The sequence below is a fragment of the Aphelocoma coerulescens genome, chromosome 1 (assembly GCF_041296385.1).
Source record: "Aphelocoma coerulescens isolate FSJ_1873_10779 chromosome 1, UR_Acoe_1.0, whole genome shotgun sequence".
In the NCBI taxonomy this organism is placed as follows: Eukaryota; Metazoa; Chordata; class Aves; order Passeriformes; family Corvidae; genus Aphelocoma; species Aphelocoma coerulescens.
Genome location: NC_091013.1, coordinates 101,336,489 through 101,621,893, shown reverse-complemented (window position 1 = coordinate 101,621,893; position 285,405 = coordinate 101,336,489). Strand labels below are relative to the sequence as shown.

Here is a 285,405-nt window from a genome sequence, read left to right as displayed (position 1 = left end):
GCTCAAGCTAAACAATAGAATTAGGGCAGTAATTTGAAGAATTATTTATTGTATAAATACTGAGGTCTCAGAATACACAGTTGAGAACAGACACGTCTCCAAGGGCTACAGCTCACGGGTAGAGATCCCAAATCAATATTAGCTGTGCACTGCCAGCCACCATCAGCTTGCTCACATTTGCCATGTACCCTTCCCAATCTCATATGAGCAGGACTGTAAGGATTAGACTGAGCTATCAGATGAAGATTTTTGGCTTCTGTGTTTGGGGGCAGTGAGATTGCCCACCCAACCTCATCTCACTGCAGTACATGTACATTTGAATTTTGGTTTTGCCCCACAAACAGGAGCAGTTCTCTTCTGATTCACATGGAAAGCGACAGGGGATTTTCAGAATTATAACAACAGAAGACGTCATCTTCCTCTGCTGGCAAGTGGGATTGAAAATGACTGACCTGATTTCATAAAAATATCAGCATGTGTGTGGTGTGTGGTCTGTTATTCTTCTACACTCTTGTGGTTTCTGGGTACACAGCAGCAGCCGGCCTGCTACAGATTGAAAAGCAAAATATGGGTTGAGAAACTGAAAAAGTGGAAGAGGAACAAAAGAGAAATGCCTGGACAGATCTGTATCCAGTGTAGGTCAGCTAATATTTGAATCAGGACAAAAGTAGCAACTGAATAGGAAAACATTCATTTCCTCTCCTTTAGAAACAGCAGTAGTGTGAGGCACAGGAAGCACACATCCTCTGATGTTTTGATTTTCAAATAAATGTCAGATGAAATGGCATCAAGAAGAGATGAAGTAAGCCTGGGAAAGTCCTTTGTTTATAATTTTTTGCTTTGCTTTGTATAGACAAAATTCTGACTTATTTCTACATTTGCAGATTCACTGAAATAATGTCAGTGGTACTTGAAATTCAGAATACATCACTACAAACTATTCAGCAACTGGGCTGGAAAATACTTTTATGAGTTAAAGCCGCAGGTTAATTCAAAATTGAAGTCTATTATCTCCTTAGAAACATTTCAACAAGAGGAAAAAAGTGACAGGACCCAGTGCACAGGAATTAACGTCTCCAGTAAAAGCATAAAAATAAACTTTTTAAAAGTGCTTTTTCCTTACATAATCCACACCCTGCCTTCAGCTCATTTTCACACTACTGGACCTCATGCCACCTTTCAAAAGCCCTTCACTGCTTTAAAGTGTACCAAATTTAACAGGCTTGGTGCAAAGTCATCATTTCTACATTGTTCCTTTATTTTTCTTCAGTTTCTGATTCAGTCTTGGGTGGCTTCCATTTCTTTTCACTCCAATTTAATGTATTCCTGAGTATCATTTCAACTCTACACATTCAAAAGCAGCTTGTATGGACCCACTGACCTCTCTCTACTCAACTGATGGGAAGAGGGAAGGAGCAGAGCCCTCTGGCTGGGAAGGAACCAGCCTTGCAGATGGCAGGCAGTGAATCAGAGGTGAACTAATCCCTAGCAGTTCACACTGAGCAGCAGCTGCTGCAAAGTTTCTGTTTCACAGACTTGCTTCTCATGAATGCTCTGATCCCACAGGGTCTTAGGGCTAACACTGACAAATCCCATTTCAGCACCACGAGGCACAATACGTGGATAGCTGAGGTTGTGACATACACCACCAGAAGCCAGAGATAATCTGATTCACTCCATTCTGCTCAACCTCTCATAGATAGCCAGTGTGCACCAAGCACTCACACTGACAGCCATCAGAAAGGATAGATACAAAAATGCAACGCTGATGATAACGTTCCACAAGTCAGCCTTGCATGTAGAGATCTAGCACTGCTCAGGAGGCACCAGCAGCTTGAAGAAAATACTCAGCAGCATCTTGCTCCCTAGGCGATCTTCTCCCCAGGGCAGCAGGTTAGGGACTAACCTGTGGAAAAGGACTCATACCCCAAACCAGCTTCTATCCTAAAAACTAAAACCAAACTCTCGCCAGGTTCACTTTTTGAAGATCAGAATAGGAAATGGGACAGAGCCCGTGGCCCATGATCCCACAGACTTATTCCTGGAGAGTTATTCTCTCCTCCAGTCTGTGTTTGCATCTGTACTGACTGCAGCCAGCCCACACACTGATGGATTTTTCTATCAAAGGATCCCTCCTCAATGTGTTTGCTCCCTAGTCAGCACTTAAGCTCTATCAGCTTCTTTACCTCCATCAGATGGCAGAGGTATTATTGCCTTTAAAACTGTGGCCACAACCTCTGTGCAAGGTTCCAGCCACAGCAGTTCAACCTGGCCCAGCTGGAGCAAGGACTGAGCAAAGCAAAGAGCCTTACAGAAGAAGCCCTGACAATCAGAGTAACTTATCTCTGGGGAAACCCTGATTCATAAACCAGCTCTTCTTAAATCACAGGGCAGACACCTCTTGCTTTTAGGAAGCAGCTGAAATGTGCATATGTCTCACCTATTTCAAGGGAGCTTTTGCTGAGTAATTCTTCCCCAAATTAGTTTGCAGCAAGATGGCTCACCAGGGCCTCCTACGTCATGTAGTAGCGTGCAGTGATGCCCTTTGTCAAACAGCACTTTCTGTTTTCAGAGAGAGAAAAACCAAGAAGATCACTCTCATTTTTCTAAGATACATTTATTGTAAATGATTTAAGCAGTGCAGGAAGCTAACTTCAGAAAGGCAAGTTGGGTGATTCAACCAAGACAAGCATCTAGGTAGTTACTGATTTCCCCTTTGCTCTTGTCACTTCTCTTTTTGGAGGAATTTATTCATTTTTAAAGTGATGGATAATGCCTATTTGAGAAGTTTAAAATCACTCAGATTTGTGGTTTTCTTCCCTTTTCATGCAACTTGAACAGTCTCCATTGGGTACTGGATTTGAAGAAACCAGCTGGAGCTGGGGAAAGAGAAGCATCTTCCAATAACCTGAACACCCCAATATGAGAGGTGCAATCTGCCTGCACACAAAGCACTTCTCCAGCTCACCAGAAACACAATAGAAAGAGTGAGTTGAAAAGGCAGAGTAAGTGCAATACTGAAAAAATAACCTTGAACCAATCTGCTTCAGGGTTTAATGCCGCATCCACAGCAAGGCAGCTGGTGTGTGGGTAAGAGGCTGCAGGGTCTGAGCTCTGTCCTCATGCCTGAGCTCAACTAAGCCCTTCAATGCCTGGCAGTGCCTATATTGGCACCTCACACTCAGCCTCATTCTCCTCCTTCTCCCTGCACCTGCTTGTGTGTCATGCCAGTCTCCTGCCCTCAAGCAGAGGCTCGCCAGCAGCCAAACACTGCAAATGGGACTGACACAACAGATCTGTGGGAATTGCTCTGCACACCCACAAAAGAGGATGGCAAGGCTCATTCCATAGCCAAATCCTGTCTCTCCTCAGCTCAGTGCCTCACTCCTCTTTATGGCAGGACCAAGGAAGTGGCTCTTGGGAGTTAGCAGGCATCACCTCCAGCACTGGTACAGCAACAAGACCTATGAGGGAGGATTTGTCACCTCAAGGGTGGAAGCTCCTGCTTGCTGTCCACAATGCACCTTGCCAATCCTTTTTCTAAGAAGGGGTTAAAGAAAAACCCTTCCCATGCAAGGAAGGAGGAAGAGAAAGGCCTCAGGGTGAGCTGGTGGCCTGAAGCAGGAGACAAAGTGACCCCCAGTCCACCAGCAGCTCCCATGCCAAAGAGCCAGACAGTGAAGGGAGACAGAACTGCCTCCTCCAACAACATGCAGGTTTCTAGGGCTCCTGGAGCAACTCCAGGCTATGTGGGGCTCACTTGACTGCTACTAAAGCAAAGCCGAGAAAAAAAGCAAATAGGAGCAGCCTGCAATGTACCTCCTGGAGTTGGGTTGATCTTGCACTTCAAGTTGCAGAGGTCTGGCTCCTCTCCCCTGCACACCTCCCTGGTGCCATCATTCTCACCCCACCAGGAGCTGCTACAGCTGCTGCTCCAAGTTTCTCTTCCCTCTCCAGTTATACAACTGCCAAAGCTCTTGTTACTCAGATGTATCAGCTGCAATGATTAAGTATTTTGCAAGACCTGATCCCTTTTCTGCGTAAATCTGGTTTAGATGAGAGCATTTTTCACCACCTCTGGGAAGTCAGCAGAACATTTATGGAAATAATTCCTCAAGTCAGGGTGAAGTCCTCTGGCCTTACTTTGACCAACAACTCCTGCAAACCACATTATGCATGTCCAGAGGGAGGTGTGGTGTCCTTCAAGAGCCCCACAAGCACCATCCCTGTCAGAAACGTTGGAGGGATGAGATTTTTATCCCACTGGGCTTTTTCTTCTTCCCATCCTCTGCTCCTGTCAGAACCCACTCCTCCCTCTCTGTCATGCTGCTGGTATTTCAGCATAGCCTCATCATTCACAGACACATTAGAGCCACTGAAAGAGCTGCCAAGGGGAATCAAGCCCTGAGCTCTGCTTCAAGGCAGATCTGCATCCAGAGCAGCGTGCTGAATTTCAGCCTCTCCACCTGCCACATTCACAGGTGTGTTTGCAGATTTGTGTGTTTTCGGAGGAAAGTTCATCCTCAAGTCAGAAATTCATTAGGCCAGTGTTGAGCTAGTTCAGATGATACCAGTTTTCTGTGGCCAGCTAATTTTCTCTTTCAGAAGGAGCCAGGCATGAAAAGTTTTGATTTGAATTCAATTAGCAAGCAATATATTTTCCTGTAGTGATAACTGATGACTTTCCATCAAAATGTGCTTCAAAAGCTTGTATTCCAGCACCTGCTGAAAGGGAAACCCCTTGATGCATGACTTCTGAGTAGAAGACAACAGACTCTAACCATGACATGTTCTGCTAGCTGGAAAGGACTCTGGGAATCTCCCACCTGAAGGTTAGTTTCAGGCGTGCAAGGAGACCACTGGCTCCTGATTAGCTACTTGCAGAGGGAAATTCCAGAGTTCTCCCCTTCTTTCTTCCTGCTAAAATTCAATAGTGAAAGCCTCAGCAAGAACACCAGCTAGGGGGAAAAGTACTAGCTGCATCTGTGGTAGCTCCCAAGTACTTTAGGGTCAGAGAGCAATCCCAGAAATTATATATTTGATAATGAGAAAATACAGATTCTCTGCTCTCCAGCAACTGAATTGCTGCTTTCATCACAAACAAGACAAGTAACCCTAAGTTGTGAAGTATCTTATTTGACACTGAAACAAGGATAATACATAAAGATCACGGGCAAGAATTGAAATGGCATTCCCCATAGAATTTTCACACAGCCCATGGGAACCCAAACATAGTCACCAGCGTTGCTTCCCATCAGATGCAAAGTCATTCTACAAGTCAAAATATCTGAAAGCTCAGGGTCCACTTAAACTACAATAGGCACTTGAAGATTTCTGCCCTTTTCCTCCTCCACCATTTAGGAATACCATCAGGCTCCTTCCCATGGCTGTAGATACAAGCAGCCTCTCATGTTTCCAGCCCAAAACTGCTTGGGGTATGTTTCACTGCTACACATCACAGTCCACTCTAGGTCTGGAGTTATGGAAGGACAAGACTTCCACATCTTGCTGTGTCAGCCCAACAGCTTAGCACCATGACATGCCCATAACCTGCTTTCCTCCTTAACATGCTGCAGCCACAGTGGGTTCATTCCAAGAGTTTAAGTAGGTAAACAGAGCTGCTTTCATCTCCAGCAGGTTACAGATAACAAGTGGTTTTGCTGGCAGATCGAGTCAGGGTTTCACGTTGTCTTCCTGCCCAGTAGCTTGCCCTGCACCTCGTGCTGAGGGCAAACCCTCAAACCACCAGAGCCAGCTGCTTGCTCTAGGCAGGAGGATTGTGCCTGGGAAATGCTCCCAGGGATCCCACCACGACACAGCAGAGAGGCCTGTCGCTCTTGCAGCTTCCTCCCTCTGGCACAGAAGCAGTAACCAGTGGGCAGGCAATGGTAATATCTTCCTTCAGCACAGCTGGTTCAAAGTGAACTTGCCTTAAATTACAACTGAGAAAGCAATATATATTTTATCAAGATATTGAAAGGAAAATAGAAGCCTTCTCTGAAGAAGCAATCAATTTATAGTCCAGCTGTTTCTTATACAATTACAGCTTAAAGTTGACATTATTAATTTTGAACTTACAGACTCTTTTGTCCAAGATTGAGATTGAAAGGTCACTTTTAACACAATATTAGCATTGAGCTGTGATGTGAATATATTGTCTAAGCTAGACAAGACATTGATAAATATCTAAGAGGACGGGGCTTTTGGCAAGCACAATTTCTCTTTTCCCACTGATGCAACAGAAATTGCTTTTTTAAGTACTGTCTAATATTGTCCAAACTGAACATGCATCTCAGACCACAGTCTTGAGGCACAGAGAATAGATGATCCCTTGTTCCAGGCTCCACCAGTGATTTGCGGAACAATGCTCCACATGCTCATGACACCCACAAGCTGATCAGCGACTGTCACCATCAAGTGTGGCATGCAGTCTCTGCCCTTTGATGAACCATGGGTCAGACACCACCAGACTCTGTCAGAGAGGCCATTTCAGAGATGTCAGTGCAAGTGGTCAACTGGCCACCTCCTGAGCCAGACACAGCACCCAACGTCAGTAACACAAGAATGGGCCACATCATGACACTGACTGCAGGTAAAAAGGCCTTCATCTGGAAAAACCAAACATCAGCCAAATAGAAAGGTGAGTGCAGTTAAAAAACGTGTGTTTGTGAAGGGATGGGGAGGATCATCACACATTAATCTTGGGTTAATTTTAGGCATCTAACTTAGGTGCTGATACCAGCCCTAGGTAGGCAGTAGAGTATCCAGAAGGTGACTCAGATTCCCAGGGCCCACCACTGGGCTGTGCCCCCTGGGTGGTTTGCACCCCTGGCACAGGGGACACCTCAGGTGGCCTGATTCTGCAGAGAAGCTCCCACCCTCTAGAAGAGCATCCAGTTAAATCAAGGCTGCAGGGAACAATAGGAAAATGAAGAGCACCCAGACCCAAAGAAGTTACCATGTAAGTAGACTGGTGATTGCAGAACTAAAAGGCACATTGCTGACAGCACCGTGTAGTGGAGGATCTGAGAGCAGAACCTGGAGCTGCTGAAACCCTGGTCTCTGCTCAGACCCCTCCCTGGCTGTTGCTGGGAGATGTCCTGCTCTGCACCTCCACGACCCTTACTTTGCTGACTGGGGACCTCTCCAGGGACGTGCCAGCAGCCCATATATTCAGGTGATTGTTCGAGTGCTGAGACCCTTCCTTCACAGCTGGAAGAAACTCAAAAGCAGCTCCTGGCTAGTCTTGCCTTCTCTGCCACAGCACAAGTGCTTTCTGCATGTGAAAATCTGGAACAAAAACTTAAATGTGAGCAGCTTCAGAGGACTAGCAGCTACCTGGCTCAACAACTCTTCCAGACACATGAGGTTCTATGGAGAGAACAGTAGCCAAGACAGCATATGCTTCCTCCCAGCTTTGCAGGACCCAGTTTTTAGGAGATGAGACTGAGATATTCCTTCACCTAACCACCAGTCACAGTTCCCCTCCAGGATTCACACATACATATCCCAGTTTAAGAAACAGATATCAGATGTTGGACTGCAGCCAGAAAATCATGCTGAAGAGCCTTCTTTTCAGGAATAAACATTATTCTCTCTAGGCTGGATCAGTTACAAGGGAGAGATTCATTATCAATGCCCAAAGTACCTACTGGCATGTGCAAGTTTCTTTTTCATCTCTGCTGTGTACACAGGCACATGATCACAGTTCCTTTCTGCCACTACCAGCAGCACCTGCAAGCACAGTTCACTGGCAGCAGTCACATATTGATCAGTGACTGTCACCTTCAAGTGTGGAATGCAAAACTGCCACCCCACAGTCTCTGCCCTTCCATGACCCATGAACCAGATGCTGCCAGACTCTGACAGGGAGACCATTTTAGAGTTGTCAGTGGAAGTGATCAACTGGCCACCTCCTGAGGCAGACACAGCACCCAATGCCAATCACCTTCCCATGAGAGACTCTGCATGGATCTGCAGTGTGAAAGAGAGGAAAAGCAGAAGGATAGTTGAACTACCTATTTGACTCAGAGACTTAACACTGTAAGGCAAGAAAGGCTGTTCTGCCATACCAGAGCTGGTCAATCCATGGAAATCCATCCTACCACAGGCAAAACCTCAGCAGAGGTGCAATGCAGGGCTCGGCATTTGGTATGACTATGGTTAGCCCCAGAGTCTTATCCTGACTGTCCTGGACCATCCTTCACTAGGTAAATGTGAAGAGTACAGAAATATCACAGACCTGCCAGCCCCCTCCCGCAGTGACAGAAGGAAAATTGTGGAGGAACAGTGCACTGATTTGCAACAAGTCACCTTAATTACCCAACAAGCTGCTTAAATAGTGAGAGCTTCCCTGGAGCACATGCTGGGCCTCTGAGTGCTTATGAAACAAAAGCCATTGGTGTTTCCTATGTCTTTTGGTGCTATGTTCCTGCTGCTATTGTAAAACAACAAGGGCCAGCAGGAGTCAATGGAGACCTGCCTTTTCACATCAGCTGGAAGAGAGCACCTGAGCTACTACAGCACTGTTTTTCTCACATGACTACTCTATATGATAAAACTTCTAATTAACTGCATAGTAAATGCGATGGGAAGACTCTTTTGCTAATTATTTCTATACCTTCAGGCAACAGAATAAAATCAATATGTAGCAAGAAAATGATAGTTAAATAACTTTGGCAACTTGTGCTGCAGGTAAATTAACAGTGTGGCAGCAGATGGGAATACCTTCACAAATCAGGGCGCTGGTTGAAACCAGGCTTCAGATGTGTGTCACCCACCAAAGCTGCCTCTGCCTCCTTCAGTACAGCCTCACAACTCCCTGCAACAGGGTCCTACAGCCCCCTCCTTCACAGCTGCTCCGAGGAACCCACTCAAAGCAGAGTAGGCTTCCTACACTTTCTTGTATTGAAAAGTCTATACTACATTTACTTCCTTTAATGCTACTGGAACAGCCAAAAGGAGAGGAAATGACCTTAGCAGCCATGCAACTGGCATTCTTGTTATTCCTCACAGGCAAAAAAGTTTTTGGATTCAGTAATGCTTGTGTAAAACCAGGACTCAACATGGTGTAATTTTATGACCCCTCACTAAGTGAGTTCTCCCATGTGCAAAGATGAGATTTTAAGATTTAAACTCAAGGGATTTGTCACTTTGGACCCTCTGTTTTACTGCACCCACTTTTATCATCCTTGAGGGGATCAGTGTTTCCAAGAGCCACTGAAAGTTTTCTTAGAGTTGGGCACCCAACCTAAGATCTGCGCACATCTGAAGCCGTAGTACGTTAACTTTGTTTGTCGGCCACAGAGTAGTTTCATTGATCTGAGAGCGAGATAAAGATTTACAAAACAAAACCACAACCACTTGTTAGCTGTAAGTGCCTTCATATACGCTGCATTAATTCACATGTGAATTAGACATGGAAATGCAGCCCAAGCACAGGGTGCTGGCGGAGCTGCGCTCCCTTCCAGACTCCTCGCATCAAGTCCCATCCTGCCGCATTCCCATGCCAAGCTGGCAGGGCCCCGCGCCCCGCCAGGAGATAAAGCCGGCGGTGCGCGAGAAGGCGCATGCACGAGGCATGTCTGGCAAGCCCGCTCTCATGACTAATGCTGCGTTCCTGCGATAACAGGCTCGGCCACCTACACAACTAGCCCTCTGAATGAATACCGTGCTGCATGGGTTCCCATGAACAGCAGACTGATGGGAGAGCAAGATAAGCTTTCCCTGTCGCTCTCACAAGGGGTTTCTAGTGATGCCATGAAGATTTTTTGCCTTTTCTTTTATACCCCTCATACCTTTTTTACAACCTCTGTTTTCCTAGTCCTTTTTCCCTACATTTTTGGACTTGTTTGCCAAGCTGAGAGACTAAACATTTTAGAAGCTTCGTAGCTAGGGATCAGTGTGCCCCAGACCCCAAGGTCCTCTCCAGAACACATTCTGTAAACTAAGATTGAACCATCCAGGGGAAGGTTCCTTGGGGAGGGGGGCTCACTTGAGCCTCTCATTGGGGAATCTTTGATAGATATGCTAATTAGTAAAACCTATAATGTTATAACAGATCTTTTGGGGCATATTTGACGGGGTCCATTTCGATGCATATGACCTGGATGTGTGCACCTAAGGATCCTTAAAATAAATACCAAGGTAAACTCCCTTTTCCCCTTCTAACCGTGTATGACTCTTGATTTTAAGACCAGGAAAAGGCATCACTAGGTCTGGGCTATCTTCTGGATCTCACACACATCTCTTGTAGCTCTGTTTTCTATCAGTCATTTTGGTCAGGTCCACTGCTCCACTACCAAGGCACCAGACCACTGCATTTGTCCATATGAGTATGTCACACCCAAAAATTCCCCATGAGCACAAACTGCAGCAGGGTAGACAGGAGAGCACAGTGAAACCCCCTCCCATTAAACCACACAAACACATCCAACAACACACATGGATTTTTCAGACCCAACACTTCGCAGCCTCTACCTGGTAAACACATCCTCCCCTTCCATGTTTTCCCTCCCTCCACAATGTGCCAGACTGATGTACTTTGAAAGGCATATCTCATGGGTCCATACTGTCATTACACACCAGCAAAAGCCTTTGCAGTTTTCAAATCTCCAACTGCAGAATTTTCTTGGCTTTCAAATATAAGATCTTGGGCTTGTTCACAAGAATGAGTTTACATCAAAGCAAGCTGTCAGCATAATTGCACTAACTGGCACAAAATAGGCACATCCAGCAGTTGGTTTTTCTGTTGGCACTAGTTGTTGCTTCCATTTCCTCCACATTGTGCTCTTGGCAAAGTAAACTACTCATTTCTCCCAGGTCCTGAGCACCTTAGGATCATTTCCACAGCCCATGATTGGCTAGCTAGGAATAGCCATGTAAAAATTACTGCTTCCCACACTAGGGGGGTCACACCTCTGCCAAAGAGGAGCTGGACAGCCCACCCTCACCTGATGCTGGGAAAAGAAAAAGCAGGGGAGCCCTACAGAGAACAAGGATGGGATAAGGAGGACAGAGGCATTCTGTGGTCACTGGCACGAAAGAAGCCCATCCTCCAAAATGTATCATGCATTTGGAAAAGCCCACGGGGGTTTGGGGCCAGTGGGATCCCAGCATGGGCTGGATAGGCAGGAAGATAACCTAAGCAGGGAGATAGATACAAGGCTGCAGGCAGGGTACACCCAGAGGGACCAGCCCCAGAAAAGAGGCCGATAAAAGCAGCTTTTAAGTTGGGTTTTCTAATGCCTGCCATCACTGGGCAATGAGTTGCCAGCATTCACTGAGCCTAGGCCCCATGCAGGAACCAGGGGGATCACCATAGCAATCATGGGCAGCTTTATTTCTCAGGGCCCTGTAAACTAGAACCACATCACCTTTTTTTTTTTTTTTTTTTTTTTTTTTTTTTTTTTTTTTTTTTTTTTTTTGAGGAGCCTCCTTGCCCTGATATCTTTAATTAAGAGGGTTGTGTGTTGTTTTTCTTTTACTGTGTGGTAGCTTTTATCTCACAGGTATATGTAAAAAGTGTGCCTGGGGAAAATCATATTCATGGGAACAAACTTAGCAAAGCCACTTTAACCCGGCTGCTTTTTTAAGAAGCACCTCAGGGCAAACCCTTGAAGATATTTATGCTCTGCTGGTGAGTTAGAGGCTTCTGAAAACTCCCACTAATCCCACTTCCCTTTATTCCCCTGGGTACAAGCAGTGGGAAGCGTCACTGTCCCTCTGCTCTCAGTCTAGAACATTCATAAGGAGCTACTTTAAAGCCAGATGACGGGCTCCACCCTGTAAATTGCTGAGGGCCCCAGCCCCTCACAGCAAGCAGTGAGTGCCCCAGCAGCTCAAGGGGTTCAAATGCGATTGTGAAGCTCATGCAAATCTAAATATCTGCATAAAACACTAATGACGAGGCACCTTTATGGCTACATCACACAGCCCAGGTACACATCACCAGGGTAGGGGATTTTTTGGCCAGAGAAGTTGTCAGTCTGCAGTTGGGATGTCTACATGATGCAGCTGGTGCTGGCAAAATGTAGCACAGCTGGTACCATAGTCACAGAATCACAGGATGGGTAATGTTGGAAGGCACCACCGGAGGTCATCTGGTCCAACCTCCCTGCTCAGGCAGGGTCCCCCAAATACATTACTCAGGGTTGTGTCCAGACAGCTTTTGAACACCTCCAGTGAGATATCCACAACCTCTCTGGGCAATCTATTCCAGTGCTCAGTAACCATGTTCAGGTGGAACTTCCTGTGTTCCAGTTTCTGTCCATTGCCTCTTGTCCTAGAAAAACTCCAAGAGAAGTGATGATTTTAATTTAGAGCTAGAGATTAGAGAAGTACAGGGTATTTTTGCTATGCTTTGTCATTCCTTTTGTATAATATCAATCTGCAACATCATTTCTAGATTAGACTTTCGTTTCTGCTAAAAAAACTGTACAAGCTACCTTAAAAGTTTGGTCCAACCCCTCATTAAGTCCACGTGAAAAGGGTTTTCTGAAAGGATCAGTCTCTTCCTAAGCAGCTCAGGTCCATGATTTTGTGGAGGAGACCTATCAACATCAGAAGGAGGGGTAGATGTAATCATGGTGAATAACACAGTCCTGTTGCCACTTTCATCAGCCTCAAGCATTCAGAAATTAGGGACAAGTCCCTTTCCTCTCCCCCACACAGATCTTTCCCATACCAGCTGAAAAAAATCCCCACAAGGCTAGCTTGTAAATTCAGATCTTCAAGAAAAAAAATTTCAAATAACAAAATCAAAAAACCAAACATCTGGATGGTTTCCATCCAGGTGCCTGAGTGTGGGGAGTTTTCCAGCCACAACCCCAAATTCTTTCACCACAGCCCCAGGGGCCAACACATCTCCTACTCAAGAGGCAGAGCAGGGCAGGCAGCTGGTCAGCAGCGGTTCCTTGGCAGCCCAAACCCTGGGCTGCAGGGTGCCAGGGAGCAAAGATGAGCAAAACCAGCCTGGTGCAGCTGCTGTGAACTGTGACCCCATTTACAGAAGTTGGCATGGCAGTATGGGAGGCACCAGCATGTTTTTTCCATCTGTGGCCATGAAGCCCTACAGGTAAAGGGAGGGAGAGGGGGGTCCACTGAGCATTTTTTCTCAGTGGAAGTTGGTGGAGCTAAAAATTGCCAAGAACAGGCCAAAAATAGGAAGGGTTAGGAATCATAAATTCAGGGTGCATCCCCCAGCAGCTCTAACACAACCCTCTGTATGGCACTGCCAGTGAGTGGAGAGGGAGCCATGGTGCAAGGGCCTCACCAGCACTGCTGCCTTTGGCTTTTACTGCCTGCACTGCACCCAGACAGCACAGACCTTGGGAGAAAGTCCCAAAAAACTTCCAAAAATGCACGCAGGCCCTTGCTGCCAAGAAGGATCATGTGTCTGCCCCCGTGCCTGTGCCTGGGGCAGCACTGGGCTCAGTGTCCACTGCTGGGGCATGATCCTGATTCACACACGCCCCGCCAGGATGCTCTGTGCTGGCACCTGGCCACAGTCCTGGGAGCAGGGGGGAAGCAGCAGTGATGTGCAGGCTGCTCCCTTGAGCTGAGTGTACTCCAGGAGGGGAAGGCTTGACCTCATCATCCTGGTCCCACTGCCCCTGTTGTGGGGCAGGGGCAGGTCCCTGAGCCATGCAAACCTGTGGTCTGGTCCCTTACACATGTGCCTTCCATTCACACCTCTGACATGAAACAAGCTCTGATTTTACATCCCTGCCAAAATTTCCAGACCGGAACAGGAGTGGTTCCTTCCAGACAACTCCCTTATTTGTTTTCTGGCATTTCCTGTTCCCTTCACCATGGCACTTTTCATGCTCCTTTTCTAGTTGTGGCACAGTAAGACTGGAGTGAGAGGAAAAGGTGCAGGAGTGGGTTTTGCTGCTGACAGGGACCTTCCCTAGCTGCCAAGTCATTTGGACACGGGCGTGTGCCATGCATTGGCATTCATTCAGTGCACAGCTGCTCTTGCCACATCTGCAGCACCAACCATGCACAGTCTGGTTGTGGGAAATGAGTAGAGGAGTAAGAATGTGATAAAATAAAAGCCACTGAGCATTCACACTGTTTTCTGTGTCTCATTTACACTGCAAACATGAACAGCCAAGGCCGGTCTCTTTGATTTTGGTTAAGCCTTGAAACAAAAGGAGTCAGGGCCAGAGGCCAAGGGCCACAGCATGGCTTGCTCCCCTGCAGCCAGCCTTTTTTCCCCCAGCCAGGAGACTGGGACCCATCTACATTGCTTTGGGGGACAGCCCCCAAGGATGCACTGCCCCTGCTGCCCCAGGGCCCGGACTGTTCTCACCAAGGCACCACACTGGCAGTGAGGCAGGGTGGCTGCCCGGGGGACATTCCCCTGAGACTGCTGTGGCCCTGCTCCTGTGGCTGGTGCAGATATAACTCTTTTCCTTCTGTGTTTGTGCTGGTTATTTCATCTGGGAACCTCTGGGGACCTCTTTGGGGGCCCTTTGCAGCCAACATCCCTGTCTGGCAGCTCAGAGGGTGCAGTGTCACCTTTGAGACGATATGCACATAATTCTTACTCTGACAGGCAGAGTAAAAACTATCCTATAGACCCCCACGCATTGCTGCCATCAAAGGTAACATCATGGCAACACGAACAGACTTCACAAGAGGCCTGGAGCAACTGCTGATGCCACTCCATCACCACTTCCCTAAGGACTGGGCAGGGAGTCTGCTGAGGTTTCCAAACTAGGATACAAAAATGTACATATTAGCCAGGTTGGGGGTTTTGACACAGAAGATGGAACAGGGACATTATCGTTACTATTATTATTATTATTATTGTTGTTGTTGTTGTTGTTGTTGTTGTTGTTATTAATGTTCTTGCTCTTGTTGTTGTTTTTGTTGTTTAAAAAGTATCTGTTTCCAGGAAGATTCAGGAGCTCCAGTCTAACTCTGGACTCCATACATAACAGAAGGATGTTCCTGTCCCAAAGAGCTGCTCAGCTCACCCCAGAGCACAAACTAGCAGCTTGCAGTAGCACAGATAAAATCACAGCTGCATGCTTGTATTTTCTACTGCCAGCCTGGGCAGTCATGAATGAGCATCGCTGGGCTAAATCTCCTAAAACAGGCACTGGAGCCCTACTTGAGATGTATTTCTACTTGGGAACTAAGAGGCAGTGGTCTAAATCACATATCCAGGCATATTACACTGTAAAACACCTCCAGCACAATGTTATATGTCAAATGTCATTCTATTGTGAGCTTTCATATCAAAGGGCAAATGCTGATTGAAGAGAAGCAGAGAAGTGCAGCAGAGAAGTAAATAAAAGGAAAGGCCTTAAGAGGCTTACAGCCACCCTGGTATAAAAGAGTCATCTTTCAAGCTGATAAAAATATTGTTGCATGCTCTGATAAGAATAATCTCTCAGGCTCTGATAAGACTACAATGAGAACAAGGCTTTTACAACACAGCATTAGTGAACCACAACCCCATCCTGCCCAGAAATACCCTTTCTAGGTGCCGCTTCCTTTTGTTCTCCAGTGGGGCAAGCACTGAAAAGAGCTACTGCAGCTTTCCTCCCTGTCTAGCAGGGACACAGCCAGGAAAGGACTCGGTGGACTCCACCCTATTGAATATGGAGCAACTCACTCCAAAGCAACTAAAGCATGCAAATAATTGCATTGACTTCAAATGAAATTATTCCTATGTGTAAGTGCTCTACTGAATCAGGGCCAGGGTGCTTAGCACTCTGGAGTATCAAGTCTTAAAAGTTTTGGAAGGCTTTAAGTGAGAGGGAATGGTTTGGGAAATAGGGGGGAGGAAAGTGGGCGGAAAGGAGTTCTCCCACTGAATAATAGGTCCCTTATCTCTGAAGTCTGTGATGGCTACGAATAGAGAGAAGAGAATTGGAAGGTCTGAATCTATTTGGACATTTGTGTCAACCATGACTTAGCACCTCAAATCCACATTGGCCCAAAAACTGGACTGGTTATATGGTTAGGAATTTGAACCAGGAAATATGTCCTGTAGTAGCCTATGCACACAATTTATCTTCTTTTTTTCCTTATTTCCATCACAATACAAGAACATATTCAGACTACCTGCTGTTCTTGAAGGGATGGGATGACTTCCACAGCACAAAAAAATGGCTGAAACTCTTCATGTCCCAAGCTGAAGAAGGTAGATACATTTTCTTGATTGAAACTTGAAGTCCGTGAAGGTCCATGAACCCAGTTAAGCAGAAACACCTACTCAGGCACTGCAATGCAGGGGGACAGGTCCATACCTGAGGCCAGGCATGGAGCTGTTTTGCTGGGTTTGTCACTTTGACAGCAGCAGATACAGGGATGGCTCCCCCAGAGCCACTGGTTTGGCAGAAGGGAGCAACACAAAGCCCTGTGGAAATGACCTGCTGAGCTGAGTGCTGCACAGATATTTGGCTGCATCTAACCAAAGCAGCCTGTGGGTGCAATTAAGGAAAATATGAAGTGAAAATGGAAAGCCATAACTTCAGTTTCCTGCTCACAGACCAGGAGTATCCTTTGCCATGTTACACTCCTGAAAGGTCTCATCCTAAGGATGTGGACATACCAACCAGTTCATTCCCAAACCTCTCCCAGCATCACTGGCTTCCTTCTGCCCTAATAGACACTAGTTGTGTGCACTTCCCACGTCTGATCCCAGTTCATTCCAAAAACAACAGATGAAAGGCAACAAGCATTAAAGTAAATAGGAGTTTTGCTGTCAACCACATTTGGAGCAGAATTTGACCCAGAATTAAGAGGACACTTTTTACTGGCGATCTAGCAGGTTTCTGATGCTGTTCCAGTAGCTCCAGGAGGCACACACCTGCTCTTGGATCTGCATGGCAATTTCTGTGGTTTGGCCACTGAGGGTTTTACATTATTTTTAAACATTACCATTAAAAACAAGGAGCTATTTTTCTCTTTTCTCTTTCCTTTTTTTTGCAAAAAGCTTGGACAGGACTGACTAACCATACAGGTGACAAAACCATACAGAAAATATTCTCAGGGTTGTACACAGACAATATCTCCCACAGTTGTTCCAGATGCTTTACCCAGCCTCAGCCTCTCATGGAAGGCCCCTTCCCTCAGCTGCCTGCGCGCTTCCTTTCAGAACTGACCCCACACGAGCTGACTGCAGCAGAAGACCACTGGTACATCCAGTGTGATCCCAGGGGACCTCTGTAGCCTCTGCTCTGTGTTTCTGCCTCACTTCTCTCTCACTAATCATGGAAATTAAATGGCAGGTTATACCAAGCTGATAGACTCTGGTAGCTTTTCAATCCACCCATTACTATCCCATCTTACATAGGGAGATTAGGCACAGCCGTGTCACAAAATCAGGCTGGGTAGGAAGCCAGGGTCTAGTGCTTCCCACCACTAATCCCCAGGACATATCTTATGCTTTGACCATTGCATAAAGGACATGAGCTGGCATCTGCTATAAATGACCAAATCAGAAGTGAAAACATTTATGAAAACATATGAAGTGATATTGAGCTGTTGTTGCAGCAGTTTTCCACAAGTATAGCTGGTAGTGCAGAGGACAGCTCTGGTTCAATGAGAGCACTTCACAAGTCCTGGTGAAACAATCTTGTGTGATGTGCCTGCTACAGGAGAGTTAGGCCAGGAACCTGGACAAAAAGAAGAGTCTTTAAACCATTGAATATGATTTTAAACAGCTTTGGATAATAGCAAAAGTATGTGAAATGATGCTTAGACAGGCATCAGAAAAAGTTTCTACATAAAATAGGGGTGGGACATAAAAAAGTCCACATGTTTAAAAAAGAAAAAAGGCCAGAGGAAAGAGTATTTCACACCAAAAGAAATGAAACCCCCATTCCAATACAACCTACCTACAGCAGAAGCTCAACACCTGGGGAATTTACAGGCCTGCCTTCCACCAGGATATGGAGAGCAGTAATAGTCAAGCAGGTCATTCCTGCCTGGGAGCCAGCAGCAGGGCTGAAATTGGACCCAGTCATTTGCGTCATCACCAAACAATTAGTAACTGCTTCGGGTAACTCAGGCCACCAGCCAGAGCTTTTGAAAACGTCTGTAGCCGGATAGGGGCTGTCATATTCCTGATGTCAACACTGAGGCTTTGCAGTGAACTCTGCACCACCACGTAAGAGAGGCCAGACTGCTGGAGAAAAACACCCTCCCAAGGTAAAGAGCTGCTTAGGGTAATGCAGGACAGATTTGGGACTGCACGGAAGGAGACGCCGGGCCAACTCCTTTCCTGCCAGTGTGCAAAGGTTGGGCTGTGGTGGGGATTTCCACAGCCAGGAGCTTATAAGGACAGGGAATCACACTCACAGATGAAATAATCACAGCTTGCTGATGCACACTTTGGCCAGTAGAAATCATAACACTGGAGGTGCTCCTTTAGCCAGCTTAGTTTTTAGCATTTCACAAATCAAAGTTGTTGATAAGCCATTTCTTGAAATGAGGAGAGCAATAACTTAGCAAAATTGGAGTCATTATGGAAAATGCTTTGACATTCTCTGTAATGAGACATTTTCCTGATTCCCCCTAGATTCAAAGGGAAACATTTCTATTACATGTTGCAAGTCAGCCAATTCAAATAGCATCTGTCTGTGAGATGTGATGTGTCTCTCTGGCTCAGCAGCTCTCAGTTATTCATTTCTCCATCATCAGGTGGATGTGTTGGCAACCAGAAAAGGCCTGCCAAACCATTGGATCTGAGGGAGCCATCCCTGTATCTGCTACTGTCAACATGACAAAGAAACATGCAGACCCCAGTTTTAGTCCTACCAAAGAGACGAGTATTTTAAAATGATATACCTAGACAACCTTTTGTCCAACTTAAAATAAAAAAAAAAAGGCAGGAAAAGATACTATTACCCCCATTTGCATCAGATGTCCCCTTGGAGAGACTTGGATAAACCAAACCAGAAGTCACCATCTAGATATGGGGAGGTTTAGGGGAGACATTCAGAGGACTTCAGACTTTTAGTGTGGCAGTGAGTTACTACACCAGATGCAAAGGCATCACTGTGTATCAGGGACACAGGAGGCACATGAGCAGGTGAGGCAGGCTAAGGTAGCTCTCAACAAGCTGAATGCAGCAGAACTGACAAACCAGAGCTCTTCAGATATTGCTTTTTCTGCCCTCAACAACAAAACATCAAAAGTTGACTGGCAACTAACTGCAATTCATGTAAAGTTTATTTCACTCCAAATTCACAGTTTCCCATTAAAAATTACATACCATTGGCATTCAGAGATGCTTTGGTGGGAGAGAAGGAGCAAAAGATCAACTACCTAGTCCATATGGATAAAAAGAATAGTGAACATTACTGCTGTAAATGTATGGAAGAGTTATTCTGTCTTTAGTTTAGGTCTTAAAATAACCCCTATTAGATTATTAGTCAGATGATCTCGTAGGCAAGATAATCCTGACTTCCACAGTTTTTGGGTTACAACTCTAATAGTTTTTCAGTCCTGGCATCTCCTCTCTTGTTTACAAACAAAACCAGGAAAAAATTCTCATAAAATAATAAACAAGGCAAAGGAATAAAAATACTACAGAACTGGAAGGAAAACCAATTACTTAGTAGCACCACCATTTTCCAGCAATTGCTTCCAAATAAAAGAAATTGTTATTAATGTAGACATATTAATTCCAGATCCCTCACACTTATAAACCTTAGATGTTTTCTGTAGATTATGCCCATTGCTGATGTAATAGTCTGGAGCCAAGTGGAGCTCACACCTACCGTGGTTTGGGTTCCATGTGTTTTTAGGTAAACCATGACTCCCTGCTGTTTAGGCATATCTGTCTTCCAAGAGCCAGAACATGAAGATAAACTGTTTGTTTTTACTGCTTTGCCATGGCTGAATTACACTGTCCTAACACCCAGACTCAGTTCCAAAGGGCAGAAAAACTGTAGCAAATAGCCAGGGTGGAGGACTGTGCCCACCAGGCTTGTTGGCCCATAGGGTGCACATGCAAGTGCATATTTAACAGGTAGAAAGGGTGTACTGGAAGGGTGCAAAAAATATTTCTGTGCCATATAGGAAAGCTTTAGAGAGAGCAGGGGAAAGAGAGAGAATAGAGAGCTGTTGGACTGAGCTATTAGTGCCTTTCTTGAGAGGACCTTATATCATTGCAATTCTCTTCCTGTCACAAAAGCCTGTGTTTGGGGAACTCAGAATATAAACCTACATTACTTACCACAGCAAGAAAAATCTCTCTGCAGGTTAATGGTAGCACTCACCTGCAAGCCCAGTCTCACAGGACCTTGTGTGTCTAAACATCACCTCTAAGCCCTGGATTCCTTGGAGTAAAGTAACAGGGTAACAGATAATACAAAGCAAGGAGTAAGAGTAAAGTCCACTGCAGCCCTGCCTTGATACTTGAGACCACTGCAAATGCCTGGAGTCAAAAGTCAGGGCATTTACAGCAATCAGAGAATACTTACCCAGGTGTAGAGAAATCTCTACTAAGCAGGAAGAATTAACCTGAGCTAATAAGGGGGAAAGGCATGCCCCTTAGGAAGATCTCTTCAGTGGCAAGTAATGAAATTCATTTGATGCAAATGTAAGTCCCTATTAAGAAATACAAACCAGGCATTGCTTGTGCATTTCCAAACCAGCACAGCTATTTTTATTTCCGTTTTGCATATATCCCCACAGATTTCCAGAAGATGTTTTCAGCTGCCTGGATTTTAGTAGTCACTATATCCTTGACATCTTGTCTTTTTATGCACCAATTGGTTTGGTGTCATAAGTAACAGTATGTGCATTCTGCCTTGCCATGTATCCAATATCTCTATTTTCCATAAGGAACAAATCTTTATTTACCAGTTCAAGCAAGCTATCAAGGGAGAAGGATGACCTTCATTCACCCACAATGCTTTTGCACACTTCCTCTGCTTGCTCTAAGCCTAGAGCTAAGCTCTTTCTCGGTAAATATTTTTCCATCTAAGAAACCTTTTTTCCATTACAGGGTTATAAGCTGTTAGCAAACTATGTTTTAATCGAGAATTAAACCCTGCTGGAAATTGAGAAGTACGTGAAATGCTGGGAAAAGGAAGTTTCTAATCCAAAGAAAATATCTCACAGCAAAAAAAAAAAAAAAAATAGAAGGGTGAGAGTGAGGGTGGGCAATTGCTTAGCTTAAACTGACTGGAGTACTAGTGAGCATGTGCTGCCTCCTCTTCCACTAGGTAAAGCTGCCTACAGACACCAGAGAAACAGACCATTGAATTGTTTCTTATCAATTTCATTTTCATAGTTTCTGGCCTGGAGGAGGAGGTGGGAGTTAAGGAGGGCAGCAAAGTTTTATCGGTTTCCCACACTGGTGGGCAGAGTGGGCAAAGACCTCCAGAGGTCCCCACCACCTGCACCCAGCATCCATCAGCAGGTAGCCAGTAAGAAACAGAAAACAATGCAGTGTCCAGGAGTGGGAATGGGAGCCCTCCCAGTGCTCCTTTGACAAGACCTGAAACACACACCAGCCACCCAAGCCCCCCCTGTGTGTGGCCCCCAGTCTGAGCTCTGCCAAAGGCGAGGCTCCCAGCAGCCAGGCTGTGCTCTGGTGCCCAGCCAAAGTCATGCTCTGCCCCTCCAAGCAGTGCTGACCATCCCTTTTCTCTACTGATGTTGGCTGACTTGTTGCTGGAGTTGTGTATTTGCTAGCACTCTTTATTTCCCAAGAAAACTAGAAGCACAGCAATCCAGAAGTTTATATGCTTAAACGGGAAAAAAAACATATCAATACAGGAAACAGCCAAACAAAAGATCAGTACAAAAGATAGCCAAAAATAGCATGCTATGTCTTCAGGAAAGCAAATTCAAAGAATTAAGTTTAAATCATTATATTTTTATTCTGCAAATAAAAGAACAGTTTCTTCCACTTCAGTCCAAAAAGTTTATCAAGCCAGCATATCACACACAGTAGCAGCTCCACCTCAAGAATTACAGTACAGTTACACAGATACATGTAAATGTATATAAACACTTGCATTACCCAAGATACAGGTGTAGCTTGGATTACATTGGATTGTATAAATGTTACCTGCACTTGGTTTCTTTGCCATTCCAGCTGTTAAGCAGAATCCAAATATTTATGAGATTGCATGTTATTTCAGCTAAAGAGCTGTTAGAACATTCAGCACAGGGCACAGATGGGGCTTATTCACAATTCATACCATATTTTTTTACCTGTGGCTGGATCCCACATGATGCCCCCATTTGCAAATGCAGACACAGGATACCAGTTTTGTAAATGGATGCGTAGAAAGTTAACAGTATGTAAACTCCTAAGGCTCCTACTTATTTGTTCTGAATGGGCAGAAATTAGCTAGACTTACACCAGGATAGGTATTCATAAAAGGCATTGATTTGCTTTAAACCAGGACAATTAGGTGAAACCATCTACTCTCTGATATCTGTATCATCACCCTGCAGCTCTGATTCTGACAGCATGGAAAGAACCTGGGGCAAGATTCCATCTGAGTTGTTCAGAACACAAGCTCACCCTGTGAGACACGGCTGGTGCTCACAGAGCTCCTGCAGCCTGTGACTCACTCCAGCTATGCCGAATTTCGTCTCCAACCAAGTTAGCCCAGGCACCAAACACAGCAGTTGTGTGCAGCCAGGGGCAGAGCCAACACTGTGACGTGACAAAATGGCCTGCCATTGCACTGGTCAGGCAGCTATGATTTATGACACAGCTTTATGAAGCCTTAAGCTGTCCTGTACATGGCAGCTTTGCTGTTTTTCTTGAAAAGCAAAGAGCATGTTGATTAAGCAGGAATCCTGCATCTGGGGTCCATGTGAGAACCGGAGCGGGAGATCTCTAAAAATTTAGAAAGCCAAATGGATAGGATGTCCAGCATATTGCCGGGATGCTCCCTGTCATCCTTCCCATCATGCAGTGATGTGCCTGGAGATACCCAAGCTCAGCCTTCACGTGGTGAGGAGCCCGGAGAAAGATGAATTTTGCACAGCATCAGCACTGAAGGCAGGGAAATACCCAGTCTAGCAACAAGAACATCACCCACCTACCAAGAGAAGGATGAATCACCTAGTTCACAAGCTTCATGAAACCTTGATTTATTGGTAAATTGCAACAAGTGGGCTGGGCTCTTCATTCCTGAAGAGGCTGTGCTGTTCAGGCAAATACTACCAAAGATCATTTGTGATGTGAAGTGCTGGTGCAAAGCTGCTGAGCTCATTGATGGGAAGGAACTGGCTTCCTCAAGTGTGGTTTTACTCTGAAGTAACTGCCTTGAAAAATTACCTTCCCTCCACGGGCTGTGTCTCTGCAGAGTGAGCCAGAGTGTAATAGATGTCTTGGGTGATCGAGATAAGTTTGCATGGCCAGACACAGGCAACATGCTGAGCACACCCTGCATCCTGAGCTCAGAGCTCGGCCACAGCTGCAGAGCAAGACCACTCACCCCTGGGACAGGCTCCTTCCTGGTGATCCAGGTAGCACAGCTATGCTTCATGGAAGCAGCCTTTCATTTTTGACTGCTTTCTGTTTAAAACACCTCCTTCTGATGCCTCCAGATGCTTTTTACCTTGTGATATTAATCACAAAAGTGGTCACAAACAGCACACCATTAAAATGCAGGAGACCCAATTTCTGCTTTGCACAACACTAGGAAATTAAAATAATTTGTCACCATGATTTCTTAGTAAACTGGATGTTCAGTCCTCAAGTGAGAGATTGTAGCAGGCATGGAAACAAACTCTCCCCTTTTCTTCACCCTGAGTGTGCCGTATCACATAACTGAGTTAACACAGACTATAAAATTTCTTCTGAAGTGTCTGGTTTTGGTTCCTACATACATGGTCAGTGGCCTGAAGCAACAGATTACTATTACCAAAAGGAATTTTGTTAAAAGTCACCTGGAAGAGGAAGGAAAGTGCAAGTTCTCTAGTTAGCTCACTTTTTGACTTGTATGTCTGTCTCTATTTTCCCCAGAAGGGGAGGCAGTGGGATTCCCCAGCTGGCTTTTGCTGTTAAACACCAGTTTTGTCTGCCACATTTTTCCCTGAAGGCAGCCAAGCTAAAGAAGAAAAAAACTTGCAAAGCAGAAAAAAATCTGCTTGTTGGAGACCTTGTTTTGCTACATAGCGCAAATACCTGAAATACTTGGGAATAAAAGGTATTCTTGCTTTAAAAGAAAAACCTGCAGATTATCCATCCATATTCAAGGAAAACTAGCCAATTACTTAATTCTTCATTAAGTTCCTGAACATATTCCAAGGAAATCTACAGACATATGCAGTGTTTTTAATGTAGCCAAGTTACGAAAAAGGAGAACACTTCAGGTCTCAAGTCAGTAATCTCTTTCTTAAAACATAAACTCTTTCTTAAAACATAAACTACCACAATCAGGCTGCATCTTGAGAATGTCCTCTTTTATATTTAATTTTAAAATTTTAATTAAAGTTACTTTCCTTTAGAATTTCTGAGAGGAAAAAAATGCTTGAAAGTGAGACATGGATACTCTAAAAACAGAGGAGAAAAAAAGCACTGCTCCAACTTGCCTTCAGATCAAGTTATTCTCCTAAACTCAGGTTCAAGCTAATCCTGGGTTAATACTGGGCTAGCAAGATCAGCACTCTCTGTGAAATGATTCACTCTCCAGTTATATATCAGGGTGAAGAAAAAGAAATGGGAAAAAACACAAACCTATGTATGAGGTCAGATCTCCTTAAGAAACCAAGAAAGAGCTGGGCTTTTTCCCTTTTTTTGCCTTCCATCTTGCCTTTCTTTTGTCGGGTGCTGCTTTGGAGCACGCACATGTTCAGGTTATCCATACTTATGGCCCCCACTGGGGGGTCACAAAAATGAATGCAAGCTTTAGTCCACTCACAGATGCAGAGGGAAGCCCAAGCCCGTGCCTGAGGGCTTTGATCCACCAAGATTCATCAGCAGGCTCCGTGGCAGTGCCAGACGCAGCTGCTGAACACGCAGATCTCACGGCTGGAGAAACATCCCTGCTGGAGGGGCAGTGAGGACTTTGGCCAGGGTTTGCACACAGTGCGGTGCAGACAGGGGGAAGCATGTTAATCAAAATGGGCACTTTCCCAAGGGCTTCTCAGGACATTTACAAGTCTGATTCTAAGTGTAGTTTACTCAAGCATGGCCTCTAGCAGAGCTGCAGGCACTCCACCCCCTCGTGCTCCACCTTCACATCCCTCAGGCGACCATCCCAGTTCTTGGCCATCTCTTGTCCCAGTACACCCGCATCCCCAGGCTCCAACCCAGTGCTTGTAAACGCCTCCACTGTCTGGGACCCAGCCCCATCCCTTACTTTCAGGAGCCAGGAGATGCACACACAATCCCTTTGCCACCAACCATGACCCATCTCTGTACTCTGCAAGTGGGGATTTACTGGAAAGGTAAAATAAAATTTGCCATCATTTTGTACATGGCGGAGTTGTTGTTGGACTCACCAGTAAGCACACTGATGGACTTCTCTGAGGTACCCACAACGCTTCAACAGGACTCAGCCTTGCTGCCACACTGTCCTCAGCAGACCAACTTTCCCAGAGCTGCCAAACTCTCAGGAGATAGTCCAGTGCTGTACAGAGCTGTGGACAGAGAAAAACATGACCTCAGATCTGCTTGTTCACACAAAGAAAGGCTGGCAGTGGAGGGGCTCAGTCTGGGCTGTGGGAGGCAAGAGGAGGGGAGAATCCCAAACCGGCACCAGCACACCTGCAGGGGAGGGAGTCATGGTGCTGGAACCAAGTACCTACGTCTTCCACCACAAACTGATCTCCATCAAGCACATTTCTGAGTGAGGAGGAAATATTGGTACAGAACATGCTTGATAGAAAAAAAATCACCCTGAAAATTTGGGCAGGCTAAGTAGAGTATATGAATCTTTTTCTCTGAAAACCCCATAGATGTCATTTGACAGTTTGGTCAGCCCTCCAGATTGCTGCTGACAATTTTGGGTTTTTCAGGAGAATTAATCATACTGTAAATTGTTACACTTGAAATGAAAACCACAATCACCAGTTTATCATACATCTAACTAAAACAAACCTAAGTATTTCACACTATATATACACTATGGTGTTCATGTGCCAAACATCAAGATACAAAATACTTTGGAGTTCATATTGACGTCAGTTTTCTGCTTCAATCAACATTTACCTTTTAGGTCAATACATTTTTGTGTTTGCCATAACAGAAGCTAGAATCAACATGCTTACACACCTGCAATTATTTCATTTAACTCTTTCAGTGTTAGAAATAAAGTTTGTAAGGAAAAGGCAAAGCTAAATACAAGTGTGCAGTGGCTTTGCCTGGCCTTTCGCTCAGTTAAAACCAGAAAAATACTATTGCAGGGCTGTTATCTGGAAGAATCACCTTGTTCTTTGCCAGCACTGGCACAAAATATATAACAACATTGCCGGTAATATTAAATACCAGTAATAGCCCACCTGAATAGCCGGGAGACAAACATTCAGTTATTAAAAGTGATGGTACAGAATTGCCTCATTAAGCCCAGTAGCTCACTGTTTACAATGGGCTAGCGCCAAAAGAAGAACACAGTTTTACAGCTTTTATTGCTATTGTCTCAGTGCATTGAAGTATATGTTTTCAGATAACCTACAAAAAAAAACATTTTTAATCAACATGAGGTATTTGAACTCTGTGGCCATCATTTGGTTCAGCACTGCTGAGATAAGTAGCAGAACGTTTGTTCATGCTTGGTTTATACAAGTAAAATTCTGCCTTTTTTTATACCCTTCTGTTCTTGCCAGCACTACCAGTACTGGCTTGAGAGCTGGTGGAGAACACAACATCTGCCCAGGGATGGATGATCTGTGTCACGAGTGCCACAGAGGCTGGCAAACCATGACCACGGGTGCCATTGGCTTCCTCAGCACCGCCATCCCGGTTTTTTGTCTCCAGACATTCCAGATTTAAATGGTCTCAGGATAAGAAGAGTATGTAGGAATGGTATGAAATGTGCAGGCAGAAAGTCACAGGTGCCCTGCCAAAAAGTACACACACATATTCACATGGGAGTTTTGTTGGCAGGCTCGCTCCCTTGCTTTCTCTCTCACATGTATATGTATATATGCATATATGTATGTATACATACATATATATGTCTGTGTATATTTTCTTTTTTTCTGGTCCATAAGTCTTCCTGCAAGCCTAGAATTGCCAAAACCCCTTTCGCTGGCCTTACTCTAAATTGTTGACAAGAGCAACAGCTGTTCAGGGAAGCGAGGAGAGGACGTGTATGTACAGCAGGGAAGAAAAGGCATTCATGGAGAGAAGGGCAGGAGAAAAGAGGAGGTTTCACCGTTCACAGGTAAAGCACATCATCCTGGAGGTGCAGTACCCTCTGAATGGGGTAACCAGGAGTTTCTAGGCAGCTCTCTAACAACTGTTAGCCTGCCTCCATTCCAGGAGTGGGAACACTATCCCAAATTTCTCTCTGGGATGTTAGCACAGTTTCAGTGGCTGCCCACGTCCAGGACAGTGCCATGAAGCCAACACTGGAACTTCTCTTGTGCAGCACCAGTTCTACATCTCCCTTCACTCATGCCCATCCCAATTACAGCTCCTCAAAGGAGAAGGGAGGAGGAAGGTCAGTGTGCTCCACTGCAGACTGAAAATAAAAATAAAAAAACATGCAAAATTGTCTATTAGTGCATGAAAGACACTGTTTGCCTCACTTTCCAGCAACTCCCTACCTTAATGGCACAAGATAGACAATTAATAGTGTGGCTTCCGTGTTAAATCACGTTGGGGGCTATGGCTTAAACCCACTTTAAAGAAACTAGGCCAATCATTTTATGAGGCGTGGGAATTGTTAAATTGGGCTACCCCTGCTGCTTTATACAATTGCATGGAGACTGGTATTGTGGAGAGGCTTTAATGAAGGCCTTATATAGCTCTAGGTCAGGACATTTGCATTTGTGAAGATTACATTGAAAACACAAGAAATGAAACAGCATGAACAAACAGCAGTGTTTTCATCTTAAAAAAAAAAAAAAGCCCGACACATTCCATCCGTGGGAATATGGTACAAGGGACTGGGAAACAATGGTTTCTATTTCCAGCTCTGCTGTCAACTTGCAGGAGTCTGACCTTAAGCAAATCATTTTACTCTGGAACCTCATTTATCTGCCGCGGGTATGTAGAGGCTCATTAGTACTCTTACTAATGAGCTTCATATAATCATATGCAAAGTGCAGCATTTTAGTAGATTTTGGAAGAGTAGGTTTTGTAAAGCCCTTTGAAATTCATGATGATGTAGATATGTAAAAATCTGCCTCTTGCTTGCTCTCTCTCACACACACTCTCTCTAGGTGATAAGGATAAATTCCATTAAAAAATTTCAATTCCCAAGCACAAACAGTGTAAACCCAAAGTCCAGTTCTTGAAGTTTTATTACTTCTTTGAAATAACAGCACTAACACTCACACTCAAAAGAAACACGAACAGCAGCAGCAGGGTACTGGAGCAGTTGATCCTGAGCAAGCAATAAAAGCCCATACAAAGTTGAACTTTGGATTACATGCCATGTTGAGTTATTGAATTTGACAGGTTAATTTGTTCATTTCTTTGACCTGATTTATACACTCACTGTATACTTGCAGGACTCCTCCTCTTCAGGTGTTGCTTTTATACTTCGTACCTTGTTATAGCCTCACTAGTACAGAGGCAGTCACCTGCTCTGAGTGCACAATTGCAAACCTGTCTTTTACCAAGCTAATTGGTATAGGTGGAAAAAAACCCTAGCTGTCATGCCCACAGCCCAAAAGCAAGGAATGACCCTGTTCCCAAAGGAGTGTCTTAATTTTTTGCAGTTATAACAGTTGGTTTAATAAAATATTATAGCTTTACCAACAAACCTCATCCATCTTTCATCCTTTTGTGACAAAATACCAGGATAAAAGCTCTGACTTAGCCTCCTCCCTGGAAATAAGAGGTATATAGGTTTTGACTGGGATATTTGCTTCATAGCAGCTCATATGGTGCTGTATTTCAGATTTGTGACCAAAACAGTGCTGAGAGCACACTAACGTTTTAGTTACTGCTGGGCAGTGTTTATACAGCATCAGGGGCTTTTCTGCTCCTCAGGCTGCCCTGCCTATGAGTGAGCTGGGGGTGTATCAGAAGCTGGGAGGGGACACAGCCAGGACATCTAACTCCAGCTCACCAAAGGGATACCCCACACCTTATGGGGTTGGGCCTCCAACACGTGGGCACCAAGGAGAGCCATTTGCCAGCTCTAGCTCCAGTATCACAGGCAGAGGTGAGCCCTCACTGCTCAGGGAGACATGTGCTCACACTTAAAACAGAATACTTTCCTGGGGAAGAAAGTAAAGATTTGCTGTAGGAAAAGTGGCCAGAGCAGTCCTGTATGAGGCCTCAAGGCTCTGGTGAGCCACAGCCAAGGAGCAAGAATATCCCAACTATTTGAAAGTGAGGAATACTGTTGGAAGTTAATTGCAATGGTGGAGAAATTGTCCTGGTTTGTTTGGTGCAAGCTTTATGCACACTAAGTGTTTGCTTGGTTGGAGGTTTTGGATGCTAAAAGTAAAGGGAAATTATATTTTTGAGTGATAGATGAGCCAAAGGTTCCTTTGGCAAGTGAGGTTTTGCCAGGGCAAGGAAGCAGCAGAAAGACCACTGCTTTATAGGAGATCAAATCAGATTTTTATCAGTGATCGGTTTTGTACCATTTGTTTTTTCATTGAACCTAATTGCATTACTTTGCATTTATCCTTGGGTAAGGAAAAGTTAAAAAAGGTAGAAGTTTCTATTTAAGAGAAATTAGGTCAGGCAAGGAGGTTTGAAGGCTTTAATTATAGCCTTGTCTTACCAACAGACTAGTTTTGTTCACCCTCTGCACTTGCTGTAACCTCTCAGAAACACAAGGAAGGCCCTCCACACCCTGCTACAGCCAGTCAAAAAACCTCACCTCCCTGCACGTCCCCACAAGGCTCTCAGGATTTCACCATATCAGGAGAAGATCTCAAACCACCACCCAGATCCAGCAGGCTTCAGTGTTCCTTGAGCCAGCATCACTTTGCCTTGATGGGCCAAACAATCTCCAGCACAACCCCCTCACCATGCAATCTGGGAGAAGGTAACTGCAGCACAGCAGCCAGCTTCTTTTACTCATCACCTTCCTCCCTACGCTGCTGCTCTTCCATCCCCAAGCTGCACAGCTTGTCTGTCTTAATGGGATCCCAAAGTTGTCCATGGGATCAAACCTGCAAGCAGACATTGAAGGGGTCCAGGTCAAAAATAACCCTTTAAAAAAAAGAAAAGTGTGTGTGAAGAATCACTGAGGACATTCAACACCTGGCAGAGCCAAGGAGGTGGCGATTGGTGGGAGTGGGCATGAGGAAGGATGGGGCAAAACCTAGTGTCTCAACCTGTACCCCTGGAGGAGTCAGAGCTGGGGTCCATTCCCACTACTTTCTGATGTCCTCTATCCTGCAAAAGCTGGCACCAGTGCTTGGAAACCTTGGATGGATATGTGTCAAGCCCTCCTTGGCAGAGACAGGTCTTTCACTAAGGGCACGCTGTTCAGAGAAACAGGCTTCAGGGAAACAAGATTTTCCCCCTACCACATGCTGGCAGCTTGCCACCATGTCCCTCCCCAAAACAACACATTATTGAATCCCCCCAACACCAGAACCCACAAGAAGCTCTGTGACTCACATGGGGACAGCACTGGAGCAGTCACCTGGACCCCTGCCAAGGGAAGCAGAGAAGCCCAAGCATCCAGCACCCAAGAGAGAGGGTGCTACTGGCACCCAGCACCATGGTAGCCTTTCCCAGACAGAGAAGGAGAGGGGACACAGCAGAGCCCCTGCATGCCCCCCTCTGCCCAGTACTGAGCTATCCCTGCTCTCTGTGACTTCTCCTGGGAGAAGACTCCCTTACTACGTCCACGCCACAAAGGTGACAGCTGATGTATAAAGAAATGTCAAGAAGGTATTTAAGGCTTCTCATGCCCCCAGGATGGCTGTGCCAGTGCGACTCCTAATGCTGTAAACTAGATGTGACCAGAATGGAGAGGAAACCACAGCTCCCCTTTGCCCACTGCAGAAAAACATCTCTTTCCTTCCAGACAGGAATGCACCAGTATGGGGTAGGGCCATCAAAAATCCCCACACTGCTTGCAATTACCAACACAGTTGTGTTGCCTACTTCTGGAGCCAGGACTGACACTGGGGTGTTTCCTACCTCTCAGGCCCAGACAACTAGCAGGCCCACCCACTCCTTCCTTAAGGGAGGGCTTGTTCCCTGCTGGGTGCATGAGCTGGCTCTACATGCATTTACATGTCTTCTGATAGCACCCAGAGAGTCACTCTTCCAAAATCTCTGCACTAGAGACACTGGGAGTCTACTGTGATGTTGTGATGATTAACACCAAGCTCAATCCCCATCGTGCAGACCTCTATCCCTGTGCCTGCCTCAGGAACTTGCACACAGCTCCAGGCTGGGCTGTGTGTGATGATGAGCTCTCCCTTGCAGAACTAACAGGATGTTTTTGCACTTTGGCCCACCCCATGCACTCGTACACACACTTGCATGGACAGCTTTGCAAGTGGGGTCACAACAGAGCACCTTGGGGTCTGAGAGCATCCTTCTGATGCCAGCATCCCAGGCAAGCTTCTGCATGGACACGAGAAGTGTTTTGCTGCTCCTCTGAGAGTAGGAAAGGGGAAGACAAGAGAAGATTTTAAGAAAAGTATCTACTTTCCCCACTGCTGAAGATCTCTTTCACTTGCACCACTCTCTCTCCTCCTCCAAAACAAGGCTTAGCTCACCAGAAAGTAAAGAAAAGCAACAAGGAAAATGTGGAATGGGAGCATAGCAGCAGGGAGAGCCAGGGCCCCAGCCTGGCAAGGCAGAAGAGAGCAAGCCAAGCCATGCCACCAAGAGCTCCCAGCTTCCCATCACCTCCCACCCACTTCCGTTGGAGCAGACGCGCCACTTGCTCTGCCGTGGTGCCAAGGCCTATCCCCCCACGCCTGCCCCTCCTGCTCCTCGCCCATCCAAGCATGCCAAGGCACACAGGCACTGGGCTGCAGCCAAACACAGATTTTTTTTGAGCAAATTCATCCATCTTCTGCTCAGCAGCCCAGTCTCCACTTCTGCAGCTAAATGATCAACCTCACAGCCCATCCTCACCCCAACCAGCACAAGGCACATGCGGAAAGGGGCACCCGCAGAAAGGGGCACCCCACACTGATGCTCCAGGGTTGTTTTCAAGGCCATTTCATACAATCAAAATGACCAAGTATTTCCAAATCTGTCTAGTAGGGCCTTCTTTTCTGGTTAGCATGTCTTGTGGAGAAAAAGCAAAAGGACGTCTTTAACACAACTGGAGAACACCGAATGCATTGTGAGAGTGCTGCAGTTGTGACCTCTGCAAGAGCCAAGCAGGAATTCCTCCCCCACCACCATGGGTATTGCCAAGGTGCTATTGAGCTATGCACCAAAAGAGGCTGGTGGTATTAGAAACGGGATACAAGGAAGGCTACAAGAGCTGCAGGGTCTCTCTACACTGCTTTTCCCCTACGGTACCTCTGCTTGGAATGAAGTTTCCAGCTGGGCTGACAGACTTGGAAGACGAACTTCTTTTTGGCAAGAGAATAGGCCTAACACAAACTTCCCCACAGCTTTCTGATAAGGACATGACAGTCAGGAACCACACCTAAGAAAGCTCTTCCCAGGCTTGTCCAGACCTTCCCAGTCTGCAAGGTCTCTGCCAGCCTTGGCAGAGGATGGTGGTTTTGGGCAGAGAGGGGCTGTGCCATCCCCTCCACAGCAGCACAGGGATGACCCTGGCAACAGAAGTCTCCCTCCTCCTGGAGTACAGCTGCGGTACCACAGGGAGAGCTGGGCACCATGCTCACTCTTGGGCACATTTCTTCGCAGAGAGAGTGATTTTCACATGGACATCTTGAGAGTGTGCTGAGATTTATTGTTGAGTCAACAACACATTGTGCAAGAGGCCCTGTGAGATGTAGCAGGAGCTGGCAGCTGCCATGGCACTGCGGAAGGAAAGTCAGAAAGCTGTGTCTCCCACTCTGAGATATCACAGCATTTCCATACCTTATGTTACACACCTGATGTGTTTTGAAGGGACAAGCCACCAGTGTACATCCTGGTGATCCAAGATGTTATCACTTTGTTACAAGAAAGACTGAAGATAGGCAGATACAGACATGCAGGGAATATCTTGCTTAAAAAAAAAAAAAAAAAGTGGGGGGGGATAAAATACAACTTTCTGTGGGAAACAGTCTCCCCACAGGAAGAAGCAGAGGTTTCTTTTAAGTGGGTTTATATTTTTTTTAACATTACAAGAATTTTGTTTTAAAGGAATGATGTTTCACCTGCAAAACCAGAGTTCATTTTATCTCCTCCCACTCCTCATTAATCAACCTCAAAGAACATTTTTACAATGAAGAGATACAATATTAGTTAAACTAATGCCTTACACAGACAGAAACATTCCCGCAATCTTGCTGAATGCTTGGAGCAAGCAGACAGGTCCTGAGAATTGACTGAGGGTAATGAGGCTCTTGAACAAGGGTTGCTCTGCAGAAGGCTCCCCAGTACCAACAAAAAACCCTGGCCTTACCAGCCTCCATCAAATGCATGGATGAGGCACATGGCCTAGGCTACGAAGACTGGCACAGCAAAGAAAACACTTCTGGGTAAACACAGACAGCAGTTGGAAATCTTCACGGTCCAGTTTTGGGAAAGAAAGGGCAACACTGTGGAAATTGCTGGCCCCTGTGCTGCAAGGCAAGATGGCTGTTCTAGGCTAAGCCCCATGTGCAGGGTGGGCAGGAGGGTGAGCTGCATGTGGTGCCAGCCTTCAGCATGGGGGTGAACAGAGAGGTGCAGGGGCTGCAGGACTGCAGGGCCCTGCACATGAGGCAGAGAAGCAGGCATTCGACATTTCAGCAATGGGTTATGACCAGAGGAATTTGAAAAGGAGTCTAAGGTGGTAGAATAGATTAATTCTACCCTCATCAGCAAGGTTTGTCTGTTTCTGGGTTTGACCACTTTTCCTTCCTCTTCTAGTCCCCTAAGTTTCAATTCACCTTTTCCACAGCCAACACTTTAGTAGTAGCTGACACAAAAGGAAACATGTTGGTGGTGCTACAAAGGAAATCTGGTAGGATCTGACAGGTTAGAAAACAGTCAGGAGAGAACATGGATGCAGTGGTGAGGCTAGAAATGGATTCAGTTCTGGGAACGGCAACACAGAGCACAGTGCAGAGTGGTGAGGGACACTGAATGCTGCAACAAATTGGTAAGCCTAAGCTCCACAGAGGTGGAACACTCAAAGGCACCAGGAGAGGCAAGATCTGACTGCCCGAGCACAGAAACTGTGCTCCAAGTAGGAGCCTGAACAGAAAATGGGGAAAAGGCCAGGTTGGATAGGGCTTTGAGCAACTTGGTCTAGTGGAAGCTGTTCTTGCTTATGGCACAGGGGTTGGAACTAGATGATCTTTAAAGTGCCTTCCAACCCAAACCATTCCTTGATTCTACAGTAAACAAGTACCAGAGCTAGATGTGGTGGACTGAATACAATAAGATAGAGGCTTTTGGGAGCTGCTCAAGAAAAGAGTCACCAAAAAGTTATCAGCACTAGTCTTGAGCAAAAAAATAGGTCTCAAAATGAAGTTTGTCAGCAAAGGGGAGGAGAAAGTTGCAAAGTGTATCCCACCAAAGGAATAGGGACACTAGCAGAGAAAAGAAACTAAAACCACTCTCAAAGCAAGAAATGAGAGGGATGGAGGAAGCTGAACAGACAGAGGACATCAAAGAATGTATACAAGCAAACAGAGAAGAGAGAGAAAACAATAAAATAAATTGACCAACACTCTCCAGTGCCCAAAAAAGGCAGGTATGACGTAGGCTGTGACAGAACAAGGCAACAGGGACCTGGTGGCACGGGACAAGGCCAGAGGGTTGCAGTAGGACCATAAAGGCTCACAGGAAGGGACAGGAAGGATGATCCATAGCATCAATGCAAGATACAAGTGGATGGGGAAGCAGGAGTAGGAGAAAACGAGAGAATGGCCAAGACAAGCCAGAAGCAAAGTTAATGGAATTAACAAAGGCACAGAAGAGTCCCTACTAGTATGGCAACACTAATTAAGAGGATGTAGCACCAAGATATGATGGCAGAAAATAATTAAAGGTTGTTAAGAAGAAGTAATTTAAGGCTAATAAGAGACAGTAATTTATCAGAAGCCAACAAGAAGAAAGAGCAGTGAATTCAACAATGGAGTAAAAATAAACAGGCTGAGCAGGAAGCAGAGCCACCAGCATGATAACAAGGACAATGCCACAGCAGCACATAAAGTCTGCACACAAATGGTGAGCTGATGGAGTCCCAGATGGAGCTGTCAGGCCTCCTCCCTCTCCTTATTCAAATCTTCCCTGAATACCCATCTGTGCCAGGAGGCCTTTGGGAAGATATCAAGCCAGTGATCAGGGAAGATGCATCTTTTTGAAGTAGGGCCCCTATTGCACTTGTCCCTGCACCCAGCATCTCAAACAACAGCTCTTGGGGCAGAGGTTGTTGGGGGGGAATGGACACAAGGTTGGGGGAGGGCAGCAGCCACCAGTTGACCCCTGAAGGAAAGTGCCATTGCTGGGCTTGCAGAGCACAGGCAGCACGAGGAAGGGGCAAGAGGGCTTCGTGGCTGCAGGCCCAGCTAAGGAGTGACAACCAAGATCTTTCCTGGGGAGCAAAGGACCGTCCTTCCATGGGAGTGGGGAAACAGGAGTCCAGGCATCAATCTGGGCCCAGGAAGGCAAGAGGAGCAGGCTGCCTTCCCCACAGCTCTTGCTGCATCTTTACAGCACCTTCCTAGAAAGCACATGAAGCTTATTAGCCATGTTCCTGGTGCTCCTGCTCTGTCCAGCTCAAACAGGAGATGACTGCTGTTGCCCCTGCAGCGAGGATGCTTCTCACTCCCTCATGCCCCGGGTCCAAAGCCAGACAGACACAAGTGCACACCTATCCCGCTGCTCTCCACATCCGAGCTTGAAAATCCCAGTCCTGAGCCCAGACTGCTTCAAAGGGAGCGAGTGGCCAGTGACTGCACACCAGCAGTCAGGTTTGCTCCAGCGCTCCCTCCCGTCGGCTGTCCCTGGGCTCAGCCGCAGCCACCGCAGCCCAGCCTGCTCTTCCAGCTGGGGACGCGAGGCATGGAAAGGAAGGGCTGCCCTGGAATCAGGAGACGCTCCTTGAGATGTGGATGCAGAGAGCGTGGGAAAGAGGCTAACGACATTCATGTTCATCAGAAGGCAGATAAAACCACTACAATAATAAAATTTCATTATGACAGCTAAGGAAGAAGAAACAAAAATTCATTGTTTACTGTGTCTATAATAAAGTACAAAGGTACCTGCCTTTGCACTACTGGTTGCACAGACAGGTTTCAGCCCTGGGTGAGGACTAGAACTTGCTGGTGCATTTTGTGTTGGTTTCCAGGTGGCAGATCAGCCCCTTGCAGTGTTAACTCAACCCTCTATGCCACAAGGTACATGCAAAACACCTTTCCTGGAGTCCTTTTCCTTATGGAAATAGAGCAGAGATGGCAAGACTCACTAGTTCACACAGACATAGAGATTTATGGATATATCAAGAAAAAGGGAGGACATTAGGGTCCTCACAAACAGCCAAGGACTGTGCTTCATCCTCATTAGGCATGGGAGACATTGGCATTCATTCTCAGGACAGAAAATCATTAGAAACCTGACTTTTATTCTTCATAGTGCTTTGGTTTTCACTAGTGCACTCAATTTGCAAATTCAAGAGAATAGCATGGGAATAGTTTCTATTTTTAACAAAAGAAGGTAAAAACTTCTGAAGTAATGAATTACTCCTGGATAAAAAGATTCATCTTCTTGAAAGAGTTTTGCTGCCTTGTGTACTCCCACACAATACATTTTACATACTTACATTTTGCATGCATATATATACATACAATTCTCTACAGAGTACAAAAATAAATTGATCCATAATATAGACTTACTCTACATATGCATGTTTTTTATTCACAGACATGTGTGAGAAAGTTTGAGAAAATGAATAACCATACCAGCCTGAGATTAGAGCCAAGAGCTAGAACAGAAATGGATAAAAGCTATGTAAAAATAAAAAAAAAATTAAAGCAGTAAAGCATCCTGTCCTATCTGCTAATTTTTAAAGACTTTCTTTTTCCCTACCATGTTTATTTTTGTTAAGAGAGGTCCATCCATCCCAAGCACCAGAGCAGCTGACCCAGTGGCATAGTTACCTCCTGATGAGTCATCCATATCCTGAGCTGAATCTCCACACCTCTATCCCAGCAGGAAGGCTTATTTCATAAAGCTCCATCAGAGCATTCATGATGATGTCATAAGCACCATTAAAAGTTCAGACCACCAAGACAAATGCTTGTTCCTCAGTTTGACTCCTCTTCCCTTTTTATTTTTTAAGAAATCCATTAGTGACTAAGCATGTTTCACGACCAGCTTTTTAAAATGTCTTTATATGATTTCGCCTCACTTAAAAAAGCTTTTCCTAATTTTGCCTCAAATGTTCACAAAAAGCAGTGAGTCGAGACATGGGTCTAGCTCAAAGTTCCCTTCCATTGTAGCATACTCAATTTGCTCTGGTGTATTTTTTCCTAGTCTGGGTCTGTTTTTTCTCTTCCTGTTCCAGCAATCAGGGCTTAGAAAGATTAAATTTTTCAGGTGAAAAAGCTCATTTTGAGGCTTTGTCCAATGGCTGCTCCAAACAGCCTGGCAATCCTAGCAGTGAGCAAAAGCCATATCACAGGCAGGGTCTCCAAACTGAGCACACAAAACACAGGAACTCAATGTGAATGACCTACAGAAGGATCATGAATGACCAATAGATCAGTCATTACTCATCGTGTTATTTGGCAAATTTAGAAAGAGCAGGCATCTAGAAGGATAACTGCAAGTCTACACAGCCTTTGGATGGAGTTCCTGTGGTTCCTTGAGCATCTTCAGACAAGCTTCTTTCCTTCTCTCTGCTTCTGGTTTCTTATCTGGTCGATGGGACTAGTGATTACCACTGGCTTTTGAAGCCACCTGGAAATCTACTGATGAATAATGATAATAGCACGCTACTATCTTGATGGTTTTTCTCAAACTGCTCCTAAAACACTTCCCCTCAAAATGAACGTGGGCTGTCACTGGTGACCCAGTTCTTACTCCCACACAGGACATCCAACTGCAGCAGAGTGCAGAGGACATAGGTAGCACCATAAGCACCTCTTGGGATTTTTCATCACTGTGACCTCGAACTTCCAATTCTTCTTACAGAAATGCCAAATTTATTGGCATCACTTACTGGGCTGATTTAGTGGGGTGAAAGTCCTTGGGCAAGGAACCTGTGTTCTGTCTGTGGATAAACAAGATGTATGTGCTCAGCCCTTTATGGTTCATTGGCTAGCCAGGAATAGCAGTGGTTATGGAGTCCCCATCCTTTTTTATGGCAAACCTGGGTATGAAGCTTACATGGAAGTTCTGGGCCTTTCCACAAAAGCCTCAAGATGGACTGAAGGCTGTCCTAAGGAGCCATGGACTGAAATGACCCAAGTTCTACCTCGCTCCCAGGCTGAGTCAGTGGAAAGAGCTCAGCACTGCTGAAGAGATCTTTTATTTGGGGCCAACACGCAGGACTTGATACCATGACCTACCTGTCCTGGGGTGATGTTATGAAGCCTCTTTGTTCCTTGACTGTCCACTCAATGCCCAAGGAGGCCGTGCCTTTAAGATGGACCCGGCAGCGGGTCAGTTGAGGGTTCCATGGCTGGGGCCCTACGGCTCGGGGGCTCCAGGGGCCCAGCGGGGCTCCAGAGGGAGTGCGCTGGGAGCACTGTGCTGGTTTTTGGGGTTTCTTTTGTGTTCTGGCTAGCTGGAAAAAGGTTCTGTTGGTTTTTTTGGGTTTTTTTTCTCGTTCTTTTTCCCTTCCCTTGCCTCACTGCCTCCCTTCCCTCCTCGCCGGCCCAGGGAGCCTGCAGGTGGCCCCAGAGGGCCCATGGAGTGGCCCCGGCTGGTCCAAGCCCAGGTGTCTGTTCTCTCTCCGGGAATTTGCTGTATTTTGAGGGTTTTTTTTCCCTGTTCTACTCTGTTTTGTTTGGTGTTAATAAACAGTTTTTTTCCACTTTCACTTGCTGTGACCCACTTGTCTTATTGGTGGAGGAAAAGGGGAGGCCCTTTTCCCTTTAGAGGAGACACTCACGCTGGAGTATTTCCTCCTGAAGTTTTGTCTCCAAAACCAAGACACCTACCTTAGAAAAAGATGGTACCCACTGTGGTACCAAAAGGTCACCTATGTGACCAAGACCATCTGAACAGAACTACAAGCTTTCATTAAGCATATGCAAAAGCCTCTCTGCATTGCATCCACAAGATAGTTCACTCAGATTCTTCAGTCCGCCTTGCAGCCCAGACACGTCTACAGAAGCAATGTGCAACTTCTCAGCTGTCTGCTCCCCCTTCTAAATATAAAGCAGCACCTTAGTCATCTTTCCCTCAGGCTTTCTGACTAGCAAAGGGGAAGGGAAAAATTTCACCAGAAACTAAGCGGAAAAACACATGTGAAGTATAGGCTGGTTAGTCCAGCAATCACTTTCTCAAAACAGCCTACATCACATTTTCAGAGCCAAAAGTAAGGATTACTAGGTAAAACAAAGACTTATTGAGACAGCCTCAGTCACGAGAGCTGAAAACAGACACTAAGAAAATACAGCCCGAGATATTTTACTCTTCTCCAGCAAGACTGAAATAGATGCCTGAATAAGAAACCAGCCTCTAAATTCCACTATTACAAAAGAGACCACCTCAGGTGTGGTCTTCTGCACTAAAGAGGTTCCCAACTTCATTAGTGTCTTGAGATTTTTTGCTATCAGCAATCAGATCTAAAGAAATATTGTAAGACTAGACACTGGTCCACTAGCCAACAACAGTCAGGAAATTTTGCCAGGAAAAGAGCTGACCATACGGGCTTTGTGTACAGATGAGCATTCCCTCCCAAGCCATCAGTATCTCAGGCCAAGAATAACACCAAACATGAAAAGTAATAGATAACAATAGAAGGATTTGAATCTGTTGAAATAGCAGGTCAATTTTTGGCAGATACTTAATTGCAGGAATCTGTCCTTCATCTTTACATGTTCACTGCACTTCAACCAACCTCAGCCCTTCCCTTACAGGAGAGCACATATATTTTTAAAAGAAAGGCAACCAGATAAGCAAACTGTCAGGTAAGAAGAACAAGCAGTTCATGTCATATCTTCGCAGTCAGTTCTACCACACCCAACCTCTCTAAGAACCTACTTCCTGGCTGTTTTTGTTTTCTGATAAAAGTATAAAATGAGCAACAAATGTGGGAAATGCACATTTTCCATCTCCAGAAGCAGAACACATTTCTTGTAAATCATGGATTGCCACCTTCCACAACTCCAGCCAAATGAGTAGCCCACAAAAATCAAAAAGCAACCCTTTACTGAGGTTTGGCTTACTTAGACAAACAAATCAGAAAGATCCTGGGAACAAAGCACCAATGTGTCGTAATACTCCTACTCAGACCCAAGCCAGAGTCTCTTCTGTCTCTATTGCAACCAGAGAAATAAACCATGAGCCTACATCCACATCAATAAAATCTATTCAGCACTGCCCGAGAACCATAAGTTATCAGGGAAACACTATTAGCCTGCTAAATATTTAGTGTCACTTGGCCTTCAGTAAAAAGGAATTGTTTCTAACAGGTACTTAAATTGGGTCAGATATGCCAGACTTTTCCAAGATCATAGGAGAGAAAAATAAGTCAGTTAGAGCAGGGGTGTTTTCTTGTGAAATTACCTACTGAACTCTCCAGACAATGGAATTACGATCCAGGCAGATGAAGTTAGCTTCAAACACTTCAGCCTCCCCCTAGGAATTTTCTGACTTGGGAGTGCCCCTTCCAGAAGGGCACAAATGCCACAGAAAGCACCACACTGCCTGCTGAACGTCTCTCACCTACTTTGTGCTCAAGCGCTGGCTGAGCACGTGCCAGTGCTCTGCCAACCTTACAAGCCCAAGGTAATTAATCCCTATGTGAGACGACTCAGTCAATGGCACCCAGAAAGGAGTGCCAGGCAGTCAGATCAGGCTGATCTGAATGGCCAGAATATCTCATCAGCAACTCTTTTTCTTGTGTAATCATCTCTTATAAAGAAGACGAAAATTAAATGGAAGCAGTACTATCGGGCTCCTTGTACAAATAAAAAATATATATTCAAGGCAGGGTCACTTGCAGTGAGAGGTGCAGATGACAGCATCTTCAACACAATCTAGCCACAATTAGCTGCTCACATAAAGAGGCCCCATTTTATCTTTGCATATCCTAATGAGAAATTCAATTCCATTTCCTCTTGCTTGGTACCTTCATCATTAGCTTCCAGCTCTCATGCTGGAAGGGAGAGTGAGTTCACCCCCACTCAGGTTCTCTGGCCTGTCATGGCTCTGCAGGACTGTCCTAGTCTACTCTGCTGCTCCCTGCAAGGAAGCTCCTCCACTCCTCTGGGCCTCTTCCAATCCTCACACTTTCACCCTCACCACAGGCAGCAGTAAGGCAGGGTGGACAGCAGGTTCATACAGTAACATAGAAGCCCTTTTGGTTTTCTTCCTTTTCCTACAGACCCTAATGCTACATCCACTTTTATCTCAACCATTGCCATCACTCCTGCTCCACGCTCAGCTGGGACAGGCTCTGATGACAGCTCTTCCCCCTGAAGGGTCACCGCCAGCTCAGAACCATCTTACCACCGTCTGTGAAGCAAGGACAGCCCATCCCCATGTGTATGGCCCTATTTCCTAACACAAACTGCCACCTGCACTAGGGTGACACTTGTGCCTGAGCTGTCAGAACTGAGGACCAAAGCAAGCAAGCCATGGGGAGAACAAAGCATTGTCAGAACTGCTATCATTCTTTTGAGTATGCAGGGACAAGTGTTCAGCTTCCAACCTGGTGACTATTAACTCGATTTGGGGCACACCTACTAAACTCACAGGCAATACAACTCAACAGTGCATGACCCAGAACATCAGCATCAAACAAGAGAAAGCATAAACAGCTGGATGGCAAGACTTCATCTTAGCAAATGGCTTTTCAGCCTCATAGTATCACCATGCTAAATCAGTTTTACCTTAAGCTTGACTTCTTTGCCATTTTTGTATCACACACAGTAACCACAAAATTCAATTAGCATGTTTATTCAAACACGAGTTACACATAACCCTTCAAGAAATACACTGCAACTAAGCCTTCGCATATCAGATTTTTTCATTTAGCTTGTCTACAAGACATACTTTGCCAAAACAGCACAGACTAATTAAATGGTTACATCAGAGAACTGCATGTGATGAAAAAAAACAGTTTAAGAGCAAAGACCATACAAAGAACATATTACTGGATTACAGCCCAGCATGGATCATTCAGAAAGTGATAGGAGGAAGTTTTTTCCAACAGAACACAAGTATACAGCATCATTAGTATACATTTTCCATTAATAATTATTAAAAAATAGAACAACTGTTAACTTCAAATATTACTTTGCTAGCCACTATACCTATAAGGTAAAACCATAAATGGACTAACTCTGCTTAGAAGGTGGAAAACATTAAGTCTCTAGAATTAACTAGAGCTCCATTCAGCAAGCTATTTATGCATGTGCTTAAGCCCCACCAACACCAGTAAGGCTTACACATGTTGAAGTATTATAATTAACATTGAGAGATTTCAGCATGCATCAACAGTGAAGTGCATGCCAAACACTTGCACTGAATCAGGATCATATCCCTTAAAGTACAAGTTACATACATACTATAGAAATCATCATCCTTCTCTCTCAATCTATTATTCTATCAAGAGAAAAACCCCTGCTGGGTACGAGAAAAACTGACAGAGTCCCCTGAAGAAGCATGGCTTTTCATGTTTTATTAACAACTCCAAAAGCATGCACAAATCAGTGCCAGGGACAATCTATCTTAATTCTACTTTCCATCTTCAGTCTTTCAGAAGAACAGAATTTACCCGATTTGCACCAGCATATCTGTATGCAAGTTCAAGATCAAGGAACTTGCTTCTTCAGATCCTTCCCCAAGTGATCAATAGATTCTTTGAACTATACATCTGTACAATAATGTCAGTGACTATACACAATCCTGCACAAGATACTGAAACAAAGCCACAAAGTTACATAAATAAATGTTCAACTTCAAAAATATTTAATTTCTCTTGCACTTAAGTGTTACTAAAAACACAACAACAATCCCTGCAATTTTGACCTGTATCACCCCTCTCTAAAATTTAAAAAAACAAAAATTCCCATAGAATTGTCCTTGTCTAGAAGTTATCTGTATGGCTGTTTAAATAAAATCAGTCTCGCCGTAGCTATGAAATACAGGTAGCCAGGAAGATGTTCCACATGCTTGGGAATGAAGCATTCCCTTTTGGTTGGACGAATTTGATTGTTGGGTTTGGGGTTTTTTTTTTTTACTCTTATGTAACCCACTATATAATAGTGAACAAAATACTTTTGTTTCATAGAAACAACTAACATTTGCCCACACCAAGCAAATGGTCTATTTACAGATTCATTAGGACTGCCTGACTGACAGTGAGTGTAAGTTGCTGAACTCCAAGAAACATGGAGCCTAAAACGGCGACACTCTCTGCTGAATCGCCTTCCCTTTGAGGATACGCCTTATCTGGAGAAAAGAAAAAGACAAAAACATGATATTCATAGCCTTCAAATGAGTCACAATCTGAAAAAAACCCACCCTAGACCCAGTTTTGCATTCATTTATCCAAGCCTAGGTCCTGTGTTCAGTTACACCAGAACTGATCCCATTTTACAGCATTTGAACCAATGAAAGGCAACAGTCAGCAACTCAGCTGTGCTTGTTACTAGTTTTAGGTCAAGAGTTACTTTTTTTCATCAAGTATTTGTATAGCCCCTAGGAAAAAGGGATTTTCTTCATCTGTTACTCAGGCCTAAGAACTGTCATTAACTATGACAAGAGCAATAAAAGCATGAACTCGGACCATACTGAGATGAGCAAGAGAGTAAGAAGGAGTATTGCCTCCAGTACATTGCAAGGTTACAAAGACAAAGCCTATCTCGACAGCAAAAAGCTTTTGAGATGGAAAAAATAAAAGCTGCATGTGAAACCTAAAATTTCAGGTCTGTATATTCTGCCTGATCTTGATGTTGAAGCTAAAGATCGAAAGAATAAAATGGCATTTGCTAAATCTTTTTCTTGAAAGCAAAACCCAAAAGAAACCTTTGGAGTGGAATACAGCTTTTGTGTGGATAGAGACAGATGGAAGGAGAGGGTTGGTAGGAATTTTTTTACCTGTTCCCCTACAAGGCCGTCAGGAACCAGATGAACTGGCTGCTCATTCTCCAAGTTCCTGGCACTCGGATCCGCTCCCTTGCGCATGAGCAGGCGCACAGCATCCAGCTGGCTCACGCGGTACTGCAGGCTGGCAGCCACATGCAGGGCTGTGTTGCCATTGTAAGCCTGGGGATGACAAGGCAACTCCATGAAGGAAAAGTGGGGGCATAAGCCTCTCTTTCTTTGTCTGCATTATGAAAAAATCACCATACCTTTGCATTAACAAAAGAGAGATAGTTGGGCAGCTCCAAAAAGAGACGAATGAGCTCCAGGTTTGCTTCTTCTGCTGCCAAATGTAAAGCGGAGCGACCACTTTTGCGATCCTATCAAAAAAGAAACTGTTTAGTCTTCCCTGCAGGTGCTTCACCTATCCAGGGGGAAGATGCAGACAAATGAAAACAGAAAGCAAAGTAACTGCAGAGTGTTGAGCAAACATACTTGCACTACAATTCATCAAAAGTGAATCTGAATATATATATTATAATATCAACATCTAATGAACAATGGAATCTGATCTCATCTGCAGGTAAGCTTACATAATGTAATATTTGATATTTTGGCTAAGTGATGGTCTGGCACGACACAGACCTGAACTGCACAGGTAAGCAGTTTTTAATTAAAATTTGCAGTTCAAGAACAAGGTGTCATCAGCAGCCTATTACTATGGGTACCTAAGAGTGCTCCAAACATATTCTTACTTTTACAGTGCTACTCACTGCAGCCAGCATAGCATCATTCTGAGTCTAGAAATTAGACTGTCACCTCCCTCTTTCCCCAGGGTTCATTTGCAATGATAATACCTTGCTCTGAATAAATGCAACATTCTCATCCTATCTGGGTAAATTAATCTGTAGGGAAGCTTTCAAATTAGTCTACCTCCTGTGTAATAAAGCTGAAATGCAGCGTGGGAGAAAGGGACATATTCTGCTTCCATTCAGAATGCGTCCAGAGACACATTCTCTCTGGATCTGCCACTTCAGACTACAGCATTTTACTTACTTTTGCTTCAACAGAGGCTCCCATTTGTATCAGGATCTTGATGGTTTCTACCAGGCTCTTGTTTCTCAGCAGAAGCTCCTGGACCTCAGGGGAGTGTGGTGGCTGACAATTCTGCAGTTCATGCAGCACAGCATTATGGGCCAGAACCGCACAGTGCAACGCTGTCAAACCTGAACATCAAAAAAAATAAAAATCATCATGAATGAACAAATGCAGTATAAAGGTGTTGACTGGCTGCTTGTTTCAGATTGGATAAAGGAGCTCCTACCCCCATTAAGCCCAGGGATGGTTACATATTTGTAGGTGACAGTGACTGCTCCCAAGCAGCTTGAGATTTGGACTGTCCATCACCAAAAGAGAGAAGTAGCAGCCTACTGTGAGCTCTCAGCCAGCAGAAAATGAAAGAATAAATTTCTAATATATTTTTTTACAAAATATATATTAGAAAGAGCTGTTTTATGGAAAAGAGGTCCAAATACAACAGCTCTCTACTGCCAGATTCTGGCTTCTGTATGCACTGACACAACACTGGCATGCCAATGTTTTAAACAGTGGCCAGTTACAACCTACACTCTCCTTGCCAAACAAAGCAATCACAGGTAAGAGGAAAGAGGTCCTGACAGACACAGACTAACCATGTTTTTATCTGACAGATATGTCAATTGTACCTGTAAATTTCCATCTGACAAAGAAATACTGCATTTTCTTGCACCCCCATCAGGAGCTATAAAACATTGTACTTTCCAGTAACTCTGTAAATTATAAACTCTTAACTACTCACCATCATAGTTTGTTGCCTCAAGGTCCACATACTGATTGCTTCCCATGGCTCCCTTTTGGATTGCCTGCAAAAGTAGGAACAGGTACACATTTAGGTCTTATCCAAACCACATACTGCTTCAAATTTGTTTACTGTGTTAGTGCAGTAACTGCAATAAAGTTGCAATAAATAACAGCATCCCTGGAAGTGTTCAAGGCCAGGCTTAATGGGCCTCTGAGCAACCCGGTCTAGTGAAAGGTGTCCCTGAACGCAGCAGGGGGTTGGAACTAGAAAATCTTTGAAGTCCTTTCCAACCCAAACCATTCGACGATCCTATGATTAAGAGGAGACTTACTGTTTTGGTTTGGTAAACTAGAGGATTCCCCCAAAATTACTCAAAAATGTTGATGAGAACCTTTATGAGAAATTCAGTCCCACTTTAAGCTGTATCTGTAGAGCCCTGAGATAGACTCATAAGGCTACCCAAAGAGATGAAGAAAGGAGTGGTGTTTCCAGAGTTTCCCAACTCAGCTAATACCAAGGCTGAGAGTCAACGGCTGGGGCAGAGCTGTGCCTGCCTGGCTCTTACCTGGAGGACCTGGGCATGCCCCTTCTCAGCACAGACATGCAGCGGCGTTCTACCCCAGCAGTCTGTGGTGTTCACTTGAGCCCCCAAGCTAACCAAGTCCTGCACAATGAGATGCTGATTGGCAGCCACAGCAACCTGGAAAGCACTCTGCAAACATCAAGAAGAAAATTTAAGCTATTAGTCATCTGATCTCTAACAGGAAAGAGCAACTAAAACAAATAAAAACCCCAGCTACCTGGTATTATTTAAGCAGTGATTATGAATACTAGGAAGCCAGGACAAATGAAGCAGAGCACATAGTTTTACCAGCTCAAGGTGATCCCAAGAAGTATTAATAGCTCAAGGTTAATATTAGTATGCAGGCTAAATCTTGGGGTTAATATTAAATAAGCATTTCACCACATCTTTCTCAAGGTTCAGACATGCAGAGGCACTCAGGTGCACAAAGCAGGTGCAAAGATTTTTTTCAGAATGTCACCTGGCCATTGTGCTCTTTAATATCCAGCATGTGCAGGGCAGCCATCTTCCTCGCAAGAACATAGGAGAGTGCTCGACGGCCCTGGGCAACAGCGATGTGGAGGAAGCTGCAGGAAAGACAGGCAACAGAGTTACACCACCAGACATCAACCAGGGCTCAAGACAGCAGAGAACCAAATGTGTGGAAGGGGTGTTACACTGCCAGCTTCAGACCTCCTCTGTATAACTAAGACAGGAACATGGGTACTTTCTTACCAAGGCAATTTAAAGCATCTAAATCAGAATGTTTTCCTCCCCATTTAACCAAGTCTAACTATGAGCGCCTGAAATTAAACAATTCATCTACTCAAGTGTGCTGCAGCTCTGCATTGCAGCCATCACCAACACCACACCTTTCACCTGATCAGCCAAACCAATGCACTTTTGACACAAACACTGCTATTGAACTGCTTCACTATAACCCACGGTCTGCCAAAACCCAAACAGAAACATTTCCCAACCTCCCACATAAGAAACACCAAGATAAACGGCACTCACGTGTCTCCATCGGCGTCTTTTGCAAGGAACTGGTCTTGAGAGATGTTAGCCAGTTTGTTCTCCTCCTGCTCCACTTGCCATTGAAAAAATGACTTGCCCAGCTGTGTTGTGCTTCTGGCAATGTTTTGGTCAGGTAGAGAGACATTCAGAGTAGCCATAGAGACGCTGCGCTCCAGACTGCCACAGAGGCTGCTGGAAAGCAAGCTGAAGTTGGGGGCAGGAGGGGCAACCTCGGCCTGCGGGTGGGCACTGCTCAGCGGCTGGAGGGGACTGGAGAGGCCATCTGAGCCTTCTGAGTCATTCAAGAGGGAAGAGAAGCTCTGTGACGGGCAGTACTGCAGCTCATGGCTCTCAAAGGTGTTCTGCTGGTAGACAGGAGACTGGTCACTGGCAACAAACGGCCTGTAGTCCAGGGAGGCATCTGAAGGATAACTCTGTGACAAATCTTGGTTCTGGGATGCAGAGAACTGATAATGCTGTGGTGGATCAAGCATATGCTGACTGGTGTGGTCTTGGAATGCTTGGTACTTCTGGGATGGGGAGAAAGCCTGTGTTCCTGGGCTGTCCTGGTACTGCTCAGCAGGCGAGCCATGGCTGGAGACAGAGTGCAACCAGCTCACCTGCACCGTGTTCAGGGAAATGGGGCTCGACTCGTTCTTGATGTTTATAATGTTCTGAAGCAGATCAGAACTGCTGTCGTGCTTTGGGTCAGTTTTATGTGTCTCCTCCATGCTGTCCATAGAAGTTGGTGTCTGGGGTGGGGTCTGACAGGAGAAACAAAAAAAGACAAATCAAAACAAGCCCCAGAAAGTTAGAGGTATAGCTATATCTGGCAGTTTCTGATCATACAAAGCTAACTTAAAAATAAAGGCATGGAAAAAATTACAACAAACTTACCAGGAGATGTGGGTGAACATTGGCTTGGCGCTTGAAAGAAGGTCCATCAGAGAGGAGTTCAGGAGCCTTTCTTTTGCCACTGTGGCCTAGTATGCTCTTGAGTTCTGCTGGAAAGAAAATAAGTTTAGAATCCATTTGGAGGGTAGTCTTATAATTGATTTAAAATGTTACTACAGGGTATGTATTAAAAAATGGCCTACCTGTGTATGGTTCGTAGTTCACCAATCCTCCTTGCGCCTGTTAAGAAAAATCCAAATTATTCTGTTATTATAATGTTATTTCTGGGGGAAAACAAACAAAAATAAATAAATAAACAAACACCAAAAACAATCCACCAAAAAAAACCCAAGAAAGCAGCCTTGACTTCCTTTTGTAAACACAGAATATACTTTAGAATAATTCTAGTATGTGGTTGTCTAACCCTAACTTAATTGCTTTTAATTAAGGTTAGAAAATGGAAATACTTTAATGAAACTTAAATAAAACCCACTATTTTTCTTTAGGCTTTTCAAGCTATTTGTTATAATACCACAAAACTCAAGAAAATCTAGGGAAATACTATTCCTTCCAGAGACCTGAGGATTTTTTTTTTTAAACATAAATAACCCAGCCAATTTTACACTTCTTCAGTGCCGTGAACTTTTCTATGCAAAAATCTGCCTGTGACAACACTTATCTAGGAAGCTTTCAAACACAGACTCAGAAAAACGAATCTAATCAAATCAAAAATAGTCTTTAATCTTCTAAGAATTTCCTGTACTTTTTCATCTTTTCAGACTGAAAGGGCCTACCTTGACACTGTGCGCTTTACACAGAGAGGCGCAATAGCATGACAAACAAATCTGAGAAGAATCCCTCACCCTTCCAATGAATGATCTCATTCCAGTCAACACGGAATTTCTGTGGTTTCGCAACACAAACGTATCCTTATCGAGACTCTCTTTAGAAAATAAGGCTTAGTAAGAACACTTTTAAGTGCCTCCTTCTCCCACAGTAAACCTTTCTGATTTCTTCCCAGCTGTATTCTTCCATTATGTATTAAAAGAAAAAACACTGACTCCATCCACAGCAGATAAAGTAGAAGCTCATTTCTAGTGTTACCATAAAGTGCTCTCTTGCCAGCTTCGGTAACCACTAAAATCAAATCTGTCAGTGCAAAAAGCTGCCGGTTACCTTGCTTTCCTCGGTGGCAGGACTCGAGGAAATCTGTTTGCTGCTCCTGAAGTGCAGCAGGAGCTCCTTCACAGAGTTCTTCACACGCACCCCCTGGAAAGGTCCTCTGTGCTGCTTTCCGCCCCCCATGTGTTGTTCAACTGTGAAGACGTGAAAACAAAACCCGAACTTAAGCCACCGATTTCGTCCTCGTTTAACAAATAATAAAGAAAAAAACACCAAACAAACCCGGAACTCTTGTGGAAAGGCACCTAAATCCTGGTTTAGCAGAGAGGAGCCAGGGAGCTGCCCTCCGTACCACTTCGCCATCCCAAGGGCGTGCGGCTCCTCCGCTGCCCCGGGGACCGCCCTGCCGCTCCCGCTCCAAGGATGGAAACACCCTGGCACCGCGCACGGAGCGCCGGCCAAACGCGTCCGCTTTGCACCGCTTCGGCCGCTTCCACCCCTAAAGGATCAGCGGCCGGCTTCGCCTCCCGACGGGACGGAGCGGGACCCGCGGCTCCGCGCTCTCCCCGCCACCCCCCGGGGCCGGGGTCGCCGCGGGGACGCGCCGTACCTTGCAGCGCGGGGCGGGGGCCGCCCCGGGGGTCCCTCCGGCCGCCGCCGCGGCTGCTCACCGAGAGGTCCGAGTCGGATCCCGGCGAGCCCGGGGCGGAGGAGTGCGCCGGCGAGCAGCTGCCCTCGCTGGAGTGGGGCGAGGCCCCGTAGAAGTAGGCGAGGTTGATGGGGCTGCTGAGGGCGCCGCCGTCGCCGCCATCGGGCGCCACGTCCCGGCTGCTCTCCACGATCATGGCGGTGCGGCGGGGCGGGCGGCGGCGGGGGACGGCGGGCGGCGGAGCGGGCGCGGGCACGGCCAGGGCTGGGCGGGCGGCGCGGCGGCTCTGGGGGCGCGGGGCCGCGGCCGCGCTTATACAGGGTCCGCCCCCGAGGGCGGGGCCGCGCCGGGCGGGGCCGCGCTTCCCGTAAGGGCGGCGGGAGGAGCCTGCCCGTGAGGGCTCGCTGCCTCTGCCCGGGGGTTCCCGGGCGGGAGTCGTGCGTACCGCCTCGTGCCTTGTCGTCCAAGCTTGCTGCTGTGGGCTTCACATGAATTGGAAAGGCCCCACCAGGACTATCGAATCCAACTCCTGGCCCTGCCCCGAATACCCCAAGAATCACACATGAGCCTGAGATTGTTGTCCGAATGCAGCCTTGGCAGCCCTCGCTCACAACGCACGCAGCCATTAATACCACCCTCTTACGGAGCTGCAGAGGTGGGAATGACCAGCACCTCCCTCAGCTTCCCACCACTGCTGATGCCACCTTACAATCCCCATGGGGAGATATCCCTCACCCTTCGCCCCAGTCCTGCCAGTCCTCAGCTCCAGGGTGCAGACATGGAAGAACTTTTTGTTCATGCGCATCGTGTGAGCAGCATCCAGTGAGAAGGGGAACGTGAGCAGTTACAATAGAGATGAGTCATCTCTGCTGCTCTTACCGGAGCGTGGGGTAGGCAGGGGCAGACAAGGAGTGATTTTGGTTGTAGGTTGCACCATACTGCGGTGGCAGAGCCTCTCGGTTGAGGCCAGCGGGGAGAAGTGGGTAAGCCACACGATGCCAAAACGAAAGGTGGGCGAAACCATGTGCCTGTGATTACTGTTAACATCACTGAGTTATTACCAGTGTTCGCAGGGTGACTTCTCAGGTTTCTACTTTTCAAACAAATATTTCTGCTTTCCCATTTCCACTGAGGTCACCATCTTCTAAAATACAAATGAGCAATTTTGCCCATGAGGTTGAGATAAGGATGTTTTCAGCACTGTGGCTGCTCCAAAAAAATATGTAGTAAAACACCACGGTATTTCTGAAGTATATTATGCAGATTGGAGTTCTATAATTTGTATGTTTTAATTGTATTGAAAAACATGGGGCAGGTGCAATATGAAATTATATTAATCAGCCCATGAGGAGGCAGGAGGGAATTGCTATATATTATTCAAATATTTCTGCCACCATCAAGTGAAGGAAGGGTTTCGCTGAGAATTACCTAGGCACTTTTCCACTCTAAAGACTGTTGTTTTACACCACAGTTTGAATCTATGCAGCCAGACTGAAATTTGCCAGTGGAACCCATAAAACAAAATCAGATGGCAAGTAGTGCCAGAAATACCCAAATAAATGTAAAAATTCACTTGGTCCCTGAGCAGAAACTCTCTCCCAAGCACACCTTCTCCCTCATTTAACAAAGCACTTTACACAAGTGAGGATTTATGAAATCAAGCCATATGTTTTAAACACACAATGAGATGGTTCTCTGTTCCTCAAGCCTTAGACCTCAGTTGTCATACCTTAATCTCAGGCAGATACTTTTCAGTATTTTCTCATTGAAAAGCACTTGATGCTCAGAGATCCTGGAGCCCACAAATGCTCTTTGCACATTCAGTGGCTGTGGGGAGGACCCACAATTCTGCTTTCCAAAGCGGATCCAACCGATGGACCTTTGCGTTCTCATCCCTGCCAGGCAGCCCAGAAAGCCACTCATTTTAATCCCACAGGAGGGTCTACAACTACTGCAAAATGCATCTTGTCTTTCAACAGGCAGATGGTAATGCGAATCTGAGAAGTCGATAATCCAGAAAATTAGATTTGTCATCACAGTTGCCAGCTATTCCCTTTAAAGTGTTGAGAGTAAAAGAGATTTCAAACCAAAAGTGGATTTCTCTCAGCATAGTTAGTTCTTCTGTATCATAGAAAGTCCCTAAACCACATGCAGGCAGGGACAGGCAGCACCTTTATCCTTGCTATTTAATAACAATTTTGGAATTGATTTAATTGGAGATAAGGCTCTACATATGAATGAAAACTATTCTGTAAAACCATTTAATGAGTTTGTGTTTGTATTTTTTTTTTTTCCTAAAGAGGGCAGGGAATTTCTTTTTCTCTTCTATTCCAAAGTCTCTACTCTCCTGAAGGTTGAATTGGTGACTTGCTCTCCTTTTACCAAGCAAAATCCATTTCAGGCAACACTCTGATACCTCAGCTCGTACTTGTCTCATCAGTGACATCTTATTTATCAGGTCTCCTGGCATAAATCTACTCCCAGTCAAAGCAGATTAAGGCAAGTCTAATTCCACCAAGCTCCATAACAAAAGGCTCTTTCAAAAATACACACACACCCATTGATTGCACAAGATGAGCTGGCTCCCAGCAACCTTGTGTTCTCAAAGTGCTTCTATGCGAGTTACTGGTAAATTATTGCTACATGCACAAACTGTAATTATTAATGCTGCAGACCTTGAGCATTAATGGGTTTTGGGTTTTGGCCCAAACACTACGTAACATCTGTGGTGACCAAAACCCTGTGAGGCATCTTCAACCAAAGTAAGTTCCTCTGGGGCAGGGTGGTGACCAAAAAAGAAGCACTTGTCACCTCTGCTCCTTGGGAAGGCTTCCAGCTGCTTTCAGCCTTCTTTGGCTGAGCTTTAATTCAGTGTAATCCACCAGCCTCAGAGCTGGAGAAGGCTGCGAGGTGAGCACAAGGCAGCCACCTCAGCTCCCTGAGTGCTGTCTTCCCATGTTTTTATTGCACCACCTCCCTACTGGGATGTATCAATAATGCCAGCTAGTGGCCATTATCAGCAGCATTTGTCCGTAAAACCCTCTTCTATACACCTGCAAAAGGTGAGATAGGCTTAACTTGGTATCTCAAATAACAACAAAAAAGAAACAGAATGCACTTGTTTCTGAAATCTCTGCTTTTCCCTTCCCTTCAGAACACAGCCCAGACAAGTATTGTAGCATTAAAAGTAATCAGTCTTGGTTTAGGTTAATCCAGTATACTTGATTAATGAAAAAGCTTTTGGGAGTGTGACTTGTGCATAGCCATGGGCTACTTCAATGGGATCTGAAAAAAATTCAGTTAAGAACAAAAACAAAATCCAGTTGTCCTGAAGCTTGTGCTTGCTGGGTAGGGGTCTCATCACCGAAATCAAAGAGGCTGAATACCAACACCTTAGACTTTTACCACCAGCTACACATCTAGGCTAACCAAGGTCACGCATATCCCCTTTGCTATCCTAATCAGAACAAGCACAGAGAAAAGATGCAGTGTGCCTGCACTCCTTGGTCCCTGGGGCACGTACTGGGGTGAATGCTATAGGGAATGTAGGCTTTAAATAAAGAAATGAATGAATAAAGCAAGCCCAGGAAGGGGAGCTTTGTCTTCCCTGTAGAGCAGCACGTAGTCACTCTGCCAGGCACACTGTATAACCTCCCTTTGTGAGTGAGGAACATGTCAGCTCTCAGAGAAGCCCATGGTTCAGCAGGTATGGGAGCAGAATAAATCTCTCCCCTCATTCTGTCTCCTAAGCAGCAGCATGGAATAAGGGTCAGCCTGTAGGTGCAGTGTCAGAGCACAAACTGCTAGTAACAAGAGCTTGGTTTTGCAACATGTTTCTGGAGCAGCATGACCTTTGTGGTATTTCTTAAACTGGAAATAAAAATGGTAGTTTACAATCCAGTTGCTTAATGCAAGTGAATATTTGCTGTGTGGATGTCAAGCATGCCTTATTCTCCACTAGGTGTAATTTAGGCTCCTGCTGCAGACTGTGAGTTGAGGTGTGCAAACACACCGCCACACCTCTGCACCCCAGCAGCATTTCCAAAAGCACACACCATCAAACCATCCAGCACAACACTCGGTTTGCTTCTAGAATGGCATTGGGAAACACAGAGGTAAAATAAAAAAAAAAAATAATAAAGTATCTCCTCCACTCCTAGAGAGCATTCGAGGTCTGTACCTGAGTTTGCTTTAACGGTTCTGGAGAGCACTTTTCAGCAGGTTGGAAGTGGTCCATGACACAAGTTTACTCTAAAAGCTGAGGAGCCAGTGTTTCTTCCCTCTTCTGCTATACTTGTACTGCTGCATTTTTCCTAGACTTTGGTCTCCAAGACTGACATTCTGGGATTGACCTGAACATCAAAAGGGGGAATGTATAATTCTTCATATTAAAGAAAAACTCAGACTTTTTATTTAACACATTTCTTTTGGGCTTTACTCCTTTGATCCAGAGAATACCCTCAATTCTGTTTTTTTTTTTTTCTCTCAAGCTGTCTGATATTTGAAAAAACAGCAAAAGTAAATTTAAAAAAAAAAAGTGGGTTGCTCCTAGGTAGATCCTTCAACGCTGTGTACATAAAGCAGCTGAAATCAGTACAGAAGAAAAGAAACTCTAAACCCAGCAAGTGTTGCAAAGCTGATTTCTGTGAAAGTAAACAGTTTCCTTGTGTATATACCTCATGTTTGGGGACATTCCTCCCGACATACTCACTACCCTGGTTAGTCATGTTTTCTCAGCAGCTTACATATCTCATTAGTTCATTAGTGCCTTGCAGTAGGAATGCATGACTAAGAAATACACACCACTGGTGTCACAGCACGTAAACAAGGAGCAGGAGGCCGTTTCCCCTTAGCAAAGGGCAACGTCATATGTCGCCTATAAAGGATACAGTGTGTACATAGATGAGGTAGAGAGTGCACGTTCTTGCCTCAAAGTACGTGGCTCGTTATGATATTCCAGTTTAGAAAGGGAGTTGGCGCAGTTTCTCAGTGCTGTTAGGAAGACTCACTGTAGGTTTGGAGGGGTAAGCATCAGTTTTCCTTGTTGCTCATACTGAAGACATTTTTCCTCCGAACTCAGGTAACCAGCCTGGGACAAAACCTGACATTCATAGCTCACATTAATTTCATTTTCTGCTGTCAGATGCAGGAGTGTGTGTTGCAAGCACAGCAGGTGAGTTAGGATCTGGTGTGCTTCGATTTCGGTGTTCCTACCTTCCACAAACAAGGACCACTTCAACCACCTGTAAAACGAAACCTCTTTCTAACAGTGACTGCAGAGCTGTCCCAATGCACATTGCCACTCAACACTTCAGTATAGGAATGGGAGGAAAAACTCTCAAAGTGAGATTTGAACCTAGAAAAGCATGATTTTTTGAACTGCAATCTATGCAGACACTTGCATTCCTACACTCAGTTTATGCGTAGTAGCAGGTAACCTATATATGATTAAGGTTGCCATACATTCAGGCTTCCCAAACATCCGTTTTTTCACTCAAAAACGTTGTCTAGGCAGATTTTGAAAATTTTTGCTCTTCTTGGACATGGCAAACCAGCCACTTCTACCAGACAGCAGGTCTAACAGCTGACCAGTCCAGAAACCCCAGGCACAGTGTCAGTATTCATACAGCCCACCTGTGCAGTATTTGCATGGCACGATCAACACCTGCAGGAAGCCTCAGCACTGATTTGCACAATCCTACACATCCTGTGTGCATACCATCAGCTCAAGGGTGCAGATCAACGAGCAGGAAAGTCCAGGCAGAAGCAAGACAACCAGTAAAAAGCACATGTAGAATGTTAACACTGGAGAGATCATTGAAGAAAATGCTCTCATCTAATGTCTTGACCTTACTTCACTGTGTTTTCCAGCTTATAGAGTTTAAGTGCCTTCAGTTCAGACATCCATTCACTGGAGAAATCCCAGCTTTCAAAATACCCGTCTGTCTGACCATTGGGAAAGTCCTGAAACTCAGCTGCAGAGCTGTCCTCCATTAGTCAGACAAAAACTCAATAAACAGGAAATTTTCTCACTTAAAAAAGCACCTAAATCAAGACAGACAAATAAGATTTTATTATGGTAGGGAAAATGTTAGGTCACTTCCAAACAGCAGTACAAAAATTTTCCTGATGCTTAGGATGAACTGTATCTACTAAGCCAAGTTTTATCTTCAGTTAAACCTGTGCTGGAACAGCTGGGACAATACCTCTCCACCTACGGGTCAGAATTTGCTGCCACACAAATCTCAACCACAGATGCCCTATGTCTGCATAAAAGGTATAAATATCACAGAAGAGATCCAAATACTCTGTTCTTTCTATAGACTTAACAGCCACCTGCTACACGTCTAGAAAGAAATCCATGTCAGTAATGACAACTTCATAGTAATATGTAAATCATGCACGAGTTAGCATAAAACATCAAGAAAGTTGAGAATAAACTCTTTGATTTGGTGGGGCACTGTGCTAAGCTCTGTTCCCAGGCGTTGGCTCCCTCCTCCAGTTCCCAGCTGGGAAAAGACACCTACCAAAGCCAGACACATCCTGTCTGACAGGACGCTGCTCTCCACAGAAGCCAGCCCATGGATGTTGAAGTTTCCTTTTAATTTCCTGCCAATTTCTTAAGAAGAAAGCAAAAGTAAGGCAGCACTTTTTTCCACCTTGCATGTTTTGTCTCAGGAGCTTGTGACTGGGAACACATAAAGTCACCCAGGGGTTTCTCAGCGAGGTTTCTTAGCAGCACCATCAGGATTGAGTTTTGCTGCTCTGGAAAGTCCAGGTGAGAAGCAAAGCCGGGTCAGACCACCTGGGCTGCAGCAGGAGGCAAAGCCAAAATAAGGGACAGGGCTGTGACTGCCACACTGCTGCTCCAAGTGGCCCAGGGATGGGAAAGGGAGCTTCCCAGTACCCGGGTCTGCTGCTGCAAACCTGTTTCTAGCAACTGATGCTGATATCCCAACCATGACCTCCAGGGTGGCAGGGTGCAAGACTGCTTGGCTGCCCCTAGCAGCCCGGGGTTTGGCTGGTGCTCAGCCCCCCGTGACAGAGGGCATTTCCTCCCTGCACACGCCCTACTCCCACCCACTGCCATCAAATGCAACAGGAAATGTGGCTTGCTGCTAAGAAACTAAATGAAAGGTCTAATGAGCACAAAAGAAATCACTTGCTGGAAAGTGATCACCAAACTGATACTGAAGTTTTGTTTGGAGCAGAAATATGGCCTTCATTTCAATGCCCCTAGGTGACATTTGTCCCTGACTGCTGGTCACCCAGTCTGGCTGAGGGAGAGCCCAGGGCATGTCCCTTTCCCTGCCCTGTCTGTGCCTCCAGCAAATCACCACGTCCCAGCTGAAATCACCTGGCTTCCATCTGAAGTACGTGCGAGCTACCCACCCCCAACCGCACACGTCTCCAATGTCACCATGGCACACACATACTCCCAAATATTTGGGGTCTGAAAACCAGACCACATTTTATCCTCTGCGAGAGGCTTCGTGCTGAGCTGCCCTCCCTGCCTGCCAGAGACAGGCACAGTTAATGAACCGGGGTGCTGCATAATCAACCTCGTGTGGTAAGCCAGGGAAACCCTCGCCAGGCGATGAAAAGAAGTTTATGGTTTGGTTTAATAAACCCCTTAGCATAACAAAATTTAAAGTGAATTTTAAGCTCGTTAAAATTACTTCTTTTCATTCCCACAGATTTTTTTTTTTTTTCTGAATTACAAGAAAGTAGGTGTAGATCCCTATTTTTATATGCTTCCCTGTGTTGTCTCCCAGTGCACCATGGCAGTTTACTCCTGTCCTGTTGAAGCTGGCAGGCTCATATGCTGGTGCTCTGCTATTCCAAAATTACTGATGAGCTGCCAGGAAAGAAATTGTAATCAAGATACACAAAACCTTTTTTCACTAACAATGCTTCTTCCATTCAATACTCTCAAAGTTTAGCTTTCCTTCCATCCATCCATCCATCCATCCTCTGGAAAGCTGTTACATCCTCCCCTAAGAATGAAGATGGTTTCAGAGAGAGTCACCCAGAACAGCTAAGCTATTTAGGAGTCTTTTGCCACCAGATTCACTAAGGGTTTTCAAAAATCCCACCATTCTTTGTGGTTTCTTCTCTGTTGGCTGTTACCCATTACCTTCCCAAAAGCCAACCATTCTTCCATACTCAACTCCAAAACACACAGATAATTATAGCACAAGCCACTTGCGAGGCTATTACAAGTGGAAAAAAATTATGAGAAGTCAATATTGTTTCAACCAATTACAGTCTTTTTTAAGCAGTAAATCAAATAAAATTATAACAGCATACCTTCATGTTGGAGGAGTGAAGTTAGAAATAGTTCTATGGAAAACAATCCAGTTCTTTGCACCCCATTGGCAACTGATCATTCCTTATGGCCATGCCAGTGTGAATGACTGAGAAGTTCCTCTGAGGTTTAAAGGTGTGAAACAGAGAAGCAGTGGTAAGGAAACTTTTTTTCCCCTCCCTCATGAAAGTCCTGCTTACTTTGGCTTTCTGTTCACAAAAAAATAAAAAAAAAAACAAACCCAAAACAACACCCCACAAGTTTCTTACAGCTCCCAGCTGAGTACCCACAGGGCACCCTTACTGCAGTGGGTCTTTTGGCTCTGGTTAACAGGAAGGAAACGGGGATGTTGTGACATGTGAGAGGAAGCAGGGTGGAGGAGGACAGTGGCATGAGCATGGCTCCCTGGACTTTTTCTGCACAGTGGAATTTCCCAGGTGGGGTAAGCCCTGGTTGAGGACATTCCCCTGTCAAAGAGGCTGGCAGGAAATCCCAGGCTGGCGTAACACTGCCAAAAAAGAGTCTAGAAAACACTGATATGAGATAAGAATGATGAAAAAGTGCTGTGCAACAATGGCTCAAAGAGAAACCTGCAGGTACAACCCAGTGGAGTTTCCTTTCTGCCAGGGTCAGGTTCTCCTTGCCCACCTCCTGCCTGCAGTGCTGCCTGTATGGCCACAGGCATTAAGCTGCATCTTGTATCCCTTTTCTGTCTTGGTACTACAGGGTAAACTGGAGAAGCAGGTGCCTGCATTGCATTCACATAGGAAGCAAGAGAGATGCAGTGTCCCACAGAAAAAAAAATAGCTCCAGCCTTTGGGAGGTGGTGCAGGACAAACACCTCTCCTTGGCAACTGTCTGGATTTCAGTGGGACTTTGCCCTCAGAAAGGTTGGAATGAGTTTCACTGGGCTAGTGTCGGTGTGAAAGCTCCATACAGCCAGGAGCCTAGTTAAAATGGGAAGGGGAATATGTGTTAAAAAAAAAAAAAAAAAGGGAAAAAAGTAGTCCCATTTGTCACAGATGTATCAGATGTGAAACAGTCACCTTCTCCAGCAGATAAAAATAACCTTCAGCATGAAAAAAGTCTCCTGGATTTTCCTAAAAGATGAGCAGGTCAATTTGAATCGTTCTCTCTTTTCTTCTCCTTTCAGCAGTGGCATAGGCCAGGATTCAACCTGCATATCAAACATGGTGAGCAAAGACAGGGCACCCAAATCTTTTCTGATCAAACACCCCTCACTTTCAGTGCCTTGTGTTACCCCTTCCTAAATGCAGTTAACTCATACAACTTCCAGAAACTGGTACCAACAAGGCAAAAGCACTGGACCACCGATCCCCCTGCCCATTGTGTCCCCAGTGCCTCCTGCACAGGAACATAGATGTTAAAAACAAACAGAACATCTCAGATTTTACCCCCACCCTTACCTTGCCCCAGCAAGCTGCAGGAGGGAGGTAGGAGAGAACATCTCCATCCCAAAGGTGATAAATTCAAAACCTTCCCCCTGCAGGCAGGAAACGCTGCGTGGGCTCCATCTTCCTGTTCACAGATGTATTATATCACTGGAACATGTTCAGCTGATAATCTTGATGGGCTCGATACTTCTCTCTGAAATAAGGGTGGTTTGTTCCAGCTGGGGATGGTATTTGTTTGCTCACTGAAGGCCCGTGGTGCCCTCAGTCTTGTCTAACGCGTGTCAGAGCGGTGCCTCATCCGGACCCTTGCCCTGCTCTCTCCTGCAGCGGCTGTGGAGCAAAATGTGCTGCCTTTGGGGACCTGAGGGGCTTCTGAGTGCCTTCACAAGGTATCAAGGTCTCTCTTTGCAAAGAGGGGAGGCTGCAGCCCCAAAGAGGCACAGCTGGCCCAACACCACAAGTAGGAGCAGCACCTGGAGCACCACTCAGCTCATCCTTTGTCCCAGGTGTCACTGCCTTTGGAGTTAGGGCAGCTCAGGTGCTTTGACTCCTAAGATCACAGGGGACATTTGTTATCAGCTGAATATGTGATGGAGGTCAGCTCCCTCCTGGGCACCACTCACCTGCTGCAAAGGAAAGGAAAATCCAAGTCTGACATCAAAAGAAAGACTGGAAGAGTAAAAATGCCGTGGCTGATGTGTGGCAGGGCAGGATGAAAAGTCCTGACTCTGGCCGGAAATGAAAATATCTACTTGTAACAATGTTTGTTGTGCACAAGAACAGGGGCAACAGGACATCAGGAAGAAATGTGTTAACAATAGGGGACCTACATTTCAACCAGCAGATATGAAACTTCTGGGATTGGAAGATACACATATGTTGAACACATGTTACAACAGTGTAAAATCATTACAATATCTACTTGTTAGTGGAGTGCCTGATATTTTTTCATTGTATTTTTAAGACAGGGCTTTTTATTCAGTAAAGTGACTTGCTTTTTTCTAATTTTACTTATCAAAGCAAGGGCAAAAGCAAGGCACCGCAAAAGCAAATAGTAATAATACTAATACACAGGGAAAAAATATAAATGTGGAGCAGAAAGATATGAAACCATTAGAAGGAAGAAACAGCTAGAGACAGAAATAGCTGCCTTGCCAAGAGCAAGCTACAATTCCCTGAGAGAAGCTGACTCAGAAAAGAGGGCAGGCAGAACTGGAAAGCATGACTCACCCAGCTCAGGGAAAACCGAAGGGTAGGAAGGAGTGGAAAGAACTGAGTGCAGGATGGCAAGAGGGGAAAAACCTTGTAATTTGTCGTGGTTCTTTCACTGCGGGTCCTTGGGCCATGCCTCTCACCTACTTCACTCCCACAGGCATGGCCCACCTGGAAGCTCTTTTGGGAGATCCTTCAGAGTGAGCTGCCACAGTGCAGTAGGTGAGTAGTCCTTGGCATATAATTAATCCTGGTCGTTGCAAACAGCCTGCAGCAGAGAGCTAGAGGCAAAAGGGACAGCTCTATACCAAACTGAACCAAAAAACAACAGGTGCCTTCAGAGGGCCCAAGCACAAGGGCACAGGGTGAAAAGCACATGTCTATTTTCAGAAATGACCAGGGAAGGAGAGAGTAAAAATTGGAGGGGCTGGACAAAATGTTAAATGGATGGCTGACCCAGAGAACACTGACTGCCACAGCATGACTTGCTCTCAGACCACAGACACTGCCTAATTTTCTATGTTGCACAAAGAACTAACTTGAGATATAGTATTCTATCCCAGTAAAGTTTACTCCTCTCAATACTTTTGTGGCTTAGCAAAAAAAAAAATCAGATTTCAAAGAATATTTTGGGGGAAAAAAATCATCCTCTGAAGGATAGTCTTCAATCTAAGAGCTAGCAAATCTATGTCATCAACTGATTTCACTCTCAAACAAGCTTTAAGTAAAAGAGCCTCATTCAGTGATGTTTGTGACATTTGTTTTCAAAACACAAACTACACAGGAGTTAGAAAACAAACCACCACCAAGACGAATGTGTTGTGGCTTATGTTTTTCATTTGAGAGTCATCCCAGCCTCTTTTTCAGTGCCTCAAAGCCCTCTTCTGGCCACATTCATTAAGGACTAATCTATTAAGCCCACACCAGCTGACAGTCAGGATGTGGGGGAGGGCACGTTGCACTTTCACTTAGGTTTAATGATGTGTTCATTCTGCATCTGGGGCTCACAGAAAGTAACTCATACACTCTTAATTCTCTAGCATTCCCCCACAAAATCCCTCTTTCCCCTTACAAGCAGAGAAGCTCCTGTACAATTCACCGCAACAGACTCACAGAGCAGACCAGCTTGAGTTACCCCAGAAGGCTTCTGAATATGCCCACAAGAGGCAAGTAACACCAACAGTGAAGGAGGGCACAGTAACTGGGACAGGATTTTAGAGAGTCACTGCCCAGATACAAGCTACATTCCCTTACAAGAGAGTTCAGATCTGGCTGAATTAACTATTTAGGAAGACTTAAAGATCCAGATTCAGGTACAAAATAAAACATTTCCCTGATTTCAAATACATTGATCTTGCACTGTAAACAGAACAGCTAATGTTAGAATTTACCTTATATGCTGCAAACTGGGGATGCAGGGCTAAACCATGGGATGAACACAAGAAACCCCATTCCAACCTGATCAGAAGCCATGTTGTTTTGGCTTTTTGCCGGCCCTGGTGAGCCTCCTGTCCCTGTGTCTGATGAATGAGGCTCAGGCCCCTGCCCTGCCAAGCAACCTATGCCATCTCAGGCAAGTTACATGCCTCCTCTGAGTCACCACAGCCTCTGAAGGGCATTTAGCACATGATGAAAACCTGCCTGTGCACTCCTCCTTGATTATAAATGCTTTGGGTTTCTTTTAAAAACTTCCCCAGCTATGATATCTGTCACATCTACAGTCATGTGAGAACACAATATACATGGCTTCAAACCAACTGGGAGCAGAGTTTGGAAATGTACCTAACGTGATTGCTGTGTCATCGCTGTCAGGAGGGCATAGAGGAAGAGGTGGGTGAGCAGCCTGGGTGGGAAGAACTGTTCCTTTTTTAAGGCATGTGGAGCTTCTATGTACATTCAGCGTGCTACCTCAGAGGGGTGAGTCTGTCCCACGCAATTGGTATTGCCTTTGGAAATCTCCACATGACCAAATCCCTGACCTTCTTCCTCTCCTTGGTGTCACAGAGCAAGACCTTTGCATGTTGTTTTTCCTTAACTGCATCCTACTTTTTTGCTTCCCCTCTCTGTCCTACTCCCCCCCTCTCACTTCCCCTCTGAGGAGGCCTAAGGCCTGATCTAACTCCACACTGAAAAGCAGCTCATGCTTTGCCAGCCTCTCTTGATCATTTTTGGCTGAGTGAAGGCTGAGGTAGGTTGGACATGATGGCAGCACACTTCACTACAGTTTCCAGAGCCAAATGCTGGGAATAATCTGCTTTGCCTTTGCCCTGTCCCTCGGGGCTGTCAGGTGGCACTGGCGAGAGCAGGCTGGGCCATGGCCCCAGCTCTGTGCTTTGGAGGAATGCAAGCAGCACCCAGGTCACAGCCCTGGCCCTTGCCCCTGCCCCGTCCTCTTCAGCAGTCACCATGGAACGCGAGGGGAACAGAAAAACGGAACAAACACTTGGCAATACTGCCTCAGCACTCTCTCCTAACTTGCAGGATTTTGTCATTCAGGGATTTTTACTGGTCAAACAGGCTATTTTTGGCTATATACATCAGCAACCAGCACAAAGGGCATTGCACCCTGCTTACTACTTTCCCACCTCCGAACCCTGGCTGCAGGCTAGCTCCAAGGCAAGCCAGTAGACATCCCCCAAATCCTCCACCCTTAGGCCGGCCCAGAGACTCCCCAGTCTGTGCCAGGCAGCCACTCTCCCCCTCTCCCCATGACCCTGCAAACACAGCCCTTGGGCTCACGGGGCAGTGGATGCACAGCCCAGCATAGGATGCCCTACAGCCCTTGAACACTCAAACTGACTCACAGGACACATCTCTCCTCAATTTTTCTTCCATTACTTAAGTAAAAACTGTTCATAACATAGAGAAGCACTGACCCCGCTGCATCTGCTCTTCACCCTGTTTTTCTTAAATGAAGTGGCTTAAGGATTTCCTGTGGGTCAGCTGGGCTGTAAAAGCCCTCAAAGAAGAGAGCCTAGATTATGTACAAGCTTTTGTTATATGTCAGGCCTGATACACCAACAGAGGGAAACATCAGTGTGCTTCAGTGCTAGGTCTCATCTCAGGCACAGATCACTCCTCTCCAAATACAAATCACCAAAAAAAAACAACCCACTTAGAGTGAATTTAATCTATAAACCATAATGTGAAACTCCTACCCAACACAAAGTACAAAATGTGATAGGTAAATCCAAGGGAACTACTATGCAGCTATAGAAATATAAAGGAGGTGGGGTTATGGCAAACAAGATAAATTGAGACTCAATCAGATTAAATAGTTCAAGTAAACTTGTCCTCTTTATTAGGAACCTTTCCTTCTTTGAGATTTTTGGCTATTAAAATTGTTTTTCTGATCACATCAGGAAATAAGACAGTAGAGCCTTCTGCATATTGTAAGAATTATGATTACATACATTAGAAAAAAACAAGTTCTTCGAAAACAAGTTCTTCTCTAACATACAGAGTTCTTCACTGCTCCCAACAGAGAGTAAGAGCCTTCCAAACAGTTTAAATATACATGAAATGATCTGGACTTAAGGAGTAAGTGCTTTATAAATGAAATACACATTTGTGACTGAAGTTTTTTGCTGTTACTTAAACTGTCATGAATGGAAGAATGTTTTAACCCACACTTCTGCAACAGAACCAAAGTAAAATCCCAGTATCCTCCACCCTTCCAGAAGGCAACTTCAAACCTTCATTTTTGTCATGTACACATGAAATTGTCACCTGTAGTACATAAGAAGTTGTACAGACACTTGTGGTAAGCAAAGTTCCCATTTTTAACTGCTTACCTCTAACAAGTAAAACAATGAAAAATGCTGATTTAAATCTCATGAAGCAGTGCTGCATTGCAGATGAAATTAGAAACAACTGAAAACTTGAAAAAGGGGAAATGTTTGCTTTCTATCCTCCCTTCTCATCAACAATTCAACGAATGTTTTTATTAAATTCCTAGAAGGAAGAAATCAGCCTAAGAAGATATATATGAGAAAAAGCATTCTCAAAATATTACAGTGCAACACTAATATACATAAAATGGAGTTTACTTATTTTATAAATAAATTACTCTGGAATCTTCCAATAAACACAATAAAAGTAGGTTTTTTTCCACTGGAATTCAAGACACCTGGATTTTGAACAAAGTAATTAAAAAGTAACAAAATATCTGTATTGAAAGATTAATAATCAAAATGATCTTCAGTACAAGAATGAAAATAGAAAAAACAATAATATTTCTTCCTTTTAATGGAAGAAAATGAAACGAAAAGGAAGACAGGGCTTTGAAAAACCTTTTTATGTGTCGAGGAAGACACTTAACAGATGCTGAGAAATTCCTTTCTGGTCCTGTTTCACATCAAGTAACTTCAAAAATAACCAACCTCTTAACCTAAGTCCCTATTAAAGTCCATTTATAAATTTAAAGAAACAGATTTTGAAATATTTTATTGCTTCTATGTTTGCATATACTGTACATACACAACTGGTGCAATGGTAACAAGATGAGAATAGAAATGAAAAATCATTCATAGATCACCTGAATGATATCTAAAAGTACAGTGTCCCCCAAATACGGGTAAACCCTCAGTTTCTTCATTTCTCTTCCCTGTCTATTTCAGAGCCCAAAGAAATGAAATCTTGATCCTCATTCCAAATCAACTGGCAATCTCCCTGAAGTTCACTACCGATAAATTAGTTTATCTGCTATTAAAAAATTAATCTAATTAATTTAAAGGATGAGCTTCTACCAGAAGGCAATTAGACACCTTTGCTAATAGCAGTCCTTTTCTCTTTCCCTCAACTGTCAAAGCACTCAAAAGAATATTTTCCTCTCTCTCTATGCTTGGTAGCTAACAGTGATATAAAGCTGCTGTTGAGGAGCAGTGGCAAGCACTACAACACCCAGAGAAGACACATGCAGCCACAACATTTTCACACACAATATGGCTTTATGAGTTAAACCTAATGGTCAGTCCACAAAATAAGTAGTTTCCTTCAAAGTGAAAGTCTGAAGTCCTATTTCCATGAGCAATATTAGGATAGAGTTGATATTCAGGATGAAAGTGTTTACCTATTTTAAAAATCACACCTGAAAAAGATGAAAAGTTATTTTTCATTGTGGTAGTTTACTTTCCCAGACCTGAATTGGTGTGGCCTCTTTTTTGGCAGAGGATAAATTGCCACTACCATATTAAAGTAAGAAATAGTTACCTAAAGCTAATGTATGGGCAGATGCTATGTGAGGCAGTTGTCAGTAGGAACCAGCAAATCAGACCTCTTTAATTCTGATTTGAAAAGCTAAGAATAGGTGCTATTTCAGTGTACACAATTCCTCCAGACATGTTTAAATGTTTTTAAATTGGTAAGTTTATAGATGGGTGGTACTGACTCCTTTTACATGCTAAAATAATTTATATTTGTTTTTAAAACACTTCTCAGTTGCCGTTTAAAATGAACACAACCAGAAACACTGTTGCTGTAGCTGGTAGCATTACCTCTCTTGGGGCTCAGGCAATAAAAGTACAAACTTCGTTAAGAGAGCAGCAAACCTAACAAAGGGTAAAACTTTTCTAACATAAAGATATTTCAATTATTTCACTCCGTGCAACCTGTCAATTTGCCTTATTAATCTTCTCAGTTTGCTCACAAAGATTCAACTTTGTTTTGACACATAAGCCAGTGAAGACTGGCTTTGGCCTGAGTGGGACCAAAGACAACATGGAATACTCTTCTGCTGTTTAATTTGGGAGTGGAATTTAATAAAAACTGTTTTCAAAGCACTTCTAGTTAAAACTGCAGACAGACTCAATCAAATAAGCAGCAGTAAATGCCAGGCCAGGAGGCTGGAGAGCCACGAGCTGTCACCCCAGCAAACCTGGGTCTGGGCCAAGCAGCTGTATGAAGGCAACCCTGGGCACACTTGGCTTCTGGGTGCAGGGCTTTCCACCTTTCAGACTGGCAGCAGTCAAGCTCATGAATAAATGACAGAACTGCCAGACCCTGAAGAGGACTCACAGTGTGGCCTTGACCACCACTGCCAAAGCACACCAGGGCACTCGGGTCACTTGGCCTCCCTGCGCAGACGCGGCGTATGAAGGACGTACCAGAGCCACTGTCAGCAGCCTGGCTTTGCAGGAGCACAATGGAACAGCCTTAGCTCACAGGGAAGGGAAACACTTTCACTGGCAAATGAAACACTTTCATTGGCAAGTGCTTTAAGCTTCAAGTAGGCAAGCCTGCAACTTGAACTTGCAGAAACTGCCTGAGACTGTGTTTTCACTGAGGTCATAAAACACACATATTCTCATTACTGATAAATCAAGAAGTAGACAGTGTATCACAGCTCAAAAGAAATTTAGTAGTACAGTAAGGAAAACTAAAATACTGGCTATTTGACTATTTAGCAGCCAACTGTAAACAACAAAGGTGCCTAACTAGTGTGCTCAAATAAATTTCAGCAAATTCTCCATGACTTAATTCTACAGATATTGTGGTTGTGCTTCCTTATTGGTGACTTTGGTACACTCCCTTCATGTTTCTAATAAGGACTTTGAAACAAGAACAGACACTGTGCTTCTCTGACACTCAACTGGAAGAGAGATCCCTTAAGCTCTGGAATGCTGAGAGAAAGACCATTGCTAAAGTCCTTCCCAGGTTTCACACACTGTTCTGAGCAATGAGACCCTGACAACAGAATCAGTGTCATATGGATTAAATTAGGCTTATAGTGCAGACAACTAGTAAAGCTAATAACCCAAACAGTTTCTTATTGAATCCTGCCAATTTAATTTAAGGTGCTCTCTAATAATCTCAGGTATAAATGATAAGATTGAAGGAATCAACCTTGCACGAAGATACGGCCTGAACAGTCACCTCCTCTTTACCACCCTTCACAGCTACCCAGAGTTAAGGCCACCCTACTTACACTGCATGCAAGTATAGTACCCAGAGTTCCTCCATATCATCCAGCATCATTCCATAGCTCAAAAGAGCAACTGTACTTCAGCTGTAGCAGAAGACGACAAAGGGATACCCATTTGTGCTAAGTTTGCAGAGGGCACACATAAGATAAAAATGCATCTATTTGATTCTTAACAATTATTTCATTAGGGTGCAGGTTATGTGGCAAGTAATGAGCCACAGACATCTCCCAAGCATCCACAAAGTGCACAGCAATTCCTGAGAACATTTTCCTCATGACAGAATCAAGCTGAAAGGAATACCAATCACTGTTGAAGAGGCTCACTTCTGGCCCAAGCTCCTGAACATTGGCGGTTCTGATGACGATCAAAGTCTTGGGGCTGCGGTCCAGCAGCTGAATAAGGGCTCTGCGGATGTTCCTGAGCCGCCGGATGTACACTTCCACGGGGAAGGTGCTGAAGTGGGACCATATGGTTATGGCTATGACGGTGTTCCTGCCACCCACGATGCCGTTGAGCTCGTTGGCGATGTAGCGCAGCTCGCTGCTGAACACCGTCGAGAAGCGGATGGGCGGCCCGTGGCAGCGGAACTTCAGCAGGATGTTGTGCTTCAGGTCCACAGACATGAAAGGGCCCACGTTCTTAGGACTCCCCAGGTTAAATTCCACCAGGTCTGAAAGGCCAAGAGCAAGCGTTACTGAAAGGTGGCACAAGAACTTCAAACTATCAACAAGATGCTTGGACCACAGGGCAAACGCAGGAGAAGACAAGGAAATCTGAACATAATTCTAAGAACTCTAAAATTAAACCCAAGGTGAATATAATTTTTCAGAGTCAAGTTTATGACTCAACTTTATGGGTGTTGACTCGAGTTTATGGGTGTTGAAATCTGCAGGACAGCACATTTGGACTTCATAAGGCTGTCAATGCCTTTTCCAAGTTTCACAAACTATTTCCTTCTCTCTTGTAAAAAAGAAATTTTCCAAATAGTCATTGTTGCCCTCTGAATCCAGGGTTCACCAGAACCCTTCTAGAAACTTTACAACTCCATTAAATGTAAAGATTACTTCAAGTTGTAGGAATTAAGGGAGCTCAAAGTCTGTATTCCAACACAACTGAAGTGTTTCAGGGGAAAGGGATGAGGGAGGCAGGAATATTTAAGTGGGTACTGAAATTCTGCTATTGCTATTTAAGTAACTTAAATAAGGAAAAGGGCCCAAAAACCTATGAACAGTAATGGAGGTCATTTTTTACTTCATTCCAAAATCTCTCCTGTGACTGGGATGCTGTAAGGCTTTAAAAAGGCAAGCCAGTGACTTCCTGCCATGACTCCTGGGAAGGCCACCTTAACTCACAGCCACAGCAGCAGTCCTGTTACAAGGAAAACTTTGCAGATATCTGGTGGCCCCATTTGCAAGGCCTACATGTTTACAGTGTCTGCTCAAACATTTGACTAACTGTCAGGGCTTCTGATGAGGTTCTGTCTTTCCTCTTCCTTTGTTTTGTCCCTGTCACTTAGTAAAATCAGCTCTGTGTTTGAGATGTGAGAAATAAAGCTTTGCAAAGGTCTTTAAGGACAAAGCCAAAAGAAAAAAAACTACCTGGAACAAAAGTTGTCAGATATTCAAACCACTGCCTTATTGTAGAGTCTCCAAACAAGTGGATTACTTTTCCTTGTAAGCACTCAGTTATATCATCTGATTTGTTAAAATTATGGATCCAGTGTGTTCTGGACCTCCACTGGTCTTCATAATAATAACCAGAAGGGGAAGCTGTGGGATCTTCAGCTCTGTCCATACTGCTCGAATCTGGAAGAGAAAAATCCTTTGAAATTAACATGCAACAAAAGCAGCCCCCATAATCTTCTTGGACAAGTAGTCAGTGACTGCTGACAAGAGCCGGGTGGCCGAATTTGGTTTAAATTAAACAGTATCTCTACCGCTAATGTAAAAAAGTATCTGACGCCTTTCACGCTGAGCTAGAAGTGCTCAATGGTGGGTGCTAGTTCAGGCAGAGAGGAGTGGAGGCAGGGAGAGCAGCGGAGCATCTTCCCCATGCCGGCGCGGCTCCCAGCGCGGCGGCCGCCGTGCCGCAGGGCACTGCTGCCCTCCAGCGCCCGGCCTGCGCACGGCAGCGCTGCTCGGCGGGGACACCGACCCCACGGGACAACCCGGTAACGCTCAGGGAAACATCCAAAAAACCCAACGCAAACCCACCAAAAACCCCAAACAAACCCGCAAAAAACTACTCCTGTGGAAGAGTGAAGTCTGAACCATAAGGCCTCCAAACCACAAAAATGCCAGAATTAAAGCTATGACCAAAAATGTTATATGTGCCATTTCACTATGATAATAATGAGAGTCTCTAATTCCATGGATTTTATACTTTCTCTCTGCTATCTAGCCCCCTCCCCATTTACTGCCTGAGGAGCAACTACACACCAGGGAAGCTCTGTTCCATAGGATGCCTTTTTAACTTGCAGAAGTTAAGCGATACCTTTCAAACAAAGGTATCAGGATTAGAGGAGGTTAGAGGAAGAGAAACTGCAATTTCCTGGTTATGTCAGCCAAATATTGCCATATTTCTCTTAGTAAGCAGAGTGATATCAAACTTCCCTGAGGTTGTTTCAGGTTCCTCCTTTGCCACTTGTATATTCAAATACCTCAGCTGAACAAGCATGGAGATCTTCCCCAGCACAAATACCAGCTGCATGGAGCAGACACTTCCAGCTGTTTAAACAATTCTACTCCCCTTGGTGTGGAGACTGCTAAGAGCAGTCCATGCCCTGTCATAACTTACAGATGTTTGATGAAGCACACATTGCCATGGCCAAAATCATGCCAGGGACTGTTCTAATGATGTAAAAGTACAAGCACTGGAATTCCAGGGCCCAAAAGCATCCTCTGATAGATGCTTCATTATAACACAGATAGAGCCAACCATAAGCATCTTTCCTAACAAGCATTTTTTATTGCTCTTTTTCTATTCAATATCCTCTGCATGTTGCATTAGTAGATGTTAACCTTAGAGGTTAGAGGATGTTAAACCTCCTTAGACCTCACAGGCACACTGTAAAAAACAAACTACTATTATGTTTACATAACACAAATAATATAATCACAATTACCACAGAAAAAAAGCCATCAGAAAATTTTATCTCTGGATGATTCTTTAAATCTGACAGCAGGGACAATGAAAGAAGAAAAAAAATCCCAACTAATAATATAGATTCATCCAATATTTATATACAGGAATCCCACAGAGAAAGGGAAAAAAAAGCCTTCACATGGTCATGCAGCTAAAGACTAATTCATAATGTGAATTCACAACTTGAGTTTGTTTGATTCTAAGGTTTGATGTAAAAGCAATTCCATTTTTTACCTCTTAAATGGATTCTTTGTCTACACATACACACACACATATATATATATAACAATGGTACTAAACCAACTTTTTGGTGCCCCACAGTAAATCAGCATTTCAAGTCTATGTATAGTGTTGTACCAGTTTTGGCCCAGAATTCAGAAATTCAGGAAGCCTTTACTTTGAGATTCTATAAAAGAGAGTAAAAGCTCCAATCTGAAGTTACAAACCAAGCATAGAAATAAAAACTTGTATTTCAGAAAAAAAAAATTTAAAAACTTGATCTACATTTACAACCCCACAGAAAAACATGTACAAAAAGAACAACAGCAGAACAATGAGTTTGTGTGTACCATCAATCCTAGCAAATCCAAACATTCACAAGCATCATACCAAAGAGTTCAGTTTATTTATTCAGAGACTGCTGTACGTGGAAGGAATTTCCCTGAGGAAATGTGCTATTCCTATCAACCATTTTTAACCCAGCATTAATCCTCAGGACATGTAGGCAGGCTTTGATCATTCATAGCTCCTGGAAGAAGGGTGACAATCAAATTTTGAATTTGCAGCCGTTTCTGTCAGGAAATATACAAGATTAAAAAAGCAACAAAAATACATCACCTAAAGGACCTAGAGAAAGAAAAGGGGCAGGAGGTAAAATGCTGCTAGCCTAGTAGCAGAACTGTAAAACTTAAAACAAGAAATGCTTTAAGTTGCTTTCTGTTCAGACTATTAGTCAGGTCAGTCACTCTACCTTAAAAGTCTCCTATAACCTTATGAAAAAAAAAATTAAAACTTTTCATTTAAGAATTAATTCTCTGTGTATCACATTTTGTGCAGACTTTTTAGAAGCATAAAGAGCTTGCATTTGGATATGAATGAGATAAAACCTCTAAGTTTATTTTAGTACAGACTGTCTTTGCTCTGTTCTTAGAAAGGCACAGAATAATTAAGTTCTGGTCCAGAACTGTAGGTTCTGACATCCTGTGGCAACACAAATTATAGTAATACCTGAATGCAAGTTATCAAAATCTGTTAGACAACATCCTTAACAAAGAAAGAAATTTAGAAACACCACACAGCTGTTTTCATTAGATTGAGAGTTTGGTAAGCAGTTACTCCAAGACATTTTACAGTGTGAGTAAATGCTAGAGGAAAAAAAAGACATTTTTGGCAAGAGAACAAACTTCACTCTTCTTTTGATTTACTTTTTTGCTAAAAATTCCATTTATGTACGTAATTTTAGAAAAAAATTTTCATTATTTCTGAACTTGTATTACAGTTAACACCCAACAGCCTTCATTGTCTCAGTGCAAATGTGATACTGATTTTTATGCCATACTAAGAAAACAAATGAATTATTATTATTTGATGCCTGTTGTCCTTTTTATAAATTTAATTATGAATTACAAACAAGAATCTTGTGCAGCTCACTTTACCTGTAAATGCCTTGGGCTTTACAATGACTGAATCAGGTCCACTGGAGAGTATCGGCCTTTTGATATTCACGTCACTTGAACAAAAAATGAACACAGCAACAGTTGTAAAATTTACTTTAAAATTCGAAGGTAATATTAATCTCATTTTTTTTCTTAATCCACTTCAAATAAGCACACAGTACTATGAATTTTTTACTCTAAGTTTGGCCTACTTCCTATAGCTGAATTCATTTCACATTAACTTCCTCAAGACCACCATCACTATTCCAAATCCAAATGCAAAATTTCATGGCACTGACACAACTCTTGTGCACACTTGCACCGACACAAATCTCAGTAAAGCCATCAAGCTATCAGAGGTGTGCAAGAAGCTTTCAGGGATTTGTCACAAAGATGTTCCCAGATTGCAGAACGTGTGGTGACAAACCAAGGGTATGTGGCAGCAGCAGCAGCTCCCAGCTCATTAACACTAAGCTCTTGTTCTGTCTTTTGCTACTATTTTGAAGAGAATCCTTGTCTATTTATTTTTTTCCTCCATTTAAGAAATAAATTATTTGGAATTTCTGTAAGCCCCTTTGGTAAAGGATTTCAGAGCTGAATGAAACAAACAAATAAACAATCAAAACAAAACCAAGAAAAAGACCTTTCCCATTCCCATATGGAAACATCACCAATAAATATAAGCTAAATTTTACAGGTGAACTACCAGAGACACAGAAAGTCAAAAGACCCACTTACAAAATAAGGAAGAGCCAAAATAAATTCCACTGGTGCTTACTTTTATTCCTGGTCTTGGTTATAACCATGCACACATGCTTTCCTAATTAAACTATTTGGAGCCGCTACTCCAAAATTTTTCCCAATTTAGGCCTCAAGTGAACATACTGCCAAAAGACTTTCCTTCAACATATTTGTTGGAGAGCAAGGCAGTAGCCTACAACTACAACTCTGAAACTACATAGTAACTAACTTTATCTAAATTCAACTGTGTAATTTCATACAGAAGCAGTTCTGTCACACCTACCCAGGCACTAAGAGATGGTTTGAGTTTTTTTAAAATGCTGAATGCAGACATAAAACATGACTGTGAAACTAATTTAGTTTGACACTTGAAATAGCATGCACAGATCATTTCCTCTTGCATGGGTATTGCTCAGTAAGTTGTTCTACCAGGTGTTTTCTTTATGACAGACTTAAAACTGTTTCTAAGATTTGAAAGTTATATTGAGCAACGAGGAACACATTGCATCACATTTTAGATGACTTTTGATGAGGACAAAATCAATTGGCAATTTCTGTAAAAATAAGCCTAAAACACAGGCCCTTTTTAGGTAGTTTAGATTTGGCCAAAAATACTTCTCAAAGCATTGTTGTTGATACTGCAAGTGTAGGTATGGAAACAGAAAAGGAAACAGTGCCCCCAAACCACCACCAAATTTAGACAGCATGCTCTTGTGAAATTCAGTAGGGTTGAATTCAAAGCACAGAAAGAGAACTACATGCCAAGTTTCTTTAAGATTGCTGTCTAAGATGTCTTGCACAGCTGAATGGAGGGGAACAGACTATTCAACAACTAACATCTAACACCTGGTCCTGCAGATACACTCCTCCTCTAAGGCAATGTGTCATATTTAAGCAATAGGCTAAAGTTTGTATAAAAAAAAAACCAAACAAAACAACTTGACTGAGTATATATAAATTCAACAACATACAAACCTTTGGAAAAAGAGGCTTTCCTCTTGTGTCAGAAGACCTTTCAGATATCCACCTTTGGCATGGCTGATTCGGCTGGCACAGGACAGTTTTCGAGGCTTGTAACAGAACCATGGCTCACCCGTGTAGAGATCTGTGAAGTTACAGACTGGGAGACCTCCAGGCAAGCAAACGTTGCACTCTGTGGTTTCTGAATACCTCCCAGACTTGAAAGAGCTTTTGAAATAGACTCTGTCCGGCCTTTCCTCTCGTAAACGCAGGAGGACTTGGACTGCTTCACTCGGATGGACAAGTGACACAGAAACTTTGACCTCTCCTGGCCAAAGCAAGGTAAAGAAGACTTTGTAAAGGCCATTATGGCAATCTACAATCCTTCCTGCTGCTCCAGCTTTCAGCACAGGAGAGTGAATTCGTGCCTGTAAATAGTCTCCGCCATACTGCTTGGGTTTTCCTTGGAAATCCCTCATACGAACGAGTACCTCTAACTGGTCACCCACCTTGAAGAACCTGCTGGGTGTCACAATCACAAAGTCACTGTGTGTGGGATCAGTGCTTTGTGCAAAGGTGATTTTGCCATCAGGGGGCTTTGGCCACTGTATTGCAGCAAGCAACGATTCCTCCTCCGCTTGTTCCCTTTTGGACAAGACCTGCTGCGCGTACCCACAGTAAGGCTTCCTGGTAGTTTTGGTTGTCTGTGACAGAGAATGCTGGGCATTGTTTTCTGTTATCCAATTCGATCCTGAAACTGTGTCATCATCCAGGTGCTGGGGAGAAAAAGATTACCTGAAGCTGTGCTATGAAATGAAACACAGGGAATAATGGATGCTTTGTCAGCAAATGATCCCAAGAACTGGGCTTTGCTTTACACAGCTTTGAAGCTGACCAAATGAAGCAACTTCACTAGAAGACTCAAATCTATTACTTTGATCATGAAATTTCTAAGGAAACAGGTGGGAACCTGTGGATACCCTGCTTTGGCAAACAAGCATTTAAATAGATCACATCCAGTGTATGGCAGTATTTCAGCTACCAGTATATTCTCTAAATATCAGCCATGTGAAGAAAAATGACAAAAGGTTGGATGATTAAGTTATAACTCATGTTTTATTTTCTTCTGCAGTAACATTTTAGCCTTGGAGCACCATGAGGTCTAATAGCTGCCCAATGTAATGCAAGGAAATAGGGTTTCTTTGAGATGCTACACTGCCAATGAAGCCAAGGCATGCCCAGCACACACCTTCCAGAGAAGTCTGCTGCATGTAGCAGCTGCAGTCATTTATCTGGTCACGCTCACACCGCTTCTTGGCTAATTATCTGAAATGCATGTTTCCCTGTAATGTGCACATTGAAAGAAATAAAAGAACAAAAGCCCAAGCCTTCTGGGACAATGAATTCATGAGCCAGTTGGCAAGTAGAATAGTTTGGACAAGCTAGGACTAAACAGGAAAAAAAACTGCTTGTTTATTTATAAGATTTTAAAATCTATATACAGCTGCTTCTAGCACCAAACGAAAAGCAAGTAAAGAATCCCCTAATCCTCACAAGAGTTTAAAAATGAAAATAGTTAAATACAATGCTAGACTAAGAGAGGGGGCTTCTGCTGCAACTTGACATCAGTGTCCAAACCTGTATTTTCATGCAAATGACTGCAGATACCACCTTCTTTATGACATCACATAATTTTGCAGGTTTGTATTAGGAAAATTTTAAAAATAGCACAGCCTAAGACTCCAGAGCTACCCATGAGACTTCTCATCAGCAAATCCAAACATACCCTTCAAATACACACAAACTCACCAGTTAATGAGCAATTAATTATCAGGTATATATAGTAGAACTTATCCATACTTCTATTTCATAAAGAAGGAAAATTGTTTTTCAAACAAAGATTAAAATTTTACCATTCACATAGCATCAGATGATATAGTAGTTTAGTTTTGAAAGATTGCTAAAAAATTCAAACTACATTATTTTAAATCTTTTAAAATATCATTGTACTTACCAATACCCCAGTGTTTCCCATTTACTTCCTCCATAACTAACTGCTCATCAATGTACTAAAAGTCACAGCACTCATATTAAAGCCTTATTCATTGTTATATACCCTTTTTAGTCCATGGAAATATCACCAGTGTATTTGAACCACCCTGAGATTCAACATATTTTTTAGAAGAGAGGTAAACCTGACAAGCAATAGAAACAGATAGGCTTTTGAAGTCTGTAACATAAGAAGCTGGTTTTGATCAGCTTAAGAGTAAGAGGATGAGCACATTAGGATGTAGGATGGATACACAAAATCTTCTTTGTTTGATATCCAAGTTAACTATAAAACTTGAAACTGTGAATTGCTACATTGTAGCTCTAAAATGTAAATTGACACATACCCATCTATACACCAGATGTTATCATCACAATAGAAGCTTTTGCTTCTGTTTTATATTCCCACACAGGTTTTAATAAATTTTCCCTGAAAGCCATCTGAGATAATTCATAATTATTTTTGTTTTCCATCACAGCAAGCAAAGCTGCAGGTGTATGCCACACATTACTTTTATAAATCCAGTAAATTTCAGCCAAAGCTGAGAGTGAAACTCAGGCACAGTTCTACTTTAAATCCTGCCTACATGCATTCTTGAATTAAGCCAAGTTTCTATTTTTGAATACCTTCACAACTTCTTCCCTTCACTTGCTCATGCATATATATATATATATGTGTGTGTGTGTATATATATATATATATATATATATATATATATAGACACACAGAGAAAAGACTGTATGGAAATATTTTTAAAAGTTAGCTATATATTTTGATGCATCCAATAAGCTGGTAACAATGTCTCAGCAAAAATATTTAAGCATTTTCCTAAAGGGGGGTGGAAAGGGAGAATATCTATGTATGATTAATTGCTGTTTTCAGTGTAAGTTCCCAAGAGAAAGTTTCTATTTTTCAGTTGGTTCTTCAATGGTTGGTACTTCAGGCTGGGGGACATGGGAAAAAGAAACCCTTTCAAATTAAGAAGAGAAATGGCTATCTAAAACAGCTTAAAAACTGACATATCCCTATTTTTAATCTTCTACAAATTTCCTCAGGGTTTTTAACCCAGTCTTTCTGTCAGAGATGTAGAAGATGCCATTTCTGGCCTAGCTAGGCTTTCTGAAGTCTTTCCAGGGGCATACCTATATCCTTCAGTGGGAAAGGGTGCAGAGAACACCCAAACCAACAAATTCATTCAGAAAACAGAACGAGGTTCAATGTCTCCAAGTCAGTCCACCCACACAAATTTTTAGCAGAGCACAAGGCCAAAGCTCTTCACTTGTATGCAGCTGATAACAAGGACAAGCACTGCTACTTCAACATCTCCAGGTTATGACCCATTAAGCAGAACAGATTATACCACAAATATTTCCTCAAACTCTCTTCAAAGAGCCGGAGGGGGAAGCTCCATGAAGGTAAAAGCAGAGCTTCTTCAACATCCTGAAGGACCATTCTTTCTCCAACATCCTTGTTCATCCTTACAGCCCTCTCTCAAGCCCAACCAGGACCATTTTGTTGCAGAACTGTAAGCTTATGTGTCAAAATAAGCTACACCATGTATGCTACTCACAGGAGAAAATATTGCAGAGATTACCTTTGCCAGGAGAGGCAGAAAAAGCTCCAGAGTCAATTAATAGACCAAAGATCCTTGACTGGAATAGAAAAGTTTTCCAAACCATCTTCCTTCCTTAAGTGTTTCCCAGGCTCAGCTCCAAAAAAGTACTTAAGTTCTCCTGCCCCTATGGATAGGCAAGGCCTGCCCTGAGGCAAATAATTAGCTTAGTTTGTCCACACTCTTGTTTCCTACTCTCTCCTGGCATTTCCAAATCTCTCTGGCTCCTCTATGTTGTCATACTGAGACTGTGCAGAACTGAGGGCTTTCTGCTGTAGTTAGTAGCCAAAACGAAATAAAATTCCTTTATAAAAACAGATAAAGAGGATTTCTCAAGAGTGCTCTTCCTTTATGAAACAGATTCTTTTACTGTTCATTACAGGCTCCATGTTGGATAATACCTGCTTTGCTTATTTCCAGGTATGCTCCATTCAAGGTGTCATGTATTTTAAGTGCAATTTCCAAGGGACTTTACTTACTTGTTTGTTGGGTTTGAGGGGTTTTTGTTCGTGTAGGAGGAGTTTGTTTGATTTTTTTCTCTTTTGTGTTTTTTTTTTTCTATCATTACTTTTTTTTTTAATTCCCTGCATTTTAAAGCTAGACAGAACCCAAATGTGACCACAAAGTAATTTAATGGATGCCTGCCAAGTAACACAGGCAGGACAGAAGGGATTACATGTCAATAAAGCACAAATAAATCCACTAGCAGTTCCTGCATTAGAGATGTCATAAAAAGGAAAAAAGGAAGCTGTATTTTTAAGATAACTGATGGAAATTTCAGCCCATCTCCTCAGCTTTTGGCATTCTCACTGCCAACCAAGCAAAAATTAGATATAACATACAGATCAACCCAGGCAATAATGCTCTCAAAGATATTCTAGAAGGGTCACAGAGTACTTGGGTAGATCTGCAATGAACACCTGTCCTCAGTTAAACACCATAATGTAGGTGGCTGATGGAAATTGCTGCTGAAAAGGTGGAACTCCATCCCAAAGCCCAGTATCTTCCACCAACTGTTAACTCCTGCCTTGGCCTGGTACATTCCAAAGAGCTGCTGCAAACCTGCCTAAGTCACTGTCACTAGAGCAGGAAACAACACAGGAGATTCCCAGGCAACAGGCACGGTGGGGAAATAAAAGTTCCAGCAGACAACATCTGAAACTGAACAAATACCAATTCCTGAAAGGTCAGTCATCTTATTTTCAGTGATTTTACACTCTAAGTACTTTATTTGTTGTCTAAGACAGATATGAAATCAGTTCTCTATCTTTACCATCTCACAGCACTGAGAGGCTGCTAAACTACTCTAAGTGTCAAAGCCAATCCTCAAAAGCCATCACCTGTCAGTCAAATGTTCCAGAAATAATTGGAATAAGATAAAGTTATCTTTTGTAGTCACCTGCAATTTAGCAGCAAGAAATAAAAACTTTGTTACACAGTTATTTTGTTCAGTTTCAGCTGTCTGATTTCATACATCATCCTGGCAAGAAACTTCCCCTCTCTCCATACACTCTCTCTTCTAGGTGCTTTTAAATAAAACAGTGCTCACAACCAATCCTGAAGTGGTTCTGTCACTCTAAAGGCCACTGGTACAAATACACAAACTCTCCTGTATCCTGAAGGCATGATGTTTAGGAAACATCCCAATACTCCACAAAAAATTATTGTACATTTTATCTGTCTGGCTATGTTCACAGAAAAAAAATTATAATAAAATAAAACCACATTTCTTCTGGTACTACGTGATCAACTATGTGACCTCAAGGGAGTAGTCATTCCATACTAAAAAGCAAAGTAAATAATAGGAGCTGGGTATCAAATGTTTTGTGGACAGCTTGTTTATTTGTTTGGAGTTTCTTTAAACACAAGGTAAGGAAAATAAAATTCTGACATGGATAGGGCTGCTGAGAGGGTATCATTAATAGCTTTAGAAATTAAGAGGAAACATTCTAGCATGAAAAAGTATAAAACCCTAAAGCAAAAAAAGAAGGGAGACTAGGTGGGGGGTAGCTGACAATTGCCTTAGATTTGAGCTTTAGCCAGCCAGGTTGGGTGATTTGGGGATGAGAAGTATGTCTGATGCATTTACAAACATGTTCTCAACAGTAACCAATGATAAATTCTCCTTCCCGAGCCTGAACAGATTTGGTTACAGATATTCTGTGAAAGCTTTTTAAGATTTTTTTCTGGCTTTGATCTCTGACTGAAAAGAATCAGCCTAAATGCCTATACTAGCCTGCCTGGGAAACTGAGCCAAGAGAGAGACAAATACAGGAGCAGGTCCATTCAGAAAAGTCAAGACAACAGAAGAGGTTAGAGTTGCATGTTACAGTGTAAAGATTTACCAGCAACACAATACTTAACTGAGTTTAGAAGAGCAGATATGTAAAGGGCAATAAAGCCACAAAGACACTTATCATGGACAGTGGCAAGAAAAAGCACAGAGTGAGCACCCAACCCGCATTTTCCATTTCACTCTCAAAGCACTGCCAGAGCCCTTTTCTTTAAGAAATGTAATCTTAAAATGAAAAGAAAACAGTTTAAGATTCTAAATATCAGCAGTCCACAGGCAACATCCTAGGTCAAAAACCAAAACAAAATAAAACCACAGAAAGAAAAATCAAGAGCTACCTCCCATGTAACACAAAATGGATCATGCTAACTTGAACCAAAAATCCATCAAACAGTATTTTGATTGCCAATAGTTTCCAACAGCAGAGATGTGGGAAAAGAAAACAGACCAAACATGTTGTGCTATTTCCTCCTGTAGACTTAACACAGTTTCTAGCACTTTATGGTTTAGACTTCTTAAACACTAGGGTAGACATCTTTAAGATCTAGTCTCTGGTAATGGATTATTCTTCTGTGCATTCATCCAGATTTTTTGAATATATGCTTTTAGTAACTACAAAGTCTTACTGCAAGGACTTCTGCAGCTTTTCTGCAAACCATAAAAGAACATCCATGCTTCCTTTAAAATCAGCATCTGCAGTTTTTATTTAATGTGTCCACTAGTACTGGAATAGGTAATGAATGTTCATTCTTCAGTTATTGATCCTGAGTCACTTGTGATTTTAGACTTCTCAAACATCTTCCTTACCCTTATGTGATCCTCTTCCAATTCAACTGTATTTTTTGTGGCATGAGGGAGTTTTACAGCCCCTCTTTTGGATCATTTCATTTGGACATCACTATCCAGGAGGCTGGAAGATTCTGCAAGCAGCTTACACAACTTAGAAGCATAAAGCAGTTACTGACTGGCTCCCATGCACAGAGGACAGCTATAATTTAAGGAGGTGTTAGGCTAAGAATTACAATGTTCATCCACCAAATGCAGCACTGGAATGCCCAGCCAGGCAGGCAGCCAATGGGCAGGGTCAGCCTCCAGGGCTCCCACAGATAGATCCTCATCTGCCTTGACTTTAATCTGGGGTTACTGACTAAGTAGTTTCAAAGTACCTCTGCACTAAAGTGATAAGTAAAATGAAAAAATATGCAAGACAGACACAGCAGAGGGAAAAAGGGAAAGGCAAATAAAAATTGCATCAGTACAGGCTGGAGATGAACAAGCCAGCTAACAGCTCTGCAGGGATTCCAGGGGACAGCAAACTCACCATTGTGTCAGCAGCACACCATTGTGGCAAGAAATTAACAAGATCCTAATCAGCTGATTGAGCAAAGTTATAGTTCTCCTCAACTTGACCATGGTGAAGTCAGACCTAGAACATTGTGTCTGGTTTTTGGACAACCCACACCAGAGTAAAACTGGCAAGACCAATTAAGAACCCCTAAGATAATTAGGGAATTGGAACGACACCAAGGGAACCAAACTTTCTTTTTTAAAATCTGGAGAAGACCAAGAGGGGATCTAACTGCAGTCTTTCACTACCTACAGGGAAGTTACAGAGGAACTAGAGTTCAAGTACACTCCAACAAGATAAGAGGCAACTTCCTGTTGCACATAAGGCACATATTCTTCCCTGTAAGAGGGATGCAGCTTTGCAACAGACTGCCTGGGTAGGTTGTGAAATCTGAGTGTCCTTGAACACTGTCAAAAGTGAAAATACCCTGTTGCAATCCAAGCTAACCCTGATGTCAGTCCTTTGGAGAAGGATTAAATACCTCCAGACATCCCTTCCACTATGAATTTTCTGTGATTCCAATTTATGCCTAAATGCTGTCAATCAGGTACAATCCTAACCTTACATACAAAAGTTAATAATGTTGCTCAAGCCATCATGGAGAAGAAACAGGCTCTACTTACCTCTAACTGAAAAAAATTATGGACCAGCACCACAACAGCCAGCACTGCCATAAGCAGGCAGAAGAGCTGCAGTCTGAATGAGTCACGCCACATGGTCCAGTCGAGTCTTTCCCTCCCATGTTAGACGTTGCCATGACTTCCATTCACCACAAACATGAATGTCATTTCGTCTCAGCAAAGCACAGGAGAATTCAGTTAACTTCCACTTCATTCCTGCAAGTGCATTTACAAAAATTGTATTAAGTCCCCAAAGTGTTACCAGAACTGAAGTCAAGTTTTACACTGACAGCTTACGAATGGTGGGAGTTTGCAGGGCAATAACTAGTACAACAGAACTGTCAACACAGATTCATTTTGTGGAACTCATCTGAGCAGCAATATCTGACACATTACATAATTCTCTTGGACATGTCAGAGCAAACCCTTATCATAAAGCTGGCGTCACCCCTAGTTGATACCAAAAAAAAAAGGCAAAAGAAGAGTGCAAGATTTCAGTCTGGCAATCAAAAAAACCAAAACAAATCACCACTACCCTATTTATCTGTTATACGACATCACCACCATCCAGACATCACAAGACTGAGACTTATAGCAGAAACTTGTGGGTGTAGACATCTCCCATTTACCTGTTTACACATTCCAATAAATTGTTATTAAAGACTAAGTCTGAAACAAGTTTGGATAAGCAAGATAAAAGATATTTCCTCCAGTTTTCTGCTTGGGAAGAGGGGAAAAATACATCAGCTGTAGCATTAAAGAGGAGATATCTAAGAGACTTGAAAGCACTAAAATTTAACTTCACACATCACCTGTAACATTACATTACATCTTCCCTCTTTTGCTGTTTTATCATTCCTTTTACCTCAGGTACTCATACGCAGCTCTAAAAATTTTATTTAAATAAACTTCTGGGTGTGTTTGGGTTTTGTGTTTCTGGTGGTTTTTTTAAATCTAATAGTATTGTCTTTCATAAATTTTAACTTCCATAAAATATTATTCCTTTAAGGTTGCTTGACAGCCGATCTGCTATAAAATCACAGACTTAACACCACTGATTCAGTTTCCACAACTTAATGCTTGCTCAGAATGACTCTTAAACCTTCCTTTCTTTCTGAGGAGTACAATTTTGATGCAGTCATTTTGCAAGCAAAAAGGGTACTGTTCTTGCAGAAGCTCTAAACTTGGAAACAGAAAACAGATGGCAAGGAGAGACAGTCAAAAGACACCAATCTCTCCAAACCTAGTATTCTCAAAGCAGCATTACTCATACAACCATCCACCAAGTGCAACAACATAATCAAATGATTATATAAACTTTGTATAACTTTCTATAAATAGTATAACTGAGAATTTATACTATTAAGATAGTATAAATACATAGTACATATAATCTTAAGACTATATGAAAAATGCTGTGTAAACTTAAATGAAGCGTAATGATACATTAAATATAAAAATTAATTATTTATCAAACGAATATAGGCTAGAAAACTGAAATACGTTACCATTATAACCAGGACAGCCTCAAAATAGACCACACATCAAATTGCTTTACAAGGATTATAGAGATTATAGCTTCAAATGCTTTGCTGAGAATTACAGAGATTGTATTTCTGACCAATGAACAAGCATTGAAAGAGCAGGACATCCATTAAAGTATCAAAATGCCACAAAAAGGCAGCTTTGTTGGAACAGTTCTGCACTAATATGAAATTTGCATGAAACAGCAGCTTGGGTCCTAAATTGATAATAAATATACCTCAATACAAGAAAATGCTAATTTAAGGACATATATACCCATTCGAGGAAGAGCGAAAAACAGAATTTCCACTTGTGTTGCTGAGAATTCTTTCCATCACTGAAAAGCACAAGATACTGAAAATTAATAGAATGTTATTTCAGATGCCTAAAAAGGCCGCAAACACTGTTCCATGTGTTTTTATTCAAAACTTTCCATATTCTGTAAATCTCACAAGCCCTAAAACATTTAAATGTAGAGGTTTAGAGCTTTCTTTATGCTAAAGGCATAATACACTGCCAGTTTCATCACCCCTGAACAACTGATCCCGTTCATTTCTTGTATAAGGAAAGCCTGTAAGTACACCAAAAAGCTTTAGGTTCTTACCCTACTCCTGAAATGTTCTCTGAAGCCATCCACATGAAAGGCCAGATAACCTTGGAAACAATAAATTAAAAAATAAATATATCTATAAAAACACACACAATTTTTTTAAATAAAATTCATACCTTGGTGGTCTGCTTACAGTGGCACAAAATAAAATGGCAGTTATGACTTTTTACTTGTAAAATTATTTTTGTTTCTACAATAAACCAGGGATTTTGTTAAAGTATTTTGATTCTTTTAAACTTCAATGCTATGCCTTTCAATTCTCTGCTATTTACTGCTAAGTATTACTTCTCTCAGCTTTGTCCCATGTTATCACAAGCCCCATTTTGCCCAAGGTTAAAAACAAAAACCGATTTAATGACATTTTTATGAACACGTCATTAAATTATGCCTCATGCTCCATTACGGGATTGTGGGTTTGGGTTTTTTCAAGTGTCCATTACTGTCAGCCCCCTATCCCCACAGCTCTCCAAGCCAGCAGCGTTACAAAAGCAGGTATGAGTGCAACCGCTCCAAATTTTGTCATGCAAATCGCAAAGGCAGAGGAGCCGCTACCTCCGGCGATGCCCAAACCATGCCACTGGGGCACAGGGGCTCGAGGCTTGATGCTCCCGTGGCTGCCAGCACGGAAAATCAGATTTGCTGCTGTTTTTTGCAGATTCCGCCCTGCTCCCCAGGGCGCTGGCAGCCCCCCAGCCCGATGACATTCGGGGGGCAGCGCCGCAGCCCCCGCGGCGGCCCCGGCCGAGGAACACGGGACCGGACACGCACCCACAAGCCAGGGACGGGGACAGCAAGCAGGAAGCACCGCTGCCGGCAATGCAAACCGCACAGCTCTCTTTTATTGCTTCAAAGGTACTTTTTAGGGTGCCGCGGGGTGGGCATCCCCGGGGAGCGGCAAAAGGCAGCTTCAGCATCTCTGAGGAGCGGCACAAGGCAGCCCCTGGATCGGCAGGAAGCCGCGCTGAAATCCGAGCGGAGCGGGCAGGGCGGCCCTGCGGGCGGATGGGCCGGGCCCGCGGGCACGGGGGACCCGAGCAGGGCACCCGCCAACCCCGGGACCCAGCACCCGCCTCCCGCCCCGGGCCTCCCTCAGCGGCCCCGGCCCGGCCCCGCCGCGCGTTCCACCCGCTCCCCGCCAAGCCGCGCAGGCCGCGCCGCCCGCGCCCCCTCACCGCAGCCCCCGGCGCTCCCCCGGGCCAGGCGGCGGCCTCGCCCCCGGCCCGGAGGCGCTCGCTGTAAATGCACGGCTCCCGCCGCCCCTCCTCCCTCCCCGCCCCCCACACAGCGGCGGCGGCCGCCGCGCCTCCTCCCGCCCCGCCCCGATACCGGCTCTGTTCCCGCGGCCGCTGCCGCAGCCTCTGTGCTGGCAAGGGGCAGTGAAAACAGACGCAAAACCCAACAAAAACAACCCTGTAATTTTTGAGCCACCGCCAGTGAAGCCAAAGAAAGCAGGATGTGGAGAGGGTGGCGCGGAGCTGGGCACTGCGGCCCGGGTGGCATTACCATGGGTCCCCAGCCGCAGCCCCGGCCAAGAGAGAAGGCTCTGACGCGAACCATCGTAGCTCAAACGCTGTCGAGCCTGGAGGCGAACGGAGCAGGGGGCAGGAGAGGTGGCCTTTTGGACAAGGGAGAAGGTTGTGAAAGGAGAGCCTGGCCACGGAGCAGCTGCAGGGACTGAGCGGGGGGAGCCGGCACGGCCCAGCACAGCAGCACTGGGCAAACGCAGCTGCATTGAAGGCAGGACTTAAGATGCTTTATGAGAACATGCATGCAGTCAGTGCTGAGCTTTGCGCCCTGCACGAGAGCCGGGTGGCACTTTCAATCTGCAGGACATCTGCAATTTGCTTTGTAAACGCTTGTAAGCACTGCGTAAGTTTGGGAATGCCAAAACCCCTGCCAGCTGTTCTTTGGATGAATACAGCTTAAGGTCTTGAGCTTATTTTTACTAAGTATGTGGGTTGCTTAAAACCAGAAACAAGACAGAGCAGCTGAAATATTCTTGTGAACACTGTATTTTAGCCAATATTAACATAAACATTAATTGCCTACTCTTGTCTTCTGCCCCCACCCCCCATCAGCCACAGCTATTTTGAAGAAGTAACCTTACTTCTATTTTTCTCTTCCTTTCTGCATCTTACAACAGTGGTTACCTGGTAGAGATAGAAAGCAAAAATCTCAACAGGCACCAGCTTTTATTTGTACTATACACTGTAGGTCAAGAATTGAAAGCCATCTGGCTGTAGAAGCAGAACACATTGGAAAGAAAGTATTTTGAAAGATAATTGGTACTTTTTTTTCCTCTCAATATACAGTCTGTCAGTTCTATAGCAGTCTCATTTCTCTTCACTCATCCTTCATGAGCCATGCAGTGCATCAAATTCCCCTACAAACTCTCCAGCTCAAAGTGCAACCTAAGGCAAAACTATCTTAATTAGTGTGTCAAATGCCAAGCATTATCCCATCTCTTAATGTATCTGGGGTGATGTTGGGAGTTGAAGGCGTGGAAGGTGATAACAGTGAGAAAATCTGTCTCATCTAAGGAAATAGGTACTGCTAGGCTATCTTCTGCCATATTTTACATTTCACCACCCCTCAGGGATGGGAAAGTATCCCCATGCTACTTTTCTCCATAAATTCTTCAGTTATCATTGTAGTTAGTCTTGATGAAGGCCTAATAATGAATCAAATATGCCTTTCTAATCTCTAACATGGTAAGCCCTTTTGCACAAAGAGGCCAGAAACCAATTACTCAGTGTTTGCCCCCATGCTCTACACAAAGCACCATGTAAAAGGCTCTTTGGCTATGAGTTGAGTGTCAATGACATTGGTGAGGTCTCTTCTACCTCATGACCATGCAACATCTAAATGTCATTAGTCCCAAAAGAACTACAGCTTCAGCAGCTGTCACTCACCTTACATCCCTCCTTGTTTATCACACCAGAAGCACTTGGCAATTATTTTGAGATGAGTACAGAAAGCTAGATAATGAGAAAGAATCAGCCTTTCCTTATTTCTTTTTCCAGAATTACATGCAGTAAGATGAAGTTATGCTGGGCCCTTGGCCCCATTGCCCTTCTCTCCCTTACCTGCAAAGAATAATCAATATGACACAGTATATTTGAAAATGCGTATGGAACTACTGAACCCATTCTTGATTATAGGCAAGTGTTGGGGAATGTTTTGGTTTGCTCCCTGAGCAACTGTAACATGTTTTTGTGCTGAACTATGATGAGATTTAACAAACAATGCATTGGACAGTCTGCAAAGAGCACAACAGACACTGTTCCCTTTCTACAGACATCTTCGATCGTCTCCTTTTGCTACATTACCCTCAAATCACTTTTCCAATCTTTTTTCACTTTCACAATCATCTGGGTCTTGTCCTTCTGCAGTCCTTAGAACAACAAATTTCACTCTCATCTTGCCCACAGGTTTGCCATGTGCCTTGGTTTCAGGCACAGCAACAATTAAGGTCTATTTAAGTGGTGGAAAAGGTCTTTAGCTGGCCTGGTGCCACCCAGATGGTTTTCACATCATCCAATGCTTGTAAAGGGATAACGCTTTTGTCAGAAGAATTCTCTTCCAGCTTCCTCAAGTCCTTTTCCAAAAGGTTACAGAAAAGCTTACCTTCAGGCACCATCAGCCTTTCCACAAACCCACCTCAAGGAGCTGTGCTGCATTCCCACTCCAGGGGCAAGTTCCCATTTCTTCAAGGGAACTTCTCTTTGGGCCTAAGAAAAACTCTTCCTGGTCTCCCTTTCCATTTCTCCACCAGACAATGGACATGGCCACAGCCATCTCAGCCAAAGGCTGCCCAGAGTAGATCCTGCCCATTTAACACTGACCCTGCTACACCAAAGGAAGGAAAGCATCAGGCAGCTAGGAATATGAGAAAGCAGGCGAGAAAGGTAACTTACCTGTCCTACTGGTAAAATAATACCTATTTCATACACTTAAAAATTTCAGTATGTGTGAGTAAAGCCAAAGAATCAGAGACCAAAAGGGAAGCCAATCTGCTGTAAAAGTTCTGAGCTTGGGAATGAACAAGCTGCAATGAGAAGAAGACAAGTGGATGAACTCCATCCTGGAGAGCTCAGCAGTACAAGACAGCTGGAGAGCCAGGCTTGAAAACGTGGGCTCCAATACCACGTGCATTTGCCCTAAACTTCAGGTTGAAGGGGCTGTAGGAAATACTGATGGAAAGAAGAAAAGTGAGTTCTGCTTGAAACTGAGAGTTTCTCAGCGTGTCCTGTTTCTCCCCAGGTCCCACAGACTCTAAGACATAAGCAGTGATAACCTGCTCAGCACATCTTCCATGCACTTCCCACACCAGAAAACACGCTGCAAATGCTCAGGGGACTGGATAACTTCAGCTGGTGTAACAATGGATAGGAAGAGATTTCCCAAAGGCTGCTGCTTGAATGCAGTTTAGCACAGTGCTAAGGGAACAGCCCTGACTGCTAGACTGCTGCTTCTCACAGCCCTGCATTGTCTGAGAATTGCCTAGGCTTTTCTAATGATTTATGGCTTTCAGTCCAACACATGAACATTTTAAACACAGTGTGTCAGATTTACATTTTCCAGAGCATCCTTTATGATCATGGGCTTCTCAATTCTCACAATTTAAAGCATCTTAGAAGTCAGAGGCTGTGACTTGTTTGTTTTGGGCATCTTGTGCACAATTTTCTGATATTCCTTCCCTTGGTTAACATAATCTCACACATACCAGAAAGAGCAGCTATACTGGTTTTGAATGAGAATAATAATAGAGATAATTTTTTTCATGGCCATGGTGGGTCTGTGTTTGATCTGTGCTAGAAACAGTGTTGATAACACAGGGCTGTGCTTACACAGAGCCAAAGGCTTTTCTGCTTCTCACACCACCCCACAAACAAGTGGGCTGGGATGCACAGTAAGTCCTAGAATAGGTAAGGATCTCAGCCCATAAAATTAAAAGTAACTATTTCCATTTGAACAAAATGGGCCCATCCACTAGCCATCCCTTTAGTTTCCAAATCTAGCCAAAGATTTTAATGTCTGATCTTATTACAAATATGAATAAAAGCCAGGGACAAAAGGGACCTTCAGCCTGAGCTCCAGAAGTGCTATGGTTACTATCCCTACAACACACCATTTAAACTTAGTAGTACAGCTTTACAGTCTTTAAAAGAAATGGGCTCTGCTCTTCTCTTTTCAGACCTGAAGTGGAGTTACTTTAGCTATGCCTATTTCTGACTTTTAGAGTCGTAGAATGAGGTAGAAAGGAGCTTAAAAATCACCTAGTTCCAACCCCCTTGCCATGGGGGGGACCCTCCTGCCCACAGCAGGAAACCAGACCAGATTGCTCAATGCCCCATCCAACCTGGCCTTGAACACTTGCAGGGATGGGGTATCCATTTCTCTGGGCAACCTGTTCCAGTGCCTCACCACCCTACAGTAAATACCTTCACAGAAGAGCAAGAGTCCCACTCACAAAGTCTTTTCTTTGGTGTAATGAAGTAGAAACACACAGTAAAGACTTCAAAAATGTCCACTAACCTCCATATGTTACAAGTTGAATTAAGCAAAACAAACTTTGTTGTTTTAGTTTTTGTTATTGTTATTTTTTTCACCTTTCAGAGAACTGTGTTGCAGTAAAACATGACTTTCACGTATTTCTGAGCTCCTCGACTGTTTCCTTTGTTAAAGCCTGAAAGATTTTTAATTAGTCTTCATTTGCTTATGAACAGCCAAAAGAGTAGGAGAGGCAACCCCACACGTTGCAATGGTGTTTCTCTTGATAAGCTCTTAATCTTAATTCTCTCTCTAGCAAACACTGTACAGAATACTGCCACATCTTTTAATTTAAACACAGCAGGTAATGAAGAACATGAAAGAGGGCCAGCAATAGAAACAAAGGACTGCAAATCACAAAGACTAATTTCAGTGTCATTGGTGAACTCATTTCAAGGACCCTATTACACACTTACTGTCCTAGGCACTGGAACAGTGGCCGTCAGATGTCTGAGCTATGCTTACCTTATCATCACTTGCTTTCTACTCCTGAGCTTCCCATCTCCAAAAGAGCCCTCCAGTTGCAAGATTATGACTATAGCCATAAGAGTCAATATAAAGTACACCTTAAGATTTTCAATAAATGTACAAATCATTTATTTAAAATTCAAAACTCAGAGATACAAACAAAATACTTAAGAAACAATAAATCCAAAATGTAAACACTTATAGAAAATATATGAACTGTACCAATTTAACCACCCACCATTCTTCACAGAAAACAGCAAGAAATAGAAAGACAAATCAATACCCAATTGTTCTTTTTTTCCTCAAATTCTAGTTTAGAGGTAGAATACTCCTGTGAAAGTCTCAAAAAAAAATTTAATTCAGTAGAATTATGCTACAAATTAATTTGGCCCATATACTTATAAATGTAATGAAGCCAGAAAAAAAGATTCTTACTGAGAGCTCTTGTACAATAAAATTTGGCATGGCACTTTCCAAGAGATAAAGCACCTTTCCTGATAAATACTGGTTTATGTTTTTGCAAGAAAGGGATCCTGTGTTTTTTCCATTACTGACAAAGAAAACATTTAAAAATAGACAAAGTCACAACTTTTTGGCAGGCATACAGAAAGTGTTTCTCAGTAACTTGTCCTAGAAAGCCAATCTGGGGGAAAAAAAGAGTGTAACTATTAAAAGAAGACATTTTGAAAGAATACTTTATGAATACTTTATGAATACTTGATGCATACTTATTTGGGTGGCACAGTCCTCAAGGGGCAAGTGGGGGGGAAGTTAATATAATGGGAGGAAAAAGAAGAAGTGTCTTTTCTACTAGCTGGGAAACTAACCAGTTTATACATTTTATTGTCATTCAGTCAGGCTCCACTAACTGCTACAATTCTATCCTCTCAGGAGAAAGTGCATCTGTGTGAGACACACTAGAACATCAAATTCAGTAAAAATTACCCAGGTAATCTCAAAGGAACATATATTCCATTTTTGCTCATCAAATAACCTGCTACAAGTAGAAACAAAAATTATAATTCTTCAGACAATATATACAAATTCATAAAAAACCAGGAACAATTTGCAAGCTCAAATACAAACATTATTCAGAAAAAAAACCTTTTTTTTTTTTATATAGAGACTGGCTGCTAAGTGCATTATTTAAACTGCTGCATGCAAATAGTAGAACCTATGGTTGTTTAAGAAACTTAACTATCAACAACTGCTAGGCTTCTGCAATTTAGTTTAGCAAGGACTTTCTCAAGTATTTGCTGAAGGACATTTGTGGTTCAGAAACAGTAAAATAAAATTTGCAGTCTTAATGCCTTCTTGCTTTATGGTATAGAGAACCACTTGTTCCAGCCTTCAGAGAAAAAGGCAAAAGAGTCATTTCTGCCACAGACTAGCTGAAAATAGGCTTGCATGTGCCAGCTATCTCATTTGGGGCAAAATTACTTGTGTGGTACAATTTAAATAGTCCGAGCTATATTTATCTGATTTTTCTGAAGCAAATTAAAGAAGCATTTGAATTGTACTCACAACAGAACTGGCAACATTACCTGGCAAATAACCAAGTTATCTCTCCCACTAACACTGGAGGATTAGCCCAGGACAAAACACAAGAGATAAGCTTTTCTTCTACAAAGTACATTCTTCTGCTGAACATGAAGCCTTGCAAAAGGAAAGAATACAATATTAACACAGGAAAGTTTCAGATATATTTTAGGCCTTCCAATTCTTTTATGAAATTTCCATCATCTCTAAAGGAAACTGTGCATCCCTATCCAGGTAAAAGAATATTACGTACCTAGATTATGGAAATTTATCTAAACAAAGATGAGTAAATGCTAAGCCATATATTAAACTATGATATTTCCACATCATGATTCTTTGAGAGCTCAAAACAGGGCTGAAAGAAGACAATTTTAAGTATATATCCAGTTTTATTCCTTACTTTTCCACTGTATCCCTCATTATGTCTCCCCTTGTATGTATTTTAATGGTCAGGATTAAAATATTTTCTCTATATACAAACTAATTACATTTAGCCCTGTAAAAACTAATCCAAAACTTCACCATTCTTTGATTTCTCTATATTTAGGCAACTCATCTTCTACACATGCAAAACTTTTCAGAACACTAGAAAAAAAACTTTCTAGTATTTCACAGTTTCCCCAAAAAAGTAAGATAAAGCTGACTATTTGGCAGTACATGCTTCGCTGTACCTACATAAAACCACTTCTGGATATACAGGTCAGACATCAATAAGGGTAACAGCTGACCTAGGCAATAGTTAAAATAAGTTGCCTTGTCTTTGTGCTTGCAAGTCCTAATGACAAAGGAAATGTCAAGAAACATCTAGGGCTTCCATAAAAAATTTACTTTCACCAAGTTTTCGCCCTCTGATGCCTCCAAAATTAGAGTTGTTTCACCTCTAACTGTGCAGCAAAAGTGACAATACAGAACAGCAGAATATGTATACTCCCTCAGCGTCCTCAGAAGGTGAAACCTGGTTATTCAGGCAGTGGTCTAGTTCCTCCCAGGTCTTGCAATAAAGCACTCTCCCACGAAAGAGAACTTACTGCATTGTTACACCTGACCACTGCCTCCAGAGTGTAAGATCCAACAACTGCTTCACAAACTGAAATAATTCCTCTCTCAAAATTCAAAGAAAGTGTTTGGGGGGGTTTATATAAGATATTGACATTCAAGGAGCTGACTCCTGTGAACTGCAGATCCCCAAGCATGGCAGATTTAAAGCCAAGTTCAGAACCTTCAGAGGACAAGGGTATGATCATGTGGACTACACACTGCTTTGCCTTGCCCAGGTAATCAGATGTTGTGATACATTAATGCACCTGTACCATTTTCAATACCCAAGCACAACTGTGCTCTAAGATCTAATTATGAATATGGTCATGCTACAAATGTGCTGTAACCACATTCAGTTAGAAAGACAGCACATCAAGAACCTACCACCTCAGTTGTTCTGGGTTTTCTTTAATGCTCCCATGTATGCAAGGCACAGCCAAAGGTCAGCCTGACTGCAGAGACAGCTCTTTGGAGAAGTTGGTGCTCTAGAACTTTTTTGGGGTGGGAGAAAAAGAGATGATGGCTACTCTATACACAGAAGCAAGCTCTATTCTTCCAAGATGAACTTCACCACTGGGAACGTGGCTGGTACAAGTCCAATACACCATTTATGTTCTAAATAAAGGGTATTTTGAGGCCTCAAGAAGATACTGGCCTCATACCAAACTCCTGAGTAGTGGTAAATTTCAGCTCAGAACCTAAAGCAGACATGCAACCAAAGCTTTCACAAAACCCAAATTATTTTACATGGTAACGTGGCCGTCAGAGTCGCTTTAAAAGAGCGCTGGTTGGTTTTAGTGACACCATAGCACCAGAAGTTAACCTGTGGATCCAGAGAATTATGATAAGCCTGTGTCTTTGTAACTGAGAAGTAAGCATTAGCAAACTACTGCAACACTGGCCTCCCAGTACACATTGCAAAATGCAGCATCAGCAAACGCAACTGACCCCTGTAAATCACAACATCAACTTTTATTTCACTAGTGTCCATCACAAATCACATGGCAAAACAGATTTCCCTTGTCACTGTTGAAGTATACTAAGATACCTGACCCTTTCCCATTAAAAAACCCAACATAGCAATGGCTAGGCAAGATAAACACTGGGGAAGCAGCAGGAAAGTAGAAAGCATAGTCTAGGTATCTTAGCATATTTCCTAACAGAGAAGAAATACAACTTTTTATCCACGTCTAATTAAAATGTCAAATACTGGAGATACAGGGGAAAAAAACCAACCAAAAAACCCAACAGAGATATGAGGAAATAGTTTTAAGTCATGGCATTTACTTTTAGTATTTATACCTGTAGATAGAAGTAGTTGTGATCCATCAAACTCACTACTGTCTCAAAAGCCATGCAAATCTAAACCCCACAAGGACACTAGCATCCTTGTTGAGGAAAACATACACCATCAACTCTCCTGCTGTAACCCAGCAGTGTAGTCTTGGAAATGATGTTCCCAAATCACATGCTCTTCGGAAATTCTTATTTACTCCTGGCTGCTACTGGTCCCATTTTGAGTCTTACCTGAGAAAGCAGGGAAATTCAATCCCAGGGCAAACAAAGGTCAAGGCTTGTTTGAAGCTCCCTGAGGCCTCTCTCCTCAGCTTCAAGTTATTTACAAAAAAGTCACTGACTCAGACACTGGTTTTCTGGAATGCATCTTTGATACACTGACCAAGCTACTCTTGTTAAAGTCAAAAGAAGTCTGAATTTTCAACTTTCTCAGCAGGCTGTATTCTGCCTATGACAGGATACACTGCCTGTATTGACTTCATTTCTTCCCATATTGTTTGCTTCTCTTTGCAAAATAAGAACTTAATCCTTCTTTGTAGGAAAAAAACCAAACAAATACTTACTAACAGTCACCAAAGCAAATTTACAGCAAACATTACCACCACTGCCACACCCACCCCCCAATCTTCACAATTCATTTAATGGAGGCCAGTCATTAGGATACCAGTTTTATGTTTGCAAATAAAGTGCATAATGATTGTCACTGAGAACTTTGCTGATTCTAGCATAGTTAGTGTCAATCCTCAGCAACATCAGTAAAAGAGTAATTACAACATAAATTGATAACATGAGTCAAAATATGAAACAGCACACATGAAAAATAAGTTTTGTATAAACAGGAAAAAGAGAAAGGAAAGTGAAATGGAATCCCTAGTCCCTTGTGGAAATGAGCCCATTATACAGCTATCCCAACATGCAGCATCTGAAACGAAGAATCATGGTCTGTTTGCTTCCCTTCTACTATTCCTGAATTCAGTTTGTAGCTTTCTGGTGGTGTCTGACACATTTCACCTTGGACAGGGGAAGATGTTTCTTGAGGGAGCTCTACAGAGACGGTGTCAGAGGAAGAATCTTGGCTTTCTGCTGACACAGCAATTTGTAGACAGCTGCCCTCCATTTCCTCATTGCAATCTGTGTCTTCATCAGCCTCTTCCAGCTGCTGAACAGATTTCAAATACTGTTGTATCAGTCCATTGTCCTGCTCATTACTAGAGCTCTCTTTACTTTGCCCACACTCCCCAGGATCCTCTACATCTGAAGAACATGCTGAAACAGAATTGCCACATTGTTTGATGGTTTCCATTGAAAGGGAGCTCTCAGTTTCTTCAGCTAAACTCTTTTCAGAGCTACACAGGTCACCAGCATGAGTCTGATCAGCCGCAGAAGAATGAAAACCAGAATCTGGGAACTGCAATGAAGACTTTTCCGGAAGATCATCCTCACTAGCTGGAACTAACAAAGCAGAACTAACACCTGGTGGGGTTTCTTGCTCCACTGTGGATGACTGAATAGGTGGCTTGAATGAACACGAAGTATCAGCTGAAGGGATCTCAGCACCACCTAAATTTTGCATCACTGAAAGCTGCCATTGTTGAAGGGATTTAACCTGTAAAGTATAGAGAAAAATTCATTATGAAATGCAACTAAAAGTATTTTGATTTCTACAGGATTGATTTCTTGCATTCAGCAACCAACCTCTAGTATAAAATCTAAGACCAAGTGACAAACAAAAGGCTTGCTACATCTTTAGGGAAAGTTTGTTCTTCCCACTGAAATCAGGGTTTTTAAACCTACATGCCAAACACTGACAGAGCACACAAACTCCCAATTCAAGTACCTGAAGAAAATGAAATCTGTTCTTAAAACCAGAAAGGATTTATCTGTTTTTAAGCAAACAGCTTTATTTTTGGAAGAATAGCTTATTAAAAGATGTATTAATACAACTTTCCTGCTTCAAAAACAAGTTGCTCACAAGCAACACAGCTTGACATCACTTAATTTGCCATGGGCATTTACCAGTCACATCATTCTTCACAGTTCTGCTTATGTTTATTTAGCTTTTCTTGCATTTTGTCTTCTTTCTCACCAGGCCACAATTTAGTCTTTAGTAATAAAACCAGTGTTCTTGCACTAATGCTTCTGAAGGTTATTTTCCTCCACAATGCCAGTACAGCAAACAACACAGCAATACGATTCTATTAAACCACTCAAATCATCATTGGGAAAACTGAACCATATTGACTATCTCTTCAAGATCTGCAGTATGAAATAATGCAAATTCACATATAAGCAGATTCAAATTCAAATTTCAAATTCACATGTAAGCAGAAAAACAAGAGGACTAAAATTACTTACCTGGTTCCAAAGAAATTTGACAGCTTCCTCCTGTACAAGCCTCTGCATTTTATCTTCCTCTCTTTCTTTTCTTAGTCTGCAAGAAGACACATCCAAAATTTATGCAGCTAATAAGCAACATTTGGGTAACAAGAGCAACAAGAATCCATAAAAATGCCTACTTATGTAACAGCACTCTTGAAAGATACAACGGAGCCTAACATTAAGAAATTACTGCAGTCTGGCTTGCCATAAATACCCAGCTGCTGACTTTGAGTTTCTTTTTCAGTCACATTTAAATTCTGCTTCCTTTTACTGCAGCACATTTGTTGGCTTAGCTATAATGTGTCTTTTTGTAAACTGAACCTGAGCTCTTATTTTTTCCTGTACAGCTATCACCCCTCCCACACACCAAATAGTACTTCATTTCAAATTATGCAGTCCCCATTGATACGTGGATGGAGTATGATGTGTAAGCACTGGGAGTTTCTGGAGGTTCACTGAGCACTCAACTTCATTCACAGAACTTTTGTCACTTGTGATAATGAAGAGAAAGAGCCTGTCAGACTGACAGCTCCAGGCTGATCCAGAAAGATATTAAGTAAAATCCAGAATTTTTGTCTTTGTCTTACAAATTGAGAAACTTTGACCATGATCTCTTCCAAACATGGATTCACAGGATCAAAAATTAAAACAGAACTGACCACAGAATCATATGTTAAAATTGTATCATTTTCAATTTAAATTTTAATTTAGAATTTCCTCTACCAACAAGGTAGAGGAAATTCTTCTTTTCACCAGCAACAGAAGAATGACTGTCAATATGGACACTTGATTTATAGACTCTGTAATTGTGAGGAGACAAGTAAAAAAAAAAATCCCACTCAGCAATTTCTATTTTGAAATATGTAAGTCCTGCTCATAGAGGAATAGAAAAATGTGTTCTAACCCAATCCATTTATAGAAGGCACTTTGAGACTCTGAACAGCTACGTGCAAAACTGTGCTTACCTTACAGGAAGTGATCCTGTAATGTAATCAGTTTTATGTGTCTGATGGTAGGTTCTACTGTGAGTAGTTATATCAAAGCCCATCTGTATCTGTTCTGAAATACTCTGGAATGATGGTTATATTCATACAGACTTGAAAATACACACCATGACCTCAACTTACTTTTCTATTTCAGCAGTTAAGCAAATGATGTGCTCCTGCATTCTGTTTAGTCGAATTTCATTCCGCACTTCCTTGGCTCGAGGATGGTAGTTCCTCGTGTAAAATCCTCTCCAGGAAGCTTGAAGCTTGGTAGCTGCTTCAGTCATCCTTTGCAGTTCAGCTGCACCTTGATCAGCTGGTGCTGCACCTTGCACAGCCAATGAACCAGACCTTTCTTCTGTCATCTGGTCAGGACAAAGAGTTTTCACTCCTGATTCAGCAGCTGATGAGGTGCTGGGGTGACTGTGCAGAACTTGGCTTTCAGAGGCCCTTAAAGAGTTGCCAGTCTTTGCAGCCAGGCCAGCTGTTCCGGGATCAGGAGCAGGCACCTGTGGTATCTCTTTGATATTCTCTTGTGTTTCCACACTTCCTGCTGCTCTATTAGGGTGCTCTCCCATAACAGACAAAGCTTCTTGCTTGTTAGTTGTTTCTCTACTACTATTAACATCTCTCACACATTCAGTCACTGTATCATCATCATTTTCTTGGCCCAAATTGATTCCATGTAGCTTCAGGTCTGAAGCAGGAGACACTGGAGACAATCCTGAAGCAACTGGCATAAAAGTAGACTCTGAGGATAAAAGGCTGCTGTTTAGTTTGTCTTCATCTGTCTGTACATCTTCAAGGTGTAGCTCCTTGGGAAAGCTTCTTTCAAGAGGAAAAGTGTTCTTTACTGCACAGGAATGATCATTGTTTGCACTTGGTCCAACCCAAGAATTCCTCTGGATGACAGGTTCTAGCCAAGCAGAAAGCGATATTCTAGTATTAGAGTATTTCAATAATAATAATAATAATAATAATAATAATAATTCATTTAATTCATAGGGATTCACAACTTGGTTTTGACAGTTAGCAACTGGGTGGGTAAGAAGATCCAACATGCTAGTAATGATGAGCATGATTTCTGTATCAGGACAATACTTATCACAGTAACATCCAAACTTGGCAAATACCAGGTATAGGAAATTGCACAAACTGCACTTCCTTGGAGAATAAACTTGTATAAAACAGAAAAGTCAAAGTAGTAACTCTTTAGTTTGTTGGATTGGGTTTTTCACCTAACCAACCTACTAGCATTTCAAGACACAAATAAGCACGGACTGGATTTTTTTAGAAACGAAGTATAACTTCAGCTGAGAAAACCAAAGATGAGCAGAATAAAATAGTAACAGGGCCTTGTTCTGAAATTCCCTCCACAAAGTTAGCACAAAGTTATGTTCAAAAGAAAAATATTTATCTCCACAGGTAAGATCACAGGTGCAGATAAGCTACTTACCCTTTTCAAGAACTATCTGTGATGGCTGGGCCAGGCCACTGTGTTCATGAGCAACTGGCACTGTTTTGCTGGGAGCAGAAGATGTAGGTGGTTCCTCATTTTGGTTTTCATGCATCAACTGCCTCTGGTGGAGTCTAAGCACAGAGTGCAGCAACAGATTTTATGTTTCTTTTAAACTTTCTTTTGTACAGAAAACATCTAAAAGAAACTATGAACTATTCCAAAGGAAACAAGTGATCAAAACATTCTAAACAAGAGGCTAGTTATTCAGACTCCTATACCTACAAGACACTAACAAGACTACTCACAAAGCAGGGGACTGCAGTCTTTTCCTGCTCCCCTTCCTCCTGCCCCTCTTTCTTCACTACAGGTATCAAAAAAGAAAAAAAAAAAAAAAGAGAAAAAGAGAAAAAGCCCAACATGCAATTCTGACTATAGACTGAAAACCATGAGGCATTACTACACACAAGGAAGGAATGCAGATATTTTAAGTATCTAATGTGGAATACACTATGTGTGCAGGTACAGACAAGTTTGAGGAATGATGGGAGTGTCTTTTACATTTGAAAGTGAGTGAATCAAGGAATAGGTGTTCCTGCTACTAAAGGCCCAAAATCCTAGTACAAATCACCACATATTGCCACAAACAAAATCATCCTTTAAAACCCAGAGAACACACGGTTGTTTCAGCCCAGGTAAATCAGAAGATCATGAGGCAGAGGTCAAACTGCCCTATAAATCATATATGCATGTGCATATATATGGGTGAAGATTTGTGGGGATTCCTTTTTCTGATAGGGTTTTTTGGCTTGGTTGTTGAGGGTTTTCTTAATTTTTAAAGAGCTGTATTTAGCAGACCACCTTCCTGAATTTTCCCCAGAAACATCATGTGAATGCCAGAGCACGTAGATAGAGATTCCAAGGTCAAGATGCTTTGACTGCACCTTCTCCTCAGAAACAACTACAACGTTGCTACAATTTTCTCCTGGAGGCCAATTTACACTTGCTAAGTGTACAGTAACTCCTTCCAGATGCTCCCAAGCTTCTGGCCCTTTTGAGGAGATACCCTTCTTCTAACCACAACATTTTTGTTGCTCAACTTTTTAACCACACTATGCCACTTAGGTAGCCTGCTCCTGGGAGCTGAATTTTCTGCTTTATCTTTCCACAAAAAAAAAAAAAAGTTTGTCAATAGGTCCTGGGGAATAGAACAACCTGTATTGCTCCATTTTCTGGCTTCTGACCAAAATTAGTTCACCTTTACACGGATGAAAAATGCACCATGATAACTCTACTTATCTATTTGCACAGATCTTAGCAAAACAGCTACTGCTGGCAGAACCAGCAGGCTGTCCAGAGGCCTCTGCTGACAGACCTCAGATGCCAGATAAAGATGGACAAATGCATCACTGGGAACAGCGTCCCTCAGAGGACAACCTTAACTTCAAAACCAAGAAAGAACCTTCCAACAATAAAAAAGTGGCTAATACACCAGTGTATCACAATAGTCCTCATTTACAATTAGAATGAAAGTTAAGCAAAGCTCCTTTTTGAGGTTTTCATCATTTTTTCTGTGGCAAAAGAAATCCCAGTACACAGTTTGTTTATTTTAATCACAATTCTAACACAAATTACCATCAGAGTCCTACAAAGCACAGACTTAAAAATATAAAGAATTTTCCCCTAGATGGCCCAGAAAGCAGGAAAACACTCCTGCTACTGCTGCCTTGCCTCTCATTCCCATCTTGGATGCATACTATACATTACACTTTGCATCTCCAGACCCCACTGTTGCTTTAAAATACTTAAAATGAAATCTTACTTTCTTTGTTAGACAATGTAATTGAGAACATAATTATGTATCTTGTGTTAGATATAGTAAGTTCTCACCTTTGCTTACTCAGTATTTTTTCCAGTTTGGCATCCTCTTCAGTCTGGAGCCCATATGCAGATATGAGAGGACAAACAGTAGCCAAGTACTGAACTAGCTGAACATGCTGCCCAGGTCGATATGACCTTCCTTTCCCTTGACTGTAGAGCCATTCTGCTTTCAAACTGTTAGGAAGGGGGAAAATGGTCACCTTTAATGAATGGCATAAAACCAGTAACTCTGTTTTTTTAGTATGTACCAAAGAGCTAATATACAACTCTAAGCAAAACTTGGAACATGTTCAGTGCCCAGGGAATGCCATTACCAGAACAATGAATAAAGTATTCATTCATTTAAGCATCAATGAAACAAACAAAAAACCCCCCACTTGTCCCAAACTGTGGGGTTTTTGCTTTGTGTGTAATCTTTGAGCACTGAAAACACATTTGTGCCAATGAACTTATCACCAGAGCTTTCACAGAAACAGAGAAGTTCACAAAAACATGCAAAATAGACAAAGAGACCAAATCTTGCCAAAGTATTCAACAAGTCTGGTTTTTAAATTAAATTAATTTCCACCTGAAAATATTTAATATAACACATTGACATGTAATAATACAGTTAATACAGAACACTCCATTATTCATGAAAAAAAAGTCTAGATTTCTAACAGGCAAGTTTTCAGGAAAGTCACAACATGCTATGGTGAAACAGAAATAGAATTGGTTTACCTTTGACCAAGAAAAGGGAACACTTTTATTTTAGTAACAGGGAAAAAGGGACATTAATATCCTAGAATACATTCATGTCCTGGACTGGAATGTGTTTAAACTAGATAATACTTATGCTTAGACTGTTCTGATGTCCAGAACTTTGTCATGCAGATATCATAGTGATATACTGACCACAATGATACAGTAACAAATGATTTGACCAAAATAATATTTAACTAATTAATAACAAAAAAAAGCCAAATGTAGAAATGCACACACAAGTCATGCTTTTTATATAAGGGCACATTTGAGCTTCCCCCAAGACAACAGCTTTAACACCTGCTGATTGTCACATTCTGCAAAGTCAAAGAGGCTGTAAAGGGTAACAGACCACTGATGAAATGGTACCACAGTTTTGTTTTGTAGAAGTACTTCTGTGAGTTGAGCAACAAAACAAAAGCCTAATTTCATACTTTTATTTAAACAAGCTGGTGATCCTACATAATTCCAGTGCAACAGATGAAAAATTTAGCTAAAGCAATTTTAGCTTAGCCAAACTTCATTTGATAATTTTAGAGATTTAATAATACTATTATGTCACCTTTCCTTCTGAGAAATCACATATCCATCAAGAACTTTAAGGTTCAGACACCAGCTGACAATATAAGGCCTGTAGTCAAAGCCAGGGACAGAAGGTGTGGCCATCACACAAGGATTGTTCATAACTGACAGCTGCTCCAACTGGCGAAGAGGGGCCAGGAAAGAAACCTTGAGAAAACGAGATACATTTGTTAACTGAACAGAACACAATACATTTCTCCTAGATGCAGCTGGACAACTCATGCAAAATAACAGAATGACAAATAAATCAAAAATCACATTCAATTTTTGAACACAAAGGACTACGAAGGACCTTTTATCAACTACTGCCATTTCCCATTAATTCTCCAGTAAGTGCTATTAGTCCTTGGAAAATATTGCTTTGTCATAAAATTGTGGGAATGGGGCTTTATGTATAGAAAGGTACAGTACTTCTATGACTCCAGTTGACTAAAACAGGTGTTGGATTTTGAAAACAAACAAACAAAAACAAACAAAGGGCAAGCCAGAAAGCTGGAGAAAACACCGTCCTATTTTGAAGGGAAATTACTGCCAAAAAATTTTCCTCCTACTTAAAATCCCAACCAAGAGTTTTGGCTGCTATTTACAATAAACAAGCAAAACAATAAAGACAAAAGTCACAGGCAGATTATTTGCTTCTCTTACACAGTGTTTGAAAAATAGGTCAGCGGCAACAAGTGCAATTCAAACCTCTGTTCTAAACACAGCAGCTGCAGAAGCAGTTAATCAGCTCAGCTTTCAACTTTCACACAACCACAAAAGATAGGAATTTAGGCCTGAAAGTAACATCTTTGAATAATATAAAAACATAACAGAAAAAAGACAAAGTTTCTTTCCAGACTAAATTTTAAAAGATATCACCTAGCTCGTGCAGCTAATGCAGACATGGTTATTACACACAAACAATTGAACTATTAAAAGTTGGGTTGTTTCAAAGAAGAGAGCCCATTTTCAGTTAGAACCTCAAAAAATTGTTCAACTTCCTTCTTTCCATCTACCAAAACACAAGGTGATCTATCTTCTACATCTTACCTCATTTAAATCTCTGATTTCATTTTCTGCCAAAGAAATAACAGTCAAACTCTGAGGTAGGCAAACTGGGGCAGTGCGAAGTGAAGTTATAATATTTCCATGTAGCAACAGGGTCTAAAAAATACAGTGATTAAATGAATGTTTGATCAAAACCCTCAGATTTCTTTTTCAGGCATCACCTTAAAAAAATACGTGCAAAAGAACTATCATTAAGGCTATCGGGTCACAGTTACCAAAAAATGCATTTGGAAACGTTTTTCTCTACAGTGTGCATGCCAGGATAATTAACAGCATGTTTTGTCTTGATTAATGATAGGAGATAAGAGAACAAAGAGCTATGAAGAAGATATCACCATCATATCTTTATCAAAATCATTAGAGTGGTTACATAAAACCACTGCCTCAGTTCCTGCAACTTGAAAACAAGGAAGAGAATTCTTACACACTTCCCTCTAGAAATTACAGTTAATTAATTAAGATGCTCCAAGAGCTAGTGTTTGAATAGTGAATGTCTAAAGGCAGAACTTTTCAAAGCAAATCTCTTTATGTAAAGAATGCAATAAAAACAGAGATAGAATAACATCTACCTTCAGCGAGGTAAGCTTGGAGAGATCGCTTAATTGAGCGATGTTGTTGTCCGACAGATCGAGATGCTGAAGAGACAGACAGGAATTGATTTGTTCAATGGCCTACCAAAATAAAGAAGTCAGTTACCCACAGGAACTCTTTTTTAGCCACTAAATAAAACCAGGTATCAATAACTATAAATTATTTTGAAAGCTAAAAAAACCATCAGCTAAATAAGCCAAAATAAAACCCATGTTCGAATACAATCATATTTTAAAGATAGTATTTTTTTTTCCTGTTTTGGAGACTATTTCCTTATTCTCATTTCATTTTGATATCAAACCTTTTATTTTCCTGAGACAACTCTACTCCAAAAGCTGCCCTCTTCTATTTCATAAGCCAGTAGACAAAACATTAACATCGTTGTTCCAATCAAAACATATTCAGATTTCTTTGCAGCATTTTCCAAATTTCTGTAACACAAGATTCTCGTAAATGCAACAGACTAAACACTTTACCTTAAGGTTATTTCCTGCCAAATTCAGCCATTCCAGGTGCACCAAATCCTTCAGCCCTTCCACATACCCAATACTATTATGAGGCAAGTTGAGCACTCGGAGCTTGGTCAGTTTTGCTACACCCATCATTCGCACCAGACGATTGTTGGCTACAGAGAGCTGCAGATGGACACACAAAAGAAACACTTTTAACTACACAGACAGAATAAGCTTCTACTTTTAGTAGTTAAAAATCTAGTCCAACAGATACTTGGTCAATCTACGTTATTTCATTTTCAAGTAAATAACACAGACAAAAAGCCTGCAAGAACCAGGAAATAAATTACTGATCAAAGAACATAAGTCTTCACAACTCACTCCACCAACTTAAGAAGAAATTCTCCTAGCAATAGCTAAATAAAGGAAAAAGAATGAGGAATTGTGTCATATGAACACAAGGTTTTAATATCAGAATTGCCAATTCATTGTGTAAATTGTTGCCCCACTCCTGGTGTAAAATTGCACTTACTGTCAATATGGCAGAGGACAAAATATATTTCACAGAATTCTCAAACAGGTCCTGTACTAACAGGACTGTAAACCACAAACTTTTTAAAGGGTAAATCCTGATTAGACATACACTTCAGTAACATGATCACCAAGCTGGCAGTGTGATGAAGGTTTGTTGTAGCAACAAACCCCACCTCTGCCAACTCAGTGTAGCTTGTCTGTAGAAGTTATCAGGCAGCTTCGAGTCTATCCAGAGGCAGTTTCAGTGATAATACAACATTATTTCTAAGGTTACAAAGCTCAAGCACTCAAAAGCTAAGAATTATCAAAATTTGAGTTATCAGTGACTTCTCTAAGTGTTCTTATGATGCCCCTCCCCCATCAGGATTTATTTAGCTCATTTTTAGTTACCCAGGTAATTCACAAAACAGCCTCCTCCACTATCAACTGTACACCTCCACTGAAAACAAAGCTTTCTACTTTAGTTAGCCACCATTTATTTTCCTCTGAAGACAGTAACTGCTAGCTTACTTCAATTGCATAATACAGCCTTAAGGCAGAAGATGCTAACATCATAGCACCCTTATTTGATAACAATTTCAAATCAAGGAACACCGACCTGCATCAGATTCCTGCATTTCTCCAAGTGTTCCAATTTAATTATCTGGTTTTTGTCCAGAATCAGAGTCTGAGTATCAGCATCACAGGGCAAGGTTGGACCCAGTTTTTGCAATCCTTGACCTGAGCAGTTGACTACCAAGCCTTAGAATAAAAAGGAGAAAAAACAAAAAAAAGCACCACAAGGTTTATATACAAGAACATGTACTGAAAAAGCAATGCAAGATAAACAGATTTGTTTTATAATGGATGCAGATAATTTGAAAAAATGGATTAACTTTCTTTTTTATGTAAAACTGAAGCAAATTACTTCAGCTAAAACACCTCAAGAGTAACTGATCCAATTAATGGAAGATATACATACCAGACACTGTCCCAGTTAAGAACTCTGGTAGAATTCTGGGAAAGTCACAACAGAGCCTCTGAAGTGAGATGCAGCAAAATTCTGACAGCTAAATTTAAAGGTGTGATCCTCAAAACTCCAAATTTCAAAAGAGCCTAAATTTTAAAATTCTTCAGAGATTTTAAATTTTGAGCAGCTTGACAACTACCTATGTGTAAGCATTCTAACTAAACTAAGAAGCCATTCATGCAGCCATACTACAGTACTGGGGGCATTGGGAGGAACAAACTGTAAACAGGCTAGCATACCATTTACTTAATGCAACACACAATGAAAATGTCCCATGCCAAGAGGGCTATTATATAAAGTTAAAAGGTAAACATGTGCCATCTACAGGGAGCCTGAGTCACTGGGTACCCAAAGTGATAACTGATAATAATAATTTTCATACATTAAGCCTCTGCTGTGTATTTGATGTATTACGGTAGTGCTTGTTCTTCTCTTACTATCTGTTCAGTAAATAATGCTTCCTTTTTCAGCAACATTTCCAAAATAGTGTTCTCACCTCACGTGCTGTACATATTAATTCTTACAGCTTACAGGTTTTTGAGGCTTAGTTATGCTATGGATGTAGACAAACATTTTCTGTGTACCATTTTGTCAACTAGAGACCATGGATTTCTAAGAAAGACGTCTGATGACATTTATTATATTTCCACTGTTTTTTCAAATCCATGGCTGCCCCAAGAGCTTTGTAGAGCAGCAAGGCAGAGCCAGCAACCGTCACACTCCTGTCTTTGCACATTCAGGGAGAAAGTACTGCTTGTTTCTCACTCAAGTAGTCACTTCTGCAACCACTTGGTCACTTTGATTAACAGAGAAACTTTGCATCTGCTCATTTATCCAAGAGTTTGTTACAGAAATTCACAACTGGCCCCTCTGGACTAGGGGAGAGGCAAAGACCCACAGTACTGAACTGCAAGAGTAATCCCTTTATTCATGAGCGTGAGGTGTCCCCTTCAAAATGGGGGACTTGGAATGTGGCTTTACACACGGTTTTCAGAGATTTCCAGTATTCAAGTAAAACGTGATCTAACTGCTACTTAATACACACAACCATTTGCAAAGAACCTGTATTTCTACGGCGACATCATCCACCTGCTTCTCTATTGATCTAGACATCCCTGCAGTCAGGCTTGCTATAATCACTTCTCCATGATGCCAGACAAAGGAAGGTTTTCACAGAGGTGTTAAACGACCCTGAATGCTGGCATTATTTCCCTTGTCTGGAGGTATCCTTTATAAGCACCTTCAAGACTCAGAGAAGCATAGGTCCCTCTTTCAAAATGGTCTGTCCTTCTCCGCCTTGTAACAAGCTGGAGTCCTCTAGTTCGCTTGCTTAAGCATGACAGTTCCGTATACGGCATGAATCGTATGTACCTGTATAAGTCTAAGAAATTAATACGATTTCATTCTATAAAGACTCATTGATATAATACCTGGGGAACGAGATTTTCGTAATAGGCTTTCAGGAGCCATAAAAACATTTCAAAATTGCCTATTTCTCGTATGGCAGAAAGCAAGGAACTACACCCTCAGAAGTGGCGCTGTCTCCAAGACCTCTCAGTCCCCTCCTCTAGGGAAACCGGGCCCTATTTAATTCAGATCCTGGCCTGTAAAGGTTCTACAAGGCTGCGCGATCCTCAGCACGATGGACAGCCGCTCCGTCCTGCCCCGAAGCAGAGGCGCTCCTCAGGGCGGGAAGCGGTGCCCGCTCGCCCCGCGCTGCCCCGGCCGCTTCCAGCCCCCGGGGGCCCTCAGGGGCCGCCTGAGAGCGGGGGCAGCGGCAGCGGAGCGGCTGAGCCGGCCCCTCACCCCGAGAGGAGGGGGCACCGCCGGCTCCACAGCGCCGAGCCCCCCGCGCCTCCCCGAGCGCCACAGCACCTTTCGGGACTCGCAGGCCCCCAACAACGCGGCCCCACCGGCCCCCGGCACCTGTCCGGGGCTGCCCTTACCCGCTCCGGCCGCCTCATCCCCCGCCCTGGCCACAGCGCCGGCGGCCGCCATGCCCCGCGCTTGACAACACCGCCAGGCAACCGAGCACCAGGCGCCGATGGGCCAGGACGCTCCGCCACAGGAGACGGCGCCTCTTATCCTGGGTAGAGCGGCGGGTCCCACGTCCGGGGCTACGCCGGGGGAGCCCGGCCGGGCGAACGCTCCGCGAAGCCCCCGCGGTGCAGCCGGGGCGGGGCGGTGCTGCCCGGCCCTGCCCTTCCCGCTCCGCTCCCGTCGGGCCCCGCGCGCCGCTCCCGACACCGCCTCCCGGCGTCCCCTCCGCCTCTCCGGCCCCTCGCAGCGCCGCCATCATGAAGTGAGCGCCCCGTCCGCCGCTATCCGGGCCCATCCGCCGCGGGGAGGCCGCCGCGGGGCCCCGGCCGCCTCCCCCGGCCACCCGCGCCCTCCCCTAACTCTTCTCTCCCGCGCAGGGTCGAGCTGTGCAGCTTCAGCGGGTACAAGATCTACCCGGGCCATGGCCGCCGCTACGCCCGCACTGACGGGAAGGTAGGAACGGGGCGAGCCCCGCGGTCGACGGCGGGAGCGGGCTCTGCGGACGGGCGGGCGCCGCGCCCCGCAGAGCGGCCGGGCGGTGTGCGGGGAGCGGAGGCCGCGCCTTTGGGGTTGTCCGGAGACTCCGGTGGTCAGTACGAGTCGCTCGTATTGAGCGGTGTGAGAACAGCATCGGTGTCCAGGTGCCGTAACTACCGTCAGAGCTGCTCCGCAGGAGATCCGTGCCGTGCTGTAATTTGGGATTGGGTTTTAGGATGAGGTTTGCAAAAGGGGTCTTAAAATAAAACAGCAGGTATAAAGTACCAAAGTTTTGTAGAAAATGCTGCTTAGACATCCTGCGTCTAATGCTGAGATTTGCTGGAGCCAACATCTAGTCTTCCAAATTAATTGAGTAGAAATCTTTGGGGTAGAATAGGGTGGAGAGCCCTTTCAAGCTATCGTGTCATATGCAGACAGGACTGTCACTGCCTGCAAAAAGAGGGCTTGGCTTTTGAGTATCCCAGTACAGCTGTCTTGCTCTACAGAATCTCCTGCAAAATGACCAGGAGATAGACTGGTTGAATCCTTGTGACCACTCCTGGGAATTAGGTTGTACTTTAGATTGAATTACATAGCTAATAACAAGCCAGCCTGCTCATTCTGCCTGTTGTTTTAGACAAGCAGGTTAGTGTCACTAGGCAAGAAGGAACTGGGTGGAGCATTGATCTCCCTGTGTTCCCTAGGCCAAATTTTGAGTCACTCCACATACAGGAAGTACATTGTTGCTTGAGGACAGACACTTGGAAGGAATGATGCTGGACACAGCTATTGATGCTGTGCCTGAAATACACAGCAGCTCTGGATGCAAGTGGTAATTTGAACTTTTCTTTCAGAAAAATGAAGCTGCTTCAGAATGCCTTGTAAGACATCAGTTTGACCAATGTAACAAAATTCAAAACTTTAAATTTCTTGAATTATCTTCTAAAATTTTTAATAGTCAGGGCTGTGTTTAAGAACTCCAAAAGCATCAATGTTGAAAAACACTGACTCAAAGAATACTTAATGCAAACTGTGATAATGTCTTCCACGGCAACAAAGCTTACACAAAACACTTTGCCTTCCCAGGTTTTTCAGTTCTTGAATGCAAAATGTGAGTCTGCATTCCTTTCCAAGAGAAACCCCCGTCAGATCAACTGGACTGTTCTGTACAGGCGTAAGCACAAGAAAGGACAGTCAGTAAGTACATACCAGCTAATGGCACTGTAAGTTGGTGACCAAAAGATGTGGTCACTGGTCTGTTAGAGGTCACTTGAGCTTGCCAGTGTTCAGCAGAAGCATGACCCAGGTCACCAGGTTGAAGACTGGTCAGTAATGGTGAAAATGTGAGCACAGTTACGTGAGTTTATACACCACTTCAACAAAACCATTGCAGTGGTGTTGTAGCGCTTCTTTAAGGGACCACTCAGAGCCACAGTAGGTTCAGTAGATCTTAATAACTGTAGGAATGGCATATGTTTTTAAAAGTTAGTTTTGGGGAAGGTGGGTAATGCTGTTTAATAAGCAGACTTCCTAAAAGTTTGGTCTCGTAAACTTCCTGAATAGTGACAACATAGGGAGCTGATTCCAGGGTTAGGGGAGCAGCGATGACACTCTTAATATACTCTCCTTGAAAATGTTAGCCTGTATCTTAGCAGGTCTTTTCCTATGTAGCTTCATTGCATGAAAAGAATAAATCATGAAGGCATGTAGCATGAGGTATCTCCAGTGCTCTTGTTCAAATGTGCGCGGCAGAAGAGCTCTGAGAAGGCTTACATCAGTGCAGTAAGTCAGCGTTCTTGCCAGTTTGGTTGAAGAAAGACAGTTAATGCATGATGGCTTACACTGCTCCCCAGCACCTGATCCCACTTGAATAGGTGTGGAGTGTCTTCCTTTTAGAAGACACCATCAAAGTTTTCTCCTTCCCTTTTTTTCTTCTGGGAGTTACAGATGGCTGAACTTTTGACATTATTTTGAAATAATTTTTTTCATACTTGCTGTAGAAGCCTGGAAGATAGAGGGGCTAATGTGTGTGTCTCCAACACTGATAGCTGGATAGCTGAGGAGCCAACCAAGGATTGTTGGTAATAACACACTATGGAAAGTACAGGATGTGGCTGGAGAAGGGGCCGTACGGAGGTAGGGCAGCACTTCTGTGTACTCAACAGAAGGATTCTCTAAAGTGAGGAGTTAAATTCTACTTTGGTGTACAGTTTCAAATAGCTTAAATCTCAATAGCAGCTTGTTTCTGTAATTGTTGTGTGTTTAATGTCTTGTGCTGCTCATTGTCTGTGTTCGTCTCCTGCCCTCTTAGGAAGAGGTCCAAAAGAAGCGCACGCGCCGTGCAGTGAAGTTTCAGAGAGCCATCACTGGTGCCTCTCTAGCTGAGATTATGGCCAAGCGAAACCAGAAGCCCGAAGTACGAAAGGCGCAGAGGGAGCAAGCTATTAGGTGAGAAGTTGGAGAACACTGGAGCTATTCCTAGCTTTTCAATGATTACAGTACTTTTCATACAAAAGCTTAAACTATAGGTGAGCTCCGTGTTTTATAAGATTTTTTGTAGGGTTTTTTGTTTGCTTTTAATCTATGTATTTGTCTGTAATACTGAATAATCTTGGCAAGAGATAGTAGCAGCAGAGAGAGGTCTCGTCTTGCACTCTTCCATTGTATTGTGATACACAGTTCTGCTGTCTCTGTGGAAATCTCCCCAGGGGATAGTGAACATGGAGGAGAAATCTGCAGTAATACATTCCTTTCCTGATCTTGGGACGCGCTTACAGCGCTGAGACCGGGAAAGAGTGAATGGCAGACACGGATAACTTCCTCTTTTTTCTGTGAATTAACAGGGCTGCAAAGGAAGCCAAGAAGGCTAAGCAGGCAACCAAGAAAACAGCTGTTTCTGCTGCAAAGGTGAGATGCAATAGGAAAATAGAAACTATGAAATGGAATACACCATGCTGTAACACAACACACAACATTCTGCTGTGGCACTTTATTGGAAATTCCCATTCCTGTTTTGAGGAAGCAGTTTTGTAACTTTTTGATGTGAAAGTTCCTCAGCTAGACTTTTGTACTGAAGTTAAACATACCCAAACAGCTGCATAGAATGAATCTTTTTTACAGAGTAAGTAAATATTACAGTAAAACAACTTTTTGACATAATACCAGATATAATTGATAAAAATTTGTCTGAACGTGAATATTTACTATCTAGGAACCTGGTGACAATATATTGATGAATGCTACCATGTTTCATTATCACTTATTGTAATTCTAGTCTGATCTGATCTGATTTCCATCAAGAGTGTATAGAGGGATACATAGGATATACAGGACTGCAGATAAACAGCTTTTTGCTCATACTTCATTATTTCTCTACAGGCCCCTACAAAGGCAGCACCTAAGCAGAAGATTGTGAAACCAGTCAAGGTTTCTGCTCCCCGTGTTGGTGGAAAGCGCTAACTTGCCAAACTGTTGGTCATGCTGAATAAATATCTGATGGAATTCCATTACTTGTGCCATGGTCTGCTCAGCTGTGTGAGATACACTGAAGGGAATGAATCTGTGAAATAACCATGTCTGGGTTTTGCAGACTGAAAAGCATCTTCCTGCCATAAAACACTTGGTTTCTTAGACAATCTGCTGTATTAGCACATGTTTCCCCACTCCTCACTGAGTGGCTGAGCTAGCAGGGGAGATGGAGCTGATGTTTGAGGAGTGTTCTTGCCTGAAGGACAGAACAGTGCCTAAGCTTATTCTGCATCTATGACAAGTGACATAAAAAGGTTTCTAAGCTCAGACACAAGCTAAAGGAGGTGTGAAGCAATACCATCTGTAAGTCCTGTGTTGTGGAATGCACGTAGCAAGATCCAGAGAATCAAATAAGGAAAAGGTTAAAAAAGGGAATGGTTTCACAGACTGCATGGCATTTACACACAAAGGTTCAGATGCAACTTCTGGGTTGGGAAGTTACAAAATGATGAATTGCTGGAAGCTGTTGTCAGGAAAAGGATGCCTGTGAAGATTGAATGGCTTCCAAATACAGCTGATGAGCTGATGGTACACAGTCAAAGCTCATTTAGGTTCATATTTAACTTCCTGAAAGCAGATACGGGTTCTCTTAGTAATTTTCCACCCTCCCACCGCTAGAGGGATTGAAATTCCTCACGGGAATTCCTCTGTCTGCCTAAGTAACTGCACTGTGCAGACAGCATGCCCAAACTTTGCCACAGGTTTGCTGGACAGCAATAGCCTTGGCAAGGCAAGTTCCTGACTTACCAGAACAGGAACCTTCACTATTTTCTGGATCAGTTAGTTGTCTGTTGATGCCACATCTTAATGCCTGTTACCTCACTACACCCGTCAAGAAGGCAGCTGTGTTGTCACATTTCAACTTCCTTCAAAGTCCTTTTGGGCTTCAAAAACAATGGCCATAGTGGGCACTGTGGGTTATGGGCTATAATTTTGAGCTATACCTTGTCTGGGTTTTAATAAAATAGATACAGGTCTGGATGAAGGCTGCAACCCACTTAAAAAAGGTCTGTCATGATTATATTAATGGAATTTGCACCATGATCTTCCAGACAATTCTGCTTTTTGCTATTTAAAAAACCCCATAGGGGCTACTCATGTTTAGAGTGAAATTTAAGGCTTTTAAACTAGTTAACACACTTGAAAGGGAAGGAGCCAGAAACTGGAGGGGGAAAGAGAGGAAGAAAAATCGCCTGTAGTTAGCAAGGAAAGGAATTTTTAATAATTTAAATCTGAAGGCTGAAAACACTGAAATTTACCTGTGCTAGTGGTGATTAGATAAATCACATCAGTGTCTTGTAGAAAGCACCTGGTACCCTGAACGTGTCCTTGTGAATGCTTTCAGCTAAGAAGCTAAAAATCAAGATGAGCTTCTACCATCTGCTTGAAACACCATTAATGATACATACAGAAATTGATTGGCAGATATGACTAATTAATAGGTCAGTTATTTGTTAATGCTTTGAAGTTTGCAGGCTTTGGCTGCCTGGTGTCACTGCAGTGGTGCACAGAAGTGCTTCACGATTACTCTTCCCTGATGTTTATTTCTGAGTTCTAACTGATTTGGGGAGAAGGAGTAAAGAATTAACAGCCTGTCAGGTTATTCCTCTCACAAGCTATGCCTCGAGTGAAGCAGGCTGTTCTAAGCAGGGCCTAAACCTGGTGTAACAGCACGTTATTCAACTCAAACATAGATGTAATAGAATGAATTAACATGGAAATGAATATGAGCCCTTTTGTTTACCTAATGCAATGTAATTGATCCTCTATCAAGTATTTATCATAAAAAATTGAGTACCTAGGTCTGTCACAGACCCACAAAATAGTTTAGGTTAAGAAGGATCTCCAGAGGACATCAGTCCAACTCCTTCTTTAAATCGTGTCTGTTTAAGATCAGATTGCTTAGTATCCAGCTGAGTCTTGAACGCAGCTCCAAGGACAGAGATTCCACAACCTCCTTCAGGCAACCTGTTCCGGTATTCGACCACTGCCACTTTAAAACAAAATAAATCAAAAAACTAAATACAGAACCCTTTTTTCTATATAAATAGCGCCTTTGGCCAGCCTCGCTGCATGTGGTCAGAATCCCTGTGTTTGGGTGATGCCTTAGGGGATCACTGTGCTCCAGGTGCGTCCCGCCGGTACCGAGCACAGGGCAGGAAGGTCGCTGCTGCGCTTTGCCTGGGTGCGTCAGCCCGCGGTTCCTACCTCTCATCTCTGTTACGGGTGTAAAAACCAGCGCAAAGCTCGGACAAGTAAAACGCGCAGTCGACATCTAAAGGATTTTCTTTCTTGCCTCTTACAAATAAAACAGCGCGCACTGAGCGCCCCGAGGGAGGCGTGGCTGCGGCGCCGGTGCTGCTCCTGGCCGGCACGGAGGACGCTGCCAATGTGCTCGCAGCTCTCGCCCCCGAGGCAGTGCTGCAGCAGAAGCCGCTCGTTTCGGCGCCAGGGCTGCACAGGGATTTACTCGGGAGCTCCCGCAGCCATGACCGCGCCCCGGCCGCAGCCTGCGCCCGGCTCCAACGCGGCCGCCCGGCCTCTCCCCTGCCCGGCTCCAAGATGGCGGACCCGTTCCCCCGGGTGCCTTCCCCGCGCGCCCGCCCCTTCCCGGCCCCTCCTGCGCGCGCGGGGCTCCGACCTCACTTCCGCTTGTGCAGCAGCCATTTTGTCTTTCCGCCGCCGCTGCTGCCCGAGCTTCTCCCTCCCTCCTGCCGCCGCGGGCCGCGACACTCCAGTTCCCCCCCGGGTGCGGCTCCCGCCGGGCCGGGGCCGACCCCGACCCCCCCCCCTTCCCTTATCTCGGGAGACTCCTCCGCAGCCCCGGCGCGGTTCTGAGGGCGCGGGGGCGGCTCCCGTGCCCCCGCCGCGCCATGTCCAGCGAGGAGAGCTACCTGGCCATCCTGCGGTACCTGACGAACGAGCGGGAGCCGTACGCGCCGGGCACGGAGGGCAACGCCAAGCGGAAGATCCGCAAGGCTGCCGCCTGCTACGTGGTGCGCGGCGGCACCCTGTACTACCAGCGGCGGCAGCGCGACCAGCAGCGCTTCGCCGAGCTGGAGGTGGTGCTGCAGGCCGAGCGCCGCGCCCGCCTCATCCGCGCCGCGCACCTGGCGCCCGACGGCGCGCACCGCACCCGCCTGCAGACCTGGCAGGGGCTCTCGCAGAAGTACTGGTGGAGAGGTGAGCGCTGCGGGCGGGGGCGGCGGCTGGGGCACGGCGCGGCTGCGGAGCCGGGGCTGCAGCTGCTGGGGCACGGAGCCACAGAGTCGCGGCTGGAAGGGACCGCAGTGGGTCATCGGGTCCCGCCTCCCTGCTCAGGCAGGGTCACCCCAGAGCACATGGCACAGGTCTGCGTCCAGACGGTTCTTGAATATCTCCACTGACGGAGACTCCACATGCTCTCTGGGCGGCCAGTACCGGTGCACGGTCACCTTTACAATTTTTCCTCCTGTTCACGTGGAACTTCCCGTGCCTCAGTTTCTGCTCGTTGCCTCTTGTCCTATTGCTTGGCACCACGGGGACCTTGCTCCATCCCCCTGACACCATCTGTTTAGATATTTGTACATGTTAGTGCAGTCCCCTCTCAGTCGTCTTGTCTCAAGGCTGACTGGGCCCAGTTCCCTCACCCCGTCCTTGTAAAAAAGATTTTTCAGTCCCTTAATCATCCTTATTGCCCTCTCCTGGACCTGCTCCAGGAGTTCCCTGTCTCCCTTGTACTGAAGGAATGTCCGTGTGCCCTCCCCGGCGGGACCAGGAAGGGACTGTCGCTTGCTGAGTGGCCAGTGCCTTTAAACGCCACCTCGAAGCACGTAGTGTGTGGGCAGTGACATTGTGTCACACCCTGAGACACCCAGGGCTCGCTCTGCACAGTACAGCTTGGTCAGCAAATTGTCCAGGGCTTCTTGCCTGGTAGTGGTACCTTGCACATGTGGAAACACGGAGTACGGCTATCCCCTCCAGGTCTTGCACACTGTCTGCTTAAGACAGTGACATCTCAACCTGTGCCCTCGGTATAGGGTGATAATCCATTCCACGTGACCTGGGTTAGCTTTGGACCTCATCCACGAGTGTGATGGTGTTCATGTTTAAGTTCTACAGCTGCCAGTGGTGGTTGGCAGCCCTGGCACTCCTTGTTATATTTGTCTCTTTCTTGCAATGAGAAGCTGAAAAGACCAGACTAATTCTCAGCTGTGTCCTGAGTGATATCACAGCTGTTACAAATGGTGGTGCCTGAACAACAGCAGTTCCCAACCGGGACCTTCTTTTGGCTGAGGAAATGGCTTGATATCGTGTTCCCTTTGGATTTAGTATCCTACTTTTAGTCCTAGGTATCCATTAAACAAATAGCCTGCTTTTCACTTTCTGTGGGCCCAGTGTGTGTCTGTACTTCTTCTCTTGTTCCACTTTCTTCATCCATCAGCAAGTCTGTCATTTCAGCTTTAGTTTTCCCTATTTTCATTTGGAGGAGTATTGCTCTAGCTGCAGCCCATCCCTCCAATCCAAATCTCACTGACTTGAAGATCATTTTCGTGTGAAAAAGGATTTGGCATCTCAAAGCTGATACATCCATTCTGGGTGCTGGTTTCCTTGCCTCTATCTGCATTCTCATTGTCTGCCCAGCGTTGGACTGTTCTGGCATCAACTCTCAGCCTATGCTGGAAGCTTCCTCCATGGGCCTCAGTGTAGCTTCTGTTTGTCAGGAGAGAGCATTCTGTATTCTTTGATCTTACTGGTCACCTTTGTTTGCACATCCTATATTCTCTTACTTCTCTTGCACTGAGATACTAAAATTCATTCCATGCTTTGAGTTCAAGTATTACGTTTCTTCCCTGTGTCTCCTTTAAAACAATGTTTTCCGTGCCATTACAGTACTTTCTGGCTGCTAGCGGACAGCAGCTTTGGCCCAGCTGTCATCCTGAAATGGGCATCAGCTTGGTGTGTGTCTGTTCTGTAACTGCAAGGCAATAGGCTGGAGAATGGCTCAGGTGCTAGGAAGGGTGTTAGAAGTGTGATTTGAAGGCCAGAGATCTCCTGTCTGATTTCAGATGAAATCAAGGAAATGTAAAAATGTTGAAATGGGCATGAATGCCTTAGGTTGCCTTAAGTCTGTGTTTTCCTGATCCTTACAGAGATGTGTATGTATTGATCGTGCATGTCATGCTCTGAGAAGGTGTGAGCAAGCAAGCTAAGTCTGTGTCTGCAAAGGTTTTGAGTTCTGCTGGATTTTGAACCATAGAGACCCAGCTGCTATGTATGCTTTTATATTGTCCTAGTGAAGAAAAAGAATTGGGATTGAAAGCCGTGCATGGAAAATGCCTTGGTATCTAGAAGAGGACCCTGGGCTTAGGACCTTTTGAGTATCTAAAATTATTTATAGAATCACAGAATGTGCTGATTTGGAAGGGACCCACAAAGATCATTGGATACAACTCCAGGCCCTGCACAGGATACCCCAAGAGTTACAAGAGTCATCCCCAAGAGCATTGCCCAAACACTTCTTGAGCTCTGTCCGGCTTGGTGCTGTGACCACTTCCCTGGGGAGCCTGTTCCAGTGCCTGACCAACTTCTGGGGGGAGAATCTTTTCCTGATACCCAACCTAAACCTCCCCTGGCACGAATTCAGGCCATTTCCTCTGGTCCTGTCATTTATACTTGGTTACACTGGTAAAGTACTGGTGGGAAATTGATTTATTTAAATTCCAAAATCATAAGCAATTGATTTAAATCTGTGTTAATAATGCATATCCATGTCATTACATATAACACAGTTGATCCTAATTTTGCAAAAGCCCTTAAGTGAGCCTTCCAATTGCCGTCCTCTTCAGTAAGAACAAGCCATTTGTGTGGGCTAAATGCAAGATTATGTTACAGCTTTTATTACCTTGGGATTATTAGGCTAAATGTCTAAATATAACTTTTTTTTCTGGCCTTAAAAATCTTTCTAGGAGGGTTTGCTTGCTGTAGTGACATTCTTAATGTTCTGTCTCAAATTACCCATAGTGACATACAATATCATGCAAATGGTGTGAGAGAACCACAACTGGTAATAATGAGTCAGAGAGGGAAAGTATAGGTGACACTTCATTTTTCTTGGTTAGTATGTAATATTTTTGATTATTAATTATCAGTGTTTTGCTAATCACCTACATATTGTAGTTATGTGTTTAAGGTAAATTGAATTAAGATTAGAAGTCTAATCAAGCTGCATTAATTTTTCTTAGGTATTCTTAAGCAGGTTAAAGATTACATTAAAGAATGCAGCAAGTGCCAGGAAAAGCTAGATCGCTCTAGATCTCTCTCAGATCCCTCTGAAATGCTGGAGGAGCTAGGACTGGATGCAAAATCTCATGAAGACAGTAATGAAACAGATGATGAATTGAGTAACACAGCATCAATCCCAGCTGCATCCCCAAAGCCTGTGAAGAAGAAGCCAATAGCAAAGCACGAGCTTGTATTTGTAAGTACCATTGTTTACATCTGAATGGATTTGCATTGTCAAAGATATTGAATATGTGGAAATGGGTTACTGGTATACATGTGACAAAATTAATTATAGTGCATCATTGTTGGGAAATAAAATCAGCCTGCGTATTAAGCGGGGTGCAGAATCTAAGATAAAATGAATGGCAAAATTGCCAGTAAAACATCACATACAAGGTTCTTATGGGCTCTATATCTGTTCCTTGATGCTATATTGATGTATAAAATTCTTGTTCATAACTGCAGGCTCACATGCACGTAAAGACACTTGAATTTAGAAACTGTTTCAAACTGTAGTGTAGAAAAATACAGTCAAAGAACTGTTTGAATGTGTCTTCCCATTTTTCCTGTTGTCTGTTTTAACTGTGTTTGGAGGGAGGGTGAAACTTAAAGAGTGAAAGCAGTAGTAAAGTTAAGCTGTATATTCTACAGGCTTTAACTGATTGTATGGTTGCAGAAAATAATCCTTTTCTGTGTTTCAGTGTGAATGCTTAAAAAGGCACAATCTAAATGTAATGAAGTTCTCATAATGTTGTTTATGACAGGTTGACAGTAAGGGCCTTGTGAAGCAGTCATCTTCCAAACATTGTCTGTCAGTCTTAAACCAACTGAATCAGCAGAGGCTTTCCAATCAGTTCTGTGATGTGACTTTGCTGATTGAAGGAGAGGAGTACAAAGCTCACAAATCTGTCTTGGCAGCCAACAGCGAGTACTTCCGAGAGCTCTTCATTGAAAAGGGAGCTGTCACTAGTCATGAAGCTGTAGTGGATCTGTCAGGTGAATTGTTGTGGGTTTCAAAGCTAGAAATCATAATATCCTAAGTAAGGTGTACAGTATTTAATTCAGTCTTTTTTGAGTGTTGAAGACAACCAAATTTTTTGTCTTGCTTTTTTCTGTCTTTTAATCTAAAAGTATTTTGTGTGGATCTTAATGCAAAAGTGATCAGTCTGATTTTGCCTAATCTGATTTTCCATGGACTGTGGTATTTAATCTTAAAATTTCTGAGAAGCTTTTGATGGATTTTTACCTTGCTTAGGCATGTTCCCTTCTTGTATTAATCACGAACATTAAAAAGGGAAGAAAATCAAATGCTTGAATACGTCAAGTGGGGATGTTGACAAGCTGCTTGGAGAGCTGTTTAGTTTAATGAATGCTAAATTGCTTCTTAGTTCTGTGAAGTGGAATCATACATGTCTGCTTATTTCTCAGACCTGGTAGGTGAAAGATAGGAGACAATTCTAAAATAAATGTTCTAAAAATAGCTTTGTAGTGATGAAGAATACTGTACAGAGCATATGCCTTGTGCATTGCTTTCTCACTTATTAACTGTCTCTGCACGAACAATAGGCATGCGTGAACAATAATCTTTTAATAGGATAGTCCAGAAGGTTCCCCACATTAAATATTTGATTTATTATTTATGCAACTGTGGAAAATTATACCAAGTTCTTATATTTAATCAGTTCTATCTATATATCCATATCTTTATTGTTTTCAATAGCTACTTTCTTGTCTTATTTTTCTGCCACATCACTTGCTACGTAAGACCTGAGTACTTTCTGAATGTAGCAGGTCCAGAAAGACTTTGGTTAAATTCATCTGCTCTAAAAGTATTGTGGCTCTCCCAGCACCTTGAAATATTCCTCATAGAATTTTATTGGGAAACTACCTAAGTTCTTCTTAGTGATTGGAAAAGTTGTCTGAGCTTACTTACACGTAGAAACTACATGAGGAGGCAGCTTTAGTGTAAATGACAACTGGGTCCCAACGAAGGGCTCCAGTGTTATTTCCAAGTGTGTTTTGCTATAAATTTCAGACTTAACTGTATCAAAGGTGAATTGTTGGTTTCATCATGGGATATTTTGGTGGAATTTCAGGTCATCAGTATTTTCTCTAATATCTTGTTTTATTCCTGGTAGGTTTCTGCAAGTCCAGTTTCCTGCCTTTATTGGAATTTGCTTATACTTCAGAATTAACATTTGACTTCTGTAGTATGGCGGAAGTGGCCATGCTCGCTCGGCATCTCTTCATGTCAGAGGTCCTGGAAATCTGTGAGAATGTGCACAAACAGATGGAAGAGAAACAAATTACAGTGTACCAAAAGGGAGGTATTCAAACAGTAGAGTCAACACAAAATGTAGCAGAGCAGGCTGAAGTGGAGATGCAGCCCGTGGATGGTGCTGAGCAACCTAAACTCACAGCCAGTGAAGTGCCAGTAGCTGTGAATGGAGCTCCTTCCTCTGCTGGGACAGAGCAGGCAGCAGCACCCCAGCCTGATCTGCACCCAGAGCCTCTGGAGGCCACTGTGAGTGATCCTTCCAAGCCTGTGGAACAGTGTGAAACAACTGAAAATTACATCAAGATCCAGCTGGTGGAGAACATTTCAAACAGCATCTACAGCAGACACAGCACTGAGCCATCAGCTGTGGAAGCCATGGACACTCAGAATCAAAGGGAAACTGAGACAGTTCAAAATGAAAGTGATAAAGCCCATGTGGACTCTGCTTCAGAAGACTCCTCAGAGACACTCAATCAAAAAAGCAACGAGCAGAGCAGCTCTGTTTCCCAGCCGGAAAGCCTCGCTTCCAGCCAGGATGATACTTACAAAAGCAAACTTCGCCAGCGTTCAGTCAGTGAGGGGGGATACATCAGACTGCATAAAGGAATTGAGAAAAAACTGCAGAATAGAAAGACAAATCCTAAATCTGCAGTGCAGCAGGTATTCTGTCTGTCATTACACCTGTGGTTACCAAACTTCTAACCTGTGACAGTTGTGCAAACAAAACCCCAGAAGCATTGACTTGGCATCAGTATTCCTTCCATATTGAAGGTCTTTAGAATGCTTGGTGACCACAGCCTAGGTTGAGTATCTTGTCACAGCTTGTTATGGTTGGACAGAAGTTGTATAATCTCCCCAAAATTCTTAATGATCTATGAATTTAATTGAGCTAGCTCTTGTGTATGTCTGTCATAGATACAAGTATCTGTTAGAGAAGTGAGATCCTACATTTCAGACTTGAAAACAGCGTTGGGAATGAAAAATCTTACATCCCATGTGGATATTAAGATGTAGTCATGAGTCACAGTAATGCAGTCCTGCTACCTTCAGATTGGGGTCAGTTAAGAGAAAGGTTCAAAGAGCACTGGTGTTAAAAACTCTAGCACTTGAAGATACTAAATGTGTAGTAATTGAACTAGTTCCAGTTAAAACTTTTTTTAATGAAACAGTCTTATTACTCTTTCCCCTTTGAGAGCCTTTCTTCTTTCATTGTCTATGAATAGTTGACATTCATCTCAAGGGGCATTCATGCATTTAGTTTGTGGCAGAGTGCACTTCTCTGCATGTTGGCAAAGTCTTCTAAAGAGCTGTTAGTTTCCAGAGGAGTCCTGAGAGTTTTGCATACTAGAGCCACCAGTCCCACACACAGGGGAATAATTTGTTATCGTTACAATACCCTCATTGATAGAAACTGCAGCATTTGTATCTTTTTACAGATGGACAGCTTAAAGACCAGACATCAAAATTTGCACGATCAAAATACTTGAGCAACCTATTTATGCTGGTTGGAGAGTGCCAGGGTTTTGTTTTGTTTTGGAAGGGATAATATTTTCCTTTGGGGATAGTTCCTGTTAATTTATTTTGCAGTTTTTAAATCCAGCTCCTTGACAGGTGAGGTCCACAGACCTATGGAAAAAAGGAATTGCTTGGGATCGGACTCAGGAATAGGTTTCTGCTTTCCTTACTTGTTTGTAGCTTTTATTGTTTTGTCTCATGCATCCCTCAACTTTCCCATATGTCATGGGATGTCATATAAGCTTCAGGAAAGAAACACTCTCCTGAGTTTCCAGTTTTGATGCTGGGAGAGTAACAGGAAAGAGATTGCAGGAAAAATGCTGCCAATTTAAATTACAGTATTTGCACCTGGCATGGAGATACTGGGGATGAGGTGTGCTTTGTAGGAATTAATTATTTTCCTAGCTCTAGTAATCATATACTGAACAAAATTATTTTTGTGGCTTCACAATTTAGCCAAGTTTGCATAAGTTTTCAGAGCAACAGGAAAATTTTTTTAAAAATACATTAAAAAGTTTTCTCTGTGTTGAGTTTCAGTTTAGTTTTCAGAGGCATGGAAGGGCTGGCATGTTTTCAAAAACTGCTGGGCACCTCACTTGTTGGGAGAACAGGATGAAGAAATAGGGATGCTTGTACTTCCTTCCCTTGCCTTCTTCTCAGAAACCCAAAGGGGACACAGGTTACAGGACATTTCAATGTGATCACTTACAATTTGGCTTTTAAAGAATTTGGCAGCAACTTTCTATGAAGGAAGATGAGATTATCAGCTCCAGGTAGCACTGCCAGTACCACCTGACAAAAACCCACTAGTGCCTTATTTCCAGATAAAAAGTCTCTAGGAAAGCTGGAATGCTCTTAACTTGATAGAGATCATGACTCTGTGCTTTTTCTGTAACTGTCCCTTAGCTGTCACTTAGGCAGTTACTCCGGGCTGAAGAGTTCATTGTCCCTGAATTGGTAAATCACTGTGGGACCATCATCATAATAAGTTTTTGGTTTTTCACTCACCCTGAGATCTGTTTTGTAGTGAACTGAAATGAGGTAACTTTCTAGCAACTAAGCTGGGCAAAATGAAGAGGTATTACAGTAACACAGAAAGATCAGCTTTTAATTCAAGCTTTCAGACAGGATATGAAGTACAGTGCAGTAAAATTCATTCAGAGGTTCTGTTTTTCCAACTTAGGTTGCCATGAAGCTGGTACAAAGAGGAAAAAAAATGAAACAGCCCAAAAGAGAGACCACGGAAAATAACGAAGTGGAAGCTCAGCACAAATGCACTGAGTGTGGAATGGTGTTCCAGCGGCGCTATGCACTTATAATGCACACGCTGAAACATGAAAGATCTAAAGAATATAAATGCCCAGTAAGTTGAGGGGTTGAGGTGGGTTTGTTTTGTTTTTTTTTTGTGTGTGTAAACCTTCCTCTTCATGAAAATTAATTCAGTAGTGATATTAGTAATTATTTTTACTTGCTTTTTTTGTACATACATTTATTTTCCTTACAGATTTCAGAGTTGGATATAGCCTTGATCTGGATGGGGTGAGGTAGAATGGGGTGCAGCCACTTGGCCTGACAGCAGTGTGTGACTTGCTGCTCAACACAGTGATCTGCTTTTAACTCTACCAGTAAATTTGTGTTTAGATTAGACTGGAAGTTAGTCTCACTAGGAAGTGATCAGTGGTTCTGTCAGTAGCCATAAAATAAAAGTTTACAACTGTTCATTAACCTGAGACAAAATGGCTGTTAGAGTCAGGTTACAGATTTAACTAATCGTATTACTGTACTTAAAACATTTGAGTACTTTCTTGTTGTTTTAAATAATTCTGAGTGTTCCATGCAAAGTAAAGTTGTAAATTTTCTGTCCCAGTTGTGTAAGAAAGAATTCCAGTACGGTGCCTCTCTGCGCGCCCATCTGGTGCGGCACACGCGGAAGACGGACGCCACCGCCGCGGCTCCTGGCGCCGAGGGGACAGGCGTGTCCTCGGGGAAAGGGAGAACCAAGCGGGAGTTTGTCTGTGACATCTGTGGGAGAACTCTGCCTAAGCTCTATTCTCTCAGAATACATATGCTTAAACATACTGGTGTCAAACCCCATGCATGCAAGGTAAAGTCCTTTTGCTCTCTGATCAGATTAGTAATGTTCTCTATTACCAGTGTATTGGTATTGATACTCTGCACTAAAATTTGTGTTCATCTTGGTCACTTCACAATAGGGAAAACTGCTGCAGCATTCATGATTAAATTGCTTGCAGTCCAAGAGTGACAAAACTAGAATGAACTTGAGTTGTGCAAGTTCACATTCTTGTGTCTAGAAGAATGTCTTCCTTCGGTTATTCTTAACAGACCAGTTGTGTCACTGGTGTCAAATCACAGGTTTGGCCATTCTAGTTCCCAAGAAATACAGGAGGTTTTGTTCTGTTTGAAGTTAAACACCTATTACATGATTAGTTTTATTTGTCCTATTCCACCACATATGGATTTTTTTAGGTTTGTGGAAAGACCTTTACATATAAGCATGGATTAAAAATGCACTTAGCTCTCCATGAAGTACAGAAACAGTTCAAGTGTGACTTGTGTGAAAAGTCTTTTGTCACAAAAAGAAGTCTTCAGGAACACATGAGCATTCATACAGGTAAGTGATGAGAAAGGGAATCCTTTTCCTTTGCTTGGCTGTTGTATGCTGCTGAACTTTAACATTGTTCTTCAGTGTCAAAGGAACTGTTTAAAAAAAATAAGTGATAGTTTGTTCTTCTGGTCAGGCAGCTGAGATATAGGTAAATAGTCATTTTCTGGGGCTTTTTACCAAAGTTTAATGTTACCATGCAGATGTTCTATACAAGAACGGGGAATTGTGGTTGGTCTGTTTCTGTGGTTTTATGTACATGTTTAATTCTTGTATCATGTCAGTTCAACAAAAAATAGGCAACAGGCTGGGATATTCTCGAGCACTTAATCTTCCAGTTTAGTTAAATGTCTCAGAATCTCCATATACATTTTACAAGATTTCCTGTACTAATACTGACATTTTATAAAGCCTGGTGTCTTGAAAGATCTTAGCATGTGAAAGATGACAATATAATAATTTAATACAAGCAGAGTTTTAAAATTGTAATGTGTAAACATTGTCTGTGTTTCTGGTTTTCTGGGCTGGGCAGACTCAGGAGAGATATTCAGTTAGGACAATGTGTTCCTGAAATTAAGGAATTTACATTAGTAGTCATCACTCCTACGTTGATGGAATGGAGCAGAAACTTCTATTTTAAGATGTTTTTCCACAAATGCAAGATATAAGCAATAATCCATAAGCAATGCTGTGTTGCTGAAAAAGTTGCAAAATACATAAACACAGGCTTTTATCACACAAGAGGGCGGTTTTTTAGGCTGCTCACTTTTCCTGACTAAATCATAGTTGCAGTGATGTACCTGTTTAAAAACATGAAATAAAGTAATTTAGAGTTCCTACTCCCCCCTTTGTATATTATTACATTAGCACATACAAATACACCTTAAAATTCCATTAGGGTGTAATTAAACCAACTTCTCTTTGTAGTACTGCTCTGATTACTTGAAATAAATTATATATGAATTATTATGAACCTGTCTCACAAAGTACTCCAGAGAAATGGAGGCCGGCTTGGTAACATATTTTGTTTGTTTTTGCCAGGAGAATCCAAATACCTTTGCTCCATCTGTGGAAAATCCTTCCACAGGGCATCAGGACTCAGTAAACACATAAAGAAACATCAGCCAAAGCCTGAAGTTCGTGGATATCAGTGTACTCAGTAAGTCAGGTGATGGGTGGTTTTAATCTTAGTATTAATGGTCATAGTAGTTTTCAAGATTAAAAGCAGCTCCTTGTTGTAGCATAAAACTGTTCCACTGGCCTGGGATAAGACTTGTAAAGCACGAGAATAAAAAATGCATTTTTGTAAATACGTGTCCTGGGGAGCAAAAGCTTGATTTTAAACTGTTACCTAGCTCTAGCTTCATGCAGCTGTTCTCTAATGACTGCACTGTAATTGGTGCTGTAGTCAGTAGCTGTGTGGGTTTACAACTTTTTTGTAGGACAGATAAAAGAGTGTAAGGTTGTCAGAGGCCAAGGGCCTTCAGCCTGGTTTTGCTGTCTTTTAGTGTGACAGCTGATTTCAGTGTGGTTTGAAGATGTCCTGTAGGGTCTGCAGTGTCCTGTGCTTGTGTGCAGTGCTGTGTTTAGCAAATGGCTGTGCAGGAACTTCACAAACTGAGACTGACTGTTGCAGTTCTCTTGATTATAAAACATAATATTGCAATAAGTAGCATTTATTGTTAATGGCATTTATTATTATTTAAATAATAGCACTGTGCACTTCTGGTAAACAGAAACTGTAACTGGAAAGTGTGTTAGTGCACTAGAAAAACATGGGTACTTTTTTCATGACCGAGAGGACTATAGGGAACCTTTCAAGAGCCCTGCAGAAGGACAAATAATGCTTAATTTTGGAACTCACAATGAGGTCCCTGGGAAGCTCTGTCAGATATTAAGAGGAGTGGTACAATTTATCTGATTGCCTGTAGCAACTCAAACTTTTAAAGGAAGTAATAATCTAAAGAATTGCTTAAAGTATCTCAGTGCTGCTGCATGCTACCAAAAATACTATTTTCTAAATTACAAAAACTTACTTCAGGTCTGTCAGCAATGGTTTTATGTAGTGATTTTTAATGCTAAAAGTATTAATTCTAAAAATACAAAGAACAGAGCTAATAGGATGCACAGACACTGTTTCATGAAACATACTAGGGAAGTCAATACTAGGGAATTTTAGTTTTGAAGGTGAAATATATTTATAAAACAAAAATGTTTTACTCAAGGCAGTAGAGCCATGGATGCAAGAGATCACCTTGACAGAGAAGATTCTTTGACTTTGCAGCTTCTTCAAAATAGCCACAGTCCTTGCTGCTTCTTCAGTGAAGGTCTCTACTAAGGACGTAATTCATGTGGTCACAAGTGGTTTAGAGAGCTTCACTAAGCAATAACCAGACTTCAGCTTTTTAGTTTGGTGGCTGGGAATGGCAAGCTCCCTGTCAGACTTCAGTCTGAACTTCTGGCCTAGTTGAGCAAAGCTAACTATGAATTACTTCTCTAAAATGTTCATGGAAGTTTTGCAGTGAAGTATGTGTTTAAGTTGCAGTAATGCATGGCAATGTTAGAGGGTGGTGGTTGCTTGAGTTTTTTACTTCTCTAATGGCTTTTCCAAATAAGAATCCTTGAGGAGAGAGCACCAAGTGCCAACCCCATTCAAGCCCCTGAGGGGTCTTTGTGATACTTTTTGGTATGGATGTGCAAACTGAGGATCCTTGAGAGTCCCATTTGAACTGGAGCAGTCAGATTTTCCAACCTAGGAGGAGGAGGTTGTTTGGGTGGCTCAAAGACTGTTAATCTTTTTTTTTTTCTTTTCTCCCTCAAAAGCAAGGAAGACTTCTTTCCTCTCCAGAATGCCCATTATTCAGGGAGTGTAATATTAAATGTTTTGTTCCTGTATGGAAGCCTTTTTCATTTTCAGATTCCACTGGATGTTGTGAATTCTGAGATTCCCTCATACCAGTGGTTGATACTACAGAAGTTATTCAACTACCTCCACCTTTGCTTGCTGGCATTGCTCTGCCTCTGTCCTTTCTGGAGTCATACAGCTGCATGTTGTTACATGAAGAAGAGAGAGAGATGAGCAGCAGAATTTCTTTCAAAGGGAGAAACCATGTTTTTGATTAAACCAAACTGTAGTTTTCAGACCAAGAGGAGCTGTATAGTCATACTATGGCAGAGTATAAATGAAGGAAAACCATGAGTTTGCCTGGGTTAAGATGTGTACAAGCAGCCAGCTAAAAAATGAGTACCACTATTTTCAGATGCTTTCTTGCAGGATTATGAATTTGGTTTCTTAAATTTCTAAAAAACCCCTACGTTTGAGCATTAAAAACAACAAATTCCATCTATCTTGGTGTCAGTCCTCTTTGGTTGAGGGAAGAAGCAGCTATTACTGTCCTCATTTTCATATGGTATAATATAAACTTCTGATGTCTCCCAGTTGGTAGCAGAAAGAATATAGTTACTCATAACAGACAAAAAGGTTTCAGAGGTCTTCAGGTTTTATTGCAGGCTTTCAAATAAGCTGCTGCTCTTTTTAATTTTTCCTAGTTTAGAATGGGATTGTGCTTTAAATAAATAATTATTAAATACTTAAGTATTAAATAAATGCTGATGATGCAGTAGGTGTTCTCAAACAGATGCCATTAAAGAAGAGGGTCCCAGTGCCTTTGAAATCAGTGCCTTTCTTGTATGGGATGCTAAAACATTCAATGTTACAGGTGTGACAAGAGTTTCTATGAAGCTCGGGATCTTCGGCAGCATATGAATAAACATTTAGGTGTGAAGCCATTTCAGTGTCAGTTCTGTGGAAAATGTTACAGCTGGAAGAAAGACTGGTATTCTCATGTAAAGTCTCATTCTGTCACGGACCCTTATAGGTAAGAGGAATTTAATTAACAACCGAAACGTACTAATCAAAGTGAGGTTGTACAGATCCACAGCCAGTCAACAAGGCACTGCCTAGTCCACTTTCAAAGTGGATTGATGGTGACTAGGGTCTTGAGCACTTGAGAATGGGTGGGTGACTTTAAGTAGTGTGGATTAGCTGCTGACCTGGGACACAGTCCTGCAAGTAAGACACGTGAAGTCATAAGAGGATAAATACAATCAATGAAGTTAGAAACATGTGTGATCTCACTTCTCTAGAAGGGTAAGTGGAAGCTTTGTGGCTGTGGATAAGAGAAAATGTAGTTCAGTCCAACAATAATTACTTCTAATTATGGAACTACTTGCCATGTAAAACAGTATTCCCATTAAACTTTGCCTACCATAATTAAAGTGCATTTTGGTTTAAAAGACATAAGTGTACAATAATGGGTTTAATAGATTTCTCACTTAACACATTTTAGGTGCAATGTATGTGGAAAAGAATTTTATGAGAAAGCTTTGTACAGAAGGCATGTAAAGAAAGCCACACATGGTAAAAAAGGAAGAGCAAAACAAAATCTGGAACGAGTTTGTGAGCATTGTGGAAGAAAGTTCACACAGCTCCGGGAATATAGGAGACACATGAACAATCATGAAGGTATGTAGAACAGAACTAGTCATGGCATCCCTCAGCCCCTAAAAACATGATGGAGAAAGGGGTAATTGTTTCTTTGAGTCTGCATGTGTCCTGTCTGGCAAGACATGGAGGAGTTTTTACAGATTCTCCAATTAGTTTTATGCGAATCCTGGTTTGGTACCTTGCTACCAGTGATTACCAGAAGTTGCTGTTGGGGTCTTGCTAAAACTCCAGTCACACACAGGGACTGTGACAATTTTTCCTCAGAACCTGAACAGAAGAGGAAGTTTTTTACAAGTGATTTAGAGGGGTAAAATATTCTCTATTTTCAAAGGTGCACACAGTTAACAAAATACTCTTCAGATAGGAGAATGATTGGCCTAAATTTAAAAAACAAATAAAAAGGACCAATGTTGGAAATTTATCAACTTCTTGATTTATAACAAGTGGTAAACTATATGATGTTTGGGGAAAATATGAAAACTTTTTTTTTTATTTTTTTTAAAGTACATGCATTTTTGCTTTAGATGAAGTATAAATTTGATTTTTGAGTATTTGGTTCTTCCAGCTGTTTTGGGAGTCTGTATATTCTCCTGTCTCAGAACAAAACCCATTTTTTTTTTGAAGCATGTCTCCTTTTAGAGAGCTCTTACGGGTAAATCTGACAGCTGTCTAACTATTGAAATAGAGATTTTGTGTTTGTTTCTAAACAGAGAAAGTGTCCTGTAGTAGGTACTCAGCCTAAATCTAGAGTAACTGTCACAGAGGAAGAGCCAGTAGTGAGATGGTGTTTGTCACCACCCACACTCCTCGTTAGATATTACAGACCACAGAACTCAGATGTTATGAGGGAAAATAAGATTATACAAACATCAGATGCTGTATTTGAACATATGCAGTGTGGAAGAGGAGGGGTAAAGCTGTAGGTGTACAGGAGGATTTATAGAAGCAAAGGGTGACTAGAAATATAAGTGACAAATTCTGTGCAGTAAAACATGGCTGCAGAAAGGCATCGCCAGCAAAATAAATTATTAGAATTCCATTAAGCATTGTACACTTAAAATAAGGAAGAAACTGCATTAAAAAAGTTTTTAAAAGTAAAGTGTTGGCTTGGGCTGGGCACTTGTGGAAAATGTCACCATTGAATGCATGATGCTTGCATTATGTTGTTCCACAGAAATGGTGAACAGGATCTCTTTCTCACATGGCAGCAGTCAGTGTTCTTACACAGGAATGGTGAACAGGATCTCTTTCTCACATGGCAGCAGTCAGTGTTCTTACACAGGAATGGTGAACAGGATCTCTTTCTCACATGGCAGCAGTCAGTGTTCTTACACAGGAATGGTGAACAGGATCTCTTTCTCACATGGCAGCAGTCAGTGTTCTTACACAGGAATGGTGAACAGGATCTCTTTCTCACATGGCAGCAGTCAGTGTTCTTACACAGGAATGGTGAACAGGATCTCTTTCTCACATGGCAGCAGTCAGTGTTCTTACACAGGAATGGTGAACAGGATCTCTTTCTCACATGGCCGCAGTCAGTGTTCTCTGCTCTCCCACACTGCTGTTGTCCCTGTCTGCGCTGATCCTGGCTCCGGATGAGCTCTGGGTCACCTTTCCTTGCTTTGCCCCGCGCAGGTGTGAAGCCGTTCGAGTGCCTGACGTGCGGCGTGGCCTGGGCGGACGCGCGCTCCCTGAAGCGCCACGTGCGGACGCACACCGGGGAGCGGCCCTACGTGTGCCCGGTGTGCAACGAGGCCTACATCGACGCGCGCACCCTGCGCAAGCACATGACCAAGTTCCACAGGGACTACATACCCTGCAAAATCATGCTGGAAAAAGATACTCTTCAGTTTCACAACCAGGGGACGCAGGTGGAACATGCCATCAGCATTTTAGCGTCAGACATGCAGGAGCAGGAAACCGAGATCAGCTTTGGTGCTGGTGAGGGCGAGACTGTGGTAGTGACAGGAGAGACACTCGAAGCCATCGAAGCAGTTGCAGCTACTGAGGAATGTACATCAGTCTCTACCCTTTCCGACCAAAGCATCATGCAGGTGGTAAATTACGTACTGGCACAACAGCAAGGACAGAAAATGGCTGAAGTGTCACAGGCCATTGAAACTGTAGAAGTAGAAGTGGCCCATGTAACGAAGACAGAGCCAATTTAGTATGTGAGAGAGCAAGAAGTGCAAGGTTCTATGATCTGTGAGAGCCAAATATTTAACAGGTTATCTGAGGCTTTCAGTGATGCCTGTTCTCAAATGGTTAATCCTCAGTACTGAGTGTTGTGATGACAGAATACTGCACCATGCATTAGAGGGAAAAGAGTTCCAATACTCCAGTGTGGGCCAAGGCTTTGAAAGCTAAGATTTCTATACTGGCTATAACTTAAAAAAAAAAAAAAGGTTAAAATAATGTTTTTGTGTCATGGAGTGAGTATCATACTGTAACTTTGAAAAATTAAGAAGAAAAAAACATATAAAAAGGCTGCACTAAAAACTAGAAATGCACAGCTATTGGTAGCTTTTTTGTTTGTTTTAATGTGCATTTCATCAAGTTTGTGAGCAAATTACCTGTATTGGATTCTGTCTGTTTCCTCCCAAGACAAGGGAGGTGGTAGAATGCTTTGTGTAGCGTGTGCTTAATGTGACATACAGAAAAACTGAAGCTTTTTTCTCTGGGCAAATGCACCATTGGCATTTAGTGAATCCCAGTTCTGAAGAACTTACTTAAATTCCAGGTGTGTGGGTGGCTGGTCCAAGGTTCAGCAAAACGCTGTAAAATGTTTTATAGATAATGGGCAGGGATCTGCTGAAGTCTGAGGGAGTGGTTCTCCAAGATGGTTGTAGATTTAAGTTGACCAGAGGACAGCCCACCATAGGCAGACTACTTAGAGAAGTAAACTCTTTTTCATTTGTTAGGGAGGAGGTTATGCTGCAGCCTCTGTACAGAGTTATGTTTAGCTCAACGATGTTTGTTTGGAAGCTCTTGCCAGCACTGATGCATGTACCCAAAGCAGGCAACCTGATGATGGATGCTTCTAACTTTGCTGTACATTTGATGTAGAAACTGTCAAAGGAACTAATGGAACACATCTTTGGGAACTGAGGAAGTCCAGCTAGTTACAGACTGATCTTGTCTTGTATTGGAAGGAGGAGGCCTGCTAATGCCCAAGCAGGACATGTGACAATATCAGGGTAGAGAGATACGAAAATCTTAGTATGGGGTAAAATTTAGATTTGTCTCAAAATTACCAGAATCTCTAGAAAACATTATTACTGCTGCTTTAAGAAAAGTACTTCTAGGGCCAGTTGATACCTGGTGTTGCACCACATAGTTGGACAAATCCTTACTGGGTGTTTCTGCAAGTAAGTGTGAGTGACAGCTGTGCTTGGCCCAGGTTTCCATGTCCCTGGTTTAATACCATGAACAGGGCACATATAAATCTGTACAAGGTGTGGGTTCCTTTGTTGCTGCGTGGTTTTTTAAGCAAGCAGCATGTCTGTCAAGGAGACTGAAAGTGCTTTGCATGTGAACAATCAGAGCTGTAGTCTATACATTCTTCTCAGTCTGTAGTGGTATCACATATTTCCTAACTTGGACAGCACTAAGATACCTGAGCAGCCAGAAATTCTGCAGGGTGAACTTAATATATTAAGTGACGTGCACAGAACTCTGCTACCTGTGAAACAGATCCACTGAACAAATTTAAGCAAACCCTGTGGCAAAGTAACCACCTCATTTCAATTAGTATTTCGACTTTTCATCTTACTTAACTATGTGGATATCTGTCTACTAAGCTACAGAATGGACTGTTCTTTTTATACTTTGCAATTCAGTAGATAAGCAGTTGTTGAAATTTTTTTGAGTTCCTGTCTTGGATCCAGATTAATTTGTAGATGCCTATTTCAAAAGTCAGGGTCTTATTTCAGAGAAACAGTGTAGTTATTTATATATCCTGCAGGCCTTTACAATTGTATTATTTTCTAATTACCAAATGGAGTACAACTAAAATGAATATTAAAGAAAAATTACTGCTAGCTGTAACTTGAATTTTTGTATGGTAAAGAATCTGGAGATAGCCATCCTGCTTAAAATTAAAATACTGCCATTATGATGGAAAAAGATTTAAAAGAGCACTAGGTAAACTTGAAAATTTACTTCAATGTTTGTATCCTAAAAATAATTATGTATTACTAAAGTGAATAAGTGTTCAAGGAAAAATAGCTGTAAATAGTGCTAGAACATTATTTGTATATTTAGTGTGTTACCTTATAAAAAAGAATATTACCAGCACCTTAGTTTAATCTTTGGTGCATTTATTTATTTGCCCAGCCTATGGAAGAAGTGAATCTGAATTTCGGAGCCTTCCTATCCACTGTCAGAATGCTTTTACTGACTCAATGATCTGCTGTTTAAAAACAACCACCAACCAAATCACAAAAGGTTGTTTTCTAAACAAGATTCAGCCAGGAATGTCAAAGCTGAATGTTGTGGCTCCCCTTTCCTAACATGCTGTGCCTTACCTTTTCCGAACGGCGTGAGGTAAGTAGGGAGTGTCACTCTTGGCTTTGCTGTTCCCATATGTGTGGAGTTGCCTTATGTTTTCCTTTGGACTTCAGCACTTAAGACATTCACTACCCTTCTGCAAAAGTCAGGCTGCAAATATGCAGTTGGTATCTGATTTTTTAAAAATAAAGTTCATGAGAAGTGTCCATTCATTAAGTATTCCTAGTGAATTCCTGTACATAATGAATTTGATTTGTACATTCTGCTGTTTTTTATTTAGTGTTAGATGTATAAAGTTATGGTTATTTCTGTCATCAAATAAACTGAGCTCTGCCATGAATTGCTCTTTCAAGAAAAATCTTTTTTTTTTCCCTAGGGAAAGAAGGTGTTGCAGAATTACTTATTCCTCTTCAGTATTTCACATTCCATATACAGATTATGTCCTGAATAGTTCTAGGAACCCCTGCTTTTTAATTTTTGCTTAAGGCTCAGAGAATTATGTTGTATGAGGAAAGGAAAGGAGAAAGGGGAAAGGAAAGGAGAAAGGGGAAAGGAAAGGAGAAAGGGGAAAGGAAAGGAGAAAGGGGAAGGGAAAGGAGAAAGGGGAAGGGAAAGGAGAAAGGGGAAAGGAAAGGAGAAGGGGAAAGGAAAGGAGAAGGGGGAAAGGAGAAGGGGAAAGGAAAGGAGAAGGGGGAAAGGAAAGGAGAAAGGGGAAGGGAAAGGAGAAAGGGGAAGGGAAAGGAGAAAGGGGAAGGGAAAGGAGAAAGGGGAAGGGAAAGGAGAAAGGAAAGGAGAAGGAGAAAGGAAAGGAGAAGGGGAAAGGAAAGGAGAAGGGGAAAGGAAAGGAGAAGGGGGAAAGGGGAAAGGAAAGGAGAAGGGGAAAGGAAAGGAGAAGGGGGAAAGGGGAAAGGAAAGGAGAAGGGGGAAAGGGGAAAGGAAAGGAGAAGGGGGAAAGGGGAAAGGAAAGGAGAAGGGGGAAAGGGGAAAGGAAAGGAGAAGGGGGAAAGGGGAAAGGAAAGGAGAAGGGGGAAAGGGGAAAGGAAAGGAGAAGGGGGAAAGGGGAAAGGAAAGGAGAAGGGGGAAAGGAAAGGGAAAAGGAAAGGAAAGGGAAAAGGAAAGGAAAGGAGAAGGGGGAAAGGGGAAAGGAAAGGAGAAGGGGGAAAGGAAAGGGAAAAGGAAAGGAAAGGGAAAAGGAAAGGAAAGGGAAAAGGAAAGGAGGAAAGACACTGCCCTCCTGAATTGTGTCAGAACATGGCTGTACAAGAGCACAGTGCTAATGAAAGACCGTGTGTAGTGATACTGAAATTGCTTTGGCTGCAAGTCCTCGAGGTGGGTGAGGCAACTGCTCGGCCCTCTGGTACCCAGCTGTAACCTTTTTGGTTTGTTTCAGATGTTAATTTCTCTTGACTTGGGTGTCCACAACACTGCACTCCAAAGCAAGCACCAGCCAGCACTTCCATCTTGGCCTCTGCCCTGGGATGGATATTTGAGCAGGGTTGTGGTGTGGAAGTTGTCCTGCAGTGTCACTCTCCTGGCTGAAGGATGAGCTGTACAGCTGCCTCCCGGTCTGGGAACAGTGTCCTGTGCCTTTCCCTTTGCTGTTACAGGAGCTTCAGGGCATCACCAATGTTGCAGAAAGGCTGATTATCTTCAGTGGTTCATACTAAGGGAATGCTAGGAGTTTTTTAGCACATTAACTCCTCTCTGAGTCCCTGTAAGTAACCAAGCTAAGTCTATACATAAAGAAAAATGGGGGTTTCAAAAGGCTGATTGCTGAAGAAGTAAGGAAGGCTTCTGTTGAACAACTGCTGCTCCACAGGGGTTCAGCTATACATGGACAACAACCAAGTGATGTGTGGATAATTTTTGCCCCACTTTGTTTCTACTGGAGCTACAACCATGTCATTTCTCCCTGTTAAAGGAAGCACCATGAATTTCTACAGTACCAGTGTATAATGATAACATTCAGGAGCCAGTCTACAGCTGCTGCTGACAACGTGGTGGAACCCCCCAGCATCTCTCAAGCAGCTCTTAACTGAGGCTTATTCTTGTGCAGAAACTTCCAGCTGCTGCAGGAGAGGCCCTGGTCACTCTGTTGCCACCCTCAAGTGCAGGGCTGTTGGGGAACATCCTTACAAGTCTCGTGTGACCTTTAAAAGACTTTGCAGAAAGAAGGTTTTTCTTGTTCCCCTAGGAAAAATTTTGTCCTGCAGGCTTTGTCTCTCGTCAGGGGTCACGTGCCCTGCCTTACAGCTTTGCTGACTTAAGTGGTGCTTTTAGATGTGGAGTAGTGCAAGCTCTTGTCCTGGCTTTAAATGTCACGTGTGAACAGGATGGTTACACAAGCACCTGAGTAACAAAACTAAAGCACCCCCTTAGGCCTTCGTTCCACGTTACCTGTTCAGTGCCTGCAGCTGTAGAGAGCGGCTGGTGTGAGTGGGGAAGGTTCCCACAGCTACACTTCCGTCACCACGGCACTGCTATGGTTCTGTAATGAGCTACTGAGCATCAGCAAACACCTTATATGCAACTACCATGTTTACAAATTAGGGGAAGCTGGGGGAGAAAAGGAAAGACAATTACATTTTTATTATAACTTGCATTACCTTTAGATTAATAGCTTGGCATCAATAAACATCAATATGGACTCATAATTTCACGTTTCAGTGGAGCTCTTGCTACCATAAACACTTTTTGTGTATCCATCTCATCAGGAGATCCAGTCCCAAGAAACAAATTTAAGAACTGAGCCACACGCCAAGCAGAGGTTTTCCAGATGTTGCTCCATGCATCAGGAAGTTCATGCTCTGACCAGCCATGACGTCGCTGCCACTCCTCCCTCCTCCTTACCCAGCCTGAGGGGCAGCTGGCATTGGAGTGTCCAGACCTCAAAAAGCTGTAGAGGTCAAAGGTTTGGGCAGTAAATCTTGGGCTCCCACCACTGCAGACTACTAAATGTGAATTGGCAAACATGAATGGAACATGCTGTGTCCAGAGTTCAAGTGTAGCAGCTGATGCTCTGTGCTTTTAATTCCATGGATAACTACACACCTACCCCCAAGGTAACGGCTCCACATTATTAGACATGAACAGCTTTCCTAAGCACTACGTAAGATGCCAATATTTCAAAATTAGACAACAATAGGAGATCTTTTTGCTAATGAAACCAGAAGAAATAAGGGATGTGTTAACAGGATAAAGTAAAAAACCAAATCATTAATTGTCCAGTATTTATGGTGTTCTAGTGTCTCATGCCAGAGACACAAGACAACGAATTCTGGTGAGTTTAGAACATAACTTCCCTTTTGTAGCCTAAGGGCAGAACTACTCAGCATTCCTCAGCTTGTAGTTTTATAAGGAATTCAAAAAACCCCAACCTCTTTGCAGAACACCCTTTAAGGCTACCAACTACACAGACAATAAGCCTTCTTGAAACTCTGTTGCTTCTCCAAACAGATTTATCTTATCTTACAGCAGCCCAGAAAGAGTTCTAGTGACACCAGTGAATTCCAATAGTTTAAAACCCATTTCCCCCTCAGGAAACAGAAGTTGCCATTCTCTCAAAAGCTGACTTCTCCTCCCAAGTCTCTTTGGAAAGCCAGCTTTGGTAAAGCCACTGCAGTACACAGAACTCAGCAGAGCCCTGTGAGTTCTGACAAAGGGCTGCTCTGCAAACCTGGCAGCCGTGGAGATTGAAGCTCAGCGGGCCTGACAGCAGCTGTGGCTGCTGCCATGGTGCTGCCGGGAGGACCACAGTTGGTTTTGCCAAAGTTCAATGAATACACCGTGATTGGGTCATGTCTGATACAGCCCAAGCTGTGAAATAGCACCCCTCAGTTACCTTAGAGACAGGCTGGGGACTCCTTCCTGCTGATAAAAGTCTTCATTCTGAGAACCTGGATGATGCACCTCTCACACTCTAAAGGAATGAAATTAGGTAAGGGGCTACACCAAGCGCTGCCTGAAACACTGCCACCAGTAGTTCACCACACTGTTTGGTGGGACTGTTTTGTTTTGGGTTTTTTGGGGGGGAGAAGGGGGGCTTCTTGCCTTTTGTTTCCTTTTTTTGGGGGGGGGGTTGTTGGGCTTTTTTATTATTTTAATACAGTTAGATGAGTTTGGATCCATTTACAAGGCAGCAGGCTCAGAACAGCCCACCTGCAGGGTAGCACAGCGAAGGTTACTCACATCTTCACCTTATGTCACCAGTGTTCTGCAGGCTGCTCAGGTGCCAATTCCTGCTAAGCAAGCATGAGCTCCCTGGAATAAAAACTACACAAACTGGCATTTAAACCACTGACAGGCACACACATCTTGCTGTACTAAGCAGTTCAAGGTCTCAGAATATCTCCTGGAAGCACTTCAACATACCTAAATCACATCGTTTATCGTGAGTTTCAGGATTCTGGAGCATCCTTAGAAAAAAAAAAGCCAAACCAACCAAAAAAAAATCACACCAAGAACAAACAAACAAACAAAAAGGCTCTGCATGCAAAAACCATGACTACTCTAACCAGAGCCTACAGCTTCAAGTTAGTCCCAGCTAACATTTGCCATTATGCTGTTGTTCAGGTCAGTCAGTTTGTCCTGCAAGCGTCAGACATTAAACACCAGCAGACACCTTGGAGCAACACAATCCAGCTTGTCTGGCACTCGGTCCTGAGGCCATCCTGAGGGATTTCCTTCCATGAAGAAGGAAGAGAACACTTGCATTGGGTGAGGCAGGATCACTGCTCACCTGCAGCTGAGATTTAGAAGTTTCTGCAGTCTCTCACAAGGTCTAGGACTATTTATTGACCATGGAAGTAAGAAGATAAATATAACTTTTCCTCTCTCAGGTGCATGGAAGGTATCCATAGCATGTCTGCTCTTCTGCCTAGCAATTTCCTAAATGATTTTGAAGTTCAAGGAAATTCTGGGTACAAATAGCTACTTGAGTCAAAGATGTGGAAGACAGTGGTGGTAGGTTAAGGTTAACTAAAACAAGGAATAAATTTCCAAGTCATTCTCTTATTTGAAGTTCTGTTTTTTCTTTGTTCCTGTAAGTGACTAATATAGTACGAACGACCTACTGAGGAGCACAAGAAAATAGCTATTCAGTATGAATTACCACTATCTTAAAGGGATTTATTCAGACAAACATAACCACATGTGATGAAAATAGGTGAAAAGTTTGTCTTGCCTAGTTCCAGTAATGCCCAAATTGCTTTTGGAAGTCCTGAAAGTCAGTTTTGAAAGTGTGTTTTGTTTTAAATAAACCAAATATTTCTCCTATGGAAAAAAAATAATGTATACATTTTTTATGTTAAGTTTGTAACAAGGCTTTTAAAAGAAAACAGTTACAGGTATTCAACTGCATCAGACTTCAAAGAAAAAAGATTACACATACAATACAAAAATACAAAAAAATATTTTTAGAACTTACAAACTCAAAAGTCTAAGTGGTCAGGGCTTTCCTAAAATAATAATAATAATAATCATAATAATAATAATCATAATAATAAAAAAATACATTACAAGATGCACTTTCCTTTCTGCACTTGCAAGTTCAACTTTAGCAAGAAGACGCTTTTAGAGGCAGGATGAAAGCAATTAAAGTATTGAATTCTACAACCAGTTCCCAGAAATTAATTTAGTGGTTGACACTATCAGGTATTTATGTTTAAAAAGAACCTTGTTTGTTTGGGGTAGGGGAGGTGTTGCTCTTGGGACACGTGGTGGTGTTGCTGTTGATAATGTTCTATTTAACCTGTTCTGTTAGTAAAATGTTTTACAAATATGCAATCTAAATTAGAGTGAAATTTAGATGGTCACTACTAGCACTGAAATCCTACAGCAGTGTTCTGCAGTATGAAAGCTAAGAAATAAACTGACCAGATTTATGTCACTGCTGAAAATCACTGCAAAAGGAAGACAGGCAGGAAAATATCAAGTTTTATTTCTGAAGTTGACACTTGTTAGAAACATCAGGACTGCAGATACAGCATTCTTTGACCTGATAGTGTCCACTGAGGTCACAGGTATCAAGGCATTTTGTCTTAAATGGCAAGACAGGGAAAGTGCATCTTAGATTTTTCATACTTAGCAGTGAGTTACCAATTTTTGGTGTGGCTTTTATTCCTTCTAGGCATAGTAAAGAAAAATATTCAACCAAAGGTGAAGCTTAATGTACATTAGCTTGTATTTTTGGTGGTGGCTTTTGTGTACCACTAGGAAATGCTAACAAGCACTACTCAAGGCTAATGATTTAAAAGGAGCACACTGAAAATACTGATTTATCTTTGTAGTGAATATTCTTTACAGACTGTATCTAATATACAGACAAGGCCCATTTCCTTAGGACAGAACAGGCCACTGAAGGTTACACATCCTACATGAAATTTTAAACAAAATCAGAGCTAAGTTACCAGAGCCACTGAGAGCAACATAATTCCTAGTTTGCAGAGACTTAACAAAAGGTGACTGCAGGGAGAAAAAAAAAAAAATACAGGTCCTTATTTTTTCCTGTGTAAGATTATACTCAAATTAATAGTCCAGTAACACCTCTAGCACAAGACAATGCTCACTCTCTTTAGCAGAATTCCTAGGAGTCAACTGTTTCTCCTGTTATGAAGAGGGAGCCAGAAGTGAGAATGCAAGAGCATTCAATTTTGACCTGATTAAAGAGACAGTAACCTTTTTCATCCACCTTATTTAATCACTGACAAAAAAAAATTATCTTAAAAAGGTACCACTCCAATTTCTTTATTATCTGTAACCTTTTGAAACTAATCACATGAACTACAAAATTAGCAAATGCCTTGAAATCTGTATACAAAACATAAATTACCTCTAATTTCAAACTCATTTATTAGTGTACCACTCAAAATCTTAAAAAAGTGGCTCCAAAGATAGTCTCATACCATTCTTAAAAAAGGAAACTGTTCCTTTAATGTTACACCCTCCCCTCCCCCCAAACACCCAACTTGTAATCCACATCATTTAGTTATTTTCTTGGTCATGGACGTTTCCAAGATGAGATTTTATATTTCGTTCCCATAGCTTCTGGTTGTCAGAAAATCCATGCTTTCCTTTATTGAAGGAATTTGGTCCTGCTGAGGTTGGTGTATCCCTGTGAGAAGTAAAACAAGAGCAGTTGAGAAAGTCAGCTCACCTACAGTAGTCCGTGCCATGTGACACTGAGAATGCCATTACAAATCTGCCCCAGAAACTACCGCACATTTCCTTCTGTTACATCAGGAGCCCTCACTATTAGCAAATGTAAGCTGGCCACAGACCTCATCTCTCCACAGGACACCAAAACAGAGCTGGGGCAGGAGAGGAGGTGGCAGTGGCAGTAACTGCTGCCAGCTGTGAAGAATTTGTTGCAAGGATTAAGAAACTGAGGATCCAAATTTGCTACAGGAGAAAAAAGAAAAACCACCAAACTAGAGAACTTCCAGAGTGACTGACTTTAAAAGCAGTCTATCATAATAAACATTTCTAAAATACAAATTCTCAAAGTTCATCCCTAATTTAAGTGAAGCCTCCTCTGAAAAGGTCCCTACTTATTTTAGGACTGGTCCTCTACCGTCTCACATCTGTGGCAAGCAGAAGAATCACGTAATTTGTAATAAAATAAAGAATTCTTTGTCTTTCTGAAAGATGATTCTTATCTTCCCCTTGCACATGGATTTAAAAATGTAACCAGACTACCTACTTCAAGGCAATTTATGAAACTGAGAACTAGAAAAATACAAAGTAGAGACAAGCAGAATTCCTACCTATTACCTTTACAAGGAAAAAAAAAGAGCTTCTGTTTAATGCAGACTCAATTTCTTCCTCAAAAAAAGGCAAGTATGATTCAAAGTTCAAACGCAAATGTTCAAATACTACTTTTAACCTGTAGATGAAACATTTGAAAATCTTGTTTCTGGAGAAATGCTTCTTTAACCTCTTCTATTGATGCCTTAGGTTTTAACTTTTCTATTTTTCAAATCCTGCACTGCCTAGTGAGTAACTCTGAAGCTCCTTGTGGCCTGTTAGCTGCTGTTCTCTCATGCTGGTTAGACGTAACAAGCCTCTCTAGGTTTCCACCTCAAGGACACCAGGCCCTAAAATGTGTAAACTAAAAGCCTCTAAAGAGGGGGGCCCACTTGGGGTAATTACATAATGAACTGAAGTTATAATTGGAGAATTAACCCTGATATGCAAATGAACCAAACTTATAAAAGTGTGAAGAACCCGTGACCCAGGGTCCATCTTGGGTGTAGCTTTTGTCCTGCCCAGGGTGTACCTTTGAAAGCCTTCAAATAAACACCTCCTTTTGTTCTCTTATTCTTGTCTAGTCTCTCTTTTTAGGTGGCCACCCCAGGCATCACTATCTCCTCGTGTTCTTAAGCCATCTGCAAGACCTGCCCTGAGCTGGGGCGGTACTTCACAGGCTCACCCTTCCCCAAAGCCCCGTTCAAAGCTGCCCTACCTTCCGATGTTCTTCATGCGCATCTTTGCTTCTGGGGGCATCTCCTCTGGTTCGCTCTGCAGGGACAAAGGAGGTCAGAGCGGGGCTGGGCACAGCTTTTGAACACTTCAAATGCCTGACAAGATAAAGGCCAGACTACAGCCCTACAGGACAGCAAAGTGACTTTGGACACAGTGGAGCTCTACAAGGTTATAGAACAAAATACAAATTCCTTTGTTCACCTCTATGTAAAAAGGAGCAGTAAAATGGTAACAAAATATTTAGCAAACCAGAAGCACAACTTTCCTTTGCCTCCCCTTAATCAAGGCTAGAGAAAGCAACTATTAATTCAAATTATGTTGTGCATCTTATTTTCAGGGAGAAGTTACCAACACTTTAATGATTTCTTGAACCAACACAAAGCTATGAAATTGTACATTCTTAATCAGAATCAAGAGATGCTTCTAGGTTGAAAATTCCTGACAGTTATGTAAAGAACCATAAATAACCCACTCTCTGCCTACCACACCAATGGCATTTTGTGTTTGTCACTGGTTTATTACTCACATCTTCATCTTCATTGAATGCTGCTGCTACAGAAAGGGTTTTTGGAGCCAGGGTTGGAACAGGCTCTTTAGGCTTCTGAAAAAGATAAAATTCACAAGTAAAGTAAGTCTACTAACTCAAAAAAACTACCTTTGGCTTTTTAAGCATTTTGGTAAAATTAAGTCAAGTCAAACATCTTCACTGAAATGGGCAAGCAGGGGGAAACATTTTTGTCTAAATCAAGCACATAAAGGATTCTCTAATGAAAAACGAAAATGACTGCTCATTTATGTGTGATCACTCTGAGCAGCAAGCTGAACCCTCTCATATTACAGCTCCCCACATGCAGGGAGCATCCCCACCTTTCTAGCACACTGCAGGGGTACTCAGCCACTGGTGCATGACATGAACAATTAAAACAGAACCTGAATAACTTGTGGTAGCTCAAAATTTTACTGTGTCACTATTTCCATTATTCTTTTGGGATATTCTTATCCATCAATGTCAGAAAAAACAAATATATTTATTTTCTTCTATTTTAACAACGTGACAGCTTTCTGGCTTAAAACAATTCAATGCTTTTAAACTACTACCAGTGTGTATCACGCAGTCCAATTAATATAAAGTTCCTTTAAAGAGTATGTTTTTTATTTCCAATTTTTTATTCCTCTATTTAAAGTGCAGGAAGCTGACAAACTCACAACTGTTCCATGTAATACAACAGTGGCACCAAAAGTTACTTCAACACCACTGAGAAAAAACAAGTTACTAGTAACAGTTTGCTACTACAGTACTAAATCAATCCTGTTCAGTGCTTTCCCCATTTTGCCTTTACTGGCAATTCTTTAATACACACTCCTAGAAGCTGGTACTGCAGCAGAGCCCTTATGCAACTGCCTACAGCTGTTCTTCACCGATACTGTACAACATATCAATACCATTTTTAAAGCATCTGCGCCCAAGGAATGGGTAATGTACTAAGGGAATAAAAATGACTGAAAAGAAACAGGGTAAGTTTCAGCACTGTCCCATCAGGTGCACTGTCAGTCACCCATTAAATTCAGTGAAGCAGAAATCCTGAGCCAAATTTATTGCCACTTCGGACATGAGAAACTGAAGAATGCTAGAAGCTCAGAGACGGCAGCCTTGTCTATTTTTCCAAAGTCTGAGCTGACCTGATTGCATTTATATCCTAGAATGCTGCCAGCCCACATCTCCCATCTTAAAATAAGAGAGATCTCTAAAATGCTGGCATTGCAGGCACAAGGCTTCCACGATTCGAGTTTGAATTTAGTGCAGACAGCCATTCAGAATGTATCCATCACAGTGATACGTGGGAAATGTAAATGAACTGTATTAAATAGAGAGGCAGCCCCTGGCTTGCCCTTGGCCAAGCCAGCAGAGGACTACTCTGCAAGTACGGAGAGCCATCAGATTCACATGGAAACAAGCACAAGGATACCTTGTGCTGGACAGTCAAAGAGATCAGAATTCTTAGAAACCTTTGTAACAAAGCCTCATCTCTTGCATTTAACACAAGTAAATCACAGTGACCTTGCAAAGAACAGGCAAAGACATGGAAATACACTGCAATTCCTCATACTAAAATAAGATCTTTGGCGTGGAAGACAACCTATTAAGCCATCTAGATGCTTTCTTCCAGCTTTAAGCTCCTATGCAATGAAGCTTCCAGCACTCATTTCAAAGTAGCCTGAATAGCTTAACAAGTCTGCTCATTTCCCTCAGGAAATTACTGCAGACTTACCAAATCTCATTACAAAATTATTCTGTATGTTTAAAGATCTACAGTTCATTTCAATCAAGTCTTATGCTTCTTGAGACTACTGACCTGTTATTAATCACCTAGAAGTACTTACACATGCATGACTAGTTGGCCCTGCAATGTCTGCTTAAAATTTACCCAAGTTACCCTCATGGGATTCAAGGTTTCCTTCTGCAAGGAAGCCTCCCCAAAGTACTTCCCTTTTCCCTCAGATTCCCTAGAATTAAAAGTCCTCAGTAAACTTACATTTGCTCCCAGTTTGATGGATATTGCAGATGCCTTCTTTGTTGTCTGACTGCCTATGGAAAATCCAAACTTGGACATTTTGGCAGGAGCAGGCTTTGTGGTGAAATCTTCAGCTTCTTCATTAGCTGCCCGTTTCTCTGCGCTGCGACTCGAACTTTCTCCTCCATTACTGGAAGAAACAGTCTTAGTTTTCACAGGTTTTTCTGCCTCTTCTTCAGGTCCTGGTGAAGTCGAAACAACTTACCAAGATGAGCTACTTTTACTGAGCAGATTGATGGGAGCAGCAACCTCAAAAAGCATTATACTTTGGGTGCAATAGGTAAGATGTTTTTAGTGACAGCAGTTTCCACCAACGTATATTTAGTGGACAGCAAAACACAAAGAGGAGAAGAAACTGCAAGCACTCCACTACTTGTAAAGAACTTCTTGTATGAGCCAGGAAAACAATCTTGAAGCATCATCTCTTTATTTAGTATGGAAGTCAAAGTTCATGTAGTAAATTAAATGTAGATGACTAAATCTTTTTAAGTTTTTAAGTTGCCACAGATAAGCTTTCATAATTGGAATCCCAATTCCAAATCTAGAGTAGATAATCTAAGTTAAAATTAATTCTACCAAATTCCTACAAAATCATGTCCATGCCAGTCTCTAGGCTTGTCTGGCACAACTCTAAAATCAAGGGAGTGACTACAGTGAGGCCGGCTGTCTCAATCATGTTTCAAGTCACTGCTTGTCCGCATCTCATCTGTAATAAATCTGCCAAGCTCTGCTTGAGGAAGGAATCAGCACTAAAAAAACATATATATAGATTTCATCTTTTCTGCTTTTGTATAGTCATGGAAAACATAGCAGCTGAACAGTGATCCACAGAGAAAAAACATTCAAGTAACATTTTCATTCCTATAAAATCAAGTTTCTTCAGCTACACCAAGAGACAAAGGTGTCCTTGGAAAACTCACACTGAACAGAGTAAATGCTTCAGCAAAAAGACGCTTCCCTGCTGCTGCAATAAGCAAACCACTGCAGTAGCAGAAGGGGGGAAAAGCGACACATTAGGGAATGGACAGGGAAGTGCTCTCAGTAGCAGTTTAAAACAACTGGAGCTAGCACAAGTTCCTCATCACATCAAGTGGAGAACAGCTCCTTCCATGCACAGCAAATTCAGACCATCAGGGAATAAAGCTCTTTGCACTGCTAATGCAAAAAACTACTACGTAAGATGAAGTAATGGGAGAGAAGAAAGTCTGAACTGGGGGTCAACAAGATTGTAGCTCTGAGAAAAAAAAAAGAAGCAAACAATATCAGGAAAGAGAAAAACTAGGGACTCAATCTATATATATATGTCTGCTATTTCCCAAATCATAAGCAGCAGAATATACCACTTCTACCCCACTCTTCCAGGTATCAAGATAGTAAGTGAAACCAAAATGAATTTATCATTCACCTTCAGAAATATGGCAGATCACAAAAAATGCTGTAACTTTAATCAGCTTCACCATACTTAAAAAATGGTACTACAAATTTGATCCAGAAAACATAGATATAAGAATGAAAAACAAAGGAGGAAAGAGAAACAATCAAAATTTACACAAGTGACCTTGGGTACTGGTAGTGGTCTTAGCACAGTTTACCAAAAAGCAATCTGCAGAGACTGTGAGAACATCCTTACAGCTAGTCCATGAAATCACATTAAATAAAATATTCCAAGTCCAGCCTAGGTACACTAGAGACTGTGATTCAAAGGTAGGTAGAAGATTCACTGGCATTAAAAGTGCTGGAGCCACAGAGCTAAGTCTTCTTATTCATAACATACAAAATCCATAGCAGCCCAAAATTCAGGACACAAGGAACCAGCCTGGGTTCCTAAACTAGGGCTAGCTTGAAGGTTAGGACACTACACCCTGCTTCTTTTAAGTGCAAATTCTCAAATACTGCTGAGCACAAGGTGAAGCCTAATACAATCTACCCATATCTGTTTTCTCACCAAATCTTAAAGAGCATCTCTCTCAGAATTAGTTCCTATCAGCACTGCATTCTGAGTGTTATTTCTACTGAGCTCGCCATGGGATGAACTCCAGACTGCTGAAAGAAACACTCTTACTTGATGAGAGAGCTGTAAGGGGCACTGGACAATTGGGGAAGGTGGGGAAGGAGCCATTGTGCTGTTTAATTTCTGCAAGAAACAAAAATGCAGACATTTTTTATTAACTATTAAACAGGTCTCTACCATCTCCCATGCCAGTCCATAAATACATTCCAAGATATGAAGACTTATTATTTCCTGGTGGTCACACTTCACCTACAGAAAGCACCTATTTCCAAACTAGACTGGCTAGTGTCCTTTTCATGGATTACAGAACTAAAAAGTTGTCCTACTTCACAGTGGCTTCACTCGTGTATCAACAAACCACAGGAGTGGACAACTTCCCCTGTCCAGGTGGCTGAAGTGACAAGACTGACAGTTCCAGCTGTACAGCATTTCAGGATCTGTTGTCCCTGGGAGTGTGACCACTGGGACATGTGGGAAAAAACCAGTCACAACTAAGTTAATTTTAAGATAAACCCCACTATCTTGGCAAAAACTAAACTGCAAATTGCCTTCAAAAATCATCAGGGAGCAACTATTCATCCTTAGGGCCAACCAACACTCCTCAACTCACTCAGATCATGTTTCAGCACACCAAAGAGTACACAAGACAGTACGAATTTCTGATGTACTGATGCTGTCCAGTTACTGTATGACTAACACAAAAAAAAACCAATACCATAATCAAAAAATGAAAACCAAAATGCCACCAAAGCCCAACAGAGAACCAAGAGTCAAGGAACTACCTAAAATCTCAAGTAAAACTGTTCAAATGTCAGCAATTATCAGAAATAACATTCACTGTTGAGGCTATCCTGATTGGTTTCCAAGCCTGATTTAATTTTTCAACAGATCTAAGAAGTACCCTCTCCCTTACAGATACACTGAAACAAAAAAAAACAAAAAAAATCAAAACCTAACTAAACAAAAAAAATAAACACACCAGGAAAGAAAAGCTTTATCTTTGAAAAGACACTGCCCTTTCAAGTTTAAGTTAAGGGAAGAAAGAAGAAAAGAAACATCCAATTAAAATCTTCGAACCAAACAGTGCAGAAATGACAGGAATATCCAGTCATAATATAAATACTATAAGACCAAACAGCAAACTTACAGATTGTTGCAAAGTAAAAAACCCCAAATGCTTAAAACAGCAATTAAAGAATATTCACTGTACCCATTTATAAATAACTTATACCGTAACTGTTGAAAGTTAATCTCTAAGGCTCTGTCTTCATCCTTGCAGACAGCAACAGTCGTATTTCTCTCAAAACACGGTGTAAGTATTCCGTGTATTTCTAAAGGAGAGAAATAGCGCATTTGCGCGAACAAGGAGAAGCTGGTGTAATTTTACAAAAGCGCCTGTAAAGCTGAGGACAGCAGGCCCAACTCAGCCTCTCCTCCAGCGCAGCCCCCTCAGGCCCGGGCCACCCCCTCTCCCCGCAGGGCCGGGCACCGCACGGCCCAGCCCGGGCAACTCACGGCCGGGTGAGGCACACCTGGACTCCCCCCCCCCACCCCCGCTGGACCAGCCCGGGCCCCGTTCCCACCCCACAGCTCCGCGGCGAGAGGCGCTACATGTTCACCTCCTGCGGGCTGCGGCCGCTTCGCCTTCTCCCCCTCGGCTCTGCCGTCCGCCATTTTCCCCCGCCTCCGCCGCCTCACGCGCCGCGCACGCGCGTGCCTCGGGCCCGCCCCCGCGAGGCCCCGCTGGCGGCCGCCCCGGCCCCGCCCCTGCGGCGCGCGGCGATGGCGGGGCGGGAAGCGCGGGCGCGCGCCGAGCCGCGCTGGGGTGACGCACGTGGGCACGGCTTCCCTTCCCTGCCCTTCCCCGGGGAAAGCGGGGTATCGGATCACCCCCGGCGCTCCCCGCATCGCACACTGAGCCGCTGCATCGCGGGGCTGCGGAGGAACCACGTCCGCTGCCGCGCCCTCCTCAGGGCGCGTGGTTTAACGATTACCTTCCGTGATTCACAAATATCATTACCTCACTACCTCCTCGGTGTGTATAAATATCTGAAGTGTGTGGAGGGAGTGCGCCAAGAAGATGGATCCAGGCTCTTCTCCGTGGTGCCAAGCAATGGGACAAGAGGCGATGGGTAGAAACTGATGCACAGAAGTTCCACCTGAACAGGAGGAAGAACTTCTTTACTGTGCAGTGACCGAGCACTGAACAGGCTGCCCAGAGAGGCTGCGGAGCCTCCCTCACTGGAGATAACCATCCGGATGCAATCCTGTGCCATGTGCTCTGGGATGACCCTGTTTTAGTCGGGAGGTGGGAGAGGTGACACGCTGAGGTCCCTTCCAACCTCACCCATTCTGTGATTCTGTAACACGAGTTCAAGTGAGCAGTGACACCACCTTCCCCCGCCCCGGAGTGCAAGCCAGTTTGCAGATCAGAAGAGGCTGTTTGTATGGAGGAACAGCAAATGACAGAAGGGACATGGTACCCAGCCCACAGCAGATGGCTGGAACTAGATAAGACCCCTTCCAGCCCAAACCATTCCATGGTTCTATGACACTCAGCAGCATGTAGCTCCATTGTTCTCTTCCTCCCCTGAGGAAAAAGAGTCTGCCTGAGGTACACACACTCACACAGCCAGTCCTTGCACTTCAGGGCTTCCCAGGCAGCTCTCAAGCATCACCTGAAACACCACCCTAGGGTAAAGCTTTGTGTACTTCCCAACCACACACAGCTGAGAGGAACCAGGTCTTTGAGGTTATCCATGCCTGGAGGCCCCTGCACCTCACAATAGACAGTGAAGAGCAGTATTGGGGTAGTGAATCTTCTGCCTTCCAACCCCCACCTTGCAACAGCATGTAGGAAGAGGTCACCAGGGAGTGGGTCACCATCAACTCCTGGTACACTTGTGTGAAATTATACTCCCCGCTCCTAGTCTTTGAATTTTCAGGACCCAACTCATCATCTGCCATCAGTGACTTTAAGCATCACCCATAAGGAAAGCCCTTCTTGTCCTACAGACAAGACACCAGAACTGTATTTAACAATATGCCCATGGCAGCTCTGCAGCCTGAACACAGACTTTCAGAGAGACATCAATGTATTCTGAGTTGTGAGAAGAAAGGCTCTCTGCTCCTCTAAGTATTTACTAATAGGACTGTTTACCATCTCAGAAGTTCCAGCACTTTGGGAAATCTACATTACATGGCCTGAAAACACAGGCACTCTGGGATAAAAGTCTTACACAAAAGTATGTAAGATTATTTTTTTTAGCACAGTCAAGAAATATGCCTTATTCCTTCCAAACAGGGAATTGATTTGTGCCAGATACAACACCCAGAAATACATGGTGCAGCTCCCCAAACTCACACAAGGTTTTAACCATTTGTTTTTAGTTCAGCTATCAAAGGTCAATTTGTCTGCACACGAAAGGATTCAGGAAGTAATGGGAGAGGTCTCTTCTACTTCATCTTAGCAATCTTTTAGAATGAAACTTAGCCTCCAAAGCAGTGAGCTCTGAAGAACAACCTTTGCATTCAGTAATCATCACCCTTGTCCCAGCACAGTTCAATTGAACACACTGATATTCTTTGTGTAGAGTTATTTTTTTTAGAACAGATGATCCCATTTCTCTTACATAATTTCAACATGTGAATAAATTTTAACAGCTGGACTACTAAAGTAATTTTAAAAACCCAACTCTTAACAACGGTCATTTCAAATATAAGCAACAAAACATGTTGTGAGATTAAGAGCTGAACAGTTCCAGATGTACAGAGAAGCCAGAGCATTAAAGGACACAGTGTGCATGTAAAAAATTCCTTCTCCTCCCCATTACTCTACTTTTGCTTTAGTTTATACTTCTTGGGGTAGCTTTTGGCAAATTGCCTTTGTACTTCTTCCCGTCCCTTTCCATGTTTAAGTATGTTGATCAGGTCTAAGGTTTTCTTCAGTTCCTTTACAGGTTTGCTTACAAAGCCACAGTATTTCCTTTTTGGAACAAATTCCAGAGCCTTCTTCCAGTCAGCAGTATCTTTCAAGGTTAATAAAATATGCATCATTTGATCCAGTGTGAGGTTTTTGGCACCAGTACTCCAGAGCAAATACTTGTCCAGTGGAAGGGCTGCAGTCTCCAATCCTAATCGCTTTGCCCGTGCTAAAGAGACTCCTGTTTTTATGCTCTTGTCAACCATTGACCCAACAATATAGATCTTATCGTGATCAAATGTTTTCATTACTTTGGGAGAATCAGCTGTCAGATAGATGAGCTTATCCTTTGGAAAGATTTCTGTGTAACACTGGTCTGTCACGGTGATAAGCAGCTTGCCCCATGCCTCTCTATACTGCTTGATAAATTCCCTATGATAGAGGCTGTCATCTTTGAAGTTACAGAAGTGGATGTGGAACGGGTCCACAGATCTCCGATTGCAGCTCTCACTCAGCACTATCTGTCTCACTGTATTTGTGACTTCTCGGACAGACATTTCTTTTTCATAAGACATGTCAAATACTAGAGGTTGGCCAAAGATCATGGACTGAGCAGCCCTCCAATTGTATGCTTTATCCATAGTGCTGGACCACATACATACAAATGAACTCTTTTTGGTCTCATCCGTTTTTGAAGCTTGATTTTGTGCTTCCAGCCTCCTTTCCCTTTTCTCATCCATCTTTCTTTTGTCATTTTTCTTGTGAAGTTCTTTGAGATGCAAATATTTCAAATACTTCTTTTTGGCTGACTTAGAAGGGCACTCCATAAAAGTTTTTAGCTCTTCTTCACTGATACTTTCTGGAACCGCTCTGCCAGCTAGCCTCCACATCTCCAAAGTCTCACGTGCAGCAGCCAAACTGGAAAGCTCCTTAGGCTCTGAGATCATCTCACTGGCCTCTTCTTGCAACCCAGATTTCATTACCTTTTTCCACTCATCTAAATCTAATTTTTCTGAGGGTTCACATGACTTGTCCTGCTTCAGACAAAGTGATAAACTGAGAGTTCTACTGAGCAGAAACAAATCCTTTTGCATCCTATGTTGTGCAGCAAATGGAAGGACTGAACTTCTTACAATTTTTCTCAGAAGCATGTTAGCAGATTGCATACTTAGAGACGTGCTGTGTTCCAACACTTACCTATAAAACACCAATAAGATGGGAAAAAAACTTGTCAGAAATCACAAAGAAAACACTTGCAGATTTTTATTCTTAGTAATGCTGACAGAAAATAGGTTACTTCTTGGAGGATGCTAGAAATTCCTCCTTCCACTATGGATTTTTTACTGTTTCCTGAATAAAACCAGCTTAAACCAGCTATACTTACTGCAATTCAAAATGTGGGTAAACAACCTCCAAGAATTGTCCAAGATCTGTTTAAGTTATCTGTATCATATGACAAGCCTTCACAACCAAAGTCAGTGAAATGCTGCATGGAAACCAGAAGTATTTTTATGTAATTTATCTGTCCTGTGAAAAAAGAAAGAAGAGATGGAAGAATAACAACTAGTCCAGAAAAAGACCATCTTTTTTGTTTTTGCTAAATTGTCTGTGGAGTTGGCATTTGCACATAAAGCTGAGGACATAAACCCCCCCTGTCCCATTAATTTTATCCACAATTGTATTTAAATATGAAAGAAAAACACCCAAGAACGTTTAGTATTTTCCTTGGCCTATGCACACTACTGAACTAAGCATCAGTGAACTTTCAATGCTTGAGGAAATATGATTTGGACAAAACTAGAATTAGCTCCTAATTTTTAAATCAAAATTCACAATCTTCCTAATAAACTGAAAATAATGTGATATATAGAACCAGAAGTTAAATCTAAGGTTTGTAAATATGTACCTGCTCATATAGAGGCACAGAGGAGCAGTGTATTATTTAGAAATGTTATATAACCTGGCATGTGTTTTACTGTACAGTAATTGGTCAAATTGGTGGCTGACCTCTCATGTTCTACCGTTATTAAGATAAAAATATCAAGAACAACCAAGCAACCCAACAATGTGAAAATTTGTAAGTGTTACAACAGAGGTATCCCTAATTTTACACTGAAGCATTAAACCTACTGGCAAAAGTAATAATCAAAAAAATATATTGTCAAGCATGGAGAAATCAAGGGATCGGTTCCTCAATTAACTTACATTACTGGAGCTCCAATTAAGTCAATATTGAACACCAGATTTACACCATCAGAATACATGATGACAGCTTTTGACAGAGCCAAATTACCTTCCACTGTGTCACTCACACTAACATCACTACTGCACGAATTAATCTAAGTCTCTGAAGAACCTAGATGTGTAGCACTGAAAGTATTTTTCTTGTTTTTCTTCTTTAGCATGACTTCACTGAAACTCAATAACAGAAAGGCTCTTCACTGATACTTCAGAGACTGAGCAACTTGCCTTACTTCCCCAGCACAGCTGCCCACTCAGAATCACGGAATCACATACTAAGTAAGGCTGGAAGAGCTCACAGTGGATCATGTGGTCCAACCTCCCTGCTCAGGCAGGGTCATCCCAGAGCACGCGGCACAGGATTGTATCCAGAGAGGTCTGGAATATCTCCAGTGAGGGAGACTCCACAGCCTCTCTGGGCAGCCTGTTCAGTGCACGGTCACCTGCACAGTAAAGAAGTTCTTCCACATGTTCAGGTGGAACTTCTGTGCAGCAGTTTCTGCCCGTTGCCTCTTGTCCTATGGCTTGGCACCACGGGGAAGAGACTGGATCCATCTTCTTGGCACTCCCTTCAGACACTCTCACTGATGAGGCCGGCTGCAGGGGAGCGGCACTGCACATGCACGCTGCTTAACAACTTTTAAACCAGCCCACGAGTACCCGAGCCGCTGAGCGCCAGGTCACACCCGACACATCCGCGCTGTGCCCCACAGCCCTCCCGGGGACACCGGCGCGCCCGCTCCCCCAGCTGCGGCGGGGCCCGCGAGGACCGCGGCCTCCGGGCTCCGCGCCGCGGGTGGCGAGAAGCACCCGCCCGATCTCCGGCCGCGCTCCCGCCCGTCGGCGCTCGGTCGGGGCGGGGCCGGGCGGACCCCGAGCCACACCGCGCTCACCCCCAGCCCCGGCCCGGGCCCCAGCCCCGACCGCGCCGCCACCGCCGCTCACCTCGCGGAGCCGCTGCGCCTGCGCGGGGCGGGCCCGCCCGAGCGCGGTACGTCCCCTCGGCCGTCCCCGGCGCTCCGCGGCTGCTCCGCCAGCGTTCCGGGCTCTCTGCGCCCCCAGGGCGGCGCCTGCGGCGGGCGGTGATCCGAACTCTTCCATTTTCCGTTCCCGGGGAGCCCCCGGGCACTGAGGGGGCTGCCGGTGGGTCCTGCCGCCGGCCCTGGTGCGGGGCAGCGCCTGGCCCCGCCGCCGCGCTGCGCTGGGGCGTGAGGCAATCGCTGGGGGCCGAGGGTTTTGTCAGCCCGGCCTGGTGATCTGTGATGTTTCTCTCCCCGCTTCCCTTTCTGCCTCTCTTTCTCCCTCGCTCTCTTCTCCTCTCTCCGCCCCCGCCTTTTTCTTCCTTTTTAAAATTTAATAGCACAGAGACGTTTCGCTTATTTTTGGCACGCTGGTTGTTGTTGTTTGATGGTGCGTTGTTTTGCTGGTTTTTTTCCCTATCAGGTGGGGATTTTAGTGGAGACCGTGATCTGTCGCGATGAGTTTTCTGCTGCCCAAACTGACCTGTAAGAGGGAAGTGGATCAGGCAATAAAAAGCGTGGCTGAGAAGGTTTTGGTTCTCCGTTTTGGAAGAGATAATGATGCTGTTTGTCTGCAGCTCGATGATATTGTAAGACCTTTTTTTTTTTTATTTTTAAGAACTATACAAGTATACTTGTTGCATAAAAGAGAAGAGTATGTTGCTTTTGACTAATATGGGGAGTCATGAAAAATTTGGTGACAAATATAGAATGAAGGGCTACTATATTTATAAAAAGGTTTGAAAAGTAAGCATTGATGTTATTATTGTAGTGGCTGAGCAAAGTGCTTGAGGTAGACAAGATGTGATATTCTGAGCCCTGCTTAAGCTGGTAACACATAAGAGAAACAGGCTTTATAAAGCTTGCCACCCTTTTTTCCTCATGTCTCAGTCTAATTGTCATCCACCTTTCTCACTCTTTCCAGCTTGCAAAAACAGCTCATGACCTAAGTAAAATGGCAGTCATTTACCTGGTGGATGTGAACAACGTCCCCGTGTACACCCAGTATTTTGACATCAGTTATATTCCCTCTACTGTATTTTTCTTCAATGGACAACACATGAAGGTTGATTATGGGTAAGGCATCCTACCATTGCCTATGATGTCTGTAAGAACTATCAGTCTTTCTCTATGTTACTGTGTCTGGGGAAGGTAACATTTGAAAACTATGATGTTGTTACCAGCATCTGCATTGAGAATTCTGTAGGAAGCCAGAAGGATGTAAATTAGAGAAGTATTTTGAAATATGGTCTGATGCAATTAGTAGGTGAAAGATGTCTGACTCTGCAAAAAACAGTAAGAAATGGTTAAAGTCTTAGACATGACACTGCACCTGTTTGACCTTTGGAGGTCACAGCATATTCCTGACTTGGTTATGCCATTACAAAGTTAGTGCATTCTTTCAGAATGACCAGATCAGAACCCCTGATCTCATGTGCATCTTTTCATGTTTTTAGGTGGTTTTTTTCTGAATATTTTAATGTTACAATTTTACCTTTGTCTTATGCTTACATTTAGGTCTCCAGATCACACCAAATTTGTAGGAAGCTTCAAAACAAAGCAAGACTTTATAGATCTGATTGAAGTGATCTACCGCGGAGCAATGCGGGGAAAGCTCATTGTGAGAAGTCCTATTGATCCCAATAACATTCCTAAATACGACCTTCTCTACCAAGGAATTTAATGGGTTCACCGGAGATAAGAATTACACAAATGGACGATGTTCCAGATCCCTTTTCCTTTGAGCACTTTTCCTCCTCTGACACTGTGGGGCAGTTTGAGCATTTATCCTGAAGGATCATATTGGTCTCCTTCTGAAGACAGACATTCTGTCACCTCATGCTTCGCTCATAAATAAAGCTACATGTTCATGCACAAGTGACTGTTCTTTGAGTTGTGTGCTGACCCCTACAAAACAGGCAGGCTGTGGGCATCCTCAGCTATGGCATCTCCAGTGCAACTTTCTTCATGGAACCAAGGCACTCTGTTATTTCTCTATTTAGTACCACTTTCATTCAGATGTAAGAACAGTAAACCTGACATAAATAAAAAAAACTATGCTTGCTCTCACAAGCATTCAACTGAATGTGCCTTTCCAATAGAATTTTACACTTTTACCCATTGCTGCTTAACAGGACAGAAGTTTCTTTGGAGAGAGATGAAGACTGAAATCTGAAATGGATATAAACACAAAGTTGATGCTCTCGTCTCTCTGATACCCATTATTACTGTTAATGGCTTTTTTGACTCCTACACTTGTAGGAGAAGGTTTTGTCATCCTTCCGAAGGATGCTTTTTTGCAGCCATTGAACACTTTTGATTCCCATGGGCTTGAACTGGAAATTAAGAGTAATTCTTTTGTTTACATTCACTTTAAAGATCGTTTGAACTTCTGCTTGTACACATTGCATGCCTCGAGTATGTACATTTATAAATTGTGTTTCCCACCTCTGTCAAACAGCTGAGAGGAAACAGCAATGTCATTCCTTTGCATCAGTTTGGTAACTGCAGGTTGCTAGACTATTGTATTTCTACAGCAGCACATGTCCAGTATTCTCATTGGCTTAGTTGGCCTTAAGATGGAAATCACTTTACCTTCATGTATCATGTTTGGGGCACACCATCTCTGACTGGAGGGAAGGTAGTAGTATATACTTCCCTGATGCCTTATTCAGCTTAACAGTAAATGTTTCAAGGAAGAAGGTGGATGTTCCAGCTCTTGAAAGACTTTAAACAATATACGGTACATAGAAAGGAGGAAACAGACTGTTTACATGCTTCTTCTATTCTAGATTTGGCTTCTAATGAAGCTAAGCACTTAAGCAAATGTCTTCCTGATAGTTTAGTCTGATTATAGAGCCATAACTATAGAATGTTTATTATAGAAAATGATACTGCTGAGAGTTGATATACCTTAACATCTTTAATTCAACTTTAAATTTCACAGCTAGCAAAAGGATTGTGGCTTAAGGCTTTCAACAATGCATTTCTTTCCTAATAGTTTTGTGGTTTTTTCTCAAAACCAAACAAACTAGTTTCAAACCTAAAACTGTAATTTGCTCCACAGTGAGATGAAGGTTCTTAGGTGATGGAAAGGTACAGAGGAAGTTACAAAAGGAAGAGACCACTATCAAGAACAAACCAGCGTACCTTTATTGATTGCCTCTCTTCTTACTTGTTCTGCGTCTGGTTGCAACAGGTGAATTCCTAAAGGCTGTTGTGGTCTTGGTTCTCAGCATGCTCTACAAGTACTTAAAGACAGCTTGTAAGCAGCAGGAGGGTGCTAAGCCATACTTTTCTGTTCGAGCAGAGAAAGTAGGACAACTTATTCTCATGAGAAAGCCCACAGTTTTATTTAGAAGTTTACTGTTTGACACCCATTCCCAGCAGTATTTGTGTATCCATTCCTGTATTTCTGGATCGTGTCTGCTCTGGTGCTGCATGCTGTGCGTGGAGTCGATGAATGCCAGAGTACACTTTATTCATCACCTCACGTTTTCTCTGCACCAGCTGATCAACAAACACCAACCCACCATAGCCATGGGCAATGAAGGCCACATTCCTGGCTGCACTTTGCAAAGAAATGATCCCCTACATCCATGGTATGCTCCTCAGGGCTGCTGCTGCCCCTCTTGGGGATCCACCAGACAGATTGTGTAAAAGCAAGTGCTTCTTCCCTGGCAGAAAATCTCTCCTTTTCAGTGTTCAGATCAGTGAAGTTGTCATTGGGGTTCAGTACAATCACTTCCCAGTGGCTTTGCAGGGCCATTTTGATGAATGGTATTTGTGTTCCATGTCTCAGGCCCTCACTGACAATTGTCCTACACCCCCACTGTCCAGCACAGAAAACTCCATGGTCTTGAAGAAGGATAATTAGGCTAGAGGAACTTGTTAGTGCATTCTTGCTCATGAAAGAGAAACTTCTTGGTTCATCCTCTGTAGCGTCAGTAGGAATATAAACCTTCTGCAGCATGCAGACTCTTTCCAGGAGCTCATAAACATACTGGGTAATAAAATGTCCCAGAACTTTGTAGCATTTAAGACTCTGCTCATGTCCATTCTTGTAATAACTGAAAACAAAGGACTCATTTGTATCCAAGTGCTTCAGTTCCCCTTTTATATTGAAGTCATATTTTAGTTCCTCTTGATACTCCAAACCCTCTGTTAGTTTCCTCAAACTGAGGTCACGCTGTATTTGTAACCATTACAAATTAAGAAGGCTATTATGTCAAAGTAGTGATAGACCTCCACACAACACCTGCCTACCCACCCCCCCATTGCATTAGAATTTAGATTTAAAAGCTGTTACAGATGAAATACTTGTTGATCCAGAGTATTTAGGGGTGATGTATAGTAAACCAGCTGCTTCTAAAAAAGTCTCTTAGAGATTTCAGTTGCGAAGTTCCAACAGCAGTAACTCATCTGCCTTTATTATGCCTTATTTCAGTTTGATAGTTAAAAATTTGTATGCCAACATGTTTATTTAAATATCTGTTCAAGGTAGTTTGAATTAAAGGCTTTAAGAAGGAGGCACATGTACATGGTTCATTGTTCACTTGAACAACTTTTGTTGTGCTGTCTCCTAGCCATTATCTTGAAACTCCACTGAGTTTCAAGGGTGCCTTTGAAATACAGGCTTTGGCAACTGGAAATAGTCCATGTGTTATACTGGATCCTGAGTTTTTAAAGAAAATCAAGCTGCACTTAATAAGGACTTCAACCTTCCCGTTGCTTGTGTACCAGCATACTCTCCATGTTCTACCTTCAACTGCACTAGAACAGATAATACATGTATGTGTTTGCTTTCTACTAATCACTCCAGTTAGTCATTCATCCTTGAAAGCACTTGCCACATGGAAATATAGGAATGGATGACAGAATAAACTAGCCACTGTGATCCAGGAGCAGGAGAATAGAAAGTCCATGCAGCAAACTATCATGAGGTTGGATTGAAGTCTCCAGTTTCAGATTATCTCTAATGACTGATATGAAGTATACCAGGAAGAGATTTTTGTGCAGCTGAAAAATTAAGCTTAGCAGACCCTTCTATTTTCCTAGTAACTCTTCAATCTACTACTGAGTGTCACTGGCTGTAGAATGGCAAACAGGATATAACCTTTGGCGTGGTCAGAATCCTATCTTTACAGTTTAGTCCTAACACAGTCCTTATTTTTTTTCTGTAAATGGTCTGAATCAAGTTATATTTGGCAAGTTATACTATATACCTTTAAGTTTTTCTTGCTGAACTAAAATAAGTTTTTCAGAACACAGTAAATCACATTCTATGTTAAAAGTCGCTATACCATCTGATAGAGCCAATTACTAGGACAAAAAGTGATCTGAATATTTTCATGTAAGCAACTTGAGCTGGAACCCAACTCCTTCAAGGAATGCAAGTTTCCTTGAGGTAAGGTGCTTAGCAGATTAAAAATTATTTCTTACACTCCCAAATTAAAAAAACCTCAAAACCCAAACAAACACATTTTTGCTTTTCAGCATAGCAACACCACATGTATTTTCCTTTTGAGTAATCTCCACTGGGCTAGTGTTATTAAGTCCTCTCTTCAGAGTCATTCCTGTCTTCTGATTAATAGAGAGCAGGCTAGAAAATGTTACTTTCTCCTTTTTTATCTCATGTAATCAGTACACATAGAATAGGGGAAAAATCATATGCTATGATATATAATCCATTTACTGTCTTGCCAGTTTCTTGAAATGGAAATAGCAGAAAGAAACTGCAAGGGCACCCATTCATCTACGATTTTTTCATTCTGCAGGAAGGCACAAAAGACACAAAGGGTATGGGAGAAGAGTCTGTTATACTACTGAAATATGGGCAATTAATGCAAAAGAGATAATATTTAGTAGGAAAGAAGCTACCCATATTCCTGTCATTGTTCCCATGAGATGAAGTGGGAGAAAAATTTTAAGGAAAGATGTGTATGAAGAAAGGTGCAGCTTTCTGTAAGAATTAGGAATAGGTAGATGCAGTTTCCTCAGAGTGGTATGCTGTGGAGCACCTCTCAGTCCTTTTCTCTCCTCACCCCTAAAAGACTGGAGAGACTAATTTCCCAGCGTTGCTTCTTCAGTTCCAAAACATGGATATGTGATTCCAAATTAAACCCTGAACACCTACTTTACAAAGCATTGTGAAAGATTTCTGAAGATTTCAGGAGGCAGAAACAAACAAACACAGTTTTACACGGGGTGCACGTATGACTTTCCTTCCTAAAATTGCCTTCAAGATGTGAAATGAAAAGTTTTGAGGCAATTTGTAATAGGTTATCACTTAAGAATTCACTTAAATAGCAACTTAGAATTATATACTTATTAGTCCAGAGGACTGATTTTATTGTAGTAACACAATGAATTATAGAATTAAAAAGTAGCAATTGTAGATTGTTCTAGATATAGCTGTATAATGCATGTACTTTTGTGGTAAGTCTGCATTCTAAATCAGTGTTGATTGCTGTTTGTACTTCATTGTCTATATATAAATGCAATGTTTAGGGTTGTATGTGCTAGCAGCCTTTACAATTGCTACCTTAATTTTAAAAAATCACCTTTGGGGCAAAAGAATCCCTCTTTCCCTTCTTCCCACTTTTCTGTTCGGATTCTAAAATGCTTCAGGTGTAAATTCAGCTGGTGCTTTTTACAGCATTTGGCATATTCTAAACACTACTGCAGTATAAGTACTATATAAGATCCATAAAGATTACTTTGTTTTCCATTTAAAACCACCTTATTCTAGTAAAGCCCAATATTACCGTATGCTCTCTTGTAAAATCTGTAATCATCATAGATGGAAATCTTTTTTACTCTGGGAGTGTAGACAAGTCCTCTGCATGAAAAAAAATAAACCCAACCATGGTTTCAGTTTTCATTACTTTATGTACTGGGGTGTACATTTATAAAACCTATCAGTAGCTGATAGTTGCGGCCATCTAAAGTGCTCCAGATAGTTCCAAGTTACAAACTAACCTCTCATGTTTGTGATTTACATCTCACAGTAGGTTAAAGCTAAACCTCGAGTATGAAACTAAACATTTGTCCGCACCAGTTTATTCCCACTAACAAGAAAAAAATAAAACAGAAAGCTCTATACAAAACTTACAATTCTGAAGCTGCCCTGAAAAAAAAAACACAAAGCAAAAAAAAAACCCAGCCAACAAATCTTCGTCTACCCATGGCTGTAGAAGGATTTCTAAGGGCATCAACTGCAAACCGCCTGGGTTATGAGGGCGCTGCTCGGCTATGCATCCCCCTGTCAGGGGAATAACCTGGCGAGGTCTGGCTGTCAGCTAAGGGAAACGCCATTAGCAAGGTACAGCTTAAACCTGGGTCGGGTTGGGTTGGGTTGACTATTGCTTCTTCAGAAGTAGTGCGGTTTTCTCGAGTCTTTCCCCAAACGGGTCAGTACCGAGCTCCAGCCGAGCAAGTTGAAGCAGGGAAGGCCTGAGGGGCAGCACCGCGGGCGGGCGCCGGCTCCGGCGCGGCGGGGCGGTGCCGTGCCCGGCCCGGAAGTACCCGGGGAAGCTGCGCAGGCGGCGGCGGCGGGGCCGGGTAAGCAGCTTCGGCTGTGTCGGTGAGTGCTGTGTGCTGCCTGCCGCCGGGGCCGCTCGCTCCCACCCGCTCCCGGCCCTTCGGCGGGGGAGGGGGCAGGAAGGCAGAGCTGCAGCCGGCCGGTAGCGCCTCAGGGGGGCCTGTGCGGCCGCTGTCCCCACGGGGCGGCCGCGGTGTCTGTCGCGAACGAGCGAAGCCGGCAGGGCGCTTGAACGGAGGGCACCGAGGGAGGGCTGGTGGCGGCGTTGCTGCTCCGCTGGGAGAAGGCTGAGGGGACAGTGTGAAAAGGTGGAATTGCTGGCTCAGGCCGCCCGGATTTGCGCGTTCGTCAGAGGGAAGCTGTTCTCCTTCTAGCGGGAGAAGCCGGGGCCGGGGGAGCCGGGGCTGCGGGGCTCGGGCAGCCCTGTGTCAGGGCCGGGCTCCTGCGGTGACAGCTCGGGCGCTGCCGCCCCTGGGTGGTGCCTGCTCTCCCAGAGCTGTCAGGCGGCCCCGTTTGTCGGCTTTTCCTCGTCACAGGCGTCGGAACTGGCAGTATTTTGGCTTTTCTTTATCGGTCTGTAGCTGTTGCTGTTCCCCACACCGGGGGACTATGGCTCTAAGTTAAAAAAGCGCCGAGATAAGTAAAAGTCCCTGAACTTGGCTTCTTGAGAGACTCCAAACCAGCTGTAAATTTTGAAGGTCTTATGCCAGAATCATATAGAATATGTATAAAGAGAACACCTATAAATGCTGGAAGCTCTGAGGTTGTGTTCTTCCAGTGATGAAGTTTATAGATTTAACAGGAATCTTTGAATATTATTTATTCTCGGAGCCCTTGCAGTGGTCCTCTGTAACTCCTTTTCCCTCTATAGTCCAAGTGTGAACTGCTCATTAGTTGTGTGCTTGCGGTGAGGAGTTAATCAGTAAATGTCTTAGCTAAGGATAAATTCTAGGATAGTTTCATTAAGAGTTCTGTCTATGCTGACAATCTAGAGCCTTTCCCGAGTGTGTGGCTGTCAATTGCTTTTTACCAAGGCCTATAGTGACAGGGCAAGAGGAAATGGCCATAAATTTAAAGAGGGTCAGTGTAGATTGGACATGAGGAAGAAATATTTTTTACAATGACGATAGTGAGACTGGAACAGATTGCACAGAGAAGCAGTGGATGCCCCATCCCTGGGAGCGTTCAAGGTCAGGTTGAATAGGTTTAGAGCAACCTGATCAAGTGAAAGGTGTCCCTGCCCATGGCAGGAGGGCTGGAATACAAGATCTTTTAAAATCCCCATCCAACCCAAGCCATTTTATGAATGCGTTTTCTTTGTTCTAGTTTGCTCAAAAATTATCTTCTTCTTTCTTAGTACCTGCTACTGTGGTCCTGCTTCCTTCCTAATCAATAAACCAGAAATTGTTAAGTTTGTTTCTTTTTTTGTTGTTGTTTTTTTCCAGTAGAGAAAACCATGTCAGGAAGAACATCATCTTCAAGTCATGTCAGTGTAAGTGTTCCCAGAATTTCCAACAATTTCTTTTGAGGCTGTGGGTATCCTAGGCTGTTCTGATGTGTTTGTACAACCAAATTCATTCTTCACTGATCTAACTTTTGCTTTCTTGGAACATGCTTTCTTGGGAAACTGTTTGTTATGGTAGCAGTCAATACTAATGTCTACTGTTGAACATCTCTTGATACATGATAGCATTTGATTACACATAAATAGGGTGTTTTCCAAGTTATTTTAAGACCTAGACTAACCTCTAAAATTTTAGAGGTAAGTTGAAGTAAGTAGAACAGCTGCAAAACTGTGTAAAACTTGGTATCTGCAGAGATGTACTCAGAGGCTTCTTATGCTGTGTATATTTTTTCCTGAAAGATCCCTATTAGCAGTAGTTTCTAGCAGTGGGAGTACTGGTGAGAACAAATGGTAGACACGGCAACTGGTGTGATTGGGTAAGGTCTAGGTGATCTAGTGGTTTAGAAATAAGCTGTTTTATGTGTTTATGCACTTTCTCTGGCCCTTCCTCCTACAGGTGGAAACCTTCAGGAAAGTATTGCTGGTTTAGATGAGGAGTCTGCTGAGTGCGTATGCACATGTATGTGTAGAGTTAGTCACTTTTTGTTTGGGAAAAGCTGAGACAGCTGCATACCTTGTGTTTAGCATAGATTCAGACCTGTCTTTCCTCTTGACTTTGTGCTTGTTCTCTAAGTTAATAGTGGGCACTGTAAACCAACATCTTCTTAATGAGTGCAAGCATTGGGAAGATGCTGTATGGTGAGCTGGAAGTGTTGCTGGTTAATGTATCTTGTGCTTTTTATCCCTTTCTGTCAGTTGTCTCTTCTTGTTTACTGGGTCTGACTTTATGTGTACTTAATGTTGTCTGTCATTACAGAGGTTACCAGAATCTCTTTAATTTTAAATGTATGTTAAAATTCTAGATAACTATGTGTTCTTAGGAATCTCATAGCAGAAGCTGCTAGTCTGGCAGCAGGTGGAAGTCTGAAGTAAGAAATCTGTTCCTAGCCATTACAGTGCAGATCAGAAACATGCATTCTGACTGATAAACGTGTTTATAGGCCACCTCTAATACAAAACCAAACAAATTTGGAACAACCTACTTGTAGAAGTTCCCCAATAAGAAAATACCTTGTTTCAATCCTTACATGTTGATTGAAAAAGAAGGGAGGTACTTGTATGAGAAGTTGTTGCCTCTGTGTAACATTTGCTTCCTTTAGAGTTTGAGAAATCTGTTATTAAAGGCACATTTGTTACAATGTTTGACCAGCAAAAGCAACTTGAGGTGCTGTATAGAAATTCAATAAGATTAAAAAACTTTAATCTTACTTTCACAGAAGCGTAGAGAAGGAGTTAGAGCACTCATGATTCAGACTGAAGGATTGAAATATTATCTCATTATGGTGCAGCATGCCTCGTTATGGTCTGTCTGAAGGACTACCTGCTGAGCTAATTAATGCAGTTGTGGTGTTAGTAATTAAGTTGTTAGCGTTGCTGTTCTGGAATCCCTGCTTGTTATTTCATGTTACAATGCAAGGCATCTGGTGGCTTGCAAATCAAGTTCATAGGATACTTTACAGTGTCCATTGATGCCTTAGGTTTTAACTGTTGTATTTTTCAGATCCTGTATGTAACTCTGTATGTATGTGACATACAGGGTATGTTAGTATGTAACTCTGACACTTCATATAGCCTGTTAGCTACTGTTCCCTCGTACTGGTTGGACATAACAAACCATCTCTTGTCCTTGCATCTCAAGGACACCTTGTTGTCCCAGGCCCCAAAATATGTAAACTAAAGCCTCTGAACAGGGGGGAGCAAACTTGGGGTAATTACTTCATTGCCTGAGATTGTAATTGGAGAATAACCCTGATATGCAAATGAACCAAACTTATAAAAGTGTGAAAAAACTGTGACCCAGGGTCCATCTTGGGTGTAGCCTCTTGACTGCCCAAGGTGTACCTTTGAAGGCCCTTCAAATAAATACCTGCTTTTATTCTCTTATTCTTGTGTAGCCTCTGTTTTCAGGTAGCCACCTCAAGGCATCACCATCATATGGAGTAGCTTCAGCTTTTTCTGGGCTGATCTAGACTCAGTTTGTCTGAAAGATGTAAATCTTGCATTCCCTCTCTGATACATTCTCATCTGGTTGTATCTGCAATGTCAGGTTTTGCTTCTCAGGATGCCAGGAGCAATAGCAATGCTTACACTTTTATTCTTTCAGTTGATAATATTTTAACTGGTTTAATTAACTGATAGGAAGTATGATCCTGTTTCCTTGTCTTGATGAACTAGTACAAATTTAGCTTGATCATTTTTGGCTTGATTTTCAATGAACAAACCTTTTTTCCTATATATTTTTTTCTGAATTGCTGAATTTCTGTGGATTACTGCTTTCTCTTTCAATAATTACTTTCAAAATGCTGGTTCCATTTCTGTGAGAGTTGGCAAGGACAATAGCTGATACCATTTTGAGTACATGAAAGTCTGTTTGATGCTAAGTTATCATACCAAAATACTTGTACTATTATAAGATGTAATTGTTCTTCATCCTAAATTTTTTCTTTTGAGAAAGCAAACCTGGCCCATGACATTCAGCTATTTTGTTTTCTCTTTATCATTCCCTAAGCTGAGACAGAGTGTAAACAAATCAGATTGAAATAAGAAAACTGTGCCAGTAGTTTGGTTGTCACCTTTTTGTCACATGTCTGAAGATGTAAAGTTAATGAAATAGAGCTTTTTCAGATGGTTCATGTGTTAAAACTAGCTCATGTTGTATGACACATGATTTGGGATCAAGCATTAATGAGGAATGCATTTAAAGTAAAGGCACAGGTCAGGGCTTCCCTTACAACTTTATTTTTTCCAGTTAAAAAAACTTTGTACATGGCTGTATGTCAGCTCATAGCAACAGTGGGTAATTTAGTTTTACCATGTGTAACATCATCTATTTTCAGTTTCATATACCAAAGAAGAAAACAAACACCAAGTCAGAGGATGTCCAAGTTCAGTCCCCTTTGGCAAGGCTCCCAGGTTCCCACCATTGTGACTACCCTTTAAAAGAGGTAAAGAGTTCTTCAGAGTGTAAAGTGTGTAGGAGAATGTTACATGAGGCTTTGTTTTGGAGGCTGGGTTTTTTCAACACCAAGTGCTGCCTTGTGATAAGAACTAATCCAGGTTGTCTTGAGAGAGACAAGTGTGTAGGTCTGAAATCTGCTTGCAAGCATACATTTGCAGAAATGGGAGTCTTAGTGCCATGCTTCCAGCCTAAATCATTGAAAATAAGAGTTTGTCCTCAGGTGTAGTTTGAAACTATCTTGAAAATCATTAATTTCAAGGTCAATATTATACTATTCTTTTAGTTGATTGTCTTCTGACTCCTGAACTTTTAGGTTATATTTGAATCACTTACCAAATTTCTTGTTGTGATATGGACATAACTTTTACATTGAGTTTTCAGTTATCCAAGAGCTTAAACTTTTAAGAGAATATATGAAGTACTGTATGACTCTTGACAGAATTTTAGGTGCTCATACAGAAATAACTGTATTAAGACCAAAAGACTGTAAGAGTCTTATGGCATCTATTGTGAGTGAGTGTCTGGATCATCTCAGTCACATATAGAGGCAAATATTTGCCTCTATAAATCTGTTTCAAATTTAGTAAGCATTTCAAATGTCAAGTGTTGGAAACATGTTTTGCTACGCTTGTTTCCTTCAGCTCAGCATCCAGAGTTTGTTGCTGGCTTTAGTGTTTTCAGAATCATGGGTCTGGACAAACAGGCTCCCTCTCAGAGGAGGTTTAAAGATATAGTGAGGGAAAGCAGGAATTTTTTTTGACTTACAGTAGTGGTGGTAATGTGACCCAGGTCTCTTGGTAGGCCAGGTCATTTGAGAATGCTGCAGCAGAGGCTCACTGTGGGGTTGTGTTCTATACTGGTAATGCTTTCAGTGAGCAGAGCATCCAGTTGCAGTCAGGTTTTGAAATGGGAGGTAATGTCTCCTATGGCTACAAGCAGCAACCTCTCAGGCAGATCCAGACAGCACTTGAATGGAGTTCTTCCTGTATTTCTCTCTGCCTCTATAAAAATCATGATTAGACTGAGTGAATTGAAAAATATTTTATTTCCTTGTTATTTCCTGGGTGTTGTCTAATTTTCCATTTCTTATTTTTCCTACCTATGTCTATATATTTTGAACTTTTCCATGTAGTGGGGGATTTCATATGCTTTAAACACTGACTAGTTTTTATGTTCCACTTAAAAAAAAAAAAACTTGCTTGTGAATTGTCAGAGTTTGCACTGTGTGGTTTGAGAAACTTTGTGCAGTTTTCAGTGATTTGGATGTATAGGTCTTTCCTGCGCTTGAACACCAGTGGTACGAGGTCAACTGGGTGATGTTTGAAGGCAGGAAGAGGGGAGAGCACCTTCAAGGCGATCTCTTGCTGCTAACTTTAATAATGGGGGTATTTTCCATTGGAGTTAGTCCCTATGGTAGGGAAAAGTTTGATTTGGGAATGCCCTTTCAGACTTCACTAGAGCTTGTAAAATATATGTGGGCGTGAACTTTTCAAATGCCTTTTCAAACCACACTTAGAAATGAAGATAAGTTTGTCTGCTTTCAGCCTGAGTGGCATAATTTTCAAGCATCTTTTGTGTTTATTATATTTTGAATTTCAAGAAATGAGGATTAGGAGGAGGTAATGGCAGAGGGCAGGAGGTTTCTGGAATTGCAGGAATAACTGTGTTTTGGTGGGGCTTCATTTATTTAATTTGAAAATATAAGTACTTTCTGATAAGAGAATTTGGAAAAAATGAAGTCTTGCTGTTTTGGAGTTTCCCACCTAAGTGCCAAACCTTCAAATTGCATTTCTTTCTCAGGATTTTATATCTTTTATATCCATATTGTAACATGTATAATTTGCCTAAATGCATGGAGTTAGCCTCTACTTTCTGCATCCTGCATCCTGTGTATTTGTGGTTATGTGGAACAGGCCTAATATTTAAGTCCGTGTTTGATATAGTCCCCCTTGAAATAGGGAAACAATGGAATTGTCCTGTATTTACATATTTCTTCAGGAGAAAAACATTCTATTCAAAGATCAGGTGGTATGTGGACACTTTAAACCACACAAATTAATTCTTTGCAAAATTGCTGTATATGCTCTGCATGACTTTGATATATTTGGTCAGTTGCATTGTTTCAGTGTCTGGCATTGTCTCATTTTTTCCAGTGCCTTATCCATTATGACATTTTCGTGTCTGTTGAAGTCTGCCAATTTGATTTGTTTTGTTTCAGTGGAGGTTAAGTGCCAACAACAGAAAGCCTTCAACAAAAGGAAAAAGACAAAAGGATTGCAACAGACACAGCTCTAATGATGAAGAATCAATTGGGTAAGAAGTCTTCTCAAAATTAGTTTATCTCTGTATATTCAGAGTTTCACAGTCTTTCTTGAAGATGGGTGTCTCTGGTCTCTAGCTAATTATTTGTGTCATGCAGAGATGGTTTTCAAGCTCACCTTGAAAGAATCATGCTTCAGTGGTCTAATGGCAGCTGCAACCCTTCCTTTGGGTAATCCCCACACAAGACATTAGAATGAGAGTGCAGCACTTACTAGAGGAATTACTGCTTGTTAACCTGCTTGGAGTCCTAAAAGGTGTTCATTACTCTCTAAGTGTAAATTGTCATTCTAGTCCTAGATATCTTTAGATATTTAACAAGCTTCCCAGAATTCTTTTTCTTATCCCTTTTTTGTGCTGTAGTCCACACTCATTAGCCTAAGTTTTATCAACTCTTACAAACAATTAAAAAAACCCTTAAGCAATATGGTGATTAGTAGGGGAAGGAAGTAAAAAAATGAGAGCTTTTTCACCTCTGTGTTTGTCAAGGCACTTAAGTAATTAAGACTGCTGATGTGCCACTTGTTTATTTTCTGTTGCCAAGAGCAAATATATTGCCTTCTTTGAGATTATGGCACATTATTTTATATGATAAAATCATCTTCTGCAGAGTTGTCAACTAGGTAATTGTTTTATCCAAGAAAATTTTGAAGCTGTAATTGCTGTAGTTGACAAATGGAAATGAAAATGTAGAACTAGATATATTAGCAGCAGCTAGGAAACATAATGACTTTGTGACAAAATGAATATGTTTGTCTTAATGAAACAGTTGTTATTTCCCAAATGACTTAATTCTAAATAAATGAAAAAGCATTCTCTGCCCTGTTTTCGGACTGCAACTAAACTTGCCCATACGTGGTTTCTTATCAGGAGAGGCTGCTAAAAATAAAGTGCACAGGTAATGAAAATTAAGGTGATTTTGACACTGCTGGGTTCTGTGGATTTGAGATATATGAATAGTCATTGTTTAGCCTGGTCTGTATATTCAGAATGCTTCAAAGTGTTGCAGGGAAGAGCTGAAATTATAAAAGATGCTGAATTTATTTTTCATACTTCCTCAGAGGCATAGCTGTCAGTTTACGTGTACTTAGCTCAAAAAGCTTCTGTCAGTAACTTTTAACTGAGGAAGCAGCTCACAGGGTCAACCTTACAGAATTTAATTGCAGTTTTCTGAATTTTATTTGTGTTTTGACATAGTTGATATCTGATATCAATCTCTGAAGGTCTTTCAGTAAACTTTGAACTGATTTTTAACATTGAGGAGTTTGGTTTCTTTAAAGCTAACTTTAGATCTGTTGTGTATTAATTTTCTGTTATATATGTGTTTTTCAATATGTGAATAGCATTTATAGGTGTTGCCTAATTTTTACCCAAATTGTTATCAGCCCAATTTTCTCATGAGAATGAGAAATTATTTAGACTACAAAGACAGCAAATATTCAGATATTAAACGTGCATTTTTCAGTTTCTTGGAAAAAGATGTGTGTCTAGAGAGTAGCTGGAGGCTCTCTGTAAAATAAATTTGCTCTCCTGTCTGCAATGGAGGTTGTACTAAGTGTTCCATTTGGGTACTCAGTGCTTCTCAGTAAGTCAAAATCAACATGGTGACCTCATTGCATAAGTGGAAAGAGAACACATGTTCTAAAGGGGTGGTTTTTGTTGAGCAAGAGTCTGAGAACTGACAAAATTCAGAAGAGGAAACAGTGAAGTTGTGTGCTGCAAGTGTGCTGCAAGTCTTTCTGATGCAATAGTTTTTATTCCCAGTGAGGATTTTTTTATCTTCATTGCAAAGCAGGAAATAAGTCTTAATGACAAACTCCTATTAGCTTCTAGTATTTTAAAAACAGTCTACTTTATTGATAGGAGCCAATCTCAGATGTTTAGGGAAGCATGTTTCATCTAAAGTGTTGCTTCAGGATTGTTACTGACAATTTTAGTCAGAAAGGACAAAGTAGATATATTAGCACAAATCTACATTCACATGGGTGGGGTTTTTTAACTTAAATTCTGGATTTCAAAATTTGGTGGTTGGTTGTGCTGTGATGTGAGACCAGGGGGGTTTGTAGCAGCAACTGCAGCTGCTCTCACTTGTACAGGTCTGCTCCTGGGCTTGTGAAAGGTGACTGTCAGGGGATTTGTCTGTGATCCCAGAGACGGCTCCTGGGGCAGGTTAGTTCCCTAGTTAGGGGGGAGGGTGGAAGGAGTACTTAAATAAGATGTGTGCAGTTCTTTCAGGTCAGCAGTTTAAATGTTCATACATGTCACAGCTGAATCAAGTACTGGCCCCATAGCAGTCAGGTTTTTGTTTATATAGCAGTCAGGCAATCATTTACATACTGGTCCCCCTTGCTCTGACAAGTGCATTTGGTCAGTAATAACCACCTAGTCCAGCAAAGCAAGGAGGTTCATAGGGATGTTGATGCTTGCTGTTTGTTGGTCACTGACTTCTCATCAGCTGCTGGAAGATCAGGACCTTGAATCTGGAAGAGGACAATCAGAAGCTTTCCTCACAACTGGGTGTAGCCAGTGAACGTATCAATCAGAGTTTCCCATTAATGATAGTGTATCACATTGTTCTTTTGGGCTCTGAAAGGTCAAGGAGCTCCTGGGCTGTGCACCTGCTGCAGAAGCTCAGATAGCTGAATGCACATCAAGTCTATCAGTGGCTTTATTCTGTAAACACAGGACAGATCCTCAGCTTGTGTGAGAGCTGAGGGAACAACCCTCAAATGGTATGTGACATCCCACTGCCAAAATATTTATTTCCCAGAACTTGGGTTTACTAGTAAAAGAATATAGTCATGAAGATGGTGGTGTATACAGTTAGTAGTAATTTAGTCCCAAATGAGTCAGTAGCCTCCTGGTCTTGTTTTGATCACTTTCTAATACAAATCTGAATGAATTGGAGACAGCAGGTACAGCACTGGTGAGTATATGTGTGTACACAATATGATCATTGAGTAAGGAACCGTATCAAGCAGCTGTGACTATTGTGTGAAACAGAGGTCAGACATTTTCCCCAAAGAGGTATAAACAACTAATAGCTTTTGTTGCTGTGGTTTATAAGGTAGGATAATTCTTTTTTTGCCTGTGAAAAGCAATATGAGACTTGCTGGGAGCAGCTAACAGCATTTTTCATAATATTTTTTTTGCTTATTCCATCATTACATGCATAAGTATGTTTTCATTACCTTTGCTTTTGTATTTTTTTCAGTTTTGGGGAGGTAAATGAGAGACTATGGTAGGTACTTGTAGAAACAGAAATAATTGCCTTTGGTTTTCCTTCACCAAGATGCCTCCAGTTTTACTGTTGTACAAATTACTTGCTGGGTCTGCTGGTGGGACTTGCTTTTAGTGTATACTTTGCTTTTTTTCTGCTTGACACTTACTTTAGTCTTTTGAAGTGTCTTTTGCTTGAGTTGCTCACTTTATTCTGTGGACAATTTCAACAGATAATTTAGGGATCTGTGTCCCAACCATTGTTTACAGATGTACAGGCTGGCTTAAGTTTAGATGTTTCCCTGAATCTATTATACTTCTAGTCTTAATGACATGATTTTCAAGAAACACTGCCAGAGGCCATTCCCCTTTCAGAAAGGGAAGCCATTGAAAGCTCTTATGATACTCTCCTGCTCTGAAGGTTAAGTCATAACCAGTTCAAGAACTTCAGTCCAAACCTGGCGCCAGATAAGAAGTGATGCCTTGGCCTGGCACTGATAAATGTATGCTATTGACTTCCTTGTTTGTTGAAGATTCCTCTCCTTTGCATATATTTCCAGAGCCAAACTTGCTTCAGGGTGTGTGTGCACTTGAAATTATAAGATCATTTTTGCAAAAGTACTTGCCTGAAATCTGTAAACCGCATTTAAATTAAGGGAATGGAAAACATTACAAATTCAGTGCCAAATAACAATCAGTAAACCAAATTACAAAGGAGCCTGTTAAGGTCTAGCCTGATGTGAGTGTGAGCAAAGGATGTCAGACCTGAATTTTCAAGGTGGCCAACAAAATACAGGTAGTGAAATTACCTCCTGCTGTAGACTTTTTTGTCATTATGTTGTTTAAACACTCAGTGTTGGAATATTTTCTGTTACATTTACAAGTCTTGATCGTACATGGTCACAGAGTCTTTATTTTAATTGTATATTCCCACTGGACTAATTACCTTGCTGTTTGAGCCTAAATTTAGTAAAATTTCATTATATCTGGCATTTCTGTGAGGTGGAACAATGAAGACTGAAAGAATTGAGATCTGGGAAATTGATAGGCTTGCCTTGTTTTTAGTCAGGAGAGCTGAAGTGTTCCATGGAGAGCAGCACATTTATGTTGTCTCATGATCCCCTGCAATAATGATTTTAAAGCATTTTTTTTTAAGAAGCAGCAATTTTCTGGTTCACGTCCATAGTGCTAGGGCCTACTTCTACAACTTTTTTCTATTTGGAGGAAAAAACACCATTTAGTTACTTCAAGATTTGATTTTTAATTTTGAGTCCTGTTAGAGGAAGAGGGGAAATATCTGGCTTAATCTTTCATTACATCATCTCTTCTGGTATCCCAAGAGCTGAAGTGACTTCAGTTCTTTAGTCTTCAGTAACTGGCCATCAAAAGTAGTTTGGGTGTTTCTTGTTTCTTAAGGAGGAAATTTAAAGTGCAAGAGTGAATTTCCAGTTTTATAAGATAACTTGTCCAAATTTACTTGATGACTTTTGCCTTGAAATTTTCTTTAACTGCTTCAGTAGCTGTGAATTTTCTCAACAGTCCAACAGGTTCTTGTGAAGCTGAATTTTTAATTGGTCACATTTCTTAAATATATTTATTCTCTATTTCCTTAGGTATTGCTTATTTATTTCTTATTTCTAATATACATTACAGTGGACAAACAATAAATGATGTAGAAGTCTGGTTGCTATAAGCTCTTCTTAGTGGTGATCTTAAAGATGTATTAAACTGTGGCTCACATGTGAGCTCAATGTATGAGAAGTCCAGAGGAAAGCCAGAACTTCTGATTCAGTGGGGACTTCTATAGGAAAACAAGTCTCTTGCTTCCTGTAGTGAATCAAGTACTTGCCAGACTTGGGATGTGCTCACTTAAGCTGCTACAGTTGAGCTCCACTATTTAAGACATTAATGTTAATAGACTGACTCTCAGGACCTGTGTTCACTTTCTAAGCTTTTCAGTAATTAGAGCATATCTTGAAATGAATTCCAATCTCTGGATCCTCAGAGTGTTGCAGAAGCCTCTATTACATCTACAATATTTGAGGCACATACTCGGAACACTTTTTTGCATTAGCATTCATAGACTAAATACAGAACTAGTGAAAGAACAAATGTCCACCTGCCTTTTCCAGACTGCATAAAACATTCTGGAGCGCTGCTGTGCTTTAGGTTGGTCTTCAAATGAGACTGTCTTTGCCCATGTGACTTTTTATTCCCTCCACAGAGCCAGTGTCTCACTTGAGAAGCCCTGGATTGTTTTTCCAATAGCTAATTAGAACCAATCTGTTACATAACACTTTGTCTTGGGTCCATGTCCTTGGCATCAGAGTGCCTTAAGTGGGTTTTGGGGTTCTTTTTTATTGGTGCCCTTTTTTTTGTCTTTTGAGATGAAACTTTAGCTCTTTACCACCAGTTTTCCTTTGGGGAACTTCTAAGAGAAGTTCAGAGAGTGAAGGAAACTGCCTTCACTTGAGCTTAAGTTACTTAGTTTTGAAAGGGAGCCATTTAGATTTATTGTGCATTGTCTAGATAGACAACCACAAAGTGTGCACACCACAAAGTGTGGTGTGTACAAGACAGTTCACTGGAGTACAGGAAGGAAGTCTTGTTGTATAATTACTAAATATTCATATTGTCTTTCTTGTATTCCTTTTAAACTTTCTATTTATGTGTTTTATAGTCATAGAATTGAGGTTGGAAAAGACCTTTAAGATCAACCTGTCACTAGTACATCTCTGTAGATTTTAATTAAATCAACTTTGTAGAAGGTATATGCTCAAACTACTTACTGCTGGTAGGGCTGTGTGATTATAACATTTTGGAGACCGCTGGTCTGGGAAAGGCGTAGCAGAGCTCTAGGAGAAAGCGGCTCATGGTATACACATTATGGCATTCAGGGGTGCAGAGATCTCATCTGGCTGACTGCCATTCCCAGCCTATAGGCAGCTTGCCCAAGCTGTGTGTAGGAATATCTGTCTTTTCAAGTTCAGTAAGGGGTTATGTATCTTGTCAATATGGCAAGTAACTAGGGAGAGAAGTCTCAAAGTGAAGTAATGATTGAAATAGCAAAATAAAAGGCTTATATAAAACATCTGCCCCAAGTTTGTTGTGTTTCACTAGCAGGGCAGTTCCAGATCTTTTTTTAGGTTCAAGCATGTCTGTCCTTCAGCCACAAAAGTTTTCATGCCCTACCTGTGTTTATTTGCCACTCAGTACTATGTAACCAGGCTGCTGAGCTGAATGCAGCATGTCAGTGGGACAATTACAATTGCTGGCGGAGTTGTAAACCCACTGAAGAATGGCAGCCCTTTGCTTAAGAAATGTTACTGTAGCATGTGTGTAACAGCTATGTGAGTAACAGCTAGTAAGTTTTTTTTTTTTCCTAGCTATTAAAAGGAGACTTGCTCTACAGCGAGAACAATTTTTTTTGTTGTTATTCAAGACATGCAGTAGAAAATTTTCACCTCAGTAATCTTTTAAAACCAACATATTAGCCTGAACTGCAGTGTCTTCATAGGACCAGCCCTTGGAAAACAAGTCCCGTTCTCAGAGGTTTGAAAAGAAAGTAAATCCTGACAAATTATCTATGATTTATAATGCTTATCAGCTTATAAATTCAATAAGCTGAAGTTGGGTCCTGCCATTGGGTCACAACCACCTTATGCAGCACTACAGGCTAGGGAAAGAGTGGCTGGAAAGATGCCTGGTGGAAAAGGCCTTGGTGGTGCTGGTCAGCAGCAGGTGAACATGAGCCAAAGTGTACCCAGGTGGCCAAAAAGGCCTGTGTCAGCAGTAGTGTGGCCAGCAGGATCAGGGCAGTGATTGTCCCCCTGTACTCAGCACTGGTGAAGCCACACCTCGAGTGCTGTGTCCAGTTCTGGGCCTCTCATTACAAGAAGCCTTTGAAGTGTTGGAGCGAGTCCAGAGAAGGCAATGGAGCTGGTGAAAGATCTGGAGCATAATTCCTGTGAGGAGCAGCTGAGTGAACTGGGCTTGTTCCGTCTGGAGAAAAGAAGGCTGAAGGAAGACGTTATCACTCTCTAAAACTACCTTAAAAGAGGTTGTGGCAAGGTAGGAGCTGGTCTCTTCTCCCAGACGACCAGTAACAGGACAAGGGGACATGTACTTGAGTTGTGCTGGGGGAGGTTCAGGTTGGATGTTAGGAAAAATTTATTCACTGAAAGAGTGGTTAAGCAATGGAATAACCTGTCCAGGGAGGTGGTGGAGTTACCATCCCTGAAAGTGTTCAAAAACAAGTAGATGTGGCAGTTTGCAATATGGTTTAGTGGGCATGGTGGTATTCCGTTGAGGTCTTGTTGATCTTGGAGATCTTTTCCAACCCTTACAGTTCTGTAAGAAAACTGTTTAAATTTCTGGCCATATTGCAGAATTAATTCTTCATGTGAAGACTTCAGTACCAATCTAGCAGAATTACCAAAGTATAGATACTTCTTTAAAGAACTTTAGTAGGGCATTTTTACTGACTTTGTAATTCATAATTCTAAGTAATCTGTTTTAGTGAAAATGAATAGAAATAGTTGGAGCTTCAGAACTGGGAGATTTGTACTAACTTCTTGACCTTTTTTTCCTCCCCAGCAAGATCATGATTAATCTGCTACATGGGAACACATAATATTCATGGTTTTAAAATAAGGTGCCATGAAATGAGTGCTTGTTTTCATATCCTGCAAATGGTCAAGTGTACACATTCAGAATAGCTTGTAAGGCCATAGTAACATCACTTCCAACATTTTGTGATAACAAGATGCACCAAAATTTCCATTTCAGTGCTTTTTGCACTGAAAATTTACCTTTTCAGAATTGCATATTGATATGTTAGTCATTCATGCCAGAAGAAAAAACCTTGAAAGGTTGTTCTGATGAAAAGATGAGTTTGTGGTTGCTCTTCTCCAAAGAGAACTACTTTGTAAATTGTCAGGGCAGTGACCTTAATTCTAGAAGATATGATGCAGAGACAGTGAACTCATGGAATATCTTTATTGAATTCATGTGACTTAAAAAGTTCTCAGCACCCTATTATTAATGTATTGTTATATGTATGGCAGGCAACCCAAAGTTATCTTGACGAATGTCCTGAGGACGAAAATAGGAAGAAAATATTCACAGGCGCAACCTAAAACTGGTGTTAATTTTTCTGATGCTGGCAAGCTGCAGTCAGATCAAGCACCCTCATCATCTGCTGCCAGCGTAAAGATATGGCAGATTTTAAACCCTACTCTCCAAAGTCTTTTTCTGTCTAAAAGGTATGTTGTCTTTGCCTCATGTCACTAAACAAAATAATTTTCCTTGCAGTTATTTCTTCATGAGAAAGTGTTCTTTATTGTACCACAGTTTCCTTGTTAATGAACTGTATTTTATCTCGCTTCACTGAGTTCACTTGTACCTGGTTCCTTTAGATAATCATTGAGAGAGATGCTGCCAGGCATGCAGTAGTGTTTTTTTCTGACCAAGTGGCTTCTAGATGGTCCTGTACTGTCAAGACCAATTAATTCTAATTTAGCCATTGGTTTTTCAAAATGTTTTTGTTTTTGTTTTTTTTTTATTTTCATGAAAAGAATACACTTGAATTTAACTGCAGCCCTTTTCTCAGAGAAGATATTGAGGTGTATTTTCACTGTTACTGCTTTAGACTACTACTGAAAATGGGAAAACTGGCATAAATGATCAGAATAAAAGCATATCAAGTCTAGTATCTTCTTTGCACCCCTGCAAGCAATGGTGAATTGTAGATATTGAGGGAAAAGTACGGCTAGAGTGAATGCTTTATTCTCTGGGTTTTCTCTCTGAGCTTGTGATGACAGACAGTTTAGGGGTTTCCTTTATTGGAGGTTACATCCAGTCTACATGTTTTTCAGTATTAGACTTTTCCTCTTTAAGTTGTATCTCTTTGATTGTTTGTCCCCTGTGGGTCTCTACAATCTTGTCTGGAAGGTGGTCTCCTGATTAAAAGCAAATTTACATCTTGGTGCAAGAGGAGATCTGAGTGCTCTCCAGACATCATGTAATCTGTGCTGGAGTGTGCTCCGTGGATGAATACAGACAATAGGAGAATTATGCAGTCAATACCTAAAAGGCAGTGTTGTTCAAAACAGATTTTAAAAGGCCATAGCCTTACAACCTAATCCAAAATAAATTGCAATGGAAGTGGTAGAATTAAAATCCCAGTGTGAGAAAGGAAGTGGATAAATCATGGTCTATTCAACAAGCTGGCTGCAGTGGCATTGTATGAAGCAAGTTGCATTGCTCTTACACATCGTGTGTGTTCAAGTGGGAATTGCATCTTCATATTTCTGCTTGGCTTATTTTTGATGCTTGTCTGTTTTAACACCCGGGGGTATTTTTCTGAGCCTTGCTATACTGTAGAGTGCCACCTCATAGTTGAGAAGTGAAATAAAATCTAATGCTACCTTTTGTGTATGTGCTACTTTTCTACCTGTTCACTAAATGCTTTAGAAAATTTACTCTGTTTTACTGGAGGCTTCTTGTTCACAGGAAAATCAAGATTGTTCCAGAGTTCTGAGAAATGTGTACAGATACTGCGTGAAAGCTTTTTAGAGATAAATATTTACCAGTTTTTAAAAAATACTACATGATACCTTAGATGTAATGCAGTGTGCCTTGTATCTGGCTAAGGTAAAATCACGTGGCTAGTTTTTCTTACCCTGGTCTTCTTTTGTGTTTATCTGCTTTCTTTCCCTGTATTTTAAGTTTCTTAATGAGATTTTTTTCTTTTTTTTTTTGGCTATAGGGGACTAAAAATATTGATGTTCAATTATCAAGACTTTAGGATACATGAATTTATCAAGAAGTTTGTTCCTCTAGAGTTCAGTGCAGTACTTATGATTTACTGTTATATGTATGGCAGGCAACCCAAAGTTATCTTGACGAACGTCCTGAGTACGAAAATTGGAAGAAAGTACATAGACAGCCACGTAATAATTGATGCAAATTTACCAGCTGCTGACAAATTGCAATTGGGCCAACTACCCTCATCAGCTGTTGCCAGCCTACAGACATGTCAAATATTAAGTTCTCCTCATGAAAGTTCTTTTCCTTCTGAAAGGTATGTTACTGCTGATTTTGCCAGTCTTCCTGAAATGACATAACTTCACAATGGAAAAGAATTTCCCTGAAACAGCTTTTGTTCTACTCTTTTCTTGAATCAAGGGGTCAGTTTCCTGAGTGCAAGCTAACATGCTTCTCCAATGAGCCATTTTAACATTACATTTGTTCTGGTTTGCTGGACCTGGTGCTAAAGGGCTACTTTCTTTTCTTAGAAGGAATTTCTGTTTGCAGTAGATCACTGTTTTGATTTGGGAAGATGCACAAGTAATTTGAACACATCTAAGTTGGTTCTGTGTCCAGAACCAAAATCTTGCTTTTCTGTTGGTGTTGATGTGTTCTAGCATGATTTCAAATAACTACTTTTGCAAAATGTCTCCAAATTCCTCTCTGTGATAATTAATTTCTTTTCACATTAACCCACTGGTGGTCTCAGTATTCCTAATGGTGGCTTTGGTTAAGGGCTATGTGTGTCCTCTTACCGCTTAATATCTACTTTTCATCTTTTCTTCCTGTATTTAGGTTGACTGAGCATCACAGTAATATTTGGCATATAAAACTAGCAGAAATCAGATATTAAAATTAAGTAACACCTGTTTTGGTCTAAGATGGAAGTTGCATTCAAAGTAAGCTGTCTCCTTTTGTCTGTTATGGCTACATCTTTGCGCAACAGCAAATTTTCCACAGGAGAAAATAGCAGGAAATTCTGAGGAAGACAATGGAAAGATGAAGAGAAGAATGATGTGGGGGTTTTTTTAAGGCAGGAGTAATTAACAATTCCCAGGTTAAAGTTGGGAAAAGTCAGTCATATTCCTTATTCTGATACATCAACAGCTTAGAGAACTGAAATTAATAGCAATTCCTTTTTTTTTTTCCCCACTGGGTTACCCATTGCTGTTTAAATTAACCTGACAAAGTTGCAATTTAAATGAGATATTTACAGAGAACAGTTTAATTGGCTGTCTCATTTTAAAGCATCATATCTGTTGCTAATTGCTTTCTGTAATTTAAGGCATACTAAATTTTGGGGTGTTTGTTTGGATTGTTGTGAGTTTAGGGGTTTTGGTGGTTTTGGGGGTTTTTTTTGGTTTTGTTTTTGTTTTATTGCAAAATCTTTAAGATCGATTTTTCTAGTATCTGATTTTTTCACTTTTAAAGTTTTGGATGATGGGGGGTAGTGGATTTATAGAGAGGAAAGTATGATCTCTTGTATTTAACCCTCTAAATCTGAGGATACCTCTTGTGTATTGTTTCCAGCTCATATCTGGAGCACAGTATCATATATTAAGCACAAGAATGGTTTGAGCTAGTAATTTTTTTTAGTAGTTGTGAACTCAACTTGCTTTAGATTTGGAGTGGTTCATTGTTTGAGTGATTAATATTCTGTTCCTGTTACATGGTTTTCTAATGCATTGTGTAAAATGCGTGTTATCAGGAACCAACATTAGGATGATTTTTCACCCTTCCCTAGTGCCCAGCACTTTAGTGCAATTTGTAATAGATACCATATGGGAAATGGAGAATTTAGGAATGATTTCAACAAAGTCATGGCTTGATCCTGGTCACCTCACTGTAAGTAAAGTCACTGCATTACACACACTTGGCACTGATTTTTTTGGGGTCTCTTCTTTGGAGGAGACTAATAAAAGCTCCCCCCTTGTAAGTGTTATGCATCTATATGCACATGGTCATACAGAGAGTCTTTTGTACCATCAGAGTAGCTAGAATGCATGCTTTGTATTGCTGAAAATTGTGCTAGTTTTGTACTGTGGAAATTTCAGATCAAGTCAAAGAATTGTGTGTCCTCAGAACAGGGTGGTAATAAGTCAATTTATCTCTACCAGCTAGATCTTACTGCCAGGTCCCTCTCCATTCTTGCTCTTGGTATTACAGAGTTGGTGGATTTTTGTTGTTTTTCTGCAACCCAGTGTGAAATGCATTTATTTAACTGAGCACTGGCCTGTCAGTATAACTAATGAATTTGAGGTGGGTTTTAAAGTGTTTAAAGTATTTGTTTCTCATGGTTGTTAAGAACACTTTACAAAATACATTGCTATAACTTCACAGGTGATGCATATATTGGTTAATGGGTGCATTTAAAACTGAATTATCAGCAAAGCTGGAATGAATTGAAAATAAAATGTGCAGAATTTATGTACAAAGCAAATATGTTTAGGAAAATCTATTAGCTGAAACAACCCTATTCAGGTGCTTTCTATTGTTAAAATGCCCAAAAGTTGAGAAAGGTGTGGGTTCCAAAACGAAGTTTTCTGTAGTCAGCTACCCAATGTATGGAAGACTCTTGTTCCATATACAGAATTAGCAATAGCACTTACTGAAAACTACTACTATATGTGGTAAAATTCATTATTCTTTGTGAATGGAAAGATAATCAGTAATTTTTTCACAGCATTCATCAGTGTAGTATCGGAGCCCTCTGGAAATCTTTGTCTTTACAGAATTCCCAAAGAGCACTGATACTGCAAAGTACAGATACATCACTAAAGATCAGGCATCTGTTCAGATAGTGTCCAACAGTTTTGGTCTAGTTAGAGATGTCAAGAATGTTTTTTGACATGGCGGGTGATGACTTTTATGAGTTGAAGCTTGGCTGTCAGTGATGTCAGACACTGTGATGATCACTTAGCTCTTTGAAAATTTGAGACTGAAACATTCTGAGTTTACATTATAAAACTATGAACACAAACTCTGTTTGGATTAAGTACTGTAATCTTTTTCTGTTTCTTTCTTTCTTTCTTTCTATGTCCCATTCCTCTCCACCTCCTTTAAAGTTACTGTTTCAGGCCCTTTTGAGCAGGAATTTCTATTTCAAATAATTTTGCATTGCAGGATCTTACTCAATGGATTCTACTAGCAGTTCTGAATCTAAATTAAAAATATACTACATTCCCACCATATTCATTACAAAGGCAAGGATAGTTAACTGTTCATTTTTTTTTTATGTGTTCTTGTTGCAGTCATTCCTTACAGCAACATAATGTTTCAGTGTCTGATCTCAAGCATGTCAGATTCTCATACTGTGCTTTTTAGAAGTGTCTGTTTAATTAATAATATTGGAGTCTCTGTGTAGTTCCACAACTGGACAGAATTAGTTTGTGTTTCACTTGCCAAGGTCCACATGTTTATGGGAGAGGCAGAAGTTTGTAGTCTGACCGACTCTTGTTTCTGTTGGGATTTTTATTCAGTATTTTTTACAAAATTAAAGATAAGTCATAGTTAATATTATTTACAGGTCTGAACGTTGCCTGAGAAAGACAGATGATGAACTGTGTAAATTGACCAAGACTTCTAAGGAACCAGAAAAAACTAATGCTGTCACTTTTAGAAGACGAGAACTGCAGAAGAAAGGTTTGTAGTGAGCACTCATCTGGCAGTTTTTGGAGAGTGTTGGGACATTTTCCTTTTATACTCTACTATTAGGAGAAGAGCACAGAAATAAATTAGGTTATTGCTCACAGCGTATGTGTTTCCTCAAAATGTAGTTTTTTACAGGTATAGTAATAATATATCAAATGCCTGGTTTTAAACAGGGATAAAGCTATGGTGAACCAAATCTGTGGAAGAAAAATGAAACTGAGTGCAGCCTCACTGCACTGTTATAATCTTGATTTTTCTAAAAAGTCTTATAATAAAGAATGTAATCTGTTAAGAATGCTCAAATGGCTTGGGAACCCTGCTAAAATGTTCATGCTAGACAATATTTGATTTCACTGCTGAAGAATTATGACCTCTATGCTCAGTCTCCAGGCATAAAGTGCTGTCTTTTTATACTGGTTACTAATATTTTCAGATTAGAACAGGAAGTTGAGAACATTGCATTTGGCAGAAGATTGAAGAAAGACTGTGGAGTATAAAGTGCTAATTCTTGCTTGGAAGGGAGCTATGAATTTGGTTATACCCTTAACTAATTGTGCAAAAATAATAGTAATTTTAGGGAATATGTTTTGGCAGCCACATACAATTAAAAAAGGAAAGAACTTACTGTGGAGGATACTTGCTTCCATGCATTTTATATAAGACATAAATGATATGAAGAAATGTATAGGTTTTTAAGGATAATACATTAAATTACTTTTTTTTTTTTCTTTGACACAGAAAACAAGCACTGTGGTGAACTGGAGAAGAGGAGCAGACACATGAATAGCACTACTCTTAGTCAGAAGGAATCAGGCTCTTTTGATTCTGAGAAAAGGAAAAGAAGATATAGTGGCCATATTTCTGATGATTGTAATGCACACATTCCAGAAAAGTCACTTGTACTCTCTGTAAGTTGCACTTAATTTTAAAGTATGTGGTTTTGTGCACACCTTCACACACACTTCAATAGCAGCAGTAGCAACATCCCAAATAAAAGGATTATGCTAATAAACAGGGTTTATTATACAGGTATATTAGCAGCTATTGCCTGTTGGGGGAGAGTAGTTCAGTGATGCACCACAAAAAGTGATTAAATATGCTTCTGTCTCCATCATCACAATATGCTTATTGTAGCAGAAAGGTTGTGAAAGATGAATGACAGTGTTTCCTTCAGACAGGAGCATGGATTAAAACAATTTTGAAAATAAGGCATTTAGCTACTTAAGTGAAGCTTCTTTCACAGATGTTCTAGAATTAGGGACTGATTAGGGACTTTAATAGCAAAACTGCAAAGTATACCTGAGATTATTGAAATCTTGCAGATGCCATCTTTTTCATTCCTCCTTAGTCTATTGTACTTTTCCCTAAAGTTTTCTTCTTATCCATCATTAGTATTTGAAAAAAACCCAACACATAAAAGACTGAGGGAATCAGTCAAGTACAAAGTGTGATTTATATTCAAGCATTTGAATACAATAAAGGCATCTCTGTAACCTTCTGATTTAAACCCTACAGAGACAGGCAGTTACTGAACCTGCTACACTTAGCTGACCAAGCCACACTTCTGTAAAGTAAAGAGGAGAGCACTGATTATTGGTGTCTCCATGTCTGACACTGACAGAACTGCTAAAAATCAGAAATAGTTCCTTATTCAATTTGAATGGGGGTCATTCTAGCCTTTTAAAAGGTTATCCCTCGTGCCTTTATGTAATAACAATGTTTGGAATATGAGGAGGGAGAAATTATCCTGAATTGAGCATTAAATGTCACTGTGTCAAGCTGTAATTATTTTTTCTAGCATGCAGCTAGATATCAGTGATCACTGATCTAAAGCATCTGGAAATGTCAAGAAATAAACTTATATCCTGTTTCTGATTCCTGTTTCTAGGAAAAACAAAGTTTGGGTTCAACTCAGTCTCCTGGCAGCAGAATACCCTGTGAGGATGGACAAGATCACAGATCTAATACTATTCTGGTGCTAGATTGTCCAGCAGAGAGAGACTCTAAAGATACTTCCACCCACAGCCACTTAGGGGCTGCTCACAGCTGCACAGAGGAATCTGGCTCAGAGTCTCCTCGGAGAAATTCGTCAAAGAAGCAGCTTTCTGCCACCAGTGAGGATGTGATTTCAGCACAAGTTAGTACGATCAGGAAATTAAAGATGGACAAATCTGAGTACCTGAGCAAGCTGCGGAACAGAATCTGCAGGGGTAATCAGCAACTTGTTTCCATTGACCCAAGTATGTACTATGTCTGTGCTGATGACAATTACTGGTGGTACACTTAGGCACTAGGAGAACTCGAGCATAACTGGCTAGTTGAGACAAATGCAACAAAAGATTGAAGACTGGCATCGTGTTGCTTGTAATGCATTGTACAGGTTAGAGAACAGTGGCTGCTGTCAGGGTCTTGTACCTGGGAAACAGGATAGACAGCAAGATTTTCAAATTTCAATCCTCTTTTTTCAGCTGATTTTGTGGCTATGGAAAAACTGAGCTTTTACTTTTTAATGATGCTAAAACTGAGAAAAATTATTCTCTTCTTTGAAGCAGCTGTGCTGTGTCCTGTTTCATTTAGTAGCCAAATAATTTTGAGGATCTGGGATAAAAGGTGCTCATAAAGATGCAAAGCAGTGCTTGTTGCATACAATTCCATGCACACAGATCTTGGCTGGTTTGAGTAGTGTACTTTAATATCACGTAGTGCAAGAGAGAATTCTTTACTTGTCTGAAATCCACAGAGAATGAAATATTCTCCTGTCTGTAATTTGTAGTATATGTCTACTTGTTTTTTCCTTTTTAGTTGTCCTTTCCAGTGATGATGAAGATGGACCTCCTGAACCACAATGCACAGAGCTGATGCAGGATAATATCACTGAAAATAAAGAAGCAGGCCAGCAGTCTGAGTTCTGTTTCTCAGGAAAGCAATTAGAAGACAAGATGAAAAGTCACACAGAGCAGGTAGACCAGTTTTTGGCCTATGTATTGTTATGCCAAGCCTTTAATTTGCTTCTGTAATGTGTGTTATAGAAAATGATTGTTTATTGTGGTCCCAGCCACAAGCAGAAGCTGCAGTAATTTATTTCAGAGATAGAATTCTGGACGTCTTCAGAGAATATCTGTGGTTCTGAAGCTTGGGTGTTTTTGCAACACACAGTGTATTTCCTATTTTGAAAATAAACTTTTGGAAGTGTTTAATATCAGAAAACAGGAAGGATCAAATAGTAATGTGAGCTAGAAACAGACATGATGAAGATACATCTGTGGAAAAATTTGTTTTCACACCATATTTTACCTTGATCATAGTTTTTTTTGTCATCCAATCCTCTGTTGTAATTCAGTGCATATGGAAGTTCAAGGATCTTTGTTGACTGCAGACAGAGATAGGGTAAAGCTCCCTTTCCTGTCTGGCTAGCTGTAGAACTTGAATCTAAAAGTAGCCATAAAGGTTGTTGCCCTGTTTTGGACTTGATTAGATTTTGGCTGCTTGCTTTGACCTGGATCTGGGTTATCTCTGCAATCCTGAAACAAGTCAGAAGAGCCATTGCTGCCTCTTCTCATAGGTGAATTAATTCAATCATAAGCATTGAATTGGATCTTGAAGCTTTGATATGAAAAGAAGGGTATTATTTTGTTGCTCTGTTGTTTGAGTTTTTACTAATTTAGAACCAAGTCAAGAGCACAGATCATGTCTTGGTAATGGAGGTGTAGCAAGGTACTGTTAGACCCTTAAAGAAATTGTCGGTAATGGATGTAATAACACTTAGAGCTTTTCAATATGAATTCTTTATGTGGAAGCTGGCTTTGGGAGTCAGTTCTTACAAGCACGAAGAAAAATATTCCTGAGGTTACAGGAGGGGTGTATCTAACAAGTCCTGTAGCAAATACACTTTTTTTTCCAGTTTTTAACGGAGTCAGATGAAGATAAATGTCCTCTCAGCTTACCTTCGGGAAGCACACCTAGAAAGCAGATGAACCTGGTGCTGGATGTTGAGTTTGATAGAGTACACATTGGGAAATTTAAGTGTTTATCAACAGGTCCTGCTAGGGTAAGTTGTTCTATTATGATATTTTGTGAATATTTAAAAATTCTGCTTAAACAAAGTCAGTGGTACTTAGTGTGGAAGCACAGAGTTTTTATTATTGTTGCATTGAATTCCTTTGGCTAAACAATGGAGTGTGTGGTCCATTGCCTTGTACATTTGGATTGCTGTCAGTAGAAAAGCTAACTGTGATTTGCTGTGGCCACAGTTTTCATGTGTAAAGGTTCTGTATAAATGCTGTACTGGAACACAAGTCATACTGAGGAAGTTTTTATTGAATTCTAACAGAAAAAAATGGCCATGTTAATGGCCAGTTAATGTCACTTGAAGACCAATTACTTTTCTCAGAAATAGTAACCATGTTCTAATAAAGTAGTCCATAATGACCAGAGTTAAGATATATACCATGCTCTTGCCTTTAAACAGAAAATTGCTTACTTTGTGGCTTCAAAGAGCATAAAAACAATACTAAAAGCATTAGTGTATAGACAATGTGCTACTCACAGGGTATAGAAACATAAGTGAAGATGTGCTTTAAATGGAGCACCAGTTCCCAGGGGTTTCAACAGGTTTTTGACCAGGTTCATTCTCTGTATATTGCAACTGAAAAAGAAATGTTTGAACCTATCTTCTTTTGCCTTCAGCAAGACATTTTGAAGTCTTGTATTGTAATAACAATTTCAGCTTCTCACAAAACAGCAGTTCCAGAAACATTTCATGGATATTTCCTAAATTAATAGGCAAAAATAACTTGAAGGATGAGTTGAAATAATTTTAGGATCAATGCTCTTAGGTGTAAAGTAGAAATTTTCCTTAGTGGTAACACAGGGGGAAACCTCCTGTGTTAATATATATTACCTTTTGTCAAGGTGACAATAAAGCTCTCTTTATTTAGCAAAGTCTCTTTAACATATCAGCAGTGCAAGTGAAATCTTGAAAGGCTTTTAATTCAAAGGTTGATGTAAAGTAGCACCCCAGTGTTGAACCATTTCTATCATGTCCTGACTTCATGCAGTGCAGCTGATGGCTTCTCACAGGTTGCTTTAGCTCCTTCTGTCCTGAGTATTCATCTTTTCTCTCCTTTTTAAGGAGCCTATAGGCAGTTCTGCAGCTTTGTGCTTATTTCTCAGTACATTGCATCTCTGAAAGTTACTTGCTGTCCTTTAGGTTCTGCAATGTCTTTAGGAATGTTGTTTTAGGTGAAATAGGCAATATGAAGTCTCAAGCTAAGCATATTTGACTTGAGCTTAATGGTGTTCTCCAACCTGAATGATTCTACTATATTATTTTCAGTTTATTTCACTATAAGGAAAGATGTGCAGATATTTAAAAATCCATATATTGTTTTACTCAATTTGTAAAATTCAAACTAATTTATATATTTTTTAATCTTATTTCAGTTTACAATGAAGAATATTGTGATCCCATTTCAGGGTAAGAGAATTTTCTTTTCTTTAGCCTTCTCTTAACTGTATCCGTAAAGTATGGCATTAGAATGCTAAGTATGTATTTCTGTTAGGAATAATTTATAATCTTACTTTCACAAAGACATTAGATAGTTTTTAATTATTTATGTTTTTCAATAAATAAAAGTTTTGGTGTCTATAGTGTAAGCATTATTAACTTAGCAGCTTCTTGTACTTTTAACGTGAATTGTCATTTTAATGGCTTGCCTCCCATGGTGTTGAACTGTAGTAGATGTGACTATGCATGTTTTTGAGGTGAAACATTCAACTTTTCAGATCAGGGTTTTAGATCCTTAGGTTTACAAAAATGTATGAGTAGACTAAAGCTAAGAGGAATATAACTATAGATTTGCATTCAGTTGATTCCCAAAGATGATGTGTGGTAGGAAAGGGTTTGAGCAGTTCTGAGCTGAGCTGACTGAAAGCAAATAGGAATTAATGATTTGTAGTATTCTTTTCTCCATACTTGTAGGTACTAACTGTGGTTATTTTGAGGAAAAAACCAACTTTTTTCAGGAGGAATCCTGCATGCAGGTGTTTAGATTTTTGTGTTACAATTTGGTGACTTTGTTTTACACAGTTTGATGTAACTAACTTTAATATTGAATTCTCAGTATTTTATGCAATGCAAGGAATAAAATCTATAAGTACTATGTTAACACACTCTGTCATACCTCTCAGCATGTAATTACTGTAACATGTATGACTTTATCTATGGCTGTTAAGAGTATGGTTCTTTTGAATTCTGTTTTCTATAGTGTCTCTTAAGAACATTCAGCTGACAGTGAATACCCTAGATCTGAGAAGATTTGGCTGGTGGAAAACTGGTGGTGGCTGTTCTTCAACGATTATTTTTCTTTGGTTGTCTGAGGATTATGTAGAAAAGATTGAAACCCAGTTGGGAAAATTAGTTATCAGCAAGCCATGTGAGTAATTGAGTGCAATGAAAAGATCTAATATATGGCATGTCAGTAAAGTGGTTGTTTTATGGCTGTGTTTTTTGAGTGCAGAGGAAAGCCTATAGCACTTTAAAGATCACAGAATCAGAAAATAAGCTGAGTTCGAAGGATCATCGAGTCCAACTCCCAGCCCTGCACAGCACCATCCCCAAGAATCACACCATATGCCTGACAGCATTGTCCAAATGCTCCTTGAACTCTTCCAGGCTTAGTGCTGTGACCACTTCCCTGGGGAGCCTGTTCCAGTGCCCAACCACCCTCTGGGTGAAGAACCTTTTCCTAACATCCAACCTAAATCTCCCCTGGCTCAGCTTCAGGCCATTCCCTCAGGTCCTGCCACTGGTCATGACAGAGGAAAGACCAATGCCTGCCCCTCTGCTTCCCCTCATGAGGAAGTTGTAGACTGCAATGAGTTCTCCCCTCAGTTTCCTCTTCTCCAGACGAAACAAGCCAAGTGACCTCAGCTGCTTCTTGTATGACTTCCCCTCAAGGCCCTTCATCTTTGTGGTCCTCCTCTGGATGCTCTCTAATAGCTTAATGTCTTTTTTATATTGTGGTGCCCAAAATTGCACACGTATACTCAAGGTGGGGCTATACCAGTGTAGATAAGTTGGTTACTTTTGCATTTCTAGAATGCCTCACTGTACTTATATTTGGAAGAAAGAAATCTAATATGGTGTGTGTACTAGTTTGAAAAAAAACCAGTGGGAGGCACCAAGTCAGAATAACAATTTAATGGGGAAAATTAAAGGAAAGGGAAAAAAGAAAGACTAAAAGAAAACACTGGTTCAAACTGACAGAGTCAAGATACAACTTGAGTCCCTGTTAGGCAGGGTGGTGGTAGCAGTCTGGTAGAATGGTGGCTGCAGTCCTCTGAAGCAGTGATCCTGTAGAGAAAAAAAAAAGGTCTTCTTTACCTCAGAAGGTCTGGTGGTGGCTGTGTAGCTCCTGTCCTCTGGAAATCCAGTGGAGGAGGGATGTCTCTGGTGTTCAGTCTCAGATTATATCCAGGATGGGATGCTTGGTTCCTCCCTCTGGGTGGAGCATCTCACAGTGGTGTAATGAGTCATGAGGCCAAGTGTTGATGAGACTCATTAATAGAAGATAACTCCCTCGGGACTATCTCTGAGTCATGCAGCAGGGCATTGATGGGCCATTAACAGCAAGATAGTCTGGGGGGAGGAGGCAAGGAAACACTGCCCCACCTGATTTCCACAGCTCATGAGGATGGTAATAGAATACACCTCAACCCAGGACAGTGTGATTCAAAACCACTGCTATTTGATAAAAAAACCTCAAAACACAATTTAATTGTAGTCTCTGTCAGAAGGCCTTCTGAAACTAGACTTGTATACAAGGCATCTTTCCCTTTAACATATATGGATGTTGTAAATATCCTTACTCTTGAGCATGGTATATGCTGTACAAAAGGTTTGGCAAGTAAAGATTGAGTTGACCTTTGACAAGACTGCAGTGGGCCACTGCATTATTATTGAAGAAAATTTCCACTAAAGGCCAAGTGGGCTGTTTAGTCTTAGGGTATTATGGACTCACTGTATTTGATTTTCTAGCACGAAGCTCTGTAAAACAGAGCATAACTTTGGCTCATATATTCAGAGTGGCACAATCATACAAGGTTTTTACATAAGCAAAATTGTTGCAAATAGCATCTACTAAAAAGATGATTGTCAGCATTGTCTGTGTGATGTTTAATAGTATCTATTCCCTATACAGTCTCCACCTGTATGAAGAAAAATTTTACGTAATGGTAGCTTTACATAAGGAGTACAAGTAGTTTGAAGCAAAATACTGAATGAAATTTTAGCAGAGCGCTACCTTTAGTTGATGCAAGTTTATTGAAGTTACTGGTACCTTCTGTAGACATAGTTCCCAGTGAAACGAGTGGAATGAGTATGAAGATGCAAGGACTCTTTTAATCTTAGGTTTATTTGCCTTGGTTACATTCTCGTTGGAGAAACCTTTAGGAGTTTTTATTAAATTTCTATCTTTGACTGTTCTACACCTTCTAATTTTATATAGTAATGTAAATGTTTTGACAAGTTTTTAGAGACTTGTTGAAAAAATCAGTGATGGTTTTGTAGATTGTGGAAATGGTTACTATGATTCTGCTCTGCTGCCTTGGTGTGTTAATATTGGAAGAAAATATATAATGGTGGATCTGACAGCCTGAGAGGGGTCAGAGGAGTTCCTCAGTGGGGAGAGTTAGAAAGGACTTTAATAAGAAGACAGGATAGGCTGTGCTTGTACATGCTCATGGCATGGCCAGATAAGTGCATTGACCAGCAAAGTACTTAGATGTGACTGGTCCTTCTTATGCCCTTAGCCCTCTCTTTTTTCCACACTACTTTTTCCCTGAATTATCTGAATGCCTCTCTTTGCTGCCTTTAGGTCTTTTCCTTAAACAACTTCTATTAAGTCCTGTGCAATCCCAAAATACTCTTCCCCTACATCCCATCATGTGTGCTGTACACCTCAAGTAAGACTCATCTTGCTGGGTTTTGGGTCTGGACCCTTGGGCTGAGACTCTCTTGGGACAGCCCTGGGAAGGGCCTAGATTGTGTGTCTCTTCTTCAGTCCTTAATTTGGGTTCCTACTTGCCATTTTGCTGTGCTCCTCTGGGTCTGTGAAAGTGGGACTTTTGTGGGGTGATGGCCCCAGTGATGAACCTGGCAGGGTATTGTTTGGGCTTCCCTTCCTGCCACTGTCTCTCTAAGTTCCTTTTTGGGTGTTCAGACAAGTTTCTATCACATAATCTAATAGTTACTATTATCCATGCTTTCCTTTTTCCAGCCAAATCCAGTGAATTTGTATTTTTTGAACTATCTCAACCACTCACAGAATGGGAAGAAGACAGACTGACTGAACTGATTACAGGTGTGAGCAAGAGGAACAGAGCACCAGATCTTGCTGAGTTTTTGTCTTTGAAACAAGCATTACCATTATTTAAGGATCTTTCTCCTGAAGAAAGCTCTTTCATAACTTACAATAAGGATCTACTAAAACAATACATGCCAAAAGAGAATACCTCAGATGCTTATGAGCCTGTAATTCAGGTTAGTGTGTAGCTGTTGCTTCATTCATCACCACTGGTTAGCATTCACACATTCTAGTAAATTTTAGGTCAACCTTCTTTCTTAACTCATACATCAAAGATATCAGTCAAAAATTTGCAGTCAGCTAGATTGTGTCCACAGAGGGATAGTTTGTAGACCTCATCAGTAAGTGGCAAGTATCAATGCTTTAGATAAATTCATGGTTGTGTAAACTTAGAACCACAGGAGTGTTCTGCCCTTGTGGTGTCTCTAGGGCAGCAAGCAGGAAGTTCATCAAGTAATGAGCAATGGCACCATCTTTTAGATATAGCTGGAAGTGCAGCAGAGGAGGAGCTGTGTAGGTGGCCCGCCAGACACCTCTTGTACCACCGTGTACTTGTGGGGTCTCCACAGCTTGAGAATGCTGCATTATTCCTCAGACTGCTGGGGAGATGAGTCTGTGCAAGTTAATGTGTTGTCTTGGTTTAATCTCTTGAGTAAATGTCTAAACCCAACCCCACATCATTGTCACTTCAGAAATTGCGTCTTTGTTCCCACCAGTAAAAAGCCAAGAGACAGCAGATCAATCAGGCCCATGAAGGTGGGGACTTTAAAAGGAAGCCAGCCAGCTCAAATCTGTATTGTTTTTAGGCAAAGGACTAGATTTTCAAAGCTTGCAAGCATATACTGCTCCTGGTAAGACAGGCCTTTCAGGTCATGTTTCTTCTCCAAAACCATTTCTGAGACACTTGGCTAAATAATGTTTGAACAGCTTTAGAGAGAGATCATGATCTGTTATCATTTTTTTGAAGATTCATAACTTTTTAGTTGTCTGAGCAATGACACGTTTGCCCAAATACCAAAGTTTCTACTTTGGCTCTTCAGCAAGAATCCTCTTTAGTGATGCAGGGTACTCCTGTGGGCTTTAGGCGTGGGTTTTGTGTGTTGTGTTTTCCCTATCAAGCTGTATAATGCTTTTTACTATTTTTTGTGTTTTTCTCTGGTAGGAGTCAAAGCTAAAAGTGATCAGGCCCAGTTATGCCCTTGCAAATAAGCAGAATAGTGGTTGCTATTCTATATCTTTGTCCTCTGCACTGAATGAAGAATGGAAAGAAGTAAGAGAAACAGGAGCAGTTAAGAAGTAAGTGTATTTCATATAGAGAAAGGGAAGATATAAGAAATTGAGTAAATGAATTACTGGAATAAAAGCCCTCACTTAACTGCCATTCTCTAGTTGATTTGAAAGTGTTGTATGAAAGTCACTCTTCAAATCTAAAACATCAGCAAATATCAGTGTAGTTACCTGTTAAAAGACAAAATGGATGTGTTATAGAATGACAGTCTCACAGAAATTAGAGCACATCTGATGTGTGACTACAAGGTCATATCATGGGTGCATCAGTGGGGAGGGTGGGGATCTCTTGGGTTCTGTGAGTATCCATTTAAGTCTCTTAGCAAAACTTACTAACTTAGGCTGATTTTTTATAAAATCTGAATAATGTTTCTTTTACTGTTCTGTCACACTCAATCTTTCATAACCATTTGTACTCTAGTATTTCTGCACATTTTATATAGCCATTTGTCAAATACTTTGATCAAAAATAGAAAAACAAGATGAAGGTAAAAAATAATCAGCTTTTCAAAAGTTTTTATCAAAGTTTCAACGTGCATTGGGGTCTAACACCTAACTGTTGGAGGAGGAAATGGTAAAGTTTTGAGAACTATTGCTTTTCACAGGTTTTCTAGAAAATCTTCTACGTATGAAACAGCCATACTCAGAACAATGTCATGTAAAACAGTTTGTCACTGTTACGACATGATTTCTGTTTTCTAGTTTAATTGTTTATCCACCCCCACCTGCAAAAGGAGGACTGGGAGTCACAAGAGAAGACCTAGAGTGCTTAGAATATGGAGAGTTTCTCAATGATGTCATCATTGATTTCTATCTTAAGTAAGTAATCTCAGTCCTTCTTGTACCCTTCACACTCTCTGGGGCGTGATGTGGACTTGAATGTTACTGGAAATGTTAATCACTAAATACAGCACAACAATTTTAGAAGTAACAATGGGATGCATTGGACATTGGACTTTTTTTAAAAGCTTTTTTAAAAGTTTCATGTTTTTACAAAGTTTTTTTAGCAGTTTCATTTGTTTTAGTTTCATTGGTTTTGTCCCTCTAAAAGGGCTGTGATAAAATCTAGACAGAATAACTGGAGGAAGAAAGCTTCTTGGTGACTTTACAGAACAGAAGGTGTTAAATAGGCAGTTGAAAAAAGTAGGGGATCTGTAGTAGTAAATAAAATACTAAGTTTGCCTGAAGTGGAGCATCCTCTGCTGTTCTGTGCAATTTCAGGTATTCTTCTGATGCAGATCTGTAGATGCAGATCTGTAGAAGGGAACACAGTTGATACATCTTGAGGAGGTTGTGCTTGGCTTAGCTACTCCAAACCATCCTGCTAAAGTTGCTTGTGAAAGCAATTTTTCAAGGACTGGCCACCAGTCCCTAAAGTTGTGGTTTATTTTCACTCTGCTGACTTAGACGTAAGAAGAATTCTAGTTCTTTTGAAGCTTGTCAGCAGGAATTGCATTTTATTTGGCATCTGGATGGATGCAGGAACTGTGACCAATAGGAAGGCTTGTCTAGAAGATTGGAAAAGGAAACGTGTAACAGTGTTTCAATGGGTTTTTCCAGCGAAGCCTCTTGTATTTTGCTCTAAACTAGAACTAAATAATTCATCATGGTCCCCTGAATAGCTGTAGCTTCTCAACAGAGAAGGAAGATTTAAATAAAAGAATTTAATGCAGTTGTTGTAGAAATCCTTCTGCTTTTAAAATTTGTTAGACTTACCACATTCTCAGTTTTCATTCTGTTGCAAGCTGTATCATGTGTAACTGTGTACCCAAGTCATCAGGTGAAGCTAGGGGCACGTTGTGTAGGATAACTGCAATTGTGAGTGCTTTGGCCTTCTAGAATGACAGCATAAACACTGAAGCTGATGTTTATAATAAAATTATCAGCACACTAAGTACTAATAAGTACTTAGCTCTCACATGGATAACCTGTAAAAGTGAAATGGTCAGTTTAACTGACCTGTTCCATGCTTTTTGATTATGCACAAGTATAGCATTCTATAGGTTTGTACTTGGTTAGGTTTTCAAGTCTCTCTTAATTGTAAGGGTAATTGTAGGTACCTAATTTTCAAAATAGATTCAGAAGCTTGAATACTGGAGAACAAATCCAGTTCTGGGGACAAAAAATAACTGCATTTTTAGTAGCTGCTTGGCTGTTACCTGCTCTGATGATGTGCACCCATGTGAATAGTTAAAATAGAGAGAAAAGTTTGGCGTGATTAGTGGCTGTGAAAGCAACTGATACTAAGCATAACCCAAATATGATAAGTCATTAAAATAACTGCCTTTTTTTTAGCAGTAATGGTACTTTCTAGAACAAGAATTTAATAATTTTCTTGGTTTTTTTCTTTGGTAGGTATCTATTATTGGAGAAGGCACCAAAACATGTTGCTGACCGTACGCACATTTTTAGCAGTTTCTTCTACAAGTGCCTGACAAGGACAGAGAAAAACCCTGAGGGGGATGTCAAAGTTTCGTAAGTTCATTTTAGATGCTATTATGACCAGAAACAATCTATCTATCTATTGATGCCACTTGGAAGTTCTGGAGATCATCTACTAATCAGCATGTAAAATAGTTTTTGGTGTTTTCCAAAGGGTTAGTGATTAAATGTTGTAACTCACAATTTAAGCATACTGGTGTTTTTCCTTAAAATCAATGTGATTGATACTGAATAAGAATGAAAATGTTATCACCTTTCTCCAACTTTATCTGGGTATTTACTTCAGACAATTATTTATTTGATATTTTTATCATAAATGCACGGTTTTGCAAGATATGCATAATTTTAAGAGGTTATGCTACCAATAATATTTTTATATTTACTGCATATTTCATTTTACATATTTGTAATAAATTATTGACCAAAGTTTTAGTAAGAAAATTTAGTTGTACACCAAGCTTGCTCATTTGGTTTTTAACACATGAGCTCACTGAATTGGAGAGTTTCTCAAAAAGACATCATTAGCAGCCCAGGAATCCTGTATCACATTGTGTTTCCTGCTAACTGGCTAAAGGGTAGAAGCATTCTTAGCTCACTTTCAGTTTCTTCTCAACACTGATGTTTGAGAGCAAAGCCACCAACATTCATTCTGTTTTCATAGAGTCACAGAATCTGTTAGGTTGGAAAAGACCTCTAAGATCATCGAGTCCGACAATTACTACCCAGCACTACCAAGTCCACCACTAAACCATGACCCCAAGTGCCACATCTACACATCTTTAAGATATCCCCAGGCCTGGTGACTCAAACACTTCCATGGGTGGCCTGTCCCGGTGCTTGGAAAACCTTCTGGTGAAGGAATTTTCATAATAGCCAATCTAAACCTCCCCTGGCACAACTTGAGGCTACTGCCTCTTGTCCTGTTGCTTGTTACCTGGGAGAAGAGACCAACACCCTCCTCACTAACACCTTTCAGGTTGTTACAGAGAGAAGTAAGCTTATCCTCAATGAGCATCATCATTCAGCTTATTGAAGGCTTTTTTGTTTCTCTCTGAAGTGATTTTTTTTCTTCTGTTATCCATGAAATCCCCAGATTTTTCATTCTACTGGCAAATGAGGCCACCTGCAAAGAGAGGTGTGTGTCTTCCATCTTTTTAGGTGACAGTTACTGCTGGGTAAGAGCTGTGTTGAAGGGAAGAAAATTGAGTTTTCTGTAATATTCTCAAAGATGTCTTGGAAATTCATATAACTGTGTTCAGAAGAAAGTCTTCCTTGATTTTACTGTCTTCTGACTTGGAATGTTCTGCAGAGAAGACAAAATTATTCATGATAAGAATGCTGTTATGCTTTGATCCAATTCCTTTTACAAGGCTGGACTGCCCGTAATCTTCTTGAGGAACAAGAATGACACCCTTAATTTACCATGTTTCAAGGACTGTAGCTTTTCTGGATTAGGAGATAGCTTTGGAAATTCTAGTTTTGTGTTTGGGCCTAGATACTCACCTGGTGACTACAGATGGTTTGGGTTGTTTGTTTCAGTGGGTTTTTTTGGATAAGTGGCTAGTGAAAAACCTGGCTCTGTACTGTTGTAAATGAAATTAATCTCAACAGATGTAGCTTCTTAAAGACTCTTTACTTTGTTCACACAGTTCAGGGACTGGATTAAGAAAGTTGCTTTTTTAGGTGCTTTCCCAGATTGTTAACAGGCCTTCGCCTTTGAAGTTCCCAGTGCTTCTACAGTCATGTAGCAGAGGAAGTTTGCAGCAAGTCTTCACTTAGTGGTGGCCCATGCAGAGTCCTATACCCTCCTGGTTTTCCACTCCTCACTCATTTTCTCCAGTTCGTACTACAATGAAGTTGTGTTTCTTAGTCAGAGATGAGGATGGGATCACAATGGTAATAGGGATGTCTGCTGAGTAGAGTGAATTTTGCTTTCAGGTCATATTGGAGCAAAGTTCTGTGAAATGTTGGTTTCTATTTCAACTTGTGCAGGCTAAGCTGAAACTCTAAACTTAAATATCTTCTCAGATTTTTCTTGTTCTCCTAGTATTGTGTCCTCATGCTTTATCTGTAGAGCTGTAAATGAAATGTGGTCCAGCATTTAAATCTCAGGACTGGAGGGCATATGTTTCACATCTGTGTTTCCTACAGCTGTGCTGCAAGACCCTGTGCAAAGCATTTAGCTTTTTCCCTTCAAAAGATAAGGTTGTTCAGATAGGTCTTCAAAAGTGGTATTGTGAAGCTAAATTCATGGATGTTTTTAAATTATTATAGCCCTGTATCTACACTGACCAGTGTTTAGATGATTTGCATTTAGTGTAGTAAACAATAATTGCAAGAAATCCATTCAAATCTATGAATGATTGTGAGGTTTTTTTGAGAAGAGCTTAAGGTAGTTCAGAAATGGCTCATTAGTTACTTGGGCTCAATGGTGCTGATTTATTTTTAATCTGTCTAGGAAATTTCTAGAGTAAATGAAAAACCCATTGAAGCACTGGGGAGATGTAGGAGTACTAATCCCTATGCCTTGTTATAGCTAAAAGGAACAAAACCAAACAATTGTCACTTGTTTTTTTCAGAGCAGCACAGAGAAGACACAGAAGAGTAAGAACATGGACTCGCCATATAAATATCTTCAATAAAGATTATATCTTTGTGCCTGTGAATGAGGAGTAAGTCTGTGTTTTTCTTTTTTTTTCTTGTGTTTTTCTTTTTTTTTTCTTTTCTTTTTCTTTTCTGATATTTAAAGATTCTAATATTTGAACATTAAGGTGGTAAAAAATTATGCCTGTAAGGGTGGATCATTGCACATGATAGATTAGATTTTGAAGTAGTAACATATATGGAATGAGTAATTTTGGAGTCTGTTCAAAAGATAAAATGGTTATTCAGTTGTCATCAGTCAACTTTGTACCTTTGGTTTTTGTTTTACTGAAAATTGCTGTTAGGTAATTTTCAGAATAATTTGTGTGTTGTTATGATGATTCCTGTGCACTTCAGTAATGTTTCTATAAAGAAATCACAGCAACTCATAGTGTCAATAGATAAAAGTAGAACTTCCACAATCTCTGCCTTGGCCTGGTTGAATAACTGACCTGTACATGGAAATTCCTGTAAAACTGAATAGTCATTGAAAGGTACATAATGTAAAACAGCTGTGGAAAGGTGCCACACCTTCAGCTATATTCAAAACTGGGATCACTATCACAGATATTAGTATTTTTTTATTTTAGATTTTAGTTGGAATGTGGAATGGGTGCTCAAACACTGATAAATTGCTGTGGTGGGTTTCTTGGGGTTTTTAAAGGAATTGATACTTATTTTTGCTATTATGCCACAATGCAAAGTAAAAGGTGAGTGAGAGGATCAGTATGAGATGCCACGAAAGAACATGCAACGATGGCTGTGTGTCACAGAACAGTTGTCCATGAGCTCTCAATATTATAAAAGCTTTTCATAGCCTTTTCAGAACTCAGTGTTACAGAGTTTTGATGTGTTTTTCTCCCTCTCCCCACTGCTGGGCAGGTCTCATTGGTACATTGCAGTTATCTGTTTTCCGTGGTTAGAAAAAGCTGTGTATGAGGAGTGTCCCCATCAGAATTCATTGTCTCCACTTGAGCCAGAGAGTGAGAACACTAGAACTGGTTCACTGTTCCTCAAGGATGAAGAAGAGATGGATGGTAACAGAAGTTCATTTTCTAAAGGTATGTAATCTTACGAGAAAATTATGTCAAGCCATGAACAATTCTAACAGTATCTTAATTCTTGAAGATAGGATTATGTGAAAGATAATTTCTAAGACTTCGAGACTGATTTAGTATGTTCTTATATTATCATCCATAGCAAGGACTGCAAGTTGTTTGGAATTCTGGAAAATACTGGAAGAGACATGTAAAATCAGTGATGATTGGAAAGTTATTTGGTTTCAATAAGAATTTTATCAGGAGGAAAGACCTTTGGTAACTGCTATTTCAACATTCAGAAGGGAAGGTTAAGAACTGGTTTATAAATTACTTCTTTATTTTCATATCTTGAATTCTAATAATCCTGAAGTTGAAAATAAAAATACTTTGCTTAGAATTATTTTCTTAACATTTTTTCATTTGTTCTTTTGTACTAGGTGGCAATGAAATTGCTGCTTCTGCTTCAGCTCTATATTCAGCTATTTCTAAAGTAAGTGCCTTTTTGTATCGACAGAGAAAACATGTTACTCAATTTCTGAAGGCTGTGAGACTTGACCAAGTGATTTTGCATCATGCTTTCTTGCAGTAGTTATTGATGCCTGCATGGCCTCCAGCATGTGCAAGCATTTTGAATTAGCATTGTCCTCCTATTTGCTCTGCTATGATTTCACCTGTGTTTAAAATCAGTTTATCACATTCTACATTTCTGAAATGAGAGCTTCTCTAACTACCTTTAAATTTATGAAGATCTTTGAGTTTATAATTGTTGTTTTTTAAGATTTATTTTTATTTTTTCTTTTTTCTCAGATCTCCCTAAGTAATTCCAAAAAGCAGATTTGTAAAAGGTATGTTTCTGTTTTCTTTCTGATATTGTAACATTAAATTATGAAATTCTGTAGTAAGTCAGTTATTGTCATAAAACCACAGCTGTAGGTACTTGTCTATTTTTACCACATTTTTTTAAGATATTGGTACTCTTGGGTGGGCTGTATGCAAACAAAATACTTCTTCACTAGTGTTGGTAATGAAAGACTGCAATAACTTGGTTTTGGTTTTGTTGTATACAGGCCTTGTATACTCATCTTGGATTCCTTGAAAGCGTGTTCTGTGCAGAAAACAGTTCAGGTTTTGAGAGAGTAAGTAACTACAGTTTCTGTCTTTTAGCAGTAGGTGCTGCTGGTCATATTTCCATTTTCAAAATACTTTTCTCTGTAAAGGTGTATATTTCTAATGGTAAAGGAAAATCCATGAAGAGTCATGACTAATGAAATTGCAATTATAATGCAGAGGCTTCCATGAAAAGCCTATCTGTGTTCTGCAACCCACATATAATGCAAAAACACTAAAGTGGAGAGTGGAGAAAAAAGAAAAATAGAGAGGTTTTTTCTGATATTGTTTTTGTGGGGAGAGGATTAATCCCATCCAGTCTAGTAACTGAAGGTGTTTTTAAGGGTAGAAAAATACTTTAAATGAATACTTTGAAATTTGAATGATAGTTTTCTAAGGGGCTGATGTTCATTTTTTTGATGGTGCTTACAGAATTAGCATTAAATCCACTCTTAAGTGCAAAAATGTAGAAACTTGACTGAAGCTTTCTAAAAGCTTGGTGTGTCAGTAGAGTTGTAGAGGAATGGTATTTGTTTTGAAAAGTGAGCGTAAAAACATATTCAATTTTGTATGTGATAAGTATATAAGTATTGGAAGAATGTCCTAAAAACTTTCAGTATTTTTACACACTCCTAATGACTTTAATGTCTATCAACAACTTTTTAAAAAATTGTTAAGTATCTGAAGCTAAATGCAATTGTTCTTTCTCTGTGGTATTCATTTCACTGAAAGGAACAAAAATCTGCAATCCAAATGCCACCACCTTCTTGTAAAAGTAAATTCTTCAAAATGCTATGTTGTAAGGGTTAGATGAGATTCAGAAATTTTTCTGAAACCATCTTTTCCCTTAATAGAGAGTCTTCCCTGCCATGTATGTCTTGGGAGGAAGAATGAAATAGCAACTTCTATTTATTTATTTATTGATTGATTAAAATCTCTATGTGATGTATTATTTTAGTGCACTATGCCTTGAGCTATTCCCGAGGTTGAAATTCCAGAGTGTGGTTTCATGGAGTTTAGAGAGATGTTACAAAAAGTCAGAAAACCAGTGGAGAGCTATGGAGCTGTGAGATAAGGGGAGTTTGGGAAGCAAACCTCTTATTCCTTCAATTTCCAGTTATACCCTGAAAGCAGAAGCTCAAGGAAACTGATGCAGAGATTCTGTGACATTTTCTTTTCCTTGAGTTGATTTTTGCTGTGTTTTGGTCAGTGATCAGGTTCAAACAAATGAATTACAAAGTCTACAGTCATAGGTTATTGTGGATGCTAAAAAGCAGGAGCAGAGGAATTTTCCAGCTGCCTTTGCATTTTATGAAGTTTCTTTCTCATACAGCTAGCTGAGAAAACCAGCTGCTGAAGCACTTTGTGAAGTTTTTCTTTCTTACGCTTCAGTTGAGAAACAGTGAAAGATGGTTTTGTAAACTAATTCTATGTCTCGTACCTGGGTTTGTTTTCCAGCCTTGTTTTGGTACTCTGGAAAAAATATTTTGAATGGGTATTAGAGAACCTCAGCCAATCCCTCTAGGGAGTGGCTGGTCAAGGGACCAATCCATATCGTGCTCTCTCACATACCAAGATACATAACCTAGCATGTAAATAATAAAATAATTCCCTTTTCTCCTTGGATTTGGATTGTGTCATTTCTCACCGGTCCTTGGTAAAACAGAGACAGGTTCTTGCAGTTCCTAGGAAGTGTGCTTCACTGAAATGTCTTCATCTTTGAATTGTTTCATGTTTGATGCTCTTGCATAGTTGCCATTTCCCCCAAAAGCTGTTTAAAGTGTTCTATATGTATTTTTATTCTCATGCCTGTAAGGACTTGGGGCTTTTAGAAACCAACCACAAGGTCTGACTTAATGCATATATCTTTTATTCTCTTAAGTCAGACCCTATGTTTGATTTGCAGAAGCCCTGAGCCTTTGCAAGTCTGGCTAAAGCCAGGAGAAAAATATAGGCATCTATTGCCTTTGAAAAGGAGACCCTTAGGTTTTCAATCCCATTTCTGAAATCAGCAGCTAGCCCTGAACGTGGGGTCAGTGAGTTGCTACTGAAGCACAAGAACAATAGAAAAGCCTAATAACAAATAAATTCTAATCACTATAGAAGAGCTTTGTTAAGGTTTTCAACAAGTCTTTAAATACCTTGGGCACTACTAGATTGCAAGGGCTATATTGGTGCAATTGTAACTGAAGTTTTTTGTAAGGTGAGTTTTAAGGGGGGTTTAATGGTTTGCTTAGGTTGAGAAAACACTGCTGGCCTCTTAGAATGAAGCCAGGAAAAATATGTGATAGCCAAGAAAATTATTCCTTTAGTTAAGGTATAAAAATATATTGGTATCCTAATAGCTTGTAGAAACTCTGCACAAGTAGCTGATTTTAAATGACATGTATATTTGTTTTGTATGTTGCTTCTGTGGTAGAAATGCCTCTGAGTGCAACAGAATATTGGATAGTGGAAATAGTATATGAGTTTCTTTGACAAATTCTGTGAAATAATTTGGCTAAAGCTATTTTAGCTTTTTGGCCAACTTGGAACAATATTGACTAGTGTCCCAAAAGGCATTGAGCTTGGGAGTTATTTCTCAAGTATTTCAGCTGTTTACTTTCTTCTGTAGGTACCTTGAAGTGGAATGGGAAGCTAAACGAAAAACACACCGGGAATTCAGTAAATCCACAATGATTGACCTGTGTCCCAGAGTGCCTAAACAAGATAACAGCAGTGATTGTGGGGTCTATTTGCTGCAGTATGTGGAAAGCTTCTTCCAGGTACAAATGCAAACTACCTTCTCCTTTCCCCCAAAATTACCTTAAACCACAAACCCTATTTCTGAACAAAATAGCCAGATGCAAAAAGGCTGTGATGCAGTGTCAAATGTGCCAAAGCCATTTGAGAAAGAGATGAAACCCATTCTTAAGTAATGGCAGGGATCCTTCTGTCTGGTTTCTCATGTGTGTCTATCCTCAAATATTTCTGACCTCATAGTTTAATGTTGCTTTGACATTGACACATGCTGACTATTTGGGTGTATTTGCAGCCTATTTAATGTCTGCACTCCTGCCCTACAGATGTTACAAAAGTATCTTTGCATCTCTTCTTGCAGTATCTAAAACTTTGTCATCGGTCTTTGAGTGGGCCTGCAGGCAGCAGCTTCTACAGAGAGAGGAAGAGGGGGAATTTTTAAAAGGGAATGTGAAGAGCTAAGGGAGCCTCTTTTTCAGCACATACCTTTAAATATCTGCAGATTCTGGGCTTCAGGCACTGTCTGCTAGGGTGTCCCCAAGTCTTCCTGCCCCTGATCAGTACACTGCCCTTTGCTCTGTTGTGTGAATGGCTCTCCTAGTTTGATGCTTGCGTGTGTGGCTTGAATTCTCTGAGATTCCTGTGCATGCAAAGCCTTGTGTGAGGCCTTGGGCAGTGAACAGGTTTTTCTGCTGTAGAACAGATTGCCATTCCAAAGCACCTGTACACGAGTACACCCGGTGTGGGGGTAGATTGGAGATCTGTGTGCATTTGCAGGGCTGTGATCTTTTCGAGGTCATGGGGATGTTGTGGGATACATCATGTATCTGGCAGGAGGCTACAGTGGATAGATACAGGCTTTTTGGAAAGCACAGGCACAGAACTGAGGAGGTAGAGCTGTCCTTGATGTGAGTCAGCTGGAAAGCATGGATCTATGCCTAGGGTTGGGTGAGGAGCCATCTGAGAGGTTATGGGTAGTGACTAAAGAGCAGAGTACCATGGGTAGCTGTGGGCATCTGCTGTCAGCCACCTGATCAAGAGGAACAAGTGCACGAGGCCCTCTTTGGACAGGTAAAAGCAGCCTCACATTCACAGACCCTGGACCCTTCGGGTGACTTTAACTTGACAACTTCCTGGAGAGTTCCTGACCTGAGTGACAGGTGACCCAATGAGGAGAGGTGCTGTGCTGGAAGCCAGGAAGATCTGGTTGGGGATATAAAACTCCAGAAGTTCCTTAAATCCCCAGCCATTCTGTGGTTCTGTAATAGATGGGTTGAGCTCTTGTGTAGGTGGAAAATTAAATTACTTACCAAAGCTTTTGAATTGCCCATTTTCTAACAATGAGGACTTGCTCTTCTTGACAAAGCAAGGCTTGGGACAAGGTGGTTGTAACTTGTCGTGAGCATGCCTGTACTCATAGATGGAAAATCATGATGTGTTCTTTGCTTTACTGTTTCAATTTATCATATATTACTTTATTCAAAGGAAGGAGAAGATGAAATATAAGCATGGCAAAAGAATCAGGAGGGAAAAAAGAAACAAAATTGGTTTTGGCAAATCAGTTGTGTTGTTGTGATCTTAACTGCCAAAGTTGCCAGTGCCTCTCAGCTGTTTCGTTTTGCTATCCTCTTTCATTCCAAATTCTCCCCTTCTCATGTCCTGAAAGTGTTATCAGTATTCTTACTTTTTGTTGTCTTCTTTCAGAGAGACTAGCTCACGACAGAAAAACCACATGCCTGAGACAACTAAATCTCAGCATGGCTTAACTACTGTATGCTTGATTCTTTGCTATAGTGTGATTGTAATTATGTGTTTTGTGACTAACAAGGGACAGATGCTTTTTAAATATCAAAAGTATGTCTACTTTGTCAAAATACATGAAGTCTGCCTTTAATATGGGTTAATACTGATGTATCTTTAAGAGAAGTGGTGATAACCTGTTTGGTGTTTACCATGGGTACCTTTTGGTAAGGGCACATATATGTCATTGTGATGAAAGAACTGGGATTTGACTTCAAAGGCTATCATTCTTGTATGGAAACTTGTTTGTGCCTCCTTGATCTCAGCAGCAGTGTGGAAGGGTTTGAAATTCTTTCTGAAAGTGGTGTTAGAAAATTCATGCCATAAATATTCCTTTTTCTCTTACCAGAATCCCATCGTTAATTTTGAACAACCGCTGCATCTGGAGAATTGGTTCCCTCGTCAGCTGATCAGAAGCAAAAGAGAAGAAATTCGAGACCTGATCTTGCAACTGCACTTCCAACAGCAGAGTGGCAGCAGCAGCTAATGAATCCAATAAGGCAGTTGTGGCAAAGGACACTGCTGGATAAAATAACTAACTGGAACTCTGCTTAGTGGTGTTTGGTCTCTTCCTGCCTTGCAAGGAAGCCAAAAAAAAAAAGGCACAAGGAGTACTTTTTGTTCAGCATGTATTTATTTAAAGATTTTTTTTTTCACTGGTGTTGTGTGGTCAAATGATGCTGGGAGGGGGAAGGGAGGAGGTTGTAGATAAGAGTGTAAATATGTAAGTTAAAGCTAATGCCATATGGATTGCTAGTTGATTCTTTACTTGGAATATGAAAGCTGCTTACAGGTATATGCCACAAGGATGTAAAAATACTTTCATCTTTTGGAGCCTGTTCTCTCTAATTCTGTATAAACATGGATGATCATGTAGGAGTCAGGCCTGAAGACAGGATTTGGATCCTGTATTGTGTCTCTTGATTTTGCAGCTGATACAGATAGAATGAATACTATGTATTGTTTTACTTTAAGGATTTAATATTGACTCTCTTTAGAGATGTATTTTTTGTTTTGTTTCTGATTATATACAGAAGTAATCTGCATGTGTCAGAAAATTCTGCCAAGATTTGAGCCTGATGAGTTTTGATTACTTTTTTCTAAATTATTTTCCCCTTTCCTAGCATTTTCATAAAAGTGTATTTCTATGAGTGGAAGATATTTGTTTGAGAGTGATCACTGATGTACTTTAAAGTCTGGAGTGTATTTTTTTAAGTTTTTTTTTTTTTTTCTTATCAGATTTGAGAAGCAACTTGCTCTCAAAGTACATACCAATACAGTATGGGTAGGAAGTAGATTTTTTTAATGCTGTTCACCTGATTTTTGGGGAATAATTCCTACAATTCTTAAGGCATCACTGCATTAGCAAAGCAAGCAGGCTGTTGCTTAACAACCTCAAAAGTCTGAGGTGTTCTACTGAAAAATAAGGTCATTAAGATATATGATTTACATATAAGACAAACAGGATTTGTACCTTGCGTAGGAAAATTGAGTAAAGATGCCTGAATATTGAGTGTTTGAACTCAGACTTGCTTTGATAAACTAGCACAAGTTTATCATTGTCTTAATTTGTATTTATGTAGTTTTTCCTTGAACAGTGATCACACTTTGACGTGTGCACTTTTTTCTGTACTCACTGCACGATAGAAGGTGACTGTTTTAAAATGATGCTTTCTCCTGTTCCCTGTTACTTAAGTGTCATGTCACCCTTCAGAAGGACTGTGTCAGATAACCACCAAAACCACATGTGTCATAAAACAGTCTACAAAACCAGAGCTCTTAAAGCTGGAAGTACAATAGAGAGTTAAAATAAAAATTGAGGGCAACCCAAAGATATGAACATTTTTATGTCATTGCAGAATTCTCAGGGCCCCTTCCCTCAAGACTACTCTGAAACCTGGCATTTGGAAAATCCAGTTATTATTTCAGGTCTGTTCAGTCATCCAACACTCCTCCATTCCCCCTCCCTTATTGTTTCTCAAACTGGGAAGCATTCTTTCTGGGGGAGAGAGACAATTTTAAAACAACAATTTGCTGAGCACAGTTACCTTCTGTATAGCTGTGAACAGCCTTGTGCAATGACTGTATGTTTTTTGGTTTTGTTTCTACTTTAATTCTGTAGTTTGTCACTACCCCTTCTTCCCCTGCCCCCCAGCATCTTCCCCTCTCATCCCAGAGTTTGTGTCTTTCAGCACCTAAGTCACAACACCAGCATTACTTACAAGAATAATCTGTGTATTTATTGTAAAACAAAAGATAAAATGCAGAAATATGTTCCCTTTCTCTACACCTTTCTTAATTGAATAATATTTTCAGTGTTCCCTTATGAAAAACAGTTTGGGCTTTTTCTTATGGTGTAGAGTTAGGTTTTATCACCAAGTGATTTGTTCTTTTTTAGATACTTAAAAGCAAAATAATGTATGCAATTTTCTAAATTGATTTTATAACACAAAAGGATTGCCTTTTTAGATTTCTTACATACGTGCTCTGAGAATGCCAATGCATTTGATATTAAAATTATCTCCAGAAGCTGCTGAATGTGGTTGTTACCATTCTTTTCCCAGCTGCTACAAATAACCCACGAGTTCAGTTTAAGATAGGCCATCTTACTGCTTTTAAGGTATATACACAGTGTGTGTCTCTTCACCTACATCTCACCCTGTGATTATGGGACCATCAGCCACAACCCACCCCATTCCAGCCATTTGCATTTATCAGGTATGTGGTAAGTAGTAGGAAGTGTCTGTGGAAGAAGCTACATTCCAGGTATCTTCATGTTTCCTTCTTATTTGCTAGAACTCCCCAAAGTTAACTTTTTAACCAGACTGACTCGTGGACCTTTTTGCACAGCTCCTGCATTTCCATTTCCTGTATTAAGCCCTATCTAACTGAAATAGTGGAGTGACATGATATTTCAAAGCAAACCAATCTCTATAAGGCTCTTTACCCTAAGCTGTGTAATTTTTGTTTCAAGGCAAACAGTTGTACCCGAGGTGTTAAATGTGCCTGTCAGTTTCTTTAAAAGAAACTGCTGCATTCTGTCTGTGTGGGACATTGAGTCACAGAGATCTGTTTGAGGTACTGCTGGCAAGCACAACACAAGAAGCAAGGCATAAGAGAAGTAACTTGTAGGAAGCAAATCTGCCAGGAAAAAAAAATCTAAAAAAAGTCACCTAATTCTCATCAAGAGCTGAAGCTGAAGAAGTGAATCTGCGAGTGTGATTTTTGGTTCTTTTGTTCATTTTTTATAAGGGGACTGGTGTGTTTTAGCACTGGAATTGCAGGCATAGATTAATTGCAGTCCATCAGGGCTTTTGTGGTACTCACCTCCTGGAACTTGACCCTGAGATGAGCTTGCAGTGCTCAGTAAGTACTACACCTTAGAAAATAATAAAAACTTGAAAGCCACAGTAGTAACACTTTTACCTTGGTTAGGACCAAGAAGCAGAATATTGCTTCTGGCACCTATCCCTCCACCCCCCCAGAAAAGAAACCCAAACAAACAAAAAAAAAAAGGTAACTGTTTTCCAGATGGAAAAGCAGGAATTGTAGAATGAGACTTGAAAAGTGTCAGGATTGAAAATGTGTTGAATAAAACCAATACTAATAGTAATAATTCTGCCCAATTAAAGTGAAGTTGGAATTTGAAGTTCAAATAGAAGCACAGACACTGGGATCATCTTTGACTGTTGAACAAGGTAAGAGATTTCTGGTCAACAGTTCAGAAAAGGAGGAATGCTGGGAATAAGTTTACATTACATGGACAGAGTTGATAAGTGTGAGATTAATTTGGTTGACCTAACTTCCTAATTTTTCTGCTCAAAATACTTTACAATACTTTATGATGGAAGAGGTGGAAGTACAACAGGCTATGGTCGGCTGAATTTGGTCAGCTGGAAGTTTAAACAGCCTCAGAACTTGTTTATTTCTGGGAGGTGTTCACCAGAGAGCTCTTCAGGAGCACAAGCAAGAAGTGCTTGGCACTTGTCACATGACAGTGAATGCTTGGCAACAGCAACCACAGAAACTGAACAAGTGAAAAGGTTTTGTCTAACCTAATTGTCTCTGCTAAACTGATTGGGAATTTTGTTGGTGAATCCTGTCAAATGCCATAAAATCGGCTTCTGTGTCCAGTCATGGGAGACAAGTTAGATTAGATTCTGGATATTAAACCATGTGAGCTTGGAGATAGTGGGTATCTGCCATGATGTGGCTCTTTACTAGAGGCATGTTCATTAAAGTATTCCTTTATTTGGCATTCTTTTAGTTACAGGTGGATTCAGCTTTTTGAAAAACAGGGACATTATTTAGAATGACATGTATGCTGCAGCAGTATTTCAGGGAGCGTTACCCTCTAGAGAGCTGTAATTCAGCTAATCCCATTTGCTATATGAAAATTTCTTCTCAGAAATGCAAACTGTCAGAAAACTGTCTTTATTTTTGGAGGTACTGGGGTGACCTTGGTGTGTTGTGTCACTAGAATTACACTTTTTTTGTTTTCTCATTAAGCAAGAATGATTTTCATTAATAGTTTTGAACAGATACAACTTGGCTGCTCAAAATGAAGTATTACACATTATCTAATACAAAGTGTTACTTTAAAGGCTTTCATCAAATCAAGGAAGAGTTAATTTTCCACAATTATTTTGAAAATCTATTGCAAGAGTTGTTTTGCTTCTTTTAAGAAACTTTAAATGATTGTGCTTTTAGTTATGCCTTGCTATTATAAATGTAGGAGATTTTCAGCTGTTACAAGTCTACATTTCAGTGCTGAAATCACTTGAATATGAAATTGACAGCAAACTAACATTAATAAAACTGAATTTACACTTTTAAAATACTTTATAATACAGAAGCTGACATAGCCATACCATAGAAAACAAATTTTGGCAGAGATGGTTTTTATACTATTCCCATTCTGAGTGCCTTTGAGTACTTCATTGGTGAAAGAAACAAATACTGTAAATCTAAAAAACTCTCCAGGAAAACTTTTAACTGGGTTTCATACTTTTACTGAAGTATGTGTGTTCTAGCTTTTGCCTTTATAACCATGTGTAGTGTTTCTAATCTTGATCCAATTTCATTTTTGCAGGACAATGCAAGCAAAAGCATTCATAACATTGAAAGTATGAGTCTCTGCAGAGGATCACAAAATAAAGGCTGGTCTGTGTTGAGTCCAGGATCATAGTAAAGGTTCCCAAGCTAGCTCAGAAGTTATTCTCTCTACCCAGAGCTGATAAATAGGACTTTGAAACAGTTTCTGGGCACCAGTGCAGTCCTGTCCCTGTGCTGTTCCATGTATAGCTCCAGCGTGGTGCTGCCAGCATCATGGTTATCTTGGCAGAGCCTGACTAGGTCAGCAGTGATGGTTTGATAGATCCAAAATGTCTGATTCTAAGAAAACTGGGGGTGTTCAAGCAGCTCAGTGGTTAAACTTTAGGTGTAATTTAATAATTTTGGTTCTCCCCTCTCCACCCTAAAGAAAGTATGTTGCTGTTTTGAAAAATATCAGCTGGAGTCTGATAGATGTCAGAAGACAGAGCATAGAAACAAAGGTCATTTTATTTGATTCCTGTGAGTGTTGTATGTGTAGTACTGCTGATAATTCCTGATATGTGAATTGCTGGTGGTTCAGTAGAGCAGCTAGAAGAGAGAAGTGAGCACTGCACTGCCTAAGGAGCTCTATGTAAAAGTTCTGCAGACAGACACCTGGGAATCCAGCTTTGAAATACTTACACAAAACCACTACCAAACCAGCGGTTTGTTCAGAATGATCTGAACACAGTAGCCAGGATGTCCTGAGTAACACCACGCAGAAGACAGCCCTGAAGGAGATTTCCTAGTGGTCTGAATGCAGTCTGCCATTGCAGGACAGCTTCCATACACATTTCCACAGTGAGCTGACCCTGGACAGGATGGGAACTGAGAGTGCTGCTGCTTTCCTCTACTCTGCCCTTTCTGAAATTTCCTTAGCTGATCATCTCTGCAGGTATCTTCAGGTAACATCTTGCTGCTGCTCATGTCAGGTAATACCTGAACACAGATGAAAGAATCACTACTTGCCCTGGCTTTATCTTTGGAGGAAGCACTGCTTTTGGGATGCAGGGGATAGTGGTGTAACAGCACAAGACTTCCTCCTTTCGCACAGACTCGGCAGCAGCCTTGTAACCAGAAGAATCAGTCCCACAGAGAGGTTGCTTCAGTGTTTATGTATGCCACTGTGTTTAAGCCAGTCATACGTTTATATATGTGCGTATATTTGTACAAGCAGAAGACAAAACACACTGAGACTTTCTACTGGAGATTAGTGTGCTCCCCCTGATGTTTTGTGGTCAGTAGGATTTTTAAAAAGAGCAGAAATTGAAAGGCCAATGAAAAGTGTAGTTAATTAAACGTGGAAGGTGCTGTCCTTGTTTGGACTGTCTGTTAATGGTATGAAAGCCCTGGTAAAGAGCTTAGCTGGCCAGATTAAAATTAAAAAATTGTGTCAGTCCATCTGCTAGCTCCAAGGAGTCTACTTCGATCACCTTTTCTTGTTTCTTCACTAAAGCAGAATACTGTCTTTGAAAAGAACAGTGCCAGGATGTCTTGGTTGACTTTTTTTACCAAATGATTTCTTCAAAGATAATATGTGACGTCAAGACATTTCCAAGAAGGGCAATGCTCTTGGTTGGTTCAAGGCTACAGTAAAGACAACAGCTCTCTTGCTAAAAGGGATTGGGGTTTTTTGCTTTTATAGTTTTTTTTTTTTTTTTTATTACACAAATAAGTATGTTTGGCTTCATTTGGAAAATCTTTCTTTGCCTTCCGGGAATGATTAACACAGATCTTCAAATAGTTGCAGGTAATGCAGACATCTTTCTTATGTTCTCGTTTACAAATTTAGCTATGCAGTGTGTAGAATGAAAAATATCTCTCTGATTTAATTGCAACAAAGGGGGCTAATATAGAGAAATGTTTGGTCAAATCTGTGCTGTGATAGCAGTGTAAATATGGAATACTTTGAGTGATTGCCAGGTGGTATAATTGCACAATTGTCGTGTTTTGAGTATAGAAGTAGCTATAGGAGGCAATTTTTTTTCAACTTTGAGATGTTAAATACTGGTAATTTTTTTCAATTTTTAAATTTTCTTTATTGATTTTGTATTAAATCTTAAAAAGTAAGGTTCCATCTTCTGCTTTTGGGCACTGAACATGTGCTAGTTTGGGTAGATATTGGGGGTTTACCTTAGTGACATTTTTAGATGTTCTTTTCTGCCTCTGATAGACCATCTGGTGATTTTCTGCAACAGTGCTCATTATTAATATACTATCAAATAACCATGCCTTTCATCTTTCATAAAAGTCAAAGGTCTACTGACTTTGAAGTTGCAGAATAAACTCATAATCTGTGGGATGAGAAATGCCATAGAGTTATTACTATTCTTTCTCTAATAAATGGTTGGTTGTGATTGTTTTTCAGGCACGTTTTCCAAGGAAAAGGGGGAAAAAGTGAAAGAAGTTGAGCTAAATAATTTCAGATCAGCTAACTGTGAAGGATAGAAAATTAGACTGTCAGACTAAATCTCAATATACATGTTCTTACCTCAGCTGTTTCCTAAAGTTTCTTCTGGAATGATGTGGAACAACTAATATAAGAGAGAATTACAAAAAAAAACAAAACCAAAAAAGCCCCACAAAACAACAAAAAAAACCAGATACAACAAAAAAAATACCCCAGCATAAAGCTGATGAGCCTTTTTATTCCTCTTTTTTTTCCCCTGCTGTAGAAGAGTAGGGACCTGCCTCAGTGATGAAAGGTTAACTGTCCTTGCAAGCAGCTTTCTTTTTGCAAGCTATAGAGATGGTTCTTGGGGAAAGAAAGTATCGAGTAGGATTATTTCTCTGTTCTACTTCTGGCCCTGAAAGCTTCTAAATACATGTTTATTCACAAATATAGTCCCATTGACCTCAGCCTAATGACAGAAGGGAAGTTAAACACAAAGCATTAGAATTCAAAGGGTTAGAGCCTTACACAATGTTACCATTTGATGGGATACTGTAAAGAGCTTAAGGTTGTTGATAACATCGCAGTCAGAGACAGGTTCTGTTAACAGAAAAAAGCACAGCAATGTCCTTCAGAGACCACAGAAGTGGAATGAAGATACTAATGATTGCATCATTATCTCATCAGAGAAATTTGTGTGGTTTTAATTTCACAGCAGAAGCTTATTCAGCTGCAGAAGGAGGACAGGCTAAAGATGTTTCACCAGCCCCTCAGCTCAGTGACTGGCAGCTGGCAAACCCTTCTCTGCCTCCTGGGTTGAAAAAGCCTAACAGCATCATGGATGCTGAGCAGTTCCACAGGCATTTGCAGTTACGAAGGAAGCGGTCCATTCTGTTCCCCAGTGGAGTTAAGATCTGCCCTGATGAATCTGTTGAGCAGGCTATTGCCAACCATCTGAAGTATTTCAGGCTCAGAGGTAAGTACATCTCGTGGGTAATTGATAAGGAACATTCACTTATAAAAAATTTTATTTAAACTTCTAAATCTAAATCTAAATATCAGGCTGTAGGAAATACATTATTACTGGAGAAACTTTTCTGTGATAATCTTGCTTATGAGAGCTGGTCTGGGCTAAAACCCACTGTCTGTCTACACTCATATATCATAAGAACACTTGGTCCCTGCAGCCACATTGTTTAATAATCCTTTCTCAGAACAGTTTGAATGCTGAGAAAAACAGGTGCTATGTACAGAGTAGCTAAAGAGAAGAGTTTGTTAGGTTTATTTAGTGTTCTTAAAGTGCCAGTAGAATTCATTGAGGCATCAGTCAGAAGAGTCAAGTCTGAGACACTGGCACCTCAGCCACGAGACTTTTGGCTCTGGCTGGTTGTACGAAGTGCAGTGTGTTTTGTGTAGGAAGCCAATCTCTGTGTGTCGGGCTCTAGTATAATAGACAGGAAGCCTTTCTTTTAAAATGTGGAAGTTGGTGTGACAGAGCTTTCTCTGAAGAGCTGCAGTATTCCCACTAACATCTTTCACTTGATGAAATATTACAGTAACATGATGTATTTCGAACCCTTCTGTCTGACAGCATTGGAATGGGGCATCACAGTCACACAGCACTTTCTGCTCTGCGTGTCTGTACTGCAGCATTCAAACAATCTGTCATTATCTTAACATGTTTGTACAAAACTGGCAAAATGACAAAGAGCTGCTGTCAGAGGAGAAGAAGGGTGTTCAGAGACTCATGTTTGATGAGATTTGATTACCTATAGAGAAACTCTCACTGGCGACAGTTTATTTACTTAGACAAGTGAAAAACAATAGCAACCAGGAGTTGCTTAGTGTTTGCATAAAAGTAAACATAAACAATGTATTTGGAGAGCAAAGTGGAATTATAGGGGGTTTTAGAGCATCATTCAGATATTAATTTGGCCCAGCTTGCAAGGGATGTTGACACTGATGATGATGCTGATGGTTTGACAGGCTTTGCCAGTTTCTTATTTCCACCCAATAGGACTCAACTGTTTTCTGTTTGCTCCAAGTGAATCCATATATACCATGGGCTTTAACTGCAGTCACCCCTCACTTATCTGTGGTAAGGGTAGATTAGGGCAATAGCAACTAAGCAAAGGTGTGAGTGATAATAAAGAAGAAAGAAATCTGTAAATTAGGTTGCAAAAGTATATTTAGGTCTTAATAATCCTAGGCTGAACCAAAAATCCACCTAGTCCATCTGTTTCCTTACTGGACTTAACAGCTTCCACAATCCACAACGTTTCCTTGAGCAGAGAGGCTGTGACTACCTTTAGTGCTTTTAAGTTAAAACTTTTGAAAAAGATCTCTGAAAGGAGAAGAGGTGACTTTAATTAGCAGCAAGTCATGCAAGGTCTGGTTCAAGCAATTTGTCATCTTCATTCTGTCAGCAGCAACTGCTGTTCCAGGAGTGTTGGGTGGTGTCTAATGATGTCCCGAGTAGGCACCTGAGGTGATGTAAGTTAGCAAAGAACTGTATCCCATGGGAGAGACCTCACACTGGAGCAGGGAAAGAGTGTGAGGAGTCCTCCCCTTGAGGTGGAAGTAGTGGCAGAGATAGGCCCACTTCCCCATCCCCCTGCACCACGGCAGGCGAGGAGTTAGAGGAAACCAGGAGTGAAGTTAAGCCTGGGAAGAACGGGGGTGAGGGGAAGGTGTTCCATGATTTGGTTTTATTTCTCGTTGTCCTGCTCAGATTTGATTGGTAATAAATTCAAGGAATATCCCCAAGTTGAGCCTGTCTTGACAGAATTTGGTGTGTGATCTCTCTCTGTCCTTACCTCAACCCAAGAGCCTTTTGTTACATTTTCTCTCCTTTGTCCAGCTGAAGAGTGGAGTGATAGAGCAGGTTTGGTGGGTCCTTGGTATCTGAATTCAGTGTTACTGAGTTACATGCAAAGCTTCTAGTAGCCATCCAAATTGCCACAGTCCTCTGTCAACAAAATAATCCTAGGAAAAAGTGGGGTCACTGTTTAACACTCAGAGACCAGCCACTATGAGTGACTAGGAAAACAACTGACCCCAGAAGGGAATAAATATAAATGTACACAGAATCTGCTGATTTTTCAATCTCAGTGTGTATTTTTTAGAATCTTTTTTTAATTCCGTATATGTTGAAGTAAGAAATTACTTCAATATCAATATATCCTTTCTCTGGAAAGGATGGTTTTAATACAGTCTATTCTTTCCTTGGTTTTGCCTTACTGCCAGCAGTGCAATGCCACTACCTTGGAAGGAAAGGTTGATTGCTATTTTGATCTAAAAGCTTGTCAGAAAAGGTTTGCATGTGCTGCTTATCCAGGCTGTTTGTTCCATCTGTGTCAACCTCAGAAAGAAACAGGTGGGAATATAATTATCTGTCTGTAGCTCCTAGCTTTGTTTACTTTTGCTAGCTTGCAAAAGCCTCTCTAAGTGTTAAGAATGACAGATGAACATTCCTGTCATAGGCTTTAAGGAAGTACTTATGTCATATTGCTGTAGGCTTAAGAGTGTACAGCTTTTTGTTTTCTGACTACAACATCTGGATTGTTTGAGCCTTAAGATACAAGATGAAGAATATGATAAATATATAATAAACCATTAAAAAATCAAAGTGGAACAAAATGTGGGGATCTGGAGAAAAATCAGTGTTTTCTAAAACAGCAGTATCATCCTTCAACATATGGAAGTCCAATTAATGGTATGATTATTCACTGGTGGTTGTTTTATTACTGTGGTATTCAGAAGCACCAGCCTAGAACAGGGGTGGAGTTGTACTTGTTTTTCTACACCTGAAATCTAAAAGAAAATTTTCTGAAGTGCTCCTTTATTCTTACAGTCAATCACATGCAGAACAGAGTTTTGCAGAAGCAGATGATACTATTTTCACTCTTTTGAGACAAATCCTGGATTATGATTGTCTCTGTACTGCCTAGCCTCTGTATCTCTTGTAGCTGTATTTGGAGGTTACTGTTGTCTGATTTTCTATTTTATTTTTTTCAATGTGGGGATGGAAATCAGTCATAGATGTTTACAGATTAGGTACTGTAGGCCTATGGGCTGGGTCTTAGGGTGTTTTTAACTGATGTCCTTTAATATGGTGTAATGTTATGGTTGCTGATGGAAGAGTCATGTAAGTGTAATGGTGGTTCATGGCTAGACTGTTGTGACAAACACAAAGTGTGTCCAATGGGCAGCTGGAGATTCCACAAAAAAATGTTGTGGAAATCTAATAGTGGGATTTCAGACAGTGAGTGGTCTGTACATGATCATGTCTGTTATGATGTTCTTTGCTGCTGACAGGGAAATGGTAGCCCAAGCCACAGGTAAATTAAATTTATTATGTGAAAAACAGCCATGCCCACTCAGACCAAGTCTGTTGTGACCAGTCACTCTATGCAGACAATTCAGTGAAGCTCTCCATTCTCTGTTGTGAAAATTGTTGGTAGAGGATTGTAGTAGACTTAGAAGTTGAATTAGCATGTAAAACAGAAACAAGATAAGGATTACAAGATAGCATGGCTTGTACTGTTCACCTGTCTCATGCCTGTTAATTGGGTAAAACAAATGCCGCTGGATTTTGTCACCATGGCTCAGGGTAATATGCTTCTTTGCCACCTCTGAGATGTAATTACTCTGGTGGCTACCTTTCCTAGTTCTCTTTGCAATTTTTCCTACTGTGACCCTCTTTCTTAAACTATTCAGTGTATGCTCATGAGTACTTTTTGGTTTTGTGAGCACTGATCCTCTTTTCACATGAGTAGATCGGATAGCCTCTCTGCCAGAACTGTTCTTGTCAGCCAGAGCTTCAGATAAGCTGAACATCTAAGGACAGCTTTTACAGATACTGACCAAACAACAAAACAGATGGTATTGCAGTGGGCCATACCTGATGAGACACATGGGCATTTCTGAACTTTGGAAAGAATTCCTGTTTCTCAGGAATTAAATTCTATGCATGACTGTAGTCCCTAGACTGGGCATAGCACTATGCTTGCTCATTTTCCCCTTTCTTCAGTCCCTTCAAATCTGTTTACTGAAACATTAGAAATAATGATGTTATTTTCTGCCCATGAACATAGTTAAGAGTAAAGTTTCAATTTGATACAGAAATCATAAATGTTACAAGTTATTCAGATCTTGCTAATGATGAAGGCAAAGAGCCAAAAGTCATAAAAACTACCTGGCTAAATAGAATACATTAAATAAAGAATCTAGCTGGGTGAGCCTTTTTTCCCTGTTTCTGCCCCATCCCTGGCACATATTACTTATAGCTCATACTCAGCAATAAGTTTCTGAAGTTTATTTGTAGAAGGTCTGTCTCCCTCTATGTTTGAATTTTTAGATGCCAGCATATGCTTCTGAGAAACTTGACTTTTTCCATGAAGGACACTTGTTTGCACTGAAATATTATTGGTGAGAATAATCTATTTGCTAGAGTTTAGTATGGTAATGTTCAAATCAAAAATCTTTCATGTGAATTAGCTAATTCACATTCAAGCCTTTTTCAGTTTAAACCCTTTGTTTCTTTTATATATCTTTTAAGGGTTGCTTTAAGGGTGTTATAGGCCATAGACAGTAGCGTTCCAGCAACAGATGAGTGATTTCTTTGCAAGTGTGTATTAATTTAACAAAGCCTTTGCAGCAATGACCTCTTAGGAGGTATCTGTCAGGTATCTCCTGTCATGAAGACTGTAGTCTTCATCAAACCCCTCTGCAATTAAGCTGTTCAGTTGTGCAGAAATTGTTAGAGAGGAGGAGGAGTTGGTCTCATGCTGCCTCAAAATAGAATATTCAGCCTGATTCAGTGCTCCTAGTCACCATACAGGGTTCAACTCTTAAGAAGCACTAATGAGATTTAATTGGGATTAAACTCCAGCACTGCCCACTTACACAAATGGCCAGAAAGCCACCCTACCCCCTACAGAGTGCTCAGTGCTGTCATGTGGTGCCTCTTCTGTTAACCTCAGAAATCCCTGAGCACACACTGAGTGTAATAGGCTAATTGTCTCCCGTTTGAGAGATCAATGCATCCCCAGTGGTACAGCTTGAGCCACAAGGATGCTGTATCCAGGATGCTCCAGGTGTGTGAGGGGTAGCCAGGCTGGAGAATTTCAGAGCAAGAGAAAAGTAATTTAATTACATCACAGATCTTAGCTGGAGGTTTTGAAAACAGTGACGATGTCTTTAGGAAAAGATGCTTCAAATCAATTTTTTTTCACTCCTTCCTGCAGATTAGTAGGACTGACAAGAGCTTGTGTCTGCCTATGAAGAATTTTTTGGGTTGAAATGCAATTATCTTAAGCTTTTCAGGATATTGTCTATTATTTTTGAGTATTGCTTGAGCATAGACACTGCATTTGACGTAGATAAGCTCCCAAGGGCTGGGCGTTTCTGCTTTTGAAGCAGATATGCTGACAGACAATTCCCATTGGAATTGTCTTATGGCATGTCTGGCTTTCTGAAGCAGCCTTTGAAACCCACCTAGGCCTTTAAAGGTTAAAACATTTCTTACTTCAAGTGCCTGTGACACTTGGCTCAAGTAGAAGCTTGCACAAGGGCATGGACCAAATGTGCTGATCTTTTAATTTTTTCCTACCTCCTCTTTCACCTGAAGATGATTATTTCAGTGATGAGTTGTGACTTCTAATTTGTGAAGCTTTTCAGGATGGGGAGTACATGGAAAATGTAGTATGTGCATGCAAAATATACTTTGGAGACAAACTGCAGAGAAGCCATGTGATTTGCATTCTTGGTTTGAATTCTGGTTTATTGTGCCAGTCGGTTACATTTCTTCAGCATACCTGTTCTTTTTCCTGTAGTCAGCTGGACCTGATCATATCTCTTGTAGCAGGGAGCTTCTCTTTATCTCATAAGCCTTCGTTGTTTTTTTTAACACTTGAATTCTTCGGTGGAAAATTGCAATGTAGCCGAGGGATCAACTAACATTAAAATACAAGTTAGTTATTACTGCAGCCATGGGATGAAGGAAGCAATTTTCCAGAGGAGCTTACCTTCCCACTCACATGTAGCTTCAAGACTCTTAGCTCACTGCCTTAAAAGATTGATCTCGATTTTATGATGCTTTTAATCAGTATTGTTTGCTGGGGATTAGAGGCCTCATCACAAATCCTGTCTCCTCCAGGACCTGGTGTTGCTAATGCTGTCCCACACATCTGTGCCCTGTAGCGGGCTAGTGAAAGTTTGGTGTGAGATCCAGACATGAAGAGCAGCTCTTTGCACATGGCCCAAGGGCAGAGATGCTCTTCAGGTGGCAGTGGCAGTGCTCCTGGATCTGCTCAGCAGTTCTTCCTCATGCTGGCAAGCCTGCCTGCTTGGTTGGTTTTTTTAAGAATTTTGTAGCTAGTCTTAGAAAACTAAATCCTGGAAAGATCATAATGCAAAATGCAGCAGCTTCAATCATCATTCTGAATTATTGGGCTCCTGGCAATTTATTATAAGCTCTTATGCAGCATTTTTTTTCCCATTCTCTGTCTCCTTTAAATGTTTTATATTTAAAAGTCAGAGTTGCATTTCTGCTTGAAAAGTTCAGTGGTCAACTGTTTGCTCCCCCCTGACTCTCATTTTGTTTCATTTTCTGTTTAGGTTTCAAGGAGTTGCTATTTTAAATCTTAGTCAAATTTGCTTAATTTATTGTCAGCATATCTATATAATGTATTTGATACAGACACTGCCAAGTTTCTGGAAGGACAGAAAGGAAAGATAGTAAATAATTTTAAAAAGTAAGTTATAGTTATTTCCTGAATCTTCCAGTTAAGTCCTGTTTAACTTCGGTTTTGTGCCTACAACTTTTGTCTACAGAGTCTCAGAATGCTTAAAATCTAGTTAATGAAAAACATGCTTTTCTTTATGGGAGTTATCAAGAATTTGTTGGTGAGAAACTCTGAAAAACCTCCCTCACCTACAGATAGCTGAAAACCCATCACAGGGTGTGCTTACCTTGAAGTTAAAAGAAGGGTGATCACACTTACTAGCCAACTTGAATGCACTGTGAGGGTGGTGTCTTTTCAGTTCCCTGGGTGGCCACATCAAGTCAAGGTAAGAATTGGCTCCCTTTTCGACTTTGCAGAAGGAGAGGTGGAAGATAAATTGTGCTTGTCTCTTTCTTTATATGTCTGTGATTTGAACCACACTGAATAAATTGTATTGTTCTGTGTCTGTGCTTGGAATGGCAACTCTCTTCTAACTGTGAAACAATGAAAATATTTATGAGAAAGAAAAGAAAGAAAGAAAGAAAGAAAGAAAGAAAGAAAGAAAGAAAGAGAACAATTTTGTTTCACTCCTCCTTTGCCAGTCCATGCATTTACTCTTGAGCACCCTATAAGTAAGCACATCTGAGGCTGGTTCTTGTGATGAACACTTACAGCCTGGGTTTTTTTATCCTGCAGAGCAATCCCCTGCTTTACGAACTGGCCAGCTGGAATAAGCAAGACAGTGACAAGAGAGACTGTGTGTCAACAAGGTTGCAGGGTGATTGGGTTGGCAAGCTGCTCACCATGGCTGAGGGTGTGGTTTCCTGGACAGGGCTAACAGAAGTGTTCAAATGGCAGTTGTGGCAGATGTGTGCTTGGAGTTTTTAATCTGTCCTTGTGTGTCAGAACTAACACACTCTCAGACTCTGTGGAAGGAAGAGAATACAGAAGGAATTTGCACTACGTTGTCCAACTTGTTGCTCACCTCAGTGGAAACAGCTAGATAGGAGAGGCTAGAGAGGACAAAATGTGACTGCTTATCCATATCTCCTTTCCTCCTTTTGCAGAATACATGGCTGTGGTGACAGCTTAGATCTAATTAATGGGCTTGGAGCCCACAGATGTCACAAAGCCTTTGGGGCTGGAATTCAGTGGGGTGTCTAATTCCAAATGAAAGGACACACAGAAAATCCTTAATCTATTGGGAGCCGATTGGAGCAACTGTTTGTATGGTAGCAGCTTGTATTCAGGCAAGACACTGTCTCATCATATTTATTTTAAACTTGTTTAAGAGCATTAAGGAAAACTGTATTCAGTTACTTGCAACTGGGAAGCCAGTCCTTTGCCTGTTGGCATTTGAAAACCAAAGGATTAGACAGTGTCCCTGCAATGTATTTGCAAGCTACTGCTATAGCTTCAGTCGTTACTGAGAGTCTGCTGAGGACTTATCCCAGCCACAGGAAGTAATCTCATTGCGGGATCATTGCTGTACAATGCGGCACCTGGAGTGAAAGATCCAGAATGTAGGATATAAGTAGCACCAAAAGAAATGTGATAAGAAATATCCAAAAGGATATTCCTTAGTGTAGGCTTCTGGATTTGAAACTAGACTTCAGTTTTTTACTGGGTGCCTAGCTCTTACAAGTGGGATAGTAGAGAGAATACTACGGATGTTATTTTGCTTCAGGAAGCTTGTTAGTACTCCAGCAGGAACCAGAAATCCCAGAGCAGGATTATGGCTTCATTGCCTGAAGTCTGTGCAGAAGTCAGATGGAAATGTGGTCCCTGCCTCAAAGGGTTTGCAAGTGTAGCTTGAGGGGGGGATGTGAGATGGTGCATGGATGTTTGTCAATTTGTCTGTTTGTTTCTGATTAATAGAGATACATAAGTGAAACTGATTGGAATAATGGACAATACTTTCCAAATTACTGCATCTTACAGCTAAAGTTAACTGCCTAGATGCTGGAGGGGTGCTAGAGCAGTAACATACTACTGACAGTTAATGCAGAGTTTGGGGACTTTATTTTTCTCTGGTCACACATACCAGATGAGCTACAATGCTAATCTCCATGTCATAAAGCTGTTGGGAGCGTGGCATGGAAATGAGAAATGTCTTTGTATTTGTAGAGTTCCACAACAGAGAAATGGTCTCAACTGCTCTGATGAACTGAAATTCAGGGTGGAAAAAAAACTTCTTCTGCATGGTGCCATCCAGTGTGCCAGAGTCAGCTAAGCTTTAAGGGTGCTGCTGCATAGGAAACAGTTCCATAAGGCTGTTATTTGTAAAGCCTTTGCATTTAAGAAAAATGTCCATGTCTTGGTTGAATGAAAATATTTCCATATGTGATCTATGTGTTTTTTACATATGTACATTTAAACAACTTTGGAATTTGGAAAACAAAGTATCAAGAAGAAATAACAGCAAGGTACTGGGTTTGGCAGCCCAGAGCTAATTTTAAAGCTGATTGAAGAAAATTACTTCCTGAAGATAGATTTAGTCTCCTGTAAGGGCTTGCTTGTGATGTCAGGACTTTCTTGGAATGCAAAGCATTCCTCTGCTGAACTGTCTGCATGAGTAGTGAAATCAGATTAAGGGCAAAAAGCAGGTTTGTCCACTACTACTTCAGGATGGCATTTGGTGTAAATTATTTTGAGAGTTTGCCTTTTAATGTTGCTGTCTTCCAGGACACAAAGGAAATCCTATGAATCTTTCTCTCTTTGAGCTATGCTGGGTCACAGAGTTGTCCTTGCTTGAGCATCATGTGACCAACTGCTCTGACTGGCAAAAAGAGTTTGTGCAAGGTTGGGAGGTTAAAGAAGACAGTGTAGTGTATGATATTAAACCTTAATTCTCAGGCTGACTGTTCAGAGCTGTCCAGTTCTTTCTCAGTGAACACCTACAGTACAGTTAGAGCTTGACTTCTTTCTTACTGTATTATTTTGTGTCATCATTCTGCCTTGTTTTTTGAATTATGAGTGCAATTGTAGTTTCTGAAATATATTTTAAATTCTGTGTAAAGGTGAGTCCAAAGGAATTGTAACTGACTGAGCCTACTAAACTTTGATCAGTGCCACTATCTTTCTTACAACTTAAGCTCCACCTCTACTTCCTGTGAGGACATTTGCCCTACTATTTTGGTTTTCTAGGTTTTCTAAAAATTTGATTCATTGATCAAAGGGCAGTTTCACTCACTGGAAATACTGTTCTTGATGATTGTTAAGAGACAAGTGCTTTCTCATGTTCTCTTATTTTTTTCTTAAATTTTCTTTAATTATTTCTGTTTAAAAAGTCAGGGAGAGAGGTAGTATGAGTGTGGAAGATCCATTATGTCTTCATTTCAGTCCCTTCAATGCTTTCCACATTTCCATGTAGATGTCAGGTCGCTGTGTTCTATGTGTTAATGTGCTGATAAGCTTGCAACATTGGGACAATAATATCCTGGCCATTCGTGCCACAGAAGCACTCCTGTTGTACTAACACCAGACTTTTCTTGTGCCTTCAGTGTGCCAGGAAACAGTCTGGGAGGTCTTCAAGACATTCTGGGACAGACTGCCGGAGCGTGAAGAGTATAATGCCTGGATGAGTCTGTGTGAGGAAGGAATAATGAGCATCTTTGAAATGGGCACCAACTTCAGTCAGTCTGAGGAGCACCGGAGCCTGATCATGAAGGTGGGTGCAGCACCTGCTTGGAGTGTTCTCATGGGCAAGGGCATCATGTCCTACTGCAACATGCAACTTTGGCATATCACATTTGGCAGTAATGGACAGAGCCCTTAAAAGAGACAGGCGTGGGTATTCCAGCTCGAGGATCCGTAGTTCTGAGATCAGTTCCAAAACAATGCTGTGGGTGATCCAATGGAGGGAAAAGCAGCAGTGATGAAGAGAATGTTTTCTTCAGTAGATGTGCTCCTGACAAGTAGATGGTGTCCAGATCCATTATGTGAGTCAGGTTGTGGTGCATTTAGCAGCCTCCCTGCTCTGAGCTGCACACTGAGGTGCCTTCAGCCCAAATGGCACTCAGGAGCAGGAAGTTCTGATGCTACCAAGCCCTGTGGCATAATTGCCTGTTTAATGCTCTACAGGTTTGTGATGTCTGTGCATTGCTGCCTGACTGAAATGAGTGTAGTTATAAATAAAAAACTTCGGTGTCCTATGAAGGCAATAAATGACATTAATTAACTCACCATGGGAAGTTGCAGGTTAAAATCAGTGTACAAGTGTAAAACAAGTCAATTTAAAAATGCTGAATATCTTAATATCTTTTCTGTTGATTCAAGTTTATTTTAGCTTAAAGAAAACAAAAAAAAATATGTCAAACTAAAAAAGCCTGTCTCAAATGAAATACAAAGATGTGTTTTCAGGAGTTTGTGAATTTTAAAATTAAGTGCTTAACTTTGTATTCATCTAAGATACAGTAGATATCTTAATTTCTCTGGATAAAAGCCTTCTTAAAATGTATGGTGGCTCATGGATCTTTATGATTACTTTTGCAAGCTAATGAATGGTAAGTCTTAAATGTGTAACCCCACAGAATCAGTAATGTTCAGTCAGTGTGGATGCGCTGACTTTTTCCTCTCCTCCTCTTTTATTGCACTTCTATGCTAGGAATGTGCACTAAGGAACGTGAATATGGAGACTCTTGTGGATCATGGAGAGAAGTTGTTTTTTTCCCGAGCCTGCATGTTAGTCTTCCCAGGTGATGCTAGCCAAAGCTTGCTTCTGTGAAGTCTGATGATGCTGTTGCCCCTAGAAGACTTTGCAAAAGGATGGAGAGAAATAAAATTAATGTGATTTTTTTTTTTTTAATGCACACAGTGCATGCAACTGTTTTATGTAAAATTTTGGCAATGAGATGATCTATAGTGGGAGTTTATTAAAAGAAATCAAAATGACTCTTGGAAACAGGTTGATGCATCTAACTTTACACTGCTGCTCTCCCGTTTTGGGTATGGCTCTGCAGCATTACAGTGGAGTCAGCTAAAGTGCTCTGTGTTTGGCCTTTTCAGAAGGTTTATATATAATTTAGGTTTCCTTTCTCCTGTAGATGGATATATTCCCTTCAGCACTGCAATATTCTGGAAAAAGCACTTTTCATTCTTCTATTTTCTTTCAGCACAATTGGTAAAAGGTGACGGTTCTTGGGCTGATTTGATAGTAGATTAGTCTGTGGTAAGAGGGACTGAATGCTGTCACCTTTGTACTCCACAAAATGTCACAAATCTGTCAGGTGACTTTTTTTAAAATAAAAAGCTGAACTCGGTTTAACTTTGAACCAAAGACTGAAGGCAAGAGCACTCTATTCTGTCCCCCAATCAGTCACTGTCAAAAGACCCAATGACATATTTTTAAATGAATAGGTCACAGAGTGGATTTAATTGCTAGCTCTAGTACTGACTCATCTTTCTCGTATGTTCTTGTGTGCAAAATTCTTGTCAGAGTGTGAAACCTTTTTAAAGCAGCAGTGAGAATGTTAGGTCCAAACAGATGTAGCGGATACATCTCTGCTTTTAAGAACATCCTTCTTCCTGCTGGTTGCTTGCCCCAATCTAATGTGGTGGTAAGAACTGGGGTTTAGCCTGTAGGACCAAACATCCCTCTAAAGCCCTGACTCCTACCCTCTTGTTCTTTCCACTCTCACCAGCTAAGAGGACCAAGTTGCATGGTCAAGCCTTTCCATTACTTGTGGGATTTTGTTTCCCTCTCATTACGCCATGTTCATTCATTTGGTTGCTGTCAGCTGCTGCTATTTTTTTCCCCATTCCGTAGGTTTGACCTCTAAAGCACTGAGCACTTCTCACCAAAGGGCTGCTGTTGTTTCACTGCATGCACAGTACTCTGTAGTGGCCAGGTGTGATACATCTAATAGGCCACACTCTCTTGCTTCAAAGGAAGATTCACTTTTCCAGTGGTTTTTTTGTTTGACCATTACACTCCTCATTAAATACCACTTGTTTCTAATATTCCTCTGCTCTCCAATGTCTACAAATCATCTGTAGTTAATTTCAAGAGTTTAGCTTAGAGCCTTCAGCTGATAAAAGTAATTCTGTTTTTCTTTTGGTATATATTGGCTGTTACTGCCATAGCATTGCTCTGTCACCTCTTTTGTACGGGCATGTTGGCAGTTTCTGGCAGTCTTATTTCAAATTGTCTTTTTGTATTGCTTTTTGGTAGATTGCAACATGAAATTTAATTTTTAGAAATGCTGCATGTCCTGAATTTTTCCCCTCTCTCTCAAAAGAAGTCCAGGGTACCTGAAAATTAGGCAAACTAAACCTGTGGGGTTTGCCTTCAATAAACAATAATTCAGCAAACTGATTGCTTTCATGCTGTTTATGTAGTAGTGGGGAGGAAGGTCTGTTATGAGCAATGTAATTAAATGCAATCTTATTAGCCTTCCTCCTTGTTTTTTTTTCTTAACCTTTCCTCTAAACCCCAGTAATCACTGTCACACACCCACGGATGCTGCAATGTCTGCTCCAGCCGAACTTAGTTCATGCAGATAAAAATTCTCTTTCTCTTACTTTTGACATACTTTCTTACTAGATATCAGCTGGAGCTTAGACCAGCTGATCTCAGCTTTCATGCTTCTTTTTTTTGTGTTGGAGATGTGAGGTGTGTCTCTGTGTGTTTCCCTGTAATATCTGTATATACATGCATGTTTCTCTATGTGCTAATACAGAATGTATATACTAAGTTACCTGGGTTTCTTATAGCAGATCACCTGCCAGATTTTCAGGAGGAGCAGGTGGACATACTCATGCCAAGCATAAAAATGGTTTTAAATATCCTTTTTTTTCCTCCTTGAATTTTCCATTTTAATTTATGTTAACTGACAGTACTTTACATAGGAAGAACACTATCCTAACTAATTTCTTTGGATATTAAGTAGATTTATAAAGTGTGAGATTGTTAACCTCTCTTTTCAATTCCTGATGGAAATGCAAATGGAGAAGGTAATTCCAGTCCATAGGGTGGGGTTTTTTCAGCATAAATCTTCATGTAAACCTTCCTTCCTACAAATTAATTTGGCTTCTGTTCCTTACTGTGTAGCTGTATTTCAGTGGGGAGTAAAACCATGCTCCATAGAATGTCCTCATTCATCCCATTCTGCAATTTGAGACAAGTGTGTTTGGAATTCCAGTATTGCCAAATTTGCCCTGACTCTGCCCTGTGATTTTGTCCATGTTCCCAGTTGTGCTAGGCAATTTTTGGAAAATCCAAGTGAGGAGAAATGCAAGCAAATTTAACACTGGTTTCCCAAGAACCATGGGTGACTTGCCATGAGATGGAAGCACTGCTGCCAAAGCACCACAACCCGTGTGTTCATAGGAGAATTTACAGCTGGTATATGGTATACTTTGTTAGGTACCCACACAGCTGCTGGGCACACTTTTTGGCTTTATAAATTACTGAAACAATGCAGCAGTTTTGGAGCAGTTGGTTGAACTGTTTTGACACTGTTGTCCTGCAAGTAGCCTTTTGTACAAGTTGCATCAGAAGATGCTGCACTGAACGTTTAAATGTGGAGGAATAAAGCTAAAAGAACCACAGGTGTGAAAAATATGGAGTGGCAGTAAGAATAAAGATATCTTCAAGAGGTTTAAAAAAAGGAGATGTACAGTCAAGCACATCTTTATGCAGTCTGTGGTTCTTTAGAAAACCCAAAGCCATAAACCTACAACTTGCAGAATATACTGCAAACACTGAGCTTCTGTTGAAAGATACTGGTGAGTGTCTCTCACCCTGTAGCCACCTTGCCAATACCTTGATTGCTTTCATTCTTTAATGGAAACTCAGGTGAATTCAAATTGACTAGAAGTATATATGCTCACATAATTAAACCCAGTATCAGTCTTGTTATGAATAGAATCCATAAATGTATTGCAATTAGAAGAAGAGGGAAAAAATACAATTCCTTCCTATGGAATATATTAAAAAGAAACCCTGTTACTAAGTAATGTTTCAAATTTTTTTACTTTGAATTTTTTCCTTTAGCCTGACATAGTACAACAAAAAACAAGGAAATAGAACAGAAGTGCATGTTGAACTTCTGCTGGTTTGTAAAGGAAACTTTATTATAGAATGTGGCTGTCACACAGGCGGACATTTTGCAGGTGGCCTTTGGCTGTGGGGAAAGAAACGTGTCAGTGGTTTTCTTGGGTGATTACTAAGAGCAATTTTACAGCCTCTTGTTTAATACCCTTATTAAACAGAATATATTTTATTTAGAAAAGCAAGTAGAATGACTGCAGAAAAAAAAAGTGACAGTCAAAATGTAGAATATATTTGGTATTTCTGTGCAGTTGTCAAGTTCCTGCTGGCACATGAGGATCTCTGAACTCCATGATTCTTCAGCCATTTGTGGCAGTCTCAGACTCCTTATTTCCAAATGGGAGAAAAGACCTTAGTAAACAGGGGAAATGTAGATCATGCTGAGGAGGAAGCTTCCTTCTGGAGCAGGAGACACGAGTCAGTGCCATGCCCACTGCTTAACCCTGGTTTCTGTCTGCTGCTTCCCGTGTGAGGATGGAGTACAGCTCAGCAGTACCTGCCACTGGGAAGGCCTGCAGGATCTAGACTGTGTGAATTATCAGTTTGGTGGCTATCTTGAAAGAGGTCTGATACTATTCCTTGATGGGTAGAGAGAACCTAAACTCCTGTGTAACTGCCACATGTCTTGTTAAGTCATGGTGGGCTGAGATAATTGTTGTGACCTTTCTGTTCATCAAAGCAGTTAAATCAGCAAAGATGCCTTCTGACTTGCATGACTTTGGCATTGTTCTTTTGGTCAGTTATATTGGGGCCATTTTTAATTCATAAAAATCCTGAAATTTGATGTTTTACCAGTCCTGGAGAATTCAGGAAATTTAGGTTTTGCCAAGAGTCTCTAATGGAATTTGAAGGTAGGTAGAACCTCATCTTTCTAGGCTGCATCTCCTTCCCAAGTCCATAGCAAAAAGCAGCTTAAAGCCTGATACTTCAGGACTTTCAGTGTAAAGTTTTGTCTGCATCCTGCATTTCCAGTGTGGGCATGTAATGCATGTCACAATTTCTATTTCTCCAGATTTCAATCAAATTTCAGAAAATAAAGTTTTAAGGGACGCTGTTCCTTGCAGGTCTGATGACAATCTACAATGCCAAGACGTTGGGAAAAGCTGTTATGAGAAATGAAGCATTAAAGGAACCCATGTAACTTAATCTGTTGAGCAGATACTCAGCCATACCTGCTGAGGGCTCCCATACAATCCCATGTCTATAACTAAGCATATCTGAGAGTGTTGGGCAGATGGGATGGGACAACAGGAATTAGGTTATGAATCCTTTCCAAAGGAAGCAGGTCTGTGGGATTTTTTTTGGTTGCTGGTGAGAGGGAAATTTGTGCCCTGCCCACTCTGGTGGGTCTGAGAGCCAAAAGTTAAGGTGAGACTTAGTGTGGAAAGGAGTTTGTAGCAGAGTTTTGCCTGAGAATCAAAAGGCAGACAATTTCCCCAGGAATCCCCAAGACTGTGATGGGAGGTGCTAACCTATCGAAAGGCAACTTGAAAAGTTCCTGGGACAAGATACAAACCCTGCAATGGTGTTGACTCTGCAGTACTTTTGTAAAGTATTGACTTTCCAGCCCATGAGCAGCTCTGTCTGCTTCAGTGTGTTTGCAGCACGAACTGCTCAGTGACAGATTAGTGTAAAAGGGCAGAAGGCAACCCTGCCCGAGGATGTCTGAATGGGTAGTGTAACAAAACACCTTCTTAGTACGCTGAAATGGGTACTTAGCAATGTACAATAAATGATTCTGCCTGAGATCTAAAAGCTGTGTTTGAAAGTGGGATGTAGCATCCCAATGACATGAATTACTTGGAACCACTTACTCCCAGTGCTGTAGTTTGAATACCTCACAGAAGCAGATTATTTTGTCTTCCTCAGGTTCCTGTGGAAGTCCTCTTCTACTGTCTCTCCTCTTCCCCTTTTCTGTGACCTTCCTTGCTAACCATTGCCTTTCTCTGTTTACTTAAATGTCCTAACCACATTTTTTCTTTGCACAGAACACCTCCTTTTGTTTCTTCGAAATCTGGAAAAAAACAGATCACATCTGCTCTTTCACATCCCCCATCCCCTCGTATGGATGCAAAAAAAATTTTTTCAATTGCCCTCCTTTAAGCCATGTCAGATTTCCTTCACCCTTTTTCTTATCCACGCACTTGCTGTTCTCCTACTGACTTTCATTCTTTGCACTACAAGTTTTAGCCTCCTCTAGCTTAAAAAGAAAACCCCTCCACCTTTGCCATATTATATATATCTATATCTATACATCTAGCCTTCATTTCAAGTTGTACCTAGTTGAAACAATATCTGTTCCTCTAAGCTGCTCCTGCTATCTCTCCTCTTACTCACTGTAGACCGTATTTTTACCTTACCTGCCAGGGATGTGCCTCAAAGCACTGCTTCCTGTTCTGGCCTTTCTCCATAGCTTCAATTCTGGACATTGCCATCCATTTCCTTGAATTGTGCCCAGTGCTGTGGCCTTGTCTTCAAGAGAGCTCTGCCACGCACCACAGTGGGGAATCAGGACAGGCAGAGAGAGAATCATTTCCAGTTGTATGACTTTCCTGTTGTAAATGATGTATATAGGTGGGTTAAATCAAATATGCTTGGTACAGTACTACACAGATGGGATTAAATTAATATGGGATTATTTCAGAGCTCCTTGGCATCTCCTCTGTCTTTTTTTCCTGCCTGGGACTACCCTCAGGATGCTTTGTCTTCTATGCATAATGATAGTCTCTTAGGATCAGGCAAGAATGTCCTATAATTGCTTTTCTGCAAGTTCATGAATTGACAGAAGCTCCTCTGGCTGGTAGTGTATGTGATTTGTGGTATTGCAGTAGCCTGTGTTTAACGTATTTGTAGTAATGCACAATAATTTTGCATTATGTAAAAGTAACTGTTGAGAAAGGGGAGCACTACAGCAACTGACACAAAACTCAGCTCCCAGCACTAGGAGAATTGGTACAGCAATGATGTCAGGAAGGTCTTGGTTCAAGTATTCAAAGGCTAAAGACGTTAAACAATCTTTGCAGGTCCATGTGCAGTAGGTAAATTTCTATCTCCATCTGAATGAAGGAACTGAGTCAGAGAGGTGAGGTGTTTTGGCAAAGGCTATTCTGTCCTAAATGATTAAAGAAGCCAGTATTAGAACTCTAGAGCCCTTGGCTTCTAATTAGGGGGAAGAGTTGATGTTTGCCATGGAGTCCAAATATATCATCGCTTGCCCCCACCCCAGGCTGGAAAGTAAATTAAACATTTGAGAGAGAGGAAGACAGTCACACTACAAACTATTGCAGACCATGCTAGTTTAGCAATAGGGGGTGCTAGTTTACTATGAAATTGGATGAGAACTTAGTAATTTGATGCCTTATTAAAAATGTGGGTGTGGAGATTGTGTAGGGTTTTTATTCTAGGCTTTGGCCATTAAAATAATAATTTGACATTTCAGGTTTGGTTCATATAAGTTCTCCTTATAATTTGTTGAATAGATGACTTGGAAATAGCAAGGCATATTGGTTAAGTCCAGGGACCTAGACTCAGGGAACTTGGGAACCACCAGCTCCTCAGACTGCCCTGCAACAGTTTTGGCCCAGGCAACCCTCACTGGGGCGTCCCTATTCCTTTGCTCTAGGAAGTGGTCAGAGCTGAATATACAGGCACTGTACAGACCAGCATAATGACACCTTAAAAAAACTACCCAAAGTCCAACACAGCCTTAGTGGCCTCAAGTTAGTTTTCACTGTAGACTACCTGGTTTCTTTGTCACTTGAAACTAGTCTTGCTGTGTCTTAGTTTTTCATACCAAAGGATCTCCAAATGCTTCATTAAATGGAGCTGTACAAGAAATGTTGATCAAAGAACATGCTGAAAAGTAAACTGACTGAAATTAGTATTTTGGCAAGCCCTGCTCAGGCTGATATCCAAGCTGTCTGCCATTCTAGCTGTGACCATAATGTCCATGTGTCCTACAAAGAAGAGAAGGGTAGTCACTGACATGGCCCAAATCAATAACAGCTGAGTTTCTACACTTTCCTAGAAACACAGGTGAAGAGAATGAGCAGGCCAACCTGCTCAAAAAGTCTCTTTGCCTTTTCAACCCTTTCACAAGAAGCATCAGGATAGCTTAGAGTGACCGTCCTTAGGTCACTAAATATAAATGGCTGTTCTTCAGAGGAGCTTGCAAAGTGGAAATAGTATGTTTATAGCTAATTGTAATTTAATTTCAAAGGAGATACCTGAGTTGATCCACTTTGTGTTGTTTTTACTGAAAAATATACCTGCATTGATGATATAAAGAAAGCCAGCCCAATAAGCAGTCCACCAAACCATCCCTTTTTGCCCCTCTAAAGCAGAGAAGCAGAAATTTTGTGGATGGACAATAATTTTCTGTAAGTATTTGATACTCTTTACATTGGTACAGCAGCAGGATACAGCATTATTTCTCAGCAGCTGTCATGCTGCAAACTGCTCAGGACCTCCTCCACTTCTTGTAGTATTCCTCACAGAGCCTTCTCTGACTCTCCTCTAGAACTAATGGCACTAATACCATGAGAACTTTGAGGAAAAAATGTGAACTGTGTGGCCCTTCTTAGTCTTTTTGAAAAAGAATTGCACATGAAAAAACATCATCCCTGCCACTTGTATAACCATAAACAAAGTCATCAGATTAATCATGCTATGGTACTTTAAGCTGTAACTTTACTTTCAAAAGATGGTTTTAAATATATAGACAAGTAGCAGAAGTAATACTGAATTTCTGAAGACTGCTTCCTTAAAAGGTTTTTCTTGTTGGCCTCCTCTAAGGTGGGAGATGGTTGTACCTGCAGAACACTACAGAAAATGCAGAAATGTAGAGCAACTCTGACAAACCTAATGCTCTTTACACTGTCTGATGTTGAGTTTCAGTTGTATTTTGACAATGTCAGATGTATTTCCTTTTCAGCAGGGACTTTGTTAATAAATTTTGAACTTAACAAATGACAGTACAGAGAATAGAATTATTTCAGCATGCAGAAGGAAATAAAGTGCTATAAACTGCATTTCAATTTCTTTCACCTTACATTACTCAAATATATTTTGGATTTGTTTGTTTGCTTTCCAGAAACTGTCCTATACAAAGGAAGCAATGGGGAGGTGAGTATCTGTATTCTCCTTGCATTTTATTCTCTCTGGAGTTAACGGGCCGAGACATTTTGTAACCTTTTCTCTCTTTTTCTTGTCAGTTCCTGCACTGATTGGTCATGTGGGTAAGTAATTTTCCCTTTCTAAAGGCTTCTGATAGGTAGTTTCTCTGGTTCTTGCTGCTGCTGGCATTGATTTGTGCACTGAAGATGAACAAGATTCATCTTTGTTGAAAAGGACATACAGAAAAGTGTGGTGGAGAAATCTGGTGGTTCTTGCATGTGAACCTCTGTCCTGGCATGGTTGGCATGCTCAAAATATCTCAGCCAGTCTGAGGCTTGTACTTCTGCTTAAGTGTGTCATCACCTTCTTGGCTGTCAGGCTGCCAGGCACAGACACAGGCTATTTACCTGAAGAGGTTTCATGAGGGAAATCTATTTTGGGAAAGAGATGCGTCCATAGTTACTTCTGTTAGTGTTCTGGTTGTCTTGAACACCTTTCCCAAAAGCTTTAAGGTAGTCCTGGTTATCATCACTAAAACAATAAGGAAATGGAATATTTTGAAATGCTGTTTTTAAAGAATTTCAAGAGAAAAACAGTTACAAAGGAATTGGTTGCTTGGGCTCCTCATACTTTTAACAAGGCAATAAAACTGAAAACTAGTCTGGTTTGTGGCTTCTTTGTACCAAAGCAAACCTGAACTTGACCTGTTATCTTCATGTCTTTTATTGAACTGAAAAACAAGTTCAAATCATCATTATTATTATTATTATTATTATTATTATTATTATTATTGCTTCATGCTACTCAGAACTTAATCTAAACTGTTATTTTTAGGGTAATTCAAACCCAAACAATCTGATGCTGAACTCCTGTGAAAAACTGATAGGTTCAATTCCCTGCTTTAAAGGCCACATAAAGCTACGATAAATACGAGTAATTAAAATACTGGGAAGACTAATCATTTAACAGACTTCTTAGGAAAGCCCCCAGTGTCCCAAATTAGGTATCCTCATAGTGATCTCATAACCAAAGCATATATTAAAATTAATAATGTGAACTGATAATGGCAAAAGTGATTCCTAAAAGGTTGGTTCCTCTCTGTCCTGTGGAGCTGAGTGCTCCTTTGACAAGAGCACTCCCTGAAGCCTCCAAGTCAGCTGGATAATGTACATGTGTTCTGAAGAAGTTTGAAAACCTACTGCATCCCTTTGTGTGATCATTCAGGAAATCTAGTAAATGTAGAAATGCATGAGAAACATTGGAGTCAACGCTAATGAATCTAGAGTCTGCATGCACTGGGCTGAGCAAAGGAACAGTGCAAAAAGCCCAACTGTTGCTCGAAAGGAGGATCAGAGTGATTAATGTTGTACTTGTCAAAAAACCATCTTATGAAGTGTTTTGTGGCAATATTGAAGGGGTTGCAGTAGACTATTGGCAAACTTTACTAAATTCAGTTCACTGTGGGTCTGTGCTGCATCTGTCTCAAAAATACACTGCTTTTATTTCAGTATTTATTGCTTCAGACTGCTTATAGCTTTAGGGTGGGATCTTTGTTATTGCCATCAGTTTAAATTTTAGGTTTACTGTATCTTTTCCTCTATAATTTGTTTGTCTTGTGCTTGGAAATGGTAGTGTTTTATAGCATAAAGAGAGTGATACAGGACTGAAGCAGTGACAGAAACAGGTAGACTTATCCTGGCTAATAGAACATCAGGAAGAAATTAGTAGAAATAATTTTGCCATTATTATAAAATCCAAACTTACTCTAAGAGCCTTCTGGACATCTTAGAGCATTCATGGTTTAAGATGTGAAGTTTGTAAGCCAGAGTCCTATAAAAAACAAAGCTGTGATTTTCTGTCATGGGTAGAAGATGTCTCATCTAACTCCAGATGTCTTCCCCCAAGAGGAGCAAGTCAGCCATCTCAATACTGCCAACAGCCAGTGTTATTACCTGAAAAAATAACCAGACCTCCCAATAAAGATTAGAATAAATGTTCTTCTAAAAATATTCTGTAAGAAGTCAGCATAAGTACCCAACCCAGGACCACTATCAGCTCTAAGGCACAGGGTGGCAAATCCAGTGTCAAGTCCTTCCTGCAGAAAGGAGAAGTGAGTGCAGTTCTACCATCTCCTGGGCATTGCTGCCCTCACCTGCTGACCCACATGTGCAGAGAGAGGGTGGTCCAGTGCAGGGCAATGCTGGGACCTGAACGCAGCCAACTTGTCACCCAGCTGTGCCATCTGTGTCAGAACAGAATCTGTTCTGGTCTTGAGGGATGGCAGGACTGTCCTAAATATCTAGATACCCAGGGTAACTAGATGAGATGTTCAGGTGAGATTCTGACACTGCCAGGGAAGGACAGGCTTCTCCAGATGGTGCCTTGAAGTGAGGATCTAGCAGGAGTCTCTGACTTGTCCTGTGGTGAGATCCAATGCCTCTGATGACTGTGCAGAAGCAGCCATTTCACTTTGGAGGCCTGGCACTGGGCATATTTCTTGGTCTGTTTTCCCACTGATAAGAATAAGAAATGTTGCCATAGGTTCTAGAGTAAAGCCCCCACACAAAAAACTGTTCCATAAGCTTTGACAAATCCCTTTTTTCTGTGAAAAATTTTTTTCCTATGAAATGAGCTCTTAATTTGGAATGGATCTGGAATGGAAGACAATCCCTTGATATCTGTTCATCATTTTAACTTTCTAAATCAAACCAAAATTGTGCTGAAAGCTATAAACCACTATAGAATTGAAGCTGTGACTTGAATAGTTTAATACAACTCATGTAATCCTACCTAGATGCCAATATGGTGTCTCTCTCTAGCTGGAAAAAGCTGATTTCATCTAGTTAAATGCTGGGATAGTTTTAATGTAGCCTATTGAAAGGTGCCTTGTACTCTTGTAGTTTAGTTCCGGGAATAACTCCCAATCCGGCATTACTGGCAGTGATGTAACAGCAGGATGAGAGTTTGTTCCCGTAAGGTTTAGAGCATGCATTCACGTAGGCTAAGTGCTACCCTGGCCTTTTAAGGAACTGAGGGATTAAACTAAGTACCACCAAGGAGAAAACCTCAAAAGGAAAAGCAATATGTGGGACACAATCCAAATGTGTACAGAGCAGCGCAGTGGAAATTGTAGAGTTTTTGTCCCAGTTGGAAGTGTCAGAGCACTACATCAGCTAAAGACTTTTACTGATTGCTTTATTCAGTAGGCCACTGGCACTTCACATAAAAAAGTTCTGTCTCTTAATATTGGAATCTGCCTCTTTACAACAGGACAGTCCTTTGTCGAATTCCTGGGGGGTCAAAAGCCAGATCTTGAGAATCAACTGAAAGCAAAGGAGGAGCACAAAATTGTTGAAGCAGAAAAACAGAGCTGTTATGTCATAGCCTTGCTTGAATGCTGTATGCACAAGAGCATACTGAGGAAAAGAAAGAGGATAGGAGAACAGTTGAAAAGGAGGAATATAACACACTACTTCTTCATTTCTTCAGAAGCATTTATTAATGTAAAATGAAATATGTAGAGGCATGTGTCCTTTCTGATGGTACTTGCTGATTCTGTACTCACCGAAATTAATTGTAGTAAATCATGTCCAGACCTCCTGTGTTCTGTCTATGTTCTCTGCCTTGAAATACATGGGCAAATGTAGAATCCATACTTTATCAGCAGTGGCAGCAATGGTTTGTGTATCAATTCAGCTTTTGTACTATTTATCTAAATGTGCTTCATGAAAGAATAAGAGCTTGTCTTCTGCGCTGGGCTCATTTCACCAGCTCAGCAGTTCCGTCTGCAGTGACATAGAAATGTGCCTGAGATTCTTTATTGTTTGCTTGTGGACTTGGCAGTGATATTGCTCATTTCAGAAATTTTTTTCATCATCTGCACAGCTTTACCAAATGTGAGGAGTTCCACACTGCTCCTTTTTCAGTTGTCTATTTTCTTTTGTGCTTCCTACTGTCTGGTAGCAAATATGAAAGTATTGTCCTGCTCTAACTAGAACCAAAAGAGATGAAAATTCAAGAACTGCCTAAATGAAAATTAAGATAAATGCATGTAAAATTTAAAAGGAAGGGAATCTGAATACAAAGCTTTGTCTTGCATTCTGAAATTGCATAAAAATGCTTCTTAAATTGTGCGCTTAGTTCAAGGCAGTATAATTAAAATATTTAAAAAATATAAAATAAGATAAAATTTTCTCTCCTTTGTGCAATATGAGAATTGAAGTACTATTATTCAAGAAAAAGAAATGCTTGACATAGCCAGTTAGACTTTAGAACATTCAAACTGACCAATAATCTTATAAATATTGGATAAACTGGTGGATGTTCCGAACATGTACAAATCTGAAGATGTTACTTTCTTCAACCACATAGTTGGGTTTTTCTTAAAGCTTGAGGAGAAATGTAGAGAAAAATCTAACTAATACCTTCATAGAATTTCATGGGGAGCTGTGAAATGGTATTACTGTGATGGCCCATTTGACAGGTCCAGGCTGTTGCTTCTCCTTAATAACACAGTATGGCTGCACATAAAGAACCAGTTTGGGTCTATGAGTCAGTGGAACTCTCTTTATGCTTTGGTGGATTGGAACCTGTCAAGCCTTCTTCTGACATGACAGATGTCACACAGAAGTATGTACCATGGGCCTTGAAAAAAAGGGGAATATGAGCTGTATTTGTGAGCTGTGATTGCTGTATTAATATGTATAGGCTGTCCATAAGCACTGTTTGCTTCAGATCAGCTTCCTAGGCCCTTATGGATCTTGTCTTACACCTGCCTAGATCCTGGTGTCTAACAGAGCTGTGTGATCTGAAACTGGTTGTTTCTGCCAAGGAAACACAAGTGCAGTGTTGTTCGTTCTGGTGTTTAGACATCTGCTTGTCTGTATTCCTTCCTGCCTTTCCATACATATGTGTATGTTTTTATGTTTTGCTTACTGCTCAGCCAAGATGATCCAGGGAATCACTCATGCAGGTAGGACATTAGAAATTACATTTCATATGTCTGTGTGTCAAATTCACACTAAAATCTTGTTGGAATACAGTCCCTCCACCTTAAGTGGTGTGCTTGTGCAGGTAGAGTTAAAAATCAAGTGTGGGTCCTGGATTAATCCTGGGGCAAAACCATAAAAAATCCCGTGTATTTTAAGTGGTGCAACTAAACAGGAATTTGAATCTGTGTTTACATTGAAAAGTGATGTGTTCAGATAATTCAGTATATGCATTGCCATGTGCATTTTGAGTAACTTCCTTAGAGGTGTCCAGTACAATTGCTGCTTTTTTAGGTGATCAATAAAGTGGGCATTTGAAAAACTAAAATGTTATGGGGAAGTAGAAGACTAAAAGAAACATGTGCAAAAAGAAAGCAAACCTCACCATCCTGGTAAAGTAATGAAAAACCAGTGTTGCACTTAAGGTGACTTTGGTTAGAGCATAGCATTCTTAAAACAAAATTTTTATCCTCTTGGAAAAAAGTGATAGCTGATCGTTTGGCCAGATTTGGTGTGGTGCTTGACTGGTCTTGTTTGGTTAGATTGATTAGGGTTTTAGTAGGTGGTGTTTATGCACTTGGTTTTTAATTTTCAGCCAGCTGTGCACTGGAATTCTGTCAGAAAATTGGTTAGCTCCTGAGGGCTTGTGTTTAAAAGCCCCTCAGTGCCAGTAAGAATATATTACCTGGCCTTGGCAAAGAGTGGGGTCTGTTGCTGCTTAAGGAGATGGGTTTGCTACACAACCTTGACACTGGCTTTACTCTCACCTCACCTTTCAGCACTGTCATGGCTGGCCCAAGCCTGGCTTGGGCTGTGGTTGTCACCATGTGGCTAAACCGGTGCCTAAGGTGGCATTTGTGACAGAAGTGCCCTGTTGGAGAGCTGCCATTTCTTGGGCTCAGTGACAGAGAAAGTCCTCTGGGACTTTTGCAACTTGGAGAACCTCACTTTGATGTGTCTACAACCAGTTATCTGATCTAGAAGTAGAACCTGAGAAAGATATTAGGCCTTTCCATTTGCAAACTACTCCTCTTTTGAAAGTGTGATTTATAACACAGCATTTTGTTTGGGTTTTCTTGTCTTCTTTGAGGATTTTTCCTTTAAAAACTCAAGCAACTTACTTAAAGCTGATCTCATGGACACAATGGCAAACACAGCTGTCCTTGGGCAGGTGCCCAAGGTGGTGGCAGCAGGAGTTCCCTGTGGTGCTGGGGCTGGGGCTGCCCTGAGGTGCCTCCAGATGGCTTTGACGGGCAGGGCTGAGCCCTACGCTCGTGGCAGTGGCAGCTCAGGGAAAGCCTGTGTGAGAAAGGGCAAAAACATGGCACAGGGAGAGGAGGAGGGAACAAAAAGAATGAGAAACAGTGGCATGGGGAATACCAAGGCCAAAGGCACCGCCCCGTGGCAAAGCGTGTGTTCCCTGCAGCCAAGGGAGGGCTCAGACTGGAGCAGGCAGACCTCTCCTGAAGGAGCTCCTGCCCCTGCAGAGCGTGCCCTGGGTAGAGGAGTCAGGAGTGAAGGTGGGCCTGGGAAAGGGTGAAGGGTAAGTGGTGTTTTAATGTTTGTCTGCTTCTCACTACCCAAACATACTAAAATACGCAATAAATTAGTTTTCCCTAAGCTAAGTTTGATTTGCCCATGGAGGTAATTAGTGAGTGATCTTCCTGGATTTATTTCAACCCAGAAGCTTTTTGTCTTATTTTCTCCCCTGTCTCATGGAGACAGAGGGAATGAGAGTGGCTGGGTGGGTGTTTGGCCCTTGGCCATGGCTAACCCAGCTCAGAACTGAGTGCTCAGTTGGTCAGATAGTAATTTTAGTCCTTTTGAGATGCCCTCAGTTGCAGCACATGTGTGTAGAAGGCTGGCAGGGACAGTGTGGGATCCGTGGGTGACCTGTGCCTTGTGGGGCAGTAGCTGGAGGTCAGGAGTGCCTGGAGGCCCCTCAAAGTATTCTGGGCACCAACCTGTGGGAGGCTGGATGGAGTCCTGTGAGTCCAAGGTTGGGATCAGAGCTTACCACAGCAAATCATGTTTCTTATTGTCCCCTTTCATAGAAAAGGGGGTTGATACAAGAATCAGCTAATGGCTATAAATAGGTTTGAACTGAACAGGACATTAAAAATCCTGTAGCAGAGTTTTTACTGTTGATTGCTTTGCTTTTGTTGAGGTTTTTATTCTGACCCTATTTACACTGAACAGTTTTTAAGAAATAAAATCCCAGACTGACTCACCTCTCCTGAAAAGTAGAGTTATGCTTGCTTCTGAACATTAGATATGATGCACTAAAGTGCTTTATTTACTGATGCTGTGATTTGGTCACACTCTGGTACAGATGTAATCTACTTCCTATTGAAACTGGTAAAAGACACATCTTGAAGTTAGGTGAACTTAATTGGAAAATATTTCATCAGACCAATTAATAATTAAGCGATAGTTTTTATTGCAGTTCTAGGATGATAAACAAGTAAGGAAACGAAATCCCTCTAAAACATGACCAGCATTCTTAAGAAAATATCCTTAAGAGAGACTATCTTGTCTAAATCATACTCTTAAGTAAAATTTTCCGTCTTGGAAATGGTTCCAAGATTTACTGAGTTTGTCAAAGAATTGGCAGAGCATTATCTTGCGCTGTGCTGGCTGAAAACAGGTACTGGTGTCCATGTTCCATGAGATGGAAGCAGACACAACTGCATTTCAAACCTTGCATGGAGCTCATTGATTTTATTTGTGCAAGAAAGTTCATGAACATACTGTGTTATGAATGGATTGAATGGATTGTGGGTTTAAATAAATCTCTGCCTTTTGCCCAGGCCTCTGGTGGCAGGCAGTAGCTTTTTTGAGGTGGCCAACACCCCAAGACCCACTCTCATTTGCAAGTTCTTTAATAATTGTTGATTCAGTCTATTATAGAATGAATTATTTATTTAATAGACACAAAACTAACAGACATAAGATTTAAACCAGACTATTGCTACACAGGAATAAGACAAAAAGAGGATAACTAGTATTATACACGCAGGGTTAAAGGTACCATTAATTTTACTGCTAGCGAAGAAATAATATAATTTAGGATCCAATGTTTCTTACCATCCAATTTCTGATGGAGCACACATCGAAATTCTTTCCCTCAATGTCCAGAAAAGTAACCACAAAGTTGCATCCAAATTTCGGGAAGAAATCGTCTCGCACATTCCCAGGGAGTCCAAGACTTCTGCCTCTGTGATAAACTGTAGTACTTTTATAGTGTAGAACAGGCCTTTTGGTCACCTGTGGTTTTTTATCTCTTCCCACATCTGTTAAGCTTGCAGACCTTTTGGCATCAGGAGATGATACCTGCTGGGCCTTGCCCGCCTGGGTTATCTCTCCTATCTGCACCAGCCACCTGTGGTGGGAGAGGGGTGATATACCCTGCCACATACTGTTTAAACTCTTGAATAAGTATTTTCTGATTGGTTCACGTGGAGGTTTTTATTTTTTGTTTATATTTTGGATTTGTTGTGGAGATCTCACCCTGTCAGTTTAACATTCCCTGAACTACATTTTGGTATAGTTGATCGTTACATCAAGGATTAGACTGTGCCTCCTGGGAAAGGATGGGTGAAAAAATCCTTGACTTAAATAGAAAGTTCAGCAGGTTTGCCTTCAGGTCTGTTTATTGGCACATAAGTCTTGTGTCTGTGAGGGGCAGAGGGAGAAAGTGTTTCAGACATTAACTCAGTGAAACTATGGTCTCTTTGATCATATGCTGATGCTCTGGTATCTGTAGTATGTAGCTGTGAATCTGGTAGCCTCGCTGGTGCAGGAAGCCTTTTTTGGAGTGATATAAAGACTGACTATACACCCTGAGGGAGGCAAAATATCCATCAGCTTTGAGTGGAGTTTTGCTTGAGGATAGACTGCAAAACCAGTCATAGAGAATGTGAATCAAAATTCAAACCTTGCAAGACCAGGAACCGTGGCTGACATTGCATCTATTAGAGTGAAGACTTGCTGCAATGTGTGCTTAGTGGCACAAGTACAACCACCAATAAAAAAAAGAGATCCTTTAGAAGTGAGAGGAATATCTCAATACAATGAACTTCAGTAATTTTCAAGTTCAGTTTCTCTCCAGCACTTAAACTTCCAGTCTTACAGCTTGGGCTGTATATATTAACAATATGACGAACTAGAAAAATAATTTTTCCTTCATTCAGGAAAGATTCGTTTCTGTCAGAGCATGTCTCCCACTTTTGGTAACTTGACAGTTGCTCCAGACTTACAGAATGGATTCCAAGCCTCTTGGGTTTATTTTAAGAGTTGTGTCAAAACTGCTAGCTTTTCTTCAGGCTGATGGTCTTCATCTGATTGTTTTTCTGAAATGTTTTTCGCATTTGGCCCAGAGTTGTTTTATATGTGTGTGGGAATCCCATAACTGGATTTTGAAACTGATGTGTTTTGAAGATTTCCAAATAAGCATAATAAAATTAATGATGAAAAGAACCCATCTTCTTGCAGTGATTTCAGTGCAGTTACAGTGTTTTAGTGCACTGCGGAGTATTTTAAAACCAGAGTGTTTTATAGGGTATTACCAGTTTTCTTTGTGTTTTATTTCTCTGCATTTGCTTTCTTTACAGAACTGCTAGAAGGCAAAATGTATTTTAGTGTGGGACTCCATGTCATTTGGGATATAAGAGGGTTAGCAACCCAGAGAGGCACATGATGTGCTTTATGAAGCAAGTGACCCAAAATCCAAGTTGCAAAATATAACTGAAAAAAGCCTAATTTTTATGAAGTTATGAGCAAAATAGTACCATGAAAAATTTCTTCTGCACATGTGCTTCTTGGTGTAGCATCAGAATCAAGGAAATATCAAAAATGACTACATTTGTCTTACCACAGCCAGCTTCAATTTCTGATTTTTTTTTTATCTAGTGGGACTCCTACTCCACCTTTGGATGCTGATGTTACCACACTGAGAGGTCAGTTTTAATCTAACTGCTGTTAAGGCTGATTTTGAATTATCAGAAAATTGAGAAATTAATGTGTTTGGATTTCAGAAAAAAGCTCTGGATTTTTGCATCTCTATAATGTTGTTTGTAATCTGGAGATCGTGTTAACTGCTGACAATTTGTTATTTTATGAATCATGAAAATCCTACTTGAAAAATTAGTTCTGTGCCCTTTTTATTGCACTTAAGTTCATGTTTCCAAAAATACATCTGCTTAGGCAGAATGTTACAATTTTATATTGATTAATGTATTTGATACTTTTCCTCAGGCTCTTAAGGTGTCTTCTCTGCTGTTGCTGTTGTGATGATGGAAATAGGAATCAAATTTTACTATTGGTTTATGCTTGCTGAACTGCTTCTGTGTGTATCTACATGACCATGGGTATATAGAAAAAAAACCCCAAACAAAATAATACTGTTCTCTTTCAGATGCAGCTGCCAATGTTCCTCCCCCTCATGAGATCTCTGTAGAGACTCCTGCAGGTGATACCATCCATGAGCTTGACAATGTAGTCCCTACTGTGAGTGGTTTTTTTCATTTGGTTCAGCATTCTGTTGCCTTCCCTACATGATATTATTTATGGTCACTTACATATTTCTAGCAATTAAAGCTGTCATTAACATAGTGTGTTAACACAAACTTGAATTTCATAAAATCAGGGTGTGAATTTCTGAAGTTCTAAAATATTTTCCTGAGGAGATATTTTTTTCATTTGGAGAGGCTTTGAAATGCCTCTTCCCCAGCAGTCAGAGATAACAGATCAGTTGAGCTATCAGATGAGGATTTTGCTAGTGTCATAGGATGAGAAAGGGAATGCCTGGTGGTTCTGAAAGCTCCAAGGAGAATGTGGAACACTCTTATTCCTATGGAAGCACGTTATACCTTAGGTTGCTGTAGTAGTGTTTCAAGGGTCTGAGTGGTACAACTGTGTAGGACAGCAGAGAGGTGGCCTGGACAGCCTTGAAGACTGATTCTCTGCTCCTTTTCTCTGTTGATATGGGCAAACTTCTATTTATCATCTTACAGGCCACCCTTTCTGTGATATTTAACCAAAGCTCACAACACTGGGAAATCTAGACCCCATACTTAAAATATCTCCATAGAAGTAAGCTGACCATCACATAGGTTCCAGGGAAGTATTTCCTTCTAGGGAACAGGTTCTCTGGATAAATTTAAATCCCACACTCTAGAGTCCAACTGCAGTATTCATGGGCCATCATGACTGAAGAAAATTTTGCAAGCCAGTGGTATGAATCAGCTGGCTTTTTTTTTCTTATAAAAATGAAACTCTCAATGGATAATGGAGAAGTTCACAAATTTGCACGTTGCATATAACAGCTGATTTATTGTACTGGGTTTAACTGGGCCCTATTGTTCAAGAACCTAGTGTGGCCATGAAACAAAGCTGATCCAAACTGTACTTTCTCCTAGAGCTTTCAGTGCTGACTGGAGCTCTGATGCTGGAATAAATACAGAATATGAAACAGCTTCTGACTCAAGTGCAGGGTCTGGCCTTATATTATGCACCAAGAACACTTGTGGTTTTGTCCCAAGAACAGCATTATTCTTTTTTTTGAAACAGAACTGCCTGGAATATTTCTACTGGAGCAGAGAATAGGGCCACTCCATAAATTGGAAAAGAACCAGAATTAGATTGCTGCTGCTACAGCGTTTTCACTCTGCACAGTTACATCCCACCTCACTGTTCTTAGCAGCCAAAAGGCATTGTTGATTACAAAGCCAAGAGTGAGCAAAGCTCATCTTCTGCACTTTATATGTTGATTGTGCCAGGTTTTGGGGGGCTTATAAATGATTTAAACTATATAGTGTTGCAAACAGCCATATGATAGCAATATATATATGCCTGCTATGTGTATCTCTCAAATGCTAACTAACCTTAAGTGATGTGCCAGTCCTTATGGTCTTTGGACAGAGTTAACCAGCAAAATAGAGATGTGAGGGGCCAGAAAGAGAATTTAACTAGCAAATTTTAGAGAGTTCCTAAACTATGTAGAAATCGCTCACTGATGGCAGGTAAACCTTCTGGAGAAACTTTTTCCATTTCCTGCATGATTCATAAGTTAGGCTGCAGTTTTGATGGAAAGATCTGTTTTGCTGGCTCTTTCTCCTTTTTAACAGGAAAAAAGCAACAACTATGTATGTACATAGTCAAAGGCAAAACCTCTAGCAAAAGACATTTGGCTAAAGTTAACATGCCAGCCTTCCCTTCCCTCCCAGACAAATCTCTATTTTTTTTTTCTGATGTCTTTCAGTATACCACAAGGAATTGTATGCTGTTTTAAAACTACTAGGGAAGTAAGCAGAAAGCATGCAGACATTCAAATTAGATTAAAACTTGGCATTCACTGCTGCCTGTGGCAGTGTGCATGATCTCTACATGCATCCCTGATGCACTGCACAGCCACTGCTCTGGGGCTTTTTGGGCAGCTGTAGACACAACAGTTGAAGCCCACTGCTTTAGCTCAGCAGAGCTCCTTGCAGTTTCCCAATGCCCATTGTGTATCTGGGGGGATCCTTCACCTCCTGAGGCTGAACAACGCAGGGTGTTCTTCCAAATGTAGAACTTGGCAAAGGTAGCTTGTCTTCCTGCTGGAATAGTAAGTAGGAGTAATGTGATAAATTGTGTGAATTTTGGGTAAATCAACCTTGGCTGACTGGGCTCAAGTGAGATGTTTGGGTATCCATGGCTGCACTTTAAATTACTTCATGAACATCCCACACAACTGTATTTCTGTTTGTACCTAAGGTCAACTAGATGGACTTACACTGAAGATGTCCAAATAGAAAACAGAATTATCTTCAGTATGAGAATTCTCAAGAAATGTTCTTGCTTAGTAGATTGCCTTATTAGCTGCCTCTGTCCCTGAGGTTTCACAAGCACTCCATTATAGTGGCAAACAGGTGTGCTGATGGCTCCAGTGAACATGCTGTGCTTTGGACTGCAGTGTTCAAGTATCATTCATAAGTGTATCTCTTCTCTCCCTTCTTCCTTCCTTTCCAGATCAATAATGAGATAAAGAAGCAGGACGAAAAGCTAGTCAGACCTGTAACTGAGCAGATGATTGAGTTCAACATTTTGATTGTTGGTGAACAGTACAGTGAGGAGCTGAAGGATCCATCTGCTGCTGAGTATCAACTGCTGTCTCAACGATTCATTTCTCAGGTGATTCCCTTCCCTTAACTTTATTTTTTCCTTTTGCTGGCTCTGCAAAGCAATAGTAGTGAAAAGCATCTGTGTCAGGGCCGATTTTTCTCTCTCTATTGTTTCCAATATGTGTTCTTTATTTTTTCTATAATGGTGGTAATTATATTACCATCATCTTTTGGGGGCAGGGTGTCTGTCTTTCTTTTCTCTCTGGAGAAGCATCTAAGTTGTCATATGGTTGCTTATCATGAGGCTTATCTTTTCTCTAGCCTTGCCTCCTTCTTAGTCCCATTTAGTTGGGGATCTCTGAATCCTTTTTACTGGAGCTAACCCCGTGCCAGATCCTGGGCCAGATGGGAAAGAGATGTACTCTTCACTGCAGCCAAAAAACATCACCACAACTGTCACAAGTTGCTAGTGTAGGCTAGACATCTTAATTTTCCTAGTTGTGTGGCCAAGTAGCAATGCCATGGTATGTGTGTGTATAAAAAATATAAGATGGGACAAAGTCCACCTGGCACGTGGATGTTCCACTCCTTTGATCCCTTGCCTGGTTTTCTCTGAATAAAGAAGCTCTTGGAAAAAAAAGTCGGCAGCACTGTGATTAAGTCTCACCAGAGTTTAAAAATAAGGAGATGGCAGAGGGAGACAAGAATTTACAGAGTAAAAAATAATCACCAATTGGCAAGAATCTTTGGGAGCTAAAAAACCCCTAAACCAGCATGTACTTTAAGTATTCTCTATCTTGGTTTTGTCTCCTGTAGCATAGTTAATTATCTTGGCAGTCTCTTTCCATTTCTCTCCTTGGAATGTGTCTATACAGTTCTTGGGGAACACTGGATGTTCTTCTGATTTCTTATTTTCCCTTTTTCTAATAATGAAACAATGCCACCAAAACTACTCTTCCATAAAGAAAGAGAATATTTAACTGGTTTTTGCCTATTAGATATAGCAGCTGAGATACATTTTTGGAAAATGCTAAAAACACTTCCTGATTTTTTACCACATGAGAAGAAGTGAATGGAATCTGTGTTAATTTTTTGGTTTTCCCTCAAAATAGATTAAAAGTGTATTTGAAGGACTTCCTGGATACAAAAACATCCATATCCTGGATTACAGGTAAAAAGATACTGATGTATATGTGGTGATTGGACATGATTGTGCATGGTGGTGCAATGAGCTGACACGATGCTTAGCAGAATGTCAGGCATGTGTGTGGGAGTTCCTAGGATGTATTAACCAAGTGCTTTCATATTTGGAACCTCTATATATGCAGCTGAAATAGAAATACTGAACTATATGTAAATGCCTTTTTTTTTTCCTCTGGCATTTACCAGAGGATCTCACATGAAATGTTGGCTGTGATTTTAAGACAAGGCATTCTTATTCAAGATTCTATACTAAAACAAAAAGATATATTTATATCTGATACTTCTTCTAATATATCCAAGTGTTAAACAAGGAAGGACACAGAAACCTTTGCGGAAAATGTGTGGTATATCTAAATTTCTTTTTTAAATTCCTAATGTTAGTTTGACATGACTCTAAAGGTTAGTGTTTAGGATACATAAAGGTTTCTCTCTTGGATCAAAACAAAAGTGGGGGATAGTTTGATAAAAGATATGGAATGTTTTAACTCTCTGTATTTCTATAAATAAATTTTAAACATCTGATTTCCTCAAATCCATTTGTGCTTCAGAGTGGCATTTAATTTCTTAAGTTAATGCATCAAGCATAAGATGTCTGAGTTTTGCAGCACAGGGCTCACAAATTGTGATTTTTCTTGAATGGACTGGATATAACTTTCGGAATCTAATGAGTGTGTTCATAAATTAATCTAGATTGCGTTTTCTTTGAGACTATAAGCTGTATTTATTGCCTGGGGCATTTTAGCTGGAATACACACAGGTAACAAAGCAGGGATAGTGAGAAAGGTCTTGTGGTTGGAAACCTAGACTATGTCCAGCTTTCAGCCTGGAAGGTAGCAAAACCTTCCATCTTGGTATTTGCAGTCGAATAGGTTTGCAAGCACTTGGTTCATTTGAGAAGAAAAATAAAGGGCTGATATTTCTAGCAAAGTACTGGAGCTCTTTGCTCTGCTGTGCATGGCAAAAACCATTGGTTGTAAGTCAAACCTTTAGGTCAAATAAGTGAGCCTTGATCTTCTTGGTACTGACAGCAACTTAACTGCATGATTTACAATAATCTGAGATGGCTCTGCTCTGCTGATTCCTTGGGATCAATAGGCAATAACTCTGTAAAAGCAGAACAATTTATGTAGCAGAATAGCTATGAGTAACTATGCAACTTAAAAGGATTTTGCTGTATGTGTTTTCCAATGGGTATGCCCTGTAGAACACCAAAGAAAACTCGTTAAAGCTTTAAGACTTAAAGGAAACTACAACATTGATTTAACAGGTTTTGCTGTTCTGTTTTGTTTTTGTATTCAGCCCTTCAGAGGAAGACAGGTAAAGACAACTTTTTTATAGATATTATCATAATACAGATAGGAAGAACATGTTTAGCTGGAGGACATAGTTTTCTCGGATTTGTAGTTTTGGCTTCAGAGCATGATAGTTATCTAAATAAATATTATGAGAGAGGGTTCTACCAGAAACTGCAAGCAACTGATCTGGTTTCATTAAGGATAAACATAATTTGTTTATTTAAGTCCTAATAATAAAAAACCCCTCAGGAAAAATCATCCTAAACACAAGTCAGCTACTGGGGTAACTTTTGTATAAGAGTCTCTTTTGTGAAGAAAACAAAATTGCTTAACAATGACTCAAAGTCTTCATACTTTGCAGCAAAGTCTCGAATAGATATGGGACTATTATTATTACTGAAATTGAAGTAGATAAGAAACCCACAGTTCTCCAGCAAAGGCTGTTGGCTTAGCTTCAAGGCCAGAGGTGCTGCAGATCTTAGCAGAACTTTAATGTTCTTTAGCAGAACATGGGATCAGTCTGGACTTGTTTTTCATCAGACATATGCAAGTTAAGAATCCAGAATTTTCCTTTTTTAGTGTGTTAAGAATTTCACAAGACACAAAAAGAACTGCAGCCTTACCTCACTGAATGTATTAATTTGTTTTGTGTGTATCTCAGCACAGGCATAGCCAGTTTCCATGAACAAGTCTAAAAAGAATGAGAATTCTAACTTTTTAAGAAAGGTTAGATAACACAAATCTCTTCACAAACTATAGTGACTTAAAGCCATCCCCTATTACTGGGCACTTCTGCAGGCTAAGATGCATGCCACTGTTCACAAGAGCTATGTTCCAGGCACCAGATGTTTAGCCCTTTCCAGAAAGAGGATGGTGTTGTAGTTATTTGTTAGGAATTATGAATGACAGCACAGTTGTATTAAATCTAAATGTTATGTTTGAGGAGCATACTCTGTTCTACCTTTGCTGTGCCTTTTCACTACTGCTGTCCTTTTTAATTCCCTCTGCGGACAGTCAGTGCCCATGGTGAGCCTATGGTGGGCTCATGTCAGTGACAGAGCCAGCAGCAAAACCTCATGCTCCTGGGTTTAGTCAGTGTGTTTGCAGATTGTCTCTGTTGTATCTGGCACTGGGGCTTTAAAGACTTCTCTGAACAGAGCCATTGTTTCAGAAATTTAACCCAGCTCTGTGGAATGAGGAAAACCTGTATTCAGAGCACATTTTTCTAACAATTCATGGGTTACTTAATTTTCTTGCTGTGTTCTGTGTACAGCCAAAATGCATTATATCTTCTGAAGTTCCCTTGTGCTTATGCCCAGTTTATGGTAAATCTGACTGCTGCCTAAGCTGTCATGTGGAAAAGGACATCCAGATGCATTCAAGAGAAGAAAATTAAGAAAATGGAGGAAAGTTAATATGAAAAAACTCCTAAACTGTACACAGATCCAAAATTGAGCTATAGAATAAATGATCAAATGAGTCTAGATAAATGTTCCCAATTATAAGATGAATTAAATACTATTTTATTGTTATTAAAAACATTCTTTCAAGCAGGCTAACACTGCACAGTGACAGAGATTAGGACTCTCACTTGCTACTATAGATTGCTACTATATACAGCCTGTTTTTCCTGGCTATTTTCATACCTCAGAGCTGTTCCTACTATTGGCATGATCTTAAAATCCTCACTCTTGCCACTGCATGCTGGTGGACCCACTAATAACGCCTGCAGAAAGCCAGTGTTTTGGTCTGCTTGTGGTCTGTCTGCCATTCACTAGTAGAAATACAGGACTGTGACCAGACCAGGTGTCAGGTTTTGGTAGCATTTCCCTTGAGAATTTTGTGAAAAGAATCAAGTAGTTTTTATTTAGACTCCTTTTTATTTTCTTTGTATTTTTATATTAAAAAGGGTATTGACACAGGTTCTTGTGAAAAAAAAGTGTTTGCTTGCTTTGGAAAACCTGGCATTTCTCATCTGTGTTCCTTCTCTTTGTACAACTGAAGTGGGGTGGAAGTTCACTATGCTGTCACATTTGATGGAAAAGCTATGAGCAATGCCACCTGGGACCTCATTAACCTTCACTCAAACAAGGTGGAGGACAACTCCTTTATGGGCATAGAGGATAATCCAACAGTTGTGTACACCATCAGTGATTTCCAAGATTATATTGCTGAGATCCTCCAGAAGAATGCTCTGCTTGAAAATGCTTCCATGATTTTAGACCCGAAATCTCTCCAGCTTACTAATGGTGGGTATTAATTATGATCCATTGGTGTGCCACACATCTGACTTCTAAAATAAATCTCAGATGAGTGAACTATTCGGCTATCTTCTGAAAAATTAAACAGAACAAAATCAACTCTGTTATAGCCTGTTTTGCTCTGATCTTAACCAGGCCAAGTCATTGGCAGTAGCATCCCATTCTTGAACCATTAGCCTAGACCCCCCCCCCACATTTTTTTTTTTTTAATTTTTGTTTTGATATGAGGTTTGTGGTGTGCAGTTTCAGTAATACTTCCAAAAGTTAATAGGAATTAAAGGAGGAAATGTGGTTCACATGGTGCATATTGCATCAGGGTGACCTTCAGCTTAGTAGGTCTGTGTTTGCCTTAGGCAGCACAAAGGAAATACCCAGGTTATTGTTGAATATTCAATGATCCCACTAGAGGTGATGAAAGAGTGCTGTCACCCCTTTGTTCTCATCTTTCCCCTCCACTTCCTGTCAGTGATTTGGAGCCGTTTCCAGAAACAAAATCTCTCTGGTAAACTTTTTGAAAACATTTTACTCAGAAAACTGAAATCAGAGAGAGTTTTTCTGTCAGTCTTCCAACACAACTTCCTCACACCGCTACTGCAGCCTTTAGATCCCAAGTGTTTATATTTCCACAGTGAAAGAAATACTGCATCCCACATCAGAAGTCCCGTCCTGGATTACTGAGAATCCAGTTGTGCTGGAGCGCCCGGAGTTTGATGTGAGTATGCTTCTGAGCAGTGGCCTTTGGACACATTTGAACAACTTAACCCAGCCAGATAGAATTGTAACCAACACCCAGAGTTTCTCTATGCTGTTGTTCGTGCAGAATAAGTACTCATGAAGGCATACCTTATATTGGAGTAAAAACTGGTGAAATCTCTCATGTGACAATTTTGGTGTCTGTTGCCCAACAGTCTTCTGTGATCATCTTGCTTTGATTGTAAACTGCTTTAAAGATGTGATTCTTCCTTCCATTTCTTTGCGAAGAACTACATGTAAACCCTAAAGCTGGCTGCTAGAAGAGATAAAATGCTAAGTTTCATAAACTCCTTTTGCTATTGTATTTCTTTCACAGAAAGTTCTCAATTTGGTTTTAAAATGATGTCCATCCTCCTAATACCAGCAGGGGAAAATAACAGGCACTGGTTTCTTTTCTTGTCTCTTGAAATTGTAATTGTCTCCTCTGAATACCTCTGGAATAATCCAGGGTATTGGACAGGAGACTTGGTGTCCCTGACCATGTCTGTACAACGCAAAGGGACTTCAAGCAGAGATACTGAGTTAGGTGCCAGCAATGCTGAGATCAAGTCAGTCAGCTCTGCCAACAGTGAGATCTTCTGAGCACTGAATCATTGTCTGGGCAGTTGGTTTCTGCTCTCCACTGTGTTACATAACACAGATATACTTTCACAAAGAGATGAGCTCAGACCATGCCATAACATCCAGGCTGGATGGTAGGTTCTCCCTCAGTCCATTATGAGACAATGTTATGAACACAGACACATTTAATTTCAGCCAACTTCTGAAATTTTTATGTAAGCAAAATTTGTTTTCACAGAATTCAAATGTTGTTAGAATGGATGTATGTATAATGTCCTTAATTTCATGCCAGTTTTCCCTGAGTTTTAAAAACTACTCATTGATGTCTAAAATACAAATTCATGTGGATTTGCCACAACGGCTTTACTATGGTGTAGATAAACATGAATTTAAGTTAACTTTCAGAAAAGGGCTTTCTCTTTACTGGAGACATCTTACTGGAGACATCTAACTAGTCTAAAATGTTGTAGATGTTTATTTTAGTAAGACAAAGAATTTTGCCGTTCTATACTCTGACAGATGTGCAGGCAGGAAGCCATTTTAGAGCAGTGGTAGCTTTGCAATAATAAACTTTAAACCAGTTTTTGGGAATGTTATTATGAGAAAAAATGGTGGAAGTTATATTTTTCTAATAATGGACTATGAATAAAGGCTTCTATGCCTTCAGTCAAAAACTCTGATTATGTAAAAAGTATCAAGAATATCCCCAAACCATCTGTGTACAATCTGCAATACACAGGTAATTTGGAAAGTAGCTTCACATAAATATAAGAAAATCCTAAATATGCTTAAATAGTACACAATTGATCAATTATTTCCACAGATGTCAAACCTTTATGGTTCAAGTAGATGCTCTCAAGTAGAACTGTTACCTATGGAAAAGAATTTTGCTGTAGTTTTCCCTAGGTGATTTGAGAATGAGCTGGATTTGTCTTAGCATACCAATATAATGACATAACGTGAGACTCTCATGACTTCACCAGCCATTTGCTAGTAGATGGTACAACTAATTATTTTCTTTGGGTTCTGCAGTTCTCTTTAAAAGAAAACCAAAAATCAGGTCTAGTTTTTGAAATCTGTATTTTCTTGTTGTTTATGTTCAGTTGTAACAGGTAGAATGCTCTGGCTTGATGAATACAATACCTCTCTGGCAGCCAAAAATGGAAAATCAGGGAGGGGAGTTCTGTGTTTACAGCCATCTATCATATTTGTAAGCCTTTCACATCAGTGAAAACCAGAACTTGCCAATATGATATTAAACTTGTTAATGTAATATATTGCCCTGTAACAATAATCTTTCAATAATGTTAGTTCCCATAGGAACATTTATCCACATTCGAATAAATGATGAAGTGCAATCCTTGGCAACTAAATGCTTACATTAAATAAATTTATTGAGGAGCAGTTGCTGGTGGTCCTAATTAATTTTTTATGGAATTTATATGTTTAATTTATTTCTAATTTTTACAGTAACTCTTTTTACAGATTTATTTATAGTGGTTAGTCTTGCCAAAAAATAAAATTGCTGGAGCACGTGTCTCTATGGTATATATACTTTTCAACTGATTGTTACCACATAAATTAAAAAAATTGATGAGACTGTGGTGGCATAACAACTGACATTTTTAAATGTGATCAATACATGCAAACAAGTAATTGAAGAAAAGCAAATACCTTAACTGGCCTGTTTCCAAAGCATTCAAATGCAGTTTGAATTAAGCTGATAATTTAATTCACCCACATTTTAACCAGGAGAAAAATTTCAAATTGAAAAGTATTTGGATTCTTTCTGTTATTCCTGCTGGTCAAGCAATAGAAAGAGATTCGACAGGAATGGTGAGCTGCAGAAATGATTAGAGTGGTTTTGAACTGTAACACGTATTACAGAAACCTGTGTCCACTGCACACGTAAGTTTACACATCGCCATTAGCAGTTTGTTAGTCCTTAGTAAATTGCTACTTCTTGAAATTGCTTGGCAGTTTTTCATGCCCCACAAGTTTTTGGGTCCATATCCCAGTACTGCACAGCATTTATATGTGGGCAGGCATCCATGCAAAGCACTAATTCCTGAGTTTTAGGCTATCAGCTTGCTTTTGTAGCCTTGACCAAATAACATCTTTATTGACTTTTTCCAATATAACTACCGCATCAGACACCACAGTAGGAGATTAACAGTCAAAGATGAAATATGCTAACTACTTTAACTGGAAACCAACTAATGATTGGGACGTGGAGTAGTAAGTGAACAGTGTGGAAATTGGAGATGTAAAAAAAGTATTATTTTTTCACATTTCAAATAATTCACAAATTCATTCTGCATATGCTTTGTTGTTCATCATTACTGCTGATAGATCTTTTTTTTTTTCCTGCACAGGTATCTTGGCTTTGAGACTAAATTATTCCAAGTTCTAAGTGCCCCTCATTACATTCTGGTCTTTGTTATCCTCCTGGGTTTTCATACGCACAAACTAAAAAATATCAATAAATGATGACCAGGCTTGCATACATCGAAGTTCACTTTCTATACTGTTTCATGTATCATAGTAACTGAAATATTAGAATTACTGTATTGGTTGTGTGGCTGATGAATAGTAGCTGTTAAAACCTCATCATGCTTCAGGAAAGCAGACAACATTTATCTTTGACTTAATTAGAGATGGACAGATTCATTTTTTCAGCATAGGAAAGGAGATGGGGTTGGATATTGTTGGATGGTAAATCTCTCAATACCATAAGGGATGCTGCACTCCAATCAATCTGAATGTCTCCTTTCCCTTTTTCATGGACATGACTGGGTATGACGTTTGTCAGAAGGATGTGCATTTTACATGTATATTGCACAGGATTAGTAAGGGTCTATATTTGGCACTCATCCTGCTGCTGTACATCTCTCCCTCAGAGGCAGTAGTCCAAGACTTGGCCACTGCCTGCTGTTAACCCCTTCTGTGTGTTCAGCCCAATGCAGATAATCAGTGTTTCCCCTGTAATAGTGGAAATATTAATAGTGGCTTCATGTTCCAGGACAGCACCTTTTTAGCTGAACGTCCTTCTGCAGATGAATCAACTGTCAGCAATGCCTTGCCCTTTGATTACACCAAACCAGACTCCACCTCAGACAGTGAGCAGTCCAGTGACAATGAAATCCAGCCAAGACCAGAGAATATTGACTATGAGGCCAGTTTGGCACCTGAAGCTCCACTTTCCTCAGAGGCTGACATCACTGCTTTGCCTGACGGGCTGAATTTAGAGACTTCTCGTTTAGTCACTGTACCAGTGTTAGAGCACGATTCTATGGACTCTCAGGAATGGCTTTCAGCCCCCAGTTCTTCAGAAGGTAAGTTAATGCCACTGACTGAAGCTTAAATTTGGCTACCAGTGTTTCCTGATACTCACCAAATTATAGTTCACCAAAATGAGTTTTTAGAAAGGTCTAAAAATTGAGTATCTCTCTCTGCCAGTTTTTGCCTTTTGTGTGTGCATGTATCCAAGAACTGTATACCAAGGTAAAATGCTTGTAATAGCTAATAATGCCTGTTTATCTCTTCTGGAAATGATACGTACGTGGCACTTGTTAAATAGCAGAGAAGTAATTTTGTATGTCTTGACTTGGCCCATAGAATATCTGAATGGAAAGTAGGAGAGGTTAACAGGCATCCTTATGATACAAAGGGATCCTTTGGCATACAAAGGCCAGGATATATTATGGAAAATGTGGAATAAAGATCTACAGAAAATAAAATTAATGAAATTTGACCCGTTTTATCATAACCAACATCTAATTGTAAATTTATTTTTATTTTTAATGTTTGAAGATACTGGATTATCTGAAGAACTTTTGCCTTTAAGTCCTTCTCACCTTGTGCCTGAAGAATCTCCATCTACTGATGACTATGTAGTTCCTCTGCTTTCTGCACCAACAGTGGCCTCTTCATCAGTTGTAGAGACTGATATTAAAGAGAAGGAAGAAGTAATCCAAGGTAGTCCTGAGGGCAGTGACAGTGCAGACTCTGTGGAAGAAATTCCTTTTCCCTTAGAAGTGCCCCCTATGGAAGACGAAACTGATATATTTCTTGGAGATAGAGTTATATATGATGATGGGTCTGGTTCAGCTTTTGATGGTTCAGGAAAAGAAATGGAATCAAGTATCTGGCCTTGGGAAGAAGCAACCTTGGAACCAGTTTTCTACCCTGGTCCTGATAGCTGGCTTGAAGATGACAATGAGTCTTTGTTAATCAAAACTGAGGATATTCCTGAAGGCATGATTTTAGACTATATTCTTAACTCTGGGAATAAATTAGATTATGATCTTTCCAAAGATGAGAATGAAGGGATAGTCGATATAAAAGATTTCCTTGATGAATCTGAAATATTTGTCTTTCCAGAGACTACAACTCTGCAAGTACCTCTGTTACAGACAGAAGAGCCATCGTCTGTGGAACCATCTACACAGACAGAAACCCTGGGCATGTATGACTCTTCTTTTGTCATGCCAACTGGAGAGGCCCCTGTCTCACCACCATATACAGATCTGTCTGTGGAAGATAGTCTTGTTATATCCACAGGGACTGTCAGTATGGAGCAACCTGAGGAGTTTAGTGTAGGCCAGAGCATAATCTCTGATGTAGTTGAACACCAAAGTGAAGACAGGGCAATGGCAGAAGAGCTATTCACAGTGAAGCCACCGGATGTAATGGAAGCTGCTACAATAGCACACTTGGATGCAACCTCTTCAGGAACTATTCTGACTGCAGGTCCTTCCATGGTAAAGCCTGATGCTTCCACAGAAGAGCAGCAAGCCCTAGATTCATCGCTGGCAGACCAAGACACTCCTGGATCAGCAGTGAAGGAACCAGCAGATTTTTGGCCTACTGACAGGGGACTTGAAACCTCCTTAGATCAGACAGTGCAACCAGCAATGCCAGCTGTTCCTCAAGGTTCAGCTGAAGTTCCTTCTGTAACAGGTCACACCACTGTCCTAGAGGGCTTTGCTGTGCAGGATGGTACAGACCATGACACGCACGTTTCCATGAGCTTCAGCACTGTTATGGATTATCAAACAGTGAGTGTAACAACAAGCACCGTTGAGCTTCAATCCCATCTCCCTCCTGTGGCATCCTCGCCATCATTGTCTGTGGCTACCTCAACAAAGCTGGGAGATGAAACAACAAGAGTCCTGGATGTTTCAGTAGACCTGGATGGTGTTAGCACTGTCCACTTTTCTCCTGGGAGGACTGAGGAGGGAAGGAGAATGACAGAAAGTCACATGGAGCTAACAACTCGTGTCCAGGCCACAGAGATGGCCAGTGTGGCTTGGGCCACACATGAAACTCACTATAGTAGCACAGTCCCGTCCCGAGCTCTAGTTGTGTTCTTCAGTCTTCGTGTTACCAACATGATGTTTTCAGAGGACCTGTTTAATAAAAATTCCCCTGAATACAAAGCCTTGGAGCAGCGATTCTTGGAACTGGTAAGAGTCACTTCTATGCTAAATGTCCATTACCAGATAGACAAAAACTGTTGGTAAATTATATTTAGTCATCTCTCTTTCGCAGAGGGCAACTCAAAACTAGTGTTTACACATCAGATTTGTGTCCCTCTCTGGGGAAAATTCTGTCTGGAAATGGGTGGTGGCATGCTGTTCATCTTTTATTCAGTCAATAGTCTCTCTAAGGCAGAACTCCTTAGCACCATGGACCAGCTGCTCTGCTGGTGTCAATAAATATAGCAGTGTAGCTGAAGTCACTACCACATTCCCCCTACTTGCTTCCAGAGTGCTCTGTATTTAGTTTATAGGGAGAAAGATGCAAAAAAAATCTGGGGCTGTGAGCAGGTAGCTTTTCTACAACACATTCCACCTGTCCTAAGTAAGAGGTAGCTCAGGGAACTAAGCTGCTCCTAACCTGGCTGATGACTAGGAAAGCCTCACAACAATTACACAGCAATGACTGCCAAATTTTAACTGGGAAACTCCCCTCTTCTGACTGAAACAAACATTCTGTTGTGAGAGATGAAGGGAGCAAAGCAGAGAGATTGAAGGGGGACATGCTTGAAAGAAAAATCCTGTGAAATGCCAAGTATTCGTGGTACTTAGATCAAGGGCGAGCATGACGTATGTCCTGAGAACTGTATTTCTGAATTGTAGATTTTTAGAAGTCCTTGCAAATTGGTATACTCTTAAGTATTCAGGCTCCTGGCAGGCTGCCAGCAGAGACCTCAGCTGGGTAAAGGTTAATGCCCTTGATGCAGGATTTGAATAAAATCATTCAGACTCCCATTGTCTGGTGTAGTAACAGTGCAACTGGCTTGAGTAGAGAGACACTCAAAGATTCAGCTTCTCTGTCACATCCCCTGTGTTGCAGCTGGTGCCCTACCTTCAGTCAAATCTGACAGGATTCCAGAATCTGGAAATCCTGAACTTCAGAAATGGCAGCATTGTGGTGAACAGTCGAATGAAATTTGCCAAACCTGTGCCTCGGAATGTCACCAACGCTGTGTACATGATCCTGGAAGATTTCTGCAACACTGCATATCACACCATGAACCTGGCCATCGATAAATACTCCCTGGATGTGGAATCAGGTAAGGACAGCAGGGAATTGCAGCTTAAAGCAAGAGATCTAGCAAAATTTCTGTATTAGGTACTAAGGATCCCAACAGCTCAGAGGCTGCCTACTGCTTTTCACAGGCTGGGCTTTAGAAAGACAGTATTTCATAGAGTGAAAACAAATGAAAATCTGCTCTGGGACAAAAGAGATGAAAATCAAAGTGTGACCCAGACAGAGAAAGCTATATGGGGTCCTTATAGATTTATGGAGACAAATTAACTCATGGAATACTGTGTATAATGCCCCTGTACTTGGCCTGGGAAGCGAGGAAGCAGATGGCTCAGGGAGAACAGTGGTGCCCATCTCTCTTGTGCTTACTTTAATGGTTTGAACTTACTCCACATGGTTTTTCCCACAGGTGGTAGCCAGTTTACCTGCCTGGTGGGCATCTGCATAGGTAGCAGTTGCTGCCTCATTCTTGGGGTAAGGTCTTGGTTGCACTAAAAAGTGACAGGCCTTCTTGATTCATTCCTCTGATACAGGGAGGAAGTTGTTTTAGTTTTTTCCCCTGCCCAAGTTAGCCAGTAGTTTAAGCAACCATATAGGCAACCCAGAAATATTTTCTGTTTTAAGGTTAGAGAAAAATAAGAGTGCTGACCTGTTGGCATATGGTAGCTGTTCTTTTTGGATAGGTCTCTTATAAAGATGGTCTAATTAGCATGGAAAATGTTCTGATATTGATTGTTTAGCTGTATGCCAGCCTCTTAAGCCTGATACAAGTGAGGTATCTTGAATGCTACAAGCTTGTGTTCCTTGCAGACAAAAAGGCAAATCCCCTCACAGCAGATGGTGAGTGCCCAATGATCCTCTGCCCGTCCCCATATGCTGCCTAGATTTTCTGTAACAAGAAATACTGGAGATCACCTGTGGTTTACTCATTTGTAAAATAGTGTTTCAGCAGACAGAGAAAATGAGGTACTGCCTGTTCCAGTATGAAAAAGACCACTTTATACTTGCTTTTTTGCCTGTTGGGTGTTCTTAGCCATGCCACTGGCATGTGCAGACAGAGGAATACTTGCTAGTGCTTGTTCACCTTAGCAGAACCTTTTGTTTCTCAGGAAAGACGCACAATAGATTTTTGTGGATTAACAAGAGACCATTAGAAAAGATGGCAGCCAGCACCTTGTCTCAGTTAAGGGTCTCCTCTTTCATTAATAGCTTTTGCTCTGTGTATTGTCAGGTGAGCAAGCAGATCCGTGCAAGTTCCAGGCCTGCAATGAGTTCTCTGAGTGCTTAGTAAATCGCTGGAGTGGGGAAGCTGAGTGTGTCTGCAACCCTGGCTACCTCAGCATTGATGGGCTGCCGTGCAACAGCATTTGTGATCTGCAACCAAACTTCTGCCTGAATGATGGCAAGTGTGACATAAGCCCTGGGCAAGGGGCCATCTGTAGGTAGGTCACCCTGCTGTTCGAAGTTGTGCTTCCCGGATGAAAACTCCTATTGCCTCCTCTGTTGTAGCATTCTATAAGATTTGTCTAAACTTCTGTATAATATTGTGTAACAAGTGAGTAGATTGTGATTATCATTCATGTTCTGCTGCTCAGTGCAAGTCCCAGTATATCATCAATGAGACTGTAACAAATTAGTAGAATAGAAACATCAGAAAATAAAACTAATTAGGAATAATGGTTGTAATGGAACACAGCCAGTTGTTCAAATCACTTTTATTGACCTTTGGGGACAGAATTTATCTCCAGAGGTTTTCTCAAGTAGCAAAGTTTCTGATAGTGTCATATCACCTATGAGAGTTAATTCTAAAAGAGAAATTCATACCTCAAAGGCATATTGATAGTGCATCACTGAATTAAATATAATGCTTTTGGTTTGGAAAAAGCATAAAAGTAAATCATTGTACATGTGGGAAAAATCATGTGGGTTCATAAATGGACAAAGGAACAGACCCCAGATTTTTGCTTTAAAAAAAGATACAGATGCATCTGAACAGGATTGCTGTATTTTGCAGGTAACCAAAAAGATTTTGTGCAAGATACGGGCAAATTGTTGATGCCCCTGACACGGCACTTTATTTTTTACTTTTCAAGCAATGTAATAGTCTATTTTTAAAAATAAAATGTATCTATCAACAAAAATTAAGAAAACTATTGTGAAGAAGAGTATTACTACTAGTAGTTATTTGTTACTTCATGTGATTTTCTTTTTAAAGTTTACTGAGAACATCTCTAGGTAAATCTTAGAGCCATCTAGGTCAATCTTAGAGTGCTAACAGCTAACAGAAGGGATGAAAATGGTTTTAAAACATTAAAAATGGGAACTTCATAGATGCATTATAAATTTAATCATATTTGTGTGATAGTGCTAATTAGAAGCAGGTATCTGAACTCAAGCCTGTTCCAGCCAGTATTTATTAAAAACTTCCTGAAAATTTGAAGTATTGCTTACTACTTTCAGAAACTGTGTCAGATCATTGTGTTAGACGACTTAATATACTGACGTTTCTTATTAGTAAGGTTCATTGCTGTGCATAGTCATAATACATTACAATACCTTGGGTTTTAATAGAAAAAACTCCCAAACACCCATAATGCAAATATATATTTTTACTGGTATACTTAAAGTCAATAATAATAACATTATAGTTCCTATGTTCAAAACAATATTTAGGCAGAAATGCTGAATACTGTTTTGGGCAACCATTCCACAAATACAGTCTTGGACATGCACGTCCATCAAGTCATTTATTTTATGTATTTATTTAGCCATTGTGAAACTCACAACACTAGGAACATTCTACTCAGCTAACACATCTCCATTAGCATTTGCATTACAGGATGATAAAGGCAACTGCTTTCTACTTTTGCAGTATTGATATGTCACGTGCAAGGCTCAGTCAAGGCAGGAGTTTTTCCTCAATCTAAACACCTTCCAGTTTTAACACATCACAGGATACTTTAACACATCACAGGATACTGTAAATTGCATAAAGCACAGGTGTTTCCCACCACAAATGCGTTAACCTTTTGCTATTTTACCTACCTTTGTTCAATTCAGTGGTTGGGGTAGTTCATCCTAGAGAAGGTTTCTGGGAGACATTTCTTGTGGCCTTTCAATACTTAAAGGTGTCTTATAAGGAAGGTGAGGACAAACTCTTTAGCAGGGTCTGTTATAGGACAAGGCATAATGGTTTTCAACCAAAAGAAGGTAGATTCAGACTAGATATAAGGAAGAAATTTTTACAGTGGGGGTGGTGAGACACTGGAACATGTTGCCCAGAGAGGTGGTGGATGCCCCACCCCTGGACTGGATGGGGCTCTGAGCAACCTGATCTAGTTGAAGATGTCCCTGCTCATTGCAGGGGACTGGATGACCTTTAAAGGTCCCTTTCAACCCAAACTGGTACATGATTATCTACCAGAAAGTATGTCCATAATAATAATAAAAATAATAAAGAAAATTAATGATTGGACAATGAAAAGATATTTATTGGGGTGACTTAACTGAGGGCACATCATAACAGGAACTTCAATACATTAGCCAAAGCTTTTGCTGGTGTGTAATTTCCCTGTGTTTCTTTGTGGCAGGTGCCGTGTGGGAGAGAACTGGTGGTACAGAGGGGAGCACTGTGAGGAATATGTGTCTGAGCCACTGGTCGTAGGTATTGCAATTGCTTCTGTGGCAGGATTCCTTCTTGTGGCATCTGCTGTCATCTTCTTCTTGGCCAGGACCCTTCGAGACCAGTACACAAAGAGTGATACTGGGGACTCACAGGGGTAGGTGACACCATCTAATATTTTAAAACACATCGGCTACAATAAGGATAATTCTGTCGTAAGTCTTATATCACACAGTTTACAAGCAACAGGATGTACAGGCACCTCCAAATGCCAGGCTTCCTTAGTCTATCTGCTGCCCCTCCAGGCTGCAGAGAAGCTCACAGTTTGTTTATTGCTCCCCCAGGCAGGGTGACAGCCTCTCGTCCATTGAGAACGCAGTTAAATACAATCCCATGTATGAAAGTGATACGACTGGCTACAGCCATTATTACCGGAGATATCCGCAGCTAACGTCCTACAGTTCCACCAGTGCAGAGACATCCACAGACTACAGCAGTGAAGAGATCAGGCACATTTATGAAAACAGTGAGCTTACTAAGGAGGTAAATGACCTTGTTTTCATAGTGGCATGGGAAAGATCATGTAAACAGTAAGCTTATTCCACACTTCTAACCTCAGAGGTGGGCCCAATCTTTCCCCAGTGTCTATGCTCTAGATAAACAGGTTGCAGCAGCTGCTGCAAGTATTTAAAAGAATACAGAAAAGCTTGCTTTCCTTGCTTGCTTTTAGAGAAAGTTATGGTTTTGTTCTGAGCTGTAATGAATTTCACATAATGAAAGAGCTGACCCCTTAAGTAACTTCACAGGGGTTGGGGAGGTTTGATGTATTACTTGACACAACATTTACCTTTTAAAGCCAACTATCTTATGTAAGAGCAGTTACACAGTGAAAAACTGGTACATCCAGGCCTTTTCACAGGGTCCTTTTGTTTTGGGTATTTTCTGACTGTTTTTAAAGTTAAAGTCTTTCTATTAGCTGCAAGTTAGATCATATCTTCTTTCTTCCTGTATACACAGTATCCAAGGTTTACTCTAGAAGGCTAAAGAGAAGGGATTTACATCCCAGAACTAACCACAGATCCTTAAGCAACTGTGAGAGCTGTGAATCCAGTATGTAGTTGGACTGGTAGGCAAAGTATCTCTGAGATAAATGGTTTTGTTAAAGGCTGTTGAAATGCTACACTGTCCAAACCCTTGTTTTGATTTAAAAGTGAAATATTACTGAATTCAAATGAAATGCTTCACTTAAAAAAAAAATAAAATTAGAAGAATCCTAATAAAATAAAGAAGAATTTTAGTATTGGAGTGCCCAGTTTCAAGCCCCACTCTTTGAAATAGCAATGCATAGGAGGCTTATTTCCCAAAACCCAGAAATCAGTTATTTCAGTAGCATTCTGATTCCTATTATGTACTTACAATTCTGTTTATTGTATTCTAGGAAATTCAGGACAGAATTCGAATTATAGAGCTCTACGCTAAAGACCGCCAGTTTGCAGAGTTTGTTAGGCAGCATCAAATGTGAGTGAAATGTCTTGTCTGGATAACTAACTCCTTTGATGTTTTCTCCTGTGGCCTTTAGTACATTAAAGTATTACTTTTTTAAGGTTCTAGAAATGCTAGGACACTAGAGGCTAAGATTTCCACATTATTTTTGAAGAGGTTCAACCCTTTTACAGTACTTAATAATCAGTGATAAAAGTAGATAGTCCCAGAAAAAAAAAAAAAAGCAGTGAAGAGGAATCCCTGAGTTAATGGGTATCAGAGCTCTGACATCAATTTAGGTTCTTGAAAGCACAGAATCTTCTTCATTCTTCTAGTGTAGTTCCCATTGCCCAGTGCTTTGTTTAAAAACAGAAATTTTAAAAGCATGCTATTTTAGCTTTAGTTCTCAAGACTTGGCAACTGACTAACACCTGACAGATCTCTAGCACAGTCCTGTCTGGTATGGTGGGCACCAACTATAACAGAAACTTTACAATTCCAAGCAATTAAGCAATCTGAGCTGTGTGCTTTGATGAAAGCTAAGCACAAAGGTCCTCAAGGAATTTATTGTTAGCATACACACTCACATGAACTGCACTCCTGCTGTAGGAAGCAGAAAACCACAGCTTGCTGAGTTACTTTGAGAGGTACTGTAGTAAAATTCCTTGGCATCCTATTAAAAATATCTACAGTAGCAGAAAAACTTGTGTTCCCAGATCTTCAGCAGTAATTTTTTTTTAATTGAAAAGAACAGCAGTTCACATTTTTCCATGTCAGTCATTCATTTTTTCATCTTGAAAAGGCTTGGTGTCTAGATTTTCCACAGCTGGAAAGTAGTAAGGGCTGCCTTGTATAAGCCTTGAATCCAATGTTTGAAAGAGATTAACTTAATCACTGCTTTTCTGTTTTTCATTTCAGGAAGCTGCTTTAAGAAAAACAGAAATTGATAGAATACACGTGGGAGATAAACACTACCATGCTGCCACAGCAATGGGCTCAGATGTAACTGCAAAGTTACTTATAGTCTTAACATTGCATGGATGGATACAGATGTTTTCTCAATGAATGGCTAAAATGTACAGATGCCTGTTTATCTCAATTTCTTCTGGCTTTTCCATGTAAAGTGACATTTTTAAGAGGTGATCAGAAGTGGCAGAGGTTATGAAAGTTCATTTCTTCTTTAACTTCAAAATGGACATTGAAAGATTTTGTATACAAAGGCAAAAAAATCTCCTCGGATAAGACAAGATATATGCACAACCAAAATAAAATGCACATTGAAAATCCCTGCTTGGCATTTTATCCCCTCACTGGAGGCTCCAGTGGTGATTTCATTGGTATAAAACACCAGTGGAAGGAAATACTTGATTTGCAAGGGAATGAGTTGTAGGGGAGAACAATTCTGCTAGAATTTTTTTAGCATTATTTAAAAGCATTCCTGTTATCAACGCAAACAAAACCTCACAGGAAAAGCTTTTCTTCTTCATCAGTACAGAAGCCTGATGCACATTTTGCCACCTGGCATTAGCAAAGCAGAGGATAGCACCGAGCCTGCAGCCTCCTGAAGGCTCTCCCCGAAAATCAGCATCACTGCCACCTGTCAGTGACCCACAGGGAGCCTTGGAAAGGCAGGGTGGTGCTTCTGCAGCACAGTGCAGTGTCTTTAAAGCCAGGATGGTTGGTTCTCCAGCTCATTCTGACAGACACACAAGCTGGGGCACAGAAGGGCTTCTATCATACAAATGTTTGTGAAGCTTAAGTGACTAACATTGATTTTTTTTTTTTGTATGTAGACATTTTGTTTCATATTTTGTAAGTTAATATGCATTATTTATTTGTTGTGTGTTTCCTTCCCAGCTTGTTTTCATAATGGATTTAGTAGTTGGAATAGAAAGATGACTAGTTTTAATAATGAAATACTACACTGGCATTTGTGCCCATTCTTTTATATCTGTAATATATTTAGTGTTTACTCAGTGTTGAATTCAGCCAACTAATATTTCAAATTACTGAACTGGGCAATAGCCTGCCATGAGCTCCCTTTCAAAATCAGGTACTTAAGTCCATGCACATTTGGTAGATGTCAGCATTTTCCTGCAGGGAAAGGAAAAAGTGAAATTATTCTTAGTTTAGTGGAAATCAGCATAGAATTATTTAAGCAGAAGAAGTCAGTCTAAAGCATTTTTAAATAGCTGAATTGAGATGGGGACTTCCAAGTAAAGAAACAGAATTTTATCTTCAAGTTATGAAGAGAGTTCTGAATACTTTAAGCTGTGTTGGGGCTCTGCTCAATCACCCAGGGTCTCTTGTTTAAGTCATTAACACAGCTGTCAGGGTTAGGGCACCAATTACAATCACTTTAGCTTGTGCTAGCAAAAAAGGCCAAGTGATTTATTTCTACAGCTTATGTAGTTCTCGGCCCACATGTGCCAACAGCCACCTGATACTTTCTAGACTTAAGTGATAGTGAGAATTACTTGATTGTCTTTAGGGAGCTTAGCTAAACAACAGAATATTTCAATGCAATTTTTCTACATGTCCTGGATAACCTCACTGGATCGTTTGTATAGAACCTTCTTGCCTTGAGTGGCAGGGGATGGGTATCAGAGCCACACATCTGTCAAAGAAATGCTTATATAAGCCACTGAAAACCAAATAATGCCACATAGCAGGAAATAATATGGTGCTGCTGAACATTGTGACCAGTTGTTATGAGACAGAAGCCCCACTCTACTGGCTGGCCCGAGAGCTGTCAGAGCAACTGGTCCAGAGTTTCTGAGGCACAGCCCACTCTTCATGGCCCTACAGCAGCACAGCTGAGCCACTCTATAACACCAGGGCCTGTGATCATAGCAGAGAATTACTGGGCTCAGGGTGGGCAACAGCCTGGGACTTGTTTCTGTGCAGCTCAGCTGCCAGCCCTGGGAGACCTGGTGCTGCTCCTGCTGAGTGCAGCAGGGGATGGCACCTGGGATCACAGATGTTTTCAAGGTATTCTGCTGTGCACAAGCTGAGAAGAGGTTTGGTTATACTGAGTGTGAGGTATTTCAGTGAATATACAGCAATATTTTCTTTGTGTTTGTGTATACATATGAACATGATGGTATCTTTCCACTACAATAAAAAATTATTTCCAAAATATTTTTTCTATAACATTCATGTAGAGACTATGAGTTTGACATGGAGAAGACATCTTAGCCATGAGCATTTGTGTGTGTAGGATCAGAAAGCTGTGTTGTGTTGTTTTGTTTTGTCTTAACAGAGTTGGCTAAGCTGGTAAACTCCTTTGCTAACAAAAGTGCCAAATGTAGTTCATTAACACTTGCAAGGTTATAGTCTGAAATTTCATGCTGGAAAGCACATACCTGAGTGCTTTGCTTTCAGTTAAACTCTTTTGAAGGTGTTTCATCCCTAATCAAAAAGACAAGAATTTAATGAATGATTAATTTTCTTTGATACTTTCCCAATCCAAGGTGAAGATAAAGAACTCTAAATAAAAAAATCAAATAAACAAAAAAACCCCCAAACCCCCAAACCAACAAAATAAAGCAAACCACCCCCCAACCAGCTCTGTGTACAAATCTATCAGTCTATTATCAGTTAGCATGCACTTTTTCACTTGTTAAAAGTAAAAAGTGCAGGTTTGAATGACTTGGTTTCATTTAAGAGCATGGAAAAAAAACACTTATTGTTTACAAAATGCTGACAGGTCTATCAGCAGCTGTGTCTCCCCTCAAGGCTGGAAAGACAGAAGAAAATGAGGTCCTGCAGGACCCTACCAGCTGAGGATGTCAAACACCCAGCAGCCCAGGCTGGATCTCTCAAGGCCTGACTTTTAAACCTCAAGGCACCAATCCACAGTGCTAGAATTCTATCAGGGTCAGAAATGCAAACAGAAAACAAGTGTTCAGAGCTGCAAGACTACCAGCATTTCAGGAATTGTGTGCTTGTCTTGTATTTGCTTTTTTGCAAAGCACAGAGCCTTGCGCAGCAAATTGCTGAAAGATACCAAGTAACTGAGTATTCCACTAGGCTCCAGACTGTGAGCTTCATGAACTGCTGGGTAACAGTTTAGTTCCAGAAAACAGACTTTTTCATGTTCTCAGAGACAGCTGAAACTATGAATTCCTCCTGTCTCCTCCAAACCAAGGACATGCATGAATAAACTTTAGATTTTAAGAAGTTACAGCTAAAATGTTAGAATGAAAAAAGCCTTTAATAATCAAGACTTTCACTCGCATTTCTCATCAGACCTGCTGGAGTCAGTCCTTGTTCCAAAGGGCTGCAGCAGTGTGAGAGGACTCTGTGGATTCTGTGAAGAGAGGCACAGAAAGGGGCTAGAGCTCCAGCATAGGGGCAGTCATCTCATTCTATAAAACTCAAAGCAAAAATATTCACCAATACAAATTTATCTATCTGTAAGCATGGTAGGATAGACACAGACTGACTGTACAGGATAGGAAATGGGTCAGAGCTTTGTTACTGTTCTAAATATGAGTCGAAAACACACAGGACTTTTGTGGCACTTGGTTTATTTGAAGAGTACTACAACACCAGCAACACTTCTGTCTTATCCTTCACTACTTGATCCAGTTTGGGAACAGATGTATCACATTTTACATAATATTGATCCATTTGCTTTTGTTTCTCAACTGGAAAAAAATACCAAAGCTCGTTCTGGGCTAGGAATGTTTTTCATTTGTCAGATCAAGTGGGAAAGTTTTGGGTTTGCCATATTTACCACTAATTGGCTCTCCTATTCCAGATTATTAATGACCCCCAGGAATTTTAGTTGAGTTCCCATCCTCTTGGACTCTTGTTTGTGCTGTTACTCACCCTCCTTGTTGGGTCACCCACCACACTGAGCACTCGCAACAGGCAGCTCTGCTTGGGGGATGGCAGCAGGTTCCAGGACTAAAATGTCATCTTGCCTAAGGTGCTACAGCTATTCGGAGCCTGTGCTTTTAGTTTTACTTTGTCTCCAATTAAACACAAAATCTGATTTAATCTTCCTTGTTTCAGGATGAGAAATACTCTCAATACTAGAATTTTATGAGACAGATGCCAATTTATATTTTTTAAAAATCAGTTATACCGTCAGCACATCTAAGGACTATGTTTCTACACTGAATATATAATTTGTGGTAAACTGCACTTAAAGCCTGACCTTTTATAAGGGGACACTGCCCCAGCTCTCATTTATGCAACTAAACCAACCAAATATGATTATCTGTATTGAATCATTGGAGGTTTAAGTTTTGTTCAAAAATCTATTAAACACAAGTTAGAGTTGGTGTTAATCAGACTTGCGGTTGCATCCCCACAGCTGATTACCAGATGGGGAAACCATGCCTGTCTGGAAAGGCTGATATAGCTTGAACAGACATGAAAATGGAAATAATAAAGGATATGGCTATACATCAAAACTTTATGTAGTAACATGGGCATGTGGCTGGATAAAAGAGAGCTAGTGAAGAGGTAAATTTCAGAGGTGAGCTTACAAGCAATTCCAAGTGTGAAAGATTTCTACCTACTCATGGGAGACAGCTAATAGGAAATTCACTCAGCTCCACCTAAAGAGGATTACATAGTGATTATATGATCTCTTGTCTCAGAAAGGGAGGGGGATGCAAAACACTTCCAGCAGCAGCGCAGGGCTTGTCTCCTACCATAAACTACAGGTAACTGGCTGCAGTTACCTGTTTGTAGTTCCTGTCATCTGCTCAGTAAGGAAGTGCCTCTTCTTCCCATCCCTACTTTCAGGTGGAAAGATCGGAATGTTTTGATAAAAAAAAATGCTTTGTACAGCAGTAAAGCAGAGACTGCTGCACAGCTTTTTTTCCCCTTTTTTTGTCCTTTATTATTTAAAGTTTTGATTAAAAAATTAAATCAAAACAACCACAAACAATAACAACAAAAAAATCAACAAAGCCTTCCCATGCTATTTTTTTAGTGTTTGCTTTTTATCTGCTCCCCTTAGGCATGGATGCAAACCCACAGCCATTTTGGGAAGGCAGTGTGGTCTACAGAGGTCTTCCATATGGAGTTCTCACTTTGCTCTTCTTCCCACCACAGCAACATTTATAATGTCAGCACATGAATATCTGTTAAAAAAACCATCAGGTTTCAAAAATGATCCCACACTGGAATTTCCTCCCATGGCTTGCAGAGAATGTGACTGGGAGCCTCATAAACACAGAAGTTGACCTTTCAGGAGACTTAAACCTTTAGCATTATGCATATAGCTTCTGATGGGACATGTCATGTCTAATGCAACACCGAGTACACCAAGCTAACAAAAGCAGAAGCAGTGGGTTTGTGACTTAAGAGTAAGGCTGATGGTAAGTGCTTTGTGGTTATCTCTTAGAACATCGATGACACCACGGACATTTTTCAAAGAGCAAAGCACATGAGAGCTTTTCACTTATCTGCCAAGAAAAGAAAGGAAATAGCAGCTGCTGGTAAGGTGTTCAAAGCAGAGAACCTGTCCACAGTTTGTAGGCAGCCAAAACCAATCTCTAAAAAGGATCATTTAGCCTGGAAAGACAGAATAAGTGATGTCAGGAAAAACAAAGTAAAGAAAGAGGTTATATTTTAAAGGTTTTTTCCTATTTAAGGAAGAGGAGACACACCCCATAACCACTTTGATTTGATAAACCTTCAAGTCAATACTTTTATCTAATTATCCTTAATATTGCTTTGCTAAAGGGAGGGCAGAACTCTGACCATTTTGCCCAGTCTGGCCCTCTGCATCTTGCTGCTGCCACACCCAGAGATAAGCAGAGAGGAAGGATTAAGTACATTGAGCGCATCTATCAGTAGAGGTTACATGGAAAATTTTACTTCTGAAATATTAGTGAGGGATGTGCATGACCCAGTAGAGCAGAGGTTCTGCAGCTTCACTGCTCAGCACCTATTTGAGAACTGTCTTGTATCAAGTACTCTCAGCTGCCTGTGAACAAACTTGTAAAACATTCACTGCTCCTCTCCAGGTGGAGCACTGCAGCACCCCTTGTCATGATTTAAAACCTGATTATCTGTGGTGACTAGTATGTTCCATAAACACTTAACAAAACTTCCCACTGTTTAATTACTTGTGTGTAAAAAGCAGGTGATTTTATAGCATGGAAAACTTGATCATGGGGGAAAAAAACCCACAAGACAACCCAACAAAAAACAGGAGAGCTGTTCAGCCCTGTAATATAGAAAACCAAAGATGCAAATTCTCCAACACTCATGTGAACCTCTCATGAACAGTTTTTAAACCAGCTCTAGTTAACTAAGCCTTGTGACATACAGTGGTTGTGCCCTGTCCTCATTCTGCTCTGGGAAATGGGACATCCCAAATCTAGCAAAGATTAGTCCTCAAGCAGAGGACACATTCAGGGACCAAATTTGAAAATCAAAAGTATTTATCCAGCTTTAAATGAAAGATCATGCAAAATCCCACATACAATTAATGCTGAAAAACCAAACCGGTACAGCAAAATACAATTACTTACGCCGTCTTTGGCTGGAATTTCTAAGACTACCAGCTGTCTCACACATCTGCTTATTTGATCATTTCAGGACTTCTGCTCATCTCCAGTGTGCTTGCCTCAAAATCCTGCCACTCTGAGCTTTCTTTCCTCTAGTTAGTATCGTAGACCTTCAGTTTGGAAAGCCCTAATCAAAACTTGGCTCAAATTAAAGAAGCAGCCCAGCCCACTAGCAATAGTAATACCAACTGCTCTACATCCCTGTCGATTGGATCCCACTTCTGAGTGCTTTTGAGGCTAGGAGGAAGAAGCAAAAGATGGGGAGAAGAACAGATGAAAGACAAAGCTTGGCTACAGTCTGAGTCAGCAACAACAGCTCAGATACAAGTCTGTGTGAAACCGCAGAAATTGAAAGAAGTCCCATCCACCTGGTTTTTTAGGGTCTTCCCAAGGGCAGGACAAAGAACTGATATCAGCCTACTCTAGTTACAAGGTTTTTGGTTGATTCCAACTGAAGAAATCTGATTTCCAGCTGCCTTCATAATACCATATGGACAACCAGGGTTCTTCCAAGCATCAGCAAGAAAGACCAAAGCAGCCACAGCCTGCCAAGCGCCAGCTCAGTAATGTTGCCATGTAATATGCTGACCACAAACAGTCAATATTGTACTAAGAGGGAAGACTACCAGCTTAGGTTGGGGTCAGGGCAATGGTCTAGCAGTAAAGGTCCTGTGCAGAGTAGCACAGACTGAAGTTCAGTGAAGGCTAACTTGCCCTCTCGGGTAAGCTATTCTACATGGACTCTGAGGTCACTCAGGTTGCTTCCAGACTAGGGGACCTCACAGAACACACAAGTGGTGGTTTGATCAGTACTGATCTGCTGCCTTGAACCACAACTGAGCTCTAGAAAAGCAGGTTGGCTGCAGCTGGCAATTGCTGGCCTGGAAAGGATCATCCCATGGGGCAGCCCACATCACCCTGGTCATTTCACCTGCACTGGCAGCAGGTGTCCTCTCAGTGATACCCCTATCCACACCTTCCCATGGGTAGGGAGGCCAAGCTTGCTCCCCAGTGATGACAGGGCTGTTCAGTTTGGCCAAGAAGGGGTGCCCTGGCTTTGGTGGGTACTCACTTCTGGCACACACAGTGCTGTGCTGGTTCTCCAAATGGTGCAGGCTGGAAGGGTGCTGGGCACTGCTCACTGCCAAGGGTGGCATGGCTGAAACTGCAGCTGCCAAACAGCCATTTTCCAGTGTCTTCTTAGCAGACAGAACCACAAAGACAAAAGTGTTCTCTGGTTTCAGGGTCTGAGGACAGTTCTCCTCATAGCTTATTATGGAAAGTGGCTCCTCTGCAGAAGACATCAGCTACAGGTACAGTCTGCTTCTCAAAGGAAGACTGAATAAATGCAGTCCTATTCCAACTGTCAACATAAGCTTTGACATTTTACTTGCTTTGAAATTATTTCTTTAAATCATGCTGGAAATCTTATGCCTATCACTTTTAAAAAGCAACCTGTTAACTCAGGTATCAACACATTACTGAAAAATCTACTGTAGGTGTTCCCAGAGGCAGTGTTGTTGTAGTCAGAGTGCTTTTTGCAGAAAGCTGGCTGAACATCACCCTGGACACTTACTAGCCTGAAGAGCATCCAGCCATTGAATGAACCCCTAAGTGTGTCCCAGAACTGATCATGGCCCAGTCTTGAAAAACTGTGATCTGGGTAAACTCCTTCAACACTAATCCTTTCCTTCACACCTCCCTCCAAAACTGCCACCTACCCACACAGTCACCAAGGTCCAATCTTTAATGTCCTCCCTGTATCTTCAATAAGCTCTGCACTCAGAATCTCAAAACAGTCTCATCCCAGTCTAGTAGATCCTTACCAGCAGGGACACTAGCACTGGCCATTGCTCACAGTAAAACATTTTTTGGTAGTAATAATTAAATACTCTCCACCAGAATACATATAACTTCCCAAGCTATCACACTTATCTGCAGTTTGTCTCTCTGCTGAGGCTGGTGGTGACAGTCCATATCCACTGGAGACTGCAATGATATGACCAAATCATTTCACATAAGCCACCAAATCATTTTTCGAGGACAATTGGTTTTCTAGTTGGCACTGAATCTCAGGAACATTCAAATAAAACTCCATATACTTTAAATTACATTTCATCTGAACATTACCCATATAAATAAGTATGGACATTAATGAAAGGGAGATGTCAACACTAAAAAGTGTTGAAAGTTATTTTAGGAGTAATGAATGCTTTGGGGATTAACAGTAGCATATGGTACCTTTCACCTCCAATTTACTGGTACAAATCCAGCTAGAGCAGCATGGATAAAAACCTTTACCATCTGGTGACTTATTACTTTATGGAAAATTAATAGGTGTTTACATCTCACACACAAAAAATACACCACCATGACTGGAAGTCTTGTTAGCTTTCTCAGTAGATGGATCAAAGAGGGGTAGAACGCTCTTCCCCTCCCCCAGTATAACCAGTCTATTTACCTGAGAAGTGAGGACAGCTGAATGCCAAATACTTCTACCACCCCATACCAGATATTAAAATATGATCTACCATGTTTCCAGTCTTTACTAGGGAACAGGATGATTTATGGCTTTCAAACCAAAATCCCATCTACTGCTTTCCTACCCCACAACCCCCCAAAGCAGTAGGTGTAACAATATTTCTAAAAGCTTTATCTAGCTTTTTAAATCATTGCTGCTATAACAGTGCTACTTTACAATAATTCACATTTAGCAGCTCTCATATCACCCATAACAAGGAAGCCTGAAGTAATCAGCTTCCATGCCTCAGTGAGTTCTTTTGAACATTATGCTTTTTTATTCAAGAGTACCATCCAAGTTTGAATTACCTGGTTTGCTTATAAATTTGCCCTCCTGTGTTCCAATTTCTCCCCATGAGTCAGAAAGATTTTTTTCTAAAAAAATATTATCATTATTTTTGTAGGAAACATGCAAGCAATTACTATCAATTTTAAAATTAATAGCAACAGGTACATAAATGTCCTTGGAGTTTCCTCTTAATTTATCACTTGGAAATGTGGAAATCACTTTATATAGAACAGAAGTTACTAGCTGTTTAATATATTTAATCTTTTTTAGTGGCACACTGGAGCTTCCCTGAATAGCTTGAAACTGGGATAGTCAGAAGATAATTTCCTTGCCCTCTTTAAAGCTCTATTTTTATCCCGGAGCAATTAGTAGTTTTTTGGCTAAGGCTGAATGCAGCTACTTTCACATCATGTAATGACCAGGAACACAAATCGCATCAGAGAAATCTCTTAAGTTTCCTTGGCAAATCTGCACCTGTTGTTTTGTAGCCTCTTAATAAAAAAAAACAACCCAATAAATTTTCTTGTTTCTTTACCCCATGTACACTTTAAACACTATTGATCAAAGGCATGACAATGCAAACTAGAGACTTTCTAGTCTTTCTCCTTTGCCTGCTTTATCAGTATGAATAACACATGCCAAGTAAGACAAAGCTAGAAATAGCTAAGAGGGATTAAGATCTGCCAGAAACACCATCCTACACAGCAGCCCCCTGGCCTGACCACCTGTGTCCGGATTCAGTGTCTGGCAGGGCTCCCCATGCATCTGCTAAACTTTTCCAGGTATCTTTGAGCTTTTATCCTTACTCTGCCAAATACACACATATTAAAATAAAGCATCAGTGACTACTATGTCACCAAATATTTGGAGCCAAAAGTAGCCCTGTAAAACAGAGAACACTCTGCATTACCTCAAAATGACCAAGCTCCAGGCCATAGTTTAAATACAGTGTGCACCTTGGTCTTTGTAATGACTTCTCCCTTCCAGCTCTTGCATGCTATTAATTATACAGCTGCTGAACCACAGTGGAATTCCTGGGCAAATGAATGTGCAAAGCTTCTTCTAAAAATGAAGTGCAGTGCATGAAGAGTTACTCAAGAATTTCAAGGATCAGAAAGTGCACACAGGCCCAGATGCCTGCCATATCTGCATGGTCTGCTAGAAAGAACCCAGTTTAGGATTTTCTTGGCACTTACACATTTAAGATTTCGATCAACAGCCTTTGTCCTTCTTCTGTGTATTTGTGGCGCAGACAGAAGGCAAGAGGGTTGATTTGAGCCTTGCTTTCAGATAGTCCTGACAAGTTTTCTGTCTCTCATCAAAACAAAAGGCTTCTTTAAGGCTCTCTGTCAGCTGGTGCACTGCTCTAGCAAGTTTTCTAGGAGAAAAACAAGACAACCACAAAACCAGAACCACAAAAGCAACCATTTGACACATGTTTAAATACAACCACAAGCTGGCTGAAACTAGATGGAGTCCTAGAAAAGAGATAAAGGGACAAAGTTTGCTTTGAAATGGACCACAGAACATCAGCACAAGCTTGTGCACAAAAGGTAAACCAGAAGGACAGGATGTACCAGGGATTCACTGTCATCCCCACAAAAGCAGCTCAAACCAGCATGCTGTGGCACTTGCAAGGCAAACCAGGTGTCTTATTGCATGCTGAGTAAAACCAGGGCAAAGATCCCAAGAGGTTTGGTAAGGTGTCCAATTCACAAAACAGGCAGTCTAAGCTACAAATTGTGTCTTCCCACACTGTCCAGCTCCTCTGGCACCATGCTTTCCAAAAGCCAGATAAATGCTCTGAAAATCCACTGAGAATTCATGATTGGTGCATCTGCACATTGCAAAGGCCCCTGCAGTAAACTCTTAAGAAGCCTTGTGGTCCATGCTGGAGCATACATCATCATAAACTTGGATGCAGTAACATTCTTTTGGACAAGCTTAAACCCAGAGTTCAGACCTAGGTGCTAGTCACTGGATTTACATTTGCAGTAATACAGAAGGAAAACTAACTTTGTAATCAGCAAACTTCCTCACTGTCAGAGCGAGACTCAGCCTGTGGAACTACCCTACTATGTCTTGTTAACTCTTTTAGCTCAGTCTCCAAGTGGGAAGGGGGAATAAATAAACAAGTAAAATAAAATATCAAATGCAGATTTTTTATTAAATGACACACAGCTACTGCAGCAGACTTCAATGCTATTAGATGTACCAGAATACACTCAGAGAAAAAAGGGGTATGTGCTGAGACTATATTATCTATTTCTTGTCATTTTCCCCACCCCACTATCTTTTTTAATTTCTGATTTTTTGCTCCTTTAATTTTCTCAACTTCTCCCACTTCTTAGCTGAATTTCATATAGTATGAGTATAATCTTTCATTTTCTCCTGTCATAAAGTGGTACTTGAATGAGTGTTGTACACTGAATGGCAGCTGATTTTCTCACGTTCTATTTCAGGTGTCTCAACTTTAAACAATATTTTGTGTCCCCTTATATCCAGTTGCCTTTCCTTGATCATATTGCTATGCCCTAAATTCAAAATCATGAGCTAGTAATTGAAAAGAAGGACTAAAATGTATCTGCCTTGTGTCTATGTATCTATTGACCTGTAAGAGACAATAAGAGAAGCTGTCTGAAACTGGAGGCATCTTCATCTTGCATACAAAGACATTTAACAAGATCCTGTGACCTGACAATGAAGAACTGGACAACAAATGAGAAGTACTCAGGCATTTAAGCACACAGTGGTTCTGGAGGGGTTGCTCAGATTCTGGACTCACTTCCACTTGGAGTTCTCAAACCCAAATACTCTTCCCCCCAGCTTTCTAAAATGGGACACCTTAGCTTAACTTCCAAGAGAGAAACGTGATGGCCACTCTTGAAGGCATCTGACAGCAATACCTTCTGGCATGAGTGTGTATGTGGACTTCACCCTTGTTCTCATCTGCACCCCCGATTGAGCTGACCACACAAAACTAACATAATGCTTCAGCCATCACCATGTGTCCTCATCCTCTTTTGGCAATGCTGCTTTTCATTCCATGACTATCATGATATAGATGAGTCTCAGGGTACAGAAACACTTACATGAGACTGGGTTTACTTAGCATAAAAATCAGGATATCTGTGTAATACACATAAAAAAAGCATAACTTTGTACACACACAGAGCTATCCCAGGCAGCACTGTCCTGTTCTCTGAAACAAAGGTGGAAACCAGCACCAAAGGGAACAAAGCTCTTGAAAGTTAATGCATTCACACAGACATTCTGCTGGAGATTTTCTCAAGGACTCACATTCCTAATTCTGTTAGATCCTAAGGGGGCTTTTTCCCTCAAAAACTCTGCCTACTTACACAACTCCAATGTGAATTTCACAAAGGAAATAGGCGTTGATTCATCTTTTATCAGCTCCTGGATTCTGACCTTTCACATTCTTTTTTTCCCCAGATATTCTGTAATGGTTTTAAATACAACAAGGTCAAAAACAATCTTGGATTCTTCTTCTGTAGGGATATCACACTTGTGACACTGATCACAGTATTTTTTTGTGTGTCTCATCTCCAGCCTGTACCTGCTATTTCTTTCTTTGCAATTCCTACAGAATCTGATCTCTCTCATCAGTCTGGTATTTTTTTCTCTCAGCCCCATCACCACTGGCCTTTCTATACTCACTACATTTCCTCAGAGCTATTCAGTGTAGTACTATTTAGACAGTTACCCTAACTAGTAGCTTCAGTTACACTTCCTTCACTGATCAGCCATCCTCCTAAGCTTGGGAGCTTTACCAGGACTCATCCTCTGTCTCCAGAAACATACTTGCCTCCTCTTCCCCTTTACTGCTTCACTGTACTGCCATCCCATCCCATTTTGTGCCACTACCCTTTGTTGTCCCACTGTCTGTACGATCTCCAATAGAAAACTCTTGTCCACAACTGTCTGTGGAGATTTCCTTGTCTTCCTTTTTGAAACACTTTTAATGACTGGGGTGATTGGGGTGATTTCCCACCCCAACCCCCCAGACATGCTTTCCCAGCAGGAAATCTAGCCAACAGATGTATCCAATTTGTGCTGCTAACTTAAAAAATCCCTCTAATCCAAACTTAGAAAACCAAGAAAAGGAAATTTAACTTCTTTTTAATAACACAGAGAAGAGTATCCCATTTCTAGTTTTTTATATAGCTCTAAACACACCATTCTCATATTCTGAAATTACATCCGGCCTTGTACACTTAGTTTACAGAATCATGTCCAATTTTCTCTGCTCTGGGCCATACTCATAGCTCTCACAGGCTATCTATGTTAATCTAGGCAAGCTACTAAGTTGCTAAATATCTGGAAGTCTGAAGCACCTGCTTCCTCTTCAACAGAATCAAGAGAAGTAATCTACTTGCTCAGATTAATGGTAGGCCAAACAATACTGATCTGTATACCTTTCCCCAATCTATTAATTGTTCTCCTCCAATAATTAGACAAGGATAATGTTAGTGCCCCATTTGGGTGCTGAAGAGGTCCTCAAGCACTTGAGGAAGGATCACACATAAGCTGTACAAATTAATCATAGTAAAAGAGCAAAACTAAACCCCAGCAAAAGCCATTAAATCTGGCCAACAGTAAACAGAAGAGCAAAGCAGAGAGACACCTCAAACCCTAATGGTGCAGTGTGGATACAAAAATGCTGCTAGCAAGGATTTTCTTGCTGTTTTCTAAGCCCGTGAGAGACTTTTCTCTCTCACAGAAGAGGTAGCAGAGTTATGTAAACAACCAAACACCTGCAGCCCTGAAAAGTCTTGTTTATGGTACAGTAGAAAAATATTTTGACAATGGATGTTTTAGGATTTTAGCCAATCACCCCCAAGGGGTGGCTGATCCTTTGTCCAATTAGATTATGAAGAAAAAAGTCTATAGAAGAGTTTGTAAAATAATTAAATCAATCAATCTTGCTGCACAATTCCTGCCTGCTGGATCTTCTCTCCTCCTCCCTACAGGTGCAGGACACGGTGATATACCCTAGGGTTGCAGTAATAGTGCAGGACAAATAAAGATTCACGAAAGATCATACCATCTATTAAACATACATTACCTCTCCTCCAAATGATATGCAGAAAATTCTCTGCATTTACACTGTTCACCTCATGTCTCACTAACCACAGTGTCAGGGTCTCTCAAGTGGCATAAGTAGTAACCATTGTCTTATATTAAAACTGCATGCTGATCTAGCAGCACAAGGCCTCATTAGCAAGAATAAAGGAGAAAACCTGGCCAAACTTCTCTTCAGTTTTCATTTACCCTTTAAGGACAGTCAAGAGAGCAGATGGTCTATCATTCCTGCACAGCTTCTGAGTAAAGAAAGCTGATCCATTTATTTAATAGTCTTACCTCCTGTCAGTCCTGTCTTTGGCAAATGGCATATTGCAAGCTTTCCCCTTATTACAAGACTGCTTTCCTGACAGGCTTGGAAAAATTTAAGCTTTCCTGTCAGTCAGATGAGTCCCTTTATCCCATTTGGCAACCCATCAGCAAGTCTGTAAAAATAGACTGCCATCTGACTAAGCAACTGAGAGACTGTAGGACATGCTGGAATGCAACCAACCTGAATGCTAGTTAATCAGCTGATGCCTTTTCAGCAACACCTTCTGGCTGCTCATAAAGCATAGGAGACTTCTTTCAATAGTGCACTTAAAAGAACATATTTAAAGTGGGCATTTGCTTTCTTCTTTGGTGTGAGGATGTGTGTGTGTATTTTGGTGTTGTACTACAGCTTCCTGATTTTAAAGGAAGTTTGTTAACTTGAGCCTTCCCCATGAGCTCTCTCTAGAAAGTCTCATGCTATTTTCTTTTCACCTTTTGTGCTTTGGGACAAAAGGGAAAGATAACAGACCCAAAACCAAACAAAGTTCAGAAGACCTGAAAGACTTCTGCATAAAGACTGTTTGATGTAGTGCATACAAGAATGACCACTGTTGGCTATTAGGAAGGCAGTGGACAAATATGGATCAATCTTTGTGAAAGTGAAGTATTTCATGGTATTCTGACTGTATTAAGAGTATTTTGATATTAATGACAGACAATTTTTCCATCTAAAATAAATTAAACTCACTCCATTCAAATCAATCATTAACACAAGCCAGAAAGACTCAATAAAGTAACTGAAGTGAAAGAGACTCTTCCTTCCTCTCAGTATCTACTTCAGCAATTTAGTTTTCTGAACAGGGTAACCTTGGATAAAGAAGTTAAGTGTAAATGACTTGCTGGCATCAATCTATTTTATTACTTCAGGCTGAATAATAAAATGTGACAGCCTCAAATAAATAAGGTGATTCTAGCGCCACCAAATTTAGCAATTAAAAATAATCTCTGAGAAATTTTTGAGGTATATATGCAGGCTCTGCCTCGCTATCTGAACTTCACATTTTGGACCACAGGGAAACACTCACCTGCCTTTCCAACACTGCTTCCACTCCCTCACTGTCGAATGTCTTTAAGCAGATAACCTACAGCACACTCTACTGGAATTTCTAGGCTGGTACTTAACTGAGATTTTTTTCCCTCATGCTTTTCCAATTTACTTTTATACCTATACAAATGATAATTATAATTAAAAGTCTTATAATATTATTAACATTGTTCCCTATAAATGCATTAGACAGGGTACACGCACTTCAAGGAATAAGCATACTATTTTAATTAGGAGAAAGCACCAGTATGGGACAAGAGGGAAGGAAATGTCAGGGAATTTACCAGCTGTCAATACCTACTGTCTTAAGGGCAGGGAACAGACTAGACTGTTACCCCAAATTACTGCTATCCCAAATTACTATGGAAGACTTCACTTCAGTGATAACTTTCAAGAGAAGTTTAAATAAATGCTGTGTCAAATATGAGAGGAAAAGCCAGTTTCTAAGGCAAAGTGCAGGATCCACTGTTCATTTCATTCATTTTTATCACAATTATCCACACTGAAGGGAAGATTGGAAAGAAGAAAGTTCTTAATTGTTGCTATTGCCCACCCATTATTATTATTATTATTATTATTATTATTATTATTATTATTATTATTATTATTATTGTCTTAAAGACATGCCATGGTGCTCTACAAGACTAGGTGAGTAATTAATTCAACACATCTCCAGAAAACAACCATGTATTTACAGTTTCACAGAAAAATGCTAATAATAGAGGAAAACATATGTGTCTCAGTCCTCTACTGAAGTCTTTGAGGAGAGAAACACATCTCCAAGACATAACTCCAATCAGTTTAGGAAAATTTGACCCTTTCTACTAAACTTCACAGCAGAAAAATTCTGCCTGGAAATTGCACATCACTGACTGATCCTTTGAATGCCGTCAGAAGGCAAAGAAAGCTGTCCACTATTTTGCAACTGGTCACAACCCATTTGCCACCATGCAGAAGTTTTGTTTGCTTGCCTCCTTTTTAAAAACTAAAAATAACATCTTTTTGCAAAGAAATGGTAGCAACTGGTTTGATACAAACATTAAATGTAAAGTCTCCCTGTTTTTCCTGCTCCCCATGTAATTTTACTGGATGGCACATGTTTCAGATCTTGCAGAGGATATGTCCTTAGGTCCCAGAGAAGACAGGCAAAGTTCAAACTTTTAAATTTCCTTTTAAATATGGTGATTAGTTCTTGGTCTCAACTTTTTAAAATTCCGATATCAAAAAAGGAATCCTCCAAATTTTGCTACTTAGAATTGGAAAGCGTGTAAAGAGCAAATGTATATATTAAAAAAGAAAAGATGCCTAGGTCACAGCAAGAACATGAGCTCCTCATTTCTCCAAATGATACTCTAATCTGTTAGAAGGAAGGTCAGTTTAGGATTATTATGTACTTTCCATTAGCTAGGGGCCTCCTGCTCCCCCCTATGTAGTTTTTCCTTACAAGTGCAGGAAGGACTATTCATTCCAGTTGTGGAGCTGCATGCAGTCAGTCTAAATTATTGCATTTGTGCTGACAGGGATCAAATGAACAGTTAGGGTCAGAAAACCCTGTAGCTGCTTAGCTAATTATAGCAGGGGGTGAGTGTGTGAGAGATGAGAGTTGGCATGCTGGCCTTGAACAAGAGATGTGAGCAAACCTGCACAGGTGTAAATGACAAGGGTTTACTGCAATGCAAATCCTGGCATGGCAATTTGAGTCATACCTGTCTCCTAGAGCAAAAAATAGGAAATGTGAGCTGCTGACTATAACATGTTCCCAGCTTCCAGCAGCATGAGCAAACAGAGCACATCCTATTGCCAATTTTTCTCTCTTTTTCTTTGAGCCCCTGTTTTTGGGATGTGTGCTTTCCAGTACCTATTTTTTGGGGTGTGCACTTTCTATCAGCTATGAAAGCTTTTATCAGTATGCTTTGGGAGGCAACTGAAAGCACAGAGGAAAATGTGTACACAAGAAATAACCATCCAGAGAGTTTTATCCTATTCAAGCAAAGCTGAGCTTCTAGTCCTGACTGGCCCCTAACCTTTTTCCTCTCAGTTAGAGTGACCAGCAATGGCTGGACAAAAAGCTGTATTGCAAGGAATTCTTCCTGCAGTCAGCCAGGGTCATTTTGTGAAGTGCTACAGATTTTCATGCAAGACACTGAAATTTAGTAACCATGTTCAGTATGGCAGTGTATAAACCCCTGAATAAATTAAATTCAGTTTAAAAAAATACATCCACTGGTAAACTTGCTCTTATTTCAAAAGGATGTGCTCAAAGCAAGCAGTACTTGAGCTAAGGCCCTGCTGACCCATAGATCTGCTTCCCATGACAGCTGGAAGGTTTAGTTTACTTTCTAAGAAGTTGTACATGACTGTTGGCTATGCTGAGCCAACACGATGACCAAAGTAGCATTTAGTTCCTACATCGTTACATAGCAGTGCAATCATTGCTCCACATCCTCATTCTGGTAACAGTAAGGATATATTCCTTGAAAATTCTGGAAGACAAATTTTTCATGTCACTAGCACACACACCACACACACAATAATGATAATGATAATGATAATGATAATGATAATGATAATGATAATAGTAACAACCAAAATCCCACAACACACAGAAAACACCCCCAACATAAAAATTCAAGCAACCAAGAAATCTTGCTGTCACAACCCACTTAAAAGAACAATAAATCCTAATTTTCTGTTGTATCCACAGCTAAAAGCTTGTGGGAAAAAACGCACTGGAAAGAACAGAAGCCTCACATTTCAGGTTTAAATTTAATCCCAGGATTAGGGATTAAAACCACAGGCTTCCAGAGCAAAAGCAAACAATCTGTTTTGGTGAGTTAAAACCTCATGTGAAGAATAGACAAACCAATATTGGGTTCTTTCCACCTGAGAAAGAGTGGAGTGGAGTACTGGGAAAAGTGGTGGAGTACTGGGAAATTTCTTCAGACAGTATCCAGGTCCACACAGGGCCCAAGACTTCAGAAATACGTGTCTCACAGCACACATAAGAAAGGGATGAAGTCCCACAGGTGCTACCTCTCAAAGACACTTTTTCCTCCCTGCAGTTCAATTCTTCAGCTAACTCCCCTCCCTTCTGTGCAGGGATGCTGTTGTAAATCTCAAAACCACTACTGCTCTCACTACCTTCTCTCTGTTTCCAGGACTACTAAGTAGTTTAAAAGTAAAAGTAGTTTCTTCAAATTCTTTTCCATGTTTCTATTGATCCAATTTCTGTCTTCTGCAAGCTCAGATTTCTAACACCTCCCAGAATAAATGAAGAACATTTCCTTCATTCTCACTGATCTTAATTTTGCAATAGTAGTAAAAAACAATAATAATAATAATAATATTCAGACATACTTCATTGAGCATTATTTTTCTTCCTAGAGCTTCTTGAAGTGTACTTAGCCCAACAGATGTAGCATTTTGGACAGTCTATAAAACATGTTAAAAAAACCTGTTCTCCCCACAAAAGAATGCATTTGCATTTGCCATCTCCTGTTTTTATCCCTTAAAATTAGCTGCCTTACCTAACATTCTCCCACTTTGCCCACACTCAAGTTAATATTCTCTGTGTGTTGGTACAGACACTGCAGGTATCACCTTTCTTTTCTTCTATTTAAAAAATAAAAACAACCAAAAAAAAAAACCCCACAAACCAGAACAAATGCCACCACTACTAAAAAAACTCCACACCCAACACCCCACAACAGATCTAAATCCAACAAATGGAGCTTCAGGGAATCCCTGCTTTAATTTCAATGAAGATTCTCAGTGAGTAAATCTCAAGTGCAAGCTACTTAGGGGTGTTTGATAACTTGCAAGCACAGAACCAAGAAACATTTTTCATGTTGCATTATGAATGCCAGCTGTGCATCCCATGTATTTCAAAAATGAGATTCAGGCAGCACAGGGGTGCAAACCACTAATGTTCATGTAAGTCAAAGGATGGACAGTCTTGCTTTACCACAGTATCATCAGACAGATGTAGTGCTAGTGCAACATGCTGAGCAGTTTTGATCTACTAAAGTCGTAAATGAACTTTGACTACTCAGGAGTAGTCCCTCACCCAGCCATGACATTTCTGTGAGTGACATCATTAGAAAATCTCGAGCAGGAAATCCCTGCATCTCTTTCTAGCCTGAGAACTTAAGACAAGGTCTTTTAAACTTGGATTTTCTCTCCTAATTTAAGATTAAAACAAGAAGGCCTGGAGTGACAAGCAGCTGGGGATTATTATTTTGCTATTACTATATGTATGTATTGTTGCCCTGCTATTGTATCACTGCCTACAGGTTTGCTTCTGGCACCACTTCTTTTGCAATTACTGCTCACCTTCTCATCGTGTTCTCCATGGAGCAGCAGCACACAGACTATCACGTA

The 285,405-nt window shown here is 41.3% G+C and overlaps 11 protein-coding genes and 2 long non-coding RNA genes across 41 annotated transcripts; 5 read left to right on the top strand and 8 right to left on the bottom strand.

The window, feature by feature from the left end:
• Positions 1-42,279: 42,279 nt before the first annotated feature.
• NFKBIZ (NFKB inhibitor zeta) lies at positions 42,280-50,728 on the bottom strand. 5 transcript variants are annotated; one of them, XM_069021968.1, is made up of 12 exons: positions 50,471-50,728; positions 49,915-50,054; positions 48,942-48,978; positions 48,742-48,848; positions 47,845-48,608; positions 47,309-47,414; positions 46,831-46,977; positions 46,263-46,326; positions 45,482-45,651; positions 44,695-44,805; positions 44,441-44,608; positions 42,280-43,792 (listed from the first exon to the last, which is right to left on the bottom strand). In XM_069021968.1, the coding sequence occupies exons 1-12, from the start codon at positions 50,703-50,705 to the stop codon at positions 43,739-43,741; spliced, it is 2,103 nt and encodes a 700-aa protein (XP_068878069.1). In that variant the 5' UTR covers positions 50,706-50,728; the 3' UTR covers positions 42,280-43,738. The 5 variants fall into 5 exon arrangements, with proteins under 5 accessions (XP_068878069.1, XP_068878078.1, XP_068878050.1 ...); XM_069021977.1 differs by having other exon boundaries at positions 48,742-48,845; XM_069021949.1 differs by having other exon boundaries at positions 42,280-44,608.
• Positions 50,729-50,979: 251 nt separating this feature from the next.
• Positions 50,980-59,990, bottom strand: LOC138113533 (uncharacterized). Of its 2 annotated transcripts, none has more exons than XR_011152211.1 (5): positions 59,864-59,990; positions 58,820-58,939; positions 55,399-56,554; positions 54,690-54,890; positions 50,980-53,562 (listed from the first exon to the last, which is right to left on the bottom strand). It is a non-coding gene; the product is annotated as an uncharacterized lncRNA (long non-coding RNA). The 2 variants fall into 2 exon arrangements; XR_011152216.1 differs by having other exon boundaries at positions 55,399-55,610.
• A 4,724-nt stretch (positions 59,991-64,714) lies between these two features.
• NXPE3 (neurexophilin and PC-esterase domain family member 3) lies at positions 64,715-86,181 on the bottom strand. Of its 2 annotated transcripts, XM_069021919.1 has the most exons (7): positions 86,097-86,181; positions 84,919-84,968; positions 82,794-83,006; positions 74,883-75,643; positions 73,167-73,240; positions 69,966-70,172; positions 64,715-69,037 (listed from the first exon to the last, which is right to left on the bottom strand). In XM_069021919.1, the coding sequence occupies exons 3-7, from the start codon at positions 82,884-82,886 to the stop codon at positions 68,487-68,489; spliced, it is 1,686 nt and encodes a 561-aa protein (XP_068878020.1). In that variant the 5' UTR covers positions 82,887-83,006; positions 84,919-84,968; positions 86,097-86,181; the 3' UTR covers positions 64,715-68,486. The 2 variants fall into 2 exon arrangements, with proteins under 2 accessions (XP_068878020.1, XP_068878027.1); XM_069021926.1 differs by lacking the exon at positions 86,097-86,181 and having other exon boundaries at positions 84,919-86,084.
• Positions 86,182-91,050: 4,869 nt separating this feature from the next.
• CEP97 (centrosomal protein 97) lies at positions 91,051-108,501 on the bottom strand. The gene is made up of 11 exons (XM_069021893.1): positions 108,426-108,501; positions 106,069-106,211; positions 104,961-105,119; positions 104,463-104,564; positions 103,876-103,989; positions 102,824-102,990; positions 101,530-101,694; positions 99,640-99,773; positions 98,325-99,099; positions 97,174-97,249; positions 91,051-96,424 (listed from the first exon to the last, which is right to left on the bottom strand). Exons 1-11 carry the CDS (start codon positions 108,475-108,477, stop codon positions 95,714-95,716), a joined length of 2,598 nt encoding a protein of 865 aa, XP_068877994.1. The 5' UTR covers positions 108,478-108,501; the 3' UTR covers positions 91,051-95,713.
• Positions 108,502-108,704: 203 nt separating this feature from the next.
• On the top strand, positions 108,705-112,502 carry RPL24 (ribosomal protein L24). Its single transcript, XM_069021907.1, has 6 exons — positions 108,705-108,781; positions 108,897-108,972; positions 110,083-110,193; positions 111,308-111,444; positions 111,840-111,903; positions 112,375-112,502. The coding sequence occupies exons 1-6, from the start codon at positions 108,777-108,779 to the stop codon at positions 112,453-112,455; spliced, it is 474 nt and encodes a 157-aa protein (XP_068878008.1). The 5' UTR covers positions 108,705-108,776; the 3' UTR covers positions 112,456-112,502.
• A 2,492-nt stretch (positions 112,503-114,994) lies between these two features.
• On the top strand, positions 114,995-134,432 carry ZBTB11 (zinc finger and BTB domain containing 11). Its single transcript, XM_069021877.1, has 11 exons — positions 114,995-115,707; positions 118,749-118,984; positions 119,553-119,784; positions 120,927-121,726; positions 123,765-123,944; positions 124,449-124,685; positions 125,069-125,213; positions 126,246-126,363; positions 128,924-129,082; positions 129,554-129,729; positions 131,347-134,432. The coding sequence occupies exons 1-11, from the start codon at positions 115,398-115,400 to the stop codon at positions 131,877-131,879; spliced, it is 3,126 nt and encodes a 1,041-aa protein (XP_068877978.1). The 5' UTR covers positions 114,995-115,397; the 3' UTR covers positions 131,880-134,432.
• A 4,890-nt stretch (positions 134,433-139,322) lies between these two features.
• PCNP (PEST proteolytic signal containing nuclear protein) lies at positions 139,323-148,983 on the bottom strand. Of its 5 annotated transcripts, none has more exons than XM_069021822.1 (6): positions 148,869-148,979; positions 148,517-148,616; positions 145,236-145,404; positions 143,228-143,302; positions 142,682-142,737; positions 139,323-141,331 (listed from the first exon to the last, which is right to left on the bottom strand). In XM_069021822.1, the coding sequence occupies exons 1-6, from the start codon at positions 148,957-148,959 to the stop codon at positions 141,202-141,204; spliced, it is 621 nt and encodes a 206-aa protein (XP_068877923.1). In that variant the 5' UTR covers positions 148,960-148,979; the 3' UTR covers positions 139,323-141,201. The 5 variants fall into 5 exon arrangements, with proteins under 5 accessions (XP_068877923.1, XP_068877934.1, XP_068877956.1 ...); XM_069021833.1 differs by having other exon boundaries at positions 148,905-148,979; XM_069021855.1 differs by lacking the exon at positions 148,517-148,616 and having other exon boundaries at positions 145,236-145,456; positions 148,905-148,983.
• A 1,883-nt stretch (positions 148,984-150,866) lies between these two features.
• TRMT10C (tRNA methyltransferase 10C, mitochondrial RNase P subunit) lies at positions 150,867-154,462 on the bottom strand. Of its 5 annotated transcripts, none has more exons than XM_069021778.1 (3): positions 154,394-154,462; positions 152,592-152,734; positions 150,867-152,404 (listed from the first exon to the last, which is right to left on the bottom strand). In XM_069021778.1, the coding sequence occupies exon 3, from the start codon at positions 152,371-152,373 to the stop codon at positions 151,120-151,122; it is 1,254 nt and encodes a 417-aa protein (XP_068877879.1). In that variant the 5' UTR covers positions 152,374-152,404; positions 152,592-152,734; positions 154,394-154,462; the 3' UTR covers positions 150,867-151,119. The 5 variants fall into 5 exon arrangements, with proteins under 5 accessions (XP_068877879.1, XP_068877869.1, XP_068877897.1 ...); XM_069021768.1 differs by lacking the exon at positions 154,394-154,462 and adding an exon at positions 153,892-154,385; XM_069021796.1 differs by lacking the exon at positions 154,394-154,462 and adding an exon at positions 153,892-154,385 and having other exon boundaries at positions 152,592-152,693.
• A 36-nt stretch (positions 154,463-154,498) lies between these two features.
• Positions 154,499-156,345, top strand: TXNL4B (thioredoxin like 4B). Its single transcript, XM_069021806.1, has 4 exons — positions 154,499-154,591; positions 154,892-155,057; positions 155,393-155,544; positions 155,986-156,345. The coding sequence occupies exons 2-4, from the start codon at positions 154,926-154,928 to the stop codon at positions 156,149-156,151; spliced, it is 450 nt and encodes a 149-aa protein (XP_068877907.1). The 5' UTR covers positions 154,499-154,591; positions 154,892-154,925; the 3' UTR covers positions 156,152-156,345.
• Positions 156,346-157,357: 1,012 nt separating this feature from the next.
• On the bottom strand, positions 157,358-158,662 carry LOC138117462 (putative protein ARB2BP; the record flags this gene model as incomplete). Its single annotated transcript, XM_069027795.1, is given in 3 exon segments — positions 157,358-157,935; positions 157,937-158,038; positions 158,040-158,662. Coding segments are annotated over 3 exon segments (1,041 nt in total), but the record flags the coding sequence as incomplete, so codon positions are not given.
• A 2,284-nt stretch (positions 158,663-160,946) lies between these two features.
• Positions 160,947-207,543, top strand: SENP7 (SUMO specific peptidase 7). 12 transcript variants are annotated; one of them, XM_069021691.1, is made up of 24 exons: positions 160,948-162,052; positions 163,456-163,502; positions 166,472-166,579; positions 168,812-168,906; positions 177,198-177,395; positions 179,018-179,215; positions 182,468-182,583; positions 183,331-183,500; positions 184,481-184,802; positions 185,395-185,552; positions 186,494-186,640; positions 188,035-188,068; positions 188,859-189,026; positions 191,871-192,133; positions 193,120-193,253; positions 193,947-194,063; positions 195,600-195,719; positions 198,266-198,358; positions 199,212-199,390; positions 199,807-199,859; positions 200,177-200,214; positions 200,437-200,505; positions 203,091-203,241; positions 205,365-207,543. In XM_069021691.1, exons 2-24 carry the CDS (start codon positions 163,467-163,469, stop codon positions 205,500-205,502), a joined length of 3,105 nt encoding a protein of 1,034 aa, XP_068877792.1. In that variant the 5' UTR covers positions 160,948-162,052; positions 163,456-163,466; the 3' UTR covers positions 205,503-207,543. The 12 variants fall into 12 exon arrangements, with proteins under 12 accessions (XP_068877824.1, XP_068877792.1, XP_068877782.1 ...); XM_069021681.1 differs by having other exon boundaries at positions 160,950-162,030; positions 184,481-184,832; XM_069021659.1 differs by having other exon boundaries at positions 160,950-162,052; positions 184,481-184,832.
• Positions 207,544-232,572: 25,029 nt separating this feature from the next.
• On the top strand, positions 232,573-265,220 carry IMPG2 (interphotoreceptor matrix proteoglycan 2). 3 transcript variants are annotated; one of them, XM_069021611.1, is made up of 18 exons: positions 232,573-232,660; positions 233,374-233,405; positions 233,495-233,518; positions 243,296-243,342; positions 243,801-243,892; positions 246,395-246,556; positions 247,599-247,657; positions 248,989-249,006; positions 250,989-251,233; positions 251,875-251,957; positions 255,582-255,894; positions 256,373-258,027; positions 258,920-259,139; positions 260,346-260,556; positions 262,705-262,893; positions 263,081-263,279; positions 264,175-264,254; positions 265,137-265,220. In XM_069021611.1, exons 2-18 carry the CDS (start codon positions 233,398-233,400, stop codon positions 265,147-265,149), a joined length of 3,618 nt encoding a protein of 1,205 aa, XP_068877712.1. In that variant the 5' UTR covers positions 232,573-232,660; positions 233,374-233,397; the 3' UTR covers positions 265,150-265,220. The 3 variants fall into 3 exon arrangements, with proteins under 3 accessions (XP_068877712.1, XP_068877723.1, XP_068877732.1); XM_069021622.1 differs by lacking the exon at positions 248,989-249,006; XM_069021631.1 differs by lacking the exons at positions 243,296-243,342; positions 243,801-243,892.
• Positions 264,251-280,017, bottom strand: LOC138113446 (uncharacterized). Of its 2 annotated transcripts, XR_011152169.1 has the most exons (5): positions 279,948-280,015; positions 270,703-270,755; positions 268,472-268,530; positions 267,584-267,629; positions 264,251-266,312 (listed from the first exon to the last, which is right to left on the bottom strand). It is a non-coding gene; the product is annotated as an uncharacterized lncRNA (long non-coding RNA). The 2 variants fall into 2 exon arrangements; XR_011152170.1 differs by lacking the exon at positions 270,703-270,755 and having other exon boundaries at positions 279,948-280,017.
• Positions 280,018-285,405: the final 5,388 nt, after the last annotated feature.

Bases quoted from the DNA above. Each gene is read 5' to 3' on its own strand.
- NXPE3 (XM_069021919.1), bottom strand. From the start codon at position 82,886: ATGTGGCGTGACTCATTCAGACTGCAGCTCTTCTGCCTGCTTATGGCA. The intron at 75,644-82,793 runs GTAAGTAGAGCC...TTTTCTCCCCAG, and splicing joins ATAATTTTTTTCAGTTAGAG to CACCTGGATGATGACACAGT. The intron at 70,173-73,166 runs GTAAAGTGAGCT...TTTCTCTTCCAG, and splicing joins AAAGCCCAAGGCATTTACAG to ATTCGAGCAGTATGGACAGA.
- TRMT10C (XM_069021778.1), bottom strand. From the start codon at position 152,373: ATGCAATCTGCTAACATGCTTCTGAGAAAAATTGTAAGAAGTTCAGTC.
- RPL24 (XM_069021907.1), top strand. The intron at 108,973-110,082 runs GTAGGAACGGGG...TTGCCTTCCCAG, and splicing joins ACGCCCGCACTGACGGGAAG to GTTTTTCAGTTCTTGAATGC. The intron at 110,194-111,307 runs GTAAGTACATAC...CTGCCCTCTTAG, and splicing joins AGCACAAGAAAGGACAGTCA to GAAGAGGTCCAAAAGAAGCG.
- PCNP (XM_069021822.1), bottom strand. From the start codon at position 148,959: ATGGCGGACGGCAGAGCCGAGGGGGAGAAGGCGAAGCGGCCGCAGCCC. The intron at 148,617-148,868 runs GTGGGAACGGGG...TCTCTCCTTTAG, and splicing joins TCTCGCCGCGGAGCTGTGGG to AAATACACGGAATACTTACA. The intron at 145,405-148,516 runs GTATAAGTTATT...TGTTTCTTCCAG, and splicing joins ATTAACTTTCAACAGTTACG to TAATGGAGGAGAAAGTTCGA.
- CEP97 (XM_069021893.1), bottom strand. From the start codon at position 108,477: ATGGCGGCCGCCGGCGCTGTGGCCAGGGCGGGGGATGAGGCGGCCGGA. The intron at 103,990-104,462 runs GTAGATGTTATT...TGTATTTTTTAG, and splicing joins CCAAGCTTACCTCGCTGAAG to ACCCTGTTGCTACATGGAAA. The intron at 102,991-103,875 runs GTAAGATGTAGA...CGTTTTCTCAAG, and splicing joins AAATCAGAGATTTAAATGAG to GTTTCTTTCCTGGCCCCTCT.
- ZBTB11 (XM_069021877.1), top strand. From the start codon at position 115,398: ATGTCCAGCGAGGAGAGCTACCTGGCCATCCTGCGGTACCTGACGAAC. The intron at 124,686-125,068 runs GTAAAGTCCTTT...GGATTTTTTTAG, and splicing joins TCAAACCCCATGCATGCAAG to GTTTGTGGAAAGACCTTTAC. The intron at 129,730-131,346 runs GTATGTAGAACA...TGCCCCGCGCAG, and splicing joins ACACATGAACAATCATGAAG to GTGTGAAGCCGTTCGAGTGC.
- IMPG2 (XM_069021611.1), top strand. The intron at 246,557-247,598 runs GTGATTCCCTTC...CCCTCAAAATAG, and splicing joins CTCAACGATTCATTTCTCAG to ATTAAAAGTGTATTTGAAGG. The intron at 251,234-251,874 runs GTGGGTATTAAT...ATATTTCCACAG, and splicing joins ATCTCTCCAGCTTACTAATG to TGAAAGAAATACTGCATCCC.
- SENP7 (XM_069021681.1), top strand. From the start codon at position 163,467: ATGTCAGGAAGAACATCATCTTCAAGTCATGTCAGT. The intron at 166,580-168,811 runs GTAAAGAGTTCT...GTTTTGTTTCAG, and splicing joins GTGACTACCCTTTAAAAGAG to TGGAGGTTAAGTGCCAACAA. The intron at 183,501-184,480 runs GTAAGTTGCACT...TCCTGTTTCTAG, and splicing joins AAAAGTCACTTGTACTCTCT to GAAAAACAAAGTTTGGGTTC.
- NFKBIZ (XM_069021949.1), bottom strand. From the start codon at position 50,705: ATGATCGTGGAGAGCAGCCGGGACGTGGCGCCCGATGGCGGCGACGGC. The intron at 48,609-48,741 runs GTAAGTTTGTTG...TTCTCCTGTCAG, and splicing joins ATGTTCACCCACATCTCCTG to ACCCCACCCCAGACACCAAC. The intron at 45,652-46,262 runs GTGAGTAGTTAA...TTTGATGTTCAG, and splicing joins TGAGGCAACAAACTATGATG to GTTTGACAGCGTTGCACTGT.
- TXNL4B (XM_069021806.1), top strand. From the start codon at position 154,926: ATGAGTTTTCTGCTGCCCAAACTGACCTGTAAGAGGGAAGTGGATCAG. The intron at 155,058-155,392 runs GTAAGACCTTTT...CACTCTTTCCAG, and splicing joins GTCTGCAGCTCGATGATATT to CTTGCAAAAACAGCTCATGA. The intron at 155,545-155,985 runs GTAAGGCATCCT...GCTTACATTTAG, and splicing joins CACATGAAGGTTGATTATGG to GTCTCCAGATCACACCAAAT.